At 40.1% G+C, this 288,358-nt stretch overlaps 2 protein-coding genes across 4 annotated transcripts; both read left to right on the forward strand.

Annotated features, from left to right (window-relative positions):
* Positions 1-68,118: 68,118 nt before the first annotated feature.
* On the forward strand, positions 68,119-181,854 carry NRP1 (neuropilin 1). Of its 3 annotated transcripts, none has more exons than XM_059840361.1 (18): positions 68,119-68,255; positions 68,438-68,887; positions 72,132-72,306; positions 114,937-115,118; positions 119,564-119,791; positions 127,325-127,480; positions 130,074-130,240; positions 147,866-148,021; positions 150,744-150,888; positions 152,334-152,665; positions 157,158-157,302; positions 160,142-160,246; positions 163,222-163,281; positions 170,458-170,589; positions 174,375-174,649; positions 175,120-175,213; positions 176,795-176,854; positions 178,094-181,854. In XM_059840361.1, exons 2-18 carry the CDS (start codon positions 68,821-68,823, stop codon positions 178,390-178,392), a joined length of 2,778 nt encoding a protein of 925 aa, XP_059696344.1. In that variant the 5' UTR covers positions 68,119-68,255; positions 68,438-68,820; the 3' UTR covers positions 178,393-181,854. The 3 variants fall into 3 exon arrangements, with proteins under 3 accessions (XP_059696344.1, XP_059696351.1, XP_059696357.1); XM_059840368.1 differs by having other exon boundaries at positions 68,120-68,255; positions 174,378-174,649; positions 178,100-181,854; XM_059840374.1 differs by having other exon boundaries at positions 68,120-68,255; positions 160,142-160,225; positions 174,378-174,649; positions 178,100-181,854.
* Positions 181,855-235,061: 53,207 nt separating this feature from the next.
* ITGB1 (integrin subunit beta 1) lies at positions 235,062-278,451 on the forward strand. The gene is made up of 16 exons (XM_059840382.1): positions 235,062-235,211; positions 254,744-254,813; positions 255,058-255,143; positions 256,620-256,842; positions 258,795-258,965; positions 259,278-259,516; positions 260,760-260,915; positions 261,898-261,993; positions 262,747-262,836; positions 263,485-263,625; positions 263,773-263,975; positions 264,959-265,197; positions 266,667-266,889; positions 267,659-267,891; positions 269,974-270,140; positions 277,207-278,451. The coding sequence occupies exons 1-16, from the start codon at positions 235,203-235,205 to the stop codon at positions 277,270-277,272; spliced, it is 2,412 nt and encodes an 803-aa protein (XP_059696365.1). The 5' UTR covers positions 235,062-235,202; the 3' UTR covers positions 277,273-278,451.
* Positions 278,452-288,358: the final 9,907 nt, after the last annotated feature.

A 288,358-nucleotide genomic window follows, 5' to 3' on the forward strand; every position in this document is an offset into this window, starting at 1 on the left:
TAGCAAACTTACTCTCATTTGTATCAGGAACAAATTTATCACTTTAAAATATAGTACTTTCTATTGTGCTTATACATGGTCCCCTTCTAATTCACCTAATGATTTTCATCATCACTTCTCCACTCCTTTGCACCCTTTCAGGACAGGCCTACTTAGTCAACTTCTGCTCTCTAACATCTCTAACACTCTAATGCTTCAGAGACTGTCATTTTCTACCTCATATTCTGGCTCAGAAGCACATTTTCCACCTCCACAGACATTCCAGAGATCGGGACTCTGCAATCCCACCTATACCTTTACCTCCTGGTAACTGTGAATCTCTAATCTATCCCTTCAGGGCACCTATAAAGATTTTCAAACTCACTCCTTTGCTAGGAGGGAAGTAAAGGCCTAGCAGGCCTTAAAATGTGGAATTTGCTAAACCTATTGCACTCCAGGGAGATGCAGAAGTCCTTGGGCAAGGACTTAGATGAGTTCTGAGGTGGGTAAGAGACGCTAATCATCATTTCAGAGCTGAAGGTGCCACCACCACTTTCAAAGAGCATGCTGGTACAGATTGCAAAGGCATAATCTCAAATCATATTTTGCTGCAGATTCTGCACCTGACTTGGGTAAAGCTGGGAAAAACAGTGTGTGGATCCTCAGGAGCTAGGACTTTGCCAGCCAACAGTCACTTTTGCATCCTGATATCCTGCACAACCAGTAGATGCTCCTTCCTGCCAACACACGAACAGCTGGAACCACTTAGATTATTGTTGTCGGATGTGAGAAAATGTTCCTTTACCTTCCTTTGGCTTCCTATTTTCTTTTCCACTGGTCTTCTCCTCACATAGAAGCTGTTGGCCAAATCTGCATACAAAACTCTCTTCCCTTCTCCCAGACTTGTTATCTGGCTTAGGCAGGCACCCAAGTCCTTTCAGACATCAAAGTTTTCAGCATTCATGCCAAGAATCATCCATGTTTTGTGCACTCCTTCTCCTCTCAACCTCCCCCTGACTTCTCCAGGCTATAAAACTCCAAAACTGAGTTTTCAATTATCCAGAGTCCAAGTGTTTATCATAGCAATACCCACCAGGGTTCCTGGAGGAGTCACGGCGATGAGACTGAGCATTCCATAAGCACTGGAGAGAGCAAACATAGGCACTCTCTTTGAGAGAATGCCCATGTGATGCTGACCCTTCCCCTGCCAAAGCCAAAAATAACTTGTTTAGGAGAGTAAAAACACAGTTAGTCATCACTCCCTGCAGATAAGCACTTGTAATCTGACAGTGCTGGGTCATGTTTGCTGGGGAGATAAGTTGGAGGCTGAGGCACAGGAAGTGCTTTGGCCCAACAATGGTGGCGGGGATGCCTGGCCTGTCCCCAGTTCCTGAATTAGCAACATTCCTTTTTCAGCTCTGCAAGAGGTCTGGTGGCACCAGTCTAACCAAAGCAGGGAAAATCTTGGCAAAGAGGTCCTTTTGCCACACTGACTTGAAGCATGGCCTTTATAAGGGGAATTATCTGTGGCCCTGGGCACCCAATCTCCTGCATGATTCTAGTGCAGTCAGCCTGCCCACACCACCCCCAATAAAGATCCATGACCACTTGGAAACTTTTCTCTTTTTCTCTCATGACGGAGCATCGTTCACAAAGCAGTGCACACTGTGAAATGTCAGGGGCCTCAGGGTGTCTCTCCAGAACAACAGCTGTTATGGCAGAAAAAATCTCCCAGACACCAAGCCTCCAAATAAGAAATATTTGTGAGCACGAAGAAAAGGAGATGGTTGGGAGATCAACAACTTTTTACTCATTTCACTCAGTATTTTTGGCAATCATCTGATGAAGGGGGTTTCCTGGTAGTGGCCTGTTCATCTGTGGCAGACCGACCAAATGTACTTGGGTTGCTGGCAAACAAGGAGTTCACCTACGGCAGCCACAAATTTCACATGGGGAAAGGTCAATAATTAAAAATTAATTGAGTAACAAGGGAGTTAGCGTAGCAAAAGACATCCACAATCATTAACAATGTGTGCCAAGATCTTTATAATTTATTGGCTGGTTTTTTGACAGGCAAACTTACTTTTTTTTAAATTATGACTGCTCATATTTTGTAATTGAAAGCATTGTGGCTTTCAAAAATTTTATGCCAGCCAGTCTGTGGGGCTTCAGCCTCAAGTCCATACATAAAGGAGCTCTACTTAACTGTGATGCTCATCAACAGCATCAGAGACTGTAAGGGGAATTTCTCTGTTAAATGCAAGTGTGACTGTTACCCAGGTTATCCCTGGTATCTGGTATCTGGTTAGTGTATCTAGTTTTATGGAAGCCTGGGGTGAGCAGTATGGATGCAGATGTCTGCTCTGTGGATAACTAAGATTAAGGAGATGACTCTGAATGTGTTCGTTTGCAGTGCAATCTCTTCCAGCCAATCCACCTTTATTTTCTGTGTCCTGAGCAGACCAGAGAGAATATCAATGCAAGCCATCTTCATTAGGTGTCTGTTTACATTCACATCTTTGGGCAGATTGCTATCATCCTTCCAGAAAAGGATGCAAATGGTAAATTTAATGTTTCAGAAATCTCCAGCTTGGCCCTTTAATCTTGGAGATTTCTGATTAGATATCTTCAAATACCCCATAAACACTTAGGAAAATATCCCATATTGCAGTGAAACAGATAAAGCATAATTCATGGGAATTGTTCCTTCAGCTTGGACAGATTTTTGTTCACATCCAATGCTTTCAAATGGAATTGCAGTTGGACAGATGTCCATTTCCATGACATTTTCTATTCTGGGACATAACAGGAAAGGATCTTAGATATTTGATTTAGTGGATAAGTACTGCTTTGACTAATTTGGCTATTTGAACTCAACAGATGCAAATGTGGACAATTTGGAAAGCACCTGCTGTCTCCAGGGATATTTGTGAAAATGAGGTGCTGTCTCTCTTGAGGCTTATCTTGGCAAACAAAACCCAGTAAACCTAAACCCAGCATTGCAAAACATCTCTTTCTATTTTACATGTCTATTTTTTCAGTGGTGATGGTTGGTTTGGTTTTTTTTTAAATCTATGAGAGCAAATATATCCTAATTAAGTTAAATCAATTGAAAGGGGTAGAGAGAGAGAAAAGAAGAATATTTCAAACAAGCTATTTTTGGTTTTGCTTTCACAAAACTCTTTTTCTTTCTTTGTTTATATGGCTGGGCTCAGATTCAGCTAAAACAGCTGATTCCAATAAAGAAGTACTGGCAGCTTTCAGACCTGCTTTCCCCCTTGAATCTAAGAGAAAAACAGAAAAGAGTGTGCAAACTTTTCCAAGTGGACCTGGAGGGGCTCACTTTCTGAAATTTGAATGTCTGGCAAAAGAACTCATGCTAATTATAACATCTCTATGCTCTCAGCTTCCCAAACCCTTTCCTGGTCTTTTCCCAGAGCAGGAAAAAAGAATGTGAAAGACTTCTGTTGCCAGTGAATGGCAAAATCAGGAGCCCCATTTCTTCCCATTCTCCAGCTGAACCCACACCTGCCTTGGACAGGCCACTCCATAACAGATGTCAATTGCATGTGTCATCCTTGTAGCTTGGAATTGCTAAAATGTGAGAGCCCAGCAAATTGAAAGCCTGTATCTTGCTAAGACAATTTGTCAGTTTTCATTTGTAGCAAGCTGTGCTGCGACACCACTGCTAGTTAAAGGGTCAGTATGACTTTCATTTCGGGTTACCTGTTCCTTTTGAGGGCCTCTAGGCCTTCTCTCTTGTGGGATATAGAATTCCTTTTGCAACAAGCCACAGATCTGCCTTGGAAAGCTAGGCCCATAATGGAGTGCTTGAGAATGCACGCAAGGACGACTCGGTTACCTGCTCCTTATTAAGGACTCTGTCTTCCCAATGGCTTCCCAATCCCTGCAGTGAAGAGCAGCTGGAAATCCGCTGAACATTTTCAGACTAAACCCTTCCTTTACATAGGCAGACAGATTATGAGCAAATAGCTAAATGTTTTTGGCTCCTTAAATATTCTCCATTACAATGCATTAATAAAGACATGATTTTTCAGTCTGGCCAAACCAGCACATGGGTTCATTGTGAGAGGAGCACGAGGAATCCTGCTGTAGATGTGTTTTGGGAAAGCTGGGTACAACAGCAATACAATATGATCTGGGAGCAGATCAACATCCCCCCAGGGACTCTGGGACTGAGATGTCCTGAGGAAGAATTTCTCAGCTGCCCCCACTTCCTGTTCCAAATGTATCTGTAGCACATCCTCCAGTGCAATCCCTTGGATGTCACAGCGCACATGCATGCCAAGAGAATCTCCAACTGCCCAACCAGGGAAGCTTTTTACAGTTCTTTCTGTACAGCAGAATAGGGGATGCCATAATTTGACGCATAATCCTTATCCTGTAAAAATGTCTATTGTTCAAGCAGGAATTGTAAAGTGCTTTAAAAAATACTATTTTTAAACTAATTTTTTTATATAAATACTATGCCTTTTATCAAGAGCTAGTAGGTTATTTTTCATGTTATATTTCACCTGTGAACATTGTTTTCTGTCCATTTATTCCTGAAGCTTCATTTTTTTCATGTTTTTCCATGTGTAATGGCTTATACATTTAATGAAAAAACATGGAAAATTAATATACAGCAAATAACATTTCACCTGCCATCACAGAAGGGAAATAGAGAAATCCAAGAAGATGGTATTATCTTCTGAGCCCTATAATGTCCATATATTCTTGTATGCATTCTTCACCTTTATCATTGTTCCTACCTTCTGATATTTGTTTGTAATTTTTATCCTGGACTTCTAATACATTATTCAAACAATGAGTATCTCCTAATTTCCACTATCTGCTCTGATAACCTTGAGCCTCTTTTTATCTCAAAAACCAAGCAAATGAGCCTGTTTTATTTTTATATGCTGTTTGCTGAGCCCCAGCTAAGCTTTGGGTTTGAAATACTCAGACTTAGTGGAACCATAGGTTTGAATACAAGCAAGTTAATCTTTCCAACACACAAACCTGAAGTGCAACACCATTCCTCAACTAATAAATTCTTCCTTCCATCCAAAATGCCAGGCTTTGAATGGACATCTTAAAATCAGGCTTTCTTAGAGGTCGCCTAATAGAGGATGAGTAAGGTCTGAACACAGAGCCCCTCATGAACCATAAACTTCCACTCACCAGCTCCTGTTTTATGGAGCTCAGAAGATAAAATATGCATCTGCACAGATTTCTGCTGCAGCAGTACAGCACACAGAGAGAAAGTAGTTTCAAGGGACAAATGAAGCCAGTTAGTATCTTGTAAATCCAAACCAACACAATAAACTCCACCCAAAAATCAATAAGCAATCTATGTAAATCATAGGGCACCCAAAACATAATAATGTCAACATTTCTCCAGTGAATAGCTGGAGTCCTTTTTTCTAGCGAAATAATTCCAACAGGTTTAAGAAGCAGAGTTTACATAGATCATTTTAGTGTGGCTTTGCGCCTATGCATGAAGATTGTACTTGTCACATGTACCACATGCAAAGGTAAAAAAAGGTTTTCCTGCTGCTACTATGAAAATCATGGAATAATTGAGAATCTAATTCATCTAGTCACTGGTAATCCAAAAGAACAAATTGCTGAAAAACACCTGCAATCCAACAGAAATATATATTCCTCATAATAATCCCATTTTTTAAATCTGCGTAGGGCATAGTGACAGGATGCCAAACTGGCTACAATAGGACTGGGTCTAGACCATTGCTATACTAAGAAATCCTCAAGAAAGACCAAAGACAAAACAAACAAATTTTATTTGGAAAAAAAATAGTAATGCAACTTTTCAGATAAGGAAAATTAAGTAACCAAGGACAAATGAATAGAATTGCTGTTTGTACATAGTTATTTTCATCATCCACTACATCCTTGCTTCCAGGAATCTTCTTTACTGTGGAGTAGAAACAAACTCTTCCCTGTACACTTATGAGTCTTAGATGAGTTATTTTCCTCACCTCTGAGGCCTGGTTGGCTTCCTCCAGCACTGGGCTTCCATCTCCCTGTTCCTTTGCCAGGTTCATCCCACACTCTCTTCATCACTTTGGGTCCAAACATGCTCAGAGGCCTGATGAGAAAGAACCACCTCCCCTTCCCTCAAGCCCCACGTCTCCCAGTGACTCTCTTAAGGGAAGATAAGTATAGTTGTGAAGATACCAGTAGAGCAAACACCATCCAACACAAGGCTCAATTAAGTTTCAAATAACCACGTGGCAATGCCAGCCAGACCCAGGAACAAAAATTTAACAGGGTCATCTGGAGCAGAGAAGAGAAAAGATAAAAGCTGACATGTGTCTGTTCAATGAAGGCAGCTAACCAGGACTTCACACCAGCACCTTCAAAAGCTTGTTTTCAAGCTGAGCAAGGGAAACAGAGCCGGATAAACTCTTGCACAACTGTTCTCAGAGGAGAGAAAGCAGCTGCTGTGGTTACTCACAAGGATTTTCTCTGGGTAAAGAATAAGAGCAGAGCAGTGCACACCACTCAGGTTTATAGACATTTTAACAGTACCCCATGAATAGCCAAGGGTATGTGTGCAACTGCTCTGACTTCATCCATCAGTGGAAGGAAAGTCATTTGCCAGCCCAACAAAGTCAGCCTTCACATTATGCCCTGGCAAGCTTTGATTACATATATATGTATATATTGCATTTGTATATGTGAGAGTATACAGAGATGAAACCTGTAATTTTTGTCTCACTGTGACCTTGCCAATAAGCTTTATATCCACACAAGCTTCACCAGCCATATCACTGCTGTTTTAAGCAAAGTTACTGACCTGGGCTCTTGAAGTAACTACTTCATTTACACAGGACCTAGTGCCTCCTGCTAGGCTTTAATAGCTGTAAAACTCATGGTTTCAGCCTCCAAGTCATGACCCAAATGTCACCAATCTCTTCCCTACTACACAGAGCATGACAAGAAAAGAAAATTAGACAGAAATATTGTAGCATTTCTGCTGGGGAAATATCGCGCTAAGTCCACAGTGGCGAAGCCCATCTGAAAGCAGTCTGACCTTTCTCTCAAGTACCTCATGTCAGTCATGGACTAGAGCCAGGTAAGATTTTCCTACTAGATATCTGCAACCTAAAGCACCTGGGGGTTTTGGTAAATCCTTTGGGAAAGAAATTTCTTCTTTGGTTCCAATGTTATGAAGGGTGTTAGAACTTTTACCACATTTTTGCTGCAGTCAAGTGACCTTTGCTTGGCAATCCTCCTGCTTTCTGGGCCTCTGGAACAGCTCTGGATGATCCCAATCAATGTGATCTCCAAGGGAAATGCCACCCTGGGGGTTATCTTGGAGCCAACTCTGGGTCAAAATCCATCAATAAAGTGCCAATAGAAGGAGAAATTATCTTCCTCAGGATCCAAGCAAGACTTTCATCTGCTAGAAGAAGCCATCAAAACAGGAGTCCAACACTAACAATAGAGCAATGACCACATTTCTGATTACCAGCCCAATCAGTGTCCAACCCTGATCTGAGGTCAAACAGCTCGATAATTCTTGAGGCTCCAAACAGCCCCTAACTCACCCACTGCCAGAAAGCCCTGCTCTGTGCACTGGAACAGAACACTCCCCAGCTCACCTCCCCTTTCTCCTATGCCTCCCCCTCTGCAGAGACTGTAAGAATCCCCAGCCACCTGTCAAGCTGTGCTTTTCCTCCTGCACTCTTGGCATCTTGCTTTTAATTCCCTACCTGTCACACGCAGGCAGCAGAGCTGGCCACCCAACACCTTCTGCTGTGAGTCATCCCTCTGAAAAATACTGCAGAAAACCCTCAATCCTGCCAATCATTTTAAAGAGCCCTTCAATAGTTTTCACAGTGGGTGGTATTTTTTTTTTTTAAGAGCCATGATTTTTTTTTGTCAGTTGCTAATCTGGAAAGAAGGTCAAAACCTCTGTGAATATATACACTGTTGAAAGTTCTATTGCTGGTGTATGTTTAAGTTATCATAAAGACCTGGGAGAGGGGAAAGTGTCTCAATTTCTAATTGCAAAAGCAAAAATCTTCAGAAGGGGAGCAGCAGAGAAGATCAAGGAATTTGGCAGTGTATATATTCTGGAAACAAATGATTTTCATTTCTTTCAAGGGTGAATAAAAATGAAATATTAAAGGAGAGAAAAAACCTTTTGCAATAACTTTTGAGGCTATACCTCATCCTATTGTTTCAGTAATCAAATACTTTACCAAGCAAAAAGAGATTTTAATTTGCTATTTTAAAAATTCCCCAGCTGGAAATAGTCTAATCTCTAAAGGAAAGAGTGCCAGATGCATAGGACAAGAACAGTAAAAGCTCCAACCCAGCAGTCTTCCTCTTATCTTCACTGATAAGAGGAAATGAATGAGTCAGCAGATCAGAGAGGGAGAAATGGAGTGTGTCGCTCCAGCAGTTCTAAAACATGTGAACCCAAGAAAATGTCTGAGTTATCAAGCAAACTTTTAATGTTAATAAAGAATTTCATTGGAAGTCAATGGAAGGATTTCAAGTTTGACAGCATAATAAGCCAGAGTTTCTTTGTACCCATCATTATTTTGGACCTTGGTTCGGTAATACCTAATTCTCACAAAGTATTTTTCATCATTTAATCAGAGACTGCTTTACCAAGGAGTTCAATATTCTTCTGTTGCTAAATTGAAGCAAAAAATAGTCTAAAAAAGAAGTGAATCTTTATTGATAAGACATTACAAGAGCTACAGAGCAGTGTCATGTGATCTAAACTAAAAGAAAACACACAAACGAGTTTCCATATTTGCCTTTGATTGATTAGATTGTGCTGTTCTTGCAATGATAAGCATGTTAACTAAGACTGTAACATTTCTTAAATGGCAGGAAACTGTCAAAGACTTTAAGAAGTCTTTGACTAAATTAATTTAGTATTGAAGGAATGTTTAAAATGAAAAACATTCGGGGAGAGGAATAACCAAAACCAGTTTAAATAAAACTCTGAATTCTTCAGAAATTTTTTAGATAAATATTCCATGTGCTAAAGGTCAATCCATTTCTTTTAGCCATCAGTCTGATTGAAAAGTTGCAAATCCCACAAATTCTAAGAAGATTTCAAATACTAGTTGCTGTCACACAATCTGGAATATTCTCAAAATACAAATGTTTAAAAGTACTTTGGTGTTTTCACTTGTGATCATAGATGTATACGTTATTTTTAAAAAAGTCTTCCATTTTGGATTGAAGGTATCAACTGAACCTCTTCAAACCTGCTAGGAGAGTTGAATTTTTAACCTCCCTTCGATTTATTTAACTTTGCATGGGTAGAAGTTACTTAACATATTTCTGATGACTTCATATTTCTGATATCATAGGTACCTACTTCTGATATCATAGGTACCTAGAATGAACTCAAATTAGGGGTTTTACCATTTTCCCTACAGTCAATAACTTCAGGGATTCTTGTTAGTTGACCAATAGTCTAAGTATCTTACAATTTTTAATTCCATAGCTTATATGGAAGGGAAAGAAATACAGAAAATAAAAAATAGTAATGCAAACTGAAAAGGTGAGTTCATGAGGCATGCAGAATTTTTAGCTTGTTTTGGTAGCCTGTGAGAAGGTGAAATTAGACCCCAGTAGTTTTCATTTTCCTGTGGGCTGGTTTGAGGATTTTGCCATTCATGATTAGAGCATGTGAACTGCTGGTTTTGAGGAGCTCTGACATTCTGTGCACGCAAGAGGAGACATCTCAGACACTCTTGTTACAAAACCAGGCCTCAGAGATGTAGGGTGAAACTCTCTTGCCCTGCAAAGGTCTACCAGGCAAAAGCCACCAGCTTTTCCAGGACAGATTTCTTCAAATGCTTGTAGGAGAATCTGTTACCCACAAAAATGAAAGCATTCTTGTCTCAGCTTGTTTCTACATTTGCCTGAGATCTGGCAGTGATCATGGTATTATGTATGGTGATTGCATTGACACTGTGCTCTCTGAGCAAGGGCTCCTGTCTAGTTTCAGTGGAATCACACTGAGCAGATACATTTCCTTTACCTAATGAAAATATATAGCCCCCACCTCCATGGTGCCCACCAGGAAGCAAGGGTGGCTGTCACTGGGAGAGGACACTCTGTCCCCACTCCCCCTGCTCCTTCCTGAGCTACATTTGCTTGACCTTCACAGGCAAAGTCAAACCTGGAAAGTGTGGACTCATTAACAGATTACTCTCAAAGTCTTAGGCTGAAAGTCTATAAACATGTCTGGAGAATCATTTTAAAACAGCAGCTCCTGGACATGCCATTGCCAGTAGCTAATTCTCATTCAAATGAAACAACTTGAATGAGAATCTGGGCTGCTTTATTAGGAGTAGAATCACTCAGGCGTGGCATTCAGCTTTGGTCCAAAATGAGCTTTCTCTCACCGAATGGCTTCCTTTAGCAGGGTAAACAGTGACCACCTGCTATTCTCTGAGCTGCAACCAAAGCACAAGGAGCACTTTTTTATTTTAACTAGCTTTGCAGCCTGAGTTGCATATCCCCATGGATATTAATCAGCAAATTTAGAGCTGTAGTGCTATCAAAAAATGTAACATTTTAAATTTATTTTCATAAAGTGCTGGGTCAAAGTGAATGTTAATCTTTAACGGGATGAAAATATGTCATTTCCTTGTGGGAATTAAAAAGTAGACATAATCTATAACTGACTTATAAAGTAGACAATAAGGCAGTCAGCTTTATCCAGGAATAAAATATTTGGCATTTTAGAGGAGCATTTTCTATGAATTATTCAAAACAGAGATAGAACTATGCCTCGGCTGTGAAATTATTTCCTGGCATTCGTCAAAGCTCTTTTCCACTAATTAACTAAATATCTTCAATCAGTGATTTCTGTGTTTATTTATTAAATAGGCCACAATACATTGCAAACCACATTGCCAAGTTGTCTTTTATTTTAAAGAAATAATATTTAGAAACCGAATCCCCAATCAGAATGCAAGCCTTTGAATTTCAGGGTGCCATTCAGGTGTTAGTAGCAATTACTTATCTCAATGCTTATATCTTAGTCTCCTGCTACCTCTGGTGAGAGTCCCACTTTGGAATTCAGTATATTGCCTCTTAGATGATTTCTCTATTTAAAAACATGAAGATTATTTACAAAACATGATCCATAAGTGCCTCAAACAACTGTTTGATTGGTCATGGCTTTTCCATAGTTTGGTCTTCTAAAGTGAAATAGGCAGGGAAGTTTAAGAGTAACTCTTATTTCCTATAAAGAAACAGAGCATAAGTTCAGACACGCACTGGGAAAAATCTTTTTAACTTTAATTGTGTTATGCAAATATAAAACTGGAGTGGTAGCACCAGTTACTTTTCCTCTTTTTAATTATGGTTTAGGTGTAATGATTGTTTCAGGGTTTGCTAGTGAGTTTATGAATTGTTACTTATTAATATAATACTTCAAAAGTTAAAAATGCTGCACAAAAAATACACACTTCTGCACAGAAATCACTATGTCCCTTTTGACAAATAATAGCCACTTTCTGTGTAAAGACAAAGCTACTGTTCAACAAGGCACAATGCCACTACACAGCAGAGTAATAAACTGGGGACCCAACTCTCCCTCTTACAACAAACCTGCTTTCATACCCTTTTTGTTCTGCCTGTTTGCTGCCATCTAAATAAGGTTCAGCTTCAGATGCTCACAGGCCACCACTGCTTGGGACTTCTGGTTGGACTTAGGCTGGGGAATGTGATTTTTCTGTCAGAGTAGTAACATTAACCACATTTTCCAGACTCACTTTGTTTTGTGTGTGTGGATGAGGAAGTAAATGGAGCTGTTGGGGAGCTGTGGTGTGCCTGGAGAGAGGCTGGGGCTGCAAGGCTCCCCAGGGGTGGGCAGGGAGAACCAGCCCAGGCAGCAGGGAACAGGACAGGCTCGGTGGGGATGGGGATGGCCAAGGCTGGGTGGGACATCAGCCCTGGGAGCTCCCCGGGGCAGGAGGACAGGCAGGATGCAGCTGTGGCAGGGCTGGAGACAGCATCCCATGGGTGGGGCAGGACAGGCTGAGGTAGGGCCAGGGGAGATGTGAAGGACTGTGGGTGCCCTCAGGGCCCTGATAGTACAAAAGCTTGCTTATTACAGGGAAAAAGAAAAACCAAAACTGATTTTAAAAAGGAAAACCAAAACTGATTTTAAAGCATGTTGTTATTTGTCTTTAGAACAAATATTTTAAGGTGGAACACCAGCAGAAAGGAGACAGGGGAGTGATGATCCTAACTACTCAAGGGCCAACTGAGACAACAAGGAGCATTTACAAACATCCCATTTCAGAGGTGGGAGACACTCTCAGGGGCTGGCTGGCTTCAGTCAGAATTTGGAAAAACACTTTGGAAAACAGATTAAGAGCCTTAGTGCACATTAGAAATCATGCATCCCCAAGACAAGGAATGATTGGGCAGGCAGAATTTTTTGAAACCAAACCTCTCAGTTCAGTGAGTACATTTCCATAATTTTGTAGCATTATTAACTTATGATTGGCATCTCTTCTGCTATGCCCTTTTTCTTTAAATAACTGTCTTTGAATTTTGTGACCTGAAGTGTTCCTAATAGTTTTATTCCCTTTTTAAAAAAATATGCAATTTGGCCAACTTAGAGAGAAAGGCTTTTTTCCACAAATTTTATTTGTTCAATCTTCTCTTTACTTTTTTTACTGTCATTTAATATTGGGTTGATGCATTCAGAGAACTCCCCACAATTATTATATCTCATAAAAATGTGTTTATAACCCTTGACAGTGTACCTGGAGCAAAACTTACTTTTTTGTGCACACGTCCCTGTTTTCACTGACATTGAATTTAATTTGATAAGTTATTCTGTAGTTTTTTCTGGCTATGAGATCTTTTTGCAACTCTTCAGAATCAACTTCAAGACAGACAATGCCAAAAATGTCTGTGTGCTGAAGAGACTTAACAGTGACTGACAACAGATTCATCCTCATTTTCAGTTCCAGATTATGTTGAACTTAGATATGTCCCAGTACTGATCTTAAGTAGATTTTGCTAATTTTTGGGTACATAAACCTTCTCCATTTCTCCATTTTATAAACATGTCATTTGTTTCTAACCTTCTTTGATCATCCATTAATCCATAAGAAAAATTCCTCTGTTATCCCAGGAGTGCTTAGTTTCTTTAAAAGAGATAATGTCAAATGCCTTTTGAAAATCCACATACATTGCATCCTTTGGATCAGTCATATATACCTGTTCATTTATTCTTTTCTCAACTGTAATAAAACTATGACTTTCATCAAAAAGCCTATTCCCAAATATGTCATATTCCTCACTGCATTACTATATTTATTCATTAGCAGGTCATTTAATTTCAATGGTTTTGTGGAAATTAGATTTACTGATTCATATTTCCCAGAATCATGAGTGGAGTTTTTCTTTAAAGCTTGATGACATGTTTCTCATGTTCTTTTCTCTGACAATAAGACAGATATAAACAATAATCTTGTGTTAATTAGCAGCTCAACAATTTTATATTTACCTTTTCTAAGAAGTCTAGAAACAGTGCTACTAAGTTTTGGTGATTTGTTACTCTTAAGTGTGCTAACTTATTTTAAAACTCTTTCACTGACAGATCAGTCTGAAACATTTCCTCAGGCTCATTCCCTTTATAGAATGATTGTGATATAGGAATGATCCAGTCAGCCTGTCTGCAATCACTACATGTTAGAAAATTGTTCTTCCTTAACAATATCTTGGAACTAGGCTAGCTTTCTTTTTCTGATAGGTCTGAGTAAGAAGCAGCTTCTCTTCACTAAAGATTAGTTTCTCCAAAATTTTGGCATGTTTTTTTGTGATTTTGGTTTTAACTTGTCAAGGATTATAGTCCTTTTTAACCTTCTTTCCTGGACATCTTTATCACATTTTGATTTTTAAACTTATTCCAGAATTTGCCCTTATACTTGAACTTTCTTGATTTTCCTTCATTCTGCTTTTCGCCTTTCTTTTTAAATTAATTTTAACACATTTCCTTTAGTTGCCTTTTTAAAAAAATTTCCACTTTACCTAAAAATTTAGGAGATGAGGGAGAACTCTTTCTTTTTTACATATGAAATATGAATATAGAAAATTTCTTCATGGGAAGAGATCCTTTTATCCGAACAGAGATCACACCATCAACATGTTTATTCTCTATGTCTTCAGGTATGAATGGAGTACTTTTAAATAATGTTTTAATACACTTATGAAAATGAATTAACAGTAGGTGGCCTTAAAATCTCACTAACAAAACTCAAATCTCTGAGATGAAATTTAAGAGTCAAGCCATTTCTAATGTCACCTGATTGATAGCTTTAAGAGGGGAACCTTACTTATTCCTAGTTTTCCCATTCACCCAAGACCACTAAAATAATTAGGTTTATATGGCTTTCAGTATAATTTACAGTCTGCTCACATGTGATAAAACTGAAGAATTATTATAACTAACAGATAAAATGATTTCATAGATTAATAGATTCCCTATATCTCTGACAATATTTAGCAGCCAGCATGTAATATACTGCTCTTTAATTACCACCTACAAAGGAGAATTTTTTTTCAATTTCATATTAATAAGGTTAATATTCATATAATTTTTAGGAATGAAAACTTCAAAAGGTTGAGCAATCTTGTTTTTCAGGAAGCATAAAATTATCTGAGTGTCCCAGTACTTTTCTGTTTTTTCTACTAACTATTCTCTTCTGTCACACATAACTTTTAAGGAAGATTGAGCACTAGTCTTTGTCTTTTCTATATATTTTTGACTTTGTCATTGACCTTGCAACCAGCTGTGTCTATTGGTGGAATTGTAAATTCAATAAGCATTTTGGCTCACTCATGTAGGGTCTCAGACCTTTCCTACTCTCTTTAAAGGCTTCTCTTTAACCTCATATGTCTTCAGACAAACACACAGAGCTTCTCATTTTTGTCCCACTGTACTGTCCATGTGACAGAAAGGGATGCAGCAAAGTCTGAATAATAATATTAAACCTGTATAATTTTTCCCTAGATCACAGTGCATATAACATTGGACATCAGCAGACAGCCAAGAGCTGATTCCCTTCATGGCTAAGGCTCTTCCACAGAAGGCTCAAATGTCAAGGGAAAAGTCTGGGTGGGAGGGTAAGTCAGTTGTGGAAGGTGGAGTCAGAAAATTACTCTTACCAGGGCAGTTATAAGAGCACAAGGTTAAAATTTCTACTTTAACTTACACTTGCGTTTTTTCCAAACTAATCTGTCACTCCCTAATTTATGCTAAGAAATAATCATGAGCAACATTATGGAGTGCCACCATTTAGGATAATGCTAGTATCCCATGCTACCCATCTATAAAAATTCCCTCTGAGCCAGAGGTCCTTAGCCTCTTGTGCAGCAAAATACAACATTTACCACTCTGACAGCCTAAGGGTTGTGTTGAATTTGCATACACATCTGAATCTATTCACATACATAAGTTGTCTTACAAATCCACTGTAAAACCCAATACTTGTTATTAAGACTTAACTGAAAATAGTAGGTAAAGGCTGTATTTAATGACAAATAAAAAAGACAAGACAAAGAGAAAGTTATGTGTTATAAAACTTATGCAAGAATTTCACAGTTCCTTCACAGAATATTTTATTTACAATTTAATTCTGTCCATTCTGAGAATGACTTCATAAAAAACATAACATAAATCTATTCCAGACCAAGTAATTTATAGCTTAAAATGGACTAAAATGTACCTAGCATGTTACTAGAAGCTGATGGATTTTCAACACTATTCACCAATTCAAAACAAAGTTCTTCTTTAAGTGAACATTCTTTCAACAAACAAATATACAAACAGATAAACAAACAGAACCAAACAAAGACATGAAAGTAGACACAACTTGTCTTTTTAATTTTTTTTCTCTTTCATTTTTTCTTCTCTCTTATTTTCTTCCTTCTGTTTCATTCTCACTCCTTGATTTGAAAGGAGTTGTTGCAATTTCAGCATGAGAACATGTTGACATTCCTGGGTAACCACAAGAATAGTGAGAAAAGAGCATCTCAGAAAAGCCAGGCTCATTACAGCAGCCTGTAGTGAGAGCTGGCAGGAACAGGCCCTAAGAGCTGCATGTGAACTGCTCTTCTGATCACAGCTTTTCTCCTCCTGGCAGGAGAAAAGCCACTTTCCAGAAAGTTGCCCACAACCCAGATTTGAACCAGAGCACAGGCTGCAAACAGCAGGTCCAAAGGCATGTGCACTGATGGCTTATGAGCTTTGTGATGGAAATGTAACACAGTGCCCCCAAAAATCACCACTTTATACTTTTGGTGATCCCTTAACAAAGGTGGATATACTGATATCCTAACGGAATCTTGGAATTGCTTTGAAGAAGGTTGATTATTCCTGATGGTCAGTGACTGGTGCTTGCTACAGAACAGATTTTCCTGTCAGATAAGCTTCCTTCCAAAAGATTTCAGGTGGATCAATCAGACTGTCCCCAAAAAATCGGTGTGTGACCTGCTTTCCCACCAGTGGCCCTTTCCTCAAAATATCTCTTGGGAAAAGAGATAATTTCTCTTTTCCCAAGAGATAATTTACCTTTCAAAAAGTAAAATTACCTTTCAAAAGTCAAAAAGTGCAGCGTCTTCAAGTTTCATGTTCTTAAAACCCCCATTGCTTTGCTTTACATCCAATTTTAAGATTTAGATGTATGTTTATTTTCATGTAGGTAAATATATCCATAGAGTGTCAGCATAATATATCTGTACAGTCCTGCAAAGATGCTAATAAAAACTGGACTGTTTTCTCTGTTTCAGCCTGTGAATTTAGTCATGGTGTTTATTGTCTTTAGCTGATAAATGGCCTCTTCCATAAATATTGCTTTCACATACAACAAGAATCCAAGTCTTACCCATAACATTGGCATTGTCACAGAGAGGAGAGATATTTCACTTTAAGCAAGCAAAAAAGTTAGTGATTTTGTTAGTGTGACTAATTAAATTTTTGCTACATTTATGCTGTTCTGAGGTATCATGATTTGGAGATAATTGCTGGAGCCAGTCAGTTTTATTTGATATTCTTCAAACACAGTCAAGGGCATCCAAAGTTTGAGACTGGCATTTATTTTGTTTTGTGTAGTTAAAAATCTAGGCAAGGTAAATTCTCTTCTCACATCAGTGTAAATCTGGAGCAATTCCACTGAAAGTAGTCAGATTTGTGCAAGCACAGTAAAGATAAATTCAAACCTCATAATATCTTCATTGTTATACCCAATGCCATGCCATGAACTTGGAAAAGATAGGTGTCTGTTTTTCTTAGTGATAACTGACAGCACCTTCAACAAACATGCACCCCCATAAACATTTTCAAGCTTCAGATAAGAAGATGTCCATATTAGAACTGGAACCTGAAATTGTCAAGTATGCTGAGTTTATGTACTAAAATGTTTCACCATTGTAAGAGACACAAAGGGTTTGCTTTCTGCTTTTTTTTTTTTTTTTTAAGTTTTGTTAGTGTTACAATTTTGTTAGTGTTTTTAAGCTTTTAAAATCTATATTTTGGCAGATACAGGAATTTTTTCCAGCTAGAAATTTTGATCAAGTAGAATTTGAGGACTGTGCACATGGTTATATTAGAAACAAGATTTCCCATGATCATATTAGATCATATTAAATCATATTAGATCATATAATGTGCATATTATCATATTAGAAACAAGATTTGCCCAACAATTAAATCATCAGAGCAGCAACAGCATGTATGAGGATCAAGAGGACAGTAAATGCTTAGAGGGAATGCAGACAGCACTGCACCTCTCACAGACATACTGAATGGTTGTGGGAGCACATGAGCACATGGATCAGACGCTGCCAGGACCTTCTGGGCTTGTGAACTTCATCCTGTCTGAAAAAACATGGAAAAGAATATGCCAGCGAGTTCTTACCTGCATTAATGCCCTCATTAAAGAAGCAAAGCAATGGCCTCTCATTGGGAACTGATCCTGTTATCCTCTCAGTGCAAAGCACAGGCAGTTCCCACCAGAATCTTTTGCAGCAAAATTGTCAGAGAGTGGAGCATGTGATGTGGGAGAGTGTGTTCAGTGTCTTTCTCAGATGGAGATTATCCAGACTCCTGTTTTGCACCTCCCAGACGGGTGTCCTAACCATAGAAATAGAAAAGAGGAACCTCTGAGCTCCTTAATGCATCTCCCAGCTATGCTGGGCTGCATTAAAGCAAGCCCACATCTGTCTCCATGAACAGCAACTACTTCCATGAGACTGTGCAGCACAGTTTGACAAGATGCCCAGATTTTAGGATTTAGATTTACAAATGCCTTCTCAGGTTTTCTATGCTTCCAAGGGACCTAGGGGACTGATTCCCACAGGTCCTTGGATATCACTAAGCATCCAATTCCCTGCTCCAGCTGATGAGACTGCTTATGTGCATGTGTCAGTCTTGTATGTCTGCACAACTTACCCTCTTCTGGAGAGTGAGATGGGGTCTGGTATTGAATATGCATCAGGGACACATGGATCTGAGCCCATGGCAACCTTCACAGGAGTCCTGTGGAGCAGACAGAGAGGCTGTCAGGCTGACACAGCCGAGTGCCTTGCATATTATTATCTGCTTCTTCCAGTCTCCAGCTGACTCTTACTGACTTTGCCACTGGGGTTTATATTTGTGACCACCTTACACTTCAAATCTTATTTATGCAGTCAGTTTAGTAAAATGGTATTAAAATAACACCACTGTACCTCACATTTTCACCATTCCTTCATGTCTGTAGTAGTTTAACCAGGGTCAGTAGTATTTTAAATGACTTGCAGCAAATGTGTTAAGTACTTAAACAATAGGCTCCATCAGTTCCAGAAAAGCTGTTTTATTCTACTAAGTCAATTATCAGTAGTTTCAAAAGTCCCTAAATAAGTAGTTGTCTGACAGATCATAATAGCTCCTTCTGTTACTCTATGCCAACTCATATACTGCTGCAGAATAATTTGCCTTATTCTTTTGTTTAGGATTTGAAAAACAATCATGTTGAAAGGAAGCAGAAGAAATATTATAATAATGGAATAACAAAACAAAAGCAATTTGAGGAAAAATAAACTTCCTGCTCTCAATATTGCTGTGCTCTTTTAGCAATGCATTTTGCCATATAAGCAATGGATTTGCCAAATCTCTCAGTTCTCTGGCAATAGCTTTAACATGCCAGGGTTGCACTGGCTGAAATCATCTGCCCCTTATTGCCATCAGATTGGTATTCATCACCAGCCCCTTTCACAACTGATGCTGAGCCTTGGGGAAAACACCTGGTCGTCTGTGCTGTAAGGGGAAAACCTCACTTCTTGAATATCTTTTATGCCAAAAGCATCCATACTAGAGGTAACACTGCCCAAAAAAAAAGGAAAAAAAAATGTTATGGCTTTATTGATGGGCTCCCATCAGGTGTGCTGTATCCTTTCATTTTCCATAATTGTTTTGGAGATTGAGCTTTGCTGAGTGCTCTCAGAGGCTGGTCTTCAACTGCAATGTGCAAGTGGCCATGGTAGTTGGTTGGCCAGGAGGCTTGTAGCCTCTCCACTCAAAGGGAGAAAGCAATACTGAGAGACCACTTGTGACCTGCTGTAGCTCTCCAAACCAGTCAGCACACACATGAAGGAAACCCTTTGTGATCACTTCCCAGACACACCTTGGATAATGCCTGCAAAGCTGTGAGATCCCAATGGATACCATGGGATACAGACAGGCAGACAGTCTCTAAGGTAGCAGCAGCTGGAGTTGGCAGCAGCTTCAGAATCAAGGCCAAGGGAGGGTAATGATGAGCAGTGCTGAGGCTGCAGCAATGTGCTCTTTTTAGCCTATAGCAGCAGTAACCTGAATACAGCCTCTGAAGCATTTTCATGCAGTGTCCCAGACAGGAAATTTCACCAACAATGAATTGAGGTGCTCATTACATCCTTAGCCAAGGCCAAATTTTAGGTTGGGAAGAAGACATTGATTCCTACCTATATCAAGAAGATGTAGAGGAGTGGGGTGTTCTGCCTTCCACTGAGTACATGGAACAAATGTGTAACAGGGACTCAGTCATTTTTTGAACAGAGGCACATACTCTGGTTTGGTTCCTTATCCAAATCATCCATCCTTTTCAGCCAGCATTATTCTACTCCTGCATGTCTGCTATTGGAGCTACTGCACCTACAGCCAGTATTGTGTGGAGACTCACACTATGAAAAACCAATGTCCATGAAGGAGACAGTGGAGTCCTCAACTTTATTTGAATAATGGGAGAGAGTCTACTGGGGCATACCCCTGTGGGGTTTCTCTCTTGAGGTTTCAGGGGACACAGCCTCCTTTAATGTTGAACTCTGGGTTGCATGTTGCCCTCTTTCTTTCCCCACTGGCTGAGGTACTAGGAAGGTACAGCCTTCCTGAGCTACCACATATTCCCACCCTTGACCATATCATTTAGTCCCAAGGCTCAGAAGTTCAGGCTGTCTGGGTTCTGTGGATCCACCAGAAGTTCTGATTGCCTGGGCTCTGCAAAAGGCTTTGCATGGAACCATTTGTCTATTACCTTGGAGTTCAGGAGTTCCAGCTGTAGTCAAACTGATTTGAGTCCTGTAACAAACCGTGTGGTGTTTGAGGTGGGCAGAGCATTAAGGCCCATTTCAAAGACATTAACACCCATTTCTCCTAAAGACCCTCACCCATCAAAATTTTTGTAAAGACATTGTGAAAATGTTGAGTTGGGACAATATCCAGGGAAAATGTTGAGCTAGGACAATATCCATTTGGTCGTGGATCACCACGCTTCCACATACTGTTTTTATGGATTTACAGTTTTAGTCTACAAGCACCTGCTAACCCCATAAATTTAGAAGACGTGTAGAAACTGCTATAAAGGAAATTATAAAATAAACTGACATGGGCATGTGGAGACCCCTTTCCGAGCAGAAATCCATTTTCTGTGGAATAATAAAAGAAAATAAAATCAGTACTCACAAATCTTCAAAGAATAGTTTAAGCTGGCTTTATCTGTGCTTGCAGCTGAGCAGAGAAGAGCAGACAAAAAATTTGACCTGGTGGTTTTTTTTAGCTTATACTTCATATGAAGTTCACCATTTGCCTTCATTGCTCACATTATCAGATGAGTCTTTCCCTCTCCATGCATTCCTACTGTACAAAATTTGGTTAATATCCATACATAAATCCAAATATTTGAAGCAACTCTTGGGTCAATTTGTGGAGAAGTTCTTGAAAATCCATATGTTGTTCTTATGGGTTTGCATTCTTTGTCCCTCTTTCTGTATGTATTGTGATAGGGGAAAATGGAAGGAAATAATGTCTTCTTCATTAGAATTCAAAGTTGAAGTTTCTTTGATGCTTTGCTCATTATTTTTATAAATAGCCATAAAATAATGCATTCTTTATCCATAATTTAACAGATCACTATGTTTACTTCCCTGTACTTTTTTTTTTCCCCCTGCAAACTGCAGATAAGGAGTCACTCATATGTGGCATAAAGCTCTTTTTTAAAAAAATTAGTCATGGTGACTAATAGTTGGTATCTTTCAAACTTCTGGCTATTCAGCTACTACATGATAGAGATGCAGAATCAAATTTATATGAAATATCAAAAGCCTTTTGTCAGACTCAGAAAACCAAAGAAGTATGAAGTTGTATTATCTCAGGGACAGTGAGATGAGAAATAGAGGCATACTCAAATGAGAAATTCTAAAATGTTTAGCCAACAGTACTCAATGAACATTGCTTCACTGAGGCAAAATTATCTGAAATATTTCAGAACATTTTCTAAGGTTACCTATCAGGGCAAAAAAAGACGAGGATATTATATATTATTAGTGTTGGGCTTTTAAATACATTTGACCACAGGCTATTGAAGCAGAAGATAATGTGGTTTTTTAGTATGAACATGTTTTTCATGCATAATAAGTAGTGATCAAAAATGCCTAAAAAAGGAGTAGCCCAATGATAGGAGATTATTTGTGGGTTTTCTTACTGTAATGGGAAATGGACTTTAATTACTTCTCAGAATTTGTATCAAAGACTATTTTTATCTACTTGGCTGTTGTAGTCCAAGTACCTTCTGTGTGGGAGGCTGTGCTAATGATCTCCACGTACATCTCAAAGCATTGCTCTTTGGAAGAACAAATCAAATTTGAAGATATCTGAGACATTTTTAATTTCTTTCCTTTTGAGTGGACTTTCCAGCGACACACAGTTGTATGTAGTCCATGAGAGCTGTTCCTCACTGGCAACTAAACAGGCTATCAGGCTGGATGCTCACTTATTTTTCTGACGAGACTGAGAGCTTACATTTTTTTCTTAGACAAAATATGTTCCCTGGAAAAATATTTGAACCACTAGCAGGACACCCAAAGACTTCCTACATTTTCTGAAAGCTTTACCTTTCAATCATTTGGATGCCTTTCATGGAAAGGTATTGAAATTCTCAGTTATGTCTCATGAAACTACTCGTGTGTCAGAGGAAATAACAAAACAAAACAAACAAACATACACACACACACCCCAAAAAAAAAAAAAAAAAAGGCACCAACAAAATTAAAAGAAACCACAGACTTATATCTTCAGTGCCCCACAGGAAGCCCTCCAAGACACGATCCTTAGTGGTGATTCCTGGTTTTCCCTGCCTGGAACCTATTTGTACTTCCCACAGCAGCTCCTCTCTGCTCTGTGCACAGCCCTTCTCAGTCCATCTCAGTTTTAAATTTTGCTCACTGCTTCTCCTATTGATCCCTCACTAACATCACTATTTCTAAATCTTCTTCCAGGATTTAATCTCTGCATCACATTTTACCCATCATCCCCCCACATTTCTTTTTTTCAGGGTACTTGTATGACTCCTATTTTCCAGTCTTCTCATTCTCCCCTACTGTCTGCATGGCCTTTCCTTCTTTGGCGTGTAGACATCTTTCAGCTCCTCATTTGGTCTATTTTAAAAACATAAACCCTCTTCTCCCTGTATCATCATTTGTTTCTCGTACTTGTCTCTCCCTCCTCGTGCTGCTCTGCATACGTGGGCCGGGCAGCTGCAGAAAACATGAAATGGCAATTCACTTCCTTGCCCAGGGGCAGGATTTATTAGATGCTGAACCTCAGAAAGCTCAATTCTCTCAAGATAGTTCAAGACATGGGGCAGATTCTCTAAAATGGGTTTTATGGGCCAGACTACAGGAGAGCAGTGTTTGGGCAGGCAGTGTGGGAGGAGTGCAGGAGCAGCGTCTCTCCCCTCCTGCAGCTGGGTAAGTTTGGCAGAGCCAAACAGGGATTGCACTCTCCTGCTTTCCAGCTCAATGGGCCTCAGAGCAGAGGAGGTGCAGGTTTCTCTGCTTTAGTCATTAGCACTGTTTATGAAGCTGTATTGTAGCCCTCCAGAATGTGTAACAAAGAGCCCTGGCTTTTTTTCCTAGGTCAGTAAAACTTCCTGCATTCCCCTGGCTGTCACTGCTGTAAATACCCCTGACTGACCCAGTCAAAGCATGATACTTCTGTATGCAAACCAATGTTTTAAAGTTCCTGTGGATGAAAGTCTCTCGTCTGAAGTCTATTATCTGCATGGCCATGTCATCTGCTTGCAAGTATACCAGGCAGGACAGAGAAAAATATGACCCTAAACTAATGTTCAAATTTAGATTAATACTTCCCCAAGCCCTATTTCCATTAGTGCTAATACAGGAATGCATAGATAGTAAATTGTCCTTTCAGGCTCTGACAATTCTAAATTTAGTGCCAATGTTAATTAAGCAAGAGAAAATTAGGCAATACAACTGATTTGGGGAGCAGGCAGTGGAAGGGGAGAGATAGGTCAGCAGTTTGACAGCTTCGGGAGGTAATAATTTAGTGAACAAACAATCATGAAGATAAACCTGAATATTTCAGTGCTTTTAATAATTTGTAGCATTTAAGGACAGCAGATTATTTTTTAATTATCTGGATTCCACATAACTAGAGAATAATCTTGATTTACCCTTCTCCTGGCCTTTTCTGTGTTGACAGAAAGAGTTCATTTGTTACTCTGACATATGTGCTAATTACTGGGCCCATATGTACACCCAGCACGTTTTACTGACTACTGTATGTGAGAGATTTTGAGGGGTTAATAAATGTCAAAAAATCTTGTGTAAACATTTTCTTCTCTTTTCTTTCATACAATATAGAAGTCTGTTTAATAAACCAAATCAGTATAAGGTCACAATGTGTTTGTCTTTAAAAGTGAAGTTAGGGTAAGTAATTACAAAGGGTCCACTGTGTTCCTTATTTAGTTGCATATTGCACAGAACTGAATGGGATGATTAATAATCATGTTCTACACTGAAAGAATGCAATTTATAAAGGTTTATGTAAATACAGCAGTAGAATTAGTTGTTCATTTACCATTGCCCTGTTAGCACGTATGAGAATTCCAGCATTTTTAGAAAGCAACAAAGCCAAGATCCTCACAGGAGTTCTGTGCATAAATACCTTGGAGAATGTGGGCCCAAGGTACTAAAATAGCTTAGTATTATTGAATGTTTAGTTAAAATTAGACAGAATACTGGCATGTGTTGTAATGTTTGCTAAGAAGTCTGGGTTATACTGAGCTGTGTTGGCAGTAGAAGAAGACTGGAGAGAATGAAAAGCTTTTACAAGATCATTGAACTAAAAAAGAGCAAAATAAATAAAATTAATCATCAGTATAGAGTAAATTGCATTTTTTAAATGAACATAACTCAGAATCCAGGACAGGATGTTCTTTTAATTAATTCATTAATGTCAAAATTTTGATTTAAGTCATGTTGATTTTTTTTTAATCAGCATGAGCTGCGAGAAGCCTGGAAAAAAATGAGTTCTCTCCAGCATTGTCTATAGCCCATGGTGCACTGCCATGACAGTAGGGAGGGGGTACTTACCTGCAGTAGGCACCAGCAGGCATGTACTGACCATCAACACAATCAACAACATCTCTGCTCCATGGTGTCACTAATAGCAATCTAGGTCATCAATTTAGAGCACTACAAATACATCTCTCACACCTTCTCAGTGGATGTTGTTATCACACACAGATTCACTGAGGCTAGAAAGATTTTGGTTCCTAAATACCTCAGTGGATCCAGCAGTTAGTAAGCTCTATGATAAGGTATCTACTAGCTTTTGAGAGAGGAGTAAAACTTGCTTCACCCTTCCTCATGAAGACTGAGTGGTAAGTAGAAAATATTCTATAATTTTCACTTTGGAATGCAGCATGGTTAGTCTTTTATGAAGATGACCAGATCCTGGGTTGTATTACACTTCTAATTCATTATACTTTTTACTGCTCTTCATAGTGATTCATGTTCAGAACAAATACCAGGTTTGTATCTATTTATATTTCAGATCATATTTAACTCCCAAATGCGCTTCATAAATAGGGCAGTAAATGGAGTTGCTTTTTTGAATGAAAAGTCCTTGGTAACTTATTGACCAGGTAATAAAGGGAAAGTGCTTGCATTCCTTACTGAAAAGGCTGGATCATGCACCACCACGGCCAGTGGGAGTTCTGCCACTGACTTCACTGGGAGTGCATAGCAAGGCTTTTTTGTTCCTCTTTCAGTTTGGTTAACAAGATTTGTGCTCCAGTCCCTTTTCAGCAAAATGCTGGCAGGCTTCTTACAACATTACTGGAAACGAGGCCCTATACAAATTGCTAAGGCCTTTTGTATTTTAATGTCTTTTTTGTAATGATATTCAGTCCTTTGGGGCAGCTGCCTGAGAGAGACATTTGTCAACTTCACTTTGTTTTTAGGACGGATGAGCCAGAGCCAAAACCATAGACCTGAATAACTTGAAAATCCAGAGGAGCTTGGATCCAGATTTGAGCCCCACAATTTGAGGCCCTTGCTGATTAGCTGGCCAAAGTTTCAACCTTGGAACACGTGCTGTGCTTTAACAAGCTGGACTCATGCTTAGAAAGGGGCTCAATATTTGCTGCCAGCATCTTCAGGATCAAATCACAGGGCTCCCTAGCAGTGTCCTGGCTCTGACACTGTCCTACAGCCATTGCCTACAAAAGAGTAAAGAAACAGGGCAAACACAGCAATATTTCCTAGCCCAGCTCCCCATCTTCAGCAGCACACTGGGGTGGAGGCTTTGCATTGCCAGAGAATTTTCTTTGTTAGCACCAGCCATTCCCTTCTGGATTACCTCTTGCTGTTCCTGGTCCTCCTGCTCCTGAGGCAAACATTTGGAAGGGAGAGCTTGTCAAATCCCAGTGCTGCTATGTGCACATGAGAGAGCTGAGATGGGCAGGTCTGAAGCAAGGATCATGGGGAAGAACAAAGAGAAAAAGAGGAATGGCTGCAGAACGTCTGTGTTTGGAAAGATTAAAATCCCGGGGTCTAGGATACCCATGATATGTTTATACAGAAGTGTAACAATGGCCAGTTAGAAAATGGTTGGACTTAAATTAGTACAGCATTCTTTCTTAGATAAAGTCATCACTTATAACTGCAGTTCTGCCTTTTTAGGATAAATTACATGCACACAGACCAAAAAATAGTGAAAGTAAGGGCAAAGTATTTGAAATTATGTCTGTGAAATGCATATGCAAAACTAATTAATTTATAGATGGCATTTGTCCATATCCCCCATGTGATGCACTGAGAATCTCTCTGGTATTGTAGAATTCAAACACTTCGAAAAGAAATTGCCCGAGGGATTGAATGTCTTTCCTTTACATTGTTTTTCAAAGGAAGAATTTCTCACACTGTGTTTATTTGCTGCTAAGATACTGTTACACTAGCACCATCACAGCCTGTTTCTCACTGCAGTATCCCATAAATTAGCTTGTTGCAGGGAGTATCAAGAATGTGCATACACTGCCTGACTAGAGCAATTTTATCTGAATAATGTTTTGTGACCTTTCTTGCAAAAAGGTTCTGACTAAAAAAGCATAGATTTACCAGGCATCCTGGCTGTACTGAAAGATTGCAATTACCATTCTATTTTATCAGTATTAGTAGAGAGAGTTCCTGTCCTGACATCTCCTCTCTAAACACAAATGAAAAGTTGGGAAGCTGTATGACTCAAGTAATGAAGTACATTAAATCCAGGTACCTGTTTCAAATTCAACAATTGTGGAAATGATGGAAGAGCCATCACCATAAAGATGACTTTCCAACAGGCTCAATGAGATGGTTTTGTGGACTCAGTCCAATTCTTAATGGACATAAGTCCACATTACAAAAAGCAACACACAACTGGCAGTAATTGATACTCTTCTGGCACTCAACAGAGAAGTGAAGTATTGAATGAGCATGAAGAATGGACTAACCTTTCACCTCCCCCCCTGCATTCCAGGTCAGGGATGAGACATCTGATAGAGCTACATAGGAAGCTTGGGCTGCTGCTCTCCGTGCTGCCCTGTGCTGTATCCAAACAAAGAACTTCCTTCTTAACAAGCATTGGGCTGACACTTTTCATGAACTCAGGATTCTGCCTAAAGAGTATGAGCCACTGCTTCACATAAAGCTGTCTCTCCCTGACTGCCAGCTGCATTAAAATCTATTACATTAATTCCCTGTAATACATATGCATATATAATGTATATGTACATGCATAGCAAGAGTAAATGTATTAGTTATTCATGTATGTTTATATATAATAGGAAAAGTAATGCCTTTAGCTAAGATTGCCTAATACTCATTTATAAGAACTTACTTTCAATTACTTATACAGTTTGCCAAAATTTAACTCTTACAGCTTAAATTTTCCATGGTGGGTATCTGCCTCTAACTAAATTTGGTTTGGAAACTCTTGACTAAAATGGCTCAGATAATTCCGAGAACACAGACAGTAAAAATACATCCTTTTATTCATGTTAAAAACTCTTGCAACCATCATATTGAGAGACTGTAGCATGTCTAAGTTTTGGAGCTCAAGTATGAAACTCTGTTTGGAAATTACTTTGATGTCAAGACTTATCTTCTGTCACTCCTGTGGAAATCTGATCCAGTTGTAATCTCCTCAAAAACTAAATTCTCGCACACTCATATTCTGTTAAAATGTAAATTCTTCAAATACTCTATTTGCAGTAAGCATGCTGTCTTTTCATACAGATGTGACATCTGAGACACAGCACAGTATATTTGCTTTCTCTGTGGAGAATATCCACACACATGTATATAAAAATATGTCCAAGGACTCTCCCTGTCATTCGTACACGTTGTGTGTACCAGGAATGACAGCCCTATAGACCCAACTATGCACTGCATTAGGGTTCAGCTCTTCTCAGGGACTGTGTAGGTGATTTTAGTAACAGCCCTGAGGACAGCAGCACCTGCAACAAGGACCAGCAAATACCTGCATCATGAATCAGGATGCTTAAGCCTATTCTCAAGGCTTCATCTCACAGTGAACCCACCAGGTATCTAATGCCTCTTGTCTCAAAGGGGCCATGCCCAAAACCACTGAGGGCTGCCCCGAGCAGTCTCTGTGACCACAGCAGCCAACTGCTTTGACCTGAGCTTTGCTGAACCCTCTGGAGGGATTGGATATTGCTCACAGGGTGCTTTACAAACAAGTTTAAGGAAATCATGGGAAAAAGTGTGGGCAGTGAACATAAAGAAGGGTCATTAACTTCTGAAGGATTCAGAAGTGACAAAGTGCTTGAATTAACATTGTCATTTTAAGAGCTCCAGATTGTGCAAGTGAGGTAGAAATCTACACTTCTGTAAGCACTGAAAATGATGACTAGAGACCAAAATATCCTAATGAGCTCCCATCCTCTGATCATGATATAAACACACGAGAGGAAGTGTAATGATTTTTGTTAGTGATAGAGATTTGAGGAGTGTGTATTAAAAGCAAAGGCTTAGAAACATCACAAAGTGAACTGAGTCAGCTTAAAAAAACATCAACATCTAATTCCTCTTTTGAGAGCTCTCAGAATCCACTGCATTAAATAATATGAGGGCAAAATGGAAAAAATAAATTTAACGTAATCAAAGTTCTGTTTAAAGGCATGCTGAGGGGAAAGACAAGGTTATACAGACCACTTAAAAACTAGTATTTCCTCACTTTTCAATCCTTATCTCTGTTGAAAGGATTGGATAAGATGACCTACAGAAGTCCCTTGCAACCTCAACCTTTCTAACAATCTCATATTTAATATTTGGTATGATAGACATACATGTTTAATTTCTAGATTCCCCCTCTCCCCCCAAAAAGAAACTATTTACCAAACATAATGTTTTCTTCCCTTTCTGTAACATATTTTGAATTTTGTTTGTTTTGCAAGCTAACCCTCAGGCTGCAAGCACTTTTCCACTTTGCCAGCCAAATGAATATGATGAAAGGACACCTGTAGGCATACACAGAAGCCAAGAACATTCTGTACATCCATTATTTATTTCGTTTCCTTCTTTAGGTCTTTTATATAAAGAAAAAAACACAGGTAGAAAGAGGAGAAATTTAATGTGCTATACAGTTGCTGTAAGAAAGAGCATAGAAAACACTACTTTTGTTACCTTGGCAAATAAAATAAGAATGTTCTCCAATGTGCAGTCTGTGCAAAATAAGTCCCACAGGAATTATGCAAGCACATTCTCATTATGGCAGTTATGATTTAGATTGCATTACAAAAGTAAAAACAATCATTCAAAGAGGCTTGGGTGCAGTGATTTGGAGTGAAGCTGCCACTCTGCCAAAAAGAGAGAGAGAGGAAAGGGGTGGGGGCAATGAAAGAAATAAATCCTGCCAAAATGAACTCATGCAAAGGTGAAGCCAAAATGCCAAGAGGTACAGATTAAATGCTCTTACAAATGTCCCAAATGTGTGTGTCAGCAAACTGCCCAAATAAGGTTTTGAACTGAAAGCTCAGGCTTCTGCTGGAAACTCCCAGAAACACAGAGATTAGATATTGTTTGGGAAAAAGGAATCTGTCTTTGTTGTCTAGAATGAGCATTGAAAATCACACATCCCACCAGAGCACATGTTAATGGAATAGAAATGTTTTTTTTGAAACTGAAAAACTGTCCTCTAGCAATTTTGCAACTCAAGAAGTAAAGGACCACAGAAATTGCTTCCTTTTAGTTCCACTTGTTCTATGTTTGTTAGGGTTTTTTTAGTTTAAGGTCTGTAATGGCCATTTTAAAAAAAATTGAATTATTAAGATAATTCTTTATTTGCCCCTGACTTTAATGAAAAATTCACAGGCAAAAAACTTCTTATCTTAAACATAGCTACCGACTTCCAATATCTCATTTTTCTCACACAATAATCCCAGTGTTCAAAGTAGGTATTGTATTTATCATCTTTGTATGGAGCAGAATTTCACTTCACTTTTCTTTATGGCCTTATCACATCGTTTACAAACACTTTATCTCTGTTACTGAAAATAAATGAAATCCTGGGCTTTCGATGAAATGCCATGATGAAATGAATGGTCCAAAAATCTATATTGAGATGACTGACTCCTGTTTGTAGAAGACATGATAAATGTTTAATGCATATAAACTGAAGGATGATGGATTTAATGATCATAGTTTAACAGGGAAATGTTATTTTGGAATAATTAAGTTCTGTCATTTGCAAGTCTAAATAGTCCATTCTTAGATGGTGCTTCTGTCTGTCAACAAGTCATTCCACTTTGTGAGGGTTATTTATCACTAAAACAATTGGTGCAATGGAAATACACTACCAGTATGTGTTGTTAACAACACATTTTTTGAGACCTTGATTTGGATCCATATTGCAGGTGTTGTTAATTGATGCATGTTTCTGTCTTACAGAAGAAATATATGGTAAGAATCTTTGAAAGACTGGAGGTGTCTTTCTCCTGTGAAGTGTTACAGGTGAACTGTATTTATTATCTTTCCTAGAAAGATTTTCAGAGTCAAAAATACCTCAGTTTTAAAGCACGCATGTGAAAGGAGTTTACTCTGGGGTGTACTGCCCAGTTTCCAGCTGTCACTCCAAGAGGGTGTAAGTATCTGCAGATTTTGGTTTTCTGGCTCTTACACCTGTCCTGGACACCCCAGATGGTGTCTCAAATGGACATCTTTGTTCAGACAGGTTAAATTCTCCATGAGGAATATCTCAATGGGAAGTACATCATGCCTATGCTATTTTTTATTTTTAATATCTGCATCAAAACAACTGCAATCAAGACAGTTACGATATTCTGATTTCCCTTGTTGTGCATACACAATTTTTTATTGACTCTGTATAGAGAACTGAATGTGAGTGCCTTTTTTTCTTGACATTCAATAGCAAAGAAAATAATAAGAAACATAAGTGCTGGAAAGTAATATGAAAAAGGTAATTATTTTGACCAAAAAAAAAGTGGTTATACATTTGGTTGTGTGAGAATAGTGTACGATATTTAATATCTGAACGATCATCAAAGCATGGGAAGGTATAAAAAAAAAATTAATTTGTACTTTGATCACAAACACTATTTTCTGGGTTGCATAATATTTATAAATATTAGAACACTTCATATATCTTCTTCTCTCCTGATACATATATTTATTTACCACTCAATCCCAATCCAGGATTAAAAGTATTTTGTGTCTTTTCTTCACTTCATAGTTTAAGGATTAGAAAATATAAAGATGAAGATCAGTGATAAATTTTAACCAAAGGCCTCAGTCTCCTGACTTCCCACTCTGCTCTGGTGAGCAGCAACTCTGTGTAATGTCTTATCACACCAGTTTCTATACTTTGCCAGATACAGAAGCCTTTTAGCACAGCTCTGAGAAGCAGCAGTCTCCTTTTCACTGTCCAGTTCATTGCCTTGCCCTGAGTCTCTGCTCTGAACTCATACAGCCAAGCACACGGCTAGCGAGACCTACTAGTCAAGCAGAAATCCAAGCACACACAAGTGTGGAAGCTGTGAAATGGATCTATCTGATTGTAGGAACTCAGGACATCCCTTTGGGAGTCCGGAGTTGCCGGGACCCTTGCCAGGGGGCTCAGAGACCCTGGCACACAGCCCAGAACACCAGTGGGTTCGATTATGAACCATGGAGCAAATTGCCACCTTTACATAAAGAGATAAAAGCCACAGCAGTTTAAATAGTGTAATAATAAAGTTAGCACTGGGTGAAAATGTAGGTTTTGGGATTTTTAGTATAGGGGTTTTTGGGGACAAGATGGACAGATTTGGGTGCGTCTAGCCTTTCTTCTTCTTCTTCTCTACCTCCATCTTCATTGGTGATGTTGGCACTTTTAGATTAGTTTAGAGTAGAAGCTCACTGTGTCACCTTAGGTGGTAGGTATTGGAAAATAATTGTAAACATGTTACACGTAGTTTCTAGTATATTAAGATAACACCGCCCTGGGGGCAGGCAGAGTGCCTCTGACTGTCCTGCTGAGCGGACCTTGGCTGGGCAGGAAGAAAATTTTTTAAGATACAATAAACAACCTTGAGACCAAAAACTGAAGAGCTTCAACTCATCCTTTGAACACGTGGGCTGAATCAGAGACTTTTAATACAAGTTGGGGTCGCAAACCCTGTGGCCATCCGACACCTGATCATCAATGATTTTGCCCTGGGCTGTGGGCAGAAGTACTGAAAGTATTCCCAGATGCCCTGAGCTGGCATCCACAGTTCAGATCTTGACAAAACTGGCCAATATGTTGCGGCATATATATTTAAATCTCACAGCTCTTTAGAGATTCCTTTGGCATGTTTTCCCATGAGAGAGTCTTTTGTATCTCTGCTTGCAGGTCATTTTCCTTATCCTGGGTGTAGACAGGAAGGAATGTCTTCAGCAGTCCCTCAAGAAGAGGAAAAGGGGCAGCAAGGGAAAAGCATGTCTGTTCCAAGAGAACTCTGAATAGGAGAGTATCGACAGGGTCGGGGGATTTATTTTCCTCTTTTAGAGAAAATATTTTTGGTGCTTTTGTACTGAAAAGTTTTTCCTAGTCCTAAAGTATACTAAACTCTGATAAGAATCATAAGACTTGACTTAATGAATGGATGGAATTGTCAGGCACAAGGTAAATTTTTTTTCTTGAAAACTTTTTGTCACTTTTTTTTTTCAATAGCTCCACAAACGTGCGTAAGATTAGCAACTATTTAGATGCATTGTCCTAATGAGATAAATACCCTGGAGCTTCAACACAGCTTTCAGCATACAATTTTGCTACAATATAATTCTCCATTTATCTTTTTTGCCATAATATCCATTTCTTGTTAAAATCAATTCTTTATTTATGGGAATAATCTATTCAATTCTATGCTCCATAGTCTAATTACCTAACAAAGATAAATTTTGTTCTTTTTGGAGCAGGCTTCCCTGAAGGTCTGGATTTCAAGTCCATAAAGCCAGGACAGTTCTACAGAAATCAGACATGCTTTGGGGGGACAGTACACTGAACTTGGAGTCACTGTCTTGAAACTGAAGCCAGTAAAGGAAACTACTTCAGTTGGCCCCAAACACAGTTCCTTAATGTCTGGGGTAGGACAAAGGACCAATGGGGCCACGTCTCACCCTGTTTATGCTGAGGATGCACAGAGGCCTGAGCAGAAGCTGATTGCTGCCAGGGCATTGCTCCATTCCTCAGTTCTCTCAGAAGAGGGGCCTTTGTGTGCATCTTCCAGTTTATGGCAGATATTGCCACTTGCAAGGGAAAAATAATTTGTAGTCTCTCATGTAAATAGTGAAGTATCATTATTTCACTGATTGCTTACACTCAGATACAATTACAACTTAGTTAAAGCAGAAAAGTCCCAGAATAGTCCTGATGACCTCGGTCTGAACAGACATAAGACCATAAACATCCAGGCAAACAAATAACCTTTGAGTTCCATTAGTCACAGAAATTAAGATGCTGAAATGCTCAAGCACTTGCAGAATCAGGCATTTTGCTTGTGGTCTTCTCTAAATATGGCATAAAGAGTGGGTCTGAAGGAGTGATTTCAATAGTAAGCCCGTCTTTCATTCCTAAAACAGTGGAAGTCTTAATGGCAAACCCATTAAAATTATTTTCATTTACACAGTGAATATTTTGAATATACCAAGTCAAGGTTTCAGTAAAGTATGTTCATAGCGTGTCAAGCTTAGCAATTTATTGGAGAATCTTCACCTAATTTGATATAATTGATGTTAAAGCCTTTTTTCTTAATACACTGTTTGAGCATTCCTTTTAAATGTGGATAAGAAGAAATGGATTTGTAGAAGATATTTTTAATTGATTCCAAAGGGAATAGCTACCGTGGAATCTGCTGATGAGTTCTGTGGGGGTCTAGGCTCCAATCATTCAGCATCTATCTTTTTAATGACAAAATGCTGCAGTGTTTAAAGAATGAATTAGAATTATGAACACAGATAATTTATGTCTGCTCTCTCCTAACATTTTATCAATAACCACCAAGCCTCCAGTTAAGGCAAGGACCTCTGTGTTGGCTTAGAGGCTCAAACTGCATAAAAACCCAATGGCAGTAAAGCTGCATTCAAGGTCTTTGAAAGCTTCAGTCAGACACTGCATGTTGATTTTCAGTTACAGAGGAGAGATATCAGCACATTGTAAAGAAAATACTGGGTATTTTGCCACCACTGGTTATTTTGGCATTTTTTCTTCCTCAATTTTCACATAGGTTGATATCAATCCAAAACTAAATAGTGTTAATTCTTTGGCTACCTCCTTTTGTCATCCTCTGTATGAAGAATCTCACTGACTGCAGGAGAACAAGTTATACAACTGAAGAGTGCTCAGAATTAGTAATGACCAAGCTTGTCATGTGTAGTGTGATGTAAGTCTACCTTTGGGTAATAAGAAGCAAAACTCTTGGGGTGCTTTTGGTATTGATTCACTGTGTAACAACTGGGCAAGATATTTAACAACATAACTTTAAAACCAAAACCACAATGTTGTTATGAATCACATAGCTGCAGCTTGATTTAGTGAATGCTCCATATTACATTCTGTAGAGTTATCACTCCAAACTGTAGGCATTTTGCTAGGATGTGAATTTGTAAGCAGGAATGTGGCCTATAGGATATACTAAGTAATCTGTCACTTCTCTTCAACACTGACAGGGACTAGAAGAAATATTTCTATGAGTTTTGGCTACTAAACTCCAAAAACCACCTGTGGACTTTGTGTGGAAGCCCTGAGGAGAGGAACAAAAACAATCAGAGGAACAGAAAAAATGAGCTATCAGGAAAGAGTGACATAAGAGGGAATGTACAGCCTAAAGCAGAGAAGTCTGTGGTGCCACACAATAACAACCTCCAACTGAAAGAGAAAAGGAGACTGAACATGTGCATAAACGATGTTCTAATCATACACAAACAGGGAAGTGCAACAGATTTCTTGAGGATAATGTTTTTCACTGCAGTGTTTAAAGAATGGCAAATATAATCAATGTGGTCTTTGGGCAGGGACAGACTAAATGAAAACTTCACACTGCTTTGTAATGTTACAATTCTACAGCTCTGTTATTGAAAGATGTTATATAAATATAAGTGGCTTTTGCATTACTACATTTTCACTGCCACTTACCAGTTAGATAAAATTACTGGAGATACAGGCATCACCTGTACATGGAATTTGTAAAAAAGGCCTTTGCACCAGGATCCTGCCTATCACTACAAAGACTTACTATGGCTAAAGAGTATCCAAAAAATCATTGCTTAGAAAGTAGGACAAAATAGTGTGCTACTTCCAGCTTGGCAAGGACAGATGGAGATGCACTCTATCCATGCAGGCATGAGCAGAATAGAAGTGACCTGAAGCAGAAGGCCTGTTCAGACTGTGAGGTCCTGGTGAAAAAACAGTCTACTTCATATTTAACTCCTTATGTCCAAAATGTTTCCAAGGCCTCAAGTATTAGTCAGGTAAAGATCAGACAGAGTATGCCTTTAAAGGTTGAACAGATGGACACATCTCTTTGCTTGACAGGAAAATGTATGTGTTGCTTGACCTGGCAAACCCTTCGTGGTCCAGTGGAAGCATTGCACAAAATATCTCAGACAGTATCTGAAAAGGATACCCCAGAAATAAATCAATAATTGGCATATGATGGTATAAAGCCAACAACAAAATTATTTTGATAGTTCAAACTTAGTAAAGAGGCTTTGTTCAGGTTGATGACTCTGAAATTAGCTGTGCTAACCTGTGCTATATGACTCTGTCTTGCTGTGTTACTCATGGGAGATGTTCCTTTACTTTTTTCTTTTCAGTGGATCAAGTTGTTGAGTTGAAAATACACTCATGACAAAAAAATACAGAGCTAGTATTTTCAGAAGGGTATTCTACCCAACACAGATTTGTTCCTTCCCTCTGCCTCTGATGATAATTTTAACAGGTAAATAGGTACCCTTCTTGCACAGATAAAACTGCAAAGTTAGCTCTTACTGACTCAGGCCTAGCAATATGCCTCCAGTCTTACCTTTCAGAATCATATAATTGAGTTAGTTTCAATCTAATCCTAATTTTTTATTAAAAAAGAGAGATTTCTGTCCTATGTTTAACATTTGCAGTGATATCTGCTGATAGCATCAATGTCAGTAACATAATTGCTTAGCATCAGGTGTTGGCACAAATAAGATATCCCTGTATCCATCAAAAAAGACTTTGTCCTCTCTCACAAAGAGATCCTTGGGTTAGTACTGGCCAATCTGGTATAACACAGCTCTGATTTCTGCTGGAAATATTAGCTCTAGTCCTAAAAGCTGCATAATTACATTAGTTTTGTTCCATGCCTGAGGGAACCAGCTCTGCTTCTCTGCTGTGTGACCAGCCGGGGCTCAGCACCACTCCAAATGCTGCACCCAGCGTGGCCCAGCAATAACAGCCTCACCCAGAAGAGCTTTTACTCTGGTAAAAATGGTGCCACATTTTGATCCACAAAAGAAGCAGAGCTTCTGAAAGTACAAATTCTCCAGGTTTCCAAATCTCCCTGTAAATTCAGTAGAAGCTTTAATATTGTTGAAAATCAGATGCAGTGCCTGTATCATGAGGGCATCTGGAATGCTTGTCACACAAGTCTTGCTTACTCACAGCACTGTCTCCAGATATTTTTATAAAATCTACATTCTCAGCAATAAAATATGTGTTGCTATGGGGCATCTGTTTATGTTTTTATGTGAACTGATAATTACCCTGGAGTTCCTTCTGTCTACAAAAATGGTAGAGTTTTACAGTGAGCCTATAAACAATTATCAGTTAAATGTAAGGATAGTCCTGAATTTATATGATAGAAAACAAATGCATGGGATAAATCAGTGCAAGCATCTATCCAGGTAATTTCAGGTATGAATCATATGTTTTACATACGTGACAAAATGCAGTTTTATCCCTTTATAACCTGCTATGCTCAGCTCTCCTGTGAGCTCAGGACACAGTGCATTCACCTGCCAGCTCCCAGATCTCACAGTGAAGTATCCTAGGCTGGGTAGATCTCACTCTGTTTCTGTGAGCAGCAAGTGCTAGGCAAGTGGTAGAAACACAACATCATTCAAAACACATAGGAAGATTTCATGTTTTATATGTCTATATGTACAGACAATTCTATTATGACATTCACAAGCCTCAAACACTATCAAAATATATTATTTACTATGAATTAGCCAGGAAAAGGAAAGTAAAGTATAGTTGCACCCAGCTCACACAGTGCAAACATTAACCCGAGAAAATCTGCAAGAACAGAGTCCTTTACAGTCCAGCTTCTTAATTTATGTTTGGTGTTTTGGCCACAAAGACACTCCAGCACTACCACAACCACCAGATGCTATTGGTTAACTGCCCCCCTCACATTCTTATGGTAAGGCCATGCTTTTTAGTATGAATTTTTTCTGCCTCCATTATCTCACCCCCCAAATGCAGTTACAGAAAAGGTCTCTAAAAATGCTACAAACAGTCTCACAGTTACGTGGGGAATTTTTGATCCTGGATTTTTTTCTCCTGCATCTCAGGACTCTGAGTGAGGATAAAGCCTTTTCTTTAGAGCTGGCTTCCACATCTGCATCAGGATCCTTCCTTTAAAAAAATTAGTATTTACAGCCTACTTATTCTGATTAGAGGTTTCAGTCTGTGTCCAGTCCATTTTTCCTTTAAAAAAGATAGGGTTCATATTTTCTTACAGCTTCCCAACTTTGTTCTGTTCTGTGTCCGATGTAATTGATGACAGATTAATGCCCATCTGTCACAGTTCCACACTGTTCATTTTTAGTGTAAATATTCTGCGCTTACTCTTCTGGGTGTTACAACCTGAAAAGAACCAAATCCAAATCTGTAATAATAACATTACCAGAATTAGATATCAATGACAAGTCAAGGAAGCATTGCATATGCACATACATATGTGCTTTGTAACACCATGGTCAGACAGAGAAAACTACCAGTGGCTCTAGGATAACGGTGTATGCAACAGAAAGAACCACAAAACTGAGGAGCAAGGACCTTGGAACTACAGGAAGAAAAGGAGGCCAGAGACCCAGCACACAGACACAGGGATAGTGATTAAAACAGATGTGTGGATGCCCTTAAGGATAGCACAGGCAGAGTATCCTTAAGATTTATCAATGTAACAGCAAAAAAAGCAATTTTTTTTGTGTTTATGCTGTGTTGTCATCATATTGCAAAGCTCTCATATCTTCTCCAGTGATTTCTCACGGGCAGATCCTCACAGCACTGACAACTTCTACTTCTTCATAGCCAACAAACTCCATCTCCCTTCTCAACCACCTAACCCACTCTTTTGTAGCACTCTTCTTATTGGACACAGCTGTGGCCTAAGGGCAGGCCTGTTCCTAATATTTGGTGATTAGCACAGCTGCAACTCCTCAGGTGTGAGACAACCTTCTGCACTATTTTCTTACATTCCATCCCTCCACAATGCTGTACTTCAGAATCAGGTGTGTGATTATGGCTCAGACCCTCTCCTCAACTCCTGTCTTAATGCTGTGGTAGTGGCATGGCAGAGTTTAGTACTAGGGCATTACTGCCTTACTACCTTAAACATAACTGTGTTTATGCCTGATTATTCATGACTGATCTGATCAACTGCTCTTGGGGCCTGACTTAACTCTGCTTGCAGAAACTGATGGAGGATGCAGACAATCTAGGAAACCAAGCACTACTGAAAATATGATGTGAGGATGGAAACATCCTCTACTTTGCTTGCATGATCTAGCTGTAATTCAGCCCCACAGCCCAAGTGCCCTACTGAAACATTTGTCTTTTCACCTTCACCATTAGCTACTAACAGTCTTAGATATCCAAACATCCAGTGAAATCAGGAATCAGTACCAGACTCTGTAACAGACTCATAACAGCAAAAATTGAGCCATGGATTGAAATGATTACAAGCTTTGTCTTATCATCTGTAGGAATCAGGAAAATGAATTCTCAGCTAGAATCATGGATCTCACAATGGGGTCCCAATACACAAACAGAGATGTTTTCCATGGGTCATTAGGAAATGTACTATGGGTTCTTGATGTCTAAGTGTTAACATGAAATGAGAACTTCAGTTACAATGTGTTCAAAAGATGAGACATTTGAATATCACAGTGTACAGGAGAAGGAACCAGAGGTAGAAGACACTGAAAATAAAACCACAGACGAGGAGGTTAAAAAAAAAAAAAAAAGAATAAAAAATGTCCAATAATATGGAACAAAGAAGGTGAATATTAAACAAAAGAAGATTAAAAAATAATTAAAATCAAAGACCAGAAGGTGAACTATGGGAACAGAAGGTAGAAAAAGATGAATGCATACAATGTAGCAGAAAAGGACTCTGAGCAGCAGTAATACTGAGGTTTCTAGAAAAAGGAACATACCATAATAAAAATGAATAACCAATCCTTGTAAGAGAAAGCAAGAACTAAACCAGAATTAAATGACACCCAGGCTACTTTCAAGTTGTGCTGGAAGATAAAAAGCAGAATCAGAGCAGAAATGCGATCACATGCTGTGCTACCAGGAAATATGAAAGTCTGAAAACATTTTTTAAAATACCAACTTAAAAGCGTAAGCATAAAAAATAGATATTGCAACAGCTGTACAAGTGAGGAATAACAACTTGAATAGAGATATCTAGTATGACCCAAATTTCATAGAACTTAGTGTGAAGCCTCAAGAATATCACACACTTTCATTAACAAGAGTATGCAAATTAGTAACATTAAAACATTAAAAAAAAGAAATAGCAAAGCTAGTGATCACCAAATTAATTTTCAAATCAAGGACAAATTAACAAGTCACTATTGCAGCAGAATTGGATAGTGATCATGTTAGAACAACCAAAAAAGGACATAGGATTCTAAAACAGGAAAACTGTACAAGTTGAGTAGTAGCACTGGAGGAATATCCAGGGCTAAACAGTGAAGATCAATCTTTAATTGATTGACCAGCTCCAACAAATTTTATCTAGGCTTTACTTACTCAAAATTGCAAAGTAGCCCAAGAGATAAAAGTGTATTAAGGAAGGGAACTTGACAGGTTTGACAGTTCATTAAAGGCAGCAGTAAATTGTTGGTACATTTTTTTCACCCTGCATAATAAAGTTCAAATTAAAATCACCAATGGATACACACAAGAAAATAAATTATTTGGTACCAGAGCCAGGGTTTAGTTACTGAGAACATTGGTGAATATTTATAAAGAGGGCTTCACACTAGCCATACATGAAGCATTGAAGCAGGCTGAAGAGACAACTAAGCTCAGTAAATCCAGGAACCATGAAATTGGAGAATTTTGTAGATATTATGTGAAGAGCTGAAGAAATTTTTCAAGAACAATGTGAGAGCTAAAATCCTACCAAGTTAATAAGTGGGGGGGGGGGGAAGGGGTGCAAAATTATTCAAGTGGTAGCCTTCCTAATCAATGTCTAAACTTGGGGGGTGGGGTGGTAGGTCTAAGAGATTTCACAGGTGAATAAAATCATGGATAAGACTGTAATGGATGCAGCTGTGTATTCAGTAAATAGGGTGAAAGCATTAGCCTGGTCCTAGAAGATACTGCAGACAAAAGCATGCAATGGCAAAAAGAAACAAGAAAGGAATAAAGAGAGGAATTAAGTGTTTTATTGTTATTCTCAGACATATGTGAAATTCATGGAGAGAAGCCTATGTATTTGAAGTCACCATGGAAAACTGAAAGGTTTTTCAAATTTAAATACTTGCGTTTTGCACAAATCAACTTAAATAGTCCTTTGAACAAAAGTTTTTGAGTTATCAGCTGGAATATATTTTGGGTTAAATCCATGCAGACAATGGATTAAAAAATAGATGAGTGTGATAGAAAGACAGATACCTAAGTACTTTTATGAGAATTGTGTGGGTAGTGAGTGGGGCATTAAATAGTATAGATTTCACGTTTACTTAATGTATTTGCATTCATCTTTGATGGAAATTTGCATTCATCTTTGATGGGCAGTGACATTATGAAAGCACCTATATGGGAAAATGGAAGTTTACACATTCTAGGACATTACAAAGTGGGCCCATGTTCTTTCCAACATCTACTTTTCATTAGGTACAAGATTATATATACTGCATAAGAATCTATCTGGATTGTTACCTGGCCTGTGTGATGTTCTGGTATACAAGCTTTGTTACAAAAGAAAATTTTCCAAAATTTAAAAAGAGTAAAAATGAAAAAAAGTTGTCTTCGGTAAGTTCTATTTCAGAAGGCTGCACACCATTACATGAAGCTTTACAACATTACATTTGTGATCAAAGACAGTTTCTGTAGTGTTATACTGGGAATATTTTAAAATAAATACTTGGAAGTTAAAGGTCTTTGTTTTAAGAAATACTAAGCAATGATAGAGACCATAAATTCTTTAACTGTGGAGAGATACTGATAATGAAAATACTAGAAATCTGTATGAGCAAGCATGTACTAATTTAGTAGAAAGATTCTTTCATTTTCAAGAACTAATCAAGTAGCTTTAGAAATGTCCAACAATTGTTCTCTTGCTTCAGGAGAATAACAGCAAATATCCATCACCATGAAGAATCACTCAATGCAAAAGTTATCTTTTTCAGTCTGGAAAAAACACTCACTTTATGTACTTTGTCATGTGGTATCTTGGCAGTTAGATCACACTTTGTAATTGAAAACCAAACTTTATCCAAAGATGTTTGGTGCTCTGTGCTCTCAGTCAGATGGCTTCAAGTGTATAATAAAACTTTCACACTCGCCATTGCTGTAATTGAAAAAACCACACTGGCTTTAAGCTCATTTAAAACTACTCCAACTGAGCCAATGGATGCAAGAAATTATGAGAAAAACCTTATACCTACATCTATAATGAACTATTCAGTAATAGAATTCCAGCAAAATTAAGGGAACCTTCAATAAATCCAGGAAAATGTTAAAACATGAGCATTACAATTTGAAACAATAGTAATCTTTCTATAGGATTATATATTTTGCAGTTCCACAGTATCTAAACAACTGCATGTCTTATTTAATTCACTTACTGCATTTTTAGCAATATAGGTTGGGAATCCTCTAGGTACCATTATACTATTAAAACATTTATCGAAAACTTTTGCATATTACAGCAATGTTATTTGCAAACAATTATCAAAAGGTCAGTACCTGGTGAGGCAAGACCAAAGCATTCACAATGCTGTCCAAGCAGCAGGCACACAGCAATAACCAGCCAAAGCAGCTTTGAGAGTGCATGGTTTAGGCAACTGAATCAAAAGACCACAGTTACCTGAATATATCTCTGTAATGAAAGGTGTTTGAAATGTGAAAAGGACCATTGTAGGGGAAAGCAATCCTGACAGTGCAGCAGGGGCCCCCAGAAAGCCAGGTACCAGAGACCCTTGAATGCAGGAAGAGGAGGGGACCAGAGACCAGACAGACTTTACAGCTACCCACTGATACAGATGTGTAACAGTGTCATCAAGCTGTACCTATAACAGGTACCACACATGGGCTGGTTTTAAGGTGTGTTTATTACAAAACTGCCATAAGAGCAACTGGCTGCCCTACCCTGTATTTCAGAGCCACGTTTGCCCACTACATGGTAAATACTGTCTGAATCAAAACTCTAAAGGCACCTGTGTTTGAGTGTTATGGTTAATATTTTGTTAATTGAATTGGGCTGGTTTGGCTGCATGCTTTTGAGAAGCAACTTAAATTTAGATGCATGGGACATGACTGGCTGGAAAAATAGTTTAAAACTCTGATTTTTTTGTCCCTCTTCTTTGAAGTCTGCAGTTTTTGTGCCTGTGTAGGTCAAGAATTTCAGTCCTAAGTAAGAATGTTAACCTCAGAAGACTGGTTGCCTCAAGACAAGGACAGATTTGACGGGTTCAGAGGGCGATACCAATGAAAACACAGTGATGGCGAGGCCATCAGCTTTGGAGCTATTCATTTAAGAGTAATTTGTCATCAGTGTTAGGAACTCTGTGTTGATGCTTGAGCATTTAATGTGATTGCAGAGATGTTTTAAAACAACTTCCAATACAAAATGAAGTTGAAGCTTGTGGAGCTCTTCAGCAGAGAAAAATCCCTACTGAGCTGTATAGAAGTATGTTATAAATGAACATAGAATGTCTGAGCTGGGACCAAATGTCCATTGCTAGCCAACTTTATTTTGTGGCAGAATTGATCTTCCTTCTTTCAAAGCTCAGCATTCATAAATTGTTCTGGAAAACCTCAAAGTTATTTGAAAAGGTCCATAGCAATATAAATTTCTCTATGCAAAATGGCTGTTTAACAAGATTGTCTCCTTGAACTTTTCACATGATTGTGACAGCCACTTTCATTAACTAATGGAAGTTTTATAGCAGATTTTCCCTACTACTCCCACATCACTGTTTACTATTATTTTATGGAGAATACTTTACCAAGTGGGTCTTTGAAACAAAGGAAAAGGCATTTGGTGACATTCCCAGACTGCTATGTGGCTTGTTAGCAGGGCTGCCCAAGAGACAGCTTGCAGGAGAACCCCAGCCCACATGGGCTGCAAAGTTGTGCCGCAACTAATTGGCCCATGGGGGTTAATTCAGCAGTCATTATGGTCACTGCTGGAAAACTCCTTTTGTTAACCCTGCTTAGATTAAAATTAGGAAGAACAGAAGCTTCATGAGGAATTGTTCCTCATTAGTCATGGTGCAGACAGCAGAAGGATGGTGTATGTGTGTAGTTAGATTTCACACTAATAGTTATCATTTAAGAGAAAAAGGAAGAGAGAAGATTAAGGAGTAAGTCGTTTGGAAGGCATCTGAGTCTTCATGAACCCAATATCCATCATACTGTACCTGGATGAGTTTTGGAACTGATCAGGAACTGACTCTTTCTCAGCTCACCAGCAGAGAAAGTGTTCACTTGGTATTTTAGGCAATGTCCCTTGCATTCCATCTGGAGAATCCCTGGGTAATTTTCTGTGAAAAGGCTGCATTCCCTCAGGGCAACAAGTAAAGATGTCTTCAGTTGCCTGGTGAGAAAGAAGAGACTAGAAAAGAAGAAAAAATATTTGGAGAAAGAAGACAGCTAGTCTACAGCTAAGTGTAGACTAGCATTTAGGGAAGAAGAAAAGTGTGAGCAAGAGAAGTGAAGGAATGATTTATTTATCTTTTATTTTTCCAAGTTATATGTCTTTGTGAAGTCTCTGTTGCAAAAGACAAACCTCAAGTTTGCCTGATTTGCCATTTTTCATTTTGTGAAGGAAAGACAGTAACATTTCTCCTAGCAACTAAAGATTTTTTTCTCCAACAAGTTACAAATGCGGAAAAAAAATAAATAATAAATGTTCTGACTTTGAACTTCGGTGGAAAATCTCATTTTTACAGTCAAACTTCATCTTTCAGAGCAGTAAAAAAGAGAAAGATGTTTACCAATGTCTTTTTGTTTTTCACCAGAAAAGTAGTTTTCATTTTCAGTGAAGTTTCGAAACTTCACAGAACCTTGAATATTTTTTATCAGTCCAAAAGAATATTTTGTACATTCTTAGATGTGACGAAATGAACACTTCTCAGCTTTGGAAGATGGGTCATCCAGGGTCATCCAAGGCCAATGCACTATCCTCAGCACTAACATGTGAAGATTTTGATTAATCATTTCTATACATGGGATAAAGACATGAGACCGCATTTTTCTTCCAGATACACATTACATTGCACAAAAATTGGTGGGAAAAAAATTAGCCTTGAGACAGAATGTCACATCTCTAATTGAGATGACTTGTGCTTACTTCAAAATTAAATTTGATGTAGTGGTTGTACATAGTTGACTAAGAATTGTTTTGATTCTGGCTGTGTGGTTTCATAGCAGCAACATTCACTTTAATGCATACTGGCATCACTGTAACTAAATCAAATTCATAAAATAAAGTTAATTTTAAAAAACCTTTCATTTACTTTTGTTTCTGTATAAATGCTAAAATTGAAAAATTTAAGCATACATAGACACAGCAGGAGCCAAGGAACTAAATATGCAGTCCTAACTCCAGACCCCTTAAATTGGCTACTCTTGAGGCACATCATTTACATCAAAAGGACAGAATTCCAGCAGAGTATGTCCTCATTCATTATTGTGGCAAGTGAGGAGATGCACGATCAGATTACCATTACACTATGTAGATGCAAAGGATCAGAATAGGATCTCAAAGACATATACTCTGGGCTTCTTAAGCAAAAGATTTCCTAAATGTTATGCAAAATATTATGTGTCATTTAATCTTCTAAGAGATTTAAAGAAAATGTCTTCTACTTTATACATTTAAGAGAAAAAGTCTTTTCTTCATCACGTTGGACAGAACTTTTATCCCTTAACTGTCAAGATGATAAAGGTATCAGCATACATTTAAATTCCTTACCTTGAAAGATGGTAAATGATGTATGCAAAAGAAAACCAGATTGCACAAGAAATTTCTTTACACAGGGATCGTACCATGGAATAAAGTCAATGTAAAAAAGTAGGTGTGGGTTTTTTAAGCTAATGTTAAGCATGATGAGGTCAAGTTCCAAAGAAATCCAGTCAACTAGAGACTTTTTTTTAATAAGAAAAAGACACTCTTTTTTTCAGATAGAAGATTTTTTTGCTTTGCTTTTGCTTATATTGACAGATTGTGAAGGTCAAGAAGAGATTGATCCACAGAGGCCAGTAAAAGTTAGAAGTAATTTAATTAGAGTTGTCCAAATCTGAAATATCTTCTAATCCGATTATATACTTATTTCTTGAGGGACAGTGTGTGGGCATCTATATTTGCTATAAAAGATCATTTTTTTGTAATCTAAAAAGATTCAGTTATCAACTCTTTTTCAAGAAGCAGAATGAGTCAAGAAAATAAAAACCTGTAGAATTTTTCCATCGTTAAAAAAAAGAGTATGCTTCTATTAGTTTATATTTCAAATTAACTGTATGTATGAATGTGTACATGTCTTTTGTACGTTATATCTATACTACAGTAAATAGTCTTTTGGAGTCCAAGTGAGTGGAGGCACAGTTGCTCAGATGTGTCCTGAGGATCTGTTTTTGTGCTGTGCTGCCTGCCTTATGTAGCTGGTGTGATTCATGGTAACAAAGGGCATTGTCTGGGACATTTAGAGATGTAATTTTGTCTGACTCTTTTAATATAAAATAGACAAAATGCTTTCTGTGAGGAGGAAGGGTGTCATCCATCAAACATTTTTAATCCCTTCTTTGCCATGGTCATCCTTTGAGGGTTTTAAGGGTACAAAATGTACAGTAACTGTGCATACAAAACCTGAGGTGACTCTTAACAACTGTGAAAGCAAATGAGTCATCATGTGAAGGTGAATATGCTGTAAATGAGAGCAGAGAGGCTGGGAAGCAAACTGGAGTGTAGACTAAGGGCAATGCAGTCAGCATAACAGAGCCCTGAGCTATAGAGAAAGGTCTTCTTCCTCTGCCCCAAAATAGCAGTGCCTCAGAGAGGTTTCTAAGAATGTATCCCACCCTCAGATAAGCAGGAACTGCAGCACGAAAAAAGAGATTTGCCTGAAAACTGTTCACTAAAATTCCTGATGTAAAGTAGGTTTGGGTATATAGAAAGCATAGGAGAGTGATTCCCTTCCTCTCCCTGTGCCTATTAATAGAACCAAAACAGAAACAAAGGGGATTTTTTTAAAGAGTGAATCACATTTTTAAAATTTCCCCTCCCTTTCTGTTCCAAAGTCCAGAGCCAGAAATAGCAGTGCCAAAATTCTGTGAGAAAGACCACTCTTGCCCTTCTGGGAAATACCATCGCTATCTCTATAAAGTCTGTTGCTGTAAGAATTGGAGATGTTTTGCTGACTGCAGAGATCTGGATGTTCTTCAGATAAGGAATTGAAAGTTTGTCTCATTAGCAGATGCAAATCTCCACTCTAAGGTCCATCCATTTACAGGTTAGACTGTTGAAGTACATTGAAGTATAGCTATCGTACAAATTTGGTCGGGTGTCCTTGACATGAGAGTTTGCAGCACTGCTTTCAAGAGATTTATAAATATGAATGGACTGGTGATGCCAGCCAACATGATTAAGATGCTCCCTAAATCAACGCTGCCACTGAGTTGCCCACAAATGGCACAGAAATAATTTTATTTTGGTAAATAAAATGTCAGAGATAAAAAGACCTGTGAACTGAATGTTGTGCCTCCTAAGCTTTCACTTTTTTACCTTAGATGAGCAACTGCTACAAACAGCAATTAAGGACTTACTTTAAGCAAGGACTTAAGTTCCATATGCTCAAGTGCTTTGCCAAGAAGGAATGAGGTTATTCATATAATTAAATATTTGTCCTGCTATTAGATGAAGAATTAAAAATTTATATCCGTGCAAATTTATCCACATATAACAGTTTTGCAAATCAAGGAATGTGTTGTATTTTTTGGAGCTATCTGCATCCTGGGAAATGGAGAATATATTCTCTGTCTCACTAGTTATTTCACTGCACAACTGAATTTCTTGAGGAGTATTGGGCAGACCATGCATTTCTAATGATAAATATGCCAGCATGATGACAGCTGGTTTTACCTTGAACAGTTCCCTGGATAGTGATTTTTTTTCTAAGCTGATAATAATATAGCTCAGTCTCCCAGAGGGGAATAAAACACTTTCATAGGAGCCATGTTAGTCCATGTTGAATGAGGGCTCTAAAAGTAAGAAGTCACACGAATGGTTTCTTAGACAAAAAAAAAAAAAAAAAAAAAGGAAAAAGAAAAAAGAAAAAAGGCCGGCCTAAAAGAGTTTACACAGCTGTGAGTGATAAAATATAGCAGCCATGGCAACCCACTCTCCAGTATTCTGATAATGCATCAGAAATGAGGCTATTAGAATTATTAATTCACATTAGCGGCTATTAAAATTACTACCTGCAGATTCACAGCCTGAAAATCCTTTTCTGTTTCTAAGAGAAGGTTCAATTGCAGAGGGAACCTTTTTGCTAAATAGGTGCACTGTATTGTATGCTAGACATTATGGGAAGTCCAACAGATAATAAAGCTCACATCGAGCTTTATGAAGCTGCTTTGTAATGCAAGCCTAGCAGATGTAATACTTCATTCTTTTAATGATGGCAAAGAACCAATACACCCCTAATAGCAGTAACAATAACTGGACTCTTACTGGTTTCCTGGAAGCTAATACTAGAAATCCAACTTACTGCAGGGTATTTCATTAAATAGCAAGTGACATACAAAACGTTCTACACTGGTCGGTAATAAACAAAGCCAACAGAAACCAGCAGCAAAACTGAGCCAGGCCCATAGAAAGGTTTTGTAGAGATGCTGTGGTGAGACTCAGGGAGTCCTGCAGAGATTTGGCTACTTCCTTTCCATCCCCCATTAACTTAACTCAAAATGCAATTGCATGCTGTTTTAAGTAAAAGAAGAAACACTATTACACCAAGGCCACAGCAGGAAATAATCAGGGGGAACAGCAACATGGCAGAGAAAGAACGTTTTATTTATGGAAATGAGCAGAAAAAGTAACACACCAGCTAGAAGCCAAATAGGTACCAGCAAAAATGAAAAACAAGCAAAGAGCATGAACTTGGATCACAACCAGTTTTTAGGAATTCACATCACAGTCTATCTCCTTTAAGATCCCATGTACCAAAAATGGTTATGACATCCAGTGTTCTTTTTTAAAACAATCATCCTCAGAAAGAGAAGAGGAAAACAAAAGTGATTGTAAAATGAAATTTAGCACATCCCCACAGGCTAGATACAGCAAATGATGTAGGTATACACAGTGGGGCTTGAGTAGCCTTAACACTAAATGCTACTCTAAATTTCTTTTCCCTGGTCACTACCCAACTCAAGAGCAGCCAGAATTTCTTAGGGATTTATTTTTTGACAAAGCTCCCTCTGTGCCTACAGCCATTTGTTTCATATTTGTGACATATTCAAATTTTACTTCCTGCAAAACTCAATAGTATCTATAGAAGTAGATATTTAGCCATCTAAGCTTCCTTTGGAGCATGGAAAGAGGGTCTCAGCAAAGGAAGGCACTCTTATTTTCAGAAATGGTGGCAAATAGTCTTTTAACAAATAAAAAAGTGCTAATACTTAGGGTTATTAATTAGATGACCTAGGTTTTATTTCTTGCTGGGGATGTCCAGACTGACAAACACTGGATGTCCATGTCACAGTCTCCCCAATGCTGTGGGGCTGCGCCTAGTGCCACCAAAGAAAAACAACTAAGGGGGCACTTATAATACTAGGAAGGTGGAAGTATAAATTGAGCTTAGACCAGTTTGGAATGAATAGTCAAAGAAATTAGGCATGCCAGAAAATGTTACTGATGGTCCTTACAAGAGATGACCAAGTAACAAAAATATTTGTCAATGACCTTAACTGTAAAATTTCCAAGAGCTACAATTCTGTGGTATCAGTACCCTGCCCTATTCCCATTTCTCCTCAGGCATTCAGACAAACATTGCTGGATATGGTATTACTCACACAGATAACAGCATCCCTGCACAACCTAAGGGCTTCATGCATGAAGAAAAGTATTTGTTATTTCTTTTCCCCTACTTGCTGTTCATCAGCTCAAGTTCATGTCAGCAGGATGACTCACATGCTTCTGTTTAGCACGTGCTTAATGCTCAGCTGAGTGGAGCAGAGCCTGCTCTGGCTGCAGAGCCCAGTTTGCCAGGAGGGATGGGAGAGCAGAGCAGCTTGTGCCCCAGGGACCAGCACACTGGTGCCACCACACCCACAAACACTGAGCACCGCTTCGTGCCACGGCGAGTGCTCACCCAAGACCCCGCAGATACAGCCACCCTCCCTAAGGTCACGGAAGTGTCAGGGAAGTATTTTTACTTCAGAACTTGCTGACTTGTAAAAAATGAAAGTTTCAGCAGAAGTGGATTTGTTTTCACATCAAGTTTTGTTTTGTTTTCCAAATTAATGCTGGGGAAAAAAAAATTTAAATCTTCTAAAAGGTGAAATAACCTTTCGCTATAGAGTTTCTGTACAATGGACTAACAAGCAGTTGTTTTTCCCTGGATCAAAAAGAGATTTTTAGGAAACATTTAAGTAAGAAACAAACAAAACTTTGGAGGGAATAGCTGGAGAGATCATGTGAATCAGAACAGGCATTAGAAAACAATACAGAGTGAAGTGGGCAAAAATCACAAAGTGTTTTTACAACTTTTCACCTTTTTTCAGCTTTTCGCCTCACAAGATGGAGACCCCAAAAAAGTTGCCTGAAGGAAGCAGAGGAAGTAGTGGATGTGATAAAACACTTCCTTTTTTTCTTCTCACACACCATGAGTACATTCGCAGAGATTTCCAGTATGACATGATAATACACCAGAGTACATACACCAGAAAGCAGCCCAGTACTGGAAGAAGAGGAAAAGCTGAAGTATCCAAGTATATTATAATTTCTTACATAAGCATACATGATTTAAAGAAAAAGTCAGGTTTATAATACAATTTAGTTGGATGCTTGCTGAAGGATACATGAAGAAATTCTCCAGGGGGTCAAGGGAGATGGACTCCAGGAATGCCCAGGTCACTCCAGGCATGGCTCCTGGGAGGGGGTCCCCGTGCCTCACACGTCACTGCTTCAGAGTGGCTCTGCACAGGGAGCAGACACTTGCACAGCAAAATGGGCTTTCCCCATTAAACTATTTCTGCTAATAATGGCATCTGACATAAGCAGTTTAAAGTCATTTGCCTCTTTCTACTTTAACATTTTCTGTGTGTTTTCTTTCAGATCATCTTTTACGTCACCACAAAGGAGTAGCTTCCATACATTGCCCATTGACTAAATGACTGCTGCTACTTGTAGTCAATTTGATTTTAAATCAATCTCACATTAAAATCTAAATAAGGGATGATTTCAGTTTTTATTTGGAAGATGGAAGGAAGAGCAATGTGGGACTGTACCAGCTGCAGCTTTAGAGCTTTATTTGGAAGGCTACAAGAACACACTTTATTTCCTTAAGGATCTCAAAGGCCTGAACTAATTAGTACTTATTAGAAAACAAATTAGAAATGCATTTTATTTCTCCATATGGTGAAAGACAGAGCTACAGTAAAGGGGTGGGATATCATAAAAGCTGAGATGTTGATTTGCAATGCATAATTTATTTGACTAATTTTGCCTTTTCTTTTATGCCTGTGCATTGTCTATGATGAGGTAACCATTGTTTTGAGTTATTTGTCAAATAATTTTTGCTATGTAACTCATCTGTGAATATATTCATTGACTATATTTGAGCATTGCAATTCAAAATTATAGTGGCAAAAATAATTGATATGCAGGTTACCCTAATTTTTTTTTTCATAGCATGGATACTACCATGACCTTTTTTACTTGAGTGTGCTTGATTTTACTTTTTTTCATAAATTCTTCAAATTTAACTTAAAACTGCTTGAATTCAAATTGCTGTGGAAAACAGGCACTACCAGAATTAAAATTTGGAGGACTTTATTTCATCCCTGTATTAAATTCTTTTTCACTATTTTTAGATTCCAGCCAGACATAACTTATTTTATTCCAGTGAGAGGAAAAGGATAGGAGGCCTGTTTTCTTCCTTAAAATGTTTTTTTGCTAGAAAATGCTTCTAATTTGTATGATGCATTTCTCCATCAATGTTATAGAACTACATGCTTAATTTATACAAACTGTATAAATGCATGGATCATATATAGGTTTTCAAATTATGAAAGAGTTGTTTTTCTCTGTTTATTTCCTTTCTTGACAGGACTGAGCTCACCTTTCAACCACCTCTCTTAACAGCCCTTTGCTAATCTCTATGTAGTTTATAAACTCTTTTTTCTCTTCAAAAATGTTTTCTTCGGTATGTTCCACACTCTGAACTATATTTCAAAGTGCCACTTTAATCCTTTTTATCTTTCTGATAACTTAGGGGGTTGGTCATTACTTGGTTATTCTGGTCACATTTCACTGCTCTTCACTGAAATCTCAATAGAGAAAGAATGCTTTAGGCAAAATGAACTCTGAACTTTTGTGTCATCAAAATCTTAATGTAAGTATATTGAATACAGCCTGCACAGCTAAGCTAAAATCATAAGAAACATATCTCATAATAAAAATTGCACCAACATAAAAGTGGATGATTTCTGAAAAACAAATTTCATTTCTTGGTGTTATTTCTTAGAGTTCCAGGTATTTACTGAATTTAAAAATAAATTTTGAAAAAAGTTTTGAAAATATTTATATAAAATACAAGAATGGCAATGCAAGGAAGATAACACCCTGAACCTTCTGCTACCTCCTATACCAGACATAATGATTTTTACTCTCCATAAGCAATTAAATGATTTTGCTTTCTACAATTACAAAACTAGGACGTTTTCTTCATTTGTATACTTACAGGTCATGATGACACCATAAAAGCTAATGTGCATACTCTTTTTTAAATACCATTACAACTCCAAGGAAGTAGTGCTAATCATAAAATTGTGTTTAAATTAAAAAGACGTATTAGCATGAGTTAAAGTATCCTTTTCTCTTTCATTCTTTGAATACTTTGTCTCTCAGGGATCAGAAGAAAACTAGTTGTTTTCTGAAATAGCCATTTCTGTCATAGGTGTTTGGGTGCACACTTTTCATGTATGTCCCCAAATCATTACTATATTAAATTATCGCATCTGAAAAGGATTTTGTCTTCTTCTCTTCTTGTTCTGCATTAGCTATCAAGCCTGCTGCTTCCTTCTTGGTACAGACCAATTTTTCACAGTTTAATACTCAAATTATTATCTTAAAATTCCTAAAATGCAGTTCCACTGTGGCTTAGCCACTTCTGCCTCTTTTAAAATCGCTACTTATTAATGTTAATCATGTTAGAATGCTGGGTTTTCTTAACTAGTATGAGAGCTTAAGTTTTTAATCTGAGTCATTTTTCCCCCTCACAAATTTCCAGAAAATTGCTAGGATTAAAATACCACAAAGATTTCCTTTCAACCCATGTGAGCCTGTAAGCCAGGTTGCTGAGAAGCAAACCTTTTATCTCATTCAGAGGACATATGTGCAGACTGATGCAAAGCATGAGCTGCAGTACATGTGTGCTCACTCCAGCAGGACATCTGCACACCTTGCATGCTGTGGTTAACAAAAATGTAAGAACTGAGGAAATCTGGTTACAAGCAGCTATTTCTTCCTTTCACCTTCATTCTGTGTGTATCTATCACTCATTTTTAATACACATTTTGAGTGTCAGTCTAGGTTAAATACATAAGGCTTTTAAGCTGTGCAGACACTGAAGGATAGTGAAAGCTGGGTTTCCATTCAGAAGAATAAAGGTGACCCTACAGAGGAAGCCAAGCCAATCTACTTCACTGTAATTGATTACCTGGGGGAAAGGAGATGGACAAATGAACCCTTCACCCTCAGTGCTCTCCAAGACAGGCAGTGTATCCACCTGTGGTCACACTGGGACTGCAATAGATAAATGTGACTTCTTCTCTGGCAATATGTCAGTCAGTTTAAGCAGCAGCTTGGAAGTTTGAGGAACGACTTAATTTTGCAGCCTGGATTTTGGAACTGAGTAGAGCACAAATACATTAGTCCAGATATTTCTGATTCCTCATAAGACCTAAAGATAGCATTTTGCAAGACTATATAACCATTAGTTGTCTTAAACTGTGCATGTCTCAGTCCTTGCAATTCTGTTGCTATTATGCTGTTCCACAGTCTCCTTTCCGTGGGTCTTCAAGAAGGAAGATGAGGATAAATAAACCAGTTTGGAACCTTAATGTGTCCTTCAACTTTTTTTTCGGGTCCATTTGTGTCAGGAGAATAGCACAGAGGCTGTTCTAGTCTCACCGGTTGGTGGTTTCTCCTTAGCAGTGGACAAAATCTTAGATGCTTGTTGTAATTTCTTAGACCAGTCAGTGGTGTTTGATACCCATGGCCCTTGGTTGTGATAAACAGCACAGCTTTTATGCTATCACTCACTTGAGTGATTTTGTTCTTTCCTCTCCAAACGTCAACTCCAGTTCCCACTGAACTCAACTGCAAAACTGCTTTAGGCTTCAACTAAAACAGGTTTGGGCCCCAGGAGATGAAAGAAAGTGATTTTGATCAATTGCTCATCTGCCCAAAGAACAATTTCACACAGGTTCTGCCAGGCTATACTTTAGTGCACCTCCTCTATGTGATGCTGAGAGAGATAATAACACAGTTTGGGCTGTTGTGCTTTCAAGATGCAGGTGACACGCTGCTCCATGCCTCATTTTCATCAAACCCAGATGGTGCAGCATCTTTGCTTTGCCTGTGCCTGGCAGAGATTGATACTTAGATAAGGGCAAGCCGACAGAAGCTTCATTTGGACAAGATGGAGGAGGGGCTATCATGTAAGGGAAAATAGGTGTAATCTTACTTCTTTTCCACTTCCCATTTGAGAGGATTTTGACCTGGAGTGCGTTTGAATTCCTATTGCTACTTGAAATTTCAGGTGGCTTTGAGGGTCCAGGACAGATTTTCACATCTGCTTCAGTTAGACATCTATCACATTTCTTCTTGGCTTTGGACAGTGCCACCTCTAATCCATGCCTTTTTAAATTCTAGACTTAATTATTGTGATGTGCTCTATATGGGGCTACAGATGAGGACCAACTGGAAACAATAGTGCGTGCTGAAACCAGCTGCTTGCCTGGCTGGCAACGGGAACCACTGAGCACATACTAGATAGCTTCTCTGGCAAAAGTTCTGTTTTCCTCCCCTTCAAAGGAATGGCTCTCTCCCTATTGAAACTGGCTCCTACACTGAATTAGTGGTAAATGACCTGGGTCCTATCTTCTTGAAAAAACATCTCCTGCCAAGTGAAGTCTCAAAGCAATTTCAGACAGTATAATGTTAGAGCTCTAGATTTAAACAAATAGGAGGCAGTAGCAAGGCTTTTAAAACAAACAGCTCTCAGCTTCAAAATTGGCTTCCCCAACTACTCCAACAGAGACCAAATGTGTTAAGCTTGGCACAGTAAATGACCCTTCACTTTTCCCTAGCTTTGGATTATCACCACACTTATCACAATTGACTGGTTTGAGAATCCCGTAGTAATTGCCTCTGTATTCATGAACTTTTTAACAACATCATTTATACTGCACTGGAGTTATGGACTCCTCATGAAATTATACTAAACTGACACCAAGAGCTTGAACTTTGGATTCTTATTTTAGAGATTCCATCCGTGACCCATTGCCCCTCAAAATGTGTGGTTCAGATAAGCACTCTCAGGATTCAATATTTTTCTGACCTGCCTCTTGGGTCAGCAAAGTGATTTGGAAAGCTCAAGAGAGTAGCCTTATTTATTACATTTCAACACTTATTTTTTCTAATTCTTGCTAAAAACAGGACCTACAGAAAGAAATTCTTAGGACATTAAAAATCTCCTCTCAAATTCCAGAAGGCCTTTTTGTTTAGTCTTAAGATAGGAAAAGCCTGTCATTTCTTATTGCAGCCAAATCATCCATTACAGGGGACAGCTTAAGCAGAATACCCCTGTCAGAAGTTTTCCTACAATCTATCTAATGCAGAATACTGAAACGTTTTCTATTAGACAAATATTGTTATCTGTATCCACGTCAGATAATGCTATTCTCCATCAGCAGTGAAACTGCCAAAATGGTGTAAGATACTCAGGACTGAGCTATGACTTTATGAGAATAACAGTGGCAGAATCTGTTTTTTATGATAATAGACCCAAGAATCTAATTCTTTCCTCCATTACTCCAGCTGACCAGTTCAGACATTGTTATCTGAATACAACGTCTCTGTCTCAAATACTCTGAGTAAATGGGATTTAAATGTAATTTATAATTCTTGGAAGGAAAAATATTTCATTACTTCCTATATGGACTACATATGCCAGTAATAATTTAAATTCCTAAAGATATGCAGGTGCTTGGATGGAAAGAGTAGACATTTTGATTCCTCAGTCCCTGCTTTGCTTAATTGGATTTTACTGAACATTTTAAATCGGCTGAGACTTTTGATCAACTGCACATTCGCCATCACTTCCAAGAGCTTTCACAACACTACAGGCCTGAATATCTATCTGACAGAAGTATTTTTGAATCTACGAACAGTTCCTTACTAAGATATTTTCATCAAAAATGTAAAACCTTATAAAAAATTCAAATGTTTTGGTTCAGTTGAGGCCCTCAGTTAGAATAATGTCATCTCATGTCTACATGGCATGGTGTTGTTTTTATTTGGGGGCTTTTAATGCTACAGTGATAGTGATTTCAAAGGTTCTAGCTCCTTTTTAAGAGATAACTGCACTATTCTTGATTTTGATCTGTCACCACCTTGCCACAGTATGATATTCCAGGTTTCTTGTTTTGAGTAAATGTATTTTTTTTTATCATTGCAGCTTGATAAAACAGAAGCCCATTTTGAACAATAAAGCATAAGTAATGTATTTCTATTTTTATATGTTTTCTTGGACATGATTGCAATTTATGAGAAAAAACCACTATAATTATGAATGCAAATGATTTCACAGTTACTGCAACAGATTTTGTTTATATATGTTAAACTATGCTGAGAAAGAGCCGGCTTTGATCTGGGAAACTCATTAATGTCTTTGCAAAACAGCAATCAGAACATGGTATACAGCAGCGATAGGGACTGTGATTCACCAGGATGTGAAGTCAAACAACGCCAGCTTTGAAATTCAGACACCCTCTTGTGTCAGTACACAGAGGTGGATCATAGGCAACATAGCAAGACTTTCTAAATTAAATTGTTTTAAGATTGTGTTTCTAGTCTGATAGAAATAATACTTTAATTTATTTAATCAATAGAATTATGTTTCCTACCAAGGCAGGGCAGAAGTTCCAGGGAGGACTGACAGTGCATATCCATATCCCGTGAAACCAAACAGGCTGAGGGTGAAAGCTTGAGCATTCAGCCTTTGATGTCTGCTCTGCATTCTCTTTCATGGTGGTTTGGACTATTCCCCTTACTTCTCTTCACCAGGAAGCTTGGGTTCATCCTGAGGTTAGCTTCCACCAAGGAGCAGCATGGATGAGGCCATACTGTGTTTAGCTGTCTCCATCTGTCACCATCCTCCAACATTAACCCAGAAGACCTTGTACTCTCACATGCAACCCAAAATATTCACACAACACTCCAGGGCATGTGTATACTCTCCACATCACACTTATTAAAATCCCACTCTTGAGGCGGTAAGGCGGTTTCCTCATTAGCAGCCTGGCCTGTGGACCCAGGCCTGACGACAAGTGCTGTTAACACCATGTCAACAGATGTCTGAGGAACACTGTGGAGCCAGCCTGGGCCTCACAGAGGCAGCAACCCTCCTTTCAGCATGCAAAAGGGAAGCCCAGGAGGGGAAAGGCAGCCAGATGCCCCAAAGGAATCATCAGGGTATTGCACCATTCACAGGCCATACAATGGCACCACATGAGTTCAAAAAACAGTAGTTACCCCAAGAGTATCCCAACAGAGATGGCTAAAAGTCATCCCTTGCCTTCCCCTTACACAGTTTCCTGATGCCTATTCCCACTTCAGTGCTTAACTCACTCCCAGTTGGCCCAGGTGAGTTTAGAAGGATGTAGGTGGCCTTACACAAAGCACAGGGAATATCTGTGAGTCATCCAGCAAACGGGCACGGATGGGCACTGTGCTGGACAGGCTCGAGACCTGGCAGAGGAAGCCAGGAGGTATGGCATGACAAGGGTCATTTACCACTGCCTTCAGCGCTTTCTCAGAACTCACCACCACACAGATGGCCTTCTACAGGGTGCTGGGAACATGTGCAGGCCCCTCTTGTAGAAAATGTGAGATCCGCTCCTGGATTGGTGGGGAGCAGATCAGCACAGCAATACGGGGTGATGCCCCTCTGTCCCTATCAAAGACATCCTCCTCCTTCCAGCAAAACAGACACTGTACCCACTCCCCCTCGCCAAAGAGCAATATCTCCCACTGTGGAATACTGAAATGCTTCCTAGACCTGTCAGCCAGAGCAGCTGAAAGCCTTGTGCACCCTGGTTTTCACACAGAAATCTGAGCTATCACCTAGTAGATGAATAATAGGAACTTTGGAAGGGGAGGGATGATGAATCCTTTGCATGTTCTCATGCTCAAAACACTCCTAGAAACCCTGCCTGGAGGTATCAGCAGAGGGACTGCTCTCCACAGTGGGCAGCTGAGCAACGAGCAGCAGTGTGTATGGTCACCCTTCACTTTGATTGCTTCCTCTCCATACCAAAAACATGTTCATCAAAAGTAACCCTTCATTTTGGTTAACTCTCACATTAACAGTTTTCTATTTGCTGGACAGCATCAGTTTTTGCAAAGATGTAGTAATTGTCTGTGCAGCTTCTAAAGCTGTTGACCAAATGGATTAGAGATTGTGCCCTGGCCTGATGGCAACTAACTCAGTCTCCTTTTTGCAGGACATCTCCATCCAGACCTCCTCTGGGGAATGCTTCCTGACCCATACTGACTGCCCTAGGCGCTGCCTGCATGCACTAGCTTGCAGTGAGTAAAACCACACTGAAATCATGATGACAATTATCAGTAGTGCTCAGGTCCACCCCACACACCCATCAGTGTATCAGTTTAATAATGGCCTGCATAATTCACTAAAATATGAAGCTATTTCAAGCAGGGATTGGAATGACTGCAAGTTACAGAGGAACACTGTCTTTGGTTTATCCTTTAGACAAAGAAATTTTTCTTTGGACTGGAAAATAGGTTAGCAACTGAACAAAATTAACCTAATCTGTTTTAATACATATGAATTTGAGTTTGATGAAGACAATTTTCTATGGGGCATAGGCAAGCAGGAGAGTGTCAGAAACATTGACTTAGTTCAGTGAGTGTTTCTTAGGTAAATCTTTTTAATGTTTGCAGTACCTTAGTCTGCAATGAGAGCCAGCTATGGCTGGCAGCATTCTTACCCTGAGGCACTGGGTCAATAGGTTAATGTCTTGGCTAAGGACCCTGAGTGTGTCTTGGCAGAGCAGCAGCATGGGCCAGAATGCAGCCACAGACCATAATAGTGAGCTTCACTGCCCAGCACTCCCCTTCCACCTAGGGAGATATTACACTCAAATGTCCCCAGCCTCTCTAAATACCTGTTGCTGTCTTTCTGCTGGGTTTTACCATCTACACACAGTCTTGTCGCTGTGTCTAGGGATACTAAACTTTTAAGCTACTTTTTTTTTCTTTTTTAAAGCAGTCAATGCAGAAAGTCTTCTCATTTCACCTGCAAAAGTGTGGGCCTTTGGAAAAATGAGCTCTGGCATGTCTCTGATCTTCTTTAGCCATAAAAAAAGATTACATTTAAAAGCAGAAATTGTTTATAACTACTGACTCATCACAGACCTAATATTTTTTTCTTCAGGTACCACATTTACATAATTAAGAACCATTTATACATGCTGGTTCTAAATTTTAATTCACCTTAAAGTCTTTAAAATAATGTGTCTATACTTTACTTCAATGGAGACTTGGAGAGATTCTGAATATACGAATGAATGCAAAATGTGTTATTTATTCACTGATTGCAACAGGATCATATATGTGTGCCACAAAATTATCTTGTAAGACAAAAATCAAGGCAGCATATGAAAAAGAAACCCTTTCAATAAATCCAGTAAGTTCTGGTCGTTCTCAAAAATGTTATTTCAATTAGATTCAGGGAGTGATACCGCACATGTCAAAAAATCAATTTCATTAATTTTCTCATGTTTCATCCAGAAACTGTATCACAAGGACTGGAAGACCTTTTCTAATTATGGGTAATTGGGTGAAAGAACATTTGAATTTACATTAACATGTGAACTTTCTGCATGAAGGATGCAGAGCTCTCCAGCAACGTGCTCAGTGTTGTACTAAGGAGGTGAAAAATCATCGGCTCCTATTCAGCACTGATGGCAGCTCAGGTTACTCACTCTTTTATAAGATTGCTCAGTATCTTGCAGGATTAATTTGAAGTGGGGTTCTTGGCCATTGGTCACAGCATGTTATTTTCTGCCTAGCTGAAATCATCTTCATTCCAGTCAATAAAACCCAAGCACCTTTTGGATTCACTACATGCTATTGCCAAGCTGTTAAAGTGGGCTTTGACCTTTTCTAGTCTATATGTGGTACCTGGTTTTTGTCTGTTTATTACTCATTAGGATCTTTGGGATGGAAGAATTTGCCCCAAAGGAGGAGAAAATAATTGAAGGTTTTATGATATGCTATGGCATGATGAACAAGCCATGAAGGAAATTTCAAAAACAACATAGCATATAAATGTCAGAGAGTTTGCATCCAAACACAAATCTCACTAGAATAAATCAAGGACTGTTACTAATCAGAGTCTGAAATAATCTTAAAGAACAAAAGTGTGTGTAAGACTTCAACTACAGGGATGAAAAAAGAGACTATGTCATGATTATAAATTCTGCAATGATGACAAAGAACCTTCAACATGGTAAAGCCAACAGAGCAGTTGAAAACACAAAAAGCAATGTCTCTGGATAGATTTAAAATAACATTGAATTTAATTTTTTTTCACAGCAAACAAGATGTTCTCTGGCAAATGATATGAATCCTTTGTCAAGGCTGTCCAGATGGCCTTTGTGAATAAAATACTGCACACAGCAGTGACATACTTGTTGGACAGATAACTTACAGATTTGGAAACAGCCTGTTGGAGAGCTTCTTCATTAAACTAATAATGTTTCTGGTGATTTGGTTACAAGAAGCCAAAGGCCTGGTGACAATTTCACAGAAAAAAAAAGTTTTAGCTGCTATGACAACCTGAACAACTGTGTTTCTCCTCATGACAACCTGTCTGAATTACATAAAGTCATGAACCCACAATGGAAAATAGATTGCAGAAAGGTCTGTAAGAAATGTTAAACTATACCTGGGAGATGACAAAAAAACGAATATAATGATTCTGTTACCCTTTTCATGAAATAAGATTGAGAAGATTCTAAGGATGTTGGAAACTGCTTTGGTTATTGTTTTGATGCTTGTTTTACAAACCTTTTTTCCCCAGCAAAGCAGGTAAAGCTCAAAACACGAATTCTTCAGTTGACTTTATTGGCAACAAAGTGGTCTCAACACAGTTAAAAATAAAGTAGAAAAGACAGGAGGGAGAAAGAAGATGAACAAAACAAATTTGTAAGAAAAGTGAGGCCTGGAAAAAAAAAAAAAAAGACAAACACAACAAATATCCAATAGATGTGAGGCCTTTTAAAATATAATTTCCTATTCTTTGTTCAGACTGCCTTTTAATTTCTTTTTCTAATTCTGTATCAGGGAGTTTGCCAATGCAATTTTCTAACACTCCCATTGGGTTTCTCTGATATCTCTCTACTGCCCCCTGTAAATTAAATTTTAAAAAAATTTCCTCATGTATTCCATACCAAAAATGTCTTTCTGTTTTGACTGTTTCTCCTTGATAAAGTAACACAACAAAATTCCACATTGTGGTGGGATTTTTTTTCAAAGAAATTTTATGAAATGTGATATTTAAGAGCAATATTCCTACAAACATAGCAACAAGGAGAAAATACTGAAAGAAACCAACATTCTTGAAATTAACCCAGTACATTAGACCAGTATGTTTCTTGCTTTACGCTTTCAAGCACTGATATGAAACAAAATTTACCCATGCAAAGCCTAAGAGCTCCTTCCAGATCTCAGTCCAAATTCTTGCACTGCAAGAAGAAGAGCAGTAGACATATAAACTAAGTATATTCTATTTGTTTGAATAATACTCCTGCCATTGTATGTAATCACCTGAATACAGATCTGTGTGCTAGTGGTTGTTTCCATCTCCTCCAATGAAGCTAACTGACTGGAGGTAATCCACTGCCTAAGAGTTAATCCCTCTGAATACGATTCCCTGAATTTCTAGTTAATCCACTATAGCCTACAAATGGGTTCTCCATTGCATGTTTAACATCAAAGTCTGCCAATGTAAATGTTCCCTAGTTAATAAATAACCCAAACAAGCATTTAGCTGAAAAGCCATTTAACATCAGCTGTAATAAGTGACAAAGAAAATTATGATCGAGAACATCTCTTGAAGAAGATGAGAGAGGGCAGAGGAAGGGAACCTGATTTGTAATGAACGCAGTTCTGCTGCCTGTTTGCTGTGATTGCTGCACTGTAGCTAAAGGGGGTGCATGACAACCATGCAGTGCTGCTGTGAAAGCTTCCATTCCCCTAATAACATTGCACCCTTCCTAGTATTATTCTGTCAGACGTAGCACATGTAAAGTAGTGCACATAATTCTCAATAATATGATATAATCACAGGGGCCTTTATGGATGAATAGATTGTATGAGCAGGACACTAATTTTCCAGACAAAAATAGAGCAAGACAAGAAATACAAAGGTACATCTAACACTGGTTTTTACCTACTTAATGATTATAGACCTTCAGATTTTGTGTCTGGCAAAACCTTACTTTGAAAGAACCGCTATTTTTGGTTTTTTGCAGCAGTTATCTTAGTGTAAACACAGACACTGATACACCCATTATGCAAGCAAATGGAAACAACTGAAGCTGATAAAAACAAGTTTATAATCTAAGGGTCCATTATCATCATACAGGGCCTGCTTTTCTCCTTTGAAGTCAGTGGGATTTTGTCATTGCCACCAATGGAAATATAGTCAGATATTTAGTCCATATGGTGAATTTGCTATGTATTACTTCCTTAATCACAGAAACAGCTACTTCAGAACCTTTGAGCTGATCAGGCATTATTATTAAAAACCATACTGTAAGTCATATGTTGCATATGCTGTCTACTTCCAATTTCAGATAAAAGCAGATTACTCTGAAAATATATAAATATTAGTGAAGAAAGAAAAAAAAAAAGAAAATAAAAAAAGAGGAGTGGGACAGTTTGGAGGAATATGGTCACCATGTCTAGATTTTGGCAGCTATAGCAATGCAAGCAATAGAGGAATTAGGCTGTGGAGAGACCTGATGAGCTTGTTGTCAAACTGAAAATGGGAGCATAATGATATGTGAGATAATTTGCCTTTGACACAAATGAAAACATTGGACTTCTGATGATCAGATAATCAGCTAATAAAGCCCGGGGCTGTGCTAATTTTTTAGAGTGGAATGTGTTTACACAGGATGATGGACATTGATAAGGCATTTATATCATGGCACAGTTGTGATTCCAAAGAGTTTGGTAAGATATTTGTAAAATGAATCTGAGCCTAACAATGTAGTCAGTGTGGAGATGATGTAAAAGCAAATGAATCTGATCTCTAACCAATGGAGTCTAGGGTATGAGTGTATATTGCAACACATGGCCATATGTAAATGTAAATAATGTATAAATCAGATGGCACAGTTTATGAAAATAAATGTATTTGCAGTGGTTCTTTGGAGAAGGCTAAGAAGTGCAGTGAAAGAAGAGTGATCATTTAGATGTGTGTGGCTGTGTGTGGAAAAGAGGTGTAAATGTGAGAGGACAGGGTGAAAAAGCATTGGGTGTGAGAGACTGAGTAGGAGGATAAAAGATGTAGGAGATAAAAGGGCTGAGAAAGGAGAGATATAGACAAGGTAAAATGTATGTCTGATCTTAAAGATAAGGGTAAATAGCTTTGGTTCAGTACAGTAAGCAACAGGAAGCCAAGTAGTGATTCATATGGCCAAAACAACAGAAGAGGAGATGACACAGAAGCCTAGTTTTGGAGAGATTCTTGGGGAAGATAAGTAGAAAAAAAAAAAAAGGAAAACATTAGAGAAAAGGATATAAATGAGCACCAGACTGTATATGAAGATATTAGTAGACACAGTCATAAAGCAAATATATTTATATTCTGCACTAAATACTCATAGGAAGTCTCCATTTTCAGGCTTTTAATATTATGGATGAGTTTAATTTGTTGTGTTTCTTTTTCAAAATAATAACAAATAAAGGTGTCTTCAGCCACTGATTAATCATTTGCCAAACTTAGTTTTTAATTAAAAGTGCTGTGTGAGTACATAAAGAAATAAACATCAAAGTTGCTCTGTTCTGCTATTGTTAAAATGGGAAAAAATGGTTTTTTTCTTTGGAATTTTAAGTTTTATATTACATTATTTAGCCCAAGGCAAATATTTTTTATGGCTGAATTATAAACTTCTTGAGAAACAGGTTTATAACAGAAGTGCAGACAATCTTCAAAAAAGCATTATAAACACCAAGTCAAATTATGAAGCAAAGATGGGCCTGAACCCAAACCCCAAAGCTAGCCACTCCATTAACTTTTACATACATTGGATTCAGATTCAGTCTTTGTAACACTAACTCATCCTTGCCATAAAATCCCATTACTGATGTGAAAATGGAGAGCTGAACAAACGTGTAAGCAGTTGCAGGATCAGGACCTAAAATTCCGTGACTAAAATGTGAGAAGTGGATTATAAAAAGAGACTTCTGAATGTTTCATTTGATGCCAGTTTATATTCAAGATTATTAAAGATTAAACATTTTCAGGTAAATCTATGTAAACCAAGGATAGAATGTCTTCGCTCATCATTCCAGGGCAATTCATACATAGGAGAAAACTGTGCTTATAGAGAGAGAAAAAGATGGGTGGAAAAATTACACTGCTGTCATTCATGTTATGATAGGGAAGGACATTAATGTACCAGACTCTGGTATATTTGCTAGGCCTTGAGACATCAACAGGAAAAAAAAAAAAAACAAAAAAACCATTCCCATTGTGGAATCTAAAATGCCCACACAGTGCTGAGGAAGGGCAGAAATCCTTTTCTATGGGCCATGGTAGCCCCAACAGAGGTCATTCCTGTTCAGCTCTCTTTGGAGCCTGTTGCACATCTCTCTCTCTGCAAGAAGAGGAAGCACTGATATTTGAGACATAAGCATGTTGAAATAAACCTTGGTATATGGATTAGTGATTAGTGACTAGGCTCAGGTGATGAAAGCAATTTTCATCATTATCTTAGAATTTATCATGTACCATCTTCCCTAATGTACATGCTCTGTCTGCATTTAAGTGTTTTCTTCCAGAGAAAGGAATTTCTTTAAAATACACTAGCTACTAAAAACTATGTCTCCATCTGCAAAAAGCAACTTATTAATCAGATAGGAAAAAAAATTGATGAAACACAGTGGCTGGCGGGTTGGTTGGTTGGTTGGTTGGTTGGTTGGGAACATCTTTACAGTGTACTGCTGGCAATGATTATTTCCTTTCTGCAGATTCTTAGAAATCACCTGACAGACAATGCTAATCCCAAAGCAAGAGGGCCATCACTGTCATGCAGTAAGTGTATTTTTTGATGTACATGCTTTCTGGGTATCTGTCACTTAGAGAATTAATCTTGGTTTCTGGAACAGGTTTTAAAACAAACATGTGTGTATATATTTCTGCAAACCCTGAGTAAGCAACCATCAGCAGGTAATTTCTGTTTTCAAAAATAGATTTACTTTATTTTAAAAGCTATATTGTTGCTCAAACAGTCAAACTATGATCAGGTCAGAACCCATTTATCTCAAGGACTGTCCAGCAGAATGAGTTTTAATAATCAGAAAGCACTGTTAACTCTCCCCTTCCCCCGTGTTCTGGGAATGCCTCTAAAAGAAAAAAATAAAGGGGGCTTAATGTGCTACCCATAAAATATACATCCCAATCAATCAGAAAAATGCATAAGTATTGCAAATGATGATCCCAGAGACTGCCTAAAGACGGGGAAATGAGACTGAACCCAATAACTCAATCTGACTAGTTCCAGCCTGCCTGTTTCTAGCCCGCCTGCAGACACAGGCATGGGCAGAAGCAGGGTCATGGGCAGGGGCAGAAGAAGAAGGCAACAAAGGAAAGAATTAGGTGTACAGAAAGTATAACAGAATCAAACTGAATTTTAGTGCACAGTATTAGGGAATTGTAATCATGGAACAGAAGGGGAATGTCTGGAAAAAACTCAGAAAGTAGTGGTGAGAAGAGTGTGCAGTATAAAACCAACAGACAGATTTCCTACAGACTTAATCTCCAGACTTCAGCTGACCTTAAACTCAGGGCTTCAAAAGGGCAGCAAGGGAGAGTGAGAGTAGAAATCTCAGACCCAGGGCTAGAGACAAAAGGATGGAGGAGGCTGGATTTGTGTATGGTTTCTGTACACAGATGTAACACATTTGTAGTTAATCTGTGCGGCTGCAGACTGACAACTATGTTTGAAAACTATTTCAAACAAGGCTATATCTTCAGAGTGGACAGGGGTTTACTGCCATGGCTACACTTGGAGGATGACCCTGTCCTCAGAAAAACCCAGCTCTTTTCCCACTGCACCCTTCAGAAAAACTCCTTATGGAGTAGGTATTCTATCAGGCCTCTTTCCTGATGAAGCACTAACAGAGTTCGCCTTGACTGCACAGGAGTAACAAACTGTTTTCAAACTGCCCTGGGACATGACAGTGGCTGACATCCACCACTGGCTGCAGGTAATTTTCCTAGCACAGACCCATCTTTGGGAACCATTTAACTCTGTGTTTCAGCTTTCAGCCTTGGAGTTCTTCCTGTAACCCCTACCCCAGCGACTGGATTGCTCTCACATAGAGGGCATGTAAAGTACTCCACATAAAAGAAGCAGTTGGCTTCAGCAACTCCCCAGGTGCAGGGACAGCCTGTAAGGCAGGGCAATAGGGCAAGGAAGAGACAGGGCCCGTAGGTGGTGAGCACTAGACCGTGCAGCCAAAGCAGCAGGATTCAGAGCCTGATATGTCCCCGCTTTGTTCCATTCCTCTGGTGCCTGTGGTAGTGGTGGGGAGAATACTCAGGAGGAGACACACACTCCCCAGTGGGGATTTCATGCTGCACAGCCTCCTTCGGGAGCAGAGCCGGCCCTGGGGGACCCCAGCAGCTCCTCAGCCGCTCAAGAGGCTTCATGAGAGACAGCCAGACTGAGGGGGCAAAGCTGCAACAGGAGCTGAGAGAGACGGGAATGACAGCAAGAGTGGGAGAGAAGGGAGGTGGGAAAAGGGTCGGAAGGGAGGGGATACAGGGAGGCCTCCCCGCGACATGCAGATATGCAGTGGCCAGATGTGCCTGACACCTGGGGGTACTCTGATGGGGGGTCCTGGCAGCTCACCCCACATCAGCACAGCCTGCTTCCCCTAGGACAAGAAGGGACGGTGGTGTCCCAATCCGGAAAGGGCAGGGTCTTTGAGGGACACGCACTGTCGCACGAAACAAAAAAAAAAAGAGTATTGGAAGGGGGAGAAGGTGGCGGGGGAGAGAAAGGTGGCGGAGGGGGTGGCCCGGGAAGGGACGGGGCAGTGTTCCCGCGGGGTACCCGAGGCGAGGGAGCCGGGAGGTGGGCAGGGATGCGTGTGTGTGTGCGTGTCTGTGCGTGGGGCCGGGGCGACGGGGGCGGCCGGGCAGGGCACGGCAGGACACGGCAGGGCAGGGCCGGGCAGGGCTGGCGGGGCTGGCGGGGCCGTGCAGGAGCCCGCGGGGCGGCGGGCGCAGGTGGTGCCGCCGCCCGCATCGGCTCTACCTGCCGTGGCGGGGGCCGCCGCCTCTCGCCCCACCTCTGCTCCTCGCGTTCCCCCTCGCCAGTCCCCGCCTCGGCTGAGTGCCAGAGCTGGGGCTTGCCGTGTTTGTTTGTTCGTTCTTCCGCGCTGCCGATGTCTTGGGGGGCTGAGGCGGAGGAGGAGGAGGAGGAGGAGAAGGAGGAGGGCGGGGAGGGGGAGGGGACTGGGGCTTGGGAGACGGCGGTTCCTCGGCCTCTCTTATTGCCGCTGAGTTGCGCTCCTCTTCCTCAGGCTGCGAGCAGGAGCCGCCCGGGCGCTTCCCACTTCCCCGGCCGGCCGGCAGTCCCTGCTGCGGCAGCGCGCTCGCTCGCTCGCCTCCCGCCGGGGCAGGTGAGTGCGGGGCACGGCCGGGCACCGCCGGGCACCGCCGCCCCGGGGCTCCCGGGCTCCGGCCCCGCGGAACCGCGGCCGCTGGAGAGCGGGGCAGGCAGGGGGGACGCAGTTTGCCAAACTCCAGCTCCCGGCTGGTCCCCGCTCACGGCCGCTTTCCCTTCCTTATCTCCCCTCCGCAGAGCACCCTCGCCCAGCGGAGCGCTCCCGAGGTGTCGGCAGCCGCCAGTATTTTTTGTCTGTCTTGTTTGTGTGTTTGTTGGGTTTTGTTTTTGTTATTTTTTCCCCTCGTTTTTATTTGGCTTTCTAGTCTCGCTGGGAATGGCAAGGGCAGCGGCGCCTGGAGAAGGAACAAGTGTGGGGAAAGGGAGAGGGAGCCGGAGCTAAATGACAGGATGCGGGCGGCTTGAGGCACAGAGAGAAGCCAGCCTCCTTCTGTCCCCGACACTGCCCCTGCGGACCGTGCTTTCTGCTCCTCACTCCGGCTGGAGGATTTAAGGAAGAGTTGTGCGTGGAAGGCATTTTTATTTTTTTTTTCCTCCTTTCCCTGTTGTCGGAAGGGAAAATGGATTGGGGACTTCTCCTACACTGTGCAGCCCTCACCTTCACCCTCGCCAGGGCTCTGCGGAGCGGTGAGTGTCACGGGGGACGTCGGGTCTCAGCTCGGGCAGCTGCGGGGCCGGGTCCGGGGCTGCGGGCGCGGGGGGCGGGCGGTGGTGCCCGGCGGGACCGGCACCGACATAAACCCGGCTGGGGGGAACTTTCTGCCGGAGGAGGGATGCGGCGCAGTCCTCCTCTGAGGGTCGCCCTCCCCGACATTGCTTTCCGACTTTATTTTCTGCTTTTTTGGGTTATTGTATGAACAGGCTGCTCATTCTCACTAGATCAGGACAGCCAATTATCTTAATAACGTCCCGTCCCATTAGCAATTAAACGTCTCTCCTTCGATATCTGAAAGATAATGAACGCTTTAAAGGGAAGACTCTTTTCCCCGCCCTCCCTTTCTGTATTCCAAAGCGTAAAATTTTAGATCATGCCTCCTACTAGCTGTGTGTGTACCTGCGAATAGTCTTCACACGGAGGACACTCTAGAGTACCCCCTTCCCAAGTCTGCAGTTTATGTGCAACTTACATTGTGCCAAGAGGGGAGCTGAGCTTCTCTGTGCAGGCTCGAGACTTCCTTCCAAGAGGAGAAATCCCATAACAAATGAGTGGTGCGTCTGGTTTACTGTCAGGCAACCCTTGAAAACGCAACTAATTAAAAGCAGCATGCTCCTCCTTCCCCGAACAATGCCAGGGCACTGTGAATATTTCACTGCATGATGCATTTTTAAAGATGGTCTAATTGTGGGACTGCTTGACGTTTAGCTTTTGCACATGAAACAGTTCATGTGAGTCTTCCTTTCCTGAGAAATCCCGAGCAATTATTATTAACTAATTATCAAATATTTACTTTTGCCTGACTGGGTTTTCAATCAAAGTAATTAAAAGAAGAGAGCACCCTCCACTTACACTGGTATATTGTTTTAATAAGGGACCGCAAGTGGAGTGTCAAGCAAGAGTATTAAAATCACATGTTTTATGATGGAAGTTAATCTCTTTCCCAATATGTGTTGAGGAGGCTGCTTAGTTTAATCAGGAGCTTCCTCCTCCAGTGCTGTGGCATAGGAGCAGAGGTGCTAGAGGGGTGCACCAAGCCTGGTGTGGGGATGCTGTGAGAAGTGCACTTTCCTCATCCCCCCAGCCCAGCTAGGGGTGTGGGCAGCTGCCTCCCACATAGACCCATACTGCCACCCTGTACCTCTGAGGAACAGAAGGGGGCCACCCCCATGCTCTTGTTGATCATTTCTTCCCTGGGAAGAGGAGGAGAGGAAGTTACTGGGCAGAAGCCTCCACCACGAGTGGTTAATGTGGTGGTCCTGCTGGAGTCACCAAGGCCATTAACCTCCTCTACAACCTACCAGACCTACTAATGCCACCTTCACCTACATGCAGTATTAGTGTCCACTAAATTAATTCATTAACCTTATTTGGAACTAATGGTCCAAAGTCATTAGAAACTGCTCTTCTTAATCAAGTGTGAGAGAGATTGCACAGAGCCAAGGAGTCTAGCAGACCACATTATCTTGTTACACTGTCACTTTCCCAGAAGTCGCAGATTAAGGAGCGCTGGTGGTAGTGAGTCCACCTCAGCGTCCTCTGAAGTGACTCTGTCAAGTGACTAGAAGCAGCCCTGCTTTATTTCAGGCATTTAACAGATGCCAGACCCTGCCATGATGTTTGCAGGGCTGGAGTGGGCTTAATGAGACAAGATCACTTTCCGAGTATGCTTACACGGGGAGGAAAAGGCAAGATTCCCTGAGAGCCCCAGACAGCGGATTAGCAAGATCACTAGAGACAGCTTTTGAGATTTAAGCACCAATGCCTTTTGTTCTGGTCAGAGGAAAACAGCCTGTTTGCAAAGGCACAGCAGAAATATAATAAGATAGCCTTTCCCAGCAACGTGCTTGGCAGTATCTGGGTTTTGACCATACATCTGACTACCTATCAACCCCTTCACTCCTAATTTATGGCAAATAATTTCTATAAAGAGTGTTGCTTTATGCATTTTTGATGTGCACTTCCTTATTCATTTCCATTTGACCTGTTTTTTCCTACAATAAAATCCTGTATATTTATAAATTCATGCTGAGAGCAAGGATTGCCATTTTGCTTTCACAGGGAATGTATTAGATAGAGCACTGCAGACTGTATATCCCATTATTGAGATGTAGTGATATATGGTCTTGCTTTAGTGGGGACATTCTTCCTGTCCATAGTTTACTGTCATGTTTTATTGCTCCAAATTAAACAACCAACACTTGGAGAAAGTTTTTCCTACCCGAAAGTCCACAGAAAGAAATCCACAGTAGTAAAAAAAGTGAAAACACAAACCTGCACTGGACAGTGAAGTGAGTGACTGTGTAGGTTGGATGTTTTTGTCCCTTTTTTTCCTATAAACCTTTAAATGCAGCCCTGACAATGTTGACCAAAGGAGCAAGATGCAGCATACCACATTTCACCATCACACTTTGTGATTCTTGAAACTTTTGCAACTATTTTGCTATTGGAAATAAATCTTTGTTGTTGTTCAGGGGAGGAAGGAATGAAGGGAAGAGGAAGGGAGGTTGTTCTGCTCCATTACTTTGATGCAGTCTCCAAGCATGAACAAACGTCCTTGAAAGAGTAAATAGCGGATGATTTCTGCTTCACTAGAGCTACTTTGTTCTCTTCTATCCTGGGTTTGAAGAGCACAGATAGTTTCAACCTGCCTAGATTTATGGACTGATAAAACAAAGGGAGGGTGTCCTGCGAATGAGCTTGGATCCACAAATACAATCCCAATGGTCAGTGACACCGACCAGACTTATCCCATAGCTGAGCAGGGGGTCAATTGGCATCTCTTAACATGTCCTACAATCTTTTCTTGAAACTTCATACTTAAGAAGAGTATAGTTTTTGGAGTTAATTGTGTCCCATGTACCCTTCTCAGCCAACATTAATGCTGTTATGAAGGGGCAAGGCCTTGACACTGTAAGGGGTACTGTTGGAGTGGAGGGCTTTTTAAAAGGATACTGTTTAGAATGGGGGTGCCTTCTGCTGTCTGCTGCCTGTCCAACCACCAGATTTAAGGAATGGGAGACGGAGTGGGAGTCCTCTTACTCTGGTAGATAGTAGCCCAGGTGCCCTGAAAAGCAGAAGGATGCTAAGTTAGCCTGAAGAAGGCTGCGGCCCCGCAGCTTTCCCACGGCAGTCTGCCGGGTCCGCTGCTGCGGGCTGCGCCCGGATGCTTGCCGGGGGCACTGAGACCAGCCCATGTGTTCTCTTCCCCCGCAGACAAGTGTGGCGACACGATCAAAATTTTAAGCCCCGGGTACCTGACGTCTCCCGGCTACCCGCAGTCCTACCACCCCAGCCAGAAGTGCGAGTGGCTGATCCAGGCGCCGGAGCCCTACCAGCGCATCATGATCAACTTCAACCCGCACTTCGACCTGGAGGACCGCGACTGCAAGTGAGTGAGCGAGCGAGCGAGGGAGGGAGGGAGGGAGCGCTGCGGAGCGCCACGGCGACACCTGCCGGCCGCCGCGGGCAGCGCCGCGGGCGGGCTCCGGGCCGGCGGCGAGCGGGGAGGGAGCTCTGAGTGTGTGAGTGTGTGTGTGTCTGTGTGTGTGCGTGTGTGTGCGTGTTAAAAATGTCTTCACAGCTTTCTGAGGTTTGTAAAGCTGCGTCTAAGCTGCGCCCGCCCGGTGCTCTGCGAGCGGGAGGCGGTGGTGATGCGCGGAGTGGGGGTGCGGTTGTGGTGAGGCGCCGCTTGCTTTTGTGAGTTTCTTGTTTGAGTTGGAGTTTGAAAAAGGAACTCCGTTTTCTTTGGTACCCCCACGACTACAAACAGCCCATGGAAGAGTCAGGCCATTTATAAATTGGCAAATCTTCTTAACGCGGAGTTTGTCTGGCAATTACCCTCACCCTTCAAGGGGCGGTGGTCTGGAGAACTGATAGTCGTATTTCCTTCTTTCTCCCTTTGCTGCTGATTTATAGCCAGTAGCTTTTCTTTCCCCTCCTCCTGCTCTCCTGTGGTGCCCTGAGAGGAGAAAGGAGGGAGCTGAGCTCCCTTTGTCCCCTGTCCTCGCATTCCCTTTGACCACCCGTTCCAAAAGCGAGAAGGAGAATCGGAACCTCCCAGAAGCTGTTCTCCACTTTTCCCCAAATTTGTAAATCTCACAGCTTGCACAAGGCAACATATGGTCAAATCACTCCCCTCTTCAACATGCCCTCTGAATTCAGCCAGCTTGTTGCATGAAGAAAATATTTTAGTGATTCATTATTTAAATATTTCTGGAGTATCACAGTTATTTAAATATTTCTTGTGTATCATAATTTTTTATCCCCTACTGATAACTGCAAGAGAGTTGCTGTTGATTAATGCTACCAGTCAAGATTTTCTCTGCCTGTCAGAAAGATTAAACTCAATAGCCAGTGGTGTTTGGTATATCACGGTAGTATACAGGATTTGGTGCCATAAAATGATGTTCAGTTTATCAGGAGTGCTTGTGATAGACCATGAGATGAGAGTGTTGGACTTAGGGAAAGAGAGCAACTGTATTCAAGCACTTAATTTTTACTATGCATGTCTTTGTCCTATTATTTAATAAATTGATTACTTAGATCACAATTATTGTTTTCTCTTAAAATGAAGTTTTTAATGATGCATTGTGGTACTTAGTTGGTTTATTATGGTATTTTATAACCACTTATAGATCAGCATTTCAGTGCCATAGTTGAGTGATAATGCAGGAAAACCCTGTGCTCATAAAACGAAACTTTGTGAAAATGAGTTTTTACTGTGGTGTTGGAGCTGCAGCTCATATTCACACCATATGTTCACACGCTGACTTCCCATTCTTTAATTTTTAATGTCTTGTACTCAGGCAATGGTTCACTTCTCTGTGTCTTCTTGATACAGGTTTTGCTTTCATTCTATGAAATCCTGCTGATGCTTTACAATATTTGTCACTCTTTGCCTCTTAGAGAGAAATTAAGAAATTAAATCAAGCATATTTCAGTGTCAAATCCTTTTTCTCCTTTGCTAAAATGCATGTTTTTCCAACTCTGTAAAACCAACATGGTCTTTGGCAGCAGTAAAATGGTGTACAGCATACAATTATTTGAAGAACAAGTAATCTTTGTGGCACAGTGTTGTGCTAAACAGTGCTAGACTGAGCTGAACTGGGTCCAGGGAAAGGACTGACTCCCTCCCTCTGCTGCTTCCTTCTCAGTGCTCATTGTCCCCTCTCCCTGCTGCATTATTTCTGCCCTGAAATGGAGCCCACAGCAGTAATGAGATGGTAGTGGGTGGAAGGAAGTCTCTCAACAGGGCTGTTTGCATTGTGTTTGCAATGTATGATGGTGATGACTTTACCATTATTTTGTCTGTGCTGAAACACTAATTTTCTAGGCAATGCTAAATTACTCAGCTGCTACTTCATTTATATTGAAAATTGCTCTTTTTAACTTGAGAGGGATTGCATTTGTGGGGAATAAAACCCCAACAACAACAACAAAAAGAACAAAAAACCTTAGGACCAGAACAATTATTTCAGCAACAGGAATTTGTCAACAATCTCTGTGGTCTGAAATTTCAGCATCTACGTACAAAATTCACATTCCTTGTACTGAATATTGAATACAACAGGTGATTAATGCAATAAATGTATCACAAGATTTTTTTGTTTTCCAGCTAAGTACATTTTGCTTCTCTAATATGCTTAGCTTATTAGAAACCCAGTTTGCAATCTAGAAATGTGTAATTTAGGTTACAGTAAATCTAGTTTATTGAAAGGTTTAGCACTGGAAATTAATAACCACTTAAATATGAAATGCAGATAGAAAATGGGAGATAAGGGAATTCATGTCTGGGAACAAAAAATGTCCCATACAATTAGAGTAGACTAGAGAAGATTAGCTTGCTGGCCTAGCTCCCAAAATCCTCTTTATAATGCTGTTCATTGCAACTTGGACCTTAGTTAGCATTGAAAACAACTTTAATAACAGAGACCTCCTGAGCCCAGGAAGGGAAACATTTTGACTTTGGAAAGGTTAACTTCTTGTTCCGTAATGCCAACAAGAAAATCAAGAGGCTTTACCTAACTTTAAAAAATATTGCTCTATATAGAGGGCTAGATGTATTGAAATGTAAAACTGGTGAAAGGTTGATTCTCTGGGGAGAATCAAAAGCAGCACATTTAAGCACTAGCTGTTACTGAAGCTGTTCCCAGTTAGTCTCTTTGTATGTTAGGGTTTGGAATTAATTTAAGAATATGCCCTTGATTTACCTACTTATTATGCTATGCTTTAATGAATAAGTATTGCTCAAATGACTGCTAATAAAATTCATATATGTATGTTTTTCTGACAATCAGAACCATTTGAGTTGTTTTAAATTCCCAGTAAACATAGTGAAAATTCCTTTTTCTCTGGAGGCATTCTATAGGACTCAACTTTCACAGTTTTGAAGAATAAAGATAGGTATATAATTTAAAATATGTTCACACAAGCTAGGTTCATCTAATAAAGAATCTTCTAGATAGGACTACTGCACCAGCATTATGGAAATACTGGGTTTTGACAGGAAGTACACAAACATGTCGACCACAGATTGTTATCAAGGACATATATAATGAAAAAAATTCACAGTTTCTTTAAACATTTAGCTCTAATGAGTGTTATGCCTCCTCTTCAGGAAGCCAAGAAACAGAAATTATGGTTGTACTTTAAGAGAAAAGTAGTTTTTGTTTGCCATTTTGCCTTTTCTCAAGCAAGTTCCAAAAATAAGCATGCATTCTTGGAGTCAGGAGCAGAGTTAAAATGAATAGAAGAGACAAAACATATGGCCACATATTAGTTAAAATGCTCCAGTGTTTGTTGCATGTGGTAAATGCTTTTCAGCACTTGGTGCAAGCTGTACAAGTCTCGTGTTGCTGAAGTATCCTACTGTGTAAATGTAGCCATCTTGAATCTAGTAAAACTTTATACCTAGATAATAAACAAGAATGTCACTGATACAGTACTTTGAATTTATGGAACTTTTCCGGTTTCCCAGCAATGCACACTATCAGCATGATAATTTATAATGGTTTGTGACAAATGTTGCTGAGCAAAGAGGTGTGTGGTTACATTCAGATCAGATGTCATTATCTAGGGAGCAATAAAAATTTCACAGACACTAGGTTAAAAACATTAAGAAAATGAATGTGAAGCTTCAGAAGAAAAGGGCTTAAGAAAGGTGGAGGGTTGGGTAGAAAAAGCCCAACAGTGGTTTTCTTACTGACAAATTATTAACTTTGTTGCCAGACTTGACTGTATTGTTTTACAAGGTCTTCATAGATTAGCCACACAGCACTATTATTATAATGGCCATCATTTATAGATGTAGTAAATAAATATAATTCTTGCTTAACACTTGTGGGTTATATACAGCAGTGCTGTCAAATCTCTCAGAATGAAAAAATTGTCCATTTTGGAAACATTCAAGCTATAGGAGAGATGTCATAGATAATTACTCTTCATATTGCATTTACTAGGGATTAGTTACATGAATGAGAGCAGAGCTGTATAGAAATTGCAGTCAGTTATAGAACACAGAGAGAAAAAAAAATCTAGGTTTGTTTATATAGAAGAAAATGCCTCCTCCAGATCCTTGGGTAAGGAAGAAAGCATAGGCATTCATACCTACAGAGTGAAAGTATAGCTCCACATAACTCCCATAGACCTTAATGATGTTAGAAATTCATTCATCCATTTTACTTCTAAATAATGTCAATGGATTTATGCTACGAATCTGTAGGTATACCAAACTCAGGCTGGTAAAATAAACAGGAGCAAGCAAAGTCATGGCTCGGCCTTCCTTTAGTTTCTGCATAGTTTAAGCTTTCATTTGCTTTTGTCTAAATCCCGGTTCCTATTCTTCCATGCAGCAAGGTCTGCTTCCTGCAGGCCTCGTGCCTCGTGTTTGCTCCTTTTGTGCAGGGGTGGTTCAAGCCCTTTGGCTGAGCTGGTGGGAGTAAGAGTGTCCATGTCCTTGCTGCCCAGCTGCAGAACCACCCAAGAGCAATCCTGCTGGGCTGCCACTGAGCCTGTCAGAAGGCTTTTGCTATCAGCTGCACACAACAGCTGCTTCTTGACTGCCCCAGGGGCACCTGGAGCCCGCACAGCCCTGAGCTGCTCCCACAACCTGCCCCAAGGTGTTCTGGGCTCAGTGCAGCCCCAGTGCCCATGGGAGCAGTGGGAACTCTGCCCTCCACTGCCCCAGAGCTGTCTCCCATCATTCATGGTGACTGTGGGGAGGGGCTCAGCACAGGCCCCGCAGGATGGTTAATGACTGTATCGGTTGTTTGGATAGCAAATGTCACTCAGAGCTTCCTAATTCCCTCTGCCTGGCCACCATGGGGCTCGGCAGGCAGAGTGCCTGCAGCTGACAAGGCAGGGTGAGCTGCACAGGAGCTGAGTTGTTCAGGTCTGGGGAAGGCAGGGGTTGTGTTTGCCCACCACTGAGCAGAGAGGTCTGAAGGAGCCAAGGCTCTGAGCTTTCCAACAAAAATATGGCTTGACTGGTTTGGCCCTGTCAGCTAGCATCAGCACTGGCCTTTGAGTGGATTTCAGCAGGACAAGGTATCCAAGAGACATGGGAATGCCCCATCCTCACTGCTGAGGGCAGCTGGAAGGATGCCTACACTCCCCTGCTTGCTCTGGACTGGATTCACTAATCCACACAGCCCACACATCACCCACCATGGGCTGCACTGCCCAGGCAGAGGTGGGCAGTGACCTGGACATCCCTCTGTCAAAGCCAGAGTGGGATGGGCACTGACACACTGCGAAGGCCATACCTGGGCTGAAGAGGCAGCATCTTATTCTTTTTGTCTTCCTCAAAAATCTGTCCCTAAGAGCTGTTTGGGGTTACCAAGAGATAATTGGAAGTACTAAAGGGATGAAGGGGGGCACCCTTCATTTTATTCCTAAAACAAGAAAGAAGTGGATTTGGCCTAATTTGAGATAAGTTGTTGCAGTAGATTGGGGGCCAGGTGGTATTTCATGTTTCTGGGTGTACTTTGAGGGCATTTCTCTGCTATATATGAAGCACATGAAAAGCTTTCTCAAGGAGCACTCAGCTGGACCCAGACAGCCCTTCTGGAGACCACTGCTGTTTGGTACTCTCCATATGGCTGCAGGAAAGGTTCCTGTCAAGGAAAGGAATCAGTTCAGACCCTCTGCAGGATCTAGGAAGCAAAAAACTCTTGTACCCCAAAAATTTTTTTTAAGTTGAAGATTTTGTATTATGAAAGTATATATAATATCTCTTTGCCACAAGATTCCACATGTATTTGCACACACAGATGCAAGTATTTAAAGCTAAAGATGCTGTTATTTTATTGTAGGGACTAAATGAGAATTAAAAGAATTTGGAAATTATATTATTTTCTGATTATACAGTGTAATGAAACAATTCTTTTTTTTTTTTTTTTTTTTACCCAGGCATTTAAGTCTTGTGAAAATTTCTATTGTCAAACTGTTTAATAATTCTTTCTTTTAGAGTAATGGTTTTAGTTTGAGTTTTCTTAGGATAAGGTGTCAGGAAATCCATGACCAAAGTGCCTGGTCATAGTTAGAGAGTCTTGCAGGACTGTGTGCAGGGCTGAGGGGTGGGATGGAGAGCCCATTATTGCACTCTGTGTATGGGTGCATCCCCTGTCACAGCAAAGTCTTGACTTGGGTCTCAGTACAGCATCACATTAAAACTATAAAACCATATATATGGTTTTTCACATATATATCATATATGGATGTATATATGGAACATATGTATATATGATAGAAACATCATATATGGATGTTTCTATTGCTCTGAACACTTAACTGAGGAGAGTTCTGTCTAGATGTGCTACAACCAGATGCCCTTCAGACAGGAAAAATTTGAGGGTCAAATGTGGATTCCCTTAAGCCTAATCCTTCATCCTTTCTGTGAACAGAGATAAACAAATTCAGAACAAAGGTCTAAGTCCTTTCTAAATTGAAACCCAGAGTTGCTGGAATTAGCTCTGTGAAACTCTCAATATGTTTTCAGTCAATCCCACACTGCTCCTCTCTCCACCCTCCTCTCCTTTGCTAATCTAATTGGAACAGAAACCTATGTGTTTCTGTTAGTTTCTTAGTTTCTTAATTATTGTTTATTGAAAGCTATAACATTGGATCATAACTTGATAATTATGATATAGAGATCTTTTTACAGCTAATGCAAAACCAAATTAAATTATTTTCTTTTGCAGTATTTCTAAAGAATGAAATTATGTCTGAAAATTAGATATACATGCACTCACATGTATATGTCTAGGCTTATATATCACACCAAACTGCTTGGATATAGTCATATTTTACGTGTACCTCTTTAGGTCTGTGCATATATGCCTGTATTTATGTATATGTTATAGATTTCTTAGTTTATGTACAAGTTCCTTAAGTAAATCTACTAATTAAAGCCCTAATACCCATCTTAAGGCTGATAATTAGGTATAAAGAGAAAAAGAGACAGGATTAGTGTTCAGATCATGTTCCAAATGCCTCTTAATTGGGTGTTTGTAATCAATCCTGATTGCAAGAGGCAATGGTTTGGCAGAATAAAGAATGAAAAAGGCTTAGCCTTACTATTCTCCTGTTAGTTGACTTGGCCGTAGTATTTTAGGACAGGATCCAGTGTTAAACAAGGTAATTTTGTCAGCCTTGGCAATCCTTATAAAACATCTTAAAAATATTTTCTAATGATATTTTTTTTTCAAGCTAATAACTCTCTCAAGCTAGAGGGTTATTTTTATCCATAATCTTTAAAATTGTTTTCAAGTGAACCACAGGAAAGACTTTGTTCTCCTGGCCTCTATCCACCACTGGCTTCGGAAATCATGTCTGAGTTCACTGTGGGTTTTTCATTGCATTGACCTTGGTACTTTTCTCACCAAGCCACAGTTTTCCATCATAAAACCACACAGCTTGGTATAATGATTATTTCTTTATCCTGAGTAACCAAACAATTTTTTAAACAGGGTGACAGATTTCCCTCTTGCACTGTGGGAAGCAAGCACCTGGCCATTTCCAAATAGACTTTTAATTAACTTCCTGAAGGAGATTTGAGAGAAGTTTAATAAGTCACCTGCCAATTTTTTGGGAGCATAGGTCATTTGCTTTTCTGTAGGAATTCACAAAAATGTGAGAATAACCCCCTTCCCAAGTCTTAAACTTCCATGGAGGAAATTGATTTTCATGGGCAGTATCAAAGGTTTTTAAAAGTGTAACCTCAGAAATCGAATTTCTGATTGTTTCTCATGCATAAGGTACTGTGAAACTCCGTAATCCACAGAGCTGGTTATGAACTGTGTGAACTTTATAACAATTTCTTTAAACGTGATCAGATTGTGCATATTTAGACTCATCTTGAAGGTTAATATCATTACAAGTATTTCATGTAATGCTATAAAATGAAGAATTCAGATGGCTCAAAAGGACCATTGAGAAAATATCTCCATATGTAGAAGAGACACCCATTTAATGTGATGACTTTGTCCAGAAGAAACTATGCACATCCCAGAAGCACAATAACCAGCTGCTGCTCAGGAGAAGCTGGGCAGTTGTCTGCTGCCTTCCACACTGACGTGGAGTTGCAGTGGCCACACATCCCACGCCTCCCCTAAATACAGATGGGCTGAGCCTCATGCTGAGTGAGCCTGGCTTAATCCCTTCCCTACACTCCCAGCACTGGGGTCCTGTTGCACATTTGTGCTCTGGGCTGCTCTGTGCCCCCACGTGAAGACAGAGCCCATCAGAGCTGTGGTGTGGCAGTGGGATTGGAGAACCCCACTGCAGGTGGGTCAGGACTGAGCTCACATCTCAGCCCTGCACTGGGGTCTTCCCATTCTTTGAAAAAAATATACTGGTAGTCCTTTTCCTTTTGTTTTTTTCTTACAACAGTCTGTATTAAATTGAAAGTTGGTAACCTAGAGAAGACTAGAGGTCTGTTCACGCCAAAGTGATTATTCTGCCTTGAGCTTTGAGAAATGCTCCCTCAAAGCCAAAGTTTTGCTCATTCACATAAACAGTCACACTGAAGTCAATTAAAACCACAGACTCACTTGAGCAGGGCTAATGAGTAGGACATACATTTCTGGCACTACACAAATTAATAATCGCTTTATAACAGTGGTTTTCAGATGTTTGCAGAGTAATTTACAGTACAGTAGAAGCCTCATACTTCATAGATCACCATAAATAGGTTATTAGTTCTCCTCCAGCTCTTAGGTCTTAGTAGGGGAACAAGTTCCTAAGTGCATGAGTAACAATCAAAGTTTGTCTTCTTATGCCAATCTGTCATTAAGCCAGACAACTTCTACTGACTTTCTTCTGATGTATTCATCTGCAACAAGGAAAGCAGATCAGCAATTTAGAAAAGGTTTAGTTTGATCACCATGTAGAAATGCAGGCTACACTGCCTATTTCCATAGTGATCACACCAGTTTGCCAGATGCAAAATGAGAGGCTTATATCCCTCATGCTAAAAGCCCTTCTTAGAGGAAATCCTAGGCTGTCGCTTCATTTGAGTAGCTTTAGCTAAATCTAGAAAAATATGCAAAGGTAGCTCTTAAATGAAAACTCTTCTTTTTTTCATGTTTCAAAGTCATCTCTATAATCTCTTTTGGAGACAGAGGCATAAGATATATTAACATGGAAGGCATATGTTCTGATTGCTGAGTGTTTTTTGACATTCCCAGAAAACCCCTGGGACTTTGTGTCACAGTTCTGTAAACTTTATCTATTTGTATATTCGTATATGGGCCTAAATCCAAAACTTCTTTACATGCATTACAGCAGACAGTTTAGGTTCATCTCCTTGTGTTCCAGATGGCAAGCAGTTAAATCAGGTACACATTTTAACCACTCCACATAGTCTAATGCTCTAATGCATTTCAAAAGTTTTCCAAAGCATTCTTATAGCACATAGACTATAAAATGTACATGTATAAAATAGATGCAGGGCTACATTGAGCTGTGAAGCAAGTGAAGACAGCTCCACTGATGGCAGTAGAGCTGCACCTGCTGATAGCTCAAACACAAAATACCATAAGTATATTGTATTATGTTCCTTACTGGTTTCCATTTTCATTTATTCTCCACAGCTATACTAGATGATGGCCTTCCAACAGTGTAATAGTCATCTTTATCTCATTTCTCTGACATAATTTTCAAGCTCCTTATTACTGTTGAACAGTGTAGCTAATAGTGCCCAAATTGCTTCTCATTCTTCTCATTATAGTAAGTCATTATTCAAGAAACCGTCCTTTCCTACACAAATAGCTCTCTCCCAAACTAAACTTAAAACTTACCTCCAAGCACCAGTCTCACATTTGCCAATTAGACTCCTTCTACTGGCTATTGCATTTATACTTTGCACATTTTTGCACTTTTTTTACTAACTGTACCTGTGTACTCCTTGGAATTTTAATCTTTGTCTTCTAAGCCTAAACTTCATGCACTGGTTTTTGGACCAATTTAATGATTTCAATTAAGGTTTTGTTTGTGTATAGTTAAAACAATTCAGCATGCACTGGGGGATACATATATTCTAGTATAAAGGTGTCCAATGTCAGTATTTTTGCAGAATAAACCTTGCTAATGTCAGCAGTTTGCAGCAAAGACTGTGCTGCTTTATCTAGAAAGGTTTCTAAACTGGTGAAGTTATAGTGCCTGTAAAAACAATGTAGAAACCTACTTCTGTGTGACATAACTAGTCACCAAGGCTAGTAGAGGATCTGGGATTCTGTATTAGCTACATTTGTCAGCAAAAGTTAATTGGATTGCCTTGCTGGCTACAAGTTGCAAATTGCAATATAGACATAGATGTGCACATTGAGGGCCTTCCTGACAAATCCATTTTCTCCCAGCTTTTAGTCTTCAAACAAAAGCTTAGCCAGAGTGTCTAAGCTAAGCAGCTCCTCTGCCTGCTGTAACTTATGCTTTCCAGGAAGGGTTTTTTTGAACTTGTGTTACTAGGCAGCTACATAAATTACTGTGGTGTGACCTTCAAGCACCTGACTTACTCTGTGGAAATTATCCATATGCACACTCTCACCCTGTGATCTTCTATATGACATGCAAGTTTCTTAGTTGTTCCTCCCCCATACCTGAAATTACAAAGTAAAAACTTGCTCATAGGTGTAACCACAGCTCATCTGATGCTCTGAAATCAAACTCTGAGTACTCTGAAAGTAAATATCTGATCATCAGGTGATTTTTGCATGTCCCCATATGCTCAGCATAGAAAAGAATATAAATCCTTCCTTTCAACATCCCAGCTTCAGCTCTTTCTCATCTGAGAGACACCAGATAATTTTGATTTAAATATGTAAAGAAAGAAAACTATTTTTCATGGACTATATTCTTAATTTGTTTAAAGATCATTCTACTGAACTTAGTAGAACCCCAGTGGTTTATATCAGCTGAGTGAGGAGCTGACTCTACACTTCCACAGCTCCCTAGAAATTCTCAGAAGAAAGGTCAGTATTGTAGCTGAACAAATGTTAACTTGAAGTGAAGGCAGTTAAACTTTTGCCATTCATCAGGTTTGCACTTTAATACTTTGACCAAATGGGTAGGAGCTTCTTAAAAGTAGATGAAATAAAGACAAAAGTAATTCTGTATGTGTACAAAACTCTTTTTCCACTAACATCTTTAAAGAAATGTACAGGATTGGATGCTGGGGTACTGCGACTCTGTATAGTGATAATTCTCTCCTACTACTTCTTCTTGGGACAGTCAATCATCCTCTTTGTGCCTCTGCTTCCTTAGAGAGTGCAATATTTCTCTGGTTTTTAAATATCTGAGGATGTGCTTATTAGTGTTTGCAAAACCCTTAGAGACTGCTGGTAGAAATGTAAAGCAGTTCAATAGTAATTTTCCATTGTTTTGTGTTGTTCATCTTCTAGCTGTTGATTTTTTTAAACAATATACTGCTATGTAAAAATGCATGTGGCAATCTTCTAACGTTCAGAAAGAAGTGTTATCCAAACAAAAATAAAGAATAGGGCTCATGCTCACAAGAGACACATTATCTGTGATGAGGGGAATCTCTAAGAGACATGGCACTAAGTCAAAGCTGTGCAGCAAACAGCATCCAAATGCAAGCAATTTCAGAAGTGTGCATATTGCCAGTACAAAACCAGGCCATTCTGCAAATGCAGAGTCCCCCAAGGAGCAGTGAACCTCGCAGCAGCAGCACTAATGGCTGTCTTCTCATGTGCAGCAGGGGAAAGCAGCACTTTAGAGCCGCCTTGGGCAGCTGTTAAGTTATTCATTCTTAACTTACTTCTATAAAGCTGTTATTGGGTGGAAGCAGATGACACAGAAGATTTTGGACCTGTTCTGTCTGCTGTGGGGGGAGCATTCCCCATTCTTGTACACAGGGTGAAATTCTGACTTCCTCCAAGTCAATGACAAAATTTCTCCCCAGTCTTGGTTGGACTGAGAAAAAATTATTTTAGGCCTCAAAAAACCCTTTTTTGAAGAACACTTTAGTGGTACCAGTGTCTCTTGTACGATTTTTCTCAGTTTGGACATTATTTTTCTTTCAATGCACACTATTCAAAGGCATTTGTACTGCTAGAACAATAATGAAATAAAATCAAAAAACAACCAACCACAAACAAAGCCAAAAAACACCCCACAACCATTTTCTGTTGTTAAAGTACATGGAATGCATGAGATACTGTGCTGTCATCTGCCTTGTTTCTTAACTTCCTTTCAGAACATTTTAGGCTGGTTTATGATTTGCTTGTTCCACCTAATGCCTTGTCCTTCCCTATCTCCTCTCTTCAGCTGATGTGAAACTCAGACTCTCCTCAGTAAAATAGAGCAGTTCCCTTTATCAGTTTTGTCCACTCCAAATTTTGGACATATAAGTCAGGCCTCAAAAAATTGCAAAACTTTATAAAAGTCCTTGTATCTCAAAAATTACTGCTGGTTCCTGTTTCATTTTTTATCAAGTATATTTTGGGTGCTTTTCTCTGCCATAAATGAGAAGTTTGGCAGTACCACAATATCAACAGCTGATGCTTTTAAATATGCAACCAAATTTCACGCTACTCATGCTAAAAATAACGAGAGCTGGTAATGTTAAATTCTTCCTAAAGTCACAACTTCCTGATGCTTTTGCTGTTCTCAGTCATAGCCCTGAAACTCCCACTGAAGGGAAGATTTGAAAAAGAAAAATAGAACCAAAAGGAAATTAAAGTGTTAATTTGTATTGATTTCACTGCATGACTACATTTCTTCACCCCTCCCTGTATGATCAAAATTTGCAGAAATCAAAATTCCTTCCAGAAAAATAATACCTCTGAGTTTACCATCCTTTTCTCTGAGAACACATGAAATAGCACTAGGAGTTGAATCATTATGGTGACTACATATTTGCTTGGCTTCAAAGCCAGATTACACCAATGAGAAAAAATTTGATTGAAAGCCATTAAATACCAGGACATGACTTTTGGCTCAGGAAGAGCCTGATCTGCAAATTGCTGGCATGGTTGGTACAAAGATCACACTGGCTGCTTCAGGATCCTTTCCCTGTGCCACAGCTGTCCTCTGCCAGTCCTGCTTTCCATAAATGAGGCTCACTGACACGGAAGAAACTTGCCTATGCCACATTCTTTTATGTGTTGTGCAGGCTTATATTTGCAGGGGATTGTTCTCTTTCAGATACTACACAAAAATATGGTTCAAAGCAGCTAACACTGACATTAAGGGGCCCACCCTGCACTTAACTATACCATTTTTTTGTCAGCATGTTTCTAGTGAAGTAAATGAAGTTGTGGCCGACCGCTTTGTATTTCCTTAATGGTTTGGATCCTTCCCTGCTGCAGTTACAATAACTGCAGTGGGTCTAATCTGATGTGCACAAGCTGGGAAGTGGATGCATGGCTCTAAACTCAGGGGCTGTTCTGGAGACAAAACTAATTTTTGAAACGTTTTTATAAACGCAAGGAAATCTTAATGTCTTTATTCTGTTATTGCTTCACAATAATAATCCCAAACTGGCCTGGGAGCCATTACTCAGTGAGCACTGGCCCCTTGGAAGGTTTCAACTTGTCAAGTTTAGCCATTTTTTGAATGCACAGAGGAAGTCATTAAGGCACATCAGGCTGCTGATTGCTATTAAACTCTGCAGAGACTTCTGTGCAAAAATCAATGCCATAACAGGGCTACAAGAATCTAAGAGGTGGGAAAAGCATTTCTTTACCCTCTGGTAACTCAAAAATGGATTAATAGACTTTGTGAAACTTCAAAAAAAATATCACCTATAAGCTAGGGGCCAAATGTAAACCATTGTGACAAAGTAATACAGCTCAGAAAGCTCCAAACATGTGAAAATGGTTTTATAATGGAACTGTCACTGCTGTAACCTCAATTGTATGTTTCTGTGCTGGGGAAATCTCACACATCTGCACATCTACACATGCACGTGCTTATTTATTGCATCCCAAGGAACACCTTTTTTTGCTGCATTGCCACTAAGGAACCCGGAGGGAAAATGCTTTTTTAGTAAGGTATGATCTTAGATAGCTTTTGGCAGGGGAGTACTATAAGAATTTTCCAGATGAGTTCCATCTCAGCATCAGAGAAAGTGTTATTTAGATGTCTGGTTGGTTTTGACTGGGGCGGGGGTTGAACTTCACATTGAAAAATGCAACACAGTTGCAACAATTGCTAACAGTTGAAGACTTTTGTAGAAAATACCTTTATCATGGGAAAAACTAGTTTAAATCACATTAGGAAGTTTTACTGTAAACATGTATTGTATAAACCTGGCAAAGTCCATTGTCTGACTGTGGGATGTCTTAAATTCCAACTGCCCAGTTCTCTTCCCCCACAAAGCAAAAAGGAAGTATTCAGCTCAGTTTTTGTCATGAATTTCATTTGAATTTGATAAAACGGTGAAATGTTTATTCAATTTGATTTTTTAAAATTATTATTCCTATATGAAAATAAAATTTTACTGTTGCATTAGATTTGTTTCACCCTATCCTAGGAATATTTGGGTTGGAAGGGTCTAGGAGGTCACCTCATTCAACTTACTAATCAAAGAAATTGCATTTTATTTAATGCAAAGGATAAAATGAAGCAATCCATGTAAACCAATGTTTGTTTCCATAAAAACAAAGATCTAATTGTGGTGTTTCAGAACCTTTATTTCACTGGTTATCCCAGCCTTTCTGCTTAAGTAAATACCAGTTTGTCACTAGCTCTGCTTATTAGTTTTAAAATTTTAGATCAAATGTTTTTATTGAAAAGAAGGTTCCCTTCTATTTTTCTTTTTTAAAATACATGGAAGTGTCATGTAGGGTTGGCCTTCCCTAGGAGGAGGGCTATGGGATAGGGCCACAAGCATGTCCCCACGCAGCGGTTGCAGAGCCCTGCTGGGTCATGATCTGTCCCCTCACCTAAGCCCAGAAAAGTTTCTTTTAAAGAAAGAGCATGAAGTAGAGACACCTCAGTGTTAAGGCTCAGTGCAGGCAGGACTTAGGACCAAAGTACCCAATAGCTTTGTTCCAGGTGGAGGCAAGTTTTTCCCGAAGCTCATCAGGGCTGCAGCTGTCTGACAATTTCCACCCTGTACTGAGGAATCACCACTGTACCTCCACCCATGGCAAGAGCACGTGGTCGTGGCTGCAGCCAGCATGGCAAACCCTCCCAAAGTATCTGCAACTTTGAGATCTGAGATCTGGAGAAAAGGATCAAAAATAAGCTTTCTCTTAAGGAGTGTATCAAGCACAGTCAATGGAAAAGCCTTTAGCAAATGAGTTGTTAAAGGCTGTTGTAGTGTGCATGGTCTGGACCAGCTGCAGTGAGGGGGCAGATTGTGGACCATTGCCCCAGCATGGTGCTGGGGAAGGAGGCTCCTATATTCTCATTATAGCAGGGGAAAATCCACTTTTCTCACATGGATAATTTAGAAGTTATGAATCAGCCTGTTGTTTTTATTTCAGCAGAGTACAGACAAGAGTTGTGCGAAATGAGGCTGCTGCCTGTCTGTCAGGCAGCTGTAGTTTTTTACCCTGCAGCTTCTTTTAATGTGCATTCTTGGCAAATTCTGAAGAGAAGCAGTCACAACTGTGCACTCAGACGTTAGAGCAGATCTCATTCCCTTGCCATTGAGCCAGGACTTCACTCGTGCATCGTCCCGTGTCTGACGCAGGCATTGAGCACCCTGACCCAGTAACCAGAAAACTGGATTGGTGTCTAAGTTAAAGGCATTCTAAAAATATGCTCTTGAATCATCTGGTTTTGAAAAGAGATTAATATTTTCTTGCAGTGTATCTGCTTTTCCCAGGAGTTAAATAGACCGTTTGCTGTCTGCTGTCTTTAGGATTTTTTAAAGTAGGTGTTAAAGGCTATTCCAGACTAGCTCTACAGGGTTTTAAGGCATGAGAGACAGTTACCTGCAGAAAAGTGCCCATCTCTCTCCAATAATTAGCAATTATCTGTCAAAAAAGCTTCTGAGCTGACTACAGTAAGAAAAATACTTTTTATCTTTGGCTTTTTTGACTCTCTCCTTCCCTCTCCTCTTCGCCTCCCTCCCACCTTTCCCCTAGCATTTTTTTGAGCAGCCTTTTCCAAAGGAAACCCTGATGAAAGTGTCTTTCAGTGCCTGAGCAGTTCCCTCGGACACCTCCTCCCTGTCCACCCCCGAGATTGCAAGAGACATCTGCCTTTGTAAACACCATGGCAGCATCCTGCAGAGACATTTTATGTTTGTTGTTTATCCAAAATAAATAAGAGCAGCACAGACAATGTAAACTGGCTGTAGATGTCCCATTGCTAATAACACAGCTATGTTGGTAATTTCTAATAATGATGCAGTGTTTCAGCATGGGAACACTCCTAGCTGCAATGTGGATAGGGTCTGAATAGAGCGACACAGATGGTAACATTATTGCATATTTCTTTGTAGAATAAGTTGAAATTTTGCTGTGCGAAATAAAAAACCAACATTCCTACATTTTGTTCCAATTATTTCTTTAATATTAGCAGCACTGGCATGCTTGATCTGTGAACTGTGTCAGTGCCACCTAAGGAAACACCAGGAAGAGTCTGCAAAGTGAGGAGAAGCAATTGTTTCCACTTAGCGAAGGAAGCACTTAGATGCTATTTGACAGAATTGCATTTGCCTTCTTTGGCAAGGATGACCCATTTTGATCACACGCAACAGCCAAGCAACATCCAATTTGCAGTAAACCAGACTTGAAACATTTCTGTAGCTCCTAGACTGATTCTGGAGTCTTGTCTCATGTACTCTAGCTCCCACATCTGTACCTCAGTTGTCCGGTACTGCTTCACTGCATTTTGCAGGCCACAAACAGCAGGAACACATGGTTTGTGGGCCAACTCCTGGGTTTCAGCTTCCTTTGATGCCTGCAAACTACGTGCTCCTCTGGGAATGCCTGACATCCTCCCTGCTGACGTGCACAACCACTTCAGCACCCTAGCGAGCCCCAGCCAGTGGAAGCACACAGTGCTGCTTTGGCCCGACTGCAGCACGTTTCCTTTGGAAGGTGTTTGGAGAGCCGTGGCAGCATGTCAAAGATAAGAGAGGCAGGAATTGGTTGTATTTGCCAAGCGCCTGCCTTTGTTGGCTCTGTCCACCAGAGCAGCCACCCTCACTTTTGAACTCTCCGATCTTGCTGCACGTTCAGCCACAAAAACTGCTAGCTCACCCAGACCTGGAGTGTCAGGAGCAGAGTTGTCCTTCCTGCAAGATTAGGTCATATCATTAGATCAAAGTCCTATTATGCCATTTTACACCATGTGGATGCAAAGCCAGCCAAGTTTCAAGTCCCAAGCACAGGTGTCTACTAACTCTATGTTGCACACATGAAAATTAGAGCCATAGGCCAAACTTAGAAGCTAAATTTCCTGTCTTTCCCCAACATCACACCTTTCTCATCCACACTTATAACTGCATTTCCAACTTAGATTTCAGAAGAGTGCTGCTAATGTCTGAAACTATCCTACCTGTTACTCCTTGGCAACTTTTTCTCTTCATCTGGCAATTCAAAACTGCTCTTAATGAGGCCCTTTTAAACAGCTGAGAAGCAGTGATCTGCCAAAGAGGCTTTTTCCTGGCAAAAGGAGTGTTGCCCAGTATTAATTTCATTGTAGAGGGAACATGTAGCAGAAAACAGTGTTGGCACATGGGTAGGAAATAAACAGGGTATTCTGCTGCAGAGTTGTTGTCTAGAAGAAAGTGCAAGGCAGAAGCAGGAATGATAAGCAAGTGTCATTTAAAAATAATCATGAGGAAAATGATGAAAAAGCATCAAAACCCACATAACTTCACCTAATTCATCTTCCAAAAAAATGTGTGTGTCCTCTAATCTGGGTATGTGGGTTTTTTCTGTGGCTTATGGAGCAAAAATAAATCCCACCTTAAGACTGATCACCAGGATAAATCATTCTTTCCAGGTGCCTTTATCTCTCTCCCCAGACTACCAAGGGATAACTAGCTCAGAGTATCTCCCTGGGTTTTAGACAACTATTATAATTCCACCCAAAATCCTCACAAATGGCTGCCCTAAGTGGACAGGAAAGCTGGCAGACTTAGATAGCTGCTGGAGCTCATTTCTGTCATGGCAGACACAGAGCTGATTGCCAAGGTCAGTACAGTATTGCCCATGTCAATGAGGTTAAAAAATGCTACTACTGTTTTGAAATTTTTTGTTGTGTCACAGGCTTAATGCACAACAAGTGGCATAGTTGGTTTACAAGTGAAAATTAAAACAGAAAATGAGCACGAGACCTTTTTGTCCTGCTCTTATGAAAGTAAATTTTCTTCAAGAACTGAAAGAGTTGTGTTGCACTGTATCACATGTTGATGATAGTGTCAGATTGTGTTTGCTTAGGCAGTGTTGCCTGCAGCGCCCGTGGCTTGGCTCAAAGCCTGTGGGAGTCTGGGTGGGACAGGCTGACAGACCTGTGCTCGCTGGGCTGTGGCATTCAGTCACTCCTGCAGAGCACAGGCCCTGCAGGGGCACAGGGGTCAGCAGTTAGAGACCTTCTGTAGCAAGGGTACTTGGTATAGGACACAGTGATATGAGCAACATCCCTGGAGTGGAAGGGAATGGAAAGAAAAATACTGGAGTGTAAGTGCACACAACACAGGCTGCCTAATTCAACAAATGTCATTAATTCACTTAGACTTCCTCATTCTTCTCTCAGCACACTCTCAGTCCTGTTTAACATATGCTTGAATCCTGCTTAATATAACGAAGCCAACTTACAATTAAGCACATGCTTAGTAATGTGCCTGATTTAAGGCCCAAAATATTCCTGCTCTAACACATGGACAAGACAGTTTCCATTAAGATGGAGCACTGCATGCTAGGATTTGTGATCAGTACAGACCACACCACATGGATGATGAAGCACTGTGAAATGCTTCTGTTCAGAAGACTGTTCATGTGCAACCATTTGGGTCTGAGCTCAAAACTCTTTTTTAATCAGGGTCAAAGCAATGACTGTCTTAGACCAATTTATGAAGCCCAAATCCTGAAGTTCCTGTTGCTTTCAAAACTCCCACAGGCTTGAGCTTGCATCCGTGCAAACTGGATGCAGTTCATGGACTCCTGGCATATGGTCAGGGCAGTGTCCTTAAGTTTGTGATGTTTTTCTAAACTGTAGTAAGAGGTCCTGTTTAAAATGCAGGAAAAACAGAGGACACTGCATTTTCACTCACAGTCTGATTTGTTGTCTCTCCCTTATGTAACTAAAGTAGGGTGGACTGGAACACCAATAGGTTAAGCAGTAATGACGCCAGTAATTTCTTTTGCTGAGGCTTTAGTCTGGCTAGGGACACAATGTTAATCTAGGGTTGTTTCTCTTTTTCCTCAAATAATATTTTTATTGAGCAAGAAGCGGATGTCAGAATGGCCTTTTGATCAGCTAAAAACAACAGTGTCTCTAAGGGAATCTTTCCTGTTTACTGTATGCTGCTGCATTTGAAAAATGCTAGCCTACAGTAGAGTAAGACTCCTTAACATACAAGAAGCAGGGCAAAACAGGATGAGGCCAAAATGGGAACTGTATATCACAGGAACTTGGAAAGACAGGAAGTTACAAAAGAAGTAGAAATTCTTGATTAAAAGTATAATTGTACCAGCTTGTGCAAGAGGATAATGACTTTCAAATGTCAGCTATTGTGCCTGTTCACAATGATAAAGCTATTAAACCATATGTACTGTTCTTAATTCCATTTCTCATGGCAAGTCATTTAGGATCTATAACTATTCTGTCCACTAAACTCCAGAGTATTTCTTCATTTGTGTATTCAAACAGTAGATTAAAAGGAGTGCTACCTAAAGCAGAGCCAGCCAGGACTGCTGCACAGTACTTTAAACTGCATAGGAGATTCTGTTATAAGACCCTATTTTCAAGGGTTTAAATATCAGCCATAAAAATTCACTCCCAGGATTAAAGTCAGCCAATGATTGAATATTTAAACCCAAATTATTAAAATAAAAAGGCATAATTTATACACTTTAGAAGTTTCATGTGTAAAAAAATAACAAGTTTTTTCAAAGATTTTTTGGATATCTGTGACTGAAAAGTAAATCTACTTCAAAAATTACCTCCATAAGAAATTAGCCCTTAAAGCAGTCAGTGGTTTTGTTATTTCACAAAATCAGTGCTAGCAGAAATAGTCACAAAAAGTTGCACTATTGAGCTTGGTCCAACTCTGGCTTGCAAATGGAAAAAACCTCGTTTGTATCAGTGAGAATTAGATCAATGCTAACTTCCTCCTCAGGAAGTTGAAGTCTGGAAGAAAAACTAAGAGCTCAGTTTTACAACCACTATGCTTGTTAAAATTGTCACCTATAATATCAGCAAAGTTACCTCCAAAGAGAGGAAGACAAACACTGGGCTGGTGTCACCACGGGTGCCTCAGCCTTACCAGCATTCCAGTCCAAGTGTCAGTGCTCCTGATCCCAGGCTGTGGGATGGTGCTGCTTCCAGACCAAAGCTGCTAATATCAGATTCTATAGTTGTAGGTACACAGGAAGGCTATAGAATAAATTGCCATTATGAGATGGTTCAATGTTTTTGGTGAGGAGATATTGGCAAATTCTGCAGCAGCTTCTGCAAATCTTACCCAGCAGGTGATATTTATGGACTGTTTACAAGATTTTTTTCACATATGGTGTTTTAAACAGGTTTGTAACTTTTATGCTCATCCATCCAGTTCATTTATTTTGCAAAAATCCTGCTCCAAAGGTCAGCTATGTTCTGGCTGTCTCAGCAACTCCAGGCCTAGGGAAAAATGCTGAATGTAATCTCGGCATGAAGTAGTTATACAAATGTGCTTTTAAACATGGTAGAAATGGTTTTGTGTCTTGTTCTCATATATCTTAGACTTTGTGTCTCTTGGCTTTACACATCATTTAGATGAGAACACTGTTTAGCACCTCTTTCACATTCAAATGATGTATTTGTGCTCTTTTGTGTGGAAATGTCTGTATATTTTCAACACTTCTCAGTTCATGTGAAAGCAGACAGGAATAAACCAAGGAGACAAAGATTATGTCAAAGTGGCTGAATAATACTGAAATGATCATGATGTATCTATTCTTCTTTTCAAAATCTTCAGAATAAACCCTTCTTTCCATTTCCAGCTTTCAAGCAGTGGAAGGAAATTTATTTCCAGCCCCTTCCAGCCCGACACTCTGCTCTTGGTGTTGGGTTCCCAGCTCTGACTCTTCTCTGCTCCAGCTGATTCATGCCTGGAGGCCAAACCCTAATACTGCCTTTTCCTGCTTGCCCGACAGCAGAACAGAATATCTTCTCCTTTTTTAAAATGTATCTTATCCATACAACCAAATAGATCCCGTGCTTAGTAACAAATTGCAGGTGAATTTATGCAAACTCAGCTGCTCTCATCTGATTGATTCATTTTGCAGGTAAAAAGCCTGCTTGCACACAGGGAAGTCACAGACCAGCTTTTTTATGTATATCCTAAAAATCACTGTAGCTGGGATGTATTAAGTACCTCAAAGTCATATTTTCTGTGTGTCTTGGTTTTACCTGGCAGGTGGCTAAACACCACACAGCTGCTCATTTGGTCCTCCCCCCACTCAGTGGGATGGGGAAGAGAATGGTGGAAAAAAGAGTACAGTTTGTGAGCTGAGCTAAAGACAGCTTAATCGGAGAGAAGTGGAAGGGAAAATAATAATAACAATAACAGTAATGCACAAAACAAGTGATGCACAGTGCAGTGGATCACCATCCACTGACCAATGCCCAACCTACCAACTTTCACTGTAGTTAATAAACTGAGCATGGCACTGTATGGTCTGGAATATCCTTTTGGTCAGGTGTCCCAGCTGTGTCTCTTCCCAGTTCTTGTACCCCCAGCCTACTCCCTTGTCAGGTGATGTGAGAAGCTGAAAGTAAGTAAGCACTGTGTGAACACTGTATAGTGCAAACACTGCTCAGGAACAATTGAAAGATCACTGTTATCAATATAATTTTTAGCTTAAATTCAAAATAAAGCACTATACTACCCACTAGGAAGAACATTGACTCTATTATAGTCAAAGCTGGGACACTAGAGAAGACCAGTTATAAAAATTAAACCAATACTTGAATAGTTGAATCTCTCATTCACAAAAGCAATATGATTACAGAGAAATTATTATTTGTATAGTGTTTGATTTGTGATATATTATGGGCTTTTCAAACATCTGCTGCAGTTTATTGTGAGTCTATTAGAGGATATCTAATATCCAGTAAGAAATGATGTGTAAGAAATCCATTACCTCTTTTCTGTCAGGAGAGCCCTGTAATTCAAACAGAGGCTGTCTTCTTTTTTATATCAGCCTTCTGAATCTGAGGATCTGAGGCTTTCTGCTGAATTATCATGAAAATACATTCATGGTGTTTTCATGTCTGCCATAATAAGCCTGTTTTTTGACCGAGGGACAAAGCAGCTGTACAGTATGAGAAAACTGGCAGAGCTTTAAAACAGGTATTAGTTCAAAGTCATGAAAGAATGTTCTTAGAAAAATAAAATCCATGTCTTCAAGTCAAAATCACGAAAATCTTATTTTCATCAGCTACTTGTAACATCACAAGCACTATTTCTTTTAGGAATACAACCCAGGAGTATAGATTCCCTTTGCTCTCAGGAGTCTGGCATACCTGCTTCAGAAGCAAGTTATCTGGTTGCCCATAGGATGAACTGACAGGTTTCCACTTTCTGGTCTTATGTGAGTTTAGTCAAACCACCACAGTTTATGAATTCCACATTCTTCACTCAAGGAATTCCACAGTTCAGCTGCAAGGTATAAAAGCAGCTATTAAACATACCTACTGCTACATGTTTATTGGAGCACTAGGAGGACTTGCCTTGAGCTAGACCTCAGCGGGTTAAATTGCTTCCACTTAAACTAATGGAGCTGTGTCAATTTTCAGCTTTGGTGGAGCAGGAGTGGTGGGACAGGACAGGATACACATCCTGTAAGCAGGACCAGAAAAGCTCTGTGAGAAAGACTTGAACATATTTTCCAAGTGCAGATTTCTTGCTCTTTAAGAGCTGAGATTCTCCACTCGGGAACATCTTTTCACCTCCTGACAGCATCACCTTTGTGCTGCCATGCCCTCTGCTACCAGAGTCTGAAGAGTTTGGCTAGATGCCAGAGGGGAGAGCATGTTTGCAGAGTGCAGATTTTTTGGGTTCCCTGTTGGGTAAGGTGTCTGTCGTGGTCCTCTGCCCAGGGCAGTTGTTGCATGTCTCTGTTGGGGGTCCTGGTCTCAGACAAGCTGAGCGTGTTTTTCCTTTTTATTTTCTTCTCTGCCTGGAAGAAGTTCTGTTCTCTCTGTGGGAATTTAACTTACATAGAGACTGTGGGATTGGGACTGCAGCTTACTCTGTTATACCTAATTAACCCTGGGAATTCATTTCCACAACACAGAACTAGGCCAAGTATATAGGTAGCTTTACAAAAGAAAATTAGGGATTTTCAATGAAGACATGGAATATCCACAATTACATTTCATATGATACAAAATAATTAAGGGATATAAGCCATAATGGTTCATGGCACAATCCAAGTTCTAACAGATGGGGATATGATAAAATTTACCCATGGGAAAGTGATTTTGTAATTGTAGAGGTGGGTGTATTCCAGTTACTTCTGTATTTATTTTAGATGAATGTTTATATTTGTATAAACATTAAGGAAAAGCATCATTCTATAACCTCTGGGTATTTTTACCATTTCTTTAAAATACAGAAGTAATTGCTGCATACTTCTTACAGACTAAAAGGGAAAAAATTAAAACTCTTGGTTTTCCCACCCACACATTTCTCTTCACTTCATATATCCCAGCCCTCAGATTGCCCCTCCCTCTGCAAAAGCCTGGGAAAAGATTCACAAGCACATGTGAAAAATGATAGTTTCACATGGCTGTAGTAGGTTCACATCCTTATTATGTAAATGAGTGGTTTTGGTTTGGGTGTCTCTTTTGTGGTTTTTGTGCAGATGGTTAAATGCTTAAAGACAGTGGGCCAAATTGTTCCTACTGGAATTTCACTGGCTTTGGCTAAACTACACCAGGAATCTAAATGGGCCATGGAACCAAAATCTATTTTTGCATATAATGAAATAGTCAAATGGGTAATGGGATTGCTGCACAGTAGCAGAAAGGAAGAAGCAGCCATGAGGAGATTTTGCTTTGTCTTTTTGGTAACTAATGAAGTACCTGGAGAACAACAGATCTGAGAAGCTTCACTTTGCTCCTGTGATCTGCACTTCCTCCAGCCAGGTAAGCAGAGAGCTGTGTGTGCTGGAGACTGATTAATTAGCCAAAGCCAGTTGTAAAATCGTTAGGAAACAAGTGGTGTCTGTTTTCTTCTGCACAGGATGCCAAGAGATGTATTTAAAGTGTGGGAGTCAAAGGTCAGTTTGACATCATGTACTCTAAGAAAGAGCCCTAGCTTAGGTCCCTGTTTCATGTTAGAAATGCTGTCTGCAAGCTGTGAAGTTATTCTACTTGATAAGAGAAGGAGTAGGATTAATCTGCAGCAAGGAAAATTTAGGTTAAATATTATGAAAAATGTTGTAACTGTGAGATCACTTAAACAAAGTAGCAGGCTGTCAGGGGAGACAGTCAAGGCTGGAAGTGACACTTTTCTATCAGTGCTGGTTGGGAGAATAATTAATAAGCATTTCCCTGTGAAGGGGGAGTGGCACCCGGCTCCCCCAGAGGCTTCTGCCAAACCAAAGGAGCCGACGGATCTCACAGATATGCTTGGAGCTAATGCTTATGTACAGATAAAATGGAGCTTTCTGAAAGGACTTTTACAACCTCTTCTCAGCTTGTGTTACATGTTCTAAATGTAAATTGAATGCAAATGCTTTGAGCTGTTTGCCACAAAGCAATTTACAATCTCCTACGCTAAATCTGAGCTACTGGAAATATAAGGGTCCGTAGTAATGCTTCATATAATTCTGTAGAAGCTAATTGGGTTACAACAGGAAAAAGGTCTGCTCCCAATCTCTATGATTTCTCATGCCTCTTTATATTTTTTTTTCATAAAATTCTTGTTATAATTTAATATCTCTAAGTTTTTAAGCAATGTCTTCCTCTATCGAAGTTAATGATCGTGTTGAGAAAATGCCCAAGTTAGATGTGTGGCTCAAGTTCTAAACATTCTGCTAAGTTTTTTATCCTCAAATTGTTCAGACTTATCTACTCTCACTGAACCAGTGATAATAAGGTATCTTTCTTTCTGTCTTTATTCTGGAAAGATAAAATTTGTCTTTTCCTAGCATTATATCCAAGTGCAGCAAATTGCAAAACAAACTCCTCTGCATGATTTTGGGGATCTAGTGAGTATTATGTTAATTTTCAAAATCAGACTAATCTCAGTCCCTAATTTGTGCCAACAAAATTGTCAAATCTTCTTAACAAAGGGCGTAAGAATTAATGCCTTGATAATAACACAAAATCTGAACTTGGCAGTTTTATAGATTGGCCCATGTCTAAAAACCTTTGCTAAAGGTTGTTCTCCACCATCTCCAGCAGAGTAGTGTTTCATAAAAGCAAACATTCATTTTGTCCACTAACAGGGGTTTGGCAAAGTGAAGGGGGGCATAGGCAACATGGTGTTTAATCCATAGCTTTCTGTCTACTGCACCCTACAGAGCCACAACCCAGGCAACCAGAAGAAAGAGATCAAAAGGCTTTAAAAATGTCAGGCAACAGGATCTCATTTAAATTATTAGGTGAGATGCCCTCTTGGGTTTGACAATAGCAAAACATACCACATAGCCTGTTTTCTTCTCTCCCTTTATGCTGATTTTGACAGGCTGGTGCAATTGCATGTAGAAATTGTATTTCTGCTCTCCAGCATTACTTTGGACACCATTTGAAAATGTGGTTTTGTACAACAGTGTAATATACAAAGGTATTTGAGTCATGCAGAAACTGGGGGATTTATAACAGGTTCTTAACCCATATTGACTGAAATAAAACTTATTTGATAAAAAATAACCCAGAAACCTGCCTTAGGTGAAGCTGATAAGCACTTGGGGAACACAGAAGGGCTTATCTGTAATTCTGTTAAGTGATTCAACTTAAAGAATAGTGCATTTCTAATTCACATACATATGCTACAAGGCCTTTTTGAGTTTTCAACAATTGAAATTGTTAAAACCATATAAGCAGAGATTTTTTTTCTTGTTATTTGGATTGGTTTTATTTCCGAAAGATGGATACAGTTCCAACCTGATGTCACACTGCGGAACATTAAAACCTTTTTCCCAAGCTCTGTGTGTAACCTCTATGCTGCTAAATCCTTGTGCATGAATAGTCTCACTGACGTCAGCAAAAGCAGGGCTGCACAGTCTAATTCTTAAAATAAGTCATGTTCATATAAATTCTTGCTGCTGTCGTTTTTATCTCAGATTTTGTATGGCAGAGCATATGGCCTGAATATGAGACTGGCTGAATATTAAAATTCTCTAGCTTAGTGAGTAATTCATGTTTCTAAGTCGTACTAGTAGCAAATAGTACCGATTTAAAAAGCTCCAATCAGTCAAGACTTATGTGCTTAACATGAAAGAAATACAAATAGAAGGTCATCAATGTACACATGATTAACGATCACACTTAAAAGCAGTTTTAACCATGCCTCCTAATCACGGATTTTCATGTCTGTGTGTCTGTCTGCATGAAGGATGGGCTGAAAGAAAGGGGAAAAAGATCTCAGCACTGTTCTATGTTCCTTACATATGTTAATGCCTTTCAGATTCTTTGCAGAATGACACAGATATTGCAGATTCAGGAAAACAAAACAGGTTATTTTTAGGATTCAATTCATAAGAAACCATGTTCACTTACCTTATAGTAACTCCCTGTTTTTCTTCTCACAATTATGTTGGCTAAATGCAGATGGGCAGGCGACTGCAAAATTGAACACAGCAGGACTTGCATCCCTAAGGACTAAAAGCATCAGGAAACAAAATGCATGTTGAGGAGGAGCAAGCTTCTGGCTGTAAAGGGTGCTGGTCATACTGGGTGAAAGGCATGTCACTTTCAGAAGGCCTCACCATAGCAAAGTGTTTGCTAATGTGCTCTCATCCTCTCATGTTGCCCCAGGTACCTCAGACAATTCCTACATGGCAAATGAAGGGAGAGTCATTTATAATGTGACAGACTCATGCTCAGGCTGGCAGGGAATATTGTTAACCTCACGAGTCTTGATGTGGCTGAAGAGGCTCGAGATCTGTATGGGAGACAAGTCTGAAAATTAACAGCCTCATTAATCAAATCACAATGTTTTGACAACTTCATGGTGTGTACGCAATCTATCCTGTATACAATTTAGCCAAGGGTTTATGCAACAAGCGGGTTTTTTGCAATAATTTTATGTGAAAAGCAAAATTACTGGATTGTACGTGGATTATCAGAGTAAAAAAGCATAATAAATTGAGATTATGAAGGAGGTAACACACCTCCTTTTTTCCTACTCTGTTTTACTGACAGCAGTGTAATCATCATCATCACTTATTTAGATAGTCTGGGGGAAAGCTGGCCAACCTCTCACACCTGAGCTCAGGTACTGGAAATACTCCTCTTCAAAGCAGAAATCCTTTGAATCCACTTGCCCAGTGTGTTTAGTCAAGAGTGAAACAAGAGTGGATAACCTGCTGGGGCACCCTACCATGACGTGCCAGAGCATGTCCTTCAGATAACCAATTCTCCAAAGCAACAGGTCACTCAGGGTGACTCAGAGTAACTCTGTGTCCCTCAGATGTCAAACACTCATTTTCTGATGAAGTAGAGACTGTGCCCCAAATCCTTTGTTTTTCAGGCTCCTTGTAAATACCTACCCTAAGGAGCTTAGGGATACACGGTTGCCTCTTCCACACCTAGGGATTTATGCAGGGGGCTTATTAATGCTTCTGAGTATTAATTGTCTAAATCCCTGCACATTTAGACAAGGCTACATCAATGATTATTTCTGGGTTATAAAGAAATGTTGTTGCTTGTTATAATGAGCTTCATAGAAGAAGGTTTTTTGTAGTGACAAGAGTTGCAAAACACTGTATGAATGTTTTGAAATGGAGATTCACAAAAAATACATGGTATTTGAGTTCTCTTTGTTCTTATTATTGTCCATCTTCAAGGGTAAAAAATTTGAAATCACAGCTAAAAAGGGTTAGAAGCAAGAATGAAGAGCTGTCAACTAAATATATCTATTTACGACAGATGTATTGAATCACAAAATTAATGCCAGTGTCACTGGTACTGTGGGCATCTCTGTTCATCCTGTACCTTCAAACTCTTTCTGGGAAATTTCAATATCTGATTTTCCAATCCAGAAAGCTGTGGCACAGAAAAGTTAGCTGACACTTGGCTTCACTGAATAGCCATGGCAGATGTAAAGAGCTTCCTTTCAGCCTTCCAGTCCAGTGTCTGCCCACTTTCACCCATCGGCTCCTATGTTCCTAAATGACCTAACTAAGCCCCATCGTACTGAGGGTCATCTAGGCTCACATTTGCATCTTAAAATACCAACTCTCTCTCTAATCTCACAGCTTTATGGCCCTGCTAACTACTGTGTGAACAGAGCAGAGCTGTAACAAACCAGAAAGTGTACAGCTGACTGAACAGTCAACCCCTGGCAGCCCAATTCCTTTCCAATGCTCCTGCCTTCCCAGACAGTGGCTCTGATGAAAGCAGAATGACTCCCAGCTTCCAACCTGCTGCAGGTTGGGTATTTGCATCTGCACTGCAGTCAAAGCGTGACTACGGCATCCATAGCGGTGCCAGACTCTGGCCCAGTTAGTGGCAAAGCTGCGGTGGCACAGGATTTATTGTTCCTGGTGGGACCATTCAGCACTGAGCAGAGTCTATGACATTATAAGTACCTCAGCCAGTTAAATAAAAACAGTTCAGACATGTGTTGTAATCACATCTCCAAATGCAAGGATTGCAGTTTTTGGTAGAGTTTATCACTGCTCTGAGCAGCACCATTAACAAGACATACAGTGATTTTCCCAGAGCACAGGGCTGTGTAGAAACCTTAGGTTCTTTCCAGCTGACATATCCTTTTCTTGCTGGCAAGAGATGTGTTTCCATGATCCTTATCCCTGTGGGGAAAAAAGAGGTAATCCTTCATCAGTTTGTCTATTATCCGTCTGCTAGTTCTGATTTTTGTTAATTCCCAAGTGGAATTTCTGCAGGGGGAAGGGACTAAGGTTTGAAATTCTTCTCAAAGTTGTCTGGCTGGAGTAGTTCCTATAATAGCCATGGAGCAATCATGTAAGGACAGAGGACACTTTGTGGTATCTGTTTGAGGAGTAATGTGCAGTAATTGAGGAAAAGCTGAAAAACGGGATGTTATATGCCAAATAATGTGAAAATTCAGTTCAGTGGAGCTGTTTCAGGAATCTGTTCATTGCAACATGTTGGTACTGTGAGTCAGGCAGGATTGTGCCTCTTGCAGTGGTCTGTAAGTCTCCTAACATCCCTTTGTTCAGAGAGAAAGAGGGACTGGCTTTACAGTGCCCCCGAGACCAAATCCAGGTTAAAGCTAATGAGGAATGCATACAATTAATTTGTTGACAGGATTTTCTGCATGTTTCAGGGGAAAGGGGGTTTATTACAATTTCCCCCCATAATAAAACACAGGATCCTGTATCTTGGAAATGTTTACAGTGTAACAAAATGAGGTTATGTTACACTGTAAAATTTTAAAGGGGGACTAGCAGGGACACCTAGACTCAGCAGCATGAAACCCACGAGCTGTTCAGACAGGAAGGGTTCGTATTTAAAAATTATGAAAATATTGTTTCAGTCTGAGATAAAAACAAGTGGTTTTGGCTCAAAGGTTGAGACTTTTCAGCTACAGACCCTCCCCTGCCAGGTACCAACAGTTTTATTCAGAGTAGGGGCTGAACAGGATGCATTTACCACCTGGCTCAAAGCTTGGTGTGCTCTTGGTTATTTGGGTACTGAGAGAGCAAACCCACATCCTCTTTCATTGCTACACTGCAAGGTGACAGTGTCTGGCAGTACTGCTGGCCAGGGAGAACAGCTCCAGAGGGGCACTGTGTGCCCTGTAGAGCAGCACCCTGGGGTCTGCACCACCTCAGACACAGCACGGGGAGTGTTTGCAACAGAAGGATGGAGGCTGTGCTGCCAGAAGGAGTCCCCAGGTCCCTCTGTCCAAGTCAGTCCTCTCTGTCAGCCTGCTCAGAAGGCTCAAAGTGAGGAAAGGGATGGTGTATTATCTCATTTCCTTCCCAGACTTCCTACTACTGTTTTGGGCAATTTATACCTTTAAGAATGCATAAGGCAAACAAACCTTGTTCTCCCCAGTGTGTGAAAGGCTGTCTTTTGCATTATTAAACCATAAAGGAAAGCCTGGCGTTATCTCGCGCAGATTCTCTGCACGTACAAGAGGATCCGGCCCAAACACATTTCACGCCTTGTCTGTCTGAGTTAGTGTGCTGCTTGCCAGGAGTGAAGGAGAGGAAAGAATCAATGCTTAATACCACAGAGTCTTACACAGGTTGCTCTTGGATGTGCTTATCACCACTAAGTAGACAAACAAAAGTAAAAGCATTTATAGATACCTACCGAAAGCATAAACTAAACAAAAGCCATCAAATCAGTGTTTTATCCATCTAATTGCAGAGTGTTCTCCTCAGCTGTGTAATGGTTTATTGCCTTTCAAGGCTTATTTATTGTAATTAATTAAAGAAGACTTAGAACACCGGTCCCTTATGGATTACAAAAGGAAAGAAGATGCAATGCCATTTTTGTTTGCAATTCATTGAATTATTTGCAGATCCCCTTGGTCTGTCAGGTAATATATTATTATAGCCCCATGCCACACTGTCCATTTCTCTAAGTAGAAAGCAAGGGCAGAAGCCTGACCCATGAAATGCAGAAAACATATCAACATCATAATCCATACTTTCTTGGACCCAGTAACAGCTCTTTCCTGAAGAGTGTCTTTTTCTTGATTACAGCTGTCGAAGCAGCCTGTACAAGGATGGGAGAGTGGTTCTAGGAGAACATTACTTCTGACCTCAAAAGCAGCAATTTCTTTGTGAGTGTGCTACTCCTGACTTAGGTTTTACATTGCCCTGATTTCAAAGGCTGGGGTCATCTCAGAGCCATGCTGCTCCAAAATAGGTCTAGTGTCCACGGAGTATGAGCCCAAATGCTCAGCAGACTTAGGAGAGAGTATAGCACAAGATGTTGCACTGATGAGGGAGGAAAAGGAAGTGGAAAGAAGACAAACTCAGTCCCATTTAATGAATACTTCCTTGACATTTGTGCAGCTCCCGCTGGGGATTTGAGCTGGCATGCATGTATTCAGTATGGTCCCAATTACTGAAGCCCATGAGCTGTGTATGTGTTTGTGTTGTATGTCCATTACCCTGCCTGCTTTCCAAAGTATTAAGTACCAGAAGAAAACAATGGAAAACAAAATTTTCAGCAAACACTTGTGAATTCTGGTAGGTTTTCCACATAGTTTTCCATTTTAAATTAGTGTCGGGCAACGCACCTCAGAGGCAATGCCACTAAGCCCTGTAAATCTGTACCAGAGATGATGCTGATCCTGTGCACGTTTTCCTTCCTGTAAGTCATTATCACATGCCTCTCCTTCCAAGAAAGACATTTTTATGAAAGGTGAATCACTGGGGTGGGTTTTTTTTGCATGGCTGGTTTGCCCCACATTCCAGCTATAACAATGCAGTTTCACTGGGCACTGGGTCATATGGCTGACCTCAGCTAACAAGCTGTTCCTGTTTTTAGGCTACTGGGAATGTTTATTGGCCACTGTTTTCCTCTTTTCTAAAGACATAGTTATTTCTTAAGACCCATATAAATCATAAGGTCACAAAACACATAAAAACTGTGACATTCTCTGTGATACAGGATAAAAATTAACTAAATTCAGGCTTAGCAGCTTTAAACATCTATGGTACATTTTAGCATAAGATAAATACATTTATTTAAGTTCTATATATGTTTCAGTTCTAGGATACCCACAATAAAATGGCAGTAAAGTTGCTCAATGGGACAAACTTTTATATACTGGTGTTTCAAATAGGTACGCTTTAACTGTGAGTTCTATTTCAATAACTGTAACACTGAAACACTTTAAATAGTGATCTGCTTGCAATAAACATTAAGTAATCATACTTTATAAGAAAATTATAATTTTGAGGGTAATATTGAATTTCCTAATGCAGATTTCAAGAGTAGGATCTCGGGGAGAGGTTGCACTCATGTTGGATTGACACACTGATGTGTGCAAAATCAGACTACACCTGCAAGGACATGCATAAGTCATGCATTATCAACAGGGCTTTTATTTATAATGTCTCTACTGAAGTTAGACAACAAATTAATAGAAAAGCATTGGTTGGCAATTACTATAGTTTAAATCTACACAGACACTCTGCTTTCCTGTTCTCATCTGCTTTAGTGATTTTGAAATGAACGTCTTCCAGGCTGAGAATTTTCCCAGGCTGTTCTCTGGCTGAAAATGAACTTTAGGAAAAAACATCTGAAATTATTCAGGTCTTTTCTTGTATAAAGAATATTAAAATATACACACAGAAACACACACACATACGTGCATACACGTCCTAGTTGCAAAACAGAAGACAAGACATGAGACTTTTTCAGGCAGCTCTTCAACCACACTTAGTCAGATCAGAAGTCTGGAATTTGAAAGCACCATGCTTGAGTAAATGTTCCTTGCACTGCTCTTAGGAAATATCATTCAGATTTCACAAAGCCAGGGCTCCTTTAAAGTTGCCAACCCTAAGTATTACTCATGTGCTTAAGGGTTGTTTGTTAAAGTGGCAGTGTACACAACCAAATGATTTTGTGCTGAGATAACGGCTCGCCAGGAAACATGCAGACATTGTAAGTGGGTTGATCTCTGAACTGTAAATGTTTCTTATTCAGCTTTCTGTGCCTCCTGTGCCAGAGAGCACTCCTAGCTGTTCTGACCAGGCACTTTGCCTTCCCAAGTTTGTATTATAAGAAAGAAATAAGGAGATGGTTTTCATCTAGATGTTACAATAGTCTGCCAAAGGACTTCTCAGCATTATGAGAATATTTACCTGATAATGCCATGTATCTCACACACTTAAGGACTGTTTTCAATACAGAAAAGACTTGAAAGTTTGGATTTCCTTTATGTGGTTCAAACTCTTTTTTCCTCAGTGATAGCTCAAGAGAGTCTGATCCCCCCTTTCCCCAGTAAAATCCACTGGAAAAACTCTAATACATGTGCATGATGAAACACTGACAAGCCAAAAAGTTTCAAAAGCAAAGCTGGACGTTTTCCAATAACTCCACTTGTTTGTACATATGCCTAATTGTGTGGCTATATAGAGGTTTGAGATACAGTCTCAGCAAAAAATGAATCCAGTCATTTACGTGTGTCACCCTTTCAGGCAAGGAAGACCCACAGCAGTCATTTATATCACTGCAGACTAAGTATGTGAAGACACTAACCCCACAGTGGATTTTCCACTTGGCCCAAGGTCTGCCCATGGGACATGTGATGCAGAAATCACAACAAAGGGAACAACACTGAGAAATGTTGAACTCCAAGTGCCTAAAACTGCATCCTTAATATTCCTTTATATAGTTCCTAACTGGAAGTAAATGAAAATGTCCATCATTTTACTGTATTTACAGAGCTTCAGGACATGGTTGCTATGGAAGAGAATTGCTATAACTTCTGATCTAAAGCTGATATGTATGTCTGTAATTTCCTTTCTCCTTTAGCCTCTTTTAGTTTCATTAATTACAGGTATTGGTCAGAGAGGTTGTAGACTGCCCACAAGGGACAAATATCTGAGTTTCCAAAGTGTGGAACTTATTTTATGTTCTGAACTTTCACAGTCTCTGTGAAAAGCTAACATCTACCTTATACTTTTAAAAGTTGAGTTCCTAAGGTTGTGATTAATATACTACATAGATCCCCAAAGGATAATTACAAATTAATCAGTGGTTCAAACTCCCAGATGGAGTGCTACAAGGTTGCCATAACTTTAAAGCATTTCTTTTCTCCTTTCATGCAAAGAAAAAGGAGTCACAACTGATTCTGATCTCCATTTGACACAGCTCTTTCTCTGTTCTTTCGGCATTTGAGGAAGCAAACCTAAGGCTTCTCTAACTTACCAATTAGGCAGGCCTTTTAGTGAATTCAGCAGTACATGCACAGAGCACTAATCCAACCACAAATCATTAAACTTGTTAGGCACATGAAAACAATGATGGATATAGAGGTGTACAGTGAGTGTGAGTGTGTATATATGCATGAGTCTCTGTATGCAAGTTATTTAGTCTAGTTCTCCTACAGAAATGTATTTGTGATTCTGTGTGAGACTTTGCAGCCCCTTCTTCCAGTCATTCTATAGCTTAGGAAAACTTCCAAGTTTCAAGCCTCTGTTAAGAAGCTCTATTTGAAACCCACAGAAGCCACTAGGAATCTTTCCATTATTTTGGGAGAAGCTAGACTGGGCTCTTTTTTAAAACACTGTATATGGCTATCTCAGCTTTGTTCCTTGGTGTTTGCAAAATTCCTGCAAGACTGCTGGCACTCAGTCTCTCTCTCCTGTCTCCACATATGTAAAATGAGAATGACAACTTTACCTCAGAGGAATGTCACAAAGCTTCACTTATAAACAGATTGGCATACTTGGATGAAGTTGCTGTACTAACAAGAAGTTTTCTGATTGATGGGCATCTCTTGGGAGGTCATAGAAACAAAAACAAAACCATATAGTCGGGTTTTTGGATTTTTTTTTCTTTTTCTTTAAAGAGCCTGTTCTTATGCGTGATGGCTGTTAGTGTCATCTTTCTTCTTTCTCTTATCACCTAGGATATCTTTCCAAATCTAACCATGTCACATTAGTGGCTAAATACTAAACTAAACCTAGGCATAAACCTCACACCTGAAACATCCACATGAAAAGCCTGAGGTACAATGAGTAATAACAAAGTTAGTTTTTAAAAAATGTAACTATTTTTCCAGTCTCTAAAACCCTTAGCTGTCTCAACATAGATAAAGTAACTATTAAACAACCAGTAAAAATTAGACTGCATTTCATTTTGTGAAGAACACTGGAAAGTTGGCAAGAGGTAAGATTTTGCAGTGAAATAGGGAAGTGAACAAGTTGTAAATGACTCTAATATCTTCCAGATGGCATATTTTACTTGGGAACTGAGTTTAGAGTAATTAGAGGCATGTGAAATTCCTATAAATACTAAACTTCACCAGTTTGACACTAGAAAGCTCCTTCCTCTCTGAAGTCTTTAAACTGCTAAGTGTTTCTTTTTCCCCCACTTAAAGTGGAAGTCAAGCATTTGTAAATTTGTCTTATTTGACAGACAGAAACCTTTTCCATGAAAAGATAGCATTTTTCTATGCCAGAAAGTTATGAACTGAAGTTTCTCACTGAAGAGGTTTAAAATTGAATGTTTCTTCCCAGAAGAGGTTTTCATTTTTGTATACTGGGATCATTATAGTATAATTTATTACAGTATGTGGCAAGCAGTGAAATCAGTGGAATTTACTGCAACTTCAAGATCAAATCTTTTCATTGGTGAAATGCTTTTTGCAAATAGATGTGCTGAAGACCTTAGCAGATGAATTTTGCTTTTACTTCCCTTAGGACATTGTAATGCTAAAATGTCAAAATCCAGTCCATAACCTCTGGTTCTTCTTCATTTTATGCATGACAATGTTATATGCATTCCAAAAGTGAATCCTGGTGTTCTCATTTCTGTTGAAGAATTTTCCAGATTTTATTTGATATTAATAGAATAGAACCAAGTAAATACAAGGTAAAATATTCTGTCACCACTTACCCCCTCTTTAGCCATATGTCAGTGTAAACCGACTTAGATCCATTGGTATAAAGGGCCTAATCTCATTTACAGCAGATAAAGATCTGGCTATTGTTCTCAGTGAACTGTGCAGATAAAAGTGCAGATACAATCTTGCTTATTTGGTTTAGATCTTCAGTTCTGCCAGTGGCAGGTACTCAAAAAACATGAGCCAAAATACAAGGAGCATGTAATAAGATGAAGTATACTCAGATTTTAAAATAGTGATGATTGTTTTCGTTACTTTTGGGTTTTGAAATGTTATTGGTTAAGATATGAGGCATTTCAGATTCCTTTGTTCAGCAGAGAATTAAAAGCTTAATTTTAAACGAAAGTGCAAATCCCAATGCATTCAATTATTCTAGAAACCAGTGTAATAACAAGTGCTGCTAACATTAGTTGGAATTTAACTGTTGCAGTGGGTAACTGTAGATCTTCATTGATGTCTTTGTTGCATCTTTCCTCTTTTTCACTATGGCATTGTCTTGTACTAAAATAGACCCTCAGTAGTTCATTCTTAATGGAGACCCACCGTCAGTTAATGGCATTAGTAAATTACTGAACACTGGCCAAATCCCAATGGCCTTATTCCCAGAAATCTCTTAGGTTGACAGGACCTTTGTATGAATAACTACAGTGAATTTTGGCCCTGGGTGAACACCATAAAAACACCAGCTCACAAAAGACCAATGGAAACAAAGGCCCCCCAAACTGGCAGTAAATTACAAATCATTAATCGATTGCAAATTGTGCATTTAAATATCCAGCACTTTAAAGAACTCTGGGATTTAGATGATCTGCTGTCTCCTTCAGGGGGCTGCATCTGCACCATGAATCCAGTACAGGCAAAACCAGTTTAAAATCTCCTGCCATGGGTACTGACTCCACTTTCCCTTCTCATGGAGTTTGCACTGCCTGGCTCATCCTAATTCAGCTGTGTGCATGTCCATCCCTGGAGAAATGATCTGCAGGGCATTTTAATAGAGTTGGGAAAAAAAGGGAGGGAGGGAGGGAGGGAGGGAGGGAGGAAGGAAGGAAGGAAGGAAGGAAGGAAGGAAGGAAGGAAGGAAGGAAGGAAGGAAGGAAGGAAGGAAGGAAGGAAGGAAGGAAGGAAGGAAGGAAGGAAGGAAGGAAGGAAGGAAGGAAGGAAGGAAGGAAGGAAGGAAGGAAGGAAGGAAGGAAGGAAGGAAGGAAGGAAGGAAGGAAGGGAGGGAGGGAGGGAGGGAGGGAGGGAGGGAGGGAGGAAGGGAGGAAGGGAGGAAGGAAAAGACATGCCCACACCAACAGATAATTTGTAAAGATGGAGAAGGGCCTCTCCATTGAGAAGACTGCAGTGTGTGACAGGAGCAAGCAGCCTGGTAGGAACACCCCATGCAGGATCCCATGGCACTGAGTACACTGGGACGTGCCTTTAAAAGGGAAAAAAACCCTGCAGTTCCCACGATAACTGGTGCTCAGGGAGCATTTGTGCCCTGCTTAGACTTGTTGAGGACACAGCAGTCACCCAGGATCCTCTGAGAGCTGCATGCTGCTTTCACCTCCATCAAGGTGTCTTGTGAGGCCCACGTGTGAGGAATTATATCCCCTTGGTGTAGACACCTGCGCTGACAGTCCCAGCTACAGGGAAGGCTGGTGTGTCTTCACAGGATGGGTCAGTGCCCCAGTGCCCATGAGATGGGTTACCTTACAGGAGGCCCTGGGGACTGCTCAGGCTGCACAGAGGAGGCTCAGATGAAGAGAAATGCAACAGATGCTGAGGTTACAGGCAGAAAATCAGCTCATTCAGGGCTATGCCTAATTTATTTTTTTTTTTTATAACATGTACTTCTTTTTTCTTGTTGCTAATAAACTGGGATTAAAGTTGGTGTCCCTCGAGTGCCTGCAGCTTTTAAGCTTTTAGCTCTGGGATACAGATTGCCTTGTGCCACAAGCACTGCAGTAAATCCCACACCTCTAACCCTCAGTAACTAATGGGGCACAAAGCCACAGTGCAGAACAACTCGAAGCTCTTTATTTAGATTTCTTCTTGTGATGCCTTCTGTTCGACTAAAGTGGAGACTTGGGAGGAATAAAAAAAAAATCTTTATAAAATAAAGGCAAAAGAAATACACATACTAAGAAGAAAATTTTCAGAACCAAAAGATAGTCTGACCAGGGTGGATAATTCATGTCAGGGAGAAATTTAGCAGCTTGGTTGGATGTGAAATCAGAGTGATAAAATAAAGAAACATCTGGGAAATTTTTTCATCCTAACAGGTGAATAGCCAAAATATTCATAACAACTATATGGATCACAGTAGGCTGCAGAAAAATATGGTATACTTGGATGTAAATTATAGTTTTATATGTTTCCCTGACTATTTCATAAGTTTAAATGGCAGATATTTAGATTTCAGCTAAGTTCTGCCTATTCCTTGAGAAGGAATTTTTTAAGGAAAAAGGCAGGAGATCTCACTGCCCTGGTAATAGGCAAATGTGTAGAAGCAGAGTGTAGCTTAGCAGAATGGCTGACTTCAGGAGCAGGCAGGGCTTTCCAGCACTTGCGCCTCACTTTCTGCAGTACAACATGCAATGGTGCATTTCAGGGTCTCCAGCATGTTCAGAGCTGAACCCCTATGTAAGCACTGCTACCACTTACTAGAAACTGGTACTAGAAAATTCACTAAAATTTGAATTCTGCAGCTCTTTATGTTTTTCACTGCCCAGGGTTCATTTATAGGTATTGTTTGGCCTTTTTCTTAAAACCATAACTTACACTTTCCAAAAAAGAACATGTTCTTTGCAATTCCTTGAAGATTTTGTAGAGGAATTCTAGATTCCTTTATCTTTCCACAGGAAAAGATCTCTCCCAGACATGGCTTTACTAAACCATAAAATTAGGGCTAACTAGTATGACCTGTACAGGCAGCAGCTGGGAGGAGCAGGAAGTGGGTGTGAGCTCTTGCAAGGCTGTTCATCAGTCTCCCACCCAAAAGCCTTGCACCCTACAGAGGGTACAAACAGAAGTCAGGTATCTGGAAAGACCCAAGCAAGCAAAACCATTGTGGCAAAGCAGCTCCATGAACATATTCACTGACTGTCCTCTCTTCTGGGCAGGCATCTCCTAATTTCACATCTGAACTCATGCTCTAGTCTTTCACCTGGAACTACACTCAGTGGCTAGCACCATGTTTATATTTACATCTCTCTGCCATAAGCCCTAAAGGACTATAAAATTACAAGAAATATTTGCCACACCATTGACAGCAGTAGCTGAGTGAAGAATTGCCAAATGGGAAATCCAAATTTGCAAACTCAGTACTCTGGGCTGGGTGCCAAGTCTGTCTGGGTGCTGTGGAGGTGACACATTCAGTCTTCTCACAGGGATGCCAACGTGCCAACTGTATCCCTGGCACAGCATCTTCTGACAAACTTATGGAAAAGAACTGCTACCAAGTCCAGAGGGACATGCAAGCTGCTTTCTGAGCTTCCTTGGCAGCAACTCCATTTCCAAGTTGTGACTGTACTTTCTCCTATTTACAAGACCAGTTGTTTGTGATATGCTGTGGTCTCTGGTAGGATTTTGAAAAGTGCAAAAATGACAGCAGAATGTTGGTTTCCAAGTATAAACTAGTAAAATCCAGAGTAATTTTATTTCTCTGGGAAAGAAATAATATAGATAACTCATTTACTGCAACACAGATATCATATGTTGCCACCAGTGTGGGAGAATCCAAATCCATTTGTTAGCTGCCGAATGTAAAACATGATCATTAGAATATGAAGGTTGTGGTGCTGATCTCTAAAGCTTCCTCTTTCCAAATTGTTCTTCTTACCCATTGTCTCACAGCTAAACTTCTTCGCTGTCTGTCAGTAATTTTTCAAAATGAAAGAAAAAAAATAGAAAAATCCTCCAATCTTCCATGGGGCTGCATGACCTCCAACTTGCAAAAATCCATTAGAAGAAAGCCTTTTAGTAACCAAATTGTGTCATTTACAACTGCACAGCAGCCAGGAAGAGCACCATAAATTACGGTTCTGTCACTACAGCAGACAATGGAAAGTGTGGGCAGGCTATTGCTATAAAGGAGGAAAACTAGAAGAGTGATAGAATTTAATTTAAATGGGAGGATTTTTGCCTAATTTACTTCATATAATAGCAAAATTGATACTTACAGGTTAGTTATTTTTTGGCTGTATGTGGAAGACTTAGCAAGACTGTATAACATTGTTTATTTTTAAGATGTACCAGAATAAAACCACCAAGTCCAAGCCTGTTGAATTTTTTATCTCCTTTATATATGAAACAAAAAAGAATGTAAAGTTTGCTTAGCATTTTTATTTAAATTTTTTTTTTCATACTGTTTGAAAATTTGTCTACTGTTGAAGCTTGAGCAAAGAATGGTGCCTGGGAAAATGGTGAAATAATGTCACCATGGGGTAAATGGAGCAAAGACTGTCACTGAGATGCTATGGGTTTATGTGGTTACTCTTTCTTTTTAACAAGCAGTTGATTATTTGAAGAAAGGTTGTCTTGTTAAAAATTGTCAGCATACTATTTTTTCCTAAAATATAAAAAATTAGTAGCGTGTATCCCTGAGTACTTTCGATAGGTTTTGCAGGGAACCTGGAGCTGGCATTTTTAAAGATATTTTTGAGAAGGGAAAATAAAAAAACAAACCAGACAAAACCCCAACAATTCTGAAGTCTCTTTACAACTCTTCTCCTGACTTTCAAATCTTGCTATACACATATCTTAAAGACATCATAGAAAGATCAGAAGTCTAATTTTAAAAAATACAGGCTACTTAAGTATCTGTAAAATTATCTCAGAAATGCATATTTCCGCTTTGTATTTCCACCAGCCTGCACTGGGACAGTGAAGCTAGTGAGCTGAGCAATTGCTACTAGAAAAACCAAATACATAAGAAGAAATGCAGTTAGCACAATATTTCACATATGTTAATGCTTACAGTTCCATCAGTGTCAGCTTTATTTTCTATTTGATATACACCAAAGCTGGCACACAATTTTAACTGATGAGGTAATGTCATTTTTAATTTAAGGAGCCTTAAGCTGTCCACTTTAACTAGTGATATCATCTTTGCAGCTGTCTCACAGGACTTCATGTAAACATAAGTAATGTGCCCTGGATGGTTTGGAGCAGAGTTGTTAAAAATGACATTGGTCATCATGAAGACATTTTTTTCCTTTGATCTCTTTAAAAATGCCAGACACACTTTATTGTCCTGTCATTTTTAGCTCTTCCTTGTATATTAATATGCTTGGAACATTTCAGTAAGCATAACAGTAGAATATAAAGGTCTAAGCAAATTAATGGCAACATTTTAATGTCAGTCGTAGTAAGATAATGAAAAGTAAATGAGATTGTCTGGCTAACAGCAACTTGTTAAATGAAAGGGCAGCATGGCTGAGACACAGACACAGCAGCAGGGAAAAGCCTTTTGCTCCTTCCTGAAAGAGTCACAGGACACAACCCAAGCTCCAAATGCCACCACTTTCTAGGAGAAGATAAAACTGGTTCTACAGATTTGGTCTGATCCTCCTTCCCATCTGGGGTCAAGTGAAATCATCTGCTAATAAAACTTAAGATCAGACCTGTCCCTGCACCTGCAGCTTCTCCCTCCCTTCATCCTCGATTGTATTCCCTGGGCTGGGTTAGCACCACCAGCCTGCTGGGCTTGCTCTCCTCAGCCCTTGAACACCAAATCTGGCAGAGCAGACCCTGCACACTGGCATCTCTGGTGACAGGGCTGAGGAGCCCTAAAGTGTTGCTCACAGGCAAACTTTTGCTACCAATCATTATTTGGTTATTGCATGCTTTTCCTTATACAGTCTTAGGTTTGATGTAAGTCATCACTGAGGTTTTTAGCCCAGTCTGTCTAGTAATCACATGCTGTACAAATATGAATCTGGTAACGTGCACTTCTTGATTCAAATACCTGAGCAAAGGTGATTTGTATTGAAACAATTTTTGTCAGAGAAAAGCCAAGTGCTGTGACTGACTTGTGGATTTTGTGATGTGCTCCAAACTATTTGTCCAGATAATAAGGAAAAGAACAGATTTTTCTACCACTGATCTGCAGCATCATGGAGTTTTGAGCAAAATCTAATGTTTAGGGATTTATTTATTATTCTGTGGACATATGTTTGGAGGACAGCATATGGAAATCAAAGCATTGTTCATAAAGAGCTACAGCCAAGAAGACATTTTTGAATTCATAACAGAACTTCACAGTTTGAAAAGAATGCTATGCATTATGTATTGATAACAACACTACACAGACAAAGGAACACAATTTAATAATACAGAATTGTGCTCGTGAGATTTCCTTTTTTTTTTTTTTTTTTTTTTTGTTAATTGGTTACTTTAGCTGACATTGTCTGCAAGCATAATGGACACCATTCTTCCTAATAGTTCCATGTTGCCAGATGATGTCTACAGACATAATGTAGTCCATTTTAATTATTTCATTTTGCTTACATCTTTCAGCATAATGCATTTTCCAAGCAAGCTAGCATTTTTCTTGATTATCTATGTTGTGTTATGGTTTCTAAATTAATTAGGTCTCCTTCTTTCCTGGAAGTTAAAAGTTTCTTCCTTCCATTTATCTACCAGGTATGATTATGTTGAAGTGATTGATGGAGATAATGCTGAAGGACGCTTATGGGGAAAGTACTGTGGAAAAATTGCTCCCCCTCCTGTAGTGTCTACAGGACCATATCTTTTTATTAAATTTGTTTCTGACTATGAGACACATGGAGCAGGATTTTCTATCCGTTATGAAGTTTTCAAAAGAGGTAAGAAACGATTCATTTTTGCATTGTTCATTGTGATTTTTATTTGCATCAGAAAGTTCACCTTAATTCTTTGGAATGGGGAAAATGCATGAAAATACTTGAAAGAGAAAATCTTATTACCCTCCTAGTCATTCCGTGATGGGGTGTGTGTTCAGTGGGTATAAATCATCATGAATCCAGTGGGTCAGCTGCGTCTGAGGGTTGACTCCTCTGCATGAAATATGGTAGTTTTCCTCAGCTGTTTGTTTCAAACATCTTAAAACCATTAGCTTTATTGCTTTCCTTTTTTTTAATAATAATTACTGTATGATTTACAATGTTACTGCCTCAACAGCACTGCAACCTTCTGAGTCCCTGGGTTATTTTGGTTACGGTTTTGCTCTGTGCTCCCAAGAGATGGCTGTGGGCTCAGAAAGGACCCAAGTACACGTGGGCAGCAGATGATGCTGCTGCTGCTTTCACAAATGATGTTTGGGAGGCAGAGGAGAGAAGCAGCTCACACTGATCAGGCATGACCTGCTGGATGCTCGTGCCAGGAGTTAGTGCCAGTGAGCACAATTAGCTTTATGGGGCACAGAGAAACAGAGAGTGCAGGATTAACCAGACAGACACTCCCTCTTTTATAACACTCTTCCTGAGTCAATAGCTAGAAGGGCTGTAAGGTCACTCTTTTTGGCTTACATCTTCCCTATAGCTACATGGAGAGTAATAATTCATATATTCCATTCCTGGAGAATGCAGGACCAAAGCTCATCATATATGAAAAGACAATAACATTCATTTTATAGGGAAAAAAATTGACTTCAACATCAATGTTTAGGGTCATATTCATAAAAGCAGCACAAAACTTCAAATTTCCATGTACACCACTCCCAGTCGGTGCCCCAATTTCAGAACCAGTCCAAGTCCCTTTTATGCACCTAAACAAGAGCCAGATTTTTAGCTGTGTTCAGCACGCACTCTTGGTGGCAGCTGTACTGTTAATGAGGAGAAACACAGTAGAGAAGTCTCTTTTCTATTGCTATTGCTGCTCTGCACAGTGCTAATTGGGGCCACAGACCTCTTGTTCACCATCTTCCCTGTCTGTAAATCCACTCTTGACTCCCAGAAATTCTTTTGCTGACCTTCAGGGTCACATTTTTTGAAAGAATTCAGCATCCAAATGACACCAAGCTTTCCTGAAAAAATATCTCTATTTATTTTGATATCCTTTGGAGCCTAAACTCTTGAAAATGTGTTCTGACGTTTCTCAGTGCTTATATATGCAGTACCATCTTTCATGAAGAACAAGGCTGAAACACAAGAAGAAGAGAAAGAATGATCTGTGGAACAATCCATTGTAGTAACTGAATCCTTTCAAGAAAAAGGTTTTATTTATTTCCTGACAGTGTAGTGACAACTCAGAACTCTGACAAGAACATTGTGTTTATTTCCTTGTGTGGTCATTTACATGCCTCAAAGATACACATTTACCATGTTAAGATGGCATTATGAATGTGATTTTACACACATGGAAGTCAAGGAACGCAAAATTATGGCTCCCAGAGCAACTTTAACTCCAGTTCATTCCACATAAACTGTATATTAAGGCAGGACAGTTATCACCATGCAGCGTTGGAAAATGCCATGTGTACACAAAGGATACAAATTATCATTGCTGTGGGAACACAGCCCTATTTAACTTCTGAAAAAATGCATATATGCTGTACCAGTTTTGCATTTTAATATCTGTGCCAAATAAAGCAGTTCACCCTTTTGCACAGGTGAAGCTCAGCTGCTCACACCAGACAAGCATGTCTGGTTTAGCATGTTCACAACTTAGCTCATCATTTCCCAGGTATGGGAAGAATGATCCCAAGCCCAAGATCCCGTGGTGCTGAGCTGAAGGCTGAGCTTCTTTCCAGCACACAATCTATTTTTGCCCATTACTCTTTACTTCTCATTCAGCTCCGTACCCAGAGAGACACTGAAGAAGTTGTAAAACTAAAACAGGACTAAAACATGAAACACATTTTGCTCAACACTTAGCCCACATGAAATTTTCATCATTTTGGCTTGGGCAGACATTCTATTTTAGGGTGCATGAGTGACGTATTCACTAGGAAAGGATCTACACAGTTCACATTCAACATTCCTAACTTTAGTCAACTAAATTTATAGTGTAAACTGAAAGAAAATAAAGTGTCAACCAAGAAGGCAAATGATTTTTGGCTCAGTGACACCCACAGATAGCAGATTAATTATCCTCAATGTCATCTCTTTTTCTTTGCTCTCTCTGTTGCCGCCTCTCTGTATTCCCTTCAGTTCATATCTCTTCCTTTGTTTCATACACATGTATACATGTAGTTTCTCCACCTCACAAGTATCTGCTTTTGGTATCTTTTCTGCCAGTTTTCCATGCACATTGGCCCATGGAGTTCCTCATAGCCTCAGTATTGATATAATTCCTGCAGCTGCTTCACAGTGTCAGTAAAGGGTCAAATCTTTGGAGGGCATTTTAGTGAGACAGCTCCCCTGAAAACAGTTTCTGTTTCTTGCACCAGATTGATTCAGACATGTTTAAAATAAAGCAAGCTGGCATCGAGATACTGTGTGTGAGTGTAAGAGCCTGACGATTGCGCGCTCTCGGAGCCAGGGTCTGGCTGTATTTAATAAAGCAATAATGATCCTGGCTTACATTTTATATTGCATCTTTTATTGGATTCCAAGAGGACTACAGAGCACTTTATTCTATGAATGGCAGAGCAAAGCTATTTTATCCTGGAACAGCAGCTACTGGTGGGAGTGAAGAGCAACAACCAGAATATAACCCTCCCCTACATGACAAGGAGACAAGGGAATGACAGGGAAAGAAGAGGAATATTCAACTAATGTGTAAGGGGGTGATTTAATTATAGGCAAAATGTAATTTCCCAAATTGGAATGGGTCAGGTTACATGAGCATCGATATCCACATCTTCCAAAATATGCCATGAAGTGTTCTGAATATTGATGTGATAGTTCAAGAATTTCCTCTCAGTGTCTGTTGAAGGGCAAGAATACCTGAACTGAGTAATTTCATTCAGACCTCTCTCTTGAGTGCTGAATTTAGCTGGGAGGTGGCCAGATCTGTGGGGGGTAATATGCTTGGCACATTCACAATGAAAACATTTTCTATAGTGAAATAAGAGTATTCATATATGCAACAAGCCAGACTGTTTTCCCTCAATGATCTGTGTTAGGCACTGGAAATCCTCTAAGGCTCCTGACTACAGTCTCTAAGGATGCTGGGCATCCTCATCCAGACTGTGGCCTCACACGCGTCATTCTCCAGCACAGACCTGCCTGTTGCAACCAAGCTGTGCTCTCTGTATCCTTCCTGTTCTCCACGTCTAAGGACCTTCATTTGAGTCATCCTACCCAAACTCCCCAGGCCAGCTGATATCCACCAATGCCCCAAGTCCTGTAAATCACTCTGTTAAATCTGGAGTGTCAAAAGGCAGACCTTGTGGGAAGATGTGTGGGCAGTGCCTGCAGCTGACTTTGGAGCACACCTGCAGGTGTGGGATCCACAGAGAAGATTCCTGAGGGACCTGAATAAAGGAGAAATGAGATCCATCAACAAGAGAGGGATCCCACTTTGTCCCCTGTATTCACAAAGGCAAACCCAGTGACCTGGCCCTTTATACCCTCACATCTTTACTACCAGTTTCCTGCTCCACCAAGAGCACTGTTTGGAGCATCCCATTGTGCCATGGTGGGAACATCAGGGAAAGCTGGTGTGTCAACACTGACATGAGGTGACTTCTAGCAACACTGCCTGTAATCACACAGTTTATCATGCCCACACTAACAGCAACATTTTACTGGTGCACCTGTGTCAACACCACTCAGAATGAGTCACTCACCCTCAGTACATGTACGAATTACCTTTCACATTTAGTTTGTCAAGGAGGCATAGGTCACATCTGGCAGAGTTACTGAGTCAGTGCTCCAGGAATCTGAAACCACTACTCCCTCTACTGAATTCACTCACCCGCTTTTGTAAAAAGTTCTATTTCACCAATAAAAGCCTGTCAGCCATAAGATTTAAAGATTTGAGCTTGAAGGGGCTATAATTATTTCTCTAGGGCTCTGTCGAGATTTCTGCAGCTTACACTTTCATTGTTCCCACATGACTTTGTATTTGTCATAATTTTTTCTAGAGCTGGTACAAGTTTTCATATTGTTCCATACAAATTGAAAATTGAAGATCAGACAGTATATGTGGATTGGGCTTTAAATGACTGACTATCAATAATAGGAACAAGCTGGCTGAATGATTAATGCAGTGATTAAAATGAGGTGTTTCATTGAAAAGCCACCTTTGCTGCTGGAGAGACAATACAACCTAATTTGTTTTCCAGCTAACTGCTTTGTTTAGTAGCACAGTGTTAACCCCACTGATTTTTCTCCTTCTCCTGCAGGACCTGAATGTTCCAGAAACTTTACTTCATCAAGTGGAGTGATAAAGTCCCCTGGATTCCCTGAAAAATATCCCAATAGCCTTGAATGCACTTACATTATCTTTGCACCAAAGATGTCAGAGATTGTACTGGAATTTGAAAGCTTTGAGCTAGAACCTGATTCAAACACTCCAGGGGGAGTATTCTGTCGCTATGACCGATTGGAAATCTGGGATGGATTCCCTGATGGTAAGAGAAAAGTGGACTGTAATATGCATAACCATTACTATGTAGTGGCCTGCAGAAGGCATAATCCCATTTTTTAAACTGTCATGCTAGAGAGATACTTGCTTGATTTATGTGAAGTGAGTTGAATTAAAAAGAAATGGAGAAAATGCTCTGTAAATTCATTCAGTAAAGCATATCCTAGTGTGAATGATTTTTTTTTTTAATGAAATATGTTCAGTTTTAACAGTTGGCTTAGCAGAAACCTCTGTGTTTAGTGGTAATATGTGATGAACCTCCTACACTAAAATAAATTAAATGTGAAGTCTCATAATGAGTTCTCAAATTTTCACAGCTAACCCAAGAGTATCATCCAGACATTTCCAACAACTTGCAGAAACTGGACTTCAGGTACTGACCCTCTGGCTTGCAGAGGAATTGTGTTACAGACCAGCTGCCAAAGCAGAGAATTTCTTTGCCAGAGAAAATGTGTTGTCCATGCAGTTGAAATCATAGTGACTAAACAATTACCCAGGCCAGTAAAGAGTCACTGAGTTATTCATTCAGGTGACTTCAGTGACTGGGCACTGAGGTTCCTCCATTAGAGTGATCTCTCTTCCAACAGTTTAAGCAAATCCAAAGGTTTTATCTTAATTTGTTAATTTATAATCTCTGATTAGATGGCCTCATGTGTCAGGGTGGGTGTGTTTGGTACCCTTCTGGAACGTCTCTGCCATCTCAGTAATTTTCCATTTAGTTGTTGACCACACTTGACCTTGTGCACATTCACTAAGTGCATAGCCAGATATTAGCTAACCCTACAGAGCCAGAGAGCCCTCACTTCACCTTCTGCCCAACCTCATATCCCTGTTTTACACTGAGTCTGACAACTAAAATAGCTACATGATTTCTCTGTGTTTTTCATGTACACTCTTGGGTCTGCAAGATTCAAATCTCCCCTGGGCAGGGCAGCCATGTATCAATTCTCCAAGGACCCGGAGCCAAAGGCTGCAGCTCCAGCCCAAAAGGGATTCTACAAGCTGAATGCCCAACCTTCAGGGTGCCCAAATGCCTGTATGAGCTGGGTGGAAAGAGCTATGTAAAGCTGATTATTAGTGATGCCTTTTTCACTGTTTCTGTGTTTGGCATTAGCTGATAAAGAGAAGCATCTTGAAGCTGTCCTTTTTCTTCTTAATTTTTAATTTGTAGCAAAATTCAGTGATTGAAGATTTATGTTGTTCATATAGGGCGCTAATTACAAGTATTTCAGTTTTCCACTAGTGTGATAACCCTTATTAATAGATTTTTTCAGTTTGTTTTATGAACAGCAGTGGCAGTTTCTACAAACTGCTAATCCTACAATAATATTTTATTTAAATGAAAATATATAACTTAAGGAATATACTTTAATAATGCATTAAAACTTGACTGTTTTCCTAAATAAATCCATGATATAATTTTGCTTAAAGCTTCCATTGATGCTGCAGGAAATATATGTCTTTTAACATATATTTGAACTTTTTTGTTCATATTTTATGCTTAATGGGTTTATCATGGCTCTTTTCAATCCGTTTCAATAGAGTGAAGAAAGACCCATAACAATAGCTAAAAGACTATTTAGTATTTAATGTTTCAATTAGAAAAACAATATTTTAATAGTACAATAATGATGTCTGGAACATTTAATCATAGGTTTATTTGTATATAGGCCAAATCTGTCCTGTAGAGCCTGCATTTAAACTGATATTTGAAAAGATGATCCAGTAAATCAATTAATGTGTAATATAACCAAAAAGAAATGCATTCTTGTCAGTGTAGAGGGTTTCAAAGCAGTAATTTCCTGGTTCAAGAAAGTGGCTGAGCCATACTGATGGCCAATTATCAACAGGCATTATCAGCCTTCTGCAAACTGTCTCACAAACTCTCTGCACTGAAAATGATCCTGACATCCACTAAGGGTACTTGCACGTTTACTTGTAAATATTCAACACAATTTTTAGGCTGGAAAAATGTTTTCTTTGATATAAACTGTTGGAGGTTGCAGCAGTTGTAGGAAGAATGTTTGCTGCATCATTTCACTGTAGGATGATCCTCAGTCTCTCGTGTTTAACTTAACACTACAAAGAAAGAGGGAATGTGATTGCTTTCCTATAAATGCATGGCAGGATGAATCCCTGGGAAGGAAAACTATTTCAACTGAAGAGCAAAGCTGGCACAGGAAACCACTGGTACAACCTGGCCATGAACTGAAGATAGAGAATGTCTGTATGCTGGAGAATATATAGAGAGAGAGTATCTGGGGAAAAGTAAATCTGACTTGTATCCACATGAAAACAGTAAATTTCTACTCAGTGGTAAATTATACAGTATGGTTCCCTTTGATGAGGGAGACTCAGCCAGGGTGAGTCTTTGAGCCATTTGTCTGTTTCCCTTTAGTCTGTGCAGAAGTATTCTGCATTAACTGATATTAACTAATATGGTTGTGTGAACTCCTAATTTGCTGGTGTACTCCCTTGCACAGTTTTAGCACACACCAATTTGCACTTTCCCAAGAAATTCCTAAGCATGATTTGGAGGACAGTGAAAGCCAGGGATCATTCTCAGCAGGCAAGCTGGACATGGCCAGGCAGTTTCAGAGGGAAGAGCCCCATAGGGACAAGCTGTATCACTCTCTTAGTCTGGTCCCAGGAGCAGTCCCTGGTGACTGGCTGCAGGTCCAGAGTGTGTCCCCTGGCCCACTCTGTTTAGTGATATATCCATAGAAAAGGAAGTTATTTTTCTTTGTTGTAATGCATTGCTGCTCACATGCCCAGTTGTGTTAAAGCTGCTATTGCATTGATGTAAATGTGACAGAAGGGTTTTTTTAATATATGGAAAAAATGTTTATCCCTCAGCTCACATTCCCTGCTCCACAGCATCACAGCTGTGGTTTCCTGGGATGATGGCAGTAATGTGATAGGAGAGAGAGAACAGTTTTTTGGAAAATAGTTGTTGTCTCAACTACAACAGAATTAGGTGGACAGCCCCCTGAATATGCATCTCTGGAAAACAGGCATGAGCATTTGAGGCAGGCACAGCTAGCCCTTCTGTTCCCAGCAGGGAACAGCATCCCACTCTGTCCTGTCTCAACACGTACTTTAGTACACAGTTAAAGGACCTCTGGAGTGTCTTGTCTCACTGACTGTAGTGAAAGCTATGAATCCCTAAGTCAGATGTAAACTTCAGATGCCTAAGTTAGAGCAGATGAAACCCAACATAAGTGGAAAATGTTTTCACTATAGAATTTAGTAAGCTACAGTCCTTAGAGAACAGCAGGAAATAGATTTGCTGTTTTATACAGTTGTGATTATTTTTTCCTTCCTTCCTCCCCAAAAAAGCAAAGAAGAGAAATGTTCTTTTAAACAAATTTTCACAATGATGTTTAAAAGGATATGTCAAATCAGTAAGCTTCCATTTACATTTTTTTCCTACATAATTTCCATTTCACTGATGGAAAACAATTTTCTGTTAGAGAATTTGACAGCAAGTGTAACAGTCATTCAAAAAGACATTAATCCTGAAATGCTCTGTCACAATCATGGAGTCCTCAGCCTACCTGGCTGTCCTTTCAGTGGATTGAAGCTGGCAAGTGCTGAGTATTTGCTACTTGATTCTACAAAATACGTGCTTATCTTTGAAGCATGTGAGCAGTTAGATTGCCTTCAAAAGGAATTCACCAAGGACCCTTACAGGACTGAAGTTAAACAGTGGTGTAAGTGTTTTGCTGTTTCAAGAGGGAAATGCTAGGCATTCAGGAATGTCTCAAACCTGGAATTTTGTTTCTTGAAAAAAATCCCGTGGAGGAATATCTGAGAACTACAGGTGCTTGTTGCAAATATTGTACAGAAAAGGGACCATGGTTTGAAAGAGATAACAGGTGGATTTAGAGCAGGAGAGTGAGTAGATCTCAGAACAGAAAGATATGATTTTGCATGAATAAACTAGATACCAAAAATATCTTTGCCCAAGGCACAGATATATCTCAGCCAGCGTCTGCTGAGAACACTCCATTGATGACTTTGAAGAAAAATAGCCCAGTCAAGACGAGGACTAGCTTTAGTGATGAATTGCACATATTCATCATGCAGCTCTCTTTGAAGCACTATAGGCTGTCTACTAGGGCTCAAACGTAATTTAAAGAAGTTTACATATGGTTTGAGAACCACAGCCTAAGCATTGCTGCTTCAGTCAATACCACAAGAGCTTCCACTGAATTACAGAGCAAAGCAGAATGCTTTACTGCAGTCATTAACATCAGTGCAAATGAAGGTTGCTATTAATCTAAGTGTGTTTCTCCTGTTGTGGTTGCTCTCTACACTCTTGTGAGAAGCCATTAAGATCTAAGAGCATACACAAGCTCAGTGTAGTTGACTACTGGAATGTGAAGATGGAATTAATTTTTGTTGTTTCTTCTTCAGCATCCTAAATTGTGTGCAAATATTTTTTCAATAAAAATCATAGTGATGTGAAGATACTGTCCCCAACATACGTGCAAGCTTATTAAAAACAGCTTTAAAATTAAATACATGGCTAGTTAACATAACATTTGTTTTAATATTTTAGAAGTCTGATATACCTTTTTTCCTTGCTTTTGGTTTGTTGGTTTGTTTTTTTTTTTTTCGGGGGGGAGGGTCTTAACCTAATTCCAAAAGCTAATATTTCAGCTAGATGAGTAAAAGTGTATTTCAGTAATATTCAGAATTTCCTCATATCAATATTCTTTGTGCAGAAAGGCAACCAATAGTAAAGAAAAGAAGAATCAGTAAAGATAAGGTTTCTGTTTAGTCTTGAACCACCAGCCACTTACTCTATATTCTGCACTCTGATCTGTAAACCTTCCAAAATACTTATTAAGACTAATCAATGATTTATTCAAGCTATAGAATTAGATTGTGCATTTTGGGAAATGCATGCAAAATAGGTTTCTTAGTTGTCCCTCCATCTTTTAACCAGAAAGTTACTCAGTTTTCTACTGTACAATACTGTGTCAGTGAAAAGAGAAGCCAAGGTGTCAGAAATTGCTGCAGCATGGGCAGTCAGATGAGGTAGCTGGCTCGCTGAAATGACTTAGTTCTGCAGGTAGGGTAGAAGCATCCTTGAGTGAGGACATAATCCAAGCGACATTTGGAGCAGCCCTTCCTGAGGGATGCTGTCATAGGAACATGATGGTCCACAGTTAGAGGCTGGCCTAGTGACTTTTCAGCACCTTCTGCCCCAAAATTCCCATTTAGAACTCTAGACAGTCTAATACGAAATCCCATCTAATTTCCTAAGGAATTGTCAGGAAGATGGTAAAACATAACCAGTGGCATAGTCTGCCTAAACAGACAGCAGTCTCATTCCCTGAATGACTCCTCAAGTGGGTTTTCTGCACAGCATTTATTTGATGTGGTGACACACAAAATATTTGATAATTTATTGTCATTCAAAAGTTTTCAAGACTTGAATGGAAAAAAGAAGGGAGGAACTTTGTGTTAGCTATTTATGGAAGAAGGAGAATTTCTATTTCATCCAGTTGTGCTCAGATCAATATCGTATTAGCTCAGCAGGCTAAGGTTTACACATTGCACAAAAAATTCAATACTTCTTTGTGTCATATTCTGCACATTTTTGGCACTTGCATCCACATAGCTGGCAAAGGGAATAGTACTGTGATGGCAGGGCCAATCTGTTGAAGACTCAAATGCATAATCACTAAATATGTCTTAAAAATTATAAACCAGTGAGTCATGGGGAATCTTAAAGCCTGTCTGCTTTAAACAAAGTTCTCTTCTGTTTGTCCTTTCAAAGAGGCTTCCCTACAGGAAATGGGAGGAGGGAGGCTTAGAGCACCATAACATGGTAGCCTTATCCTCCTTATATTCTTGCAGTTCAGAGCACCATCAGCAGCTATAATCTTGAAAGCCATTTTGAGAAAGAGCAGGATCAGAGCTGTTTGCACAGAGAAAATGCAAAAGAAAACAAAAGCAAACACAAAACCAAAAACCCGCAGTACCTGGAATGTGGGGGCATTATTTTGTGTTTTTAAAAAGCCTCCAATTAACAGTCTAAACAAACTTCTCTCTCTGAAAAATAAAACCATGAAGCTTTAATGATTTCTAGGATGGGGAAGAATTAAATTCATATCCTCTATAGGATGTTGATCATTCTATCAATGCTGCGTTGAACAACCTTAGTGGAAAAAGTCTGAATTGGCAGGTATTTCAAATGCCATGGGATTGCCAAGGCAACTGAAGAGTAACTGTGGCCAGAGTATGGATAGAAAAGCACATGCTGGCAGCAAGAGCTACAACATCTGAGCTCCCTCTTTCTGGCAGCTCTAGGGCCTTACAGAAATGTGTAGCTTACATAAGTAAGTATTAAGTTATTCCAAGCTGGAACTGTTTTACTTGTTGGAAAATGCCAATAAAGGACTAGAAAATTATGTTAGCTGTAGATTTTCTTTGAACTGTGAATAATTAGGATATCTAAACAGTTTATATTTTAAACTGAAAGTGTAATGGACTTCCTAGAGAAATGACAAGGTGTTAATTTAAGCCTGGAAAGCCAGTGGTGTAAGCATTAGAATGACGCCTCATGGTTATTTTCATGATTGACTCCATGGGTGGGTTTTAGCATTATCTTCTCTTATTGTTTGTAAGCACAGATGTACCACCATTCCACAGCCTAGGGACCTATCTGTAGGGAATGCTCAAGTGCTAGAAGGCCACATATGTTGGTTGTGAATTGAGTAGCTTAATTAAGGAAAAAGATTATCTCACTGCACAGGAAATGTTGAAAAATACCAAAATCTGGTTTATGCAGTGTTAGCATGAAGAGAGATCATGTAACTGTGTATGTGTGTGTATTCTGTGACATGGAGATATACTTAAGAAATTCTTGCTCTTTTGAAAGGATTAAGATTTCATTCTCAAATTCTTTTACAATATTCTTTAATATTCACCATACAGGCAAAAGATCTATGGGGGTCTGAAAGCCTAAGTAAAGGGGGATGAAGTTGGTCATATTGGTCATAGCCTCAATATGAGGCAAAAATGTTTTTCAAAGTTTGAGATTAAATTAACAGAGCATCTGCAGTATAGAGCATAAAACCTGGAAGGCACTGTTTGAACTCCTCACAGCATCTTGTGTATCAGGTTGGCAAATCAGGCCATTCAGTTGCTCTTGTCATAAATTGGTGCTTCAATCACACTTTGGAAAATACTTGTGGTGCTTTTTATGAGTAATTTTGTGCATCACTGCCCGCTCTGCACACTTTGAAGGACACTTTTCTAAATCCTGGTTCTGTACATTTTCAGAGGTTCATGGAGTGCTATCTGGAGCATTTTAGAAGTACGATTGCCAGGGTAGGATAAACAATTTATTGTTCATCACTGAATTATTGATGGCATTGTTATTTTGAGCTGCTACAGAGGTTGACCGTTTCCTGCTGAGGGACTGTCTTTGGGAGGATATTGTAGTGGCACCTATTGTCAGAGCAGCACTGGCAGTTTACTATTGTATCCTGTTTCTTTGCAGTTGGCCCACACATCGGGCGTTATTGTGGGCAAAACAACCCAGGACGTGTCCGGTCTTCAACGGGGATTCTTTCAATGGTTTTCTACACTGACAGTGCAATAGCAAAGGAGGGCTTCTCAGCAAACTACAGTGTGTCACAGAGCAGTGTCTCAGAAGGTCAGTATTTATCTATCCCGCAGAGCTTCTTGGAAAATACTCTCTGTTATGTCTTCTTGCACACCAGGTGTTGTCTGAAGCTTTAAAGAAACCTTAAATAAATAAGAGGGTAGAGAAAGATTGGTTCTATTTTCCTTTTTTCTTTTTTTTTTCTTTTTTTTTTTTTTTAAGAACAGCTGCCCTTTGAAAAGAAGTGCAAGAAGCAGAATTCTCCTTACAGTTTTATTCCACTGTATTGCCAGGAAGTTGGGATAATTATTGTGAAAAACTGTGCTGACCAAGGAAACGCAGGAATGCAGAGCAATTGAACACTTGCATTAAAACAATGAAACATGAACAATGAATGCACTATCCAAAGCCTTTTTTTATTACGTGGAATAAGCTTTGATGATCGATTTCTTGAATAAAAAGAACCCATTTAATATATGTGCTCTTGTTAAACCATTTCATAAGCTAGCTAAGCTTTGTTCTCTGTCTCGTATTTTTTTCTCAGTTGACTCCTTTTCATGCTTACCCTTTGGACAGAGAATGAAATGAAGTGAGGGAAACAGGAAAGTAACACGCTGTGTTACACCATGTCCTTGCAGATTTCATTGCTTTCCTCAATGATAAAACACACATTTTATATCAAACTTCTTCTCCTTTCTGTGTCTTTACTGAGTTTTGAGCAGATTCATACAGATTTGATGTCATTGTTTAATCAAAAAAGGGACAAAAGAAAAATGAGCAAACTTAAAATTTAACTGTAACTCCCCATCTCTCCTCCACTGTAGGTGCTGCTTCCATCCCTTCATAACTAGCACAAACAACTTGTGTCCCCCATGTCCCCCTCCTCCACAGTCACCCTCACCAGGCTGAAGATGCACCATCCCACTGAAGTGAGAATTAATAATATCTGCCATGCCAAGATGCCTTCAGTTCTTAAACACAGCAGAACAGAAGTTGGGGTGTATGAAAACCCTTTTGGATGACAAGAGGAAGCATTTTATATGCTGCAGACTTAGAGAAGCGAATTCTCTTGTTTAATTTCAGCCACCCTTACTCTTTGTGTTGTCTGGTCACCTCCAGAGGACAGCCCAATCTACTTATCTCAGACATGTGATGTGTCCCCAGGAATTACTTGTCTCTCTCAGTAGACTACAGGGAAAGCTAGGTCAAACTAGACACTTTTTTTAGGTATTTTGATATTACTCCCCCCTATCATGTTTTGCATTCTCTGCAGTGGCTTATGGCTTTCCTTTGGGTTTCAGGCAGAAGTTCTTTCAGTCTTACCCTGCTGTAGTCCAGCTTCAGTACTTCACCACGTACCTAATACATTGAAGCAGCACAGAACTGGGGGAGAGGGTCCTATCCCACAGGAAATGTTGTTGGCATGATTGAGTTATGGGAAGCCCCAACAACAGCTCCTATAAAATACCCTGGTAACATTTCTGAATGTACATTTTTGGATCCATGATAAAAGATTTAAGCTTTTTTTTTTTCCCACAATACTTTAATTTTCATTGAAAACCCAAAACTTTGTTACTTCAAAGCCATTTTTCTAACTCGTGGTTGTTGAAACTTTCAGCTCAGCACCCATCCCTATTGAGGAAACATCAGCTCCAGAGAAGGTGAAATAAAAAGGAGCATATATCCAAAATATATCCAACTCCATTTCACAGAGTTATGCTAGCTTAAATTCCAATAAAGGAAATAATTCTATTTCTATAGTGTGAAGTCCTTGAACAGAAGCACAGGCCCATGGGGTTTTTTCTCTTGCCCTTGTACTGGGGTGCTCTAGTACTGACATGAAGGCCCAGGAGCACCTGGGTGTGAGGCTGTGTCTGAAGCTAGTGCCTTCTCTTGCCTTAGTAGGGGTTGGAGCCTTTATTTTTAAAGATTGAGAGAAGAATTGAGTCACTCTGCCCTACCAACCTTTGAACTCACTGTAGTGATTAGGAAGTCAATTGATTCTAAATTAGCTAGGTAATTTTTGTGTAAACAAAATGAGATTGAATGGAGATGATCAACTCATTTACAATGCACCACATTACAGAAGAGCTGGTAATTTCCTTAGGTCAATAATTTTGTGGCCTGAATTCAAATTTTGTTGATCTATTTCATTCCAGTGTCCAGAATCCAAAAGGAAACGGTTAAAATTTTAATAATATTTTTTAAGCATTTTATATTTTTTATACTGAACTAAATAGTTTTAAAATCAAATTATTTAGTAAAGTCATCTAATTTGTCTTTTCTGGGCTTTTGCATAATTTTGAGGTGAACATAGATTGTTCTATATTATGAATCCACAGGAGCATCTGTGCTAGCCTAGGATGGACACTTCTATTGTCCTACACTGAAATGGCCACAATACTGGGCTAAAATATTTGTACAGCATTATTATTGCAGGAATTGCCATGGCAACTCAAATGGCAGTATTAAGAATGACACCATAAGCCCAACACTGCCTCATTTAAAGTTGCTAAAGTATTCAAAGTCACATAAAAATAAATTCTTTAGATATTCATATTCAAAGCAGGTAAATGTTCTTATTATTCAAAGTCTAAATCAAAAAGCTGACCATAATAATGATGGTAATTTATTTTTTCTTCAGATTTCCAGTGCATGGAACCACTGGGCATGGAGTCAGGAGAAATTCACTCTGATCAAATCACTGTCTCCTCCCAGTACAGCACTATCTGGTCTTCAGAAAGGTCCCGGCTGAATTACCCTGAGAATGGATGGACCCCAGGGGAAGATTCCATCAGAGAATGGATACAGGTAAAAAAATAACGTTTTAAAGATGTTATTAATAATACTCTGTGGAGTTTATTGGATGTGGGGAATGCAGAAGAAAGAAAAAAATAACACAGTGAAGTACTTCTACATAATTTAAGAATCGTTGCAAGGGAATAGCTCATATTCCCCATTAGACAGACAAAAAAAGACTTATTCCCAAAGGCATAGAAAAAGAAAAGGTCAGGAAGATTAATTCTTCTACTTCCCACATCTATTGTTTTTGCAGTCTTCTGGGCACAAATAACAGAGATTTTGGTTTAGTGGAAAAGTCAATATTAGTTTAACATGCACTTAAAGTGGAATGTCCCAGTAAACTGAGCATGTGCTATGTCTCTAGCTGATTACAGTTAAGCATTAATACAATGTGGTGTTTTCATGCACTCAGATTTCACCTCAGAAGACCTATGTCCCTTCTAGAATGTGTTACTCACAGAATGAGCTCAATGGTCTCTGTCTGGTGACTATTCTTCCACATCCTTAAACACAACATTCATTACCAAGATGGGCTGCCCTGGCTTTGCCCTGCTAGCACAGGAGAAATGCTGCAAACATTTGTTACCATGAAGAGGCTCCTTGAGTTCAGTCAGCCTCTTTGGACTTGTTGCTTGTTATATATTATCAGGTCCATAGCTGAATGGTACATAACTCCTGAACAGGTTCAGATTGTTCGTATCAATTACTGTGTACAAAAAACTATACTAGCAGGGAAGTATTAATATCACTATGTGGAAAACCATTGATTTTCCTCAATTCTAAGTTAACTTGCACTACTTACCTGAAACCTAGAATCTATTTCTGTTGGCAAAAGCTAAGAAAAATGCTTAAGCATATTATATTACTAATATTGAAAACTTGTTCATAGATTTGAAACATTCATCCTACTTCTCTTATTTTCTATAGGAAATTACTAACTGACATATAAAAACAATGCCTTATTAGCCTTTCATACTAGTGTTCACACTGATGTTTCCTGTGAGGTTTGATGTCTGCAAGAAAGCTCAAAAACATGTTGAGTAGTAGTTAGTAAAGGGAAGAAAGAGGGGGAAATCTCTCATTTCTGATCCTTGGCACACAAGGGGACTCTCAGGTGTCCTGCTTGGGGGCCCCTGTGCATCCTGAGCTCTTGGCAATCGGGTACAATGGACCTAATCAGACTTCAGAGAGGCAAAAAAAAAAAAAAATCTGTTGATCCTTTTTCATTATTTAGGAATAAACACTAAACACTCCTCAACCTTATCAAAGTGCAAGGCTTGTTATTAATCATTGCCACTTGCAATCCATGGAATGCACATGGAAAAAGGGTGGAATGCATCAGAATCAAATTCCATGTGCTTCATCTGGTCGCAGGGCTGCCACTTTTCCTTTGTTTCCTTCTTTTCTTCTGTCACTGTTTATGACCAGATAATCAAAACAAGAGAGTTAGTCAAATCTCATTCATGTGTTCTGTGTGCTTATTAACTTTATTAAGTTATGATAACTACATACCTATATATTGCCTATATCTATTTATATAAATCCTTTCACTTAGAACTAGATCTTTCTGAGAAAAAGTTTCAAAGGACTTCTTTTGACCATAAACTTCTTTAATAACGGACATAGAACTCAAACTACTCCAGGTTTTATGCTTAAAACCGCTCAGGGTACCTCAGGCCTCCTGCACATGAATTTCTCAGCCTCCTTTTCCTCCTGCCATAAACCAGGGTGCTCAGGGGCTGAAAAAACCACTGAGCATAATTTTTAGCAGCTTTTTGCTGCCTTCAGCTACTACATCTGCCCAGAAGCTGCTGGTTATTTGCATGCTGTGCTGCTCATGCCACAGCTCTCATCTTCTTCACCCAGCTCCTGGTCTGGAAAAAGCAGCAGGAGCCATTTCCCTGAGCAGTCCCTTGGACATCTCGTTCTCTCCCGGGGCCCATGTGGAGGGACCAGCGTCCCCAGGGCAGATTTCATCACAGAACAATTATGCTGTAGCTGTGTCCTGTTGGCAGGAATGAGCCTACAAATTCTTGCTTGAAGATTCAACTTGTGTTGAGTAGAGATGCTTTACACATGCTGCAGAACACAACCTGTGCAGCAGAAGGAGCTGAGCTAGTTCAGAGATTCAGTACATCGTCCTCTTTCACAAGGTACAACAACTTAACCTCATCTTTGGCTCTGATAATTCTTATTTGGTTCTGATTATGCTTATTTTATTGTGGTTTAGTTCTACACTGACATTGGTAATTCAAACTTCCAACATGTTCTAAATGCTTTCCTGTTAATTGGCAATCTTGTGATGAGTGCTAAGGGCTTTGGACCCCCAGAAACCTCAATAAGAGGGTCCTTGTGCATATGAACCTCCATCTCCTACAAAGTCTTGATGCCACTGGCAGTAAGGGCATGTTGTGAATTTGTGTCTGGATAAAATATTGAAGTCCCATGTTTCCTCTGTACAAATATCCCTGGGAACAGATGTTCATCTCCACAAGACCTTACAGACAAACAACCAAGGACATGTAACCAATAAAGTACTCTGAAATTACCCATAGAAAAAAAAATGTAATATTTTATAAAAAGCAGGAAGGCACTTGTATGTGAAGGACTGAGGTCACTTTGTTCTGCTTTGTTGTGCATGCTATTGTAAACTAGTCATTTATGTGAAGTATTTGGTTTTGTGCAGTGCAGCATAAATGGATTTTGCTGCACAGTGCAGAACTCTAGAAGATATTCAACAGCAAAAAACAAAGCTGAGGATACAGCAATGCTGAACTTAGAACTTTCAAAGTGAAAATTTCTGTCTATATGCCCTTGTCTGAGAGACAGAAGTTTTGTGTGTATCAGTTAACCATTAGTTTTTTCGTAATTGCAGGTTTCCCTACCTACACAAACACTGCAGCTGGTTAAATAGTGATATCTGTCTTTGAGCTGCTAATGTGCATATACAACTAGGGCATCTGTATGAGGTGTGTACAGTCACACATGGGCAGAACAGCTCCAAAATTCAGCTCCAAATATTAATTTCCTCAGTGTGTTGGGGTTTCTTTGTATAGGGGAAACATTACAGTTCTTCTTTCTCTTCCCTTTGCCTCTCCCTTCAAGGTTAATGTTTTTGTTAAGACAAAAGAAACAGAAAACCTCGTTGAGTATCAACCAAAGGACGTTGGTATCTATAGAGGACGTCTAGAGGGCATGAGATATTATTGTCTCCTTTGAGCTGTTGAAGTCTTTTGGACCATTTTGATGAAAATAATTAGGAAAATACTGTTGGTTCCTTATTAGTAATGGATTTGCATGAGTTCCATCTGTGGACCTGAATCCTATTCATTTGAGGAAAAACTAGATTGCTCCTTTGTGGCTAAGAACTCCTGAGTCCATCTGAGTTCCACCTGCTTACAGGGCTCTGTTAAGTGAAAGTTGCCTTTCTCTTCTTTTCCTTAGTTGTTTGAAAATCAATTTCAAAGCTTAGATTCAAAATAACCATAGTACAGTTGCACTGCAAGTCTGCCCAGCACTTTCTCCATTTTATTTTTGCCCTCAAACACACTTTGAAAATTGCTCAACTAGCATGAGCTTTGGAGTGATTCCTTAATCAGAAACAGAATTGCTCTAGATTGAATTTCTTCTTTAAAAACACATTAATAAGTCTGTGAATTTTCCAATATGAATGGAATAAAGATATGCATGAGGGATCAAGGGCTGCCAAAAATATGTGTGAAGGTAGTTTATTGTTATATGGGATGTTATTAGCATCCCAACCTTAAGCTCAGCCTACTTGTTTATTGCACTTATGTTTCACACACTTGACTGCCCTTCAGTTTGAAACAGCATAATTTAAAATAAAAAATAAAACCAGACCTTTAATTTAATCAAGAGCAGGGAACTGCCATTGCAACGTAAGTCATTGTCCCTCATTAACGTATCCTTTCACAGGAAAAATAGTATAGTGTTTCCATTTCTGTAATCTGAACAACAAACATGTTAATAGGTATCAATTACCAGCCAGTTTCAGTGCTTAGAACCAGTAAGAAGGCCCATGCAAGGGTTTCACATCTGGTTTTACTGAAATTGTTCCTGTCTGTGGTATTTAAAATTTAAAGAACTCCTGTTATTGTGCAATTGGGAATCCTAGGGGAGTGCAATGTTAATGAAATCCATAATGCACAAGGATTTTATGATTGCATTTTCAAGGCATTCCTTCAAAAGGGACAAGTGATGCCTGCCATGGCAGCAGTAATTGTGTTTTTACAGAGTAGATTTAATGCTCACATTTAAGAAAGCAGTTACATTTACACTTATCTGAAAAAATAACATGCAAAATCTTTATACTTAGGGGTCTTTTTTCATCTTATTTCTCAGTCCTTTGAGAAGGAGCCACAGGCCATTGTGCATGGCAAGACCTTCTGGCTCAGGGATGGCCCGATGGGCTGTGGCCAGCAGCCCCAGGGCAGGAGCAGGGGGAGCCCCAGAGGAGCCCCCACAGGGACTCTTGAAACCCACGTGTGTGGCTTTGAGGGGAGACTGATTGCCTATTACCAGGGTCACTGGGAACCTCTGCTGCCATCAATCCTCATCATGGGGTGGGTTTTCAAACCCACAAGGAGCAACACCTTCTGGGTACTTTTACTGCAGGATCTGTATGTTTTCTATCAAAATGTTTCTCCTAATGCATATAACACAAATCTTTGTGCTCCCACCAAGCTGGATGACAGTTTCTGGGTGGCACAATTTTTCTCTCATCCTGTAACAGTGAGTGAGACCTCCAGCTTGCCCAGAGACCAAAACGTGTTTGTTGATAACACGAGATGTTCAGTTCACATTATGTCTGGGATAGCAGAAAACCATAAATCCAGCTTTAAGAATCCTGGGATCAGATCAAAACTTTGCAGCCATAAACCAGAAGGCACTAGTCTGGTATAAACACACTCTGCCAGTTCAAATTTGTTCAAAAACATTAAGAGGGGGTTAACATGAATAGACAGTATGCTCTGGATTGAGCACTGTCTGTCTTTCTGCAGCTGTCATGGGGCCTTGCACTAAAATGAACTCCTTATTGTGTGTTCTGGCTAATATGACATAAATCCAGCCAAACCAGCCCAAATTTATACTGTTGGGTTTTTCAGCAGGACACAGACCCGATACCACGTGTGAACCTCCAGACTCAGGGGTTGGCACAGGGAGCACCAGGCTCCCTCTGGCCTCAGTCCCTATCTCACTGCCCACCCAGCCCTTGACACCTACAACCCCTGCAGTAATTTGAGACCTCTAGACCAGACAGCCCTAGCAGAGTCAGCTGATCTGGTGCAAAATTCTCCCTATGCATCTTTCAACATTCAGGAGTCTGGAGAAAGGCCAGAGAGGTAACAATAAGTCTCCTCAAAAAACAGCCTGGGAGATCCCCCTTTCCTTCACTGATTGAAATATCAGTTGTTTATTTAACACTAACTCTGCCGTGCAAGGAAAATATACTCCCATTGATTTAAAGCATTTCTCTGTATACACTACTTCACCAGAATTGAGAGGGAACTCTGAGATGGAATTTGCCTTCCACATTTGTCTTCATTCCTTTAGTTTTTAACCTACATTCTTCATTATTTGCTCCTTTGTAAATGTAACCCAGGAGCATACATCACTGATGTGAACTGCTATATAGATTAATACTGATTTATTTCCATATCACTTCTGAAAATAATTGCAGTTCATCATTTGGTGTCTTGACCTTTCATCTGTGTCATAGCTGATTTCCTTATCAGGTATTCACTTAAAAACATAGTCAGTATTTATATTTGCTGCTGCACAGCACATTCATTTCATTAACAGGTTCATTCTTACATCAGGAAGATGTTTAGGCTGACTTTACCCAGCAAGCTTATCTAAATACTTCAATAAAAAGTCATGGATGTGCTGGTCAACAGTGCCTGTTATTTTTATTATTATTTCTGTTTCTTTTGGAGTTTGGTACAGAAGTGAAGTGCAGCATTTTACTGTATAGAACAGCATGAAAACTGGGAAATCTCAGCCTCCCAGTTTTCCTGGCCTTTGAAGGACAGCCTAAGAGCTGGAGTTCAAGGCTTTGTGGTGGGGCTTGCCCATCATTAGGGAGCACACTGACATTAAAGCACAAAAACTGTCAGTCCTTTGTCTTCTCTACTACTTTAGATTATAAGTGATGAATTTAGTTCATGTCATTTTACAGTTCATAACTGCACTCCAGAAATCACAAAAAGCAGAGTTAGCTTTGTGTGGAAAAGTGTTACAGTTATCTTAGCGGTCTTAACATGCTTTGCACATGGGCAAAGAATGACAAAAGAATATTCCTTTCTGGAAATCACAGCCAGCACAGACTGTGACACAGCACAGAACCGGGGTTAATTGACCCAGCAGGATACATTCATACCTTTATTTACTGTGACATGGGAATAAATGGTAGAGCTTCACAAAGGCAAGTACTGAAATTAAACTAGAGGGAGAGGGAGAAATAAAGGGGCCCTACAAAGTATGAAGGTTTTTTGATTATTCAAAGTGCTTTAAGAGCTATTTTAGTACCAGAAAGTTCCCAGCCATAGATTTATCACTCTGGGGAGGCTGGAGAGATGCTCAGAGAACTGTGCAAAACCATTGGCAGCCTCATTGCTCTGGAAGTGCAGGTGCAAAATGCAGTTTAGAAGAAAATCCCCTCTACCTCCCTCTGAAATGTTTCAACATCAGGCCTAATACAGAGGGGAGTCCTGTGTGGCTTCAAGCAATCCTGAGTGCAACATATGGAGGAGCAGCAGAAGCAGAGCCCCTCCGAGCCTCCACTGCCAGCCTAATCATTATGATAGTTCCAGTTTTTTCAGGGGATCCACTGTGCAGAGATCTGAGTAGTTTGTATGTAGCTCTGTAATTACCTGTGCATCTACTTCCCAGTCCAGCCCTACATCCCCTCAATGGCTGTGAGACAGATGGCCCTTTAGAGCTGAGATAGCAAATTCAAAATGTGTCCACCAAAAGCACTGATTCAGCAACTACTGAAATAATTTTGTAAATTTATCTCACTTTCACTAGCTGGTTCCAGGAGGCAAAGAAATTAAAATCTTTAAATCTAAACTAAAACTAGTTTTAAACTAACCACCACTGGCTTGTTTAGTTTCATTTTTGGTTTTTTTTTTTTTAATATCACATCTTGTTCTTCTTTATTTCACAGAAATTAAATCCACTTGCTCTGTACAAAGTGGTTCTTCTCTCTCTCTTTTGTTTTTGTTTTTATTTTTCCCATTCACCAGGTTCAGATGTTTGGCTTGACTCAAAATTTTTGTTATAGTTTGCTGGGTTTTAAGCTGCCATCACGCCAAGAAATCAGTTGTTTGTGCCATTCTGCTGGGTAGGGGAGCTCTCTGCTCTCTCCCAGATGGTTTGCAGACCCTGTGGGGGCTGAGGCAGCTTTGCCTACCCAGTACCAATCAACACATCTTAAGCAACCCCAACAGCCAGGACCTTGTGCAGATGTGGAGGAAGGTATCTCAGAGGGAGATTTTTCTGAGTCTGGCAGAAATAAATTAATCTACGAGACTAGGCAGGTGTCAGACTAGGGTGAGGTAAAGCTCAGGGCTAGAAGTTAAGTGACTAAGGGCAGTGGCCAGAAACAGAGCCTTGGCTGGGAGCACACAGCTGAGGTGTGTTCTAATAAGCAGAGTTATTACTGAGCTAAAGGTCTCTGTTCTCGTGGGGCCAACCCTGGGCTGGAGATGAGAGGTTTGCTGCTGAGTGCTTTGCAGAGATGATTATGCATTTTTATTCACTCTTTCCACACCTGCACAGTAGTATGAAGCTGTAGAGTTGATGAGTCCTTTGGGCCCTTCCCCATCCCAGGATCCAGGCTCCAGATTTTCTGTTGCTGAGCTATTATTTACTTCTCCTGTCCTTGTGTCATCTTGCTTTTCTGTCCCAGTTCAATTCTGTTCTGCCCATTAGGTGACATTTTCACAGCAGTAGCAAAATAGGTAGAGTGGAAGGATAAATGAGATTTCTTCCAAGTGGTAAATACCTGCCCTTCAGAAAGCAATTTGTCTTCTTGCCCCCGCAGAAAAAAAGAAAAAAAAAGTATCTTTCAAAAAGGAAGCACTTAATTTCATTTTGTCTTTGCCTCTAATGTTTTCATTTAAGGTTTCAAAAAAAGTCTTTTAAAAGGCATCAGAATAACCTCCAAAGCTGACTGGTAAACATAAGCAGAGAAAATACAGTTTACCAAACATTAAGCTGAGATTCAGTTCCTCTGTTTCCAGGCACAACTGGCTTCTCATCAGGGAAGTGCTGTTTACACATAACTCCACCAACCAGCTGTACCTGTGTAGTCTGGTCTTTCTCTTCATTGCAGCATTCTGTGTTGAACACTTCAGGCTAAACTCATTTCTGGTGTTGATCCTCTTGAGGATGATGAAAGGATCAATCTGTCCCATCACATATCAGACCAGGATATATTTTAACTGGTTGTTTATGTTACAGATTATTGCACTAAAGACTAAAGTGTCTTTCAGCCATGACAGACACAGGAACAGGTTCTTCTCCAATGCAAATGCTATTAACTTCAGGCGATGGACTGCAGGGTTAACATAGCACAGAATAATTTTTAAATGTTCTCACCAGGCCTTAAAAATTAGCTGTCCATAGGAGGGTTCCCCACTTTCATGATATGCTTAACTAAGAAAATACATCCTGTGTTTATTTTTAAAAGCCACAGCACTTAAAAATCAGTAGCTTTTCTCTTTACATAACTGCAGATAGAGCAGCTTTTAGATAGGTAGAGTAGGGATATGAAAACCAGGCACCATTATCTGGCCAAAGAAACCCTGTAAATAAAATCTTCCTGCCTAAATTTTGAGCATGCTTTGCTGCGGGAAGGACAGAGCTGGGGTAGCCAGTTTCCCAAGATTGCTTTAGCACTTGGAGGAAGTTGTCTTGGTAGTCAGTGACCTGAGCATCCCTTTTGCTGTCCCACTTCCCCCTCTAGCACGGGACAAGAGCACCACTCTCAGCAGTGAGTTTTCCAAGTCACAGCCTCAGAAGTATTTAATCTACATGTGTTCATTTCCTCAGAGCTGTGAGGAACATACCAGAAAAAGTCAAATAATCTTTGCATGTGCAGTCTGTCTCTCATTTTTCACCATACATTTGCAGCACCCTCACCACACTGTCTAACTGTAGCTACCTGACATTTTTCTAGAAGGTAGCAGAAACTCATATTGTAAAAAAGCAGTGACTTGCTTGGTGACCCAGCAGTAAATTAAAATCATCATATACAATGTGTATGAAATAGAAAATCGAATTTTGATGCAACAAAACTGACAGTTCCATTTAACAGAGAATAAATGAATGCAGACTCCTGTGGATGAATGACTGATTTAAAGAGACTGTGCTGATTTTCCAAGATGAGAAAGCTGATCCAAAGAAAATACATGTATTTCCATGTGACACGGGTTGTACACCTATTCCAGTGAAATTAGACTTAAAAAATAGTATATCACAGACACTGGTACTTTTTCCTCATTTTACTGTGGTTTTTTAATAGAAAACCCAAAGCTTGAACTCTCAAAAATATTTGACTGTAGTAAATTCCAGTTATTTCAGTGGAACTGACAGTGAACACAGTGATTGCACAGTCAGATCTATCTGTGCCATCAAGGTGTGCTGTCTGAGACAGGAGAGGTTTAATTTTGCACAGCATATCATCCCTTGCTTAGCAGCTTCCTACCATTAGCATAGGTATGCTGTGAAACAGGAAGGAGAAGTTATTACTGTGTGTTTATACATGTAGTATTGTACTTATACTCAAAATACCACAATTATAAACCAAGCCCTTCTGCCTGTACCCCCTGATTTTGACAGGACAGCAGCTGGCACAAAAAACCAAAAGAACTTAATGGGCAAATCTCAATTTTTTTCTGCCCAAAGTCTGGTTATTCGCATGTGAAGAAGGCTGAATGAGAAGCTTTGGATTACTTGTTTCCCATTTGTGCATTAGTTGCTCAGTACACTTAGGGGAAAGAAAGTCCTACAATTATGTCCTTCTCTCAGAAAAGAGTGGTTCTGCAAGTATTGCTATAGAGTTTCCCTTTTCTATAGTTTCTAACACAAACCAGGGAAGGTCACATTCAAACTGCACTAAATAGTTGTCTTCATTCCAGATAGAGGATTAAGCTCAGGTTTAAAATTAAATGTAAATTACAAATAAGTATTCAGAAAACGTTAATTAAAAGTATTACGTTCCTGACTCATTTATTGCTCAGCAAGGGTTCCTAAGTATCTTAGCTGGAGAAAGGGGCCATTCACATTCCTCCTTTTTTTTGACCAAGTCATTGTACATGTCTTAGGTTATCCATTTGCAAGTTAATGTAGTGCTGAAGCAAAGGTTTTCATTTTAAAGAAGTAATATTTCACAGCAAGATATGTTCCTGCAAGATGTAAAACAATCTTTTTCTAAAGCACTGGGAGTTAATCAGCCTTTCTCTCCATTGCTACAGAGAGGATTTGAATGGCATAAGATGCTGATTGCTTAGATCCCAGAGTCTATAGAAAACCCAATACGATTACATTTTCCTCCCTTTGTTATCAGAGTTTATTGTATCTTGGCGTTCAGGTTTTAAATAGTGTTCAAGTAAGAAAAATAAATTAGGAAAAAGGTATTTTCTGAGTCTTCTGAATAATGACGGCGTTGCATCAAAGCCGCACATGAATGCGTGAGATGGAGCTTGCAAATGAGTGCCCGGGGGATGGTTCTGTGTCCCTGCGTGTGCCCTGGGTGCGTCTCACCCTCGCAGCGAGCCCGTCTCTCCCGGGAGTGGCGAGCCCGGCTGCAAGCGCCTCAGCCCCGCTGGCACACCGGGCTCTGCCATCGCCCCAGCCCCGTTGTCACCCCGGGCTCTGCCAGCGCCCCAGCCCCGCTGGCACCCCAGGCTCTGCCAGCGCCCCAGCCCCGCTGGCACACCGAGCTCTGCCAGCGCCCCAGCCCCGCTGGCACACCGCGCTCCTGAGCCCCAGCCCCGCTGGCACACCGCGCTCCTGAGCCCCAGCCCCGCTGGCACACTGGGATCCTGAGCCCCAGCCCCGCTGGCACACCGCGCTCCTGAGCCCCAGCCCCGCTGGCACACCGCGCTCCTGAGCCCCAGCCCCGCTGGCACACCGCGCTCCTGTGCCCCAGCCCCGCTGGCACACAGCGCTCCTGCCGACGGCAGCGCCGCTCCCGGCCCTCGCGCAGCATTTCTCCTTCCCATTTGATCTTTATAGTTCCCATACTGGAGCGATTTGGTTTGCTGAATTCTGGAAATGTCTCCAGTTAAAATGCTAGTGTATTAACCTGCTGTACTGAGTCTCTTTTGTTTCTCTTTACCAGAGTGCTGCTTGCCAATTTTTATGACTACAGCAGATTTTACTATTCAAACAGAACCAGATGGAACACCAGTTCAAAGAACATGTCAGAATTAAATATTTCTTTTTTAATTAGTTGCTTCTGATTTATGCAAAAAAAAAAATTAACATAAGAGTGGGAGAATGTGCCATGAATCCAGATGCAACACAGCCCACACAAGCATTATCTTTTCTCTGTCAGAGACACAGAAGCTTTTTATTTTATTCTTTTCTTGTCTTTTCTTTTTTCCTTTATGTTTCTGGATTTCATTTTTCTTAGGCTTTCTGCATCTTTTCCTTCTTGAACCGGTCTCATAATGATGACTGAGGTTCTCTTATGTTTATCAGTCATACTTTTTCACCATTATCCTAAATTTTCTCCTATAGAAACTGGCTGATCTGCTTCTGAGAAAAGTTGCTGTACTCAATTCTGAGACCACTTTTGACTCTATTCTTTGTTTTCAGGTGGAGGGAATCTTTACACTTATTTTTTTCTTCTGCAGAAAGGGATTTGAGCAGAAGGTGAAGACTGTAAGAAATATATATTTCAACTGCTAAAGAAAAGTGTATTTCCGTTTTGCTGCCAAGAATTCCTGTGTCCTTGGCTTGAATGTTTTCTCATCTCTTCTTCTCTGCTTCCCCATTTTGCCAAGTCACATAAGCATCAGTTCAGTAAAACAAGCTGACTGGGGACAGTTGTTAGGCACAACTGTTGTTTGCCAAGTCACTGCTTTCCCTTTTGGGGCTTTCAGGATGTTGCTGTCAAGGTCAATGAGAAAGACTTCAGTCTCTTCAGGAGAGATCTTAATAAGAACAATATTTTCTCCCCACCTTCTTTATGGAGCTGCTGCAAGTGTCGCTGATAGTTTTACACAAAGATTTGAGGTAGTTTGCAGGCTTAACTATTTTCACTTAAATCCAGGATGAATATTTACAACCTGTCATTAATCAAGGAGTTGTGCTCTTGTAATGACTACTCATGTAAAGAATGAAAACTTTTGGAAGTAATTTTCCAACCAAATTAATTAGACTATTTTCAGAATTTCTACTGGAGCCTGTCCCATTCCTACTTAGCATTACAATCTAAGAAATTAAAGAATTAAGTCTTAGTTGTATATACCTCATGAGAAAGCATGATTGGCCAAATCAACAGCAGTGTTAAGAAAGTAGATCAACTCTTGCTTAATTAAATATTTGACAGAACAGTGAAGCGTCACAGCAGTTAATCTGACTCAGAGCACTGTATGCTATCTAGGGAAATGACACGGTTCTCTAAAAATATTTGGTTTGGTATGTTGTGTCAAGTGATGGATTGTACAGCTTTTCAAGCCACAAGAGATGCCCACAACAAAAAGCTTCCTGTTGTTAATCAAACTCCAGCACTCAGTACTTTATTTTCTCAGGCTGTTGAACAGACCTACAGTAGGAGTGTTAAAAGCTGGCAAAACTGCTCCCTTGCTACAGCTCCCTCAATGACTGTATTTTATTTAACAAGGCAGATTTTCATGCTGAAGATAAGGTCTTCCATACTACAACCTAGTTATGTATGATGACAGGAAGAAGCAATATTAATTTCAAGCCGTGTATGTTGTGTGTCATTCTTTACCCAGCAGTTTGCTCAGATTTGCTACGTGATGCATTGTGCAGAGCTAAATGTTATTTTTTTCCTTCTCCTTAACTGGTCTCAAGTAAAATGCATATGCCAGCCCTTGCATATGTTTGTCTTAAAAATGTGTCACCCACTTGCATTTTTTGGAGACAGTGCTACTGCAATAAGAATATTTCTCCTGGATGCTAGGAGATATTGTAGAATAAATAGAGAGGAAGTAATTCATTTGTAGAAACAGCTAGTGCCTTGCAATATGCTTCTGTAGGAAATAAATTGATTTTAGAAATAAGAACAAGTGAGGCTTTTTTGAAAAAAAAACATGAACATTTCTCCTCTGGAAAAAAAAAATTACACACTCAAGATGCTCCTCATTTTTTGCAAGGTAGGGGCCCATTCCTATAGGCATGTTTGCTCCCAGACTTGCACTTTCAAATAAAGATCTTCACATTGCAGTGCAGGCAACTATCAAAGGCTGTGTTTTTGGATAAGGCCCTTAGGCATCATTTTCCAAGGGAGATATGCTTCTTAAACTGAATGAAAGTGAAAATTTGCAAAAAAAGAAAAAGAACTTGAAACATGCTGCTGTTAGTCAAAGCTGAAAGTCTGGTCATGGAAACGAAATGTGAAGATTTCAGGTTTGGAGACAGCTGCCTATCTCAGATCACAGCCATAAGGCTTGCAATAACTTACAAAATCGCCTGTATTTTCTAAAATAAATACCAGATGTTTGTTTATCATATGTGCAGAACGTTAAATGTCAAATAATTGCAGGGAAATGCATTTGATGTTCATCTTCAAAAGTACTGTATTTCAACACCACATCTCTTCACAGTCACTCTAACATGAAACACAAGTTCTTGAAAAAAAAAGGACAAGAAGGCCAAAACAAAAAGCTAGTTATTAAAGATTTATATTACAATCATAGCTGGAGTAGGCTGCATCTGAGGGAAATGGGTTAACATTAACACTTGGAGACTTCTTTGTAGAGGACATACTGTGTTAACTGGAACTTATACAGAGAGGTGGACTCTCTAGACATAAGCTTCAAGATGCAAAAGACTTCCTGTCTGGTGACACAGCTCTTCCAGAGCTATCACCCTCTGCACTGATCCCTCTGGGAAAAAGAGAGAAGACCTGTGTCTTATCACAGCTACACTTGGATACCTTCAGGTTCCAGTTGTTACTAGCAATTGATATGGATGCACTTCAATTCTGAGCAGTCCCAGGGACTTTTAGAATCTGTGTTTTATGGACAACTTTTTGCATTTTATAGAAAGCAAACTTTCAAAAATCATTGGAACAAAAACAAAATGCATCACAAAGTGATTAATGAGGGGGAGCTTAACAGCCCATTAAAATGTGTCATGCAGTTTTGAGGTAGTCTTCTACATAATTCATTTCTATCACCTTACTTAGGGAAGATTGCTACATTTAGAGCTTAATTTGCAAACATACCTAGGCACCACAGAGGGGTGCCCAGTTGCAATTCTGTTTGCATGCACCTGGAGAGGGGCAGCTCCCCTCCGGAGGCCACCACGGCAAAGAACTGTCAAAGGGAAATAAATGCCTTAAGCCCTACCTCTCTCCTGGACTTTTTCACTGACACAGAGTTAGTACTAAAAATTCCAAGAGAGCCTTCTGCTCCTCTGTTGTTTAATCTCACCTTTCTTGTTTGCACTGCTTCTTTCTCACAAAACACCAGTGGAGAAATGTTATTCTTCTTTCCTTTATCAGCTTGTGAGCAAACAGCCCCTGGCATGCTGCAGGTCTGGGGTCACAGCTTGCTTTTGCAAGGGGTTTAAAGCTATGCTGAACACTCAAGCTGTCAGACTCCAGGCACTCCAGGAGAGGACTACTGTTGACATAGTTCCAGTTTTCAAGAGCACACAAAGATTTGCTGACCTGGAGAGAAAGCACATGCATGTGAAGAGATGTGCCCCCTAACAAGGAGAGTCCTCCTTCCAGCAGAAACGTCTTTCTCAGTTACTGGAGCCAGGAGTGCTAATGAGGTTGCCTTTCCTTCCTTATTTATAGGCAATAAATCAGAAGTCCTCTCAGGGTCTCCCTCTCTCCCAGTGAGAGAGTTTTGCCAGGTTCTAGGCATGAAAGTACATGTCTATATCCATTGTGTGTTTGGGACTTAATCCTGGGCAGTGAGATGGATGCTGTAGGATATTCAGTGCCCTGGAGTTAAGTAGGTGTATTGAATCCCTGAATTCGGGACCAGGCAAAATTGGGGGGCCTGAAGTTTTCTGACAGGACAAGCCTGAGGCCTGACTGGTCAGTGACTGGTAGCAATTGATAAGTCAGGCATCAAATAATCAAATCTTCTTAAACCACCAATGTTAAATTTTAACTTGGCTTCAAATACCTAGAACTCTTGTAAAAGGCCATTGCTTGACTTTATTCACAATGAAGTACTTACTGTATATTAAAAAGCCTCTACTAGAATAATTTCAAATCAGTTGGAATGGTACAGGCTTGGGACCCTAATCATTTCAAAACTGAAGAGCTGTTTCAAATTGTAAGAGAGGCAGATCATTTAAATAACTTAGCTCTGTGCTCCCTCAGACTTCCAGATTTTCAAGTGCACTTCAGCCTGGAAGTGAATGTGGTATTGGACATTACTCAGTGCAGCACACTTTACAATCAGCAGAGTACAGCTTGGAGAGCATTTGAAGTTAAGCTGAGATTGCTCGGAGCAATGATGCCCAGATTCCCCCATTAACTTTCAGATTGCAACAATCTAACATCTGAGACTCTCCAGTTACTTTAAATCACTTGATTGTTTTTGTGAGGTGGTGCTGGGATTTTTTTTTTTTTTAAGATGCATTTTTTTTTTTATCACACAAAAACAAAATGTTGCAGTATTTCACCCCTGAAGACAAGGGCTAAAATGTTACGTATAGACTTTATGAGCCTAACAAACTGGGGCAGGGGCTTTACCCTGAAAGCCAGTTCTATCTGTCACACACAAGGCTGCTATTCTTGTGTTGGAGGACTCCAAAATGCCTTGCATATGACATGGGCACTGAGAGAGCAGACACTCTGTCCTCAATAGCACTTCCTTCGGCCTTTTGAGAGAGAATGCACAGCATGTTGATTTAACTGCTCCAATGCCTTTGGATATATGACATACATCCAGGAAAAAGGATGCCCGTGGGACACAGGACACATATATTCTGCATCCTACGTACTTTGGAAATAGTGAAAAAGACTGGGACATTCATGGGGCCATTCACTTGAGAAGGGTTAATTCAACCTATTATTATCCTACTAAACTCTGGACAGCTGAAGTAAGGGGAAAAACTTACACTGATTAATATTTTGTGAATAGGGTCATTTTATACTGAAATTAAATTACCTGCTTTAGGAAACAAAGGTTCTCGCTGCAGAGAAAGAGGATGAAGAATTTGATTCTAATTGGTTTGTTGTTATGGCTAAAACAGGCTGTAAGGAAATGGCAGAGGTATCAAAACCGTGGTCACCAATCTGGCTGTGAGAAAGTGTTTAGCCCAGTTTCAGCTATTTGGCAGCTGGACTTGTGCACTGGAATATGGGGTTCTTTTGCCAGCAGAACTGAGTAGCCAGCTGCTTGAGTAGCTATATTCCTGCACCCCATATCATTCTCCCAAATGTGGTGATACTTCTTTGATGCCACATGATGAACTAGATAAGGAAAAGACCGGGATGAAAAATAAATAATGGGGGAGAGCAAAGTTAACCTAAATCACTTGTCCATTTGTAGTGGACAATGTAGTTCCATGAGAGAAGGAGGAGAGAGAAGAGTGAAGAAGAGAGATGACCTCTAACGCACATCCATGTGCATTTCTCCAGCGAGTTCGAAATTACTTTGTTTTCTAATGATAGAAGTTCAGGGCATTTGACAATTGGAATAGAATTACTACACTTGTGCTAATGCTGCTTTCTGTTTTCCCCAAATACATCATGCAGTACTAGCAACTAATTTGCCTTTTTCCCAACAAAATCCCACAGTGATTTGTAATTATCTTATGACCAACTAATATACATTGGGATTTTCTTCTCTTCTATTTGCAAGTAATGGTCTTCTAGATTTTAGCAGAATTCTTGTTATCATTATCATTCTATAAGTGCAACTTTGACATTATCCTAGTAAATTCCCTCCCATTTCTACTGCTACAGTCCTCAGGGTCATTCAGCTCTCACTGCATGAGTCTCCTCTGTGTTGGCAACACCTTGCAGCTGAGTGTCCTTAGGGAATTTCATTAGCATCTATGCAAGTGCTTAATGAAAGTATTAAGTAAGGTTGTTCAGCAGACTGGTCCTTGAGGAATTTCTCTAGTAACTCCTCTGGAGTCTGGTGGTTCCCACTTGCACTGATGGTGTCTCTGGTTCCTCCCTCACAGAGGAAAGAGAATTCTCTGGTGTGTGAAGAACATTCCAGGCTAATTAGGCAAATTTTCCTCAATTCTGTGACGACACCATTTACAAAAGAGAAGATTATGTCTATGTTATTGTCAACAATATTTGGCAGTTTGCTTTGTTTAAAATCCTTGTTATTTTTCTAAGGCAGTATGAGGCAGAGAGGGTGCCATTGCTACAATGTTTTTATGCTCTGAACTAGTTGTCCTCACATTTCAAATTATTCTCTACCACAGGTAGACCTGGGCCTTCTCCGCTTTGTTTCTGGAATTGGGACCCAAGGAGCCATCTCAAAAGAAACAAAGAAAGAATATTATCTGAAAGCATATCGTGTAGATGTCAGCTCCAATGGAGAGGACTGGATTACAGTGAAGGAGGGAAACAAGCCTGTTGTAAGTGGTTTTTGTTTCCTTTTTTAATCTCTCTTCAGCTGAGAAATAGTCTGTTGAACTGTTTAGTTGTTATTATATGTTTAAAAAAGGGGAATAAGTTTTAGTCAGGTTGATGGGCACTATTTCCCCAATCCAGAAGCCAGCTTGTGTCTCAGTAGTAATGGGACACAGAAATTGCTTATGCAAAGCCTAGAGCAGCTGAAAATGGTGTAAGATGATGACCTATGTATTGAACTCACCACAAATTGAGTAATTTTGTGTCTTTTTCCTAGACTGTTCTTGTGTTTCCCCGTTTCTCAGAGATTTTCTATGTGACCTTGAGAAAAACATTATGCAGAACTTTTCAAAAAATGTGTCTGTCTGTTATGTGCAGTGAAGCCCTGGATATGCAATGTGTCAGTGCCTCAGCTCCCTGTGCATGGCCATGCAGGACTGCTAGCAGATGATTAGTGGTTTGTTAGACTTCCAAGTATCTCAGTGATGGGGGTCATGCAGACAGATGATTAGGCACATCTTTCCATCCTTATAGATTTTTATCACCTTTCCATTTATCAGCAGATTTGCTCTCTGTGACCTCCCAATGAAACAGCTTTAGACACTCATAAGAAAAATTGTCATTATCCGCTACCATGAGCATAAAGCTCGTTACTGAGAAGTCAGTTCTGCTCCAGCTCGCACATGAATAGCCCCAGTGAGGCTGTGCCTCCCTTCCCACCTCGCTCAGGATGTGCCTGAGAGCAGCATCCCCAGAGGCTGCCAGGGGCTGATGCAATTGGAATAGTTTTGTGGTACCTCCCTTCAAAGCAGCTTTTTTGTGACCCCTCTGTAAAGACACAGAAGAGCTGTACAATATCAAAGTCTATCAGTGTAACCCTATCTAGCTCTAAATATTTGGTTACTGGTTTGTCCCTGACTCATCTGTAAGGGCTATGCCAAGTCCACTACATTTATCTAATCAACATGGTAGCAGTGTTTAACAAATATGTCTTGCTTTTTTTGAAGTCCTTTGGAAAACAATAAAAAATGAATACTGAAAGCTTCTCTCTGACAGGTATTATCCTGGTTTTACTGGCAGTTCTGAAACTCAGATGACACAATGTGGGCACTGTACAGTGATGTATATAAAGATACAATGATTGACTTGCCCAAAGTCACAAGAGGGGCCAGCGCAGTGGCTGGTATGAGACACAGGGTTTCCTGACTCTGGATTCTGTAATCTGAACAAATGCTTCTTTCAAAATCAGACCATGCATGATTTTCATTACCAGCTTCAATTTGTAAACTCTCCAAAAGTGTATTTTGCATTAGTTTCTCTTGCACATGCTGTCTTAAATTAGTGAGAACATTTCCTAAACCTGTGTCACTTGTACAAAGGGTTCATTAAAAAAATCAGTTTTCTAAAATGGCAGTATTTTGCTTGTCAAGATCTTCTTGATCTTCTTGTCTTGATCAAGACAAGAAAGATGTATGCACCAGTCTCCTTCCCACATTAAATTAAAAGTTTGCAGCTGCAGGTCTCAAGGCAGCCATACACCAGTGTTGCACTAACTACATATAAGAATCTGTGTACTTTGGAGAAAAGACTTCTTTTCTCTGTCAGATGCAAGCTTTGAGAAAACTACAGCAGGTCCTCACAGGAAAAAAAAAAAAAAAAGAAAAAAAGAAGTTGCTGGAAAGAAATGCAGTTCCATTAAAAATCTCTTCCTAGATATGAAACTCTGATGTTAAATTACTCAAGCTGTAACTGAGCGTTATGAGTTGACAGCTGTGTGCTGTTGGCCTCCAAATTAATGCAGCTACTGTAAGGAACAAACAGGAAAGTAGGACAGTGTGTGTAAGAAATGGGAGAAACTCCATAAAAGGAGAGGGGTCTGCATCCACGGAAAACAACAGGAAATTGGTCCCCTCTACGTGAGGAAGAAGGAGGAAGCTGAATCACCTTCTTTGGACTGGAACATTGCAAGGTTTTGGCTGGGCTAGGAAGGAGTGTGCCTGCAGGATCCTCCACATGAAAGCACAGCACAGTCATGTGCTTCTGGTGGAAGTCTCATTGTTCATCTAATTTGACTGCCAGCCTCAGGGGATGCAGGGAAAATCTTGGAGCCTGCTACACAGATTTTAAATAGACTTCAATCTCAATATGCAAGGAGAAAGAAATTCTGAGACCTTGTTGAAAAGGATTTGAAAACAGAGTGTTAACAAAGCAAGGTTTGCACAATACACCTTAAAAATCTTAAGTCAAGGTCAGCAAAATAATATATATTTTTATCATAACTCCATACAATATTTTTACGTGGTCTAATTGAAATCCAAATCTTAAATTTGAGCCTGAGATTCTTTAGCTTTCTGCATCATTCTATGAGTATACAAGAAATAGAACTGCTCTAGTGGGGCATAGGGGGATTCTTCCAGGACACAGAAGTCGTTGGGTGACGAAGACCAGGGTTTGTCATTCCTGCATATAGATCTGGGCATTAGGAACAACTTTTTTAGTATCATTGAACACCTTACATCTTCGTTTTTCCTCCCCAAGGAAAGCAAACCTGTCTGCAAAAGTTGTGTTAGGAGATTAATGAAATAGTTTCCCATGCAAGTCTTTTGTCTCAACCCCCACAACCAACCCTGGTTAGACCTCATATCATAACTATCTGTAAAACACAGACCTGTAAGCACTAGTTAAGAGAAAGCCTAACCAATACATACTTTTTCTTTCCACACAAAGGTGTTTCAAGGGAATAGCAATCCCACTGATGTTGTTTTCAGAGCTTTTGCCAAACCAGTTTTAACACGGTTTGTGAGAATTAGACCTGTGTCTTGGGAAAATGGAGTTTCACTGAGATTTGAAGTGTATGGCTGCAAGATAACAGGTAGGTCTTGGGAAAGTTTATAAAATACGGGGAAATTATTGTGGCTATACTGTGGGATTTATTTTTATGGGGAAAATTAATGAGCATGATTTCCACCACGATCTGAATGTAGAAATGTTTTTAAAAAAGGCAATAAAACACCACAAACCAAGCCTCCAGTGTTATCTGAATATTTTTATGATGCTATATTTTAGTTTTAATTACTTTTATTGCAATCACTTTACAGCTTCATGCAAAATTCCTGAGATACACAGATATTTTGCAAATTCCTATGTCATTTTTTTCCCTTCTAACCCTTCAGTCCATCCCTCTTATGTCTGCTATTCATAGTTAGTTCTGAGCAGGTTTCTCAAGGAACAAACACCCATGACTAGGTTTAAAAGGATTGCAAGGTACAAACACTTAGATCTGAAGTCTGTGCAAATAATGGTGGTTGTAGTCAAGTTCCCAGTCATGATCAGCATGGCAAAGTAATTCCTTTATATCGCACAGTTACCTGTCAAAAATTTCTAGAAACATATTTTTTACAGTTTTAGGTTTTCTATAATTTCTACACAATGGAAGTGTCTTTATCTGTAAAGTAGAAATACAACTTAGAGTTGAAAGAAAATTATAATGATTTATTAGACTTTAGAAAGCTAATTTTTCTAGCACATTTTTAGCACTTAATACAGTTCAATGGCTCTAATTTTTAATATTTACGGATTTTTTTTCTTTTAAAGTGTTTCTTTAGTCTTGAAAATGTTTCTTAGAACTGGTTTCCATACAGAAGGAAAATAAGATTACTGATTACTTTGTTGGGGAATTCCAAGTCATTCTATAAAATCTTTTCAGATTAGATGTAGGTAATCAGATCTACTGTTTCATTCTATATTAGAATTCTTAATTTCTTGTGAGCAGGTACTTCTAATTTATTTTTATCTAGATTCATAAAAGAAGCAACTATTTAGCTTCTGTGTCACCTGAAAAAGTCTGAGAGACAAAAAAAAAAACATTAGTAACATCTCAAGCGCAGCAGTAAATTGTATTTTAATGTATGAAGATTTCCATTTTCAGTGTCACCAAAATTAGGTAATCTGCAACCAGGTTTTGGCTAGTTTTGGAAGTTTTCTCTGAGGAAATATTCACAAATTCAGATGGCCCTGCACTCTTTGCCTTAGCAAGAAGAATAGAAAACAAGAATAGAATAGGATTTTCTCATCCTTTTGGTTCCCACCAAGCCAAAAATACTTGTGGTATTTTGGTACTTCCTGCTAAAACTAGGATGTGCAAGTTTGAGCAAATGAAAATTATATACAAATCCAATAGATTGCTTTGAATATAAGAAATAAATAAGTAATTAGCTGTGATAGTTGAGTTGACTGACATGTCCTGTTTCTGTTTTGGCGCTTGTTCAGAATAACTATTTCATTTATTTCGATGATTTTTTTTTTTTTTCTCTGTAGATTATCCTTGTTCTGGGATGCTGGGTATGGTGTCTGGCCTAATTCCTGACTCTCAGATTACTGCATCCACTCAAGTGGATCGAAACTGGATCCCAGAAAATGCTCGCCTGATAACGAGCCGCTCAGGCTGGGCGCTGCCACCAACCACTCATCCTTATGCAAATGAATGGCTTCAGATAGACCTCGGTGAGGAGAAGATAGTGAGGGGCATCATTGTCCAAGGAGGCAAGCACCGAGAAAACAAAGTGTTCATGAAAAAATTCAAAATTGGCTACAGCAACAATGGATCAGATTGGAAAATGATCATGGATTCCAGCAAGAAAAAGATAAAGGTAAGGGCAAAAATTGCACTTAAGAAAAGTTGAGTTAAAAAAAGTTTGCATTACATTTCTACACATCTCTGTCTGACCTTTGGAAGGGCACACAGCTGGGGTGAAGCCAAGCAGGAGGACTCCAAGGGCAGCAGCCCTGAAGGAATGCTGTGGGAGCGGTCCCATGCCTGAGGGCAAGAGCTGGACTTAGGACATTACTGGCAGCAAGTTTTGCTGATTCAACAGTTAGTTCAGGCTTGACTCCTGGTAACACTGGTGCCTCTCTGCTCATGATTTACTGCAAAATCCCATGCAATGGGATTTTAAAGTCTACTCTAAAAAGCCGAACTCTAAAACTGAGAGTAAACAAACTTGAGACAAATTTATTTGAAACACTTTTATTTTACTTCTTTCTGTTAGAGCTGTAGAATGAGAATGGAGTTACTCAGCTCAGTGGGGTACCTGTTGTGTTTCTCAACTGCCTGTAGATTGCTTTAAGAGTTTCACAGGTTCTCTGTATTGATCTGATCCAAGTCCCTCCAAAAGAAAGTGATGAAGTTTTGGTCATGTTATCCCAGGTGAGAAGTACTATTGTACTCTCACAAGGGAAACATCTTGGAGGATGCTTGGGAATACATTTCCAGAGAAGGGCCAAATGAATTGCTGTGTTAGATTCCAAGGAAAAGAAAATAATTGTGGCCCAGAAGAGTTTCTGGGAATGTATCTGTTTTGATTTGATTTTGGATGTATGCATTTCAGGACCTTAATTACACTGGGGATTTAGCTTATTTACACCAGATCCCATTGAAGTCTTCCATCCTGTTTTGCTATATCTGCTCACAAAGTGCATTTTTGCCTCAAAAGGTACAACTCTTCCTTAGTCCTCCTACCCAGTTCCTTGAGGAAATGAGTAGGCATGCAGCCCTGCTCACAAATTAGTGCTGTAGTACTGAGATGACCAGGGAATCATATACCAAAACGTGCCCTCAAAAGGCAAATTGTTGTGGTGCTTGGCAGATGGGATCCCGGGAATTGCTCCATATCTCATCTGTGTTAGTTTGAAAATTAGATGTAAAAGCTGTTTTGCTGTATAGACTCATCCATTGGAGGAACCTGTGTTTCCTTAAAGGAAAAGCTGAGTGGGCCCATGGATGTAGCTTTTCCAAGCACATTTGGTAAATATTGGACTTCATTCTCTCCTGTTTTAATCTCACTGAATATGTCTGCATTTTCTCACTTTTCATCATTTGTTTGGGGGATTAAAACTAAATGGATTCAGCCTTTGCAGTCATCTCCTTTCTCTTGTTACCATGAGTTTTGACTTCATCATAAAGTGTGAAGGGAGTGTAAATCAACAATGGGATCTTACCATTTTCTTTCTAAAATAGATGTTGTTTTGACATGTACTTCTACACTGTGGCTCAACGAGGGAAAAAAATAATGCCATATGCTTTCGAAGCAGCGTGCCGTCTGCTGCATGGCTTTCTGTTTTCTAATACAGGCACTTGCCATCATTGTCAGAAGTTAGCAGTTTGACAGGAAAACTAGTGTGCTAACTAATGCACTGAGCCCATCCTCAGTTTTCATCACCACCAGAAATTAACTTTCAAGATTAATGGAACGGAGAGGGCTGGGATTCAAATCTCTTGTGGCATAATTATAATCCTTCCTAAAAATTCAATATGTTTAATAAACTTTATTCCAAAGCAAAAGTCTTCTTTAAAGAGAATAGGATAAATCCCATGATTTTGGAGCCTGAGGAATTTAAAATGTTAATACTGGAATATAGTGTTTTTAACTGTAAGTAGAGCTGGATGGGACAGGATGCTATAATGAGTCACAGCAGGAACGTGGATTAGAAACAGCCCTGTTATATGAAATGAAACACATCGTTTCACTTGGTTAAAGTCGTGACTTTCAATAAACAAACAACTGCATTTCAGAGAAGAAAGAGCAGTGACAGGCTAAACATAACAACAGAATGTGTCCAAAGGGTGAAGCATCACCTTGTTTCTTAACATGATCTTGTCATTCATGCCTGCAGCTGCTTTCACGAAGACTGCCATAACTCTTTCCTCTTTGGCTGACCCAATTTCAGCTATTTTTGAGTGTGCAAAATGTTTCCCCCTTTGAGTGCTTTAGCTCAAGCACTCAAAGGAGTGAAAACCACAAATCATCAAATAACCATGCTGAACTCCATTTCAAGATCCAATTTGTATTTCTTGTCCATGGGTTTGCTTACTCAAGCTTACTCCATAAAGTCATCTTTCTCTTTCATACTTCTTTCCTCCTTCTGCTTTGTATGGGGTGGGAATGAGTCTTTTTGTGGGAGTTTTTTGCTGTTGTTTTTACAGTTCCTCTCATAATTTCTGGTACAAGAAACTTCAGAACACCCTGCCATTTGGAACATCCTTTTTAAATTTTTCTGCAATGTTTATTTTGATTTTAAAATAAGTCAGGCAGATTTTTTTTCTGCTCACCATCTTAGCTCCTCTTTTGTTTAGCTATTATTTATTATACCTTGTCTTTGTTGTGGAGTACAGAAATTTGTGACATAGCTTATATAAAGGACACTCACAAAGTGAAGTTTTGCTGTACACTCCTCTCTCCTCTCCCACAAAGAGTATCAGTATGTGTTTTAAATGAACAGTCAAAATTGAATCACAGGCAGCTCTGCTCTACAAAGGACAGTGATTCAATGTAATTCTAGATGCCTATTGAATCCTAATGTCTATGTGTCAGTACTCCATAGTGATGTCTTTTATAAATCAGTTTTCATTATTATATGTTGCTATTAAGACTACTATTAAAAAAGGGAGCAAGGATTCCTCAGATACATGTGTCTGTCTACTTTTTACACATAAAATGGCATTCATTCTTTTTCATATAGTAGGTAGCTTTTCTGATCATTTGCGCTATATTGTTATTCAAATATAATAATATGTAATTCCATGTCAATTAGATCTGACAGGCCCTCTACACATAAATTTGTGACAACTGTCTCCCAAGCACTGACAGTACACTGGGTCAGCCAGTGCCCCTTGAAGCCACCTTGGAGGTGCAATTTCCCTAGGAAGTAGGAGAAGCGACATTGATGTTAAATTTTTTTTTTTGTTTAGTTCTTCACAGTCTCCCATCATCACTGGCTTTTGCAACTGGCAGTCTGTAAACAGTGGCTGGAAGGATTGTGATCATAATGCAGAGGTGTACAGTAAAAACAAGGAAGACTTTTAGAGCTGCCCTGAAAATACAAGAAGCAATCGGGATTACCTGTGCTGGTTTTCTGCCTTAGGAATTCAGCCAGCTTTTCCCATGGCCTCTGTTTTCTCTGCTGCAGATGAATAGAAGGAGTTCATTGCAGGTTGGGTTTTGTTCTCATCCAAAATGAAGGGCATCTGATGGTTCCTTCCTGAAGAATGATTCTGGTTTCACGCCAATATCTCAGAAGTGTTTTATGGTAGCACTTCTAATCTTAAATTTGAACTTCAGTTCAAGGATGTTTTTTAGAGTTTTGCCATTTCACTAATTCATGGAAAATGTGAAAATACTTTTACTTCATTGTTATATGCACTTATATATTTTGTACTTTAAAGACTTTTATACATTATATTCTGGCAGCATTTTTTGCTATAAAATAGGCATTTTTTGCTTTTGCCTATCTTGGGCTATAAAGCTTTCATGCCAAGGACCGTTTCTTTGTTCAGCTGATTCCTTCTAAGGACTGATCATCCACATGGAGGCACTTGAGGTGTTGCTATAAGTCCAAATTATAATGTGTTCTATATGCAAAAGATTAGTGAAAAGGAGAAACTGAAGGTATCAAAGAAATGCCATTGAGAGCTGTATTGTGTCTGAAGAACCCAAAGTGCGGTGTAGAGATGAGATTTTTTGTCTGAAATGTACATTTGCTGACCTGCCTTGCCTGTTGGATTATATTGCAGTTTTGTCAGGAAGCAGCTTTTTTCTCTTTCTTCTAATTCTTCTTCAATAGCCAGCTCACTGGAAGAACTCTTGCAGCTACTGCTCCTGAAGTTTAATTTATGCCTTTTGAAATAGCTACAACTTGTGAAGCTCTGTCACTGGGGGAAATCAGATTGAAATTTTCTCTTGAATAGTTGGATTATTATTGTAACCACTTAAAAGGTGACAGGATCTTCACCTCAGCCATTTTTTTTTCCCTGAGAAGTGTTGGAAATGTCACCCAGTTAAACCTCAGATCAGAGCGTCATTTAAAAACATGTCTCATTAAACACTCAGCTCTTGTTATGACCCTGATGGATTAGTTGCTACTGAGTTTATGAAAAATGAAATGCATTACTTTTCCGAGAAGCTTTAACAACGTATTTTCCACTCTCATTTAGGATAGGAATGCCTGACACTTACTAAGCCGTTAGAATATGGCCTACGGCTCACCTAATTCAAAGGCTGGAGAATGAAGGAAAAAAGATGAGTGTGGAAAATAGACTTTTCTTTTCTTTCTTTTTTAACAAGTAGCATTTGTCATGCTTTGCAGACTTTTGAAGGCAACACCAACTACGACACGCCTGAGCTGCGGACTTTTGAACCTGTATCGACACGATTCATACGTGTCTACCCTGAGAGAGCCACACACGGGGGACTGGGGCTGCGAATGGAGCTGCTGGGCTGTGAACTTGAAGGTAATTGCTCTGCTAGAAATGAATGCACTTTATTATTTTCATAAATACATTCTCTACTTGGTCTACTGCTGAAGACTGCTGTGTCTGCAGAGGCTGCACATCAGACTCTCACTTCCATGACTGCCATTAGTGCTGGTTCTTGGCCTATTCAGCTCCTCTCTGCAACATTTGAATGTGCCCAAGGCACAATTATTATTCTTTTTCCCGTTCCTTTGTTGAATCAGAGTGATATTCTCCACATGGTTTTCCATTCCCTCAAGCGTCCTTATGATTATACTTTTGAGAATCATAGAGCTATTAAGAGAGAATAAAGACAGGAACTTAAATTTTATGTTACCATGATACAACCCTGGAGGAGATGTTTTCCGAGAATGCAGAGGGAGCTTTGCACTAAATATAGTAATTACGTCCCTCTATCCTTCAAAGGACCTGAAAGTCACACCACAAACTATGGTAGGCAAAGATCACTTGACTGGACAGTGTCTGTGGTGTTACTTTTGGGGGCTAAAGGGGGCCTCTTTGTTCTTTACTAAGCTTTAATTTTGCAAGAATATGTAGAAGATGAAAGAGCAGGAAAAGCAAAGTTTAGACATTTGTCCTTGGACTGTGACATGAAGTCCGCTTTGATTTTTGTTATATAAACATAATTATTTAACTTCATAGATAAGTACAGATAACACTATGTGAATTTAACAAATTTATCTGGTGGATGATGAAACAGTGGTGAGGCTTATAAACCACACAGCTTAAGTATACAGAATAACAAACCATATTATTTGGGGTTTCATATGACACCTCTTATAGAAGCAGCTGAACCCAAGATGAATGGAAACAACTGCTCTACCTCCATTTCTTTCTCACCATTTCTCCCCCAAGAGGGAAGTGTGGGAGGCATTTGCTGTGAGAACTGATGAGTTCTGTGTTGTTTTTTTTAGTTTAGTGATTGAATTAGTATGATTTTACTTGGCCCGGAAAGTGGGGAGGCTGGAAATACTTCTTAGTTCCCGCAGGAAGTCCTCGTTTCCTGTGGGAATACTTAGTTCCTGTAGACTATTGTGCTACTTGTGCAGAAAAAAAGAAAACCCAGCACCTGCCTTATGTAAACTCACAACCTCTCGGCAAAGCCCTTCAGCCACAGGGCTCCCGTAGCCACCCAGCCATCCAGGAGTGAGTCTTGGACCACCTCACAAGAATATATAGCTCAGTGAGATGGAGGACCCTTTGCTTTTAGGCAAACTAAACAGCAAGTACATTTTTGTTTTTCCGCTGGGACACATCTTTTCACATCTTTCTTTCTGCTATGGTATACTTTTGATGTATGCTCACCTGTAGGTCACCCATGGACAGGTGAGGTCAGCTCCCATTTGCCTGTGGGAGAAGCACAATAATTCTTAATGTTGTATAATTGCATCTTAAGGAGGGAGTTGAACGAAGTCACTTGAGATTTACTGAGCAAGAAAAGAGTTGAGATGAGAAGAGAAGCATGGAGGTTGGCACAGAGAGGAGTAGAAATCAGCTCTCCAGCAGTAATAATGAGCAAGGGCAAGTTTTGTGTGCTTGAAGCATCCCAGGGGGGCATACGTGAAATGATGGCAGAGATGTAGGCGAGCTTGAGGCTATACAGGGACACAAAGATCAAGATAAGAAACTTAACTGGATGTAGAGAGCTAGAGGGAGCCCCCAGAGGGGTTTTAATAGCAATGTGGGTAACAAATGTTCTGCATAATTCATAATAGGTACAGAACTGTTTCTTTAACTAGGGATAGATTGAACCTGTAAAGCATAAGTCAGGGTCCTAAAGAGGCATGTTTTATCCCATAATATAGCTACTTCAAAAACTACTACCTCTCCTGACATTTTCAAGCCAAGAAGGCAGTGTATGTGATCTTCTGTGGCCAACGGATGCTGAGCGCTGTAGAAGGGAAAGGAAGAATCTGCAAAAGACATACATTATTGCATAGCCTATAATGAGTGAAAAAGATTGCTGATGAAAATAACAGTAAGTGAGAAGAGACAAAAGCCTGGATCACATTCCAGGAGTGCTTATCTTAAGCCAGGGAACTATACTTGTGGCATGAAACACAAACTTAAACGTAGCATCAAGTCTCTGCGTTCAGGTTTTCCAGATGTGGTGTGCTTTGCAGATTCTGGGCTATGTGTTTTCTGGTATCTTACACAAACCTGAAGCTTTTAACTGTAATAACAAGGTTCAGACATTTACTGGTTAGGCAGCAGCTACCGGAAAGTCATCACCAGTGAGAAGCAGGCAGGTGGCCGGGAGGGATGACTGACATCACTGATGTCTTATTTATTTATAACTTCAACAAAAAACAAAAGAAACGCCTTCCATGTGTCCTCATTGAGCACAAAATGATTCCACATCACACTGCCTTCCTGCTGCTGTTACTAGAACATTTCCTCTCTTATGTGTGCAGAGAGGTTTCTTCAGCAAAGCATCGGGTGCTAGAGAATTACCACCTTGAATTACCCTGCTCCTCTGCACAGGCCCACTCCCTGGGACTTTGGAGAGCAATAAAATTATGGTGTCTCTACCCAACACACAGCCCTCCAGGACTCTCATTCTGCCTTGCCAACAAATACCCAGTGAATAGCAGTCTGGGGCTTTGCTGCCCAGCTCTGCTCAGCCCTTCAGCTCAGATATGCCTCAGTGCAGGAGGCAGAGGAGATACTCCCCATTCCAAAGAAGTACTAAGCAACCTGCCAAATAGACTTGCTTCAGTCCTCAGACACAGCACGTGGTGCTCATCAGGATGTTACTCCCAGCTGCATGCTGGTTCTCCAGCTCATGTTTTAACCAAACAACTGGATTTTGTTTCAGCTCCAACTGCTGTCCCTACCGTTTCCGAAGGCAAGCCCGTGGATGAGTGTGATGATGACCAGGCAAACTGTCACAGTGGCACAGGTGATGACTACCAACTGACAGGTGCAGAAACCATCCTCATTCCATTGCAGCTTCATTGTAGCTCATATCCATCACCAGCTTAATGTTTGCGCTGATTTAACCACTCAATATTAATGGCCATTAGTATGCAGTTTGTATTGTTAGTGCTGTCAAAACACGGGCATCTGCCTTTTATATATGACAATACTTTTGATTGTTTTCTCAGCTATGTAATTTTTGAAGAAAATAATAGTGACTAGATGGAAGAGAGGGAAATTTTTTGAGCCGTAATTGTGTCTAATCAAATATTCTAATCAAATCTTCTAATCAAACTTTCTCTTACTAAGAAGAAAAGCTGGACAATACTCTTGAGATTTATTATCTGAGATTGAAGAACTTGAAATATTGCTTGGTTTACATACAGGTTTCCTACCTAAAACTTAGTATTGGACTCAAATCTCATTTCCAAATCTTTCCTAGACAGAAACAAAACAGATTTGTTTCATCAAAGTGCACTACCACATACACTACCAGAAATATTTCCAGGAACTTCCCTGCCCACACAGCATTGCAGCCACAGAGGGACTGATGTTCTCCAAGCTGCCATCACCAGCAGAAAAGTAGGAGGGAGAGATGCAACATAGACTGCATCTGAAATAGAGGAAGCTTGCTCAGTTTCATATCCTCACACTTCTGCACAGAAGCATTAGTTCTTCTAAGACAGCTGACACTGCACCTCTATGTTTTTGATCTCTTCTTGGAGGTCACTTGTTCCACAAATCTCTGTGTCTGTTTGATTAGATCTATACATCTGCAGTAATTGAGGTTGTTTTTAGATGCAGTGACACAAGTTATTTCATCACTGCTCCCTGATGTGCTTATCTAATAAATGTTTATTGCTTCTTATATCCATGTCATAAAATAGCATTAAAATCTGGCAATAGCTGTCCAAGAGGTCATTGGGTAAGCTTAGGTAAGAGATTGGTTTTTTGGAATGAGCCAAGTAGAACATCAGGCAACAGACACAAATGAAAGTGAAATTTCAATATCAAGCCCTTTCTTAGCTTTGCCAATATCCCCTGTAATTGCACATTGCAAATCATATATTGAAAAAACAATTCTTGAGTGGAAAAGACAGTGCACGGTCACTGTCACTGCTTTTCAAATCAGCGTGTCAGATTAACCTTATTCTTTTTGAAAACAGCCATGAAGGGACTCTGATAAAATAGTCTGTATTGTGTTAAGGTAGCTCAGAAAGCTTTCAATGTTACTAAACAATGTAATTTATTTATTTATTATTCAGAAAAGAAAGAGGCAGGTCAGGAAGCACTAGAGCTTCTTGCAGAGCCTTACATCGTCTTGCAAAGCCCAATAGGTAGAGACATATTGCACATAGAGGAGGCTCTGTCAGGGAAAGCAGAGAGATCTATGCAAGCACCTTCCATGTTCATGGTCTCTGCACTTCAAGGAGCTCGGGACTCCATTCCACATGTCCCTTAGGGAATGTTTATTGAGCAGAAGAAAAACCTTCTGGCAGTTTCTGCAGGCTGTGCTTAGGGGGCAATTTATAATCTCTAAGACAAGGGAACAGCCGCCAACCTTCCTGAGCACCATCTTTCTGGGGAACTGAATGTTTTTCAGTATTAATATTGAAAATTACTGCATGGCCCTCCTACAAAAGTGCAGAAACTTAAGTACAGTTTATTTTCACAACGCCTAGAAACCCTAGGCAGTGCATGCCCAGTTGTTCTGGACATTAGAGAAATGCTGCATTGTACATATGGTTTTACTTATAAATGCACAGTGCAACATGCACAGAACTGATTATACCAATAAATTAATTGTAAACATTCTTTTCTTCCCGCAAACTGCGTAGAAGGCAGGTGTGTAAGTCTTGTGGCCCATTAGGGATAGCAGGGCAGAGCAGAGGGGATTTGATGAGTGCCTTGCCCTCTCTTACCCGTTCCCAGTGCAAGCGTGGTGCTCGCGCTCTCGCGGGCGCCACTGCGGAGTCGCCTCCCTGACAGCACTTGCACATATGTGAGTGCCACAGTGAGGCCTCCCTTGCAATTAACAGTAATTGTGCTGTAGGCCAAATTCCTTCCTGCTCTATTTGGACCCCATACAGAGCTACTCTATTTGCGTGGTTTACAGCATTTCCCATCAGATCGTTCTCACAAACATAAAGCTGATACAGCTTGGGCATTCATTCTCATTGGAAGTCATCACAGGCATCCTTTCTATAATGCTTTAAGCACTTGCTTGCTGGAGAAAAGAAAAACAGAAGTCATTGACTGGTAATCAGCACCCCACCGTGCATTTATAATTGTACTAATTTCCTTTTTGTTTCCTTATGAATATGAGGCTTGCTTTAAAAAGTCAAGTATTTTAAAAATATCAATTAGTAAGCCTAGGAGAGGGCCATGACCCCACTCACCTCTTGTTTATCTGTATGAAGAAAAGGACAAAGGGGAAGTCCTTAATTCTTCCTTCACTTTGAGACAGAAGTGAAACCTACCTTAGACTAGATCTGGCAATTTCCATGCACCTCTCCTGTGAGCTGGTCTCACAACACAGCTATGAAACAACTTACAGGGAGCCCCAGTTTTACCTCACATCCCTGGTATGAGAAACAGCAGGTCATGGGTAAATGAACAAAATAGTGACTCTTAGGAGGTGTCATGAAGACCAGCTGCTCACTTCCCATGTGATTTGGAGCAAAACAGTGTCTATAAATCAAGGACGGTCACAGGGACATGTTGAGGATGATTTAGTTGGTGTTTGCAAGGACTCCAAAGATACACAGCTTTATTTAATGAAGAGTTCTTGCAGGGCTTTTTTGATAAAGAAAACCAGACTTTTAATGTCATATTTTCATGCTTAAGCAAGGCATACTCAGTTACCTACATGTCTAATAAAGACAGTAATATTTCAGGTTTATATATAGGTTATTCCTAATGACTGCTGTGTCCTTTGTTGTGTCACATGTATCATGATACGCATAATTTCTTTTCCAGGTGGGACTACAGTGCTGAATACAGAAAAGCCAACGGTAATTGACAATACATTACAACCAGGTAAAAAAAATTCTTATTAAAACCACAATAAATTCCATACCCAAATTTCATGCCAGAGACAAAATAATGAATTGCAGCACTTCCTGACTTACCATTCCTTGAAGTCTCTGAAGTAAAGAAGCATCTGGTCTCTTAGCTCTGTACAGTAAATATTTTATTCCTTTCATCCACATGTAGATACAGCAGAGAACAAGATTTCCTTCTGCATCAGCAAATGCCAAGTGCTGACAAAATTAAACTAACTTAATCACACAGTGCACTGTTTAAATGTGGCATGTCAGTGACACAAAGTGTGTTTGCAAACTCCAGGAAAACAAAAACAGCCACACAGTCCCACTCACTATTTATATCCATGGTTTTACAAAACTAAGACAAGTAAAGTTTGCCAGTTTTTTCCACCAGGGAGCTGGCAGTTCTACAATATTGTTTTCAAGCAAGTTTTCTTGAAGTGGGGTTACATAAACCACTACCATGTACTTGAAAAGGGAAAACCAAGTTGTCACCGGCAGCAGGTCCTTGTTACTTAATACAATAGCTAGAAGCTTTTAAATTCCTTAGTTTGCTGCTTCCTCAGCTTTCATACCATTTTTTTAATATCCTGTACAATTTACTGGGAGTGGGGGAGAGGGTGGATTTGGGCAGAAAACCCAAACTCCACAAACTATAAGCACTGGTTAAAAATCCTTTGCATCAATAATTGTGGAGCAGTAAAGAGGTCAGTTTTCAGTTACTCCCATTTCCTCCATTAAAGCACAGTCAGGCACAGTCTTGCAAGTGATTTATTAACAGGGTGGGTAAATGTTTATCATTGTTTCCTCAGCCATGTGACACAATCCACTCTTGCTTCAAGTGAAAGAAAGGGACTAATAATGTAAAAAAAATTCCAAAAGGACACTTATGGTGTTGATCTGATTAAGAAATAGAGCTGACTTAGCTCAGACGTTGTTCCCACTCTCGGCCTCTGCATTCAGATATTGCAGAGGCCAATGCTTTTACTCTCCTCAAAATTTGTCTCCAGGGTCACCCAATTGGCTAAGTCAGCATACGCTATTTTTACCTCTGCCCTGCTTTATGAGCAGAGGCAAATTGTGGAGCACCAGTGCAATGAGAAACACAACAGTGAGCCAGTCCACCCTGTTGGGACACCTCTCCTCCCTCCTCTTCACAGTCAGTGCTGCTGAAGGGCTGGATGGCTGCTGCTGATCTCACAGTTCTGCAAAGGGGCTGGGGATGCAGAGGAAGAAAAGATTCTGTGCAGTGGATTTAGAGCAAAGCATTTTAATTTTTATGTCTGAAATTATCAGTTAGGTTTCTATTTTGATGACCTTGAGGATTTTTTTACAGTTTTTTAAACTATCTTCTTGGATTTAAACAAATTGCAGATTTAGACAATGCCTCTGTGCAGTGCAGTTTCACTCCCTTCCCAGCAGTGCCAGCTGCTTTGCAGGCTGTGTTCAAATCCCCTTGGCTTGGGCGGGACTCTCCAGTAACAGACTGACTGTTACTACCAGAGATTAAGACATCCTCATTTTCTCTCCTTACTTCCCTCCTGCACCACCTTTGCTTACTCTGTGATGTGCCAAGTTTTTCCTCTATTAAGAGAGTTTCTGAGGCTCTGTTCAGAGCATGCCAATGTTCCTTCCCTGCATTGTGCTCATAGGAACCGTTTCCTTCCGGGGAATAAGGGACGAGTTCACATCCCAAACTCCAGGCTCCCACATGGCAGCACATTACAAAGATCATAGATAGAGATCAGCCAGACGCTAATAAATAAGAATAAGGTTTCCAGAATTTCCAGTTTAAGACATAAAGGTTTCCAGCTGCCTCATAATCCCTCACTGAAAACCAGCCAAAAACTCCCAAAAAACGGGCAGACAGAAATCTCCCTCAGCGTGGGGAAGCCCCTCGTGGCCTGGAGGTGGTATAAACATTTTCCTCTGCTGAAGGGACATGGCTGGACCCGAGTGCCACAGTGAAACACAGGGAGCAGGGGCCGTGCAGCCAGGAGCGAGTGTGCCTTGTCAGCCACAAATAACGCAGTTTAAACTGCCCTTGAAGTTCCAGGGCTGCTTGGGGGCCCCTGGCCCTCTGCTGCCTGAGGATAAGTGCACTCTTTCAGCTCTTCTCAAACTGAACAAGGTAGGAATTTAACACACCAAGGACTGAGCCTTCAGCTTTGGCCTTAATTCCCTTTAAGGCCTGGTTTACCTTAAGATGCTAATGCACCGTGAGGTAAATGGTGAGCTCCCAGCCAAGGAGCTATTCCAGATCAGTTGCAGTTTGCAGGCTCCAGTGGGTGACCCTGCATCAGGTACATGGTGCCAGTGGTGGCCACAGCAGCTTGTGCCACAGTGCCTGGGGACAGAGATTGACCAGCCCTCTCTGCAGCAGCACGTGCCATGGCCCAGGTACTGTGCAGTAGGTGCCAGCACCAGGTACCGCTGTCCTTCTGCCTGCATTCCAGCCTGCAAATATCCCTAATCTTGTTACCCCAGACTAACATGCTTGTGTGTGTCAAAGCCTGAGATTATCCTATTCCAACCAGCTTTCATACACTATGGAAACAGTTAAGAGCAAATAGCTGGAAAGCCTCAGTGTATAAACAAGCTGTTCCATCAAGGAGTCATTTACATTTCGTTTCAAGGGGACTCAATTGAAAGAAAAAAAAAAGAATCATGATTTCAAACTGCTAAAAATGTTTAAAGGTTTGGATTTATTTTTTTTTTAAAGAAAGGGTCTACTTTCCTCCTCAAACTTAAAAAGATGCCTTTTACAAACCCATCTGTCAAGGTAAATACCTCAGTTCTCAGCCCTAAGACTTTCTAACATCTAGTCATTTTTGAACACATATTTTTCAATTCTAAAGGACTATTTGAAATGCTTGTCTCTTAGCTATTTACATACAGAGCAAGCTGTTAATTTACATTACGTGCTCTCAGTGTGTAATCTGAGTCCTTTGAAAGAAGACTGTTCTGAGAAGTACCTTGTTTTTCACACATGTAATAGCTATGTCAGAAAAATATATAACTAAAAAATCTTGAAGTTAAAATCTCTGCTAAAAAATAATTTAAAGGTAGAATAGGTCTGATTCTCATTTATGCTGGAGCAACTTTGTATCAGTAAAGGGATATTAAGGCTGTGAAATTATCATTTACTATCATTTAAGGTAATTCTGTGCTGCCAGCATAAATGGTATAAAAATGCAAATACAAATCAGACCAAATATACTACTTTGAAGTGGTCCAAATTATGTGTGTAATTTCCTATTTTAATGTTGATTTACCCTTTGGCAAGAGCATCTTAGAGAGCATTTTCATATCATTTTCAATGCCATCATGCTTCTTCTTGCCTCTTGTTGAAGGAGTTATAAAAATATGTCAAAGTCTGTGGGCCACGAAAGATTAATGGACTTGCAAGAAACTCACGCAACTAGATTTTCAAATTACTTTCTTGTTCATGTGCAGTAATGGTCCCAGCTGTGAGCAAGATGTGGTCAAAAAGTACAGCTGTTGGTTATTCTTTGAGAGGATAAATCTGTTTTAATTCAGTATCACGTACCCTACATTTTGAAAAAGTCATGTGGGATTTCGTCACACCTCCCTCTCAGATTCTCTTCTGAGCTGCTGCTATTTGATTACATAATAGCTGGTTTTCTTTGTCCTCTCAGTACACACAAACGCAGAGATCAATCACCTATTGGCAGGAGCGTTATCCTAGCATGGGAATGGGCCAGCAATGCAGAGGGCGCCCAACAATTGCTACTCGTCCCTAGTTTCCTTCCTTCCACCAGAGCTGCCAAGCTATAGTTCAAGGACAAAGAGGACAGATTGCCTGTAGCTCGCTGTGAGCTACTGTATCATCCCCCTGGGACCTTTAATAGAAGGGCTGAACTCACCTGTCTTTTCTGGGGCAGACCCATTGTCCATACTGAGCCAGAATGAACCTATCCCGATGCTACAAGTGTCCATTATTAATTGGCTAGCGGGCCTATTTTTCCTTTTTTACGAGTCCCTGGGAGAAGCACTGGAAGAGACATAAGAATAGGCAATAAGAGATGGCATGTTTAAGAAGCTCGTAAAACAAGAGCACTCTGAAATGCCTTGCCTTTGACCTTCAATCCCATTGCTGTGATTGTCTAAGGAGCATAGTAACACAGTAACTCCTGAGAAAGCAATAGGAGCCTAGCAAGAAACAGCTAACTGTGTGCAGCAAGAAACAGCTAACTGTGTGCAGCAAGAAACAGCTAACTGTGTGCAGGTTACTGGTCAAATTCTCCTCCGTTTCAGTGGATTCTACTTCTGCAAAGAAAACAAGTTCATTTCTATGCTACACCATGCTGTCTCTGAGTCTGAAGCCAAGGAACACAGGCATGGCCAAAGCATATCAGACTTAGGCTCTTTGCCAATTTCCTGGACTATATATTTCAAATGAAAGTGGAAGAAAGTATTTATTAGATGGAGCTGTGAAATTTAGCTCTTTTTGAAACTCTCCTTCTGATCCCAGTGTTCAGAACTGTCATCAGAGCATGAAGTAAAAGGCTTTTGTCACTTCCTGCACTTTAGAATTAACTATTAAATTCTGGATGTTTTCCTTGTCCATGTCAATGTCCAGTTCTCTTTGAATTGTGTTCAATCTTAGCAGCATTCAAGGGAGCAAGTACCACTCGCATCATATGAGAATTTTTTTCCTTTGATCCACACTGAGCTTCACCGGGTATCTCACATTACTTAGACTGTGAAATGGAGAAACGAGAATATTGTTCTGTTCTGAGTCTCTGGATTCATCATTCATTTACATACTTCTCCTATGTATTCTGCTATTTATTTTTATTCAGAGTTTAACAATACCAGTCCTGTCTTTGTCCTCTGTGCTCGTTTCTGCTGTGTGGTGTCTTCAGATGGATGTGATCTATCTACCACTGTTCTCCTTTCTTGTGGTTTGAATACCATGCAGGCTATCAGTACTTTGTGTGATAAAATCCTTTGGGACTAATAAGATTAATTTTGTTCTAAAACCTTTTCTAAAGTTCTGTCTCATGGCTCTGATGTCAAAGCCATGCAATATAGCTCTCCCTAGGCCTCCTTGACAATGAAAGGCTATTTGTCACAATCTTAAAACTCTTTAATTCATTGCAATGTCACTCTGTTTCTTTTAAAAACCCCCTTGATTTTCAGATGTCCCCTTTTGGGCAAGATGTCTTTGATCATGGCCCCATTGTCTAGAAAAAACTACCTAATACACTGACGAAAGAGACATAATTCCAGGATTGCCTTCCTGCGCTCATGTGTGCATAGACTGAGTTCTGCTTCTTCAGCATTTTGAGCCCAAAGAGAGATTTTTCACCACAATCTGTTTTTTTCCTAGGAAGGGCTAGGGTGCTCCCAGAAACATCTTTCCTCCACATTGAATTCCTGTGCCAGACATAATCTGTTGAATTCATTTGTTCCCAACTAGGATGCATTCGTGACAATGTGGAGTAGACCCCTCTGGAGGCCAGCAGGAGAGAGGGGGGAGGCAGGCAGGATGGGGAGGATGAAAGAAAGGAGTGAAGAATGAGGGCTCAGTGCAGAGAGACACCACAGCACAGCCAAGGGAGGCACTGACAGGCAGAGCAGAGGGGCAGGAGCTGCCGTGGGCTCAGATGTCTCTGCTGTCAGAATGAAATTTTCTAGGGGCCAGAGGGGAGAGGGCACAGTGGCCACAATGCAGGAATCCAGTGAATTGAGAAAAAAACCTGTGTCTGAGAGCAAGGGCCTGCCAAACAAGGACACAGCAGGCAAGGAGAGAATGATGGATGAACCCTTTTTATATCCATTCTGTCTCAGCCTACTCACCTGAGGTTTTGTGTTGTTAAAATTATTATTCTAGTTTACCTTCCATTAAAATCTGTGTTGTGAGTTCAAAAGCCTAACCAGTCTTCCCTGGCAGCTCAGTACATGCAGGAGGTCTTTGCCTCTTCAGACTGGAAGAGCTCCACCTCAAAGGTCTGGCCAGCTGCAGGTCTCAACACACTTCCCATATTTCTCATTATTTTCCCACAATAAACAAGCACATTCTGAGAGTTGCATTATCTTTCCTGGCTTTTTTATTAATAATGGGCAAGAAACACAATTCTTCCCCCAGAGCTGATATTGATGGAAGCATAGAGTCCTTTGTTCTTAGTTCATACTTGCACAAAGCATCTCATTAAAGTAAACCTAAGTTATTCCCTTAATAAGGCGTGAGTCATGCCTGAGAAAATACTCCAAGATTTGGTCACATTGCTTTTGGGAGGGTATTGCTCTACTGGGAGTTGTCACTGCTCAAGGTGAGATAAAAGTTCATACCAATGGGGTAGGAACCAAATGCTCAAAAGATTTCAAACTGCTTCTGAAAATAAGAAATGCAAAGGATTTATATGCTATCTTTGTATAATCTTTCCATTGAAATTCCTACTTCTATTGAAGAAAATAAGCTACTATGTATTAAACCTTTGGGCAGAATTGAAAAGAAGCTGAAAACAAGATATGATCTCATCCTGACCATAATACCAGACTTCCCTTATTTTATGCAGAGCTTGTTTTGAAGCTTATTTTGAGTTCATTTGGCAATCAGCCACATTTGTCCCTTTTCTCTCTCAATTTGTCCATTTCAATGCTGCCATCTTGTGGGCCTACTTAACTGTCTGGAAGATGCTGAAAAAGTTCCTTATTGAAGCCAAGAACTGTAGACTTCACCAGCAATCCTTTCCTGCCAAGGACATTCCATTAATGTTTCTGATTCTTCTTATTTTTTTCCAAATCTCATTGAGAGCTGCAAATTGTGGCACCCTTACAGTGCAGGGATATTGATAACCAGAAAATACATCTGATAAGTAAGCCAGAGCTTTCTTTATGAGTCTTCCATGCTACAACGCAGTTATCAGATAATGTGGGCAAATCAGAAGAATTAATCAAACCACAGAAAAAAAAATCCCATCGTAGGGGTCATAAAGAGGCAAGAAGCAACCACATCTTTTACAAAAAGTAGTGATTTTTCATGTTTCCCAGGAGGGCTGTTCTTGATATTGCTTCTCTGAGTATTGGGAAGGACTGGTTCTGCTAATGGTCAAATATATGCATTTGTTTTGAAATAAAAATTCCAAATTATGCAATTAATAATCACATTTGACCCCCTCTTTTCCATCTTTCCTTGCAGAGCTACCACTATACAACTGTGGCTTTGGCTGGGGATCCCAAAAGACTTTGTGCCACTGGGAGCACGACAACCAGGTGGATTTAAGGTGGGCAATCCTGACCAGCAAAACTGGGCCGATTCAAGACCACTCAGGTAATCATGAGTTCATGATGGGGCTATTTTACATGGGATGAGATTTTTCTGTTTAATACCAATGTCTTCCAAAATCACAGGAGAGTGAATTATACCTAAGATACATAAAGTCACCAAGATGGTTCTCTAGTAAACCTAATCCATTACCAGTAATCACAACTGACTGTAATTGTCCTTTCTGCTGGGGAATAAAGATTACTTCTTGTCAGGAACTGAAGATATTCCCTTCCCCTGACTTGCCTTTGGGTAATCATCACCTGGGGTAGAAATAAATCTGAATGACCAAATATTTTGCAAATATCACTGACCAACTAATACAGTCAGTCAGTTAATGACCTCACATTATTCCTGCTGTGGTTACAGGGGCTACCCACCACAGGAAAGTGCTGTATGTAAATGAAACTTCCCAGATTAGGTGTGTTACCACCCCCCTCTCCTTTCCAGCAGGAGTTGGAGATTATGGCCATCCTCTGCTCACAAACAGGTTTTCACAAAATATCACGCTGGGGAATTGATTGGTTTGTTTTGCAGTAACTAACTCATAGCTCAGCATAATTAGGCAATAAATTTGCTGCAGGCTAGTGGAGAAGGGAGGGCACTGTGTGACCTGCACAGCCTCTTTCTTTAGTGTTCTCGCTTGCATACGTGCAGATTAATCAAATGGGTTGAGATGAATCCCCCTTCCCACTCCTGCTACCCTTTGCTTAATGAGAATGACAAGGAAATTAGACAAAATTGGACTTTTTAAATTCTGAGACACTTTCAATTGAATCTTAAGACAAGTACAGTAGTTTCAGGGGGAAAAAAAACTTGTAATACTTTGACTATAAATGGCATTGTACAAATAAATGGCATCAAATTAACTAAATGCAGTTAGCTGAAGTGAAGGCTGTAATGGTGGAAAAATTGATGTAGAGTAAAGTGAAATGGCTCAGTAGGATCTGACATTGAAAGGAGGTTAAAAGCTATGTTAGCCAGAGACTGACAAAATCTAAAAGGCATGCATAAGTAAAGCTCTAATTAAGACAATGAAGACAGAGTTCCTGACCTGGCACTGCAATAATATTCTGAAAATGAGAGCTATCTGCACTTTGCCATCAAGGATTATAGAGAGAGAACCTGTTTTCAATGAGGAGATGAAGAAATTATATTCTTCAAATGAGATTTTGTTGTTTCCACTGGGCCCTGCTAGTACAGAAAACTTATTTGTTCAGTGAGCTGTTGCTTTAGTAAATCTTAGAGGCGGCCCCTTTTTCTTCTGCTGCACTTTCAATATTTTCCAAAATTCTCCTTGAACTCTAAGGGGCACCTTCACTTGCCAGGTTTGTGACCTGCCTGCCAGCAGGCACAGAGTGGGTGGGGTGGCTGTGAACACAGACCATGAGCAGTCTGAATGGCACTGATGTCCCAAACAAACCCTCAGCTGCACAACAAGGGCCACCCTATCTGTTGGGTAAATCACAGTGAGCAACTCCCAGGCATGTCTTTCTCTCAGACTCATGTGTAAAGCTGAAAAAATACACAGAAGTAATTTTCAATTGCAGTTGCTTGTACATGGCAGGATACACTGCATGTCACTTCAAATTATATATCTTGTGATTAAATCTGGCCAGTGTTAGATCTTCCAACTCAGACAGCCATCCTAATGCTGTGATTCTTTTCCTTTTTTACTCCCTCTGGATTTCCCCATTCTTTGATGAGATTTGCACGTTGTGCTGCTCTGCACAGAAGTGAAGTTAGTTGGAAAGAATGTATAGACATAATCACTCCTGCTTAAGAAGCTGGACAAGTTGCTACTGCAGAAAGACAGGGGGGAAAAAAAGCTTTTTTTTTTTACATTATAACATCATCTTCTCCTATACAATTCTTCAACATGCATATTGGGCTGGATACCTCTACTGCACACAGAAAGATCCAAACAAAAGAAAACACCCTTGTCTCATGTAGGAAGAAGTATGTTCCTTTCTTATCTTTTAGGTCTAGCTACTGGCCCAGGAGTGGGTACTCCTCTTCACTTCTGGTTCCCATCTCACTACTCTGTCCTTCTTATGCTTACCAGAGTAGCACTGCTCAGATTCCTGTCTTCATTGGTGCAGGACTATATCATTGCAATCCAATTATACACTATTTCACATGAAATTCAAGGATGTTATGTATAGGCAAAGACCAATGCTGACAAAAACACCACCCTTCCAAAACATCTTCTTTTGCCTCTTTTTACTTTTCTTTCTTTTGAGTGTTGGTATAAACAGTAATATGTATACTTACTTCAGCAATACTTGAGAAATAGTATTTTTTATCAATCCTACTCTCAATGGGATGATGTCAATGCTGACTCCATCCTTTTGTGTGAGTGCATTGTACATGCAATCTATTCTTACACACAACAGGATGAACTTATGTTTTTCCACCACAACTCTCTGCAAAGACACTGTTCAAAAACTGACTGGAATGGATGTGTGGCTGATGTAATTCAGAAGCACATCTCTGTAGTCAGTATCTTACTTAGCAATTTTCTGTTACCAAACTAATCACACTCCCACATGCTTCTCTCTCAGCGTGATTGAGAGAGTAAGTTTTGGTGTTAAGGGTATTAGGTGTTCAGATTTCAACTAGTATGAATCCATTACGCCCTTGAGAAAGCTATATTCAGCTATTTAATATATTATAAGCTACACTTTTATTTATTATAAGCTACTAATCTTACTCTTTCAGGAAAAGGGCTCACAAATATATAGAGCTCAACATATTGTTACAAAAATCAAGGACATAATTCTGACACCATCTGTGACAATGCTCAGCCTCGATTTGGGAACGTGCTTTAAATCTCAGTTCCTGATCTCTGGCCACGGCTGTTCAAAGCCATTTCACCCTTCTCAGTGGTCTTCCCATTCCAATCTTACCCCTTGAGCACAGATTACTTCAAATAGAATTTTTTAAAAATAGCTCTTTGCACAATTAACATAGAGTAGGCCCCAGGGATTTCCCTCTAGACTGCTGAACCAGGGATGGCTGTTTTCAGGAGGTGCACACTGACTAATGGAGCACATAATGCTGTCTCACCAAACATGCTTGTGCCTCCTTCCCCTAACAAAATAAATGCCTTTTGTGTTTCATGTGGTGAGCGTGTTGTTAGGGCTCACCCTTAGCACAAAATATCCCAGTGAACAGCACAGGAGATGGCCAGAGGTAAGTGCAGAATAACAGAATTGCTTGGGTTGGACAGGACCTTTAAAAGGTCATCTAGTCCAACCTCTCTGCAGTGACCAGGGACATCTTCAAGCCTGACCTTGAATGTTTCTGGAGACAGTGAGTCTTCTTCCTCTCTGGACAGCCTGTGTCAATGATTCACCACCCACCAAATTTCTTCCTTATATCTAGTCTGAATCTACTCTCTTTTAGTTTGAAACAATTACCCTTTAGGCAGTCACTATGGGTCCTGTTAAAAAGTTTGTCCTCATCTTTGTTGTAAGTCCTCTTTAGTGGCTGAAAGGCTGCAAAAAGGTCTCCCCAGAGCCTCCTCTTCTCCAAGCTGAATAACCCCAACTCTCAGCCTGTCCTCATAGGAGAGGTACTCCAGCCCTCTGATCAGCTTTGTTGGTCTCTTCTCAAAGCATATCAGCTTTCCTAGAGCTCCCAAAACAAAGCACTCTGACTCTCTTGCTTGTGATGCTCGACCCATCAGCACAGAAAGAAAGAAAAAGATAAGGGATGGTCAGGGGATCTTATGTTGACAAAGACAATTAAAGCTGGTGGCTATTCTTAACACAGTCCTTCTGTCACAGTAGGAGATGGCAATTTCATTTACTCACAAGCTGATGAGAGCCAGAAAGGCAAAGTGGCCCGCCTGCTGAGCCCCGTGATTTACTCACAGAACTCTGCCCACTGCATGACCTTCTGGTACCACATGTCGGGCGCGCACGTCGGCACCCTCCGGATCAAACTGCGCTACCAGAAGCCGGATGAGTACGACCAGGTGCTGTGGACCCTGAGTGGGCACCAGGCAAACTACTGGAAGGAAGGACGTGTTCTTCTTCACAAGTCTGTGAAACACTACCAGGTGAGCTGGGCTCTTCCTCACTGAGCTACCATGGCCAAGGCCAGAACACAACCTTGCTGGTTGTGTTCTATACGCCGCGGTAAAAGATGTCACCGGAGGATTTATGTAGACAATATTACACCTACAGATGGGCTATGCTTGCAGTGACTGATCATAGTGAAATATTTCAAATTACTGTAATACAAGCACTTTCTTATCACAGGCCAAATAAATACTTTATATATCATTTATCATCAGTCACGAAATGCCTCTTTGCCACAGTTTTGCTGATGTAAAAGCCTTTCATAGAGTCGTGTCAAATTTACATTTGCCTGTATAAGTTCATAAAGGCAATGCAGATTTTTAGGCCACGACTGAAGCACAAGTGTGACTTCAAGTGAAGATGTGCGTTAACAACTAATTAAGAAATCGTGACTGCTGCAGTTGAATGCTAACATGAAAATAATGTGAGCACTATCTTGTTTTTCCAGGTGGTTATTGAGGGAGAAATTGGAAAAGGAACCGGAGGAATTGCTGTGGATGATATTAAAATTGACAATCACATAGCACAAGAGGATTGCCGAAGTAAGTGTGACTGGCAAGAGCACAGAGAGTTCTCATCTAAAATATTGTTTATTTTGTTTTGATATCTGGTTTTATCTGTGAGAAAGAGATAGATAATTATTAGGTATGTTTCCACTGAAAATATCCTGATTCAGCCCATAGCTTTATTCATAGTAAGTGCCACTGGTGTCACCTTGCTATGGCAGCAGTTCGGATCAGAATTGGCATCCTACTGACATGGGTTACAGCATATTCACAATTTCATGTCTCTCCCTGTATTTCGTATTGCTGCCCTCTTTAAATTTCTCTGCTTTTCCTGTTGCAGGACCCTGTTTTACCTAATGCAAAAAATCCAATTTTATTTCTTCACCCTTTTAAAATCACTTACTACAAAGCCTTCTTAATTTTTTTTAAAAGGGCCATATCAAACCTTTACAGGATAAGCAGATAGGGTGAAGAGGCCCCTGCTCTGTCCTCTGCTGTCCTGTCCTTCTGAGTTTGCTATGGCTCATTTGCTGTAGTCATCAGCTCCCAGACATGTGGGACACAAAGCAACATTAGGACATGGCCTTTCCCATATCTGAGCCAGGCTGTTCCTGAGATGCTCTTTGAGCCCTTTTATTCCTGGCCAGTCTCGAGTTATTCCAGTCACTGCTGATCATATGTACATTGCATACTGCACGTAATTTGGCAGCAGCAGCCCCAGATAAACACAAGCAACAGAACACTGTCCTTCATAGCAGAGATGAAGCAATTACTTTTATGTAAAAGAGGGAATGGAGATGAGAACTCTTGGCATTAAGAAGATAAATTTATTCTGTGTGACTTAACAATACAACTAAGAGCAATAACAGAGTGTGTTCCTCACCTTTTGTAGCTAACATCCTTTTGAGGGTATCATGACAGTCTTCAGCTACATGGTAATTTCACTGCAGCATGAGGAAACAATCTCTTTTCACCACGTGGTCCAACCCCTGGGGTTTATCAAATGCCACCAGAGTGGCAGCTGGCAGGAAAGGGAGGCAGGATGCACTGCTTAGTCCTCCTGCAGTGTCCCCAGTGCCAAGAGAGGTGCTGAGACCACAGTGTCTGCATTTAATTGACTCCAGCATGAGAAAGGAAAATAACTCCTTTCCTACCTCCATGTTTTGGTTGTTCAAACCAAATGTTGAGCAAAGATTTCTGCCTGAGGGAGCTAAACCCAAAAGCTCAGTCTGAAATCCAAACACAAGTGGTCTCGCTGCAGAAACTATTCTTGTGATTAACTATGCCTATGCTGATGAAGTGTTATGGAATTGGGCTCCAAAATTGTAAATACAGTGAACGAGATGCTAATTCATCACACTGATTTCTCTTTCCCAGGCATGGAAAACCCCTGCTGATAACTAAAACTGTGCCAAGACTGTGCCTGGGAGGAGGGGAGTTTTTTAATCTTTCTTTTTTTCTCCATTAATTTTCAGAGCCCATTATAATGAACAGCTCTGTCAAGCCGCCATAATGATGCTCTGACACAGGAAAATCTGCTATACCATTATTGCCAGCATGATAGTCAATCAGTGTTTGTAACCCTAATAATCAATGTCAATTCTTTTGCTTCATTAGAATCAACTGATGTGGAGAATGAAATAGATGAAGAAGAAGACCCAGAAAGTAATCAAACAGGTAAAATTTGTGTTATTTCTTAAAAGGGAATGAATTTTAATGTGTATTTTAATGTGTATTTTTGCATTCTATTTATTTATAGATTTATTCTCTAACTGCATATTGTATTAAGGTGTTATGATTTTTCTGGATGAGATAATAAGAAGACTTACATTTATTTGAAGGTTGTAATAGTTTTATTCTTCCAAGTCATATGGACTTTTGTCCTTTTTATTATTTTTGTCTATTTCAAACATTTCAAATTTCATATACCTAATTTGTTACATAATATTCATATACATGCAAGCACATTATAGCCCCTCAATATTTTGTTGCCTAGAAGGCTTGTCCACTGCTGAAGAAAGAATTATCATTATATCTTACAATTTATGACTCGCACTGTGCCTCAGTAATTAGGCTCAAAACTCTTCAGGTTAAATGTTTCACAGACCTGGCTGAAAATGCCATTTTATGACCAGTCTAGCTAAGCATTATCATTTCCAATGATTAGAACAGTAAATGGATCATTAAATGGATCATAATTGTCATATTGTTCCACTAATAAAATATACTTGCATTTTTCGGGCAATGAGCTTAATTTTTTTTCTGTTACAGTCAACAGGATTGCTATAATTGATTTCAGTGAAAGAGAGCGAGTTTGTCCAAAAAGACTTTTTGGCTTTTCCAGCAACAATTACAGGGTTTGCTGCTTTTGGATCATTGTCATAAACTACAAAAGTTGAGAGAAAACCTTATGATACCCAGTGAATATTTTACCCAAGAGGGCAGAGTGCTCTTTTGTGTCAGTTCTGCCACTATTTGCACTTCAAGATCCAATACTAAAGTCATTCAAATAGAAATAAAATGGCTGATTATTCCCAACCAATGTCCCGCTCTAACCTCTTGCACTGAGTTGAGTAGGAATTGATTAACATTTTTGAGCTATATACTGCAACATGGCAAAATATGATTAAAAGACCTCCATATTCACTCCCAAGACTCCCACTTAATCCAAGGCAGAACCACAGCTCTACTAACAGGCAGCAGATTTAAAGATTGGAGAACAGTCTGGATAAAATCCACAGCTATTTGGGCCACATTACAGTTTTCAGCTATTTATGCCCACCTCGCAGAAGACAGGTTTTAAAACTACGTAAAAAACGTCTGTAAAAAAAATTGATGGTCTTCTCAAAATTTCCAATTCATTAAACAAAGTTCTCAATGGGATCAGTTCTGAAAATTTTGCAATTCTTTATTCAATTTCAGGGTTTACACCTCCATACCGTAGCACAGGTGACGACTATGATGACAACATCTCCAGGAAGCCAGGCAATGTCCTGAAGACCCTAGATCCAATCCTCATTACCATCATAGCCATGAGTGCTCTCGGGGTGCTTTTGGGAGCCATCTGTGGAGTTGTGCTGTACTGTGCCTGTTGGCACAATGGGATGTCGGAGAGGAACTTGTCTGCACTGGAGAATTATAACTTTGAACTGGTCGATGGTGTAAAACTGAAAAAAGACAAACTAAACACACAGAATTCATACTCAGAAGCATGAAGGCATAAAGCAACTGGAGAAGTCAGAGAATCGGGATGGAAGGACATAGCTCGGTCGTGCTGGGGAACTGTTGATCTTTTACTGTACAGGCTGAAAAGTGCATTGATGACACTGAGCCAAGCTTTTCTCAGGAGCTTCAATGAGTGTGTAACCGATGAACATGGACAACAATCTGTGTTAACAACCTGAATCATGTACAGTCTGCTTTTTCTGTTGGTTTGATTTGAAATAATCGGATGCTGGTGTTGAGACCAAGTATGATTGACTTATAGTTCATTTTGTCTTTCTTTCTCTCCCTCTCTTTCGTTTTCCGTTAATGGGTAATTTCGTTTTTACTGTGCAAAATCCAAGATGCTGTCACAAAATGTATCCAGTGGGGTCCTTTGGATGGACATGCTGTCTGTAGCTCAGTGCCCAGAAAATATTGGAGTAACAGCAATTTAGTGGACTTCTGCACCTGTATTTGTGTATAATTGCTCGTGTTGTGCATAGGCAAAGAAGGGTTAGGATGTTTTTGAGAGTACTGCTGCATCAGTACCGATATAGCGTGTCAGCTCTGTTTACGAAGCAATACTGTCAAATTTTATTGATGTTTTTCAGTGTTGTACTAAATTTTGTGCTTGTGAACTCCATAAAAGAGTATGTGCCATCATCAGACACAACTGGTAACCAAGTGTACTGCCTAAAAACTAAACAAAAAAAGTCCTTGGCACTGGCTAGTGTATGTCCTCTCAAGTGCCTTTTTGTTTGTACTGCTTCTCATTGTGTTAACATTAACTACAGCTTCTCTGCAGTTACGCCCTTGTCTTTAATCATATTCTGATGGCTCACTGACTAAAAGAAAAGTATATTTTAGTGTAAGAAAACAGCCTCAGCCAAGGCAAGGGCTAATCAGATTTGACAACCTGGCTTGATTGTTCTGCTTTCTGTATTTCAACTTCATGTCTCTTGACCCTTTTGTATAAAGCTGCAATATCCCCTTTTATTGTTCTTTCATATAGAATGTATTTTCAAATGTAAAGTCTCTCTCCCTTTCTCTTCTCTTTCTCTCTCTCTTTGTCTCTCTGAGTAGGTTTCATAAGCATTTGCCATTGCCAAGGAAAGAAAACTTCAGCTTTAACTTGCTGGTAATGGCAAAGGATTTTATTAGAGTTTGTGTTAAAAAATAAGGGAAAATTCTTAACTTTATCCTCCAAAGTCGAACTTTGGGTTTCTTCTTAACAGCATAAAGTGACAGTATCTTTTTTCCTGATGTCATGAAACATATCTTTTATCCTGAACAGCTTGCCTGTTAATTACACTGGGGAAAATGCTTCCCTTACAGAAAAGATTGCCTTTAAAATGAGAAACTTTCCTCTTCTTGCCCCTACGTGAACTCAGAGTTCTGTTCTCTCAGTAACCTATTTTCATGCTAATCAATGCTAATTGGGCTTAGGAGTGTGTACTGAGGGCAGAATGAAATCCCACAATGTATGTAGGGTGTGTTCTTACCATCATGTTATATGGTAACATTTCATACCAGGAGGTTTCTGTTTGACCACAAGTGCAGGCGGTGACCAATGCAGTGAACTGAGTACTCTAAGCCTTCAGGAAAATGTGCTTGACAATGATGGGGCAATTTTTTTAATATTTTAGGGCAAATACTATTGGTCAAATAATATTCAACAGCCTATGCAGCTGGTCCAACAGGGTAAAAAGAAACAAGAGCTTGTTTCCCATAGGGGTCCGTGCAAGGCAGTGAGAGAGCAGAGGGGTCATTCCCCTCCTGTGTGTGCAAGGGGAGCCCCTGGGTTTCTGCAGTGACCTGCACACAGCACAGCCATAACTGGGGGCAGCATCAGAATTCCCCTGGGTATCCACCAACCAGCAGAGAAAAACAGTGCAAACGTGGGGAAGGGAACATCCTGCCAAGTGCTGAAGTCATGTTTTTCCTCATTGAAATTCCTGAGTAGAGTCAGGGAAGTGATTGGGACTTTCTGAGTTAGTCTTTTCCAAAATTGCTTTTGTAGAAGAGCAATAAAATATCCTATCCAGGATTAGGATTAAAGAAGGGCTAATTCAGCCTTGTATTACTTGGAGCAAAAGAATCCACCCCTATCTCTACACTAAATGCTTTGAAGCCTATAATTTCGTCAGTATGAACTATAAAATAGAAAAATATGTGGAAAATCCGCTAGTAACCCAGAAATGGACAAAAAGGGAGAAAGACAGTAGGTGAAAATAAGGTTTGAAGTTGAAAATATTTTAAAGGAAGTCCCAATAGAAAAAAAGCATGAAGAGTTGCTACTTCAGAGGAGTCCTAAAGGCAATGACTATCCCAAAAACCCAAACACCCACTTCAGGTCATCAAACCTTAGATTGATGGAAGAGCTACCTCCCCAGCCTCTCAACTTTGGGTCTTCCAAAGGCTGAGACAGTGCATCTAAGACCTGAAAGTTTTGCCTAAAAGTTAGTCCATGGGATGTCCCAAGGGACCGACTCACTTTGTCAGAGGTAGAATTTTCATTGGTTTCTAACACTGTAATTTGACCATAATGGCATTGCAGCAGCTAGTTAATTAACCCAAAGAAGAAAAGGATTTTTCAAAACTATTTTCAGCAGACCACCACTGTGTGAGTCAGGAATTAAGGGTCTATTCTCCTTAGCTGAAAAAACTTCTAGTCCACTAACTTGACTAAGAGTTACATGCTTATATTGCCTTGAAGAGAAAATCCCACTGGGGAGCCCAAGCCCAAAACCTTTTGAAATATTCCCACTGATTTCAATAGATTCTGAACCAGCTTTGGGTCTTTATCTATTTGAACAGAAAAGCTGGTATTTGGTGGGGTTTTTCCTTCTTTTAACATACTGAGAATAGTGAACATAAAAAATTATCTCCTTTGTGGTCTTCAGACATTACTATGATAATGAGGATCTAGCACTGAAGATTTGATTTCTCTGAAGGTAATAGAATTAGAGTTGCCCTTCAATAAAGGAAAAATGATACTGCAACTTTACATTGAAAAGTATCTTGCACTGATAAATATATTTAAAAAAATTATATGTTTATAAAGTTATTAATTTGTAAAGGCAGTGTTACAAAATGTTCAGTTTATATTGTTTTAGATTGTTTCATAATTTTTAAAGTGTAAAATAACATATTTTTTTCTTTATTGAAAAACTATAAAAATCTTCTGTAGTAAAATGATTTCATTTTACTGGTATATTATTGCTTCATGTTTTGTACCATCATAAAACTTTGTGCAAATTTTTTTTACAGAAATTTTTATTTTCTATGACAATATGACACTTGTAAATTGTTGATTCAAAATGAACAGCGAAGCCTTAACTTTAAATGACATTTGTATTCTCAGACACTGAGTAGCATAAAAAAACCACATAGAACTGAACTGTAACTTAAATTTCCAAACTATGACTACTACATTCCAAAGAAACAGTTGAATTAAACATTTTCATAAAATATCCCATAGCTGATGTATTTTATTATACTAAAATGGATTGGTATTATTAAATGGATGGTTTTACTTAGCATCTTGCAACAAGCACAGTGTGTCAATCACAATTATATTTGTTAGTAGGCAGCTCCAACAGACACCTTGGTGGGTTTGTTCATTGTTTAGGATGGAGGCATTCACCTTTGCCTGACCCATTCTCTTTCCTTGCTGGAATACACTCCCACAATCTGCTTTTTGGCCAAACAGCTGGGATTTAAGAGGAAAGATTTGCCACCACCGCCCCTTGCCATGGGCTGCCCAGTGTAACACCCTGTGCAGGTGTCACACCCACCTTGGGCAGGGCTGAGATTTACTGCCAAGTAGTGCCCATTTTTGATGGGTTACTCCACCAAGTCTCTGCTCCTGTGGTAAGGTTTGCACTGATAAGGTCCCTGCAAATTTCTGGGGGAGTCATCAGGACTTACTCAGCCATGGCCAAATTTCCCAAGGCAGAGCACAAGTTGGTGATTGGAGCAAAAGCAGCCAGGGTAGCCTATTGGGCCTGGTTTGGCATCAGTTGGCTGCCAAACTCACCTGTGGTACACATGAACACATGGTCATGTGCAGAGAGACCTTGATAAAGCTTGCATCCAGATCAGAAGCTTTAGATTCAACATTTCCTGCTTTATGCAATACTTACCTGTTTTGTTTCCTTTTAATACTCAGCACTCTGCACATTCAAGTTTGACAAATCTTTTCTTTACATTGCACACATGAACAAAGCACAGACTGTCAGTATGTCATTAGGTGCAGTATAAACATTTTACTTCAGCTACTTTACTACTCATGGGAAAAATACCGTGCTTATTACCATACACTTAATCATTTTTAACACTTGAAAAGAATGTACTGAATCTTGTCTCCTCAAGGGAGCAGAGCTGTTTGTACCTGTTTAAAACATGAGATGGAACTCCAGCAAGCACCTGAGCGAAATCCCTGCTCAGAGTAGGGATTGCTCCAAAAGGTGGCTGTGAAAGTTGCTGTCCATAGAACCACCCAAATTCGTTAGAGGTGTGCCTCATGGCACTCTGTTTGCTTCTGTGATAACCAGCCAAAATTAATGGCAATGGAATTGATCAGTGAAAAAGGGAAATCTACAAACTCAATCTGTTGAGGATGAAGCTCAAGAAAGAGAGACAAGTATTTAAAGTTAAGAAAATTCTCTTTCTTTCATTCAGGGATTTGCCTAGAAGCTCACAAGTGCTTGGCACTAAATCTTCAGTTTTCCACACTAAATGGGCTGCATAAAGCAAGAACAAAAATGGTGCAATGTGATCTGAATTACTTTTCAGAATATAATTTGTAAATTTGAAGAAAAAGAGCAGATGGAAATAACAGATGGGTCAGCTACAGACAAACAGTGCCAGAAGAGCACAGCTATGAGGGTCATGGTCTGTAAGAGGGGTCTTTGGCAGGTAGTAAAGGCAAACCCCTTTATTATTTCTCCAATCAAATGTACCACTCCACATCCAATAGCCACATAGCCAGTCCCATTTCCTTTCCTTTTGGCAGGACATAAAATTGCCTTGCAGAGGCAGAGGAGAGGGTGGGGGTAGCACTGCTGGTGTAAGTTTGTGTGAGGCATGGAAGTGACAGCAGAGCCCACCTGTGCCACCTGCTCTCTGGAGGGAAGCTGCCAGTCCTGGTGGAGATGAAGCCTCTCCAGCCTCAGAACCTGCCTTTTATGAGGCATATGAAGACCTGACAGGTACAAGATAATACAGCCATAATTTTGACCCTCACAAGTCTTTTCATATGTACAATTAGTCCGTTCCTAAATCAATTCTTTTAAGCCACTTTGCCAAAGTCAAATGTCAAAGTTGGGTTGGATTTTCAGATCGTAGCATCTGGACATTTCATCCCAGAAGTAATTCCCTTCCCATTCCTTAATTGTCCTGTCCTTTGCAATACATTATGCCTAACAGCATATTGGTTCAAGCAACATTAATTTATTAGAGCTTTAATTTCCTATTTTATATCATTTTATCCCTCAAGTCACCCATCACCACAATTTTATCTACAAATATCTGTTAAATTATAACAGGGTACATCTGATTTTTTTTCTTTTGCCATGGGATATGTTGTATAGCCGTTTTATTTGCTGATTAGTCCCCCTGTAGTCCCTAATTGCTTTTCCACAGTAGGTCAGTTCTCTACATACATTTCCATTCTCATAACTACACACAATCAAGCTCTAATCTTATCACCTCAGGACTGATGGTGTCTCAACGTTTATAACCAAAAATCTCATTAAAAAATCTTCTGGCATTTTTCACAGATGGATGAAGTCTTATCATGTGTCCAAACCTAATTCCATCTTCAATAATCATATTCTCCTATTTAAATTTACATTGTTTTTACTCATCTCTCAGACATTTGATTCATGTCCCTGTCATTGTACTGCATCACTGTGCACCATGCGCTGTATTTTATTACAGATGGCTGTGTTTCCATAATGGCTGAGGTTGGTCTGAATTGAAAAAGGAATTGCAGTCTTACTCAAGCACTGTTGCTACCAGAGAGAGAGGTCTGGTGTTTCTCTCAAGTGCAGAAGGTAAGGACAAGTTTTGGCAGGGTTTGGCAGGTGCTGCCATGACAAAGACTGAGGGATTCAATGTTGAGAGTCTGGAGGATAAAGGGCTTGCCTGAGGAAAAAAGTACTTCTGGTGACAGGAGCTGATAGGAGAATTACCAGGAAACTCCCTTCATTTTGATTACTTCATTTTCCCTGACAGAATGAAAAAACCAACCTCACAATTCTAAGGAAAAATATCTGCAATATAAAAATGTCTCTGGCATCTGCCAGGCGCTTTTTAAATCCGCAGGCATGGAAGAAGGGAGTGGGGGTACCAATCCATCTGTTAGCTGAACCTAAATGGCAGATTACTTAACACAGAGAGGCAACAGGTGGGGATGTGGCTTTGAAGATTCAGGCAGCATCTCAGGGCTGTAACACTGGCATTCTTCACGCATCATTTTCATCTTGAAATCTCTTCACCTCAATTCCCTTTCTTCTGCAACATGTTGGTTTATGCCACTTGTTTCAAACTAAATTGCCAGGGCTAAACTACTGTCTTGTTTGGTTTTCTACTATTGACATATTTTTCTGTAGTACATTTATGCTTCCTTCAGTGCTCAAATACTTTTTTAACATTTGCCTATGCATTACTAAGGAATGAATAGCATGAAATAAGCCACCCAATGCCACAGATACTGTGTGTCAGAAGAGAGAAGAACCCACTTTGTCCAACACCTCCTCTTCCACATCCCTGCTGGGGATGTGTACTCCATGTCAGAGACTCAGACACTACTCTTTAATAAATAACCTACCTTTCAGGGAGCCTCAATGCTTTCAACATCATGCCTGATATCTTTGCATTAATTAAATATTAATATCAATATTCTTACTAAATATTTACTTGCTAACTTTGTAAGTGTGAGCATACCAGAGTGGGTCAGTGGGTGACTCTCATTTTGCTTTTTGAGACTACTAAGTAGACCACAGTGTTTCATCTTTCTCTACTTTTAACCTGCTAATCTATATTTCTCATAGCTCTATCATCAAGAAAAAACAAAACAAACTACACAAAAGAAAGATAGCTCTATCCAACTTCATCCAACATGACTGGAAACAATCCACTGAATATGGGAATATAAATTTATTTGTATTTTAAAATGTGTTTTCATGGAGTGAAGAGGAAAGTCTTCACTTTGGTAGAAGGTAGTATTTGAGATGTCTGTGAGGAGACAGCCACTGAAACCTTCTGGATATTACCCTGTAACATCTGGAAAGGGTTAACAAGTCTGCCAAGTGTTGAGAACACAGGAATATCAAAGTAGGCAAGTATTGTTTTTACCCCAAGTGTGGTTGACAAAATGGAAGAGAAGCAGGAAAATACTTAGTGTTAAGAGTAAATCAGAAAGGACCTTCTTATTCTTTGTTCTATTAGTTTCTCTTTTAATCAGTCTTCAGAAGATGGGAGGCAAAACAAGGAATTGACTGAACCACCACTCAGTCCCACCTACAGCTCACATGGACTATCCATGTTCTAGAGTTACCATGTGTTGCATACAGGTAAAACCTTACAAAGAGGGGGCCTTGTAAAATCATGGCTCAGGCCTGCCACTTCAGCTAAGCAGAAAAGGACTGTGGGGAAGGGACTCAGCTGAATTAGAGGCAGAAAAACAAGTTATGTAACCATCACATCTTCATATCGTGGTGTGTGGTGGTTGGTTGAATTACGTTTGTTATGATTAAAAACTATGCAGCTGATAACCAGGTAATTGCTTTAAAAGCTGGGTTTTGGAATAAAGGCCATTTGCACCTGCCTGGGGACCCTGCATCACTTCAGACCCTCTCCTCACAACCACACACCTCTGACTGAGGTAAGGAGAAGGTGGAACCATGACTCTTCATGTGCAAGATCACAGGCCCTCAACACCAAGCCCTTTGCAAGTTCTCCAAACAGTTACATGCAGGAAGTGATACCACTTTGTACTCATAACCTGCATTTCAAATGCCTTTTTCATGCCCTACGCCACATTATCTTCCTTTCACATTTCTTTGGCCTTTCTTCTTAAGATGAGGGCTGCCAACTAAGCCACATTCCCCCAGGCTCTGTCTTGTATGGTGCAGGGCACCCCAGCTCCCATTTACCAGCTTGGGAATCCCAGTGTGGGGCCAGATCTCCCATTCTCCAGCTAATGCTGCTCGGCTGACCAAGCCTCTCCTTGATGGTTGTTTTACATCACTATCTTGTTTGCAAGAGGAGGTCACTGAAAGTTCACCTGAAATCCGGACTCTTATTTCACTGCCATAGTCTCTGGGTGACCAAGGATCATCTTTGCTACTTTTAACAAGTCTTTTCACAATCTATCCCCTTTTCTTCATGCGTACTGAGGTCTTAAAGTGGTCAACTTAAAGCCATATATCTTGATAAAGTGGCTGAATTACTGCTGCTGAATGGGAGGCCATTATCTACAATTAGTTTATGGCTCTTAATAGCCATTATTGCAAAAGATGGATTCCTCAATAGGGTAAGTGTCTTCCCAAAGATCCTGTTAGTAGTCCTGCTTATGAAAACCTAAATCGTAGCTGCTTTCTGGAAAAGATCAGGTTGCTCTCCAAGTGAAATAAACCACTAGCAGCTTAATACTATGGGTAATAAATAGGTTATATGCATTATAGTAATCATTGTAACATCCTATGAGGACTATTTGGTTCTCTGTTCTGTGTACTGTCTGCAAATGCGTGCAGGACTAGATAGATAGACTGAAAAAATGCTGTGAGGATGTCATCATATGGTTTAAGAGAAAAATACCAAACACCTCACAACTAGAAGATGTAGTAACTTGCCTCAGACTAGCAGCTTTTCTTTCTGCGTTTACAGAAGTATGGTGGTTAGAAGAGTTAGAATGTGTGCCTGCCAATTCATAGGGGAAAACTATGGATTTATGAATCTCCTTGAGGAAGTGCCTCCTGATGAAGGACACGAAGGAGCAGAGAGTAGAGGCAGAGTAGATGGGGTCATGAACTTCATTTTACTTCTCATCATGAGTAATAGTGCTAAACTGATAGTCAGTCAGATCTCTCATTTTCTTTAATTTAACGCTATACTTCTTGCTCCTTGCATTACTGACCCCACATTACAACTGAACCATGTGTTTTATTACAATCCTAAGCACTGCTTTAAATGCACGAGAAGATATCACTGCTTTTTATACTGAACAGTTATGTGTGGTAAGTTTTGTTCTTTTCTCATGAAGAACCAATTCAGAGCTAACAACTTGTATAATTTTAATCAAGTCTCATTTCACACAGGCTGTGAACTTGAATGTAGATTACTGTTTCTTCTGGATTTCAAATACAGTGAACAGTTCAACACAAGCCTGACCTTTGTGGTTTCATATGGGCACATACTTGCTGAAGTCACTTCATTAGACATCAATGGCAACAGAGCTTTCAGCCTGGTTGCCAATTTTCTTCAGAGCTGCTGCTGATTAACAATATATACATTTTAATCAATGTCACATTGCTCATGCATTAATACAGAAAGCACACATATGTACATATCTGCTGAGATGCAGCCATGGTTCTATGTCAGAAAGTGAAGGAGCGCTAGAAGCACTAGAATGGAGTGTTTGCCTAAAAGTAAAGGTGTGTGAAGTTAGTTAATATCTGAAGGTTTTACTCAGGCTTGTGGATTCCTTCTGATGGTGTAATGCATTCAGAAATGCAAAGAGCTTCTCCACAAGCAGGAGTATTTTCAGGATGTTCCTTCTGCTCTTTAATTCACTTCTTAACACTCAGATTTGGGAAAGTCTTTAATGTTTGGCAAATACTTTGCTCTACTGTTTTATACATATAACATCCTTTGAGATAAATGAATCTGTATTTAATGTTTGTATTGTGATAGTCCTTACAGGGTCACAATTCATGGTCCTGTAAAGCTAAGCAATATTAAAAGATGCAGAAAATGTGCTTTCCAACCTCGCAGAGAGGAGCTGTAATGGCTGCTGTGACCACAGCTGGCTCTGAACAGAGTGTCTTCATCAAGCACTTTTATTTTCTGCTCTGTCTCTTGTATTTTCCAGAGCAGTTACTGGATTTTAGGATCAATATATCAAAAGCATGGGATGCTAAGAAAAAATGTGGTCAATTAGTCTTCAAGAGTAGCATCCAGCTTGTCTGTCTCTGGCTATGTTGGGCATCATGTCCACAGTGTGAGTTTCATTCACTGTTTCAAACACCTTCCTGATGGGGTGAATTTTCCTTTTCCAGCCCAGTTTCTCTTGTTTGTACAGCAGCTTGAATTAGTAGTTTGGATTTAAGGGCCTATATTTTAGATGGATAAAATTAAATGAAAAAAAATTCCTAAGCATTTCTAATTATGTGCAAACTAGTTGTGGCTTTGTTTGGTTTTCCCAAGGACAAGGATCCTAACTGCTTTGACTGATTTTTACCGTAGCTTATTTTAACATCTGGAAGCATTGTGCACCTGCCAGTAGGAAAGCAGAAGCAAAATTTCACCACTTAGGCCATAGTAGGAGTCTCAAAACCCACTGGCTCAGATTTGGTAGTGGATGAAAATATGTAGTTTGAAGGCAGGCAGAACACTGGGTCCTTCATCACTGTGACAGCCACTGCTACCTCCAGATTTATGATATGCCTTGAAGAAGAAGAAGTTTTATCCTACCTCCATACTTAGGTAGCCTTGGCTCTAGTCATGTCTCTATTCAGAGTCTAGAACTAAGAATTCAACTTGGTTTTTTATAGGCCTGCTAAATTTGCTGCCTAAATTGGTTTTGCTCTGGCTCCACTAGGTAATTATAGTGTTTCCTACAGTGCTGCAGTTCAGACCCATAGTCACCTACCTCACAATCATCTATTCATTTTCTCAATTCTTTTTGTGTTTTGGTTTTGTTCTGATCTATGTGTGTAACTTCACATAAAGCTGAGGGTTTTCTTCTTAGAGATTTGCTCTACCTACAGTTTTATTCTCTTGTGACTCTGTGAATAAAAAACATCTATTTTAGAGGTGCAGCTCTTAATTCTCTCCAGGAAGTCTCAAACTTCTGAAACTTCCAGCTTTATTTTATAACTTCACACACATTTCTAACCATTACTTTAGATGGTTTGTTAAGTATTTTTCTCAGCAACAAGGATACTTATGTCCATGACAGGCAGCATGAGGATGACCCAAAATCATAGTCTGCTTTTAATACAGAAGAAGGCTTAGTGAGTATATTAATGAAACCTGACAGAACCCTGAAATGAGCTGGAAGAAACTATCATCAGAAGTGTTAGTAAGAATTATTACAGTTATTATTATTGACACCACTGTGCTTGCAGCAAACCACCAGTTCTTTCCAGTTCTTTTCTGATTGGTTGTTTTAGGAAAAATACTATTTCTTCTATCTGAATATATATTTTAACAAAAGGGCCATGACATGTCTTCTTTCTTTTTGCACTTATGTGGGCAAAGAGGACAGGTCCCAGTAGATGCCATATGAATCATCATATTGAAGAAGCTTGTTCTGATGTTTTGGTGCTTGGTACACTAAAGAAACAGAGGCATTCATATTATTTCCATGTTACTTTGCAATATTTTTGCAAATCTCTACGGTTTATATTATAGTCACTTCCAAGCACAGTTTCTGTTTCTCCATCCTCACTGTGCAGAATGAAGATAAAGGTTTTCTGAATCTCTCTTCAATCATTCTAAAAAACCCACTTTTTTCTTTTATGATTATTGTCTCAGCTTGGTGCATGTTCTAAAACAAATATGAGTGTGAACAGGAGACATCTCTGATCTCTTAGCTGCATATGTTATCATATGTCTGAAGATATTGAGCAAACAAAATGTGCAGGCTGTAGGGAAATGGAAAATGGCTAGTCATTTCCAAGCCCTTTAAATTGGAGTAATCAGACATCCCCAAATCTGCTGAGCTATGTTGAAGCTGGAGAAAGTACAGAGCAATCAAAATGTCACTGCTCTTCCTGCTAATGGTGCTGCCAGACCCAGTTCGACAGGTCTTACTCAAGTAAAGCAGCACAGAAAGTCAGATGGAGCTTTTTTGAAAAATGTTCAGGGCTCCTGTTCACTCTTACCAGCTGAAAAGCAATGTCAGTGTCCTAGAGGACTACTAGCAGAGAAGTAGTAACTGCCATAGTAGAAGAAATTGAAAATGCAAAGTTAATGTTCACCGATTGGAGAAGCAGAGAAAACTGGTCATTAGCAATTCACACAGGCTTTCAAATATGAAATAATCATTATAACTGTTTGCACAGATCACAGCTTCAGCCTTTTATCATAACAGCTTAGCTATATCTCCTAGCACTGAATCTATTTTTACATTCCATGCAGTATATTTGTTTACTTTACTGTACAAAAACCAGGATCTGTAAGTTTGTAATGTACATTAAGAATGTAAGAAGCCCCCAAAGAGCAAGTTTCAAGCGACTCCTGATGCTAACAAATATACAAAGCCACTTTTTACATCATTCTCTAAGTTAGTAGCTCCTCATTCCTCAATCAGTTGAAATAATTTCTGCTCCCTGGACATGCTGTTTGGTGCATGACTGCAGCAGATACGGGTTCACTTCAGGCACGTAACTCACAGAACTCATTAAACATCCAATTTAGCTGCTCTGAATTACAGTTTGTGAGAGCTTACTTCTCTCAGTAGAAAAGGAACTTTAGAAGACAAGTCTCGTCTTCTCTCCCCCAAGTCAGTTCCAGTGCTCAACTCCTGCTGTAAATTATTATTATTCAGTGCAAGCCAAAGTCTTGAGGACTCGCTGGCCTGTTTGCTCTTGGCAGGCATATCACAATCATTCAGCAGTTTTTCAGGTTTTTTTAAAGTCTTCTGCTCTTTATTTCACTGGAAAGGATAAAAACAGAGGAGGTTGATTAACATGGATCTATCCAAGATTTTTGACCCACCAAGAATGTGGTGGCCATCATGTGCATCAGCAAGAATACTTTAAAATTTATCTTTAAGGTTTGGCATCATCTCAATATTCCAAACACAACAAAACTATATGTCTGTAAAATCTGTTTGATGGCCATTGGTAGTGACAGGATTTGTCTTTTTACATTCCATCTCACCTCTAGAGAAATTGAACTCTATTTCCACCATAACTCAGATCTTAGAAACTTGAATTCCACCTTCCAATAAATCGTTATCCTTTGACTGCAAAGACTTCACTCTTTTGCTAACACCAATGCAAGTCCAGCTCTGAGAATTAATATTCCAAAGACCATGAGTATTTTTAGACCTTTAAAACAAACTGCCCCCATGGAGTGAATAAAAACATACCTTGTCAGCCAATCAAGATGAAATGATCCCCTGAAGCAGGGATTTGGCACTGTAAGAATATTTCTAAAGCTTGCTTTGAAACCTGCTTGAACACAAGCTCGAGTATATTGAAAGAGTTACTGAGGAGTAGTTAAAATACTATACATTTTACGTGTGACTCTAGATTCTACATGGATAGAATAATTAAATATAAGTGAAGAGAAATAGTTCATTAAGCAATGAGTGTAACTGCAGTTTCCTAACATATGTCTTCATCTCTGTACAGACAATGGTTTCTATTATTTTCTTTAGCTTGTGAAATAGAACCAGCTGTCACCAACACTGTTGCCTTTTCACAAAACAGAGCATTTGGCCGTGGCAAATTGTTCCATTTTTTAACTATTCAACATACAGGTTCATCTGTCTCTTTTCTGAAGATTTTGCACTGAATGGCTAACAAGAAGATACACAGCTTAGTCATATTACTGCCTTAATTAAAGAGGGTGTTACTAGAAAAGTGGATTTAATCCCAGTGTTTTAATTGTGTTCTAGCTTGGCACAAGTCCGCCTGTCTGGATTCAATTGGATATAGTTCTTTCCTTCTTGCTCCAGACATTACTGTTTCCTGCTACCATTGAACTGCTGCAGCGATTCTCCTCTTGCATCTGAGCACACATAAAGGCAGTCCTAGAATGCAGAAAGTCTCCTGCATAAAAAGGATGTAACATAAAGCTACTATTTCAAACTAAAGCATTCCTCTGCTTACAAGTTCAATTGTCTGAGGAAGGCAGTTGTGTTCACCCTCTGACCCCATACTGAGTGTGATGGTGTAGCCACAACATGGAGCTCAGCACAGACAACCCAAACTAGTTCAGAAAGGCATCATCTGTCCTGTCAGCAAAACCCAAGTTATCACTTCAAAATCATACTGGACAAGTTTATACATGGTGCAGTGACTTCGTAATGTCACAAACAAGGGGGACAGAGATTTCCCACCCAGAGTCACAGAGTGGGTGAAGCCAAAATCCCAAATGTATTGACAATGGGCAACATTTTGCAGCTTCATTTTACTCATTTTTGAAAATCCTAACTAGTTTAACACAAAGGCTTTCAGAGGTGTAGATTTCTACTTCTTTTTCTGCTATTAAAATTCCTATGTTAGTTGTCCATAGGTAGATTTCCTAGAAGTGGAGAGGAACCCAGTACAACCCAAGGTCACAGTTCAGTTGATCTCAGGGCAGAGAGGGCTCTGAATCCTATAGGTAAGTATGGTCACCAGGCCATCAGTCAGTCACCAAAAAGAAAACAAAGCAACATGAAATGGGGGTCTCATTTTTTTCCACTTCACACAACAAATTTTAAAACTTGATATTGCAACCTTTCAGGATGTTCTATGATCCTATTCCATGATTCCATTTGCTGTCTCTAGCCAAAGAGTTGCTCAGGAATTTCATGAGGAAGAGGAAAGGACAAGGGTGGAAAGAGGCAAAGAAAGGGACATGGAAGACAGAAACTGGAAAGGAGGGAATTAACATCCTCCTGCAAAACACCAAAAAACAGAGATCAAGCGCTGAGTCACAGCAGTGGGATCCATGTTCATCTCTCTAGTCATTCAAAGGGAGGTCTAAACCAGCCATGTCATTTCCTTCTCTGAGTAGAGATGGGCACCTCCAAGTGGCAATTCAGCTCACCATTCTCAGGTGTCTGTCTGGGTAAGCTTAACCCCTCATGTTCCAGCAGCCATGTAGCTACATCCACCTCTGAATCAAGGCATCTTGGTTCATTGAGGGTTGAAATGTCAATATATGCATTGCTCAGCACTGCCACAGCCTTGATCCTCTCTCACATCTAACTTCTACAGCTCATCCTTTTAGTCCCTCCTTCAGACATAGGAAGCAGCTCTTGCAATACTTGAACTTTTAGAGTCGATGAGATTAGTTATATTTTAGAACAGCTGAAAAACAGACTGGTCTCAGCACAGACACCAGTGCACCTGGTCTGTACCAGTATGATGGATCTGTTTCCCCTGAGGTGACATATGTGAAATACTGAGACTACACCCCCTCCCCACATGAAAGCAAATACTGAGAATTGCACATGTTTACCAGCCTGAGAGCCCTGCCACATAATACAATTCTGATCTGTCAAGCACTAGCCAGTTTCACTCTCTGCAAAGAGCATTTTGCCACTCTCGGTTTGCCCATCCATTCAGCTGCTAAAAAGAAGACTTTTTGCCAAATAAGATTACTAATAAAGAAGGAGCTATTTAAGGGGGGTGGGGAGGCAAAGAGTGCTAAATTTCTTACAGAAAATAACTGCATAATTAAATATCACAATGTGCATTGTTAGGCCTGTTGAACTTACTCTACTGCAACATATTATGAAACTAAATTCATTCACTTACCTGGCAGGAGGCAAATATATAACTCAAACTAACATATCCCCAGATTCATCTTTAGAGAGAATTATAAGATAACCAGAGGCATTGTTTTTTTCTGTTGTTTTAATTTAGGATAGACCCACAAGACTTCATACTGAGCAAATTCTGGAGATTAAAAAATACTTTCTAAATTCATCTAAAGCTCAAGTGCCCAATATCCTCATGATTTTGAGAATCACCCCAGCCTCAGCACTCAAACAGCTGATCCAGGGAGCAGCTCACTCTCTCTTCTGCACAGATCTGCTTCTTCCCAAAGGTGAAACCATTATTCATATCTGCAGTTTTGCCATACTTCTCTCTTTCATGACGTCTACTTTTAAGATGATGCCAATGCCACTGGCAGGGAATTTTCCTCCATGAGGCTGTTCTCTCTTCTCTGTCTTATGTGGTAGATATCTTGTTATTTTGTGAGTTTATGTATTGTTGTGCTTAACCTTCAGCTTCTTCAAAGGATGGAATACAGTCAGACTACCCCTTAAAATCAGTGACATAGAAGTGTTTTCATTCTCTAAGCTCCCTTACATCAGTTAGGCCATTACTTAGGGCTGGTTTTTATTTTACACTGATGGAAGGAGGTATTACAGAGGAGGAAATGATAGCCCTTTTCAAATGAGAACCTAAGCCTCAGTGTTCTTTTACCAACAGAGACAAGTTACAGGCACGAAACACAAGCCCTATCAAACTCTCATCAGTCATCTTCCCCTTCACCTTCCCTTTGGAATAACTGTGCAGTTTTCCCTCTCCCCCACCTACCAATCCCACCAGTCTGCAGGAGACTCAGTTTTGGTCTCACACCTTCTGGGGCAGTACTAAGGCTGCAAGAGGATCTGGGAATAAGAGAAACTGCAGGCAGACAAATTCCTTGCCTGTGCCTAACATGGGGATCATGTCAGCTGGGCATGAAGCTGAGAGGGTTTCTCAAAGTGTAAATAGCTCCTCACTTTCAGAGGTAACCTCCCACAGTGGCACCATCACTTCATTGTCCCAGCACTCAGTGACCACAAGGCAGGGTTCCACACACAGTTTGTGTTGCCATTCCTCCCAGCATGCTCTCACTTTCTTACACCAGATAGATGTACCAGGCCTGGGGAGAACAGCACCTCAGACTAGAGGACAGAGATGTGCGTGGCAGGTAAAAAGGCCACTTTGCTCGTGGAGGCCCGCTGGAGTCAGGAGGGATGATTCACACATGCTTGTCTCTCCCCAGTTCAGGAAGCTCCATGATGTGCAAGGAGCCAGCAGATTGCAGAACTCACCCGTGCCATGTGGCACCCGGAGGGAGCAGCTGGTGGCACTGCAGGTGCTGGAGATGCTGCTGCTGCTGCCTGTGCCTGCTGCTGCTCCTGGCACTGCCTGCCTCTGTCAGGGCTGCTGCTGGACCAAGCAGGGACACACGGCAGAGATGGTGGGCTAGCAGCAGCAAGGTGGGATGGCCCAGGCTGTTTGGAGATGTGGGAGTGTGGAGGAGGCACTGAGGGATTCGAGTTGTTGGGGTGGGGGGATAGAGGGAAGCAGAGGGGGATTGTGTCAGTGTTTGGGGGGACATCTGGGCTGGGGCAGTGGGACTCGCAGGATGGCAGGGAGAGTCACTGGGGAGGGAAAGGCTCTCAGCCAGATGAACATGTTGGATTGTTGTTTGCAGGACCTGGCAATCTGGGCACCCCTGTCATAAGCATTTAGAGGCACTCTGGGTTCTGTCTTTCCCAAATGAGTACTTGTAAGTCGCCTTGATGTTAATGAGAATTACACGCACGCATCAGGGAAAGAATAGTCCCTCTACAATGGGCATGTGACAGCTAAAGAGCATCAGTCAGGAGGGAAACAAAAGAGGTCATAATTTATGTAAAAGGTTCATTTTTAATGTAAATTCTGCCCCCAAATGTTCTGCTTACCAGCCTGAATATGTGGTATTTGGCAGCGGAAAATGAAAGGGGTGAAAAACTCACTGCTGGCAGGTAACTGCATAATGTGATAGATTGATTTAAAATCCTTGTCATCTTTCTTTTTCACCTGCATACATAACGATCCTCTGTTAGTCATTAGGGCTCCTTGTACCTTCAGCACTCTAAAAAAATATTGGCTTTGAAATGATACTTCATTGTTAAGGAATTTTTGTCAGCTAGCTCCATTTATCGATGTATCAAAGCCATTTTACAAGAGATAGGCTCCACTTTGGCACGGAGAGCGCATACATTACACGCCTTGCGAGGACTCATCTCATTCCAGCACTGAGTGGAAGTGCCAATTGCCACCGCGGTACATAATGAGCCATGTCACCCGGCGCTGGGGACAGCAAGGAGACGGGCATGAATCAGCCCCCAGAGCTTCCTCCCGGCCAGAGATGAGAGGAGCAGGGACACGAGGGTCACAGCAGACACATGCTTAGGGTACTCCGCTGCCCAGAGGAGCAGGGGACTCTGCTGTCAGGGCTCCCAGGTGAGGGGGAACATATGCCACCAAGCTGCAGCTTTCTGTTGTTCTATTTACACCTCCTCCCCCGACAGCGAGAGCCAAGCCAGGAAACACTCATTTCTGCAGCCATATGTGTGTCTGCAACGAGGATTTTTTCAGCGTATCGGTGATAACTGAGGGTGTCACCCTGCTTTGTGAGCAAAATTTTGTAGCATAAGCCAAACAACAGAAAGACTACTACCAGCAACTACCTCCAAATCTGTTCAGGCTGTCTTGGGAATTAAATCATTTTTCTTTGTCCTTTTGTTTAGATCTTTACCTTGTGTTGCCAAGCAACTGCACAAGGAAGGTTAATGGCAAAGCTCTCCTTTTGGACCAGGCAGGTAGGAGATCTTTGAACTGAGTCGATCTGGTATGGAAAAGACAATGGTTAACAGAGGAGAAAAAGCTCATGGTTGTTTGGACTTCTTGTATTTTCCATGCATCCTAGAAACAGAGAATGCTGCAGCAGAGATAGCCAAAGACAGAGCTTTCCTGTGCATGGGTTATTACTGTGCAAGTTCAAGGAAACTGAACCCAAGTGCAGGCTATGTCAAAAAGAAAATGTCATTGCACCAGTGATTTCCACTCTGAATTATCCTACCAACAGGCCTTCTCCCTCAAAAGGAGAATCTCAATTCACTGCCATTCAAGCACTCATAGTCTGAGCCTCTGCAGCCCAAGAAGGAATCTCTGTCTCCATTAAATCACAGTGAAGCTCTAAGCAATGCCACAGCTTCCTACCAGCAGTACCTATTTCACCTTCCAGGTGAAAAACCCAATGCCCACAGATGCTCTGTGAACTGGGACATGTATTTTTTTTAGGCTGAATGTTCATAGCTTAAATAGTAAAAGAGGAGCCCGAGATTCTGTCTCATACTGTCTGCCACACTCAATTTGCACAATTCACTGAGCACAGTCACAGGAGTTGAGGAGTCCTGAGCATTAAGCACTTCCATACCAAACCATCAGACTACTGAGCCTGGTCTTTCCCATTCACTGCCTTGCTTTTTCTTTTAGGAACATTATTAATGACCCTAATCCAGATTTCTGGTTACACCACATAACATCCATGTGTCTCAAGGCCAGGATTTCAAAGGACTCACATTATTCCTAATTGCATCCTTCATTTTGTAAACTCCTGGGTTTAGAAGGTATTAATTAGATTGGCCTACTTAGTACTATTTTCAATTCATGATTTTTTTTCTATGCTTCATATATTTGGCATTACTCCCAGGAGCTCTACTGCTGGCCTCAGGACACTGCACAGAGACACTTCCAGCTCTCTTTGCAGAGAAGAAACCCAATGAAAGTCAAAGCCTTTGCACCTACAGGCTCAGAAGAGCACCAATAAAAGTGTTAGTTCAAACAAGTCTCTTGAGTTTTTAAACCAATCAAGCCGTACAATGACATTAGAGGTTCTGATTTTAATACCAGTACTAATAAGTTGAGCTAGTGTGAGCTCAATTATTTAAACTCTGGTCCAGACATAGCCAGAATAAAGGAATTCATCTCCAAAAGCTGTATGTGCTATTTGTGACTCACCTAATCTCCAAAGGCCAATAAATACATCAGCAGGATCATGAAAGAGCGGTGCATGGAAGCCAGAGACTCAGTAAAAAGATGGTTTCATTTCTGCTGGTTTTCTATGGGAACCAGAGGGAACATGAAAAAAGACATAAGAAAGGCAGAGAACTGCTGAGGGCTCATGGGATGACTTCAGTTGAGCCAAATGGAGCACAACCTCTCTCCCTCTGTCTCTCTCACTGAACAAACCTATTCAGAGCTGCACATTATTCTATGTTCATCATTCACACTGGATAAAAAGTTACTATTGCAGATGAAAAACTATACCATGATAAAAAGAAACTGCAATCAAGCCTAGTTTTTGTCACACTGTACCATAGGTGCAGTCATGAGGGCTGTGCTGAGGCTTGGTTAAAAATACTCCTACGGTATTTTGCAAAGTTTGCAGGCTGAACTGACCTGGCAGTTTCTGTGTTTCTATCAAGTCTAGCATCCTGTCTCAGAGAGACATTTATACCAGCAGCTTCAAACAAGAAATGAAACCTCTCACAGCAAATGATTGATTACTGAAGGCAAACTGGCTCAGCTTTGTAACAAATTCCCCAAATGCAATAACAGCATTGTAGTTACAACTCATGTATGTTAAAAACCAAGTCTGCTTTATCACTAACAGCATCATGGACCTTTAGCAGCTGTAGAACTGCTGCCAGCTCTCTCTGACTATTTTCTGAACACAGTAAATGTTAGCTTATTCAGTCTAGCAAGGTAAATTCAGCTGTGAGCTTTAAGAAAGAATAAATATTCCTGTATGGTTAAAATTGAGGAGATACAAATTTATCTCCTCAATATATCTCAGTTAAAACTATAAAAATCCATCAATGTGCCAACATCATAAAGTAATTACGCACAGCCCAATTCACAGTACTGATATGGTTTAATTTTTCCTTCAAATTTTGCCTGAAATTAACAAACATTTTATTCTAGTTTGATAATTTTTTATCAAAGTATTTGTGTTCATATATATGACAACCTCTTTGTTCTCTTCTAAACAGGAAATTACACTGCAGAGTTCTCTTCTAAAACCTCTGAAAAGTTCACACCTATGTGTACATATGCATACCTGATGAGGGCTGGGATGGAGTTAATTTTTTCTGAGTAGTTGGTACAGTGCTGTGTATTGAATTTAGTAGATAATAATGTCAATAACACACTGATGGTTTAGTTGTTGCTTGTGGCACTCACTCCAAATCCAGAACTTTTCAGTTTTTCCTGCTCTTCCAGCAAGCCGGTGTGCAAGAAGCCTGGAAAGTGCACAGCCAGGACACCTGATCCAAACTGGCCACAGAGATGTTTCATGCCACAGAACATGGTGCTCAGTATATAAACTTGAGGGAGCTGTCCAGGAGCCACAGGTTGCTGCTCAGGGACAGGCTGGGCATTTGTCAGCGGGTGGTGAGGAATTGCACTGTGCATCACGTGTTGGTTTTACGTTTTATGCCACTTTCTCCCTCTTTTCCATTACAATTATTGTTGTTGTTGTTTTTATTTGTGTTAATAATAGCATTACATTTTACGTTGTTTCAATTATTAAACTGTTTTCATCTCAACCCACAAGTTTTAATTTTTTTTCCAATTCTCCGTACCCAGGGGCAGAGGTGTGTGAGTGAGTGGCTGTGCGGTGCTTAGTTGACGGAAGGGGTTAAACCACGACACAATATTTGTTGTTAACTTGTGACACTATGTGTTCACACCTGAAAAATCCCTTTGTCAGGAAAGACAATAATAAGTTTCTCTTTGCAAGCACTCTGTGTCTCCAGAATTCCCTAAACACCATTAAAGCCTTTCTGGTTCTTTGCAACCCATGTTAATATTAATTATACATTAATAAGAATACTCTGTGGCAGACAGCAATTCTAGACAGACCATAGACAGATCAAATTGTACCTTTAATTGTGTTTTAAAACATGCAAAGTATAAATTCTATACAATGCTTTTGAAGCTAAGAGGGCTAGGAGGATGTTGCGGTGGTCTCTGTCCTCCCTAGGAGAGATGAGAGAACTCACTGACAGGAAACCACCAGATAAATACACACTCAGAGCTCAAGGAAAGTGTCTTATGAGCTTCATGCTAATTATCCTCCCTCCTCACACACACACTGCTTCTTAATGGACTGAGAGACCAGTGTGGCTGAGCCCATTTCAGGTACACACAGGTTGTTTGCCTAGAAGTGCCAAAGACTGGAGACATCAGACACAGCCTCAGAGAGGCATCTGCACCTGGGACTGCTGCCACCAGGGTGAGAGAAGGCCACCTCCTAAGAGACTGGAGGAATAAACCAGGAAGAAGCCCTTGCCCTGCTGGCAGGAAGAACTGGCAGCCTGTGGCGCTGGAAGTCTGAGCTGCAGAGCCTTCTGGGCTCTGGAGATAAGGACAGGTGCTGAGCCTGCCAGAAAAACCAGGACACAGGATCTAAGGGTTTGTAGGGAGCAATCACATGCACACACCAATAGCTGAGTTACACTGTCTGTGGCCAAGCAATTGCCAGACACTGCCTGAAACTCATGGTCTCCTCTGATGAACAGGATACCTTCTTCAGATGGTATTAAGAGACAAGGATTCAAGGTGTGGGGAGTTATTGGGAACACAGGGATGAGCTGTGGAAGGGTGTCTGTAGCCACTGTGGCACCTTTGTGGCTCTGCAAAGGATTTTCTCCCCCTTCAAGAAATGCCATGCAAACAGCTGAGTACCCCATCCCTGCTATTTTTCCCACTGGCTTCTCATGCTAATCAATTCTAATTTAGCAGAGTACACTGATCTTGCTATTTTAACCTTCCAGTTTTCTTTGTGTCCTTTTTTTTTTCAAAAAAGATATTAGGTCAATGCACAATGCTGTAGTCAGGAGATCAAGAGCTTTCTTTTCTGTCCCCAGTTCTGGCACTGCCACCCTCCATGCCACCAGCATTGTCTCAGGGCTCTCACCCTCCCAGGCCCACAAAAAATTGTAATGCTTCCACAGTTGGAGGAACTTGCTGGTTACATTTGACCAGCCCTATATAAAAAGCAGGAATTTAAAGAGCAAGAACTCTCTATGAGCCATATGTCATTAACATTAATATATTAATAAATTCCTCCCTAATTGCGACAGATGCTCACGTCAGTAGTTTCACCATACAATACATTGCACTGTTATGTCCTTTTCTGTGAGCAAGAACAAGCCAGATGCTTTTCCACAACCTACTGGCAGAAATATGGTGCCATACAACCAGAAAAAGCAAACTTTACCTCAGCTACAGATGAACATCTACAGAACAGCTTTTTTTAATCTATCTTCCTTAAAACTGATTAATTTAGGCAGAGGATTTTCCTACCAATGTCTATCCAGATGATCAAATACTGTTTGAGCTGAGATGGGTTCATCATCAAGGAATATGAAATTCTCCTGATGTTACAATTATATTTTTCTTATTTCTTTCTATAATACTATCAGACAAAGGAAAAATTCAGTGATTTTCATTTTTTCTCCGTTAACTATTTTTTTCTTATTTATTTTCTCTATTCTCTTTCATTTATCTTTCTTCTCATTTCCTCAGAGAGCAAAAAGTGCTAACCTGCTTTCCTACTTCACTCATTAAAAATAATTTTTATTATTTTTACTTCACCCATACCTGTTAGTTCTCTAAAGTTCTCTTCCAGATGCATAAATTAACACCTCACTATTCTAATCATTCTCTGTTACAAATATCACCACCTAATTTTGGCATGTGGTTCTTTGCTCTTTGATGCTTTACTTGGCATCTACTGCTGAAGTCCTGTGGGGCTACAGACCCCTGAGTAATTCACATTACCAACTCTTACCTGACCATATATCACAAATTGTTTAAGCTGCCTGAAGACTGCACAGCCACCAACCAAGTGCTATCCCACCATCCCAGGATCCCTGAGTGCAGGTTCCCACTCAGCTGCTGGCACTGGCATTGCCACTTGTGCAACCACACAGTCAACCAGACCACAGCTGCTCTTTCAGCTCTTTGTGCCTTTTATGGGAGCTAAATTTTCTGCCAGATCATGCCCAAGGGAGCCAGCAAGGAGATGAGCAGAGAGGGAGAAAGGCTGGAGTGCCTTTTCTGCCCACAGGGCACACAGGAGGATTCACAGCAAGTATGAAACTGCCATCTGGTAAGTGCAAAAACCACACAGTGATGGGAGGAAATGTGCATTTAGATTCTTTCCAGCTACCACTTTTCTGTTTTAATCACAATCACAGCTTCATGTGGGCAGTGCATTGCCCTCGTGGGGAGGGGGTAGCTATGTGCTTCACTGAACTGTTGAACTTCTCCAGGCCCTCAGATTAGCCAAGAGCAGAACACAAGACCAGAAAGGGGCAGGTTTTGCAATCCTCAGTCATCAGCTTCAGCAGGAGTTTGTCTGGAGGGGAGGAGGGAAAGCCGTTAACGAATGGGCCTAAAAATAAATGTGAGGGTTTCCTGGCATTGTTTTCTGGTCCTCTGTATTCCCCCTAAGAAGGAAAAAGAACAGTAGGATTCAAACTGCATTTCAGTTTGTTGTTAAAATTCAGATCCCAAGAAAATATTTGACAGGACTCAGAAACAAAAGCAGGTCTTGGATGATGACCTTCACTTCTGCTGTCCCTGGGGTTTGTGAAAGAGAAAGGAAATCACCCAGCATTACCAACACCCCTTCAAATCATTAGGTACAAGCTTAGGTATCCAAATACCATACACTTAGAGGACCTTCTTTCCTCCAAAAGCTAGACCATTTTTACAGAAGCAATCATTACTTTTATAGGTAACATCTTAAACTTTTCCATGTCAGAGAATATAATGAAAGCTCTAATTTTTTCTTTCTGTATATTTAGGGAACCTGTCAGAAATTCTCCTACATCTGCAGCAGCCAAATACACAACTTTTCTAGCTATGTATCTATCTATGTCATAGGAGAGGCTTAAAAAAGAAGCAGCAATATTGATCTTCCAGAAATCTATACAAAAACTATTTAGGTTCATCTATCTTGGATACCATAATTATAGAGCACAGCTCTGTCTGGCTGTTAGGTTCCTCAAAACAAGCAGAAAAGTAGTAGTTTGAGTATTTATTTTCTCTTTTGGAGTACCTCATTGCAATTGCCCTAAAGATAAAAAATCCACAAGTTTTCCTAATGGTTTTCAAAAGCAAAAAAGCCCATTTTGAGTGGGAGTGCTGTACAAGATGTATATAACAGGCAAACTCCACTGGAGTCTGGATGTATCTGAGGTCTGTTGTGCTGATGTGGCAGTATATGAGTTTTCTCACTGTTGCCCTTCTGGTGCCCTCGCCCAGCTGCTGTGGGGGAGTGAGCCAGGGTCTCTGTGAGGCTGAGCTACCTACCAAGGTTAAACTAAAACCACTTATTTCACTTTTTTTTCTGTCCTAGTCAGTCTTGACTTCATGTTACAGAGCTTAAGAACCCCCAGCCTACTGTTGGTTGACCTCATAAGACCTTCAGTACACAGAAATAAAGTAAAACTCACTCACATAGTTAGGTGGAAGGTATTTGTTTGACTAAAGGTTCCCAGTGTGGGGAACAAGAGCCAGTTTAACTGGTATGATTTGCTGCAGGGATGGCTCCTCTCCTGGTCTGATGCCTGCCACATGCTCGACCTGGTCCTCTGCTCCTGCAACACCAGCAGCTGCTTCAGCTGCTTCCCCCAGTGCTCTCAGGCAATTTGCTACCCCTTGCACATCTGCTGGCATCCTGAATCCTTTTGACCTGAGTAGGCAAGTCTCCATCACCACCCTGACTTCTGCTAGACAAGAATTACAGATGCCCAGAGCCACCTGCTACTCTTCCATCCTTCACTGAGTCACACTGCTCTTGTTTGTTAGGGGACAGAGTGCTTTGAACACAAGACAAAGATGTTATCAGCATTATTTCTGTGTACATATCCTGTTTCAGTCCTTTTTTTCTTTTAGGTCCTGCCCTCCTTGTGACTTCTCCATGACCTTACCACTTGCTCTGTGAGAGTGCCTCTGGTTATTGTGCTTCTAAGCTTAGATGCTTTCCTGTTATTGCTTTACCTTGATCTGCTGCGTGCCTTCCCAGCAGACAAACAAGTGGAAAAAGGCTGAAGCTGTAGTCAAAGTGCATTAATTTGGAAGTATAGCCTATCTCTCTGAGGGACAGGGGAATGAAAAAGATCTCTAAACCAAGGAAGTGGATTATATAATAGAAAATATGTCCTCAGCTTCCCATTCTTCTTTTGATGCAGTTTAACATGACAGTTCAGCTTACAGAGATGGTCTGGATGCTGTCCTTCACCACTGACCAGCCAGCACTAGCTCAGGAAAGTGGCTAAATATTACATAAACTATTATCAGAGACAGCTTTGTAAAATACACACCTACAGGGCTGGCCCTGTTTGAATTTAACTGTCCATCTAACAGATGCCTGTCAAAGCCTGTGCTCTGCTGAGGACAGGGTGTTCCTGGCTGGCTGGTGAAGCTGGAGCATCATCAGTGGAGGCAGAGCACAGCGAGGAGCCTGGAGGCAGCTGCCATCATCTGCACAGATGCAGAGAGCAGCCACCAGCTCAAATCCCTTCTCCAGCTCCTGTTCATCTCCTGATAATGTAATTACTTGATCAAGCCCCAAATTCATCAAAGACAAACTTGATCTCTGAATCATGATGTGATCTTGGGACAATGAAATTTTTACAGTCGGGATGAAACGCACAACAGGAGCTTTTACAGGAGCTGGGAACAGAACATTTTTGGATGCTGAGAATTGACACTCTTCTTCCTGAAAAAAGACAAGCCTCAAGTCTTATTCATAGAATAAAAATAAACATTGTACATGAGTTTAAAATTGGTGACCATTTTCTATAAAGCTATGAATATAATTTAAAATAGGAATGGACCATCATGATAATTTGTTTTGATCTCCTACAAGGTAATATAAATTCCCGGAATTCTAGATTTAAAAAAACAGTTTGACAATATTTATTACAAGTCTGTTACTAATTATCCTCCTTACTAAAAAATGGTACTTTTATCAGTGAAAATTAAAATTAAATATTGTCATTCTACAGTGAATGTAGTGTGGAAATACATTAGTTTATTTTCTTATAAAATGTTGAATTTACAGGTCAAAATTCATATCAAATTGCAAATATGTAAATAGAGTTATTCACTGTTCTGACAGCCTTTAGAAATAATCAAATACATATAATGTTGGCATCATTGAAAACCTGTATAAAACCTGGTTTGTACCCAAAGTAAATTAATCTCTTTCCAAAATGCATTCTAAATAAGAATTGATTTGGTAACATTTTAAAATTGTATTATCAAGAAAGCCAGGTCTAAACGTACCATTTTAACTTGATTTGCCATTTCTCATTATCATTTTACTATTTATTTTGTCCTATTTTTCAATTGAATGACTTAAGTATTGCCCTTGAGATGCTCCTATTTATAGCATATCTTAGAATTTATTAGGTTCACAAAAATTCAGTCAATGATGTTGACCTTTACAAGAAAGAATCACTCAGACTCCTTAATTCCATTTCACTGCATTGCAGTGGTAGCTATCTTTCTCCATTTTATTTAAATTTTACCTATTTATTTCACTATCCTAAGGTTCCCTCAAGCAGGAGGACATTTTCAAGCTTCAATTTTTCATAGCGTCTTTATCAAATGCAAATTTCCTCTTTTTGTACTTTGTATGGTAAGATATGTTCTGCAAAGACACAGAAGCCTTTCATTCCACAAAAGCATGGACAAGTCCAGACCAGGGTTAAATATCAAACAGAAAGAGTGACCATCCAGAGCACCTTACAGTAATGTGGATTTTCTGCTTCAAAATTAATAGTAAGACCATTAACTAAGTCTAGGAATACCAGCACACAAGGAAAAAAAAAGCCAAAACAACTCATGCAAAACTGAATTAACTCAGTAGATTACCAAGAGGTTAAATAAAATGTCTGCACAGGGAAGAACATACATCACTGAAAAGCTTCAGCATACCAAGTAGATAATGGGACTGTGGATTCACGGAAAATAAGGTGATGGCAGGTTAATTAACCACATTTCATGTAGCCTAGAAAGATCACAAAAGGGGAAGAGTCTCAGAAATGATAGTAAAAAACCTACATTTCAACTTTCAAAGTTGGAATTGGCATGAATTTTGTTTGCAGTAGCTGTCACTGCTGACTGTTTCATGGTGGGTGCAGGAGAATGTGCCCAGTGAGAAAAGCCTCAGCACAAAGGTTCTTTTAGAAGCACAAGAGGAGCCAGAAGGATGGCAGGCACAGACAGAATCATGATATTTACTCAACCCCAGCCAAAAGCAAAAGCACCAGCTCCAGTGCAATGACACACAGAGGAGGCAGGTATTTATCAGGGCCATAAACTGACTTTGTCACACCTAAGGGTCAGCAAAGTTCATACTGCCAATCTTTCTTCTCACTTTATGATTATGAAAAAAAAAGTGGCAAAGTAGCTTCCTCTTTGCAAATATAAGACCCTTTCTACCTCACAAGCCATCTCTGCCCCACAAAGTCACCCCAGGATCCTGGCTGCTGGGAGAGCCTGCAGAGCAGACAAGGACCCCAGCCCCTCTGAGGTATCACAAGGCAAATGAAGTGATGCCCAGATCGAGCTTCTGGAAAACTCTCCTCCTCTTAATTTTGGAAAGTCAAACTTATCAGTTTATAGCATGCACTTGCAGACAAATGGATGTTCCCTAACAGGCTCTGCAGGGACTTGAGCACCATACAGTGTGTGGTGCTGAAGGAGAAATCCCACAGCTCCAGTGACTGCAACTACAGTATCCAGTGTCTGCCTGGTAGCAGCAGCTCAATTCTATCCCTGCAAGATGGGGATAAATAAGGACCATTTCATTTTGTAAGACACAGATTAAAACAGAGATCAATAATAAAATAAATCAGAGAGCAATAATAAAATTGTGACAGAAAACTACAAGGCAAGATTTTTCCAGTAAGGCCAGCACGTTCTCAGCTGTTCTGGTGAGACCTGTCTGTCCCTGTCTGTCACCTTTGCCATGCTTGAAAAACCTCCTTCTTTTCTGTCAGGATTTTCCAGTGACAGTATTCTCTGTAAGAAGTCACATGGCAATGTGAAAAACTAGATTATCTTTTCCATCCTCCTTGATGTTTCCATGAATGACATATTCATTGGATCCCTCTGCTACTTTTCCCAGGAGAAGTATTTTAGTGTAGGGAGGGTGAAAATAAAAGGAGGGTGAGATTTGTCATCACACAGACAAAAAACTCTGGAGGGTGCTATTTATGGGACACATCTACCTTCTCACTGACCTTACTTTCTCTGCACATTTATATATCCATTAGAATTTATTAACTATGAATACATTAGGCTCCAGGTGCATAACATAGTGTCTAGAAAATATATTTTAATAAAATATCCCAACAGCATGTCCAGAAAATGCCTGCAATGTCCCCATATGTCTCACTACACAGATCACACAACTTAGTATGTCCTGGTAATATACGAACTGCAATGTTATCATCAGCTACACTCATTACCATTTAAGATAGGACAAAAAGGCAAGCTCCTATTAAGTGGTTTTCAGTTTCTAATTGTTCTCTTTGATACTTAAGAGCATAATATTTTAATTAAGGGGGTTGTTTTCCCATTATGGAAATAATTTTGAAGCAACTTTCCTCCTGGATGCTTAAGCAGGTTCATTACAATGCAATGCAATTTACCCAGCTGGACAGGTCTGCAGGTGGCCAGAAACCCATTAGAGAGATATCTACCTACTACAGGGGAAACTAATATTCAGGAGACAGGAAATCTCACAGGGACTTCGATTTTGCCAGGCATTAACACAGTTGACTGGGTAGCAGGTGGCTGGAAGCATAAATTTCCCTGTAACTTATTTATTAGGTCTCCCTTGCCTCCCTTCTTCTAGAATTATGATATGCTCTTGGCATTGATAAACCCCAGCAAGGGCACACAGTAAAGACACAAGTAGAAAAGTCTTGATAAATATTTTTTATCTATTTGACCTGGGCTATTTGAACCAAACTTGAGTCTTTTTCTTTTCTTCTCCGAGGAGAAAATAAAATATTCCTATGATGCAAACCTCCCCATTTAGAAATAATTTATAACTGCCTGTCTTCCTGAATAGAATAAGAGTCAAAGTGGAATTAGATTCTTCTGTCACAGCTCCAAACCTCCTTTCAGCCAACTCTCTGCCTGGAAAGCTTTCCATCAGCTTTTTTTTTCCCCTACACTATAATCTGGTATTCCTCTCTGTTTTTTCCCCTCTCCATATTTCCATGATGTTTTCTCTACCGCTAAAGTTTTAGTCCCTCTGCTCATTCCTGTGGAAATTATTTGAGCTTCAAAGTTAGGTTTTCACTTACCATATGCCTGTGTACTGTTTATGTTTCAGTTACCTGGTGCCCCCAAGGAGCTCATCTGAAGTTCATGCTTGCATGGAAGGCTCATCGTCACACTCACCAGCTCTAAAGAGGTTTACTGCTGTGTAAACCAGAACACAGAAAATAAGAACATTTTCCATTCATTCTGGCAGGAAAAGCATAGACAATTCTCTCATGAGTGCTTTGGGAGTAGTTATTCAAATTCCCTGGAATATTCTGAAAATTTCAGCATTAATCCACAAAAGCCAAGGTCTGTAAGACCGCACTGCATGGCTTACAGAGCAGCTTGTGAAGCAGCACTCACAGCACCTTCAGTTTCACAGCACACTCACCTGCTCTGCTACAGCATAGCAGAAACTTGTATTTTGATTTTTTTTTTTATGGTTCGCTTAAGAAAATCTCATATTCCCCCTCAAGCTCCATGACCACATGTGCCACTCGTGGATGGCTGTGGATTTGTGCAGATGTAATGGAGCTGCCTCAGTCCTCCCTGCTCCACGTGTCACACATGTCCCATGTCACAGTCTGACACACCACTAACTCCTGTACTTCACAAAGAGGCCCTGGAGGGGCAGAGGACTATATGGAGAGCTATGGTATCCATCTTTCAAGACCAAAAGCTTTTGGAAAAAGCATTGCCTTATGCATACTGAAGAAGTAATTCTCCCTGCTAACACCCACACAGGCTTTCCTGGAACTCAGTCTCCGAGTAAGCAACAGATCCAGAAAGTTGACATAGTTACTGTAAGTGGTTTGGAGAATGGAAGTAGGTCTTACATCTGCTTCTAAGAAATTTCATTAATAAGTAAACATATCCATAAATATTCTGAATAAAACAGGGGCAAGAAAGACATTTCATCCACTTAGCAGCAGGAAAGCAAGAAAGGATTTCTTTTCATAGGCCTTTCCTGTAAATTATATGGGAGAGCTGCATAAATCTTCTTTGACCCGGTTTAGCCATACACTATGTTTTCTTGTTAAAATATTCACATACAATTAAGTATCCACTAGGCAGACAGACAGGAGCAGAGACCATGGAGGTGTAGAGAAGGCTGTCAGAGAAACAGGCTCCTCCTCACAAAACAAATTACAAAAATCTCTAAAGTGGTCAATGTAAATTGAATCTCTTCAAAACTGGCTTTAACATATTGTCATTTCCTTTGTCCTTTCTCCCAAATCACTCTAACTTTTCTCTGCTAAAGCTGGCACAGAGGAAACAAATCATTACAGAACCACATACCGTTACTAGACAAATCCTGCTGGCTTCATTCACACACATCTCATCTTAATGACAGCCTAAGGCCTTTAAAATAAGGCTTTAAATAATAAACTCAACCACAAATATACCACCATTGCAATAAATTCACATAAGACATGCAGACACTATGGCAGTTAGAGGTCGGATGGCTCGGAAGATACACTCTTAAAGCCACTTGAAACACAATTACAAAGGAAAAGCTTTCAGCTGTATTTTCCCTTTATAGAAAGCAATGCACTACTTTGTTCCTTCAACACCTTCTGTTCCTGCCTTCCTTCCAAGTGAAAGAGAAAAGGTCCATTTTGCAATCTCTTGATCCCAAAGAAAGCATTTGCATCAACCTTAGGAATTCCTGGGTTTGACCCCAAAACATTTTCTTCTTTGGTGTCCTGGACTTTTATGGTAAAACCACTAGCCTGGGGGTGTATAAGTTCCTTAGGAATTACACTTCTACCCACATACCTGCCTATGAGCAGTCCTGATCAGCTCAAATATAAGCAAATGCCATCACATCTTCCACAGCAAGTGGGCACCTACCCTGAAAAAAACAAATGCAGTTAACTCCAAATCATCAAGACACCAATTCCAAATGGAGCCAAGCCTTAGGCACGTCAGATACACCCAAAGAAGTAGTGTTTGATGTTGGCTGGTCCCAGAGCACTTTGTTCCACATACAGGAGCCTTACATCAACCTACATAAGAGAGCAAGCTGCCTACTTAAACAAAGGAAAAGCATTGCATTCACATTCTCTACAGAGGTCTGCAGAGGTACCTCAGTCCCTGCAGTGACTGCAGAATCTGTGCACCTAATTTCAGCAGTGTGAATTCCCCCTGCCAAGACTAAACACTCACATGGTTTTTCACTGCCTAAGTAATGATGGTAGATGATCAGAATCTGGCTTAATATCACATAAAAGTCCTTGGAGGTGAATCATTCCTAAAAATGTTTTCAGGTTAATTTCCTGGTAAGAAAAATGACTGCTCATGATGACCCTTTGTGAAGTGGTTGCAAGCTACACATTTTACTTGTTTCTTCTCTAATGTTTGGTCTTAATTTTTCTGTCTTTCCATGCTTTCTCCTCCCCCCCGTCCGCTTTGTATTTAGGCACAGAATATTATATTGTATTGTGTTGAATTTAGGCACAGAAGTATTGTTTACTATCTCATTAAGCTCATCTGAGAACAATCACAAGCTCAATTAGACCACACTGGCAATATATGGCTTTAATTATTTTTTCATAGAAAATTCTCACACTGGAGTAGACTAATAGAGTGGTTGTGACATCTTGCTACAAATTCTTACGTGGGAGTGTGTGTGGTGGGAACAGGGCCATGGGAGGGCTAATGGAGAGGCAGGAAAAGGCAGAACTGTTTTTTGGGAGTTCTCTAAGGAGAAGGATCTTGGTGAAATATTTCCATATGCTACACATTCTAAAAGTGCTTCCATCTTCAATGGCATATGGTCAGAATTAGAGATTCATCATGCACTAAAATCAGGTCACCAGTCACTCGTTGAGATGATAGTCATACTTTTATTAAATCTTTTAAGCAATTTTGATCTGATAGATTTTCATAATACTTGATCTCTAAGCCATATTCCTCTATTCCTGTATTTGCTGTTCAGCCTACCTTATGGCACAGTAAAAATTCCTACCACCTGGCAGAACAATCAAAATCTTGCAAATTAGAACATCATTCTAAGCTTTCTTGGTATGTTTTTTTGGCAAAGCCTTTGTCCCAAAGTATGAATTCTCCTTACAAGGTAGAAAATATTTCCTAAGATATTTACAGCCAGAAAAACTTTGGTACAAAGTGTCTCTTTTTACCAACTCATGCTGCTTCTAAAAGCAGGGGAAAATAGGCCTCAACATCCTTAATGCTCTTGGCATTCACTTCATCAAGGCTTTTCTGTTGAAACATTCAATACTGCCGATAGGAGAATTTTTGTGCTGGCAAGACAGTTTTCCTCTTTCAAGGGATCATAAAATAGCATTATGCATTTTATTCAAATCCTACATAGTAGAGGTTATTCCACTGCCAAGGTTGTCAAGGTCTAAATCTTGGCCTTCCTTTTCCATCTCCAGGATATTTGCCATTACTTCACCTCCAAAGAACTATTTATTTTTCTCCAATCTCTCCTAAACACACCTAAAGAAAAGCCTTGAATCTTTGAATAAGTCAGTTTAAGAGCATACAAGCAGCCTGTGAACACTCCCCAGAGAAGCCAGCAGGGTCTGTGTGCAGACTCCAGCTGGGATGAGGATGTCCACGACTGGTTGTCCTGCAGGCAAGAGGCTGCTGCCCATAGAGGGGTGGGGCAGCTTTGCAGGGCCCTGAGAAAAGCTGCGTGGAAAGCTCTTTAGTCCTTCAGCTTCCTCACAGTTTCGTGATATTTTTCAAACCACCTGGCTAGGGCCTGTGAATTGGCAGGCACTACTGACCTTCTGGCAATTTAATCAGAACCATTGTTTCAGTTCCAGACTCCACTTCTTTCAAACAAATGGCTGGTGTACAGTGAGTGCATAAATACGCACAGAACTCCAGAAATTTCCAGCCTCGCAATTCCATTGTTCTGCTGTGATCTCCGGTTCTCAGGGGCCTTTAGCCCTTGTCAGTAAAATCCTGATGGTGAGGAACAGATAACTTAATTACCTTGAAATTGAAGTTTCAGCCTCAGTGTTACCTAGCAATGCGTGCATCGAAAGCATTATGTTTTAAAAGCCATCTGAAAGCGTGGGAAGGTTGCCAACTATTCAAGTATTGTCATAGTTCTGATTTTCTCCAGCTCCCCTGATAGCACTCAGAAATGGGACCAGCCTTCCAAGGAGGAAAGACAGCTGGAATAAAGACAACTCCATTTATGTATCCTGAAAACTTTCAAAGCAAAGAATTGTACTTGGCTTCAGTGTTGTCATGTGGGTGCCCTCACTTCTCACTGGGCAAGAAGTGCCTCCCTCCACTCTTGGCTGCCTGGAGGAGGCAGGTTCCTACTGAATCAGCTGTCAGGAGCCCTACAACCACAGCTTTTTTACCAGGAAGCTGGTCAGGGTGTCTCTGACAGGCCCACAAGATTGACACAGTGACTATTCTGTGTTTACTGTGGATTTCTGCCTCCTGGTTCTCACTGTGAAAACTTGATTTCAAGGTAAAGGGAAGCCCAGGAAGCCATGGTAGAGCTTGGGAGATTCACCCTAACTCATCTTTTCACCATCACTTCTTAGATTACCTGTCTGTCCAGGCCTGTTCCCTCTCTCCAGATGAACCCTGATGATGGACAGAGGGCTGGCTGTCATCTTGGCTGAGGTGCTCTGCTCACTGCTTGGCTGTTTAGGCCTTTGCTGCTTTTGCAGACTTTGGGGCAGGACCTGTCATTTCATGCTGGAGCTGCTCTGACAGGCACTGGTCCAAGATGAAGGCTGCTAAGCTCTACCATGATAAAAATAAATAAATGAGACTCTGGGCAGTCTTTGTCCCCCTTCCCATTACAGACCTCAGAAGATATTCACCCTACAATTTCATCTATGTATGTTTGTCCAACAGAGAGTCTTGTCACACAAATGTGACTGGTGACTACGACTCATTCTCAGAGATTTTGTGTTCTTTTCCTTGGAAAAGTTCTACATTTTAATATGGTGCACTGTCTTCTCTGGAAGCATCTTAGAGCTACATAAAATAAAATAGGAAATGAAAGAACACTGAGATCAAACAATGTGGAAGGTCAGAGAAGAGTGAAAATGACCTCGTAAACATTTACCTCTCCCAACCCTGCCCAGAATGGAGCAGCTCCCCTCTTCAAAGTAATGACAAAGCTCCTCTGCACAACCCTCTTGCCATTCTCTCTTCCTTCCACTGCTGCTGACAATCCTATAGATGCTGCCTTAAAGAATCTGCTGATTTGAGCTAAAGCCCTGTGTTTGTACTGAAACACAGAAGTAGCTCATTAAACTCCTCTTAGATAAATTGTTTAGACTTAGTAATTCTCTCCTTTCCTCCCCTTACGTATCCAGCCTATTGTTTATAGCTAGCATTCCAGGCTGTGTGTGATGAAAATGCTGATGTGTTTCCTGAGTTACAGGCTCAAGCTTTATCTCATCTGTCATTTAGGAAACTGGCTGCATTATCATTTTATACTGCTGTGTGCAATGTTTATTTTTCCCCCATTATTAACATTGTATAGAAGGAAGTGCCCAGCCCCATCAGCTGGTAGCTGTATTGTGCATACCATACAGAAACACACACAAAATAAAAGGAAGTGCCTAGTGTAAAAGTTTGGAGAAATTTGTGAACATACATAGTTTACAAAGTCTCTGTGATATTTGGGACAGCCTCTGGGTGACAGGGTCCATGTGTATTTACATCCTTCACACCCTATCTTGATGCAGAGTTTGCTGGTATCCTCTGCTGTCTTCAAGTTCCATTTTTCAATCAAAATCCACAGGATGTGATAAAAAAAACCCTCCTGACCTTTGTACAGACCTAAAAATGATCACCTATGCATCTGGAGTCCTCCTAGAAATAACTCCTTCCCAGGTTTTCCTCTGTTTGAATTCCAGGGGAGATATCACTAAGCAGTGACTCACCAGGATCATGAAAGCAGCAAAGGCGACCTGGGTTGCACGTGAATCTCTGACTGGATATTCTGGTCAATAACAAACTAATTGGAAAAGTCAAGGACAAGCCCATGGTTTAGAGAAGCTATGTTTAAGAGAAAAACAATCCTGAATTTCCGATAGGATTTTGACTTAAATCCAAAGAATGCACAAGTGGTTAGTAAAAAGAGGCACATGCTTGTTCATTTGTCTTCAAGAGATATCCCTTGGGCTAGTTCATGTGCATTGATTTTTTTAATCAATTTTTGCAAAACCTGTTTAACTTTTTGCTTTAACTACCGAAAGCAGTAAGTATTGGGAGAAAAAAAAAAAAGTGTTTATTCTAGTATTAAAAAGAGAAAGAGCAAAGGTTGTAGGGGCCAAAAGCAACTGAATTAAAAGATAACATCACTGTGAAGGTGTAAAATTGCTTATTTTGGGCTGTGTACTGTGTATGAGGACAGCTTCTAAATCTGCAACATTCTCACATGTGGTCGTCACCACAATTATTTTGAGTTACTGTTTCTATCACGTGGGCTCATTGCATGCACACAGTGGATTGTCCTGGATTTCTGAAGAATCCCAAAAATAAGATTATCATACCCTCTTCATGTCAGACAGTTCAACTCTTCCTAGAAATTCTATCAAGTGCTCTTCTTGAACTAATTTTCTTTTCATAATAATAAGCATTCTAATAATAAGCATTCTACTAAAAAGCCTGTTCCTTCTGAATTTCACCTACAACCGTAGAATAGCCAGAGAATTAGTTTCCAGTTCAATCTTTCTTTCAACATGGTTTATCTACAGTTGCTTATGCTGACCTTTGTTTGTAAAGAATTATCTTTCCAAAATACCTTACATTTACCTAAACTGGAACAAAGAGTCCTGACAAAAATAAGTCCTGTCAAAATCCAGCTTGAACTTAGACTTGCTGCTCAGGTCTGCTTCCTTCCTTCTCCACACCCAGTAGTATTTTTTTTTTTTTCCTAATTCAAATGGTTTCAATTCCATTTAATATTCTCTTTCTTAACACCTCACTTCCTCATTGATTCCCAGAACAATGTGTGGTTTCAAATGCTTACCCTGTGGTCATCCACAAAACTCACATAAGCAGTGCCAGAGCTACATATCAATCTCCACGGATTAGTTGTCGGAGACTTGGGCTGGGTGGATTCAATTTCTGAATTTTCACAAACTTTTCATAATAACCTTGGCAAGGTTCAAACCACCTTGGAGTTGCTGACTTTCCAGCAAGTTTTTCAGCTCTCCAGACATATTGTTTTTACACCACTTAAAATTAGTCACTTACTAGAACACCCATCTCAAGGTATTTGGTGTAGTTATTTTGGGATCAGTGAAAACAGACACACTGGAAGAGCTACAGACTAAACCAAAATAGTTTAGAGATGAAGTGTGTAAACTGCTCTTCTCGTTCTGAGCATGGCATCTCCTGCAGGGGCCCTGGAGGCGAAGCCTGTGCAGTACCAAAACAGGATCTGAGTCTATATTAGACTTACACTATATCCAGCAGGGGACATTTATATTAGACTTACACTATATCCAGCTGCAGCACAGGGACATTCAGTCCATTTCCTTTAAGCCACATTTCTCTTCTCCCCATTCAGGGGCTGTCACAGCATTGATGTGCTGTATTCCAGCGCATTGTGGTTGTGATGTGATCTAGTGGTTGTAATATCCTCGTGCAAGCCCCAGGTGATGTTTAAACTGAGATATCTATCTATAATCTGAAGGAGCTATTTCAGCGCTCTCTCCTCCCATGGCTCTCTTTCCTCCATCCCTTTTCCAGCCCTGGAGCCGGCAGCACCAGGGTCCCCCTCCCGCCGGCCAGCGCTGTGCACGGAAGGCAGGGCTGCAATGGCCTTGCCGGGGCAGGATGCGGGACGCGGGACATCCTCCCTGTGCAACACCGGCGAGGCTGCTCAGCAATCCGCGCCATATGGGGAACACTAGATGGCACACAACAACCGCTGTATTGCTGCTTTTTTGGTTCGGAAGCAAAAAATTTGCTTCAAAGCGTCAGCCTGGAATGTGGCTAAAAGGACCAAGCAAAACATGAGCCTAAGTACACTATTAAACCCCACTGGGCAGATAACCTTTCCAATAAAATTCCACCCCTCTTACTCTGTCAGAGTTATTTTTCTATTTATAGCTCTGCCTAACTTGGCAGCCTCGGAAAGCAAACAGATACTTTATTTAGTGGCTTGTTGACAGGCAAGGGGATGCTCATTTTGGTGCAATGTGAAATAACAGAGGGGCATGCAAAGTCAAGCCCACTTGGCCCAGCAACCTCCACAGTTCAAAATATAACTGCTGGGACAAGCCTCAAGTGATATAATTACCTGTCACAGGGATTTTCTTAAAGGACCTGTGCTTCACTTTGCAAGCAAAAGCAAGTACTCACTTTCACTCTTTACATAGCTATAAGTATATTTTTCCCTGTCCCAAGAGACCTAGAAGCCCAGAAACAGAAATCTGCTATTACAACTTTATACGCTTTATTGGATCTGTGCTTACTGTGGGTCTGTTTTAATTTTGGGGTGAGGGGTGGAAAACCAAAGGAAAGCATTTACAGGAGGAATCTTCACACTTCATTTCCAAAATATTGAAGCAATCAGTTCCTGATGCTACTTCACCGATTCCACAAGCATATAGTGATGAAGGGCCTGGAGCACATCTTATGAAGAATGGCTGAGGGAGCTGGGGACGTTTAGCCTGGAGAAAAGGAGGCTTATAGGGGACCTTACCAATCCCTGCAACTGCCTTAAAAGAGGATGTAGCCAGGTTGGGGTTGACTCTTCTTCCGAGTAACAAGCGACAGGACAAGAGGAAATGCCCTCAGTTTGCACCAATGACATCAATTTGAATTTGAGGTTCAAACTGGATATTCAGGAAAATACCTTGAAAAGAATTGTCAAGCATTGGAACAGGCTGCTGAGGCAAGTGGTTGTGTCACCATCCCTGGAGGTATTTACAAAAGATGTGGCACTTAGGGACATGGTTTTGTGGTGGACTTTGCAGTGCTGGGTTAATGGCTGGACTTGTTGATCTTAAAGGTCTTCCCTGACCTAAATGATTCTGTGATTCTATGACTCTAACTTCTATGAATGTGTGAAAAAATGTGAACTTTCAATTTCCTGCCTACTGCTAGTAATTGGCACGGCTTCTTTGGAAAAGAGACCCATGTCCATGATTCCACGATTGAGGTTTCATCCTAAACCCACCGAAGCAGGAAGCTGTAAACACCAGTATACTGGCAGAAGGGTGCAAATCCTTCTTTGCCTGTATTAACTAGCTAACATGGGGGTGGGGAGGGGAGTCTTGACTCTGAAGGTTGCTAGGAAGAGACCTAGGGGCCCCTTAGGTGGGGATTTTCTGAGAAAGCAACCTCAAGCTGTAGAATCAAGACCAGTGTAAAGCACCCACTAGGTTGAGAGATGACTTGTCCAGGGAGAAAGGACATTCAGTGCTAACCAGAGCCTCTGCCTGGTATGAGTGTTGGGGTTTTTTCCTACTTTCATTTCCGTTCATGTATTTTTGCATGTTCTGCATTTCATGGGTTTTTTTCCAACTCTATACATAAGTAGTTTTATTTGGTTTTCATTTGCCCCTGTTTGTGTCAAGAATAACTTCTCAGTAACTGGCTGAACTTTATGGTATCCCAATCCTCCATGATGGCCATTCTGAAAAAACAGAGTTCTGGATACCTCTTCCCTACTTCTCCTCTTTGCCACACATAACAAGGTATATTTCCACATAGTTTCAGGGACCAGTTTGAGGTGGAAAAAATAGATGCCTTGGGAGAAGAATTTATGCCTGGAAGTATCATTAACCTAGAAAATTCTTCAGCATTAAGTAAAAAAGAGGGGAGGAAGAACAGATAAATCCATGGTCTTTGTAAGGGACATGTAATAGTAGTTACTGGTATCTTATTTTTCAGTTTCAAGTTAAATTCCTGTCCTACCAAACATTCCAGTCAGTTTGAGCTAAGTGATATCTATTTCAAGGATGCCATGGTAAGCAAACTGATGAAAAAACTGTGAAGTGTGTAAATCCACATTCTGGCTTACAGGAAATACTCTTCTAAAAATACTGCTGCAAAGTTGTGAGTGTGTGCTGACAGTTTGCTGCAAGAGCTGCATATAATTAATGGAAGTATATAAACAATTCTCCCGTTTTTTAGACTCATACGTTTTTATGCTACTTTGAACTGTAGTTGCTAATTTTGTATTTGTTGCTTGAAATGCTTTTTTAACATCATCACATCATTAATCACATCAAATTAATGAAGAGTGATTGCAAGTTTCCCAACAGCATGGGAATGCTTGACACACCTGTCTCATACACAAGGACAGACAGTGAGAAGCAACGTCAGGCACAAGAATCCTCTGCCTGGGACCAGTTGAATGCTGATCCAGCTCCACCACTTTCAGAGCCACTCTAATACCTGCACCTGATGTTGACCTGTTCCAGTTGTACTGGACTGATAGGAAGTGACTGAGATGTTACTTTTCAAAGGCATTCCTTTACAGACATTGAGGTCTCTCAGCCAAATTTCTACCAGCCTGTCTGAAAATGCCCTTGGGGTTTTACCAGCATCTGTAACACATACACACCTAAATATTTCTCATTAACATTCTATGGTAAGTCTTGAAAATTGATAGTAGGGACTTAGTAGCATATATTTTAATAAAACTACAGAGAAATTGAATGCTAATATTTTAACAAACTTTTTTTTTTTTTCTCTAAACATATGGTATTATTCTATTCTACATTTTGTTCTATCTACTGTGCAAAAAAAAAGTAAAAAATGTGAGTTGGTCACAGTCCAGAGGAAAAAAGAGCAGATTGGAAACAGAAGCAGTGTGATCTAGGCTATACACTGGCAACAGACTTCAGGCTGTAAATTGCAAACAGTAAAAGAACATGCAAGAGCTGGTTGTGGTGGATTCCTCATCAGCTGAGGCTTTCAAGCAGAAAGTGAAAAGCTCTCTGAAAGATATGCTTTATTCAAATAGGCATTTATGCAAGGCTTGTGTTATGTAGGAGATCATCTAGTTTGATCTCAAGGATCCCTTATGGCTTTACAGTCTATGAATAAAGAGCCTCTTTCACTATAAGAGACTCAGTATTTCAGCTACTTTGGACCCAACGTGGTGTAAGCAGGACTGCTACAAAGCAGGAATTGTGTCAGATACTTCTAATGCTGTGAAGGCCCCTGCAGAACACAATGGGGGACAAGTGTGTGAAAGAAGTCCTTTCAGGGCCCCATCAGGTCAGTTGTTTGAGCACAAAGCTGGGCTGAGTAAAGAATTACAGTATCTTACTTCTCACATTATGAATCTCTTTCACTGACATATCCACAGACCCATTAAATTTGATATTATGGCCGCACGAACATGAGATCCTCGGTGATTGGTGAGAGGTATACAGGTCTTCTGTGTTGCCATTTTATGTGATCATTACTGTTTGGAGGGAAAAAGAACAACTCAGAATAGAATTAATGTGGTTTATGAGAGAATCTTTCACACTCAAAAGCTGATCAGAAAAGTGATTTGTTTTTTTAAAGGGTAAAATAGAAATACCGACAGCTTGTCCACTCTGAATTCCAATTAGAGACAATTTACTCCACTAATAGAAGCTATCAGTAATAGGGTCTAGACAATGGAAGAACTGGGTTATAAAAAGGGGTTACATCTGACAAACAAAGACACTTTGTTTCCTACTTATAAAAAAGAAAACAATTTCATGGATATAATCAGCAATAACTTGATTTTAGGAAGCATTTGAAACAGTAACTACGATATTTTAAATGGTATTTGGCTTGAAGAAACCCCAGAAGCCTCACTGTAGCTTTGAAGCGACGTGCGCTGCAGTAATTTTGGCTGATGTGCAGAAATGCATAAACAAGCTCTTCCCCAGCTACTTCAGATATTACAAGGAACATAACCATGACACCACAGAGCTCATCTCCAGCTAACCACAGAGCCTTCCCAGCCTTCCTAGACGCCTGCTGCAAACCTTTCCGTGTTGCATTTGGCCATTGCTAGAGAGCCATCAGTAACTAAGCTAATTTCTACTAGAAGCCAGTTCAGATCATTTTTCATTTAACACCAGTTACAGCAGTAAGCAAAAGCTAGGCATACTCATAGTAGCTGGTGATGAAAACCAAAATAATTCTGAGTAAAATAATTATGAGCTGAAAGAAAGAACAGTACATGTCCAACAGGAAAATTGTTATAAGTCTTATTTAAAATATTTATTAAAGATTTAGAAGAGGGATAAACACTACATTTTGAAAGGAAAATTATAGTGACTCTGAATGGGTTGCATATCTACAGCTCATATAAAACACCAGCTATTTGTGGAATGTAAAAAATATTCAAGCAGAAATATTTACTCTCACAATCCACTCCCAGAACTCAAGTTCTTGTCTTGTTTACTGGAGTAAACTTCAGTTCAAAGGTTACTACTTGATGTCCCTCAAAAATAAGCATCTTGTACACATCCTTTTTGGTTTAGGCTAGCTTCGTGGGGGTTTGTGTTTCTCCTGCTCATCAACTAGGGAAAAAGGCCAAAGTCCTCAGTTCAGCAAGGCAGAAGCTAGGAAGAAGCAGAAGAGGAATGGCTCCAGTTCAGAACTGGATTTTAAGCATGAACATTCTTTCCCTCCTCACCACATTTTTTTCCCCTCTTGCCGAGAGTGCCACACCATTTAATGAGTAAGAGCTTCCTTTTTGTTTCTGCACCCTCATTTCCTTCTGCTTCCATTCTGTAAGCCTCCTTCAGGATTTTCAAAATTTTTCCACTCAAGCTGGGAGAATGCACTGAACTGAACAGATGATGGAGGAACTGGTGTGCAAGAAAAAGAGAAAAGGAAGTAAGAGAGAAAGAGATGTGAAGATATGGAAACAGGGAAGAAAATATGTCCTTCTCTATGGACAGGCTCTAAGGTGGGTTTAATGAGTAACTGAGGAGTACAACTGAGTGCAGGTCTTGAGAAGGCTTCACTAGATACAATTTCATGTCTTAAAAATAGATAATTTTATGGTGTGGCTGCATTTCCAACACTGTGTGCATTTCTGATCCCTCAGTGAAAAAAACTGAATGCCTAATGTACTAAAAGTCATGTAACACTGCCTCAGAAAGCAGTACAGAGATTGCTACTGGTCTCATACCTTCATCTCAACAGTGCAGACTTCAAATAATTTCAAATACATTCCCTAAGTAAGTTATAGGGTTGATATATTCCAGTTATGATTTTTAAAAATAGAAAGCCAATGTTTTTTGTACATGAGAAAATAAATGTCCAAAACTAAAATAAAGTGGCTCCAAGCAGTTTTCTGTACAGCTTCTGTACATAAGTCCCAAAACAAGACAACAAACATAGGTTTGGGGCTTGTTTTGCATTGTCCTGTAATCATCTGGTTTGCAAAATCTTCTCATTTTCCTAGAAAGGGACTTGGAGGCCAAACCACAAACACATTCAAGAGCCAACCATTTTCAGACAAGTTACTTGAAAAAATTAAGGGGAAGGGCAGTTTCTTCTCTACTCACAGATCAGATTAGTCAGGCAGACAAGTCCATTCTAGTATCATGGAAGGATGTCTGAACACGCACCAGCAACTTGTGTAGCTGATCCTGGGCTGGGAAGCGCACTCTGAAACTGCTGGGATTCTCTTTTACCAGCAAAGAGGCATCTCTGCCACTCTTTAGAACAGGACAAAGACATTGAATGGGAAAGATAAAGCAGATGGGTGATTTTCACCAGCAATTAAGTCTCCCAGAGCTCCAGATCAAACAGCTGAACACCCAGGACGGTGCTACCTGCACACTCAGTGGATACAAGCTGAAGCTGGGTCTCTTAGCACAGATCTTACTCTGCAGCCAGATAAGTGGCTCTGCAGAGCCCTCCAGGCACTGGAATTCCACAGTCCTATGTGTCCAGGGTTTATCTCTACAGACCCAATGGCAGATCAGAGCTTTAGTCTACAATTCTCTCAGGGAATGGGTGAGCCTTTTCCTTTAGTCTTATTTTCTGTCTGTAGAACGCCGCCATATAAATGATACCAATAACAAATTTGTTTCTTCCTAGAGAACTTCAATCATGACTCTTGAGTCACCTTTTCCATCCTTCTATGGCATGCTTCTATTCACAGAACTCCAGAGAACTTTATAAATGATGAGACAAAAGAGTTTTATTTCTGGAGTCTCGTCCACAAAGCAGTAAACCTTGGAGGTTTTTTCCTTGTACTTGTCCAAAAATACATTTTTGCTCTGGTTTTAGTTATTCTTGAGTCTAGTATAAAGTCTTGGATACTCCTAACAAATTCCTCTCCTTCCTTGATGTCAGTGTCCTTTGAATACTTGTAGAGGTTAATCCTCCTCCCTCCACTCACCAACGAATTTCTGCATATTTAGATTGTTTAATTTTCTTATATAGATTGAAAAAAAGCTCAGCAAAGAGACAGAAATTTCTTCAGAAAATTAAGTGACTATAAAAATGTGCAGATGAGAGAGATCTGTCAAATGCCCTCACAGACACACAGGCTCCTAAATCAGCTGAGGTCGTGGTAAGCAGCAGAAAATGTATCTGGAAGCAAGTCTACAGGAAGAGGGAATACTTTATTGCTCAATAGCAGAGGCTTCAGTAAGGCTTGCACACCTTGTATATTAAAAAAGCAAAAATGGCCATAGCAGAGCCACTTGATCTATTTTCTGTGTCCAGCAATGACCAATAGCCTTGGGAAGAACCAGGGCAAGCAGGCACTATCACTTCCCTCAAAGTCCTGCTCCAGAGCCATCTGGCCCAGGGTCACAGTTCCTGTTCCTACTCCTGCTAGGGAAAGGATGCTAGCAAGTTCCAGCAAGCTCACACCTGCATCACAAATTTATGAAGGGTCAGCAAAGTGAAACTCTGCTTACAAGTTCCATTAAAATTATTATTTAAGCTAAAACTAGTCCAAGGTCACACTAAAAGGTAGTATCTCCTATCTCCATGCTTGGTGCCATAGCCAAAGATAAGACAGAGCTATTTATAAGATCACTTCTGCAACCAAGTTTTGTCAAAAAAAAAATTCTGCATTGCTGAATGTGAAATGGTCTGTCTGGAATTTCTCTTACTTGGCAGGAGTTTCTGAGGAAGCCCAGCAGATGTGGGCTATACAACACCAGAGGCAGGAGAACTTTACAGCCCTGAGATCAGGTACAGTTCTGAGCTGTTTTTCTTTCTTTCTTTCTTTCTTTCTTTCTTTCTTTCTTTCTTTCTTTCTTTCTTTCTTTCTTTCTTTCTTTCTTTCTTTCTTTCTTTCTTTCTTTCTTTCTTTCTTTCTTTCTTTCTTTCTTTCTTTCTCTCTTTTTAATATAGATGCATTGCAAATGGAAAGTCTTCTTTTTAATAAGTTGTAGTAAACTCAGTTGATGCTCAGCCCTGAAGAACATCTCTCCATTACTGGACTCAATTCAATGCAGCAATGAAGAAAAATACTAGAGTTTCAGGTCTGTTGGTACTATTTCAATTTTCTTTCATAGTTTTATTAGAAAACTGTGGGAGAAACATCATTCCTTTCTTCTTGCTCAAGAAAACAACAGACTGAGGATAGTCCATGCCAGCCATGCCTTTTCCCTATTCTCCAGTGGAAGATTAGTGGTTTTGTATACTAAACTCGAGTACTTTTATTTCTTTTCAAAAAGTTCCTGCCTTTTTTCCTTAATTATTTGTGTGTGACAAAGTCTGACCTGTTTTAATGAAATCTCTTTTTAAAAATATTTTGGCAATATTTAATGGGAAAAGAATCATAATGTAGCCACTCTTAAAATGAGACAATCCCACATGAAGCAATGCTGCCCTGCCTTGCAGAATCATTACCCAGAGGAAAAGCACACCACACCTATTGTACAGTTTATATCCTCAGAAGACTCTGCCAGGACCTTCAGGGTGTTATTTTCTCCCACTGTCTATAGAGCTGAGGAACATAAAAAATAAGAAACTAGTTCTATGTTATGAAAATAGAAACTCAAAACAAGATATAACACAGAATAATGTCTTTAAGGTACTAGAAAAAAAATTGGTTTGTCATGTGAAATAGAATTGTTCTAAAGTACTCACATTTCTCTTCTTTTTTCTTTATATTGGCATTATATTAATACATACTCTGACTAAGTTACCAAACCTCACAGTGAACTCTAGATTTAGGAGCTCAGAATAAAATGAGCCCATCATTTGCAAAAAAGCTGCACAGGATATCTTGCAAACATCAAAACCATTCTTGATTTTTACTAATTTCCCTTTCTAGTATGGCAATTTAAGTGAATCTATGAGGCCAATGGACTCTAGATTAACAGGTTTACCAAACTATTACAACCTAGTTGGTAATTACTGATGGTCATCCATTCTAGATAAAGTTCATGGACTTGTTAAAGACCTAATAAAAATTGTCCACGCAGTAGAAATGTGAAGGAAAAAGCCTGGAAGTCTGTCAGGGAGGAAACCACAAGATTTACACTTCAATAGATCCACTGGTTACAATGGAGATGTGGATGAGGACAACAGCTGGAATCAGAGCTGACAACCCCGCAATTTCCATGGAGTTTCCACCACATCCTATTATTTATTCAGAAGCTATTTTCCAGGAAAACAGCCAGCCAGCTCGTGAAAGTGCTTTCAACAAAATAATTTTCAAAGGATGGTGGAACAATAGAATAAGGAGGCCACAGAGAACAGGTGGCCAGGCTTTTCTTTGGGGTTACCCAATTTGCATGTTTGAATAATAATTTCAAGTGGGTGGTAGTATATTAGAAACTGGTATATATGCAGCATCTCAATTTTGCACAGCCAAATTACATTTTTACCCTACTGGCTAATATTTTAGCCCAGTTAACATGGAAACATGAAAGGTTTCTCATCTCATCACTAGCAACTGGCGTATCTGTGTGTGCCCCACAGTGTTTGGACCCCATTAGTGGATCTCTAGCAAATGCAGAAAGAGATGAGACATGAATATTTTTGGTTGCCTGAGAAATATTTTTAACAGAAGAATGTATTTTGAACTGGAGATGGCCAGCAGCACCAGTAGCCAAAAGTATTGCAGCAGCTGAGCATCTGGAAAAACACTCAAGGACAGGCATAATGTTTAGAGCAGCAGCCAGGCTGACAGCAGCAGCCTGGGATGAGGGTTTGTGGGGAGGCTGACCTGGAGTGGGGACTTGGGGCACTGGTAGAAAAAGGGTTGTGAAACAAAAAGCTTTGGCAGTTACCATGGGACATTTCCTCGCTGAGATATCTCAAGCCAGGGCCCTAATATGAAGCAAATGGCACAAGCCCAGGGCTGCTGAGCCATGCCAGCAGCACAGCACCATCCTTCATGCTGTCAGGAACAGGGTGCAGCCACCATAAGTACTGCAGTCTGCATGCTGCTGCCCAAACACCCCACAGGAGAAGGGAAGAACAGTTTAGTCGCACAATGAATTTTGATACCAAATTGAAATGATACCATAGCTCATTAAAAAACATAAGTGATAGATATAAGTGTAAGGATATGAAACCCTAAATACAATCCACAAGAGAGTGCCATGTGAGTAAACTGTCAATGAACTCCTACATGAAATTAACTGCATATTGAGTAGTTGATGGATGAGTTCTCCTCTGTCATACAGCAAGACATTTAATACAACCACCCTGGGTTTCTCTTTTAGACATAAATTATCTCATAACTGAGTATTTCTTTTACTAGGTGATTCAATGACTTCTGTGAGAAGAAAAAACTATAAAAATTACTAGTGAAAAAATATATATCTTTTAAATTTTAAATTGAATTTTCTGTATTCCAGGAAAAAAGCTTATTTCCAGAAATACCACGGTGCTCTGAAGACAGTAAGTCCAGTAAGATAAAGAAAGTAAGGTGATAAGAAGTAGTTCAGTTTATGGATTTATCAGTGCTGTGTCATTTGGTTTTATTTCAACAACTGAATAAGAGCAAAGGACAAACCTTCTCCTGCAGGTGAAGTGTCACAAACAAGTCTGCACCTTTTCCCACAAGTGACTCAAGTTCCTGTTTGCACTTAGAAGTCAAGGCTGAGAGTATGACTAAAGCAAAAATGTCCAGACAACAAGAATGACAACCTTCATCTTCACTTCAGTCCCATCCTTTCCCAACTGAAAATAAAAATGCCTCCAAACAAAAATTACACCACTTGTATTCACTTTACCTCCAGTAAAAGGATGAGGTACAGCAGATAACATTGTTACATAAATACCCAAGGCTTGCCTGGTATAAAATTAAATTTTAAATAAGGAAGAACAAACAAGTCACTTGAAAGCCTTAAGCATGTTGTATAAATAACCTGCGATGCTATCCAGAATCAGCTGAGCTGTAAGCATCATCTGCCCCAACCATGAGTCAGCTTGAGTCAGTTCACTGTACTTTTATGGTACTTTCAAAGGCAGAAAATACATCTCCTAGCAGCATGAAAGAACTCTCTGAAATGTGAAACAACTATTTGGTGGGAAGGTGTTCTCTGCTATAAGATGTAATGAAATTACTGGAATAAATAAAATGCCAGTATATTTAACATTTCTGTCTCCTTATTTTTAGCCCAAACAAAGGACTGAAATCTAAGCATGAAATGAAAAGCAAATCATGTGCTCTTAAGGCCAAGCAATTTTAAACTCTTTGTGAACTGCTCCTTCTGCACAGCAATTCTCCAACTGCGCAAAGCAGCACTATGGCAATATGGATTCAGTAAACAGAGAATGCTTCCAGCTGTTTGCATCCCTCCCACTCCCAGTATGCATAACATCCTGGCTGGCAGAAGTTATATTTGTGTTTAAACATGATAAGGCTGATTTCCATTAGAGGAATGTTTCTGATCAATCATTTGTGCTGAATAGCCAGTGACTAAGTGGAAATGTTTCACAGAGAAGAACTGAGTAAGAAGTTTATAAAACTTCAGGACGTGGTTACAGTTTCTAATCTACTCAGCAGAGAGCTCACAACTTCCTGTGGCCGCCTGCACGGGGCACGCACACATTTCTGCCAGTGCTCAGATCCATCGCCCACAGCTGTGGAACACACAAGGGACAGAGGGCTCTCCACACCCTGCTTTGCCCGTGGAAAGTTAAGTGCCAAGTTCAAACTGGTTGGTACAGTCAAGGAAGAGAGATGTAAGACTTTTCAGGCACTAATCTTCAGGCAGCATGAATCACTGTGTCCTCTGGCTGGTGTCAGCCTGGAATCTAAGGAGCTGCCTCTGGCTGGGATGGATCTCAGGGAAGGTTTGGTGCTGGCTGCTTGCAGGATGGACCATGGGCTGGGCTCCTCTGGCAAGTTGTCAATAGTGGAGGTGTGGAAACCAGCAGAGGTGAAGAGCTGCTCTTACTTTAGCAAGATGAGAATCTACTGGCCTGAGCACAGCAGATAAGTTCTTGAGGACGCCTTGCAGAATAGTTTTATAGTCCACAAATAGATATTTACATCAGTATAACATTTCTGCTTTGATATTTGAAAAATAATAAAAGTAAATTAATTTAAAATAAGGTGTTAGACTTTTACGATGTTTTCATTGAGAAAAAAACTAAAAGGAGGGCATTTTAGACAAAAATGACACAAAAATGCCACAATTTTTTTTTTTAAGACTTATGCTGTCAAAAGAGAAACTATCAAAATGTATAGGTTTCAAAGCTAATTTAATATATACTATTAATCATGGCTTTTAAACTTAATCTGTCAGATTTGCTTAGACAATGAAATTACACAGCACAGACCAATTTTAATTTAGGATTTACAGCTACAGTTATCTCACAGCTATGTCACCTAAGATAATTATTTAAATTGAACACCATCTTCTTTTCACTTTACAGCTTTTTACAAATCTCAGTTCTAGGAAATTTATAATATGACTTCAGCAAGGTCCCTGTAAACCTACAAAACTAGTATGTAAGTATTACTGCATTCAGTCAAGGCCTAATTTCTGTTTAAAACCCCATTTTACTTATTATACAGCTTTGCTATATTAATGCATCAGGCTGAAGGCATCTAAGAAAATAATTTTCCTGAAGTTGTGTGTTTTCCTTTGGAAAGTAAAAAACAGACCTGCCATTTTCAATAGTGTAAAACAAAGATAACAAAAAATGAAGTTAAAATAATTCCTGCAACCTCCCATCCTCAGGGCGAAGGTCTTAAAGCCATTAGAGGCATCCCTGACCTTCCTTATGACAGCTTTGAAATCAGGTTACTTTATGAGACTGGATACCTATATTTGATAGAAACTAGAATTTGACATTTTCCAAAACTTTGTTTATAGCATGCAGACTCCAGTCTGGAATGTAGCTTGGTGGAGTTTTCCTGAAACCTGCAGGTTCATTTTCAGAAGACATTATGTGCCTCAACAGCTCTTGGAATTCATCTTTTCTGAATGGGAACTGGGGACAGATCAGTGCAGCAGGAATGTAAGCATGAGGGTGTATGTGCCACTGGCAAAAGGAACAGCCCAGAGCCCACACTGCAGACCAGAGAAGGAGGACTGTTCAAAACAGGTGAGGATATCTGAAGAATCACAGATGAAAATGGAGAGATTAAAAAGGAAGGACAGGGTAAGATGGAGGATGGATCATATATGCCACAAGATCTTTTATTATCCAGACACCAGACAAGCAAAGAGAATTAAGATTCTATTATGTTTACTAGTCTGAAGACAGTTTAATTTTAGCTAAACCTCAGCTACAGCAGAAAGCCAATGCCACATACTCAAGTATGTGGTTACAGAAAATACCACAGATGCCGGGTAAGCTGTGAAGCAAAAGGCTGAAAGCCAAATGCCTTCCTACCATCTGAGCAATAGGACATCCAAGATGGCCTACATGTGCATTAGAATCATAGCAACTTTAAAATACATCTTTAACCTGTACTAGAGTGATCAATTCACCTCCTTGAAATGTTCAACCCTGTTCTTTTTGAGCTTTTCTCAAAACTGTTTGTGAATCTCTCTGTTGTATGTAAGTTCATCAACTATTATCTTTTCACTTTCATTCCTTGTTGGTTCATTACACAAAGCTAAAATCAGAACTTTTTTTTTTTTAAATTCTCTGGCCAGAATATCCTACTGCCTACTAGCAAACTACAATTCTCCCTGCCTGAGGATGAATTTCATTTATGAGCCTGAACCTGTACACTGAGAAACTCAATTCTTGGCTTGATGAGTCCTGTGAGTTACACAGCTCACTGCTGCAAAATAACTGCAACTGCTACAACTGTCAGAATCATAAAGAAGGCAAGAAAAGCTGGCTGAATAGACAACAGAAAGTCAGAATTGCTTTGTATTAGACTCTGCTTAGATGACAAGGTAATGGGATAAATCAATATTCAACAAAACTGCTATTAACATCCAGACATAACCTCTTAAGAAAGAATATTGATGACACTTGTTCTAGAAAGATGACATCATATGGGGATCATTGAGAGTGCACAAGCAAGAGGTTCTGGCTGTAAATCTCTGGCATCTTCATCCAAACATCATTACTGCCAAAGCATTTTAGATATGAGCATTAAAAAAAAATAACTTTAAAAAAAAAGTCATTGAAATTATTTGAAAAAACAAAATAGTGAAAATAACTTCAGATGTGCAATAATGGGGAGCATAAATTGGGGGTTTCAGAACAATCTCAATATAGGACTCTACTACTTGACAGAAATAGTATGAGAAAAAATATTCTGTTCTGCCTTTTTTGCCATTGTTTTCTACTAGAACAGCCAATCACCTCATACAACAGTCATTCCATTTGCCCAAATCTCTTTTCCCAGTGGTACCATTACTATTTATTTCCTTCAGACTATTTTTGCCTTTTTTTCTTGCCTACAAGTCTTGCTTGCAATATTCTGTTTTCCACATAGCTCCTCTTTCCCCTAAATATCAATGATCATTAAATCTGTCCTTACTCCTGCTCTCATGACAGACTATCAGTACTAGCAGACTTTTTCTACAGCTGATACCAAAATCCTCCTTTCTCATTTCTATCCTTCCTCTCCTTGCATAAGTCTAAATGTAAGTAATTTTATGCACTAATAACTACTGCATTGAGCTTAAAATGTTGCAGGATGTCCCTCTGGGCAAAACCTAAGCAGAATAATTCTTCAAGGAAAGCTCTTGCAGTCGTCCTTGCTCATTTCTTTGGGGGCAGTGGAATTCATTTTTCCCCTGAATGAGCATGAGCTGCTTGTCTAAAGAGTGGGAATCCCCTGAGAAGGAGGGAACAGAATAAGTAGGCACGTGATCTCAGAGTCTCACAGAAAAAAAGCAGCACATGGTAAGAATTAACTAACTGCTGAATCTCAGAAACTTACTGTGCATTCAGAATTATCACCCTTTGGGGATATTTTTAATCTCCCAAAGGCAGTTTTTCTTGGGTAATTAAACGCTAAAATATCTTCAAGCCTGAAGTTTTTAAATCTAGTTCTCTAGAAAACATGATTCATTTCAAGGAACATAAGGAGCTGCAGAAGTTCTCTGTCCTGTGTTATCATGAGTATGAGTGCTTGAACATAAAACTCAAAGGCTTTAGTCTCTTCATTTAACTCCTACTCATTTCTTTACTTTGGAACACAGGGGGCAACCTGCAGTTCATGCCTAACCATGAAAAAGGATTCCTGCCTTGCTTATTGAGGATCAAAATGTCTTATAGAATTTCTGCATAAAACTAACTCTCTTCACAATGACATAGGAATCCCACAAAAGTGCTTTGGAAGATATAAGTCCATGTGACAAACAAGAAGGAATGTGTATGCTAATGGCAGCAGGGATTGTAACAGCAGCAGCTCAGCCTACCCAAACATATGCACAGAGGGGAGAGCAGCTCTTCAGCCAAAGGAAGTGCAGAAAACGAGTCAGAGGAACCATCAGAAGGCACAGTGCAGCTGTAACAAAGCTGTCCCCCAGCTCCTCTACTCCAACAGCCTGCTCTGTGCCAGCAAGGGCACAGTCCCACCAGAAGGGCCATGTGCTCTGCTGACCTCTCTTCTTGCCTGACAGCCAAAGTTGCCTTTTAAACACTGGTGAGCTGAAGGAAGGGCTTGGTGGACTCTGACCTTTTCAGGCTCATGTTAAACACAGGACTGTCGATTGAACAAAGCAGAGATCTAAGCATTGATCTAAGCAGGTGTGAATATATCAGCTTTATTGCACCTAAGTGCTGAACATTGCTCCCGTGAACAGCAGGCAGACAATCCTGCAGGGCAAACCTTTGCCCGCAGGATACAATCTGTGGCAATCTCCTGGCTGAACATTTGTGACTCACTTCACTCCTTGTGTGGGGCAGGAGAACCTGGCTCCAGTGTAAACACAGCATTCCATATCATGGGCACACTATACATGTCTGACAGGCTGCCTCCAGAGAAGTGCTGCTCATTCCTCATGAGCAGCCAAATAGAGGCTGTTATCAAAAGCAATGACCACAACCATTTAGCACCATCACTTCCTGTACTAAGTGACCCTTCTAATAATACTTTCTCTATGAATCTTCTGTCCAAGCCCCAACATCTCCTCCATCCTCCACTCTGGAAGCCAGAGCCCAGCGCTGACCAGCTGCCAGCGAGGTCTCAGTGCTCGCTGTGCCCCTTGGCGACTGCACAGCTGCTGCTGGAATAAAACAGCGGCTGCAGCTGCTGCTGCTCTGCTCCAAGGTCAGGCCAGGAAAACTGGGTGCTCCCACAGCCAGTTCAACCCAGGTGGCTGCAGTCTGATGTGTTCCCAGGAGACCTGCTTTCTTTTCCTGGCTTCATTCCTATCCTTGGGAAAATGACTTTGACTTCCTCTTTTCTCTCCCACCCTTTATCTATCTTTTATCATCAGACCATTATTTTTTACCTCAGGTTTATAATTTGGTTTTCTTTAGTTTGGAAAGAAAAAAATACCTTAAGTAGGGTAGGAGCATTTTGAAGAGGCAGGGAAGGAAAAGAAGAGGGGTGGAAAGGGAAAGTACTCTGCTGTCAGTAACAAAGTTTGTTGGGAAAGTGGGGCAGTACAGATAAATTATCGCTCCCTGGGGCAGAGGTGAGTGAGATATCTGGTACAGTATGATGAAGTAAAGGTGCAAGTGTTAGTGGCTGGTGAGATTATCAAGTTGCCTAATGGGTGCCCTGATGGGAGGCATTTGCATTTGGGTATTAATGTGCAAACCATGCACATTAAAACACATCCTGTGTTTGTTACCACTGAGGCCCCAGTTGAAAAATATCTCCTTCTAAACCCCTTGCAAGCTGCAGGAGTGGAGAAGATGCTGGAGAACAGGGTAACAGCTCCCCGGCTGAGTGGGCTTTGGTAAGTCAGAGTTCAGCAGCTTGGCAGCAACATGTGGCAAACGGGAAACTGCAGCCAAGGAAACACCCTGATAACTGGTTAGGAGATGCTGCAGCTGCTCCTACCAACCAGTTCCTGCTTCTCTGGAGGCACCAAAGTGACCCCTCACTCCAGAGGTTCCCAGCCAGGCACTGGGAGGGATTGCAGTAGAGCTGCCTGGCACAGGGATACTCAGCCCCAGCCCTGGAGCTGCAGCTGGGCACCCGTGATTGACACAGTTAGCTTCCTTACAAAGGCAGCACTGGACACACCCAAACCTGGTTTGGGGCTCGTGTTTTTATAAAAGTCATAACAAAATCTGTATCTGCAAGATAAGTTAACAGTGAACAAAACACTTCCCAGGTTCCCACTCAATCCATGAAAACCCATCTTTTCTTGAGCCCTCCTGCGCAAAACTGTTCACTCACTCACCCAGATGTCATGTACACTGCAGTATAGAGACACATTAAACATTTTGACATCACCTACAATTGTGTCTACTGGCTCAGACACCTCCAGCACTTTTTTTTTTCCCCTGACATCTTTAGTACTTCACAAGTGTTGGAAAATAACTCATGATTTTCATTCCCATCTGTGCTCTCCAAAGGAGTCCAGAAAGCAGCTAAATAATTCAGTGATTTTTTCCAGCCATTTGTGAGACTTTTTCCGGTTGATTTCCTACTGCTCAGCACAGCCAGCCACTGGCTACTTGACACAGTAAGATCTGAGCAGAGCATCAGGTGGCACTTGAACCAGTTTGTTGAGCAGTTTTATTTACCCCTCAGAGCCCCAGGGATCTCGGTAGCACATTTTTGCCACCACTCCTTTGCAGTACACTACAGTGGACAGCTGCTCACTATTTGCATATTCTGGCAAAATCACAGAATATTCTGAGTTAGAAGAAACCCACAAGGATCATCAAGTCCATCTTTTAAGTGAATGGCCCACACAAGGATCAAAATCCACAACCTTGTCATAATTAGCACCAGATGTGGTTTTTTTCCCCCTGAAATAAAGAAGCAGAGAAGAATACTGTGGATAAAACTAATTTTAATCTTCCAGTATTTAAATTTCCCACATTTTTTTCAGACCACTATCCCTCTGGCACTTTTACTTTGCATGGCAATATTTTTTTACCATTTTTAAAACTTTGGCTTTCTGGTGGCTTTCTTCTTTCCTGGCAGTATTAATATTATATATTGATTTACCTGTTGAAACATATAGTCCCTGCTGTCCTTATCTCTGGATGTCAAAGTTATTTAGCTACCATTTCATTTGTCCACTGCTTGCTTTTGATGGAGTTGCTTGGAGCAGTAGTCTGTCATTTCAATCTCATTTTCCAACACCACTAAAACAGTTTTGCAATTACAGCTGTACCAGCATTAAAAGCTTCTGCTAAAACAGCTGTTATGAGACTGCACCCTAAACCACTGCACTGCCCAAGTGGAACACGGGGTTGAATGACAGGCCACACTTGAGTAAACTAGAAACATCACTCCTTTCTTATTCCAAAATGCAGCTAGAGAGCAAGCACGGGAAAAGTTATTAAAATTATAAACAAGTTGCAGCACTGCTGGTTAAGTTAACCATACAAAAACAAGAACTGACACTACCTCCAGTAGCCAGACATAAATGCACAGTGCTTAGAATTTTGAGGCGTGAGTTGATAGCTTGTGCTTCCCAACACCTTACCTTCAAAAACGTGTCGAATGGCACGTTTTTTCAATTTTTTTAACCGGTAATTTCCCAAGCACCAATTTTAAGGGGCACTTTAAAACATCAAGAGCATGCTCCGAACACCAGCAGGCTCCGGCCGAGGCATTTGGGGAAAGCGACTTTTTAGTTCGGAGCGTGTGTTAACACCAGACAAGCCCACTCATCACTTGGTGACTTCCACTGATCTTGGCAACAGCTGCCAGCAAGAGGGACAGGGAATCCCCCTCTGCCCAGACTACCCGCTGTCCCCTCGCGTGGAACCAGGCAGGGAAGGGAGCAGGAGAAGACCTCTGGAAAAGGGCTGCGGTCGAACAGCCTTTCGACACCGCCAGGAGCGAGGGGGCCGCCGGGCAGCCCCAACCCCGTCCCCACCCACCGGCCCAGCCCGGGGGCGGCCGAGCCGCCGGCATACCCCGCCAAATAAGGCGCTGGCGGGCGGCACGGCTGGAAGCGGGAGGGAAGCGGGCACCGAGCCCCGCCTCAAGCGCGGCTCTCCCGTCCCTGCCCGCCGGGCCGCAGACGCCTCCCCGGCCCGCTTGACGGCAGCGGGGAGGAATGTGTTTCCGGGGCGGGTAAAGCGGAGCGCGGACCTCCCCTCCCCTCCCCCGCGGGCCGGGCTCCCGCAGCAGCTCGGAGCAGGCGGCGGCGGGCAGCCAGCGAGGAGCGAGCCCGGGCGTCCCGCCGCGCCCAGCCCAGCCCAGCCCAGCCCTGCCCAGGAAGCCGCCGCAGCGAGCCGGGCGGGCCGGAGCGCGCCCGCTGCCCGGAGCCATGGCCAAGGTAACGGGAGGACGGGCGGGGGTCGCAGCCGGCCGGGAGCGAGATGAGCGGTGCCTGTGGCCGCCACGGGGCTCAGCGCCTCGGGCGGGCTCCGGAGGGCGGCGCGGGACTGCGAGCGCCGCTTCCCGCGCCGGGAGCCGCCGCCGCCCCGAGTGAGGGTCCCTCGGCGCCGGTCCCGAGCGGAGGAGGGGGCGCCGCCTCCCGCCGTGCCCGCCTGGCGCTGTGGGCGGGAAGGTGTCGGGCCCAGCCTGCGGCTTCCTGTGGCGGCGGGACGGCGGCCTCGGGCCTCCCGTGCCGCCGAGGCCGGCCGGGCCTTTGTCCGCTCGGGGCCGGCCCTACCCGTACCAGCGGAGTAGCGGCTACCCCGGGCAGCGCCCCGAGCCCTCTTCTCCGAGAGGGACGGAAGCCGTGCCGGTGCCGTGCCCTGTGCCCGCCGCCGCCTCCCGCCGGTGCTGCCTTGGACGGGGGCAGCACTCGGCTGGGAAAGTTTCGGGCGGCTTCCCGGGAGTGCGGGCGAGGGCGGGCGGCCGGGGGAGGAAGGTTCCTTCTACGGGAAGCGGGCGCTGGAGTTACAGGAATGGCAACGAAAGGAGTGAGGCCGTGCAGGAACTTGAGTACCCCGGGTTTTGACCTGCACATATCTGCAGAAGGCGAGCACTGAGAGCGGGGTCTGTGCAGTTTGAATGACGGGATGGTCGCAGTGAAGCGTTTGGCTGCTCGTTCCGTCCAAACTGGCTCTGAGCCTCTGTAGCTTGCTATAAACTTGTGTTGGGATGGAGTGGGAATGTGAGGCCTCTGTGCCATGTCCCACATGGGGATTTCTGAAAAATCTTACAGCAGCAGCGCAGTGCTTTGTCTCTTCTTACTGCCTTCAGTTACTGGTAGTTGGAAGGAAACATGGAGCGATAGGAAATTCATTCTGACTCACTGTTCAGGCCCATGTCAGATGTCTTTATGTTTTGGAATAAGTATCTGAGTGCCTGTTAAACTCATTAGGTAGTCTTTGTTACTGATTCTGAAAAGAAGTTGATCAGCATTCACGTTTGCTTTTTCATTTGTCCTTGATAGAATACAACAGTCCATTCATGCCAGCACATGTGCACATAGCTGTTGGGTGAAAAATGTTGATTTTTCTGGTAGATTTGCCATCGCTGCTACAATCCTGTTCATGCCAAGATACACAAACTTTTAGGAGTAACGATTGTCTCCATTTAGATTAGTGGAACCACTCACAGCTAACGCTACTTGTGTGCTAAAGTGTTGAAATTAAGCAGGACCTTATGTATGTGGAAAGCAGGACCTTATGTATGTTGTACTCCTGGCACGCAGATCATTTGGTAGGTGAAGGTGGCAGCGCTAGAAAAATTAGTTTTGAGAAATGAGGCAGCTTGGTAGCAGTGAGGGGATTTTGTTGTTCTTGGTTGTTTGTATGGGCCTTTTTAAAGTAGTATTATACTACTAGTAGGATGTAAATTAGACTAAATTAAGCAAGACTAAGAGCAAAGACATTCATTGTCCACATCCTACTTAGCGATGAAATCGATGATTCATTCTCCTGTCACAAAAAATATTACTTGCCTCTGGGTAATGATTAAGTAGCATTTTGCAAGCTTGCCTAAGGCTCTGTTTATAAGGGTTGCAAAAACAGTGAGCCATTGGCAATAGATTGGCAAGACTAGACAAGTTTTAGATGTGAACATCTTCAACTTTTGTCCTTTTCAGAGATGTCTTAGCTGAAAGGTGAAAAGCTGACAGGCATGCATAATCTTACCTTAATCAAAGTTGGAGCTGCTAAGTGCTGTATCTGTTTGCCAGCCACATGATAAATGAAGCATATTTATTTCAAAATGAAATGTCAGCAATTAAAACTCTGTTGTTCTCTGTGGGTGCGGCCAGGGAGCTCATTCTGCTGTCTCTGTTCAGGCGTCTGATCTGTGCCATGTCCCCAGTAAGGCCCACCCTTGTGATTTGGAGGGATGCTTGTTTCTCTAAGAATGTGCATGAGTTTCTGATGGGAGTGCAGAATTTTAGTGTTTTGTCTTGAGTATTTTAAATGACTCAAGTGGTTAGCCTTGCACCACTTCCTTTGGGAGGTGATTCCCAAAGCTGAAAAAAAACTGTCTGAGAACTTTTCCTGCTGTTCTTTCTTCCTGATTCATGATTTCATTCCTCTCTCTATACCTCTCATTGGGTAGCTCTGCTGTAGTTCAGATTTGAAAAAAGCTTGTTTGCTGTAGCAGTAGCTCAGGAAGTAGATAACTTGGGTTGCAGAAAGGTGAACTTGGGGAGAGCTGTACACACATGGGGTGGGCACGTGCTGTGGTCTCCCTTGCCCTGAATACAATTCCCTTGCTGCTGCTGGTATGAGTGCCCATCAGTTGTTTGTAAATAGTTGTCATGCCTGCCTTTCCACCCAGTCTCAATTTAGTTGGGTGATGTGATGCACACTTAGCTTGTGGTTCTCCCAGCTTCTCATCAGTCTGCTGCAGGCTTTGGGCTTGGCTGTGGCTCTTGGTACTGAAACAAGGCGCTGCAGCTGTATTAAGTTCCTTGTCTTGATGGGACTCTTATAAGCAAAGGCAGAACTCTAGTTCTGCATCGGACTCCCTTTCCTTCTAGTGGACAGCCATGCCGAGTCCCTGTTGCCCCTCTCCTGCATGTGATCCAGGGGCCTGGGTTTCTTCAGTGTGGACCTGCTCTGATGCCTCCTGCAGCCTTTGCTGGTGTCCCCTGTCACTGCTGCACAGGAGGTGGATGTGTGACTGTGCTAGTTTCCCTGGTAGTTCTCCTCACATGGTTTGGGGAGAGGGTTTTGTGGAGGAGGGCTGGATGGAGCTTGCTGGCCAATTGGTATACCTGACCTTCCTCTTCCTCCTCATTCCTTTCCAAATGTGTCTTGTACCCCTTCCATGTAAGGCAGACTGTTGTAATCAGTGAGGCATTGCTCAAATGAAGTTAAATCAGTATTAATCACTAGCTTTAAGATTGCTAATGCCACCTCATGAGGCACTTGGAAAAGACATTGATTAGATAGCTCCAGAAAAGACAGAATCTATACTTAACAATAGAAGAGCCTATTCTGCCTCCTTTGCTTTTCTAGAATGTCAAGTGATTTATTTTTTCCAACTTTTTTTTAGGATGGCCAATCCCCTTGGCATCCTTTTAAATCCCAGGGGCTGCCGTCAGCCCTCTGAGAGGGAATCCTTGTTGGGACTGCCTTTTTTTCTTCTTTTTTTTTCTTCCTTTGACTTTTAAGCCACGTCTATTGGTAGAGCTCATAAAGCAATTACATAAATTTAATCAATCTGAAAAATGTAATTAAGGCAATATGTAGTTAGATTTATTTTGGAAGTGTCATTAAAAAGTACTTGCCAGTATGTGTACTATTCCCCTATGACTAGATTTTTAAGTCAGCTGCTATATTCTGTGCCTGGTAGAAAATTTCCGGTCTCCCAGCAGCAAAAAACTCAGAGTTCAGTCTGTATTTTCCTGTCTCTCATCTCCCATCTGTCTTTATATTGCTGATTCTACAAATTGTTTCACTCGCCCCACTCGCCTTGCTTGAAGTCACCTTCTAATAGCAGCATTCTCACTGCCACTTCTACTCAAGGTTTTTCAGGCTTCTGCTCTGGTGTAGGTGTGCAAGGACATTTTTTAGACACACACATCTCAGACCTGTACATGACAGTAAGTTTTTGTTGTAGGGGAGAGTTAGCTGTTTTTTTCTGAAGAGGATGTTTGTTTGCTTTTCAAAGGGGAGGGAGTATCACAGATTTGAGAACAAATGAATAGATGAACAAATTCAGTGGCTCTGTCTCCTGGGCAGGTACTGGCAATATCTGTGAGTGATTTAATGCTCCTTTTGTGTCAGAAAATTAAAATCTGTTGGGTAGTTCTAATGTTGCTGAATATTGTCATTTATGGTGGCAAATAGGTTCTCCTTTTTACTGTGTAGTTCCTCCTTGCTCTGCTCTGTGGTGTATTCTGTTGACAACTTTCTAAAAAGGATGATGTTTCTTGTCATGTGGTAACCAGAGGGGACCACAGTATTGACCAGTATCTGTCAGTTGTTGTGGTTATGGCATTTCTGGGGTAGCCTACAAAGCCATTTTTGTGTTTACCCACAAATGGGAAGACATATTCTATTCTTTTTTTTCCTAATTTGTCTTGCTTAGGTGTGGTCCAGTAACCTAAACTCCTAAAACTGTAAGTCAGAATAAATTTATGAGAAGACTTTTTCTCTGAACTTTTCTTTCCCAATATGTGGATTATTAGTGTAAGAACCAGTAAAAAGTATATATGGCTTCATTGAAAGAAGTGGTTGTGTGCTTTAGCTGTGTGAGTTTCTAATCCAGTGTAAGACACATCTAAGCTTGCTGAGCTGCAATTCTGTTGGGAATGTTTGGCAGGAAATGAAAATTCTAACTTCTGTGAACGAAGAATGAGACACTGGGCACCTCGTTATACATCACTAAATAATATGATAGCCTTTTTCAGTACTAAAGGTACTCTCTTTAGCAGAATGTTGTTATTAAACATTCTGTATTTTTGTAATAACCACCTTCTATTACTTTTCTATTCATAAACCAATTAGAGTGGTTAGTGGACTTCCTAGGCTATTGTATTTTCTCATTTATGGATTAGATATGTTCAGAAAGATGGTAAAGTCTCTATAGCAAAATCTGCACATAACCAAGCACATGGTAGGGGAATTAGCCTGATGAGACTATAATATTAATGTTTTCTTTGCAAAAGGTGATAGAATTCCTGCTTGTAATCATCTTTGGGGTGTCACTGAGCAGAAGCTCTTTAATATTTTAGTGATTTTTTTTTTTATTTGTGCTGTATCTTTTTCATTTCTCTTTACAGATGCAAAATGGCTTATGAAACATGCTTTCTGTCTTAAAAGCAGTTTCATGCGTTTCATTTTTTTCTTTTTCAACAGCAGTAACAAAATGCCATTAGTATTCTTGTGGTTTTATTAGAGGGGAAGTTTTGAGTAAAAAAGCTGAGGCTGGAATGTTAACTTTGTTGTTACTCCTAAGAGCTGAGAAGATACTGGTCTTTTCTCACCATCCTATTCATTCCTTTCTGTCACAGAAAAATGTTTTGCAAATCTTCATTAAATTAATGCAGTTCTCACATTTTGTCAGCAAATCATTAGACTATAAAAGTCACTTTCTCAAAAATTCTAATCTGTAAGACCATGTTTAAGTGCAGATTCCTCTTTAAAATGCTCATAAACTGCAGCATATACAATACCTAATGCCAGTATTTCCTCCTCCAAACGATTGGCATCATATTTGTAGTTCCCCTATTTCTGCTTTGGGTTTTGTATGAGATCACATTCTTAACTAAGTCCTAGTTTTGACTCACTTAGTTTTAACTTCTGTTCTTTGATACATTCTAGTGTAAAAGCAGGAAGGGCTGTTGTTTGTGTGAATGCTTGTTGGTTTGAACTACAAATTTCTCTGTAGTATTTATACTACAAAGAAGTACCTGTATTTAATTTTCTGTTATAGCTATTAACAATATGTTTTGAACTTTGTAGATGTACAAGTAAAAGCATTTTTGATGTGGAAGCTGAACAGAAAAAGAAATATTTCTTCTTTGCTCATCCTTTGTGGTAGAATGAAAAACAGTAATTATATATTGGGCTGAACTGAAACACTGAACTTAGCCTCCTTCAAAGATGACTGATCTGTGGTTATTTAAAAGAGAAGAAAAATAATTTTATCAGATTAATTTAGAAGGAGTCAGTATTTCACTTAGGAAATGGTGATGAGTCAAAGGTGGTATCTTGGATATCAGTGCATACATGGTCTCTGGAAAACAAATCTGAGACTGGGATGTGTAGTTTGGCATAATCCTGCCCTTGAAGTAAATATTGAAATAAGGATGTGTCCATTCGGAAAGGGGGATAAGCTGTCATTGTGGTGTTCCATAAGTTTCTTTGGTGGAGTTGTAGTTTAATGTGTCTTAACATGTGCTTACCTTGGGCAGTGGCACCAACAGTCGCATCTTCCTGTTGCGCAGGAAGCTGCATCTGATCTGTCCTCATCTGCTCTGGGTCCTTGTAGGCTGGCAAGACCTGCTGGGAGTGATCTTCTACAAAGCAGAGGATGCTCTTCCAGTGAGCAGTGGGGTAACCAGAGCATCCAGGAGCATCCTGGGGACCATAGGAGGTCATTTGAAGGACCTAGAATTCTTGTAGCTTGGCCAGCATCCTCCAGTTCAGCTGCTTAAGTATTAAATTGGCAACATCCAGCTCCACCTAGATCCTCAGCTGTCTGGTGTTCCAAATCTTGGGTAAAGAGGTTTTGTATAGTGATGAGTACAACTAAAATGAAGGCCTGTTTCTGAAGTGGAGATAAATATGAAAGAACGTCATCTTTTTGATGTTAAAGCACTCTCGCAAGTGTTAAAAAATGATACATTTTAGTAGTTGGTTATCGATAAATTTGGAATAAGTTTTATATCAGGATGACTTCTGATATTGCTAGCACATCTTTGAGAATGGAGTGACTGAAGGCTTTATGCTTGTCCAGTCAGCAAGTGACATGCTCCCTCTTCTGTTAATGAAAAGGAGAAATGAGGAAATCTTTGCTACCACCATCTGCAAGGTTGGCTAGCGTAAGCATGGTTGATGTGCTGCCAGTGAATTCTGGCTGGGTTTTTTTCTTATTACACTGATGTTTTATTTTCTTATGTATTAGGAAATTAGTTTTAGTGGGCTTAGGACAAAGTCAGTAATTACTTTCTCAGAGCTTCCTTCTGTGCTTTTGCAAGGTTGTATTTATTGTGTGTTATTGTGCTGACTTTGTGATGCCAGGTGGAGATTGTCCCACAGCTGAAAGGCATGCTGTAGCCCATCTGCATAAAATACAAGGCTTGACAGTTTTTTAATTGTCAATTTGTTGATTTTGTGGCAGAATAGATTAAAAATTTGTCTTTCGGTTACATATGAATATAACTTATGTGCATTTCCAAAACATCTGAAAGTGTAACAATTTAGAAGGTAACACTTGTTCTGCGTAGTTCGAAAATGGGGATGATTTTTTGTGTTGTTTTTATCACTTCTATGCAAATACAAATCAGTGTGAAAAATTAATGTACAAGAACTTCAGTGTAATTTTTCTTGGGTGTGGACTTCAGCATAAAAAAGGAAACAGCAAATTTCCTTTTTTGGAAGAACATGCTGTACATACCAGCTATAGGCTGTTAAAAACGCGTAATAAAATCAATAAACAGCAACAAACATTTTTTTCTGTGTATGTATCTCCCTCCACTACACATGTTGTTTACATATCTTTTCAAAAACTAGACTGAAATGTTACACATCTCTGTTACAGATATCTCCTTTCAGTGAAAAACTCAACTTCGGCTTTAAGGAGTAACTATTCTGTGTAAGATTGCTGCCGGCATTTTTGCCATTGCCAGCTGTCTGGTTTGGATAGTAATAAAAGAGTTTGCACCGATACTGCCTCTTTTTGGTGCATAATTCACAATGCAGTTTCACTTTCTAAATGAAGAATATCTGTACTTAATATGATTAACATTTGCTTGTAGCTGGAAGCAATTTTAATGCTGTGTCGCTGCACAGTTTAAAAAAAAATCTCACTCAGTGATAACTCAAAACTCTGCAGCAGACAATTGGTTTTCAAATTTATCTGAATTTCATATTTTGTAAAATGTCCCATTGGCTTTTGAGCCATGAATTCAACAAAAATTGTGTTTAGTTTTCATAGGAATATGGTTCTGCAGCAATTTATACCAGCGCTGGGTCTCAACTGTCCGTCCTGCTTGTAGCTGTGCAGTTTTGCCATCCTGCTTGCATCAGCTGTGGAAGTTATAGGGCTGTACATTGAGTTATTGAAATACCTGTTCTGGCTGAAAAATAGCTTGGCCAAAAATTATTTTCAGCTAGGTCCGTTGTTGCAGCTGGGAGATCACATGCATTGTGAGGAACATGCTTCAGAGCTAGGGGAGGAAGGGGAAAACGTGCAACTCGTAGAGAGGGTGTGTGCCACTGTGGCAGTCCAGAGATAAGTTGGCATAAACTGCTGTGGAACCTCACAGCATCTGCTCGTGCCTGCTTCAGTGCTCTTCTGACTTGAGTAAACCATCTTAACTTGCTAGATAGGTGAGAAATCACTCAGCAAGGTGTTATTGCTCAGCTTGTTCCACAGGCTCAGATAAGAGGCAAAAGTATCGTCTGTAGTTGGCACCAGAGAGATGAAGGGTGCAAAGTGGGGAATTTGAGGGTCTGGAGAAGTTGAGCTGTCTCCTGGGTTCTCTAGTAGCAAACTGGTAGATGTACTTGGCTATTATGAGAAACCTCACCTTTGATTATCTTTTGCAGTGCTCTTAAAAGCAGCTTGTGGACTCCAGGCTTAAAATCCTGCTCTGGAAAGCAGCAGAAGTGTATGAATAGGCAGATTGTTCTGGCCAGAGCTGCTTTTTATGAAATACTTTGTGATGAGTCTGGGTGGTTTTGGTTTTGATTTTTTTATTAAAAAGTCTTCTAAGGTTGAAGTTTTTTTTTTTCCTGAGATTGATGAGCTTTTTGAAGTGCTCAGATTTGCATCAAAATCTGGATAAAGTTCACTGATTTTTTTTCAGTTTGTGCTTCTGCCTAGCTTTTTATCACCACCATTGAATTAATAATCATCATTAGTTATGTACACAGAAATTTATAACATACATATGAAAAATTAAATTTTTTCATACATATGAAAAATTATAGAATTAAATTATATTCAAAATCTCATAGATACAGATTTATAAGGCTGTATGTAGTTCTGTGGGATGACCAGTTTTTTATTGTTTCTACATGATCATTTTTATGGACACTGGCATTAAAAGAATGTTGAGGACAAGAGTTGTTTCAGTACAAGTCTCATTCTAAATTGTGTTTGAATAGTGAATCTTTTTAAAAACTTGATGTTAAATATTTGAATATTATCTGTAAATATTAATTTATGTGCTTGCTATTCAAATTCTGAACTAAAATATGAACAAACAATGAAAAACCTAAAATCCTCCAGTATTTTGTTCTTTGCTTCTGTTAATTTTTTCAGCCAACTAGTTTATTCTGATAACTTGTAAAAATAAAATCAGAATAGTTCCCCAAACTGGCTGGCTGTGATGCAGAGCATTTATAAACAATTCATCCAAGATCAGCTTAGGATGGTTGGCCTGTAACAGCCTGAATGTAGGCTGGTTTAGCAGCAGAGAGGCCAGTGTCATTTTGAAGGGCAGTCAGTCTGACAGCCACCTGCCCCTTCTTAGAAGCTGTTTCCTCAGCACTCCTCTGTCCATGTGGAGGTCTGGTTTTCACTGAGGCTTACAGAAAGTGGCATTTGACACAGAAGGGAAAGATATGGCCCACGGTCCAAGTGGAGCTAGCTGGCTTGGGATAGAGGTGAGGGAGGTCCCCGAGTTGTTAGCACAGGGCTCATAGGTTGCTGTTGTGGAGATGCTGCAGCACTGCTGATTCTTTCAGCTGCAGTTTGCTTTCATCTGGGTTTTGGCTGCTGAAACTGTACCCTGAGTGTTAATGATGGCTCCTGGTGGGTGAACTCTGCCATGTAATGACAGATGAGTTTCCGCTGAGCTTTCTCTTTGTGGTGTGCCAGCTGCTGGCTTCCTGCAGTACCTGCAGCAATAGCCAGCAGCACATTTGCAATTGTTTTTTCTTAAAAAAAAATAGATAAATGAGACACTGCATTTACTGAAATTATCTAGCTTTTTGCTTAAGAACATACTTGCCTCTGTTCTGCTTTTACTTTAACAGAAAAGCTTGGATTAAAGTAAGTTTAGCCAGATGTTGTGATAGTCATGGAGGCAGTACAGCCTCGGAAGCATCAGTTACAGTCAGCTGTGTAAGAGCTATATTTATATGCTTAACTAAACTTTTCGTTTCCCCATGAGGAGAAATGTGAGATTTAAGTTGCACAAAATTAAATAGTGTCTTTATGGGAGTAGTAAGTGGTGCAGAGTATGCAGGAATTTAATACTACCACATGGAACAGACCCCCATGTTTTCTACTGGAATGGCTTAAATCATTATGTGGCATTCTTGATTGTAATCTGTCTGTGATGGAAATGCTAAACGTAGCCAAGAGGTCTTGTAGGCTGGAAAAAGCTATGTAAACAAGTTAAGTATCCAGTTCACACTTTCTCCCACCAAAAAAATGGTGTTATACTTAGACTAGAGAGGAAATTAAGTTGATATGGCAAAAACAACTCATGGTTCTAAAAGCATTTGAAAAGTACTGAAATAACAGATTTTCAAAATTCTGTTTTAATTGCAGTTGTGTGAATAGATGATTGTAATAATGAAAATCTTGGAATATTTGTTACAGAAAAATGCCTGTTGATAACAACAAGATTGAGTACGGTGATAATTCTTATAAATTTCTGGAGACAACATGTTTTGAGTCAGTAAAGTTGTGATGAGCTATTGGAAGCTTATGTTTGAAAGAGTCTGGAAAAGGGATATTTTTGACAGTGACAGTTTTAATGGGAAAAAAATGACATGTATTTGTTATTGGCGCATGTCCACATTGTATATTTTGCTTAAAGAGGAAACTTTCTAGCTATGCACGTATAGTGGTGCTGTAGGTGTAGCAAACACTTTCAACCACAGCAATAAAAAGCAAAAAAAAAAGTAGCAATAGGCTTGGTGTGTTTTAGTGGTTTAGGCTTGGAGAGGTGCTGCCTTTGCAGGGTGCTTGCACACCAGCATAAGCAGTGTAGGACATTGTTTTGTCCTTTCCTAAAATTCAAAGAGCTTCATTATATCCTTGTATGATCCTCGGGTTCTGTGGGCAGGATGCAACTACGTGGGATTTCACAGGCACAACAGTTTGAGAAGTGTAGAGCAAGTTGTAGTTGCAGACTGGATTGTCAGAGATGTGTTATCACTTAAACTAGGTATAAGCCATAGGTAATCAACACATAAAGCACACTGCTGTTTTAATGGAGTGTAGCTGCAAGTCTGAGTGCTCTGCTGGACAGCATGCAGAGTTGTAGTTCTCTCCTAATTTAGTGTTGAACTTTGAGCACAATACACCTTTTTGTTAGTCTAGTTTTCCAAAACACAGCTGTCAGAGTTCATGCTGTAAATTGCAGTTTGTGGATTAACTGCCTGGTAAAAAAATTTAAATAAAAAAGAATATTTTTGTGAGGAGTATCTGACTTGGCTCTTGAACAGTTTCATATGTATGGTCATCATGCACAGGTTGCTTGCTCTTGTGAGCTGTGTCAAAGTACTACCTGTCTTTCAAGCATTGAGATGCTTTCCAGGGTAACTCCTGAACTCTGGAATCTTGGCTTCAAGTTATGATTCGACAGGTCAAGAAAGTGTTATACAGATCATCTCTTCATGTGCATACAAACCAAGCCAGGGACAAGGGTGGTTAATACAGCAAAGCAGTATTCTTAAACTAGTAATGATTTGTGGTGTGGTAGTACTGTGAAGATCTAGTCATGAGTTACAAGCCGTCTGTGCATGGCAGTGTGTACACACACTGTTTGAAGAAAGGATCTTCCTTCAAAAGGTGCTGACTAACCAATGTTAATCCTGCCTGCACTACAGTGCTCTCCTCAAAGGGAAGAGATCAAGGTTGTACTTGGGGTTTGCTGACTAGAAAGATAAAGGCTCTTTGTCAGTAGCTGCATCTTCAAGTTGTCTCTGCATCTTTTTCCTGTTCTTTTACCTTCTGTCACCATCGTCAGCATGAAATTCCGCCATGTGTGGGTTCTGAAATAGAGATATTTCATGAAAAGACAAATCATGGTGTGATTCTTGGGACTGTCCTGTGCAAGGCCAGGAGTTGGACTACGGTGATCCTTGTGTGTCCCTTCCATCTCAGAATATTTTGTGAATAAATTGAGTGGGCTTTAGTAGCAGTAGTCTTCTTTACAATTTGCTATGGCACTTGTTTTTCTTGTGATGAGTATTACTTAGGTGTGCAGCCATTGCAGCAGTTTGTCATTAAGAGAAATTGTCAATAGATTTTGCTAGTGAAAACACAGAAATACAGTGAAACATGTATAGAAATACAATGAAATCAGGCATGGTATGTAATTTACCCTGCCTTTATAGGTTTGCTATGTTCCATAAAAGTCTACATTCTATAGGTTTTTCTGGCTTTCCAGAAGTTCCCTGGCTGCCTTTGGTTCCTTGTATTTGGCTCCTCGTGTTCACTTTTAATGTAAGTCCCTAGAGAAGTCCATTTAGTTTGGATTGGTCAGGTCTGCAAGTAGAGAGGGATTTCAGCCCAGCATGCACAGGTCAGAGTGATCATCCATGACACAGGAGGTTTGCAGTCGAGGCTCTCTTATGTGTCTGAGTGTGAACATAAATCTGTTTCCCTTCGCTTTCCTTCAGGGTAGAGCGTTTGGTGAGAAAAAAATAAAGTTTGTACTCCAAATTATGAACCCAAGTCTCTTGTTTTTTCTCATGGACAATATGCTGTAAATCTGTAAATATTACAGGGATCAGTAACTGGAACCCCACTTATACCTTTTTATCTAGCTCCTGCTATATGAGCCCTTCAGTAGGTAAGCTAGAGACAAAACTATCAGTTTTTCTGTCTCTGTGCCTTTTGTTCTGTGTAGCAGAACAAAGGTTTAATTAAAGCTCATACTAGTATATCCTGTAGGATGATAGAGCATTCCCAGAAAATGGGAATGCAAACCCTTTGGGGTTGAGGAGGAACTGGAGCCCATTTACCTTACTTGCTGTGTATGGCACAGTACTGTAAAATATCTGGGATCCATTACCACCTTCTCTCATGTCCCAACTGGACCTACTGCATTTTATCTTTCTCATTGTGGAGAGATGTCAGATACCAGAAAACTTTATCATCTGCAGTTGTTCTGAAACCTCTACCTGTATTTTTTCTGATTATAGATAAAATTTATGTCTTCCATCAAGAAAAATCTTCCCCACAATTCCCTGCAGCCAGGTACATAACTTGGGCAGATTTGTTTCCATTCCATAATTCAAATCAAAACCAAAAAATAGTTTGCATAAAAATACCCAGTAGCTTTTCATTCCATTATTTAGAACTGTCAGAAAGTTGGGTTTCACAGGAGAAACCCAGAAGCAAGCATGAGCAAATTCTGTGAAACCCAGAAGCAAACATGAGCAAATTCTATGTAAAAGCAATAGTTGGTCAAACCATGTGTGTGCTTCTGAAGTTAGTGGTTCAGTCTTGAAGCAGCTGTGTCCTATATAAACTAACAAACACCCCATACTCTGGGGACACAAGATGATACCATGAACAGCCTTCCAGCTCTGTTCTCATGAGCTGTGGCCTCGGCCTGCTCATACTTGTACAAGAACATTTTCATTTATTCTGCTGAAGAGGCCATGGGTTATAGGTGCCCATGCTGGGATTTCAGCAAAAGAACCTAACACTATTTTAGAACCTAACACCTACTGATTTTTCCCACTGCATTCAGTCCTTTTTGGTGAATTTTAAGCTACTTGATTTCGTGGGACATTTTTTAGAGCTGGATGAATCAACTGTGGGTAGTAATGTAGTGTAACTCAGAGTCTTAGCACTTGTGTTACTCTTTGTGTTTCTCTGCCTTACTGGGCATGGGAGCGCGGCACAGGAGTTTCCATGTCCAACTTGTACAATTGTGGTATCTTTTCTCATGGTTTGGGCATGCACAAATGTGTATTCTCATCTCTTTTTGGACTCCAAGCCCTGCAGGGGAATCTTCTGAACTAACAGTGACATATACTAATTGTGGCAGGTGACCTTACAGAGCCATGCTGGAATGGAGCACCCGGTCTCCCTAACCTAAGCAGAAAATCAGTTTTCTGTAGATTTTAACTCTCTTGTAATTGAAAGTCAAGTCTTAACTAGTTTATTATATATTATTTAAATATATAATGCCCTTATAAAACAGTGTTTATGAAAGTGATTCTCATGAGTATTTGGAGACTTGTTTTATTCCATTAACTTAGAAATAACTGACAGAATTTAAGTCCAGTGTGAAATACTGTTGATTCTTTTATGCTGTAGCATCACAGTAGCTGAAGTGGGTATGCCTTAAAGTTTTCTCAGGAAATACTTTGAGTAGGCAGTCTTGATGTGCTGAACTTTTTGTGTAAAAGTTATTTCAGTGCTAAGGAATTTTTTATTTTGCACTTCAGTCTGTGATAACATCCCATTCTTTCCATATTACTGCAAGCAGTTCAAAACCTGCTGCGTTCATGTCTGTAAAGTTACCAAGGGCAGAAGGAACATTGTGGTCTAGAGCCACGGTGTTAGGCTGGTAGATAGGTGGGCTGTTGAAGGAAGGCTTACTTCAGGCATTCCCATTTGGATTGGTGTGTTGCAAAGCCCTGCTCTGGGGACTGCACTTATGTTGTCCATCTTGACTTTTCCCATCAAATTCACTTTCCCTGCGTGGGGATGCTCTGCTAGTTCATCCGTCATGATGCAAGGTCAGGAGGTGGGCCTCTTTGAAAGGCAGCCATCACAAGGCTGGTCTGCATCCAGGGAACAAATAGTTTTGCAGGCTGAGTTTAGGATTGGGTTCTTTGATTAAAATTGCTGGCAATTCAAGCACTAGTGTTTATCCCAAATCTCTGCTTGTTCAGTGAAGAATGCATAACGTAGTTTCTTAATGGTGGTCCTGGAATTTACTGTGTGGTGTATTCTGACTATACTTCAGTATCACAGTAACACTGATTAAGTAAATGGGATAGCTGTGAAGGTCATAAATAAAGAATTACCAATTTAAGATTTGTGGGGAAAATCTATACCACAGGCTTGAAAACTTTAATCAAAAGTAACTCCTTAGTGTAAAAGGTTTTTGGTTTTTTTTTCTTTTTTTTTTTAGTACTGGTACCTTAGTAATATACCTCTCTAAAAACAGAACAGCAAGATGCCATTTTAGTGCTTTCTTTTATAGTGACTTGCTTCTTTCCGGTGAATAGTTGTACAAGCAGATATGTTTAGAGTTGTTTCATGTGCAGGCAATTTGGGGATTGTAATTAATCTGTTGAGGGAGTTCTGCTGTCAAGAGTATTTGCAAGTCATTGCTGGAGGTTTGTAGTCTCTGTGTAATTGCTGTCCCATGTCAATGTCACTAAGGATGTTTGGTTCTTCAGTCCCTTCTTTTCCCCCACTTTTTTTTCAGAAATATCAATGGGATTCATTCTGCCAGTCAATAAAATTCACACTGAAAAGCATGGCCCTCAGCTAATGCTAGGAAACCTTCTGGAGAGAAGGAAGAAGGAACTGTTTCATCGAGTTCTGAAGCAGGCATCTCCAGAGACTATTTAATTCTGCTTATTTTAGAAACTTGTCTCTTCCTGCTCCTTTTTTAACCAGAGCCTCCGTCCCTGGGGGTGGGGGCTTGGCTGTGTGACCAGTGTAGTCCAGCACACCAGTGTAGTCCAGGTTCTAGCTGAGCAGCGGGAGCTTTTGCTTCCCCGTCCCCTCCAAGTTGTCTTTTTCTCCATCCTCATCTCACCACTTCTGCCACACCAGGATAAGTGATTTTGTAGCCAGGTGGAAGGAACAAGACACTTTCTTTGTTGGATTAGTTTCAGACAGGTCTTTCCTTGTTCCAGCCCTCCTGGTGGCCACAGTAATGCTGGCATTGATCAAAAAGGAAAGCAGTAAGAGTAATCAGCCAGGAGGTTGACTAACAAGAGGGAGTAATCAGCAAGGAGAATGGAGCAGCTCTCTTCAGTGACTTTCCATCCTTGCACTACATGAAAGTGGCTGTAAACGTAGCATCAGCTCCAGGAGGAGTCAATTCTGTGTGGCATTTCTGAACCAAGATTTAAACCCATGAAAATACAGCTCATGCTAAGAAGTGTCTGGCTGAGGGAAGCATGAGTGCGAGTCCAAAAGTGTGAGTTGTGTATTCATATCTAGGTTTATAAGTGCAATTAAAGTGGTGTGTGGGGATATGAGTCAGTTGGCTGTCTGGATACTGCTTTAAAAAGGTGCTGTCTGCATCACACCTCAGCTCTTACTGCACACTGAAATGTTCCCCCCATGGTCTGGTTGCCTGTTTCAGTGGAAAGCTTTGCAGTAAGGCGCAGTTCAGAATGCAGTAGGGGCAGATGCCATGGAGTGTTTTCCTGTGCTTGCCATCAGCTTGGTGGATTCTGCATTACTGGGTGAGATGAGCACCTCAGCTGAAGGGAGTAATACTGCAGGAACCCAACACGTCATTGTTAATATTACCTTAATATCTGAATAAACTATGGCCTGTGGCAGTGCTGAGCTGGAGAGTGATGAGAGGAGAGCAGCATAGCCATCAGTATTTAATTTCAAAGGAATAAATGTGTGTATGACTCTTACCATTCTTCCTTGATCCTATTTGCCCAGTTAATTTTCTGTAGGGATGCTATTGCCATTCTAATAAATAAGCTTAAAAAGACTTCAGTACTGTGGAGTGGTTAATTTCTGAATAGTTTGGTGATTAGCAGAATGTGAAGGTTCTAAATACTTAATTTACAAATTCAAAATTCTATGGAGAAATAATCCTTCCTTCTTTATGTTGTCACGTAATGAGTCTCTCATTTCAAATTAAAAGCTCCAGAAATTTCCATTGAAGTTGATTTTATAAATAAAAAATTTTCTTCAAGCATTACAGTTTGTCAAGACAATAAAAACAAACCAGCTTGGAAAGCATTGAATCTAAACATTTAAGGTCATGTCCATGTTTGTTTTCCTAAAATATTTAACAAAAATAGAGTATTGTTCACAAATGTGCGGAAATAATTTTAAAATCAGTTTATCAGCAGCACACCATTTGCAACCTTTTAGAAAGGATCCAAGTGGTGATACAGTATTAGAGATTTCAGTCTCTTGGCTTTGAGTTGCTTTTTTTTTCAGGGAGAAAAAAACCCACTTTTTCAAGGATTCTGGAATTTTTTTCAAGGCTTTGTAAAGGGGAGAACAAGTATAATAGAAAATAGTTAAATGTTGCATAAAAATATTAATTCATTGTAACAACTGGGGTTTTATTCAGTTGCCGTCACCTCGGGTTGAATACTGACACGACATTTAGTTGGAGCTCCACCACAGGTTCCCAAAGGCTTCCTTTGGCCAGCCAGTGTACTCGGAGTTATTTGTTTGGATTTATTCCCTCAATGGAAAAATCTGCAGGAGGGCAGTTCCCGCTGCTGGCTGGGACTTGCAGGGAGTGCATTCGGCGCTGCAGCGGCCGGTGGGAGGACGGGGGCGTGCATGGCTTCGCTTGCACAGGACAGCAGTCAGAGCTGAATCCAGTCAGCAGATCTGTGCTGGCGCTTCCCAGCTCGGCAGCTGGAAAAGCTGTTCGGCTGGGGAGGCAGAGGAAGCGAGCCGCTCCGGAGAGGCATTGGCACGGCCATATATGGGAAAGGACATTTTCCTTGTTAGCTTTATCGGGACTCCGTGCCCAGAACTGCATTCATCATGCGGATGCGCTTCCACTGGAACGTTTCTCTTCCAAACGGTCTTGATCATAGCTTTAGCACTGTGTCACATCTTTGCTGACTTATTTTTATAATCTGTGTGGACTTGCTGTGCATCCACTCTTAGTCTGCCCTAAAAAGGTGAGATGTTTGTAATTTTCTTGTCTAGGCTGTCAGAAAAGATGGTGCTCACCTTGTGCCAGCAGCTTGGCTTTTTTCTTACTGAACAGCCCACCTCATTTTGGGTTGCACTAAAAGCAAAACTGCTTCTTGAGTAACAAAATATCCTTTCACTTGAGGGAAGCAAGGTTTGCTGAACACAGCGTACCTACCATAAAATCAGGAAAGAAGAGCCTGAAAGTTGAGCATCCTGGTAAGGACTTGCTGTCCAGACTCCTGGTATGGTGGGTGAGATCCTAACCATGTAACCACTGTCTTTTCAAGCCTTGGTTCAGTCCCTTCATCTGTCTTCCACCTGCTCGCATTCCTTGGATCTCCATTCCCCTCTGATCAAGGTTTGCAGTTGGACAAGTTGAATTTAGGTGATTGCTTATAAAGGGACTCAGAGTGTTCCTGGGAGGGAGTTTTTGTGACTGAAGGACTGGTTACTTGCAGCAGTGTGCAGAGAGATATTCAAGTTGTGTATATGCAGAAAGTGGCGTTCAAAAGTTAAGTAAGGTATAATTCACAGTTCAATTTTTTCCTCCTTTTTTAACCACTAATTTCTTTTGTGCTTTTGCATAACATTTGTCGAAGTAGTTCAACAGCATATTCTCTTAATTCTGCTGTGTCTAAACTCCACTGCCTGTCCTCTCACCATAGCATCCACTGAAAAGTGAGCCAAAGTGATTTATCAGAAAAATATGAGCCATCTAATACTGTTGTTGGATACAATTTGTTAGCAAAGGGTTGGCTTCTGTTTGAAATTTTCCCCAGCAGATTTTGGAGCAGCCATCCCTTCTCTAGTAGGTCTGGCTGGATGTGCAAAGTAACAACTCCGTTTCAGTGTGCAAAAACCAAAGCTCAACTGCTGTGCTAATTAATTTGTACGAATTGCTTACTTTGTTGCTAATTTCTATGAAAAAACAGTACATCTTCTAGAAAAATGACAAGTTCTGTTTAGGAGATTCTGCCAAATTCACTTTTCCTTGTCTATACTGCAAGATACTTTTTAGGACAAAAGGTTATTAAGAATACTTTTGTTTTCAGGATGACTGGAGAGGCTTTGATTAGCAACAGCATTTTAGGGTGTTCAAGGAAACTGGTCGTTATCATCTAAGTTCTCAGAACTCTTATAATGAATAAAAGAGAAATATAATTTAAAATAGTATCAAAATTTAAAAGGCAACTGACCCTGGCTGACTACCTGCTATTAAGGTAGGAAACAATTTAGAAAAATTTAGCCTTTCATTAATACTTACAGCACGGAACAATTTTTTTTTTTCTTTGATATGGATGGTATCCATTAATTTTCTGTTGTCTAAAGAAGAAAAAGCAGGGGTAGATTTTTTGTCAGAGATGCTTTATGGTGCATATTTTGAGATGAAATTTCTAGTTTGTTGTATAAAGTGCAAATCTGTAAAATGCCCTTTGAAGATTGCGAAGAAAATGTTTTGTACAAAACATGTTTTGGTGTTTATCTTAAAACAGAGGTGTGAGTCTAGAAGCTCGGTTTCCGTCCTGTATGGCTGTGATAGCTTTATTTAGAAATCTCTTTCTGATAACATTCAGAGCAGAAATATTTTTTATAAGGTGTTAAAAAATTGGTCTGGGTTCTTCCTCCCAAGTCAACAGTGTTTTCAAATTTCTCATAGCTTGCTGGTTTACCTAGCAGAGGAGCATTTCAAAATAATTTAAGAAGCTACCCTGTTTGATGTCTTCTAAATACAGTGTAGCCCACAAACATGGTTTGTATTAGGGCAAAACTGTCCAGCTGGTACAACTAAGATAGTTAGATTTGCTTTTGTTCTGTGTTCCTTGTCTCCTGTGAAACAGTTATATGTCCACAGCTTCATGAAATTATCTTTTTTGCGCTTACTCTTTAGAGTAAATCATCCAGTTTGGTTTCTGTTTTGTCTTCCAGACTAATTTCAAATGGCTCACATGTGCTGGCATCCTCTGCTGCTTGATATGGAATGGATTTGCCCAGCAAGGTAAGGCACTTGATTGCACTGCAGTAGTTAATTGCTGCTTTAAAACTGTATCTGTTTAGCAGTTATTTATGTGGGTAAATACATCCTCACTAGACAAATGCTAATGGCAGTTGGTCAGTCATGTCTCATGTTAATAACACGTAGCTAAAACTGAGTTTACAAAACCAGAGTGAAGCAAAGTGAAATGCTGTTGTTGTAAAACACCTTCTTTTAACTGAAGTGACGGATTTGTGTTCCTCGCTAGGTGGAAGCGACTGCATAAAAGCAAATGCCAAGTCATGTGGGGAATGTATACAAGCAGGACCAAACTGTGGCTGGTGTAAAAAAACAGTAAGTGTTGCAAAAATCTTTTTATGGTTCGGTTTTTTCCCTTGGTTTCAAGCTTTAGTAAATACTTTACTCATATAGAAATGTCTGTTTTCATTAATCGTAATTTCCTCTAGTTCTTCAATTCGATACTTATTTCTACTTTAAAAATCAAACACTGTGATTTTTCTGATTTGAGTATAAACGTTTTTCACAATGTGTTTACTTCTCCTTTTCTAAATCCTAAGTGTATACAGACCCTATAAGCCGTCTCATTGTTATTTAAAATTACTCCAATGTGGAATCTGAGTATGCTTAATTATAGTCTTCCAGTGACATTAGAGTTAGAGCTAATTTTAGACAGATGTAGGTGGAGTAGGGAAAGAGATTGAAGGGGATTTTTCTTCTAAAAGAAAGATTTTCAAATTTTAGTTTTCTGTTGATAGACCTAAGGAGTAGGAGATAAGTTTGTGTGGGCAGCTAGTTTGTTTCATTATGAAACAAAAATGGTGTGTTAAGAAAAATTAAGTTCAGGAACTTGCAAAATATAAGATATAACCACCGTATGCTGACATATCTTCTTCAGGTTAGATACAGAAGAAAGTATTTTGTATAGTTCTTTGGTTTGTTATTGAAACTGAGAAATTTTCTTTTGTCTTGCTAGGAGATGATAATTTATTTTTATTTCTATATATTGCCTACTTACTATTCGTCAAACCAGCTTATAAACTTGCAATATTTAATTAAACTGACTGATTTATAATTTCACCTTGAGCTATCAGATTTTCTGGAGGTCTGTGTCACCAAAAACTGACAAGCTTTAGTATACATTTATTTATACACATAATTTAGGGGAGGGGGCAGAATCAGAATTGCCAAGGTCCTCAATTAGAAGCCTTATTTATTTATATTTGAGGTTAGAGCTTTTTTAAGTTTTGATGTAATGATAATTTGTTTTTCAGAACAAAATTAAGGGTTAGTTTTGTTTATGGGTGTTACTTTCAGATTGAATTTCCCCAAAATAAGAGTTGTCTGTCTTTGCCCTGCTCTGTCAGCGTATAGCTATTACTTTGTTGTGGGAGTACCAAGGTACACTTATATAATCTTAATTAAAAAGGAAAGAATGGTAAAAGCAGGCTGTATGAGTAGGTTCACATTATTGGTAACTATGTGAAAATGAAAGATTTTTCCTCTCACAGTCACTTTTAGAGTAGCCAGTTTAAACAGATGTCCCACTTCTGATGGAGTTGGCATTGGGCTTTATTTTTTTTTTTCACTCTTGCATCTTATACACAGATAAGTATAAATAGATGCAAACTCCTGGAGTAAATAGTAGTCATTGAATATATGTAGTATCATTTAATATACTTCAAGACCATATGTTTTATTACTGAACTTTGGAAAAAATAGATTTGATCATTGTAGAAAGAGCAGTTGTGGGTAGAATATAACAACTTGCACATAGCTGTAATTGTGATTCTCTTTTGCTGTGTTTTCTAGGACTTTTTGCAAGAAGGAGAGCCAACATCTGCCCGGTGTGATGACTTGGCAGCACTGAAGAGTAAAGGCTGCCCTGTGGAAGATATAGAGAATCCCAGAGGCAGCAAACAGGTGCTTGAAAATAGAGAAGTAACAAATCGTAAGAAAGGTGCTGCAGAGAAGCTGAAACCAGAAGCCATTACACAGATCCAGCCACAGAAATTATCACTGCATCTAAGAGTTGGTAAGGACAGTTTCGTTCCAGTTTTGGGATGATTCTGTGTCACCACCACGTGTGCATTTTTTGATTTGCATGTGTAACCATTTTGTTACAGAAATGACTCTTTTTCAGATAATGTGAACGATAGCATTCAGTTCAGCTCCAGGTGTTTAGGTACTCCAAATACTGTTTGATTTTTGAGAAAGATTAGATACTATCACTTGTTCTATTTTCCCAATAGAATTTAGGAGAAAATGGATACAACATGGATTGTTAGATATATCAGAAAGGCAAAATTGTTTTGTTTTCAGTATTTTGTAGTTAATTTTCTCCAGTGTGCCTGTAGGATGAAAGCAGAGAAGTCAGCAAAAACATCAAGTTACTGGAGCATTTCCTTTTGCTTGAAGTACTGCTGTTTCCTGAAGTCTGCATGTCTGAACAAAGTGGTTTTGTAGTTATGCAGCACAATTTTTGGATTGCTACGTAAAATACCTTCCAGAGGCTAAAGATGTGGGCACAGAACCACAGTAGTGAAAACACAAAGTAGTTGTGTACCATTTCCAGCCCCTAAAGAGAACTTTATCTAGTTCAGATGAGGGAGGTGGGGAGGAACAGGGCTAGTGACTCAAATAAGCACAGTGGAGATTGTCCTCAGGGAGAGCTCTTAGGTACTGTAGACACATTGAACAGCTGCCTTGTATTTTCCTGGAAGAAGAGCTTGTACTTGGGGTCAGCTGCTTGGTGGTAGTTGCAGTAATAATTGGAAGGTGATGTGAAGCAGGCTCAGCATGATGTAGAGAGGAAAGTAATGAAAATTATTTTGCAATTTTGGTATGGCTCCTGTTTATTTCTAATGTGAACTTTTTTGCTTCAAACCAAATTATTGTTCCTCTGCTGACACAGAAGTTTCTTCATCAGAACATAGCTGGGACCTGGACAACCAGAATCTAATTACCCAAAAGATATTTGTAAGCACTTCCATTGCAATTAGTTCTCTGAGGGACTGAGAACTGCAGAGAGAGATACTTGCTTTCTATGCAGACTTTTTGAAATATTAGCTAAAGGAAAATCTAAACAGGTTTTTGTTCTGGCTTTTTTCCCCTTTGTTGTCTGGGGATTTTTTGGTGAAAACCATGTTACATAGCTGCTTGACTTGCCCATTTAATGCTTTTCTCGCTTTACTAATTTTGCTAATGTTTAGCAAATGTTTTCTAATTATTAAGCAAACTTAAGTAGCAGCAATACTGCCATTTAAACTCAATGACTGAGGGGAGTGGGCAATCCTTGATTTAATTCAATAGGACTAAATTAGGCAAAGGAATACTGTTCCAGTTTCTGGGAAAGGGGGTGTGTGGTATGTGTGTGCAATCCTGTCTTTCAGCATCAGTGAGACTACATTCTTCTGTAGGTAAAATGCAGGGTCTGGACTTACAATCACAGCAAATACTAACTTGCTGTTCTCTCACTGCCATTTCTGTGCTCTGAGCTTGGTAGATGCAAAATAACTTGCAATATTCCATACAGAATTAATTTTTCTTTCATAAACCTGTTAAAACAATGTGGTTTTTTAACTTTTGAGAATTATTGAAGTAATCTTGGATGAAAATAGATGTCAAAAATTTGTGCCATTAGGTCTTACAGAAACCTTGTTACAATAACTGCAAGTGTGAAGATTTGAAACTGCAGCAATTACAAGAAGCTTGGGTTTTGCCATGGTATTTTTTCTGTGGGGAGATAAAGTACCTCGGAAATACAAAGTTGAACATCTGAAAGAAACACTTCCTGAAATTTTTTTTAATCATAATTTGTTGTTAAGCATTTCAGTCAACAGGAGAAAAAAAATAGCCCACCTTAATAACTCACCTTTAGTAATTCAAAACCTTCATAAGGATTTACAAGCCTTTCCTTAGAAAGGCATTTTTCTTGCCAGTGCCGTTATGTAATTTTTAATGGTTTCTGTTTAATCTCCAAAACAGGAGAACCTCAGACATTTTCATTAAAATTCAAGAGAGCTGAAGACTACCCCATTGACCTTTATTATCTTATGGACCTCTCCTATTCTATGAAAGACGATTTAGAGAATGTGAAAAGTCTCGGAACAGCTCTGATGTTAGAGATGGAAAAAATAACTTCAGACTTTCGGATTGGTAAGAAAGATTTGCCTATTCTAAAAATACAATAATTTTCTTCTAAGTTTCCTTCCTGATGTTCTTCACATTATTGTATATGAAGAGTATTTTTTTTTTCAATTTAGCAGTATTATAGCAGATGTTCTAATACAAAGGACCCATTGAACAGTGTAAAAGTATTTGGCATTGGTGGAGAAGATGGGACATAAACAAGTATAAGAGCTATTTCTGATGTCAGTTCAGCTATAATGCATTTGAATTCTGTTGTGTGATAATAGAAATGAGACTTCCATTCTTCAACTTACAGGGATTTTATTGTTCTTGTCTTAGGCTTTGGCTCTTTTGTGGAGAAAACTGTGATGCCTTATATAAGTACAACACCAGCCAAACTCAGAAATCCTTGTACAGGGGACCAGAACTGTACAAGTCCATTTAGCTATAAAAATGTGCTCAGCCTTACCAGTGAAGGAAACAAGTTCAATGAACTTGTAGGTAAACAGCACATTTCTGGGAACTTAGATTCTCCCGAAGGTGGATTTGATGCAATAATGCAGGTTGCAGTTTGTGGGGTAAGTGTGTACTGTTGGTTTTTTTTTTTTTACTGTTCTATTAGATGAAATTGTTTGAATGCAGCCTTAGTGTTTTATGGTGGCTGGCATTTGAATATGTCACCTCATGTGAGCAAGACAGGGTAGGTGAGGAAGATTCAGTGAGTGAATGAAACTGGGAAATGTGAAGGTGCCAGACAGAGGTTGTGATCACAGCACATACATAGAGACAAAGCTTTTAAAGTTTGCTGTAGAGAAAGAGTCAGGTTCTGCTTAAAAGTGTATGAGATCCTGAGAAAGCAGTTATTCTCAGATTATTTTACAGGTCTGTAGGCTTGTTGTGGTTGCAAAAATTTGGTGTGTTGTGACTTTTACTAGTTTCTCAAAGTAGATGGAAAACTGTTTTTTTACTTACCTTTGAAGGCCAAAAGATTACTCATTTCTGTCATTTTTTCAGACTGTTCTATGCACCTGTACAAAATGGACTCCCAAAAAAGCAATATCCAAGTTTATTGCTCCGTTTCCATATTATTTTTGCTGTTGATCAATGGATTCAAGACTTTCTGAAATGATCTGGAGTCTTGATTTCAAAGTGCAGTGTTTATCATAAGACTTTTAGGGTTTTTTGGTGGTAACTGTGTTAGTATATGACACTTCTACATGGTCTTCTTTCATTAAATTAGCTAGGGCTTCAGTTCCATGGATAAATTTTAAAAAATAGAAAAGGGCAATTTACATAATTAAACAGTTGTGAGCCAGGATGCTCGTGGGCCAGTCCTCTGTCCAGCACTGTGCTGCACTAGGTTGGCAAAGCCTGATGATTCTTCAGAGTGTAATGCTAGGCAGTTCAGTACTCTTCAGTGCCAGTTCCACTCCCATGCCATGACCAGGCAGCCCCAGGATGCACAGGAGCGTCCTGGGGCTGCCTGGTCATGGCATGGGAGTGGAACTGGCACTGAAGAGCCTCATTTCTAAACCCTGTCACTCTTCAGATACTCCACTGAGAACTGAACAGAGTCTATGTCAAAAAGAATCTTTTTTGCCTTCGATGAAAAATCTGCAGCAGATATTTTGGAGCAGACATTAAATGAAACACAAGTGTTTCCAAGGTTTAAAGAATTAATGTTTTCCAGGGTGACACTTTTGCAATGTGACTTCTCCTAAGTCTCTAACTTTCCATGCACTTCTCTCTCCAGTGTTGGTCCCCAATGCTTTAAAATAAATTGGTACAAAATACCAAAAGTATGTTTGTGTTTTTTCCAAGGAACAAATTGGCTGGAGGAATGTTACAAGACTATTAGTGTTTTCCACGGATGCTGGATTCCACTTTGCAGGAGATGGTAAACTTGGTGGAATTGTTCTGCCAAATGATGGGAAATGTCATCTGGAAAATAATGTGTACACAATGAGCCACTATTACGTAAGTCTTTATATCATCTTCCAGGAAAATTAATATTTTATTATGCTTAAGCTCAGAAGAACTCATTGGATCATCTGATACAGCTTCAGACCACTATGTCTTATAAAATGTATCTGTTTACGTCAAGTGACTTCAGTTAAACTAAAGCAAATGTGCAAGAATTAATCTAGTCTTAATTGGAAAATTTCAAGAAATGGGAATATATGTTGCTGGTTTTTAACCTTTTTAATGACTGATAGTCCTGTGTGCTACACTGAATCACAAAATATTCTGAGTTGGAAGGGATGCACGAGGGTCATAGAGTCCAACTCCTAAGCTGGCCTTGTATGTCCACTGGAAGACTGTGGTGGTTGTTTCATTATTTTATCATTTCACCAGTCTTCATTTTCAGAATAGTTTACTAGTGAAAAATACTATAAAATACCTGCTTGAATCGTTTTTTAAGACCGAAATTTTATCATGCAAAGTTTATGGTAAGAGTATGGTTAACATTGCCTTTGTGGTTTATTGGAGGGGAGATCTGACAAAAAATGCAGAGAGAAAAAATTACCAGATGGGGTAACCACAATAAGCTTCACCAAGTTTGTGTGTTCATATATTCCTAACTTGGAGTGAAAATGGTACAATAAAAACCTACAATTAATTCAGTTTTATTTCATAATTTCTTTGTGAAACAGTGCAAAAAGTAGTGGTTTGGAGGGACTGAAGATAATTTTCTGAGGAGATTGGGATTAAGGATTTAACCTTTTGTATGGCATGGAATTTGATAACATCCAAGAAACATCCATCTTCAGGAGACATATATGAAATCTTACCCTTTTTGTTTTCAGAGGTTGTTTTGCTTTAGAACTCTGACATGAAGAGTTAGGAGTTCTGTGTATGTTTCTAAAGATGATTTGTATTTGTGATGTCAGAGTCTTTTTGATTATTTTCTAACAACATGTCTCAAATTTGAATTTAATTTTTTGCTTGACTTTTTTAGGATTATCCCTCCATTGCTCATCTGGTACAAAAACTTAGTGAGAACAATATTCAGACAATCTTTGCTGTTACTGAAGAGTTTCAGGCAGTCTATAAGGTAAAGAAATTACTCTGAAGTCATTAAAATTTACTTATTTGAAATAAAAGTAATTGTGGAAGTGATCATGGAAGTAATATTTTGCTACCCACATATTTTATTATTAAGCTTTTTTTTCTTCTCTGTGTGATTTCCAGTGAGAAAGTGCCCCTTCTCCTTGCTACTCTTTATAGGTATGAGTGAGTGGAGAATGCATTTGCAGTTCTAATTTTTGTGAACGTTTTTACATCAAAATAGCTGAGGGGGGTGTGGACACTGACTCAGGGGACACACTTATGAAAGAACATATTTTCTCTCTTTTGTTCTATTTATGTATCCCATGTTTAAAATTAACTAAATTGCTGGTTGTGATTGTGCAATAGGAAATGACTGTGTAAAGGACATGCATATTTTTCCTTCTTTTAACCTGTTTTTTTGGTTTTGGGGTTCTTTCTTAAACTGTATTCAAATTTTTGTTGGAAAATGATGCCTGCCTATTTTTAATGTATTCTAAGTGTGGTTGAAGAGAGATTGTGGTCAGCTCATACAAGAGAAGGGCTTAGTATTCTCTTACCAAATGCAGAGTTTGTGCATTTACACAGTAAGGCTGTGTATAACCTCAAAAATTATGTTCATCACTGGCAGCACAGCTTTGTTTTCTGAAGTACTTGACTAGTTAATCCACTAATGCATTATGTCATCATTTGTACTGCAAATTATACTCTGCTTGCTAGTAACACTGTACTTTTCCTTCTTTTTTGTCAATATTGAAAGGAACTGAAAAATCTGATACCAAAATCAGCAGTGGGAACATTGTCTTCAAATTCCAGCAATGTGATTCAGCTGATCATTGATGCATACAATGTAAGTTCAGATTTTATGTATTAATTTTTCTTGCTGGTAAGTTTTTCAAGCAGAGACTCTAAGGTGGATTAGTTAGTGTTCTACACTATAAACACACTCCATTGCTGTAAAACCATAGTAAACATTAAGTCTCTGTGGCAGTAAGAGGTTAGATGAGTAAATAGATGCACTCTTATAGTCATTTAAAATGGCATTACAAGGAAAACTTACCCATCCACGTTTTCCCTTTCAAAAAATAAGATTCACAACCTAATCCCACACTGTTTCTTCAGCTTCTTCACTTTTACCTTCCTTCCAATTGTTAGCAAAAAGACCATTTTGCTGGGTTTGGCCCCACAATATTTTCTTCATTGTTGCTTTGTGTGTAAATGAGCCTCACTTCTCCTTTGGAGTACGTGGGGTAAACAAGTGCCTCCAACATATGTGGGAACCTGTCCTGACCTTGTAACAAGTTCAGACATGGAAAGGAATCACCAAAGTGTGACTTAGGGCAGCCCTGGGCTGGTGTTTCTCAGCACATTGGAACTTCAGTGATTCCAGTGTGCCTCTGGGGTTGGTGCTTAGACTGGGCACAGTTGTATAGTGTCTGTTCTTCAACAGAACACTTCTGCAACTCAGTTTGAAGTTAGGTAATAACTGCTGTTTCAGTCCCTTTCTTCAGAGGTTATCCTGGAAAATACTAAGCTACCAAAAGGAGTGACAATCAGTTACAAGTCTTTCTGCAAGAATGGAGTGAATGACACACAAGAAGATGGAAGGAAGTGTTCTAACATTTCAATTGGAGATGAGGTAACTCAGAGTATATATGCTGCTGCTCAAATACAAAATGCACTTAAAATGTCCAACACAGGATTTCTTTTTAATAGTACAGACAAAACTCCTTGTAGTAACATGACACTCCTTTTTTTTGTTGTTGTTTTTTTGGTTTTTTTGCAGGTTAGATTTGAGATTAATATAACAGCTAATGAATGTCCAAAGAAAGAGCAAAATGAAACAATTAAAATTAAACCACTGGGATTCACTGAAGAAGTTGAAATTAATCTCCAGTTCATCTGTGAGTGTCAGTGTCAAAGTGAAGGAGAGCCTAATAGTCCAGCCTGCCATGCAGGAAATGGAACATTTGAATGTGGTGCCTGCAGGTAAATAAATAGACATTTTCTTTATTTTTGCAAAAGAGAAATATGAGCAAGATCTTTGTTTCCTTAATTAGCGTTTACTTGGATTGACTACTTTTTCTTTTTTTAAAGAAAAAGAATTGCTGTTACAGGCCTGTTTCTTTTAGGATACTCTGAAATACTGCCATATCTCTGCAAATAATCCCTATGCTTAAATATTGATCATTAGATCAGCATTGTTTTATGAGTCAGAACTCAAATTTGGCCTTGAGTCAGTACTTCAAAGGATATAGATCACTTTTTGGTGTTCTTTTTAAATCAAGAGAACACATTTTCCCATCTCTGTGTAGAAAAGATTCTTATACTTGGTGTCACTGTCACTGCTGTCCACTTGGTTTCACGTGGGTGAGAACAGGCCTGTTGGTAAGCACAGCCTTTTGTTTTTGAAAATGCAGCTGCTTCCCAACGATCTGTTGTGTCTGGTGGACACCATGTAACAGTCTGTCATCACTGGTGGGAACAAGAGCAGCCTCCATTTGCTCATCTGTATCTTACCCTCGATGATGAGAAGTGCTGATCCCTGAAGATCTCAGTTTGGCAGCTCTGAAGATCATCTACTCTCCTTAATTGCTGTTCATAGGAAACCTTTTCATTGAAATACAGCAGCAGCTACAGGGAACAGTTGTCACTTGAGAAATAATTATTGTTCTGTCAGATGAGAGAGGGATTAATAATGACTGTGTGACAGTTTAGTTAGAGGGAGTGACACAGTCTCTCACCTGGAATATCAGATAAGACAATCAGCATAAAAGCAACTTAGTCCAGTTTGCTCCAGTGCCTTCGAGAACTGGTACATAGATGTCTGCTGGAAACTTTATTTGAAGTTAAGTTGGAACATCCCTTGAGACAGTAGTCACTTTTACTGCTGTTCTTTGTGCCATTCTTGTGGCCCTTTTTTTGTGACTTCCAGTGAAGGTTACATTTTCAGTCATGCTTTTACCTTGCAGATGTAATGAAGGACGTATCGGAAGACTATGTGAATGTAGCACAGATGAAGTAAATAGTGAGGATATGGATGCTTACTGCAGGAGGGAGAACAGCACAGAAATCTGCAGCAACAATGGAGAATGCATTTGTGGACAATGTGTGTGCAAGAAAAGGGAGAACACCAATGAGGTGTATTCTGGCAAATACTGTGAATGTGACAACTTCAACTGTGATCGATCAAATGGTTTAATCTGTGGAGGTGAGCGATGCTTCAGCTTTCTGTAGGCAAAGCTGGTCAGCAGTTCACAAGTCTGTCTTCTCTACCCAGCAGAGTAGGGATGCTTAGCTAAAAGATCAAAGCCACTTGATAACAGAGATGAGGATACTCAGAGATGTAGTGATTACAAACACTTGTCTATTAATAAAACAGCCCTCTGAACATGTAGTCTATTAATGCACATTTCACCTTCCTTCAATCACAGCTCCAAGAAGGGCGTAAAGTGAACTTGACTTCTGCTGTTTATTACAGAATTACCCTCAGGTATTTCAGTAAAGAAGGCTGAGACAGCTGTCCTGAGATTGTAATGTTGTTCTGGCTCAATGTAAGCAGTGTGTCAATAGAAAGAGAGAATGCCCTCAGCTAGCTTACTTGTAATAGTGGGTGCTTGACTTTGGTGCTTGATAGGATACCAGTGAACTGCTTGAGACTGTTCTGAAAGGTAAATGAAGACTAGAATGTGCAAGATCCAGAAAAACACCTTAAACACTTCAGGCAAGACTTTGATGACAGTTAATTCCTGAAATCAAAAGCAATTAAAAAAAACATTCAGCAGCCAGTGTCTAAATTATTTTGCTGCTTTGCATGTGGAAGTATCTGGTAGGAGTATAACTACTACCTCAGTGTTGTCTGTGCTGCAAAAATAAAACAGAGAAGCCACTAAGCTCTGAGTGATGAGAATACCTCATTTGTCTGATTTGTTCAGAGTCCACTATTGCTCTGCAAAGGATGGGAGCAATGGTGCTGATGTTCCAAAATACACGGTGATAGGAAAGTGTTGACTGAAACACTTCATTCATTGGAGAAGGAGGGGTGTAGCCAAAGACCTTTCCTTGTCATCCAGATCAGTATAAAGGCATCGTGTTGCTTGTGCAGAGAGTCTAAGGAACATGAAGTTGGGTTGGGTATGTGAGGTCAGAAGTACTGAACATTGGTGTGCTGTGGAGCCAAAGTTGTTTCATTTTTCTGTGTTTTGAATACTCTGTTAGTGCACTCCTCATCTTTTTAAGTATTGCTTTACACATTTGTATAGTGATAGATATGAAGACAGGGGTGGTCAATTTAGCTGTAGCAGTCTATATCTACCTTTATTATCATATGCATACAAGATTGTGAACTGAAAACTGAAGCAGTGCTGTCATGCTTCTCCACCCAGGGGATATGGTCAACACATTATGCTATTCTTGATCTGATCTTCCTGAGTCGTTATTTTGTTTATGAAAAGAAATCCAGATGTATAGGAGAATGGGAAAAGGGGACAAATGCCTGCAAGTAGTCTTTCAAGAAGTATAAATTTAAAATTTATTTTGTACCTCTTAATTCATTCTTCATTATCTCACCATGGTTTCTTTGTCTTTTATCTACGCTGAGGTGGTGAACATTTATTTCTCACTGTCACAAATGTTTTTACGTTAGACTTGATTTCATTGCAATACCTTTTCACTGCACAGGAAACGGAATCTGCAAGTGCAGAGTGTGCGAGTGTTTCCCCAACTTCACTGGCAGCGCCTGCGATTGTTCCTTGGATACTACACCGTGTATGGCATCTAATGGGCAGATTTGCAATGGAAGAGGAACCTGTGAATGTGGCACCTGTAACTGTACAGATCCCAAATTCCAAGGCCCCACCTGTGAAATGTGTCAGACTTGCCTTGGTGTCTGTGCAGAACACAAGTACGTACCCAGAAAACCAAGTCCCAGCTTCTGTGCATTTTGCGTTTGTGATACGTGAGGATTTTTAAAACAAAGCTTTTGATAGGTAAAACTTCAGCTAAGATTTTTGTTTAAAAGAAATACTACTGACATTACTAACTTGACAGTCAATAACTAAACCTAGACCTGTGTGGGCCAGTGAAATTTGCATCCTTCCCTTTGGAAATCCAGGTTTTTAGAAACCTAGCGTTTTCTGCATGAAAACTTTGAAATATGTTTAGGATTAGTGGCTAAGAGGATTCCTGTGCAACTCACTTTGTGCTGCGAAAAAAACTTGGTCTTTTTAGTATAAAAATCGTGTTCAATCTGCTTTTTTCAATGAATTATTCAGTGATACCCCACTGTAAAGCTCATAACTGAGTTTGTTCTTTTTAGCCTGTGCGTGTTCCACTGTAAGTGCCCTGTTCTTACAGTGCCTTCTCTGAGAGTATTCATTTCCCAGGTAGATGTGTTGAAAAAGTTGGGGGTTTTTTCTGTCCTTGAAACCTGTCAGTCATTCAGGGAAGGAGGAATTTATGAAAAGGGATTTCATTAATCTCAAGTTATGTAAATGTTCTGACTGGTACAAAGCCATGTCTTATTTTATTTTTTTCCTAACCCTTATGGCAGAAGGGGTAGGTTTCTTGAGCTTTTCCCCCTGTGTTTTCTTCATAACATTTCTTGAGATTAAATACTAGAAATCTTCCATGAACACATTCAGAAGCACTGCTTCTGTTTTGTTCTTGCCCAGGGACTGTGTTCAGTGCAGAGCTTTCGATAAGGGCGAGAAGAAGGAGACATGTTCCCAGGAATGTATGCACTTCAACATGACGCGCGTGGAGAGCCGCGACAAGCTGCCGCAGCCCGGCCAGCCTGACCCCCTGTCCCACTGCAAAGAGAAGGACGTGGATGACTGCTGGTTCTACTTCACTTACTCTGTCAACTCAAATGGTGAAGCCAATGTCCACGTGGTGGAGACCCCAGGTAGGAACATGATGTGGCCTGTTCCTCCTTTGTTGTTGATTTGTGCAGTTGTTGGGTGCCTCTCGTTGATTTGGGCGAGTTAAATGCATTCAGAAATGGCTGCCTGTTACCTGACTGACAGTTGTGCATGTGCCTTTAGAAGAACATATGTCTCCCTAGATCTAGATTTTTCAAACCCTTGGGCTGTTAGAAACAGATTCTATTTTTTAAAAACGAAAGGTAAATCAGATATGCATATTTGTTGAAACATTTCCTGTTTGCACTTGATGTACTCTGGGTTACTTTATCTCTCCTGTAGCAAGTCCTATTTAGATAATTTTTGATTTTTTTTTTTTTTACTAGGCGTCTATTATAAACAATGGTGTCTGTGGGGTTTTGTTCCTTTTTTTCTTTTCCTTTTCTTGGTAATTTGGTATCAGTCTACATGAAGTTGTGTACTATGCTGCAAACTGCTTGAATTTTTTTATGCTGAAAACCTTTGCTTTGACTTGACTGTAGTACCTTCAGTAATAGATCCCAAAATAATTTTGTTAATCCCTAATAGATCAATCTTAGATAGGAAAAAAAAAAAAGTGAGACCAATTCTATAGCTCCATCAGTAATTTACCATTTCTTTACCAAGAGTATTGTTAGCTTGAATCACTGGATATTGCATCTAACAGTGCAGAATTTATGGTTCTGTACGTTAGGAATTTGTGGTCTCCTGATTTTTAAAAGCCTGATAGAAAATGCACACCTTAGAGATTTAGTGCTGTATTATATACTTGAGGAATTTTCAGAATTTATCATTTTGATGATCATGACTTAACACAGTGGCTAGTGGCTCTTAGAAATAAATGCTGCTTCAATTCAGAATGTTTTAAATTCTCTACAAAAGTAGTCCACAATATAGAGGAGGAACTTGAGCTCTCTCTCCTAGGACAAGCTATATATGCCCTATGCTTTTGAGGCCTGATCTTTTCATATGCAATCTTCTGCTGCCTCAGCTCAAAGGTGAATCAAGCCCATTGTACATGAGGAGGCACCTTAATTTGTGCCATACAAGTGCTGAAGGAACAAGCTTTGACCAGTAGAGCTGTGTTCTGTGGAGCAGACACTTGTTCCTTACTGGCTCCCAAGGACTTCCTGTCGTGTCCCTTCCCACTTCCCTCACTCTTGCAGAGGCAGCTATGAAGATGGGGAGTGTGGGGGAAGCTGTGTTCTATCCACAGTTGTTCTGTTCACAGGACTTGCATTCATTTGCTTCTGACTCCTTCAGTCTGTGCATTGAGCTCTGCAAAAGCCTTTCTTCAGTTTGTGATTATTGGGAATTTTATGTTAATAGTGGAGTAGGATTTTAATTTGGAGGATTATTATTTCTGTCAGCCACTTTAAATCACCTTGCATCTCAACACAGTCTACAGCTTCCTCGTGAGGGGAAGAGGAGGGGCACACACTGATCTCTGTGGTGACCAGTGACAGGACCCAAGGGAACGGCCTGAAGTTTTGTGTGGAAGGTTTAGGCTGGATATTAGAAAAGGTTCTTCACCCAGAGGGTGGTTGGGCACTGGAGCAGACTCCCCAGGGAAGTGGTCACAGCACCAGCCTGACAGAGTTTGCACAATGTTCTCAGGCACAGGGTGTGACTCTTGGGACTTCCCTGTGCAGGGACAGGAGTTGGACTCAATGATCCTTGTGGGTCCCTTCCAAGTCAGGGTATTCTGTTTCTGTGTGCAGGGCCTGTTCTGCTGGTTGGCATTTGTGCTATCACAGCTTTGACTTGGAGCTCTCTCATACAGTTGCTAGTTATTTTACTCTTAATATTGTAAATAATTAGCTAAAGGGGTTAGCAGGGTGTAGACTGTATCTTCAGAACAGGTTGTTCTGTTGCTAAGATCAAACACAAATTAGAAGGATAAAAATAAGCTGGAATGTTACAGGATGTACATAATTCAAAAATTATGTTATTTGAAAGAAAAGTAGTATTGGCGTATCTGATATTCAAAATACTGGCTTCAGTTCAAAATCAAACATTAACAGCTTCTGGATATGCATTACCTTTACCATTTTGTAAAATCATGTTTCCCTTGCTTTGTTCCCCAGAGTGCCCCAGTGGTCCTGACATCATTCCCATTGTAGCCGGTGTGGTCGCTGGAATTGTTCTTATTGGACTTGCATTATTATTGATTTGGAAACTACTAATGATCATTCATGACAGAAGAGAATTTGCTAAATTTGAAAAGGAGAAGATGAATGCCAAGTGGGATACGGTGAGTCAATAAGCTTTTCTATGCATAAAAGCTGCAGTAGCGAAGGAAAAATAGAAGATTTTTGTTCATGTGCTTTAAAGTGTTTCAGATTATAACCAGTCCTCTCGGAGAAGTGTTTCTTGAGGCAGAAAAGAGAGCAGTTACTCAGGTTTAAATAACATTTCAGAGAGGAAATGTGATGGTGACAGAACAGTTCAGCTTTGCACTTCTACCACGCTTTACAGCCTATGATTAAAACGTTTATTACAAAGATGAGTCACTTCTGTAGAAAGCGAAGAAGAACATTTTGCACTGATTGAGTGCATACTCATGTAAATACTCACAGAGGGTTAGTTGGGAGACTTCCATAAAGTCACAAAATCATGGCAGGTGCTGGTTTGTTGAAATCTTCCCAGCTCTGTCAACAGAGAAATGTGCAAGGAAAACAAGCCTGTGGTCTATGGGCTTCCATGGACTGCGGAATCGCTGCCTCTGGGCAGTGTCAGGAGTCTGCTAATCAAGAGCCCCTTCACTACAGTTCTGTAGAAGCCAACGCCCCCATGTGCTTGATAAGAAACTATCTTTTTAAAAAATTGTCCCAAGAAGCCTTTTGGTTTTATTTAAGAAAAATTGATTAATCTCATACTGGGGAAAAAAAATTACTAACATTTTATTTATACATAGCATGATTCTTTTTCAGTGATAGTTGAGAATGTTGCTTTTTTTTTTCCTGTTGAAATATTCGACATTGACCATTTCTTTTACTTCAGCAAGAAAATCCAATATACAAGAGCCCTATTAACAATTTCAAGAATCCAAACTATGGACGTAAAGCTGGTCTCTAAGTCTCAGTTTGTATCTCCTTTCATTTTCTTTCCTTTTTTCCCCCTTTGCATGTCACTTCAAACTCACTGTGTGTCACAGTCCGTTAATCACAGTTTGAGTCTTGCTCAGTGTATCTACTTCTGCTTTGATTGTGGAGTTTTCAAGAATGCAGCTTGAAAATTTTTAACTGGTTTTGACAGCAAGATTGCTTACTTACTAATACTGCCAGTACTGGCTTAAACTATTCTACAAGTGATTTTTTAGGGTTTTTTTCTAGATGTGTGGATACATAACAGGGCAGCTCCTAGGATTGAAGAATATTTTTGGATTGTAGAGAGACACACAAGGGGATGCTTTGTCTTCTGGTTCTTCAAATCAGCAGTCAGTTTGCTTAAAATCAATATTTTTGCTAAGCTAGATTAGATACTCCTAAAATATCCCAGCCTATAAATATCACTGTTTTTATTGGAATAGCTCTGTGAACATGCAGAGTAGCATTACTTTTTTTTTGTCAATTGCTTTGGCTTATTAACCTAGTGTAGACGTAGTCTGTAATTAAGGTCTGAAATGCATATTCTCTACTAATTTTATAATTAAATATGCACCTTTTTTCATCCTTATTTCTATTGAAACTGGCAATATCACAGTCCTTGTAACCTAGCCAGCTCTAGGGTGTCCATAGATATAGAACATTAATAAGAACAGGAGGAAATATCTTTGTCCCCTCTAGATGTATTTTTAACTCAGTTTCTTACTCCCTCCTAAACTCAGCCTGAGCACCAAAGTAACAGCAGTGTCCAGGAGAGGAAGTCAGTGAAGCACAAGGGATGAGTTGAGACCTTCTGCAGACTCTCAGACTGCCCTTCCATGAGCACTGGAGGTGTTCTCCTCCCCTGGGACCTCCAGCTGGTGGGGAGGGAGGGACAGGGAGGCTGACATGGGGAATGGATGTCAGAAGAGCACTAAGAGAAAGTAGTGCAGAGATGAGACTAGAGGGAGGGGAATGAAGAAATTGTGAATGCAGCACATCCATTAAACATCCACAGAGTTTTTTCAGAAGCCAGTGTAAGGGGAGGATCTGTATCTCTGATTTTATACTGTCTGCTGTCTCCCTTTTTCAGTGTTGCATTCAAAAGGTTTTGTAAAGGAAAAATAAGGGGAGAAAGCAGAAACTGAGAATATTTAAGCTCTTACTTGCTCTTACTGTGACAACAGTTCCAAATACTTTGTGTAGCATTCCGAGCCCTTCCTGATGAAATACACTTTCCTTTTCCCTTCACAATCATTTCACTTTGCAATGTGTCCAAAATGGATTGTAAACAACATTCCTTTTGCCTGCTACATCAACCACATTTACCTCCTTTTCATTTTTCTTCCCAGAGCCAATTATTCTGGGGAGGAAATTGAGTTTTTGGTCTTTTCTAACACTTCACATACTCCATCTGGTTAAGTCTCTGTTACCTGTTCTTCTGCCATTCACTTAATTGTGTACTTTCTGTTGCATGCAGGACAAGCACCTAACAAACATACGGTGTGTAACTTTCATTCTGTGCTCTTGTTCTCTACGCTGTGACTCTTCAGGATGTAATGTTTGGTGCTGCCATTTCTCCTCAAAATGTATTTCCTGCAAAAGGTTTCCTCTGGTATAAATGGAGAGATTAACTTCTGCCTTTTTGGTTCGCCCACATGTGAAGGTTAAAATTGTGAAAGAGTGTGGTTTGGGTTTTTTAAACATGAATTTATAATTTTTGGTATTCATAGAAATATTAGAAGTCTGGGTAGAGAGGGAGGTGGGTTTATTCTTATGGACCACTGGAATGAAGGAGCTCAGAATTGTCAAAGTAGGTGAGCCATGAGATGTAAAACAAGGTCCTGCTTTTCCCTATAGAGAAGATTTTCTGGTGGTTTTAGATTATTGCCATAGCCTCTCATTTAGATGAAGAGTTGCCTTGTAATGTCAAGGCAGGAAAGTCATCTGAAATCCCATTATATGAAAATTGCACTGTAGTAGATTCCCTCCAGTTGTGTGCCTACACAAGTTAACTCTGTGCAGTTTGTGTGACCCTTTCCCTGCCCCACAGCCATCATCCACACACGGGCTGGGGCTCTGTGGTGAGGGAACTGCAGCACCATGGAGTTTGTCATGGACCAGGTACTCAGGTATTTCCCTGGTGCTGGTCCACGGTGGTGCAGATGGTGCCACGGCATCCCAGTGGTCAGTGTTCAAGGCAGCTGGGTCAAGCAGAGTTCTCTTTGCCCAAGTTCTACTCCAAGCAGTCATAAAAGCTTTGGTGCAATCATGCTTGTAACAAGTCTAAGGATAAATTTCTTCTGGACTGAAAAGCTGTGTCACAAATTTAAAACACAGAGCTGCTATCTGTAGTGAATGCCATTTGAAGATGCTTAGCTTGTGGATTGCTAAGCATCTTCAAACAGACTCCAAATTCAGTCATCTTGAATTTCACAAGTGATAAACACATTTATATTAGACACTAGTAATAAAATTCAAGAAGTTTAAGTCTGTAGTAATTTGGTTAGCCTTATTAGCAGCTACTGGTTAAAATGGAAAAGAAAATACAAACAATTCCAAGTGCTCAAAATCACAGGGACTTGTTCATCTCCTGAGTTGGTTTTATGCCTGTGACTTGCCTTGCTGCTGAATGATGGAGGTGCCCTGGTGTGGGAGCGGAGATGCCGTGTTTTCAATCCCTTTCCTGTGAATCGCTGTGTTCAGTGAGCCCTGGTTTGTGGCCCAAGGATGGAGGCATGGATGGAGGGAGGGGGGGAGGGATGGATGGGGCTGGCGGTGCCCTCTGGCGGCCGCCCGGGCACGGAGCCGGCCCCGCGCTCCTGGGAAACAGCGCTGGACAGCAGCGGGGCTGGAACAGTCACAGCCAGCTCTTGAACACCGTGTGCATGAGCTTTAACTCGGTTTCTTACAGGGACTTAGGTCTTAAACGCACTATGGAGGTAATTTCAGTCACTGTTGAAACACTGAGCCCCTGCAGCAAAAGGAGTTAGAAGGTTAATTGAACACAGAACTATTCTGTGTAATAATTTGGTCTTTATGCGACACTGGACTGAACTGTTGTCCTCTGAACAGCCAGTCTGGCTGAAAGTGAATGTTGTTGTAAGAACATAGCTCTTTATTCTTGGTTTAAGGTACTTTTAAAAAGTACCTCCATCTTTATTTTGCTCAGTATTTCACTGAGTCTAGTATATAGTTACTGTTTGTTAATTTTAATTTTGGTTTAAGTGTGCATGGAGTTTCCAGTTGTAGGGGCATGTGGCAAATGTGTTTTCCCTAACTCTGCATGCTTAAACCAATGTATTCTCTGCAGTGCCATGAAGAAAAGGGAGCATTTAAAATGATACTATTTGTCTAAGACATCAGGTTTGGAATCCCATGTTTTAAGTGGCCAATTAAAAAACTGGAATGCTTCTAATGTCTGAAAATATATACCCTGTGCCAGCTGTGAGGGGCCCTGAGCGAGGGAGCATCATGTTGGATTAGTGGATATTTGTTTTAATGAAGAGCTGTCTGCAGACGACCCTGCCAAGCCAGACCCAAGGCAGGATGGTTGGGGTGTGGCTGGAGCAGCCGGGGCTCTACCAGAAGAGAGCAGGGAAGGAAGCTGCAGATCCATCAGGGGCCTGTGTTGCAGTTATAGGCAGGAGAGCCTCAGGAGCCATTTAGCTGATCAAATGTCAGGTTAGGTTTGGCTGAAGTGTTGCAAATATTGACTAAATCTCCATTATTTGTAATGGGAACTGAGACACTGACCTGACTTGGGGAGACAGCTAGTCAAGTGCTTTATCCAGTGACCTAAATCCCACTGTGTGCTTCTGAAAGTGCAAGTACAAGGGAAAGCAGGACAGAGTTTCAGTATCCTTATAGGGCCTATGCTAAATCAGGAGCATGAGAACTTCAATTCTGACTTCTCTTTAAAAAGCAGTATAGCAAAAAATTTGCAGTCTTCTTATACAAATTGTATTTTAAGCCTGATTTCAGGTTCAAATTAGTTGTGTGACTAGCACCTAGCAAATTTTGAAGTTATAGTCCTTACCTTTAGACCCATTCCTAGGCTATGTGGTAGAAGTTATCTCTATTTTGCAGCTAGAAGATGTGAGTGTATGGCCCCTGTATGTGCTGGGGGGAGTCTGTTCTGTAAAATGTTGGAGGCTAACAGCACATTACATAATGAGTTGCCATGGAGGAGCTGTACAATTACTTCTACTCTGCATGTGATGCAGCCTCTTATGCTTACAGACTTCCTCTGCATCATAAACTTTATTGGTTTATATTTAAATTTTTAAGAATTCTCTGTTAAAACTTATCAAGGAAATTAGCAATGTACGTTGCCAAGAACTTTGAGGCATAAAGAAGTGCTTCAGTACCAGATTAAATCCCTCATCCCTGCATGTTTTTCCTGTTTTGTATGCATGTTACTATTGCAAACTTTTTGCTGAAAATATTGGGGAAGGTCATAATTTTGCATTGATTAATAAGTCTAAGAACTAGCCACATCACATGATTGTCCATGATTTAAAATTGAAAAAAAAACCCAACCAAACGTTATTCCTCATCCCTTCCCAGACCAGTAGGTGATACATTTCTAATTAAGAGAGCATTTGCCTGGGAACTGATAGAAGGGGAAGGGACTTTTGCTGTCACACTGTACTTGTGACACACAGCCAGCACTGAACACCCAGCTCCTCCTTCACCTCTGTCCAGGTGGCATCGACTCAGATCTTGAGAAGACTGAACAGAGAGCTTTGACTTCCATTCTCTGGCAATCCAGGCTCTGCCTGGACAGGACTCTTGGATCTAGGCAAGATTGGATGGGCCTCCTTGCTCTTTGCATACTAGAGAAGCTGGCTGTGAGGAGAAAAACCCTTTTTCTGTGAAAGGAACCGTGAGAGCAGCAGCAGGGCCTCCCTCAGCAACAGCCTCTGTTGTTGGGGTAGAGCTGTGCTTGTCCTGTGCTGGGCCTTGCAAACAGAAGGCAGCAAACTTCCCAGGAGCCATGATGAGAAAATTTCACACCAAGTGAGGTTCTTGCTTGCCTTTAGCACATTTTGTGGTATTCCAAGGTGTTTTTCCAGGTTTATGACCCTGAAAAATAGACACCTGGTGTTTGTGCATCCTTTAATTGAGTGTTGGAGAAATTGGTTTAACCTGAAATATTGTAAATGGAGTTAATACGGTTTTACTGCCCATCTCACGTTGGGGTGGGGGGAGCTCTGAAGGGACAGAGATTCCATCACTGCTGCTGAAGGCCACATACAGCCCTGCCCAGGGCAGCACTCGAGCTGGCATCTGCACTGAGCTCAGTTTCCTCAGGCATCAGGTGTGTATGCACCAAAGAGCTCTGTGCCAGCAGACAGCATTCATTTAGGCTGAGGTTCAGGCTGTGCTAAGAGCTCAGAGCTGCAGCCCTGGGCCATTCTAGCAGTGGTCCTTCCTCCTGTGAAGATTTATCTGTTAATTTTGAGTTCAAGCTGTTCATCTGAGGTGTGCAAGGATGTCATAAATGAAGTAAGATTTACTGAGATAGAAGAAAACCTGGGGGAAAAGGAAGCTAAAATAAGCTTCATTTAAGGGGTTTTAAATCTCAGCAAGAAAGATGTAAGCAATAACAATTGCTGTAGCCTTGTCTCATATCAGTAGAAATAATTGTTTTATTACAGCATCTGCACCAGTACAAAAGTTTCTTTGTTTTATCTGTACATTTTGCTCTTCTGGGGGTTGGGGAGACCTACAGGAATAAAATGAGAATGATGAGTACTGAATGTTCACGGTAAATATTGACTGTGTATTAGCAAAATACTAGCAGTCTTTCCACGTTGATTTTAGAATTCAATTGCAATGTAAGATAAACTGTTTAAATGTTTATTATAGCAGAATGTGGTTTGTGGTCAGTCCTGGTGTCAAACATTGTTGTTTACAATTCTGTTCTTCTCTATAAACTGCCCTGGGCTGCAGAGCCCTGGGTGATGGCTCAGCCCCGTGGTTCAGCTGCCTCCAAGGAATTCCATGGTGCAAATGGAACAGATCCTGCTAACCCTTTGCTTTATTTATTAGCTGTGCATGCCTTTGTTCAAGTTACTAGAAGGAAAACTGTTTGACTTAAGCTGTTTGTGTGTACAAACAAAGCATTAATTAATGGGTAGTTTCTTACGCTAATTTTTATGCTTCTTGCAAACACATCTCTTCTTTCATATCTTTAAATGCTAATATAATTTTTTTTTCTTTTTCTAGGGTGAAAATCCTATTTACAAGAGTGCAGTGACGACTGTGGTCAATCCTAAATATGAGGGAAAATGAACACTGCTTGTATAACTTCACAACACTGTATGCAGTATAGCAACTTTTGTAGTCACAATAAGATAGATTTAGGGCAAGCTGCAGTGATTTTACTAACACATTACATACAGGTTTGTTTCCTGTGTGATAATGTACCATATGTAATTTTTTTTTTTTTTTTTTTTTTTTTTTTTTTTTTTTTTTTTTTTTTTGCAAATAAGAGTCATTGGTGCCAGAAGTTGGACAAAAAAAAAAAAAACTTGAGATTGTGTAGCCTAGTCAGCCCAGGACACATGGTGCCTTTTTGACCTTTCCCATTCCAGTGCTGTGAATCCAGGTCTTGTGCAGGGTGTGATGCTTCATGGCACAACTGGGAGGGAAGGGGTTAAAGCAATCAGCATGAGGGCTCTGCCTAGCCATTTAGTATTAAACTTTTTAGCTTTACAGGGAAATCAGGGCTTGAGTTTGCAGATGTAATTAAACTCATGTAGCATGGAACTGGTGGTTAATTGGTCTTTGACTTGCTAGATGTATGATTAAGTATTTGGTAAGTTGAGTAAGCTGGAGGGGAACAGTGTACAAGACTGAAAAGTGTGTGCATACTTATCTTTGATTTTCAAGTTGCATATTGCCAGGTTATGGTTAAAATGAAAAGTTTTGAGAAGAATGTTAAGAAGGAAAAAATAGCTTTAAAACATGTGCCATTACTGAAGAAGTTGCTGACTGGTAACTTACTTAGTTTTTCTTTGTAAATTCAAGCCCTGGGTGGCAGTATCATGAAGTACCCTACCAAGACATCCTCAGATCACCTAAGGGCCTTACGTCATGCTCTGTCTTTATTCTGTAATGTTTCTTTGCTTTCAGGCCTGGTGCTTTGTCACCTTCTAATCTTTTAACGTATTTGGTTGCGATTCTTTTTGTAATATTTTTGTATCAACACAAGCTTTTTTTTTTCCTCCTTTTTTTTTTTTTTTGAGCAGTCTTAGCTGTAAATTTGCCTTTACCTAAGATTGCATAGTTTGTCATATGACGAGTCACTCATCATTCTTGACATGTGCCATGTATATTTGCCTCTGACCATTCAAACTGCATCATAGTCATATTCTTGTTTTAAGTGCCTTTTTATTTTAACAGATGTTCACTTTTTACAGTGCTATTACTGAAGTTATTTATTAAATAAAAGTACCTTAAAATACTTGATCTCATCTCTTTATCTTGTAGAAGTTGTTACTATTTGAAAAACCTGAGAATTGCATCTCTGCAAGGTAATAATTGTAATGATACCAAATATGCCCTGAAAGGAGTTACTGTTACACAGGATGCTGACCTTTAGGAACCCTGACCCCTATGCAGTATTACCAGTGCTCCCAAATTAGGCCAATATTTAATTACATGTGCATTAACCTGTCCACTCATTATGTTACATGTTTTCTAGTTTCCTTAACAAGTCCGGTTTCAAAATGCTTTTGTGGAGTGGTAGGCTGCTTTTCCATAGAGATGCTGAAAGCTTTAAGTGGCCCATTAAGAGAGCTTTTCTAAACCCTTGTCTGAACTGGGTTTCCAGTAGAGGCTTCCAGGCAGATGGAAGCTGCTTAATATCTCCAAGTGAACAGTTGCTTAAATCAGAGAGAACAGCTGCCATCCTACAGGATCAGATTCAAGATAAGTGTCACAGATTGTGGGATTTGCTTTAACCAGGATTGGATGATGCAGCTAAGAGAGAAGATGTAGTTCAACTAGGATAAACTCTAGATGCTGGGAACCAGAAGTAGTTGTGAATCCTCCTTGGTTTGTAAATAGTGTCCTCAGGCACTTACCTGAATTCTGCCAGTTGGCAGAGCAGTGAACTCTTACAGTCAGTAGCAGTGCATTGACCCAGAAGACTGATCCCACACCAGCCACATGTAAGATCCCAGCAGTTTCTCTGGTTTAAAATAATTACAGTTAATATAGCCATAGTGTCACTATCCTTCATCCATCCATCTCCCCAACTCCTGTCTAGTAACTAAGGAGCTGAGCTAGAATTGTTTCATGGCAGTTGTAATAATCAGAGTTTCTTATCCTGGATAGAAACTCAAGACAGACATACAAGTCAGCTAAAGAAACTAATTCCCTGTAATCATGTGGTTTATTAACCAGCTGCTTTCACACTAGGATGTTGAGCCTCCTACTTTAAAACTACCTCTCAGTCTGCTTGGAAAGTAGTCTTAGCACAGTCTTGAGCACCTACACATGAGCAATCTGGACTGATAAATTGATGCTCTGGGGATGCTGATGGGTTTGTTCCTTTTCTGCAAAAGCTACAATATGTTTTCTTTTCCATAACAAGTAAAAATTCATTCTCAGAGGAACACAGAATGCAAGTAGGATAAAAAGGAGAAGCTTTTAGTTAAGTAAAATACCAATGAAGTAGAGGTGGTGAATATTTTCTAGCTACACACTTCTACTATTTAGAGGGTGATTTTGAAGCACTTCTGATTTTCTTTTTGAAAAATCAGTTGCTGCCAAAGCATTTATCTAACAGAAAGAAAATATTTATTAGCAGCTATGAATACAAGTATCAGAACACAGACTGCTGCAACGTAACTCCAGTGAATGTTCATTAATGATAATAAATACATTAACCCCATCTCCGTAAAATGGATAAATTGCAGATTTAAAAAAAAACACTGTAGGACATGATTTTAAAGTACTTGGAAATGTTTTTAATGAGGGTACTGACATAGCATAAGATCAGAATAATATTAGAAACTCTAAAAATATGACAATTGTTAGTCAAACCATCTACTATAGTAATGCCTAATTGCAAAATGGGAAAATAAAATTAATTCAAGGAGGTAACTGTAAGTCTTTTTGTATGGAAATTTTTCTTGGGCACCAGAGAAACCTGTTCAAGGAAGATTTTAGAAAGATTACACAAAGAGAAGGCTGGATTAAAAAGGCAGTAAAAGAAGTTGATCAAAGATGTCCTGGAAAAAGCTGAAAATATAAAAGAAATTTAAACATTAGAAGTATTCTAAAGAGGATTTAGTTCCTCATGAAAGGCACAAGAAATAATAAATACACTGTAAAAAGAAGTCTGACACCGAGATTAAGGACAGTTGGAGTAAAGAAATGACAGAATATGTAAACTGACTCTTTGCTTCTATATTTCTTCTGGAAGAGTTTCATGAGACAGCCAACCTAACATTCCCCAGCAGAGGGCAAATACCAGAGAAATTATTCAAAATATTCTAGAGAGGAATCAGCAGAAGGAATAGCAGCAAAGTGCCAAAAGCCAATGCTGATCATTGGAGAAGGCTTAAGGAACTCAAGGATGAGTGCCTGGTCTCTTTGCCATATGAATGGGAAATGGCTAACATACATAATCTCAATTTTTAAGAGGCTTTCTGGGACTTAAAAAAGAGTTACCCAGATGTTTCTTCCACTCTCTGGAAGGAATTATAAGAGGACACAGGGATAAGTGTGGCATGTGGAAGAATCAGCATGGGCGGAGTGATGCCATATCTCACAGATGTGCACTTTGAGGGAATCAGCAACATGCAAAGAGATCATTTCAGACAACTGGACTTCCAAAGCCTTTTGACAATGCTTTGCATCAAGGACCATTGAAGAAACTTCCAGGGGATGTGAAGGGAATCTTCAAAAGAATAAACAGCTATTAAGGTAGGAGGTTAAAGAGCACAGCATAGGAACTCAGTTACCAGTTCTCCAATCTGAGAGGTGCCATGGGAGACTCTTCAAGCTGCTGGCAGCCCCTCTCTCAGTGCAGTCCAGGACACCACTGGCCACCTTTGCCACGGGGGCACTGGGTCACTGCCTGGTCCTTGTGTTGTCACCAGGGCCAGCAGGGTCCTTCTGCAGGGCTGCTTTCCACACACTGGGCCCCAGGGTGTGCTGCTGCTTGGGGTTATTCCTCCTCAGGGACTGGCCTTGGCACTTCCATTTATTGAATGTCAAAAGGTTTCTTCCATTCCCAGGTTCTTTCCATTCCCAGTCTGGCAGGGCCCCCTGCAGCACCAGCCCTGCAGTGAGCCAGCCACTCCTCCCAGTTTTGTTTGTCTCTGGAGCTGCTGAGGGTGTGCCCCATCCACTCTAGGGGGTGTTGAACTGGGAGGGGCCCAATGTCAAGCCCTTGGCTCCCCCACTGGTGGCTGCCTCCAGATTTGTGCCACCAACCACTGCCCCCTCAGCCCTGGCATTTCAGGCAGTTTTCAACCCATCTCCTGCCCTCCTGTCTGCCCTAAACTCCATCACCCTGTCTGCAGCAATGTTATGGCAAACAGTGTCAAAAGCTTTACTGAGGGGAGATAACATCCTCTGCTGTCCCCTGGGAAAACCAAATCCATACATTTAAACCAAGCTAAAGGGTACAAATCAGTCATCACCTGTATGTATTCAGGGACAGGCCCTGAACTACCTGGTGCCCACTCAGGAAATAAGATACAGACCACCACTTTAATACTCAGTAATAGTCAATAAAACACACAGCATAAGTAGGGATTACTAAAAAAAAAAATAAAAAGCAAAAGGGAAAACAGTAAAATTTTTTTAAGAAAAGACTGGTGTGACTAAATCTTGAGTATCACTTCAGTTTTAGCCTTCTCAACAAAGATAAAGTAAAATGAGAAAAGACACAGAGGAGGATGACATAACAAAAGTTGCATACCAGTTTCTGTGCAGGGAATTCCAAAATACAAAGGGGTTTTCAGCCTGGAAAAGACAAGGATACCATAGCGATTTACTGTGAGAGACAGTGAAGGGGAATAGGGAAAGACCATAGAGTTATCAGACAAAGACAGCCCCAAGCAATAAATGTAAGGTACATCTTCCCATAGCCCATAAATTGTAAAAGATTCTGACATACTGTGGGTAGTATGTATTTTAATTGAGCAGATAAATTCACAAAAGAGGAATTCATCATGGGATATTAGCTAGAGAACCTAGCAAATATTGCTTACCTTGAAAGTGGAGATTATACTGGGAAGAATCAATTTTTTTTTCTCTACACATTTGCTTGTGAACACAGATGGAGAGAGGGCACTGGATTAAAGGAACCCTTAAAGTGACCCAGGAAGGTCAGAAACCTTTGTGTTCTTTGGTATTTACCATTCATGTCCCAGCACTGGCCAGCTGTAAGAGCCCCAGCTTCTTGCAGAGCTTTCCAGTTTGATTCCAATCTTGTAAGCAAAAGCTTTCAGTTGCCTCCTGCATTTTCTTTTCCATCACAAGAGAAATACTTTGCAGCAATAATTAGAAGTAAATTACATTTACTATTTTAAAATATGAATCAAAAGAAATAATGGACTTCTTTTCAATAAGGCTGTATGCCCTGCTCCTTTGTGTCATAGTGATGGGCCCATCAAAACATCCCTCCCAGAACAGAAAACAACAAATTCTTTTAATTTCCAAGCTCTCCACTGATGTACAACTAGAGCACTTTCCCATAAATCTCTCAAACAGCACTAGGATGTAGTGTGTATTAAGAGATCTGGGAGCTGTTGCAGAAGAGACTCCTGGCAGTAAGAGACACTTCACTTTAGTCTGATACATCAGGAAAAAATATCCAGGCTGCTACCTGTACCTGATTAAGGAGACACCCCCAGCCCACTGCTTCACGTTCAGTTTTTCACACAATGCATGAATTCTCCTACCAGAGCACAAAGTGCTGCCATTTCAAGGTAGTTTACAGACTGTGGAGTTACCAAAGCCACCTCTAACTTGGAAGCATCCAAATGCATCTTACATTTCTGTAAGAACTGGTGTTTCAGTGAAATTACCCAAGTGCCAATTCATTTAATCCCCAAATTGAATTACAGCCATTCTCTGCTTCTGTTTGAAGTATTGTCTACAGTGAGCAAACAGAAAATACTAAAAATGAAATTTTATGTCAATTATTTCCTTTCACTGGCACCTTCATCCATACAGGATGCAGAGCCCTGAGCCCTCCCTGGGTGTGGGCAAGTATGATTCAGTTCAGTGCCTGGAGAGCACCACAGAGTAAGTTTTGTTGGACTCCATTCCCTGTTGAAACTGGATCACTGTGCAGTCAGAAACCTGGAAATCTTCTGGACAGTTGAAAACCAGGAAGGCAGGTTATTCTGTAAATAGGTAATTATTTAACACATTCAGCTTTTGCTGGACTTTTCTCTTTGACTTGGGCACCTGTTTTCTATGGAACATTCTGCCTTAAGGGCCAAAGCAGGTAAGGTCTGACCTTGGAACTGAATTCAGGGTCCTGCCATCAGGTTTTCCTCAACTGATTCCTTTTGAGATAGAAAATTAAAATGAAAATAACCTATTTTCATTTTACATTGGTAAGGAACACACCACAAAGCTGACAAATATTCAGCTGGAATTACTAGGCAGAACAGTTAATTCCATATTTATCTAATTCGGTAGTAAAAATATCTTACTGCAAAACTCTACTAACTTGCAGACCTCAGCTCTGCCAGCATTTTAACTGCTATTAATAAATAGGGTACCTTCAGCACTGCACAAAAAAAATTATATTGGTTTGGATCTTCATAAAACAAGAACAAGTGAGATCAGTTCTATTTTCTTCCCTTAGTTTTCTATTAATATTGCCCTGCTAAATTATTCTATCTGATATAAAACTGATACTGTCCCCTATATTCTTTTAAAACACTAGCACAACCATTGGTTTTAAAACACTTGCACAAGAGTAGCTCCATTAGAGCTTTCTGGAAACTCTCCACAGTTTCAAGAATGACAATAAATTATCTGTCCAAGCAGCTCCTTGATCAGCTCATTTGTTCAGTACCTTTCCAAGACAATCCTCAGCTCACAAACAAACACTCTGCTCATGCACCTGCAGACTGGGGCACTACCTGTGCCCTTGTAGTACAGCATTCTGTAGTGTAACAAGGTTAATATTTTTTTCCTGTTATCTGACACATCCCATCAGTTTCATTAGAGTTTAACAAAATCAGAAAATTGGACAAAAAAATAGTATAATTTTTTTTTTTTCTGAACCAAGCTTTTCCTGCGCTTGGAAAATCTTTCAAAGATTTATTATTTATTTCAGTAGTCCCCAAATAGATATTATCAGAATTTATAGTCTATCAGCAGTTTTATACCAAAATGGTTTCTTATAACTTCAATATTTTATCATCAAATTTTCATATTAAGTTCATATACTAAAATGTCACTAGCCACATAACAATTGCAGAGAGTAATTAAGAGTTATATTTAGATATAAAACATGTCCTAGCCAAAACCTAAATCATAGCAGTTTTTCGGGGGCTTGCAGAAGGCAGGCAGCTGCAGCTGAGCAGAGAAGATGAATCCAGCCCATAAGGGCTCTGCATCTTCATGGAGCTGCAAGGACACCAAACAGCAACGACTGCAGTGAACAGAGCACAAAGGAAAAGTCTACATAAATTAGCTGTGCCTCCTGTGCCCTAGAACACTGGTCTTCAAAGGTCAAAGTTGGCTGCAACATCACAAAATTGTATTTCAAAACTCATTGAGAACTTCCAGGTAAATTTGATTAATGTTAAAAATACTTCAGTACCTATTTGGATCATTAACTTTATTTTTTCTGTTCTATTAATTAAGTTCTGAATTAGAAAGAAAGAGACTGAGGCATCTATCAAGAAAATAATTCAGAATCCCCTGACTTGTCTTCATATTTTGATAGGGCAAAAGACTGTTAAAGCAAATTATCTTTTCTAGATAATTATCTGCATAGATCAGTTTAGAATATTCACATTTCATCTGACATATTCCAAATCGCACACAAGTGTCAACAATATATATTTTCAGTTAAAATAAAATGAAAAATACTTCAGGTATCCATTCTAGGACTATACCAAAGTCATAATTTTTACTGACTGTTCATGCAGGTGAATGCCCAGAGAAGGTCTCACCCTCTGACCCATGTGCACTTGGCTGTTCTGCTGCAGAATTTCTCAATTGCAGCAGGTCTTTCAATTTTTCTTTCAGATTTGCTGCTAAAACTCTTTTCAGATCATATCCTTTCTTCCCTATAGGAAATGAGAGTTATATTACTCAATTTAAAGTTTTACAGGCTTTTGTAATGTCAGATATTAAGCTAGAGTGCTTATTGTTGAAAAGTTGTCTTTGCATTCTCATAGTAAATACAGTATACTGAAATTAGACACAGGAAATATTAATATTTAAAATATTTAAAGTGAAGGTTTAAAAAGTCTATAAACTGAAATGTACTATGACAAAGATATAATGCAAGTGTGTAACACCCTCTCTCTGTACAGCTTAGAGAATAAAAGCCCCTAATTCCTACCTGCTGAAATTTATACCTTTGATAAGGTATAAATTTTTAGTGACAATCTAGTATTGCAGACATAGATCAGAAGTTTATTTTTATGAATCTTTAACTAATCTGCTCCAAGGTTATCGGTCTTTTAATGTTTTTTTATTTTGAAATGCCTATGTAGCTCTCAGACAGTCTAAAATATCATTCCCCCGTGTCGGAAGTTCAGTCAATGTCCATTTTCCCCTGTGTCCAAACACATAATCCCTTCAACTTCCTTTGCTTCACATCTCAAGGGAAAGAATTCTAAACATTAAAAATTGCTAAAAATAATTTCCATGTTTATAAAAGGCCAGTCCTGCACTCGTAGTCCTGAGAGATATGAATGTCTCCATGACTCTACTCCATGGACACACATGAATAAATAATCCAGCATCAGACTGCAGCTGTGTGTTGCCATTTGTGCTGCCTGCTTGGCTGCCTGCCAGACCCAGCCTTTCCTGCAGGTCTTTCAGATTTCACTCCAAAACTGCAAGAAGCCTTCACTGGTTTGATGACTCCTTTAGCTAAAAAACTACGTTCATATTTTTCTTTAAAAATTGAATACTAACAGATGGATGTTGAGCTTAAAGGTTATTTTATATTGGAAATAACACCCATGATAAATTATTAGCCTATACTGTGAGTGATGTTGAGGAAGAAATTTCTAAGCCGTGAAAAGAAAGCTCACATTTAAACAATACCAAAATTTAAAAGTGCACAGGGACTGGAAAACAATAACATTTCTATTATCTTGTTAACTCTTCCCTCCTGAATGTGTTGTACTTTATATTCAAGCCCTTCAAAACACAGATTATCTTCTTGTTTTTATCACAATGCAGCCATGATTCTCATTCCAGCCTCTAGATCATAATGGATTATTTTCCCACCTTACACATTGCAATATCAAGAAGGAACAATGGTCAGACAGAGGCCTGGGGATGAGTCCCTGATTCTAATTAAACCAATGACCAAATTCCCATTACCTGTGCCCCAGTCCTGTTGTGCTTCCAGGGACCCCCGACGAAGGGAGGAATGATGAATCTGACTCCATGTTCTTAGAAGGCCAATTTATTATTTTATGATCTATATTATATTAAAGAATACTAAACTAAACTATACTAAAGAATACAGAAAGGATACAGACAGAATGCTAAAAAATACTAATGAAAACTGGTGACTCCTTCCAGAGTGCCAACTCAGCCTGGCCATGACTGGGCAATGAGTGAGAACACTCACACCAGAAACCAATGAAACAATCACCTGATGGTAAAGAATGCCCAAACACATTCCAAAGCACCAAACACAGGAGAAGCAAATGAGATAATATTGCTTTCCTTTTCTCTGAGGCTTCTCAGCTTCCCAGGAGAAGAATGCTGGGCAAAGAGATTTTTCAGAAAATGTGATGGTGCCCAAGTCCAGCCCCAGCCACTGAGTGCAGGGAATTACTGAGCTCAGCCTGGTGCCCCCCCAGGGGCTGAGCTGCCCTGCTCAAGGCTGGCTCTGGAATGCTGCAGCTGGGGACAAAGCTGAGCCAAGAGCTGTGCCAGAGCCTGTCCCTTCTCCCCAGGCTGGGACCTGGGAGTGCCCAGCCCCTGCTGGGCTCTGCTGTGGGTTTGGGTTTGCCCGGCTGTGGCCCCGCTGAGCTGTCCCCTGCCATGGCCCTGGTCACTGCACTCCTGCCTGGCAGTCACTGCGCTGTGATTGAGTTGGCTGCTGCTGCCAGCCTGATTCTTACCCTGATCCTGACCTAGACCTCAGGTTGTGTCTCATCATTTTGCACTTGCCTCGTGATCTGGACTGTCTGGTGACACCAACAGCCACAGCCTGACCTGCTCAGCTTGCCTTGCCAGCTTCTGTGGGATTGTGCCCCTGTCAGTACCTCCAACCATCTTGCTGTCATTGTCATCTCCCAGAGGGCCTCCCCACATGGGAAAGCCTACTCCTGATGCTCCTAGATATGCATAATCTCCCTGCCCTTCATCCCCATACTTTCTTTCTTTTACCTTCTTCCAGTTTTTGATGCCATCGATCATTCTTGCCTTCCTGGCATTTTACACCCACTAGAATTGAAGATTGGTTTTTTTAGCTACAGTTCTTTTCAAGACTGTTCTTGTAGTTGATCTTTGGATGAGTATTTTTGCTCTTTCCCCACTCCCATGATTCCCCAGGGCAGTACCTATAGCCTTTTGCTCATCTTACATTATGCTCTCTCTCCAAGCAATTTCATCACCTGACACATCCTCAGCTATCATCTCCATGCTGATGACTAACAAATCAAGATCAGCATCATTATTTGTTCTTCTAGCAATATTCTCCATCCGTCCTTCTCTCAAATTATGTAATATCAAGGTTTATCAGCTTTAACCAATCTTAAGAAAAAGAATTATCATCTTTCTTCCCAAAAACTTGCCATACCTTTGCTTTCTGCACATTCAGGTATGTGTTCTCAGGATACTTTCAAAGTTTTTTCCTCACATTGCTCTTAAAAAGGAAAATCCACATGCCATTTTGGGGTCTTCATCTACTCAACCTCTTCCTTCCCTCTTTGTCCAAAGAGAAGGGGCTTCCTTTAAGTCCTAATAAAATGTTTAAAAAAACCTTTTAAAAACCCTTTCAATTTGTTCATGCAACACCTTTGTCTCAAGACTGAACCATCTGAATTCTTCCACTGGGGCCCAGTTCCCTTTGATATCAAACTTACACTTTTCAGTGTTGCTTTTAAATGTCCATGTGATATAAATGTGGGTGTTAAAAAGCAATAAATTGAACACTATACAAGATAAACTATATCTAACTGCCAAGTAGATG

This window comes from Haemorhous mexicanus, chromosome 1 (genome assembly GCF_027477595.1).
Source record: "Haemorhous mexicanus isolate bHaeMex1 chromosome 1, bHaeMex1.pri, whole genome shotgun sequence".
In the NCBI taxonomy this organism is placed as follows: Eukaryota; Metazoa; Chordata; class Aves; order Passeriformes; family Fringillidae; genus Haemorhous; species Haemorhous mexicanus.

Coding starts and splice junctions, on each gene's coding strand:
- NRP1 (XM_059840361.1), top strand. CDS start 68,821: ATGGATTGGGGACTTCTCCTACACTGTGCAGCCCTCACCTTCACCCTC. Junction 148,022..150,743: donor AGGAGGGAAACAAGCCTGTT/GTAAGTGGTTTT, acceptor TTCCACACAAAG/GTGTTTCAAGGGAATAGCAA. Junction 150,889..152,333: donor GTATGGCTGCAAGATAACAG/GTAGGTCTTGGG, acceptor TTTTCTCTGTAG/ATTATCCTTGTTCTGGGATG.
- ITGB1 (XM_059840382.1), top strand. Junction 259,517..260,759: donor TGCAGGTTGCAGTTTGTGGG/GTAAGTGTGTAC, acceptor GTTTTTTCCAAG/GAACAAATTGGCTGGAGGAA. Junction 263,626..263,772: donor ACATTTCAATTGGAGATGAG/GTAACTCAGAGT, acceptor GTTTTTTTGCAG/GTTAGATTTGAGATTAATAT.